Source organism: Manis pentadactyla, chromosome 13 (assembly GCF_030020395.1).
Source record: "Manis pentadactyla isolate mManPen7 chromosome 13, mManPen7.hap1, whole genome shotgun sequence".
In the NCBI taxonomy this organism is placed as follows: domain Eukaryota; kingdom Metazoa; phylum Chordata; class Mammalia; order Pholidota; family Manidae; genus Manis; species Manis pentadactyla.
In genome coordinates, this window is record NC_080031.1 from 64917844 (window position 1) to 65206201 (window position 288358).

The 288358-nt window shown below is 39.1% G+C and overlaps 2 protein-coding genes across 5 annotated transcripts in view; both read right to left on the reverse strand.

The window, feature by feature from the left end:
* Window positions 1–54001: 54001 nt before the first annotated feature.
* Window positions 54002–211363, reverse strand: CCDC192 (coiled-coil domain containing 192). The gene is given in 8 exon segments (XM_036903123.2): window positions 54002–54142; window positions 54144–54322; window positions 114915–115047; window positions 178547–178549; window positions 182715–182768; window positions 183593–183724; window positions 208274–208381; window positions 211313–211363. Coding segments are annotated over 8 exon segments (768 nt in total). The 3' UTR covers window positions 54002–54034.
* Window positions 211364–284822: 73459 nt separating this feature from the next.
* Window positions 284823–288358, reverse strand: part of CTXN3 (cortexin 3) — a 10904-nt gene continuing 7368 nt past the window's right edge. For 2 of the 4 annotated variants that reach the window (XM_057490704.1, XM_057490703.1), the window contains exon 2: window positions 284823–287420. In XM_057490704.1, the coding sequence (XP_057346687.1) occupies window positions 287076–287324 (249 nt within the window). In that variant the 5' untranslated portion in view covers window positions 287325–287420 and the 3' untranslated portion in view covers window positions 284823–287075. Of the gene's footprint in view, window positions 287421–287532; window positions 287630–288358 lie in introns of those variants that run through there. The other 2 variants (XM_036903218.2, XM_036903220.2) reach the window with 2 other exon arrangements.

Sequence of the window (288358 nt, forward strand, 5' to 3'; positions counted from 1 at the left end):
CCTCACATCCTACCTGTCCATCACACCACCCTCACTGGGGCTTTCATCTGGCTGGTTCTCATAAACTACACCGAGGAAACGGAAATTATGTATTTTCAGGAATGACCCAGACTAGAGGTTTTCCTGGAGAGCTCTGCAGGGAAAGGCTGCTGTGTTGGCCAAGGAGTAGAGGTGGTGCTGGCCCTTAACCTCTTGTGACTAAAGAAATGCTGCTTTTGTCCATTTTAGATAGTGAGATTTATAAAATTTCTTTTTGAAGATACAGAAGTGTTCTTGTCAAGAAAAAGAGAAGAAAGAGTTTGCAAAGCTGTGTGGCCTATACTGCATTTTGTAGATAAGGAAAACAAGACCCAGAACAGTTAAAGATCAGAGCCTTTCTCCTTCCACTCTGCAAAGCACTGGACCCCTCGTCTTGGAGCACGTCCTTTGGACTTCTTTAATGCCGTTTGACCAGACTCCACATTGAACTATACTCACATGAGCCGTGTTCAGCAGAGATTTATTAAATTTGAATTCTCCCCAAAGTTTCACAATTGTTTAGCACTTAAAGCCCCTTCTATGAGTGTTGGCATAATTCTTTCTAAGGCATTGATGATGGCCAAGACTGTTTCATTACCCAATGTGTTTAGATCTCAAAAAATGAACAAATCTTTTAAAATACTTTAAGATGACTAATCAAGTCATACATAAATAGATGCTATTAAACATTCAAACAATGGAGTAATATATGGAGCATAAAAAATGAAAGTGCTCTCTACCCATCAGCTTTCCCCTGGGCAAGAGCAACTAACTCTCTGCCCCACTGGTGAACCACTTTAACATACAGCTTGCCAGATATTATTCTATGTATCTACATGCATTCCCCTATGGTTTTCGTTTTCCCCACATAAATAAAACCAGATTCCTCATATTGTTCTATGATTTTATTTTTTCCTCCTAAACAATAGCATAGGGATGTTCCAAGTAAGGGCATATCAATGTCATTCTTTTAAGCAGCCTCATCTTTCCATTATATATCATGTGAGTGTCACGAAAATACACAAGTAGATGGTTTCTTTTTTTTTTTTCTATTGTAAATACCCTTGCAAGGAATATTCTTTTATATACCATATACACACTTGAAAATATATCTCTAAAATAAATACCTGGAAAATTCCACAGTCAATTAAAAAATTTGGTAGATGTAGACATACAGCCCTCTGAATTTCTATATTCATTTATATTCCCACTAGTAAACTATGAGAGTCTATACTGCTTTGTAATCTCAACTAATACAGAATATTTAAACTTGCATAGTTTTCTCTTTAATTGTATTTTCAATGTTTTAGCTTTCCAGTCAGCAGGTGTAAAGTGATATATTATTATTTTGTAAGTCTTGATGGGGTTAGACGTTGCATATGTTATTTCCCTTGTAATTTTCTATAAATGATCTGTTTATAATGTAGCACATTTTTCTTTTGGGCTTTTTGTTGATTTATAGCTTCTTTATATATTTTGGATATTGGTCATTTTTATATGTGCCAAATATATTTTATCTTAACCCTTTGTTGTATATGTTGCTCAGATCTTTATTTAATTTTTAACTTTGGTTATGGCCCTTTTGATAAACAAGATTTAGATTTCCATGTAGCCACATCCATTGATCTCATTTGGACAGGAAGTCCTGTCAGCTCTCCCCAAAGCCAAACACTTCTCTCTACCTTTCTTTCTACCATTCTTGCCTTGGACACTACCCTCTTGCCAGGACCACTGCAGTAGCCTCCTAACTGATCAACAGCTTCCACTCTTGCCTCTCCGTAACTCATTCTACACATTCCTTCATTTAAAAAAAGTCTATCAAATATTACTCCTCTCCTTAAAATCCCTCAACTGCTTCACATTACATTTAAGATGAAATCTAAACTTCCTACTCTGACTTACAAAGCTGCAGGTGTTCAGGACTACCTCTCAGACTTCATTTTATATGGGTGCAGTGTTTAGCTACATAAGCATTTAAGTTTCTCAGCAAGTTAAGTTTAGCCTTAGCTTACAGCCTTTGCACTCCCTGAGTAGTTGTTCTCCCTGAATAAGAAGTGTCCCCTCTAGCTCTTTGAATGACTTACTCCTAGCCCTTCAAATCACAATTTAAATTTAATCTCTTCAGATGAGTATTTCATCCCCAAACTGCCATGACAACTCTTAAGCATTGCACCCAATTTTAATTGTCACAAGACACTTGTCATAATTTGATCCTCTTTTTTTAAAACATTTTTTATTAGGGTATCATTGATATACACTCTTATGAAGGTTTCACATGAAAACATTGTGGTTACTACATTGACCCATATTATCAAGTCCCCCCCATACCCCAAGCAAGTCACTGTCCATCAGTGTAGTAAGATGCCACAGAGTCACTACTTGTCTTCTCTGTGCATACTGCCTTCCCTGTGACCTCCCACATACCATGTGTACTAATCATAATACCCATCAATCCCCTTCTCCCTCCCTCCCCACCCGCCCTCCCATAATCCTCCCCTTTGGTAACTGCTAGTCCCTTCTTGGAGTCTGTAAGTCTGCTGCTGTTTTGTTCCTTCAGTTTTGCTTCATTGTTATACTCCGCAATTGAGGGAAATCATTTGGTACTTGTCTTTCTCCACCTGGCTTATTTCACTGAGCATAATACCCTCTAGCTCCATCCATGTTTTTGCAAATGGTAGGATTTATTTTCTTCTTATGGCTGAATGGTATTATATTGTGTATATGTACCACATCTTCTTTATCCATTCATTTACTGATGGACACTTAGGTTGCTTCCCTATCTTGGCTATTGTAAATAGTGATGCGATGAACATAGGGAGGGGTGTATATGTCTTTTTGAATCTGAGAACCTGTTTTCTTTGGGTAAATTCCTAGGAGTGGAATTCCCGGGTCAAATGGTATTTCTATTTTTAGTTTTTTGAGGGACCTACATATTGCTTTCCACAATGATAGAACTGATTTACATTCCCACCAGCAGTGTAGGAGGGTTCCCCTTTCTCTGCATCCTTGCCAGCATTTGTTGTTCCTAGTCTTTTGGATGCTGGCCATCCTTTCTGGTGTTAGGTGATATCTCATTGTGGTTTTAATTTGCATTTCTCTGATGATTAGCCATGTGAAGCATCTTTTCATGTGCCTGTTGGCCATCTGAATTTCTTCTTTGGAGAAGTGTCTGTTCATATCCTCAGCCCATTTTTTAATAGGGTTATTTGCTTTTTGGGTGTTGAGACATGTGAGTTCTTTATATATTTTGGATGCTAACCCCTTGTCAGATATGTCATTTACAAATATATTCTCCCATACTGTAGAATGACTTTTTGTTCTACTGTTGGTGTCCTTTGCTGCACAGAATCTTTTTAGCTTGATGTAGTCCCATTTGTTCATTTTTGCTTCTATTTCCCTTGCTCAAGGAGATGCGTTCAAGAAAAAAGGTGCTCATGTTTATATTCAAGAGATTTTTGCCTATGTTGTCTTCTAATAGTTTTATGGTTTCATGACTTACATTCATGTCTTTGATCCATTTTGAGTTTACTTTTGTGTATGGGATTAGACAGTAATCCAGTTTCATTCTCTTGCATGTAGCTGTCCAGTTTTGCCAACACCAGTTGTTGAAGAGGCTGTCATTTCCCAATGTATATCCATGGCTCCTTTATCGTATATTAATTGACCACAGGCTGTCTAGTCTGTTCCATTGCTCTATTAGTCTGTTCTTGTGCCAGTACCAAATTGTCTTGAATACTGTGGCTTTGTAGTAGAGCTTGAAGTCTGAGATCGTAACCCCCCCCCCCCCCCCCCCCGCCGCCTGCTTTTTTCTTCCTTCTCAGGATTGCTTTGGCTATTTGGGGTCTTTCCATATAAATTTTAGAACAATTTTCTCTAGTTCATTGAAGAATGCTATTGGTATTTTGATAGGGGATTGCATTGAATCTGTAGATTGCTTTAGGCAGGATGGCCATTTTGACAACATTAATTATTCCTATCCATGAGCACAGGATGTGTTTCCATTTATTGGTATCTTCTTTAATTTCTCTCGAGTGTCTTGTAGTTTTCATGGTATAGGTATTTCACTTCCTTGGTTAGGTTTATTCCTAGGTATTTTATTCTTTTTGATGCAATTGTCAATGGAATTGTTTTCGTGATTTCTCTTTTTGCTAGTTCTTCATTTAGTGTACAGGAATGCAACAGATTTCTGTATATTAATTTTGTATCCTGTAACTTTGCTGAATTCAGTTATTAGTTCTAGTAGTTTTGGGGTGGATTCTTTAGGGTTTTCTATGTACAATATCATGTCATCTGCAAACAGTGACAGTTTAACTTCTTCCTTAGCAATCTGGATGCCTTTTATTTCTTTGCGTTTTCTGATTGTCGTGGTAGGACCTCCAGAACTATGTTGAATAGAAGTGGGGAGAGTGGGCATCCTTGTCTTGTTCCCAATCTTAAAGGAAAAGCTTTCAGCTTCTCGCTGTTAAGTATAATGTTGGCTGTGGGTTTGTCATATATGGCCTTTATTATGTTGAGGTACTTGCCCTCTACACCCATTTTGTTGAGAGTTTTTATCATGAATGGATGTTGCATTTTGTCAAATGCTTTTTCAGCATCTATGGAGATGATCATGAGGTTTTTGTCCTTCTTTTTGTTAATGTGGATTTTTGAATATTGTACCATCCTTGCATCCCTGGAATAAATCCTACGTGATCATGATGCATGATCTTTCTGATATATTTTTGAATTCGGTTTGCTAATATTTTGTTGAGTATTTTTGCATTTATGTTCATCAGGGATATTGGTCTGTAAATTTCTTTTTTAGTGGTGTCTTTGTGTGGTTTTGGTATTAGAGTGATGCTGGCCTTATAGAATGCGTTTGGAAGTATTCCTTCCTCTTCTACTTTTTGGAAAACTTTAAGGAGGATGGGTATTAGGTCTTCACTAAATGTTTGATAAAATCCAGTGGTGAAGCCATCTGGACCAGGGGTTTTTTTTCTTAGGTAGTTTTTTGATTACCGATTCAATTTCATTGCTGGTAATTGGTCTGTTCAGATTGTCTATTTCTTCCTGGGTCAGCCTTTGAAGGTTGTATTTTTCTAGTAAGTTGTCCATTTCTTCTAGGTTATCTAGTTGGTTCACATATAATTTTTCATAGTATTCTCTAATAATGCTCTGTATTTCTGTGGTGTCCATTGTGATTTTCCCTTTCTCTTTTCTGATTCTGTTTATGTATGTAGACTCTCTTTTTTTCTTGATAAGTCAGGCTAGGGGTTTATCTATTTTGTTTATTTTCCCAAAGAACAAGCTCCTGCTTTCATTAATTGTTTCTATTGTTTAATTCTTCTTGATTTTACTTATTTCTTCTCTAGTCTTGATTATGTCTCTTGTTCTAGTAACTTTGGGCCTCATTTGTTCTTCTTTTTCTAGTTTCATTAATTGTGAGTTTAGATTGTTCTTCTTTCCTGAGGTAAGCCTGTATTGCAGTATATTTCCCTCTTAGTATGGCCTTCACTGCATCCTACACATTTTGTGGTGTTGAATTTTTGTTGTCGTTTGTCTCCATATATTGCTCAATCTCTGTTTTTATCTGGTCATTGATCCATTGATTATTTAGGAGCATGTTGTTAAGCCTCCATGTGTTTGTGGGCTTTATTTGTTTTCTTTGCATAATTTATTTCTCATTTCATACCTTTGTGGTCTGAGAAGTTAGTTGGTACAATTTCATTATTTTTGCATTTACTGAAGATCTTTTTGTGGTCTAGTATATGATCTATTCTTGAAAATGTTCCATGTGCACTTGAGAAGAATGTGTATCTGCTGCTTTTAGGTGGAGTGTTCTATAGATGTCTGTTAGGTCTACCTGTACCAATGTGTTTTTCAGTACCTCTGTCTCCTTACTTATCTTCTGTCTGGTTGATCTGTCCTTCAGAGTGAGTGGAGTGTTGAAGTTTCCTAAAATGAATGCATTGCATTCTATTTCCCCTTTTAATTCTGTTAGTATTTGTTTCACATATGTAGGTGCTCCTATGTTGGGAGCATAGATATTTATGATGGTTATATCTTATTGTTGGATTGACCCCTTTATCATTACATAATGTCCTTCTTTGTCTCTTGTAACTTTCTTTGTTTTGAATTGTATTTTGTCTGATACAAGTACTGCAACTCTTGCTTTTTTCTCCCTATTAGTTGCATGAAATATCTTTTTCCATCCCTTCACTTTTAGTCTGCGTATGTCTTTGGGTTTAAAGTGAGTCTCTTGTAGGCAGCATATAGATGGGTCTTGTTTTTTTATCCATTCCGTGACTCTGTGTCTTTTGATTGGTGCATTCAGTCCATTTACATTTAGGGTGATTATTGATAGGTATGTACTTATTGCCATTGCAGGCTTTAGATTCATGGTTTCCAAAGGTTCAAGGGTAAATTCTTTACTATCTAACAGTCTAATTTAACTCACTATGCTATTACAAACACAATCTAAAGGGTCTTTTTTATCTCTCCTTTTTCTTCCTCCTCCATTCTTTATATATTAGGTATCATATTCTGTACTCTTTATCTGTCCCTTGACTGACTTTGTGGGTGGTTGATTTGATTTTACATCTGCTTAGTAATTAATTGGTCTACTTTCTTTACTATGGTTTTATTTATTCTAGTGATAGCTATTTAATCTTAGGAACACCTCCATCTATAACAGTCCCTCTAAAATACACTGTAGAGACAATTTGTGGGAGGTAAATTCTCTTAGCTTTTGCTTATCTGGAAATTGTTTAATTCCTCCTTCAAATTTAAATGATAATCTTGCTGGGTAGAGTATTCTTGATTTGAGGCCCTTCTACTTCATTGCATTAAATACATCATGTCACTCCCTTCTGGCCTGTCAGGTTTCTGTTGAGAAGTCTGATGATAACCTAATGGGTATTACTTTGTATGTGATCTTTTTTTATCCTTTTTTTATTGGTTAGTTGTGGGTTGAATGATCGATCCACTTATTTCCTATATATCCACTCAACTATCTATTCATCCATCCTTTTATCTATCTATGTACCTACCTTTGTTCCTGTCCACTCATCTACCCATCCATCTCTTCTCTTAGATCTTACCACTAATATTTAAAATATGTATTTACTGTCATGTAAGGGGCTTGGGAAGGAAGTAGAAATAAATGTTTATGATTTATTGGATGATGGCCATAAAACTTATCATTTAAACCAGGACACTTTTCAGAGGAATTATAATTCCTTTGGGAGCAGAGGTGTGCTTGGACTGTCTGAGGCATATGGCTATCCAAATAACTATCAGAAGTTCTTCTATTTAAATTATTGCAATTTCATAATATTTTACTATCTGGTGTGTTTTTTATTTCTTTATTCTTTATTGAACAATGCTAATGATTATTCTAATACTTTTATTCTTCCTAATGAACTTTATTTTAGTATTACCAAATTGGGCTTTTTCTTGGAATTAAGTTACATTCATAGCAGAAATATTGTTCAGAAATATGATGTATTACATTTGGCCAGAAATGATACTACTAAGGAACATAATTTATCTCTCCATTTATTTTAGTTTTTGACTGTATTTCAGCATATTTAATGTTTTCTTCATATGAGTCCTACATACATTTTTAACTTTTTTCTAAATCCATTTATATCTTGTTGTGCTGATATAAATGGGATGTAGTTTTCTTTCTCCCCTGCTTAATTCTTTACCTGTTTTTGTTGGTATGTAGGAATGCTCTTAATATTTGCTTGTTTATTTCATAATGATTTCAAGCTCTATGCCAGATATTCTTTCTTTCATCTCATGTTATTTGTATAGGAAATATATTTGTATTTACAGTGGAAGATTGTAGTTTCAAAGATGGCTACAATAGAATCTCCTATCCCAAGTACTCTTCTGAATGTGACCTTTCCACTCCTCCACCAATAATACCCTTCCATTGAATTTGGGCTCAACGACTCATTTATAACCAGTGGAATACACTGCATAGCATCTGAGCCATTCAGCTTCTACACAATCCTCCTGAAACACTCCACCCCTGGACATTCCCTTTTGGTATGCTCCTCAGTACATGGATGTTATGTTGAGAGGGGGCCAAGTCACATGGAGAGCTAGTGTATATAGGTGTTCTGGCTTACAGTTATAATTGAGCATTTTAGCTATCCTTCTCCAGGCACCAGCCGTGTGAGTAAAGAAGCTTCTAGATGTTTCCAACCCCTTTCATTTAAGTCACCCCCAACCATTCTTCCTAGCTGAGCTCTTAGCCGTTGAGCAGAGAGAGGTATCTGCACTGCGTCCCATCCAAATTCCAAATATAACTCTGAATCTGTGAGCGCCAAGTTTGGGGTTGTTTGTTACACAGCAATAGGTAAACAGAGCAGTCATAAAACAGCATATAGAATAAGAGTCATAATAGCTTTGCCAATTGTTAGCCTGAAGACCTGTATCATATCAATTAAGTTTTCTTGGACTCACGTTTCCTTATCTTTAGAGTGAGGACAGTGTTATCTGCCTTTCCAAAACCACAAATAATTGACGAGACTCAAGTGAGAAAATTATGTGAAAGCACTTTGTGAAAATGGGTGTGACAGTGTAAAGCATTCTCCATAAATAGGAAAAGATGCATAAACATAAATGTGGAGACTAATTCTCGTGTCAAGTAGGCTTCATTATTTCCCTGGGCAAAGCTGGCCCAACAGTGTTGCAAGAGATCCCGGCCCCATTGAACTGCATGCTACATTTCTGAAACATGAAAAGACCTCTTTGTACTTTAATGATAAATGACTGAACTCTCCTCTGAGAAAGACAAGATGATTTGTGTGGTTCCATTCAGGACTGAAGAAATCCAGATATCTCAGATGTGACCTGCGGTAAAACTAAAACTGCTAACGAATATTTCCCCTTTGTTGAGGTTTTCCTTTATAACTTAAGGTGACCACATTCAAAACAGTCAAAACCACTTGTTAGAAGAGCTGCTTACTTACTCCAAGGCAAACCAAGGCATCGCCAAAATGGCTTAAATCTCCAGCATGAAGCGCCAGTGTCAATAATCAAGCCAAGTTCACCAGTTTTCATGCAACCCCAGAAAATCAGAGTTAGATAAAGTATTTGACCTTTAGAAAGACGAGAAGGATCTCACTGTCAGTATTTCCTTTCTGTTTTCTTGTGAATCTAAGAAAGGAAACTGTTTATACAGAAAGAATGAACATTTGAGCTCCCTGACCTTTACGCCTAGGTTGTTCTCAAATGCAATTGCTGTTCACCCCCTTTTTTTGGATGCTATTAATTCCACTATATCTAAAACAATTGAGCATCACTTTTAGTTGTCTAAGAATTTTACAGCTATGAATAGGCAAATGAATAGGACTTAAGGCTTTAAGACACTGTGATCTACTGGAAAGGACATTTGCTTTTGAGTAAGAACTTGGTTAAAATCTTTTTACATACATATTGGTATCAGTAACTTTAGCTATGGAAACTTTTTGAGGCTCAGAAATGAGGTAGACAGGGATAATAATATTTGCCTCCTCATGCTACTGTGAGTATTAAATGGCTGCTTATGTTTGAGTGAAACAAAGTCATGTTGACATTTTTCTTACCCCAACTTCTCTGGATCAAGTCCTCTACAAACATTACTGCTGAACATCCCAATGATCTCCTTCCTCTTTTTCAATTTCTTCTAGGTATTTCTGGAACTTCCCAGGTATTTCTACACATTCTAATTTGTGGTCTCAGGCCTTGAAGTTTAGAATAAAACAATACTTCAGCCTCAGCCTTTAGCCCCTCACCCTGGAGGCTTCAGGCTAGACATTAGACATAATTTCCTCTCTCTAATCCTATTTTCCTTCTCCTTCCTGATTTACCTTCCTATTCACATTTATAACTTAACTACCTCTTACTTGTATGCAAACCAATTCATGAAATAGATTTGGGAATCACTAGACCTCACAGTTCCTAGGCACAGCCACACCATGACTTTGGATTTGGGCTTACTGGTAAATCTGACACATAGTTTCTCACATACGTTATCTAATTTTACCCTAAGAGAGGCTAAGTGACGTATCTAAGATCCTACAATAAGGACCCAAACTCAGGTGTTGTAATGCCAGAGCTTCATCTATATGCAACAGTTGGAATTATGCTCAGGAGCTACATTGCCTGGCCTCAAAGGTAGGACCAGGCCCTTTCTCTCATGATTTTGGGAAAGTTCACTCTGTGGCTTAGCCTGGCAGCTGCCCTCCGTGGTGTTGACCTCTAAAGGTCACCTTGGGGAACCCGTGATGACTAGTTACTCAGTAGGAAAAAAAATTACATCTTTACTTTTCACCCTTGGCAAATATGCAAGTGTACTTTTCCTGAGCAAATAATCGTTCTTTGTGTTTAATTTCTATTGTGTATTCACAGTTTCCGTTTATGGGCAGAGTCATGGCTTAAATTAAGCTGACCTCATAGAATTTCATGTTTAATACCTTCCCTTTCCTTTTACATGTTATTAAAGTGCTGAGGTATTTCTTGGGAATACTGGCAGAGAAGCTAGGTAATGCTGTCACTCACACGCACTTATGTACAGAACAATCCAGTGGTGTTGATACCCCACCAGAGGAGGAGACCAGCTGGCTCTCAGACTCAGGTACAAGTGACGTGCGGTAGTGCTCATTCCCATGAGTGAGACAGGCAGCTGACTCCCATCAATGCCATATGCCCCCCAGACTCCCTGGCCCTGGAACTCAGAAAACAGGTTGAAAATCAACTCAGCAGTGATGCCCAGTCAGGAAACTAATAACTGTACTGGCGTAGTCAAAAGAGATGCCTAGTCAGTTACAGTAATCCTTCAGAGTCCCTTTTATGAGGGAGGTCTGCAGGCTTTCCCAAATCTCAGCCAAATATTTTCTACCCCTTTGCAGGGTCTAGACTACAGAACTCAGAAAAATACCCAAAGCTCTTGGTTCTCTCCTACACTCCTGAGGAGACAGGAGAGTCATAGTTGCATTATTTTGTATAAGGAGAAAGAGGATTCCTGTGAATTGAAATATCCTATAATTATTAAGTTATAACCAGGACTTTTATTGTTAGGAATGTTTGGTAGGAATGTCTCCTAAAAAATTCCTTTATGCCCTTCTCCATTGTCTTCATTTAGATTTCACTTAATTTTGTATCTTTTTAAGACTTGTGGGCAGGAATTTAAACCGAATTGAAATGTGTTTCAAAAACCATAACCAGCAGACTAACTTGTTAACCCTGAACCAAAGATAGACAATTCATCAATATTTAGTTAAGACACAGGCTAAATGAAAGGATTTAATTTTTTTTCTTTTTGAACTTCCAATGAATAAGTTTGAAATGAAACATACTTTTTCTTTTTTGATCAAGACCACCAAAATATTCTCAGAAATAAACTACAAAATGCATGGATTTTTAATTCCATGGTCTTCAGTCAAAGGGAGAGATTGAAATCACTGCTTGCTCTGTTAGAGACACATCTTACTACTTGAGATGTTGAGAAGATTAATAAGCTTTTTAAGCCATAGCTCATTTCTTGCCAGTGCTCCCCACCAACCCCCTTTCTTCTCCCCAGTTCAGGAAGGTGATTATCTGAAACTTGGATTGACTCCTACACTCTCCTGGCATTGTATTGACTAGAAGGTGCTTGGAATAACTAGGAAGCGGTTAACCAGTCAAATCATTGTTCTGGGCACTTCTGCTGAGCTCCTAAAGCTTATAAAGCGTATCAGGTACAGCTCCAGCTTTCTGGAAAAAAGAGAAAAAAAAAAAAGGCTAATTTTCAAAAGGTATTTTGAAAAGCTCTCCCTCTCATGCTTGCATTATTTAAGATAATTACCATAACACCTGCACTTTGCTTTCTCTGAGGAGGCCTTAATTTTTTGTACTAGGCAAAAATAAATCCTAGGACTATTTTCTTTGCTGAAATTTTCAGAGGAAACAATACTCTCAATTCAGCCTGACATTTCCATTAGTGTTCAAATGAATGATAGCCAAACAGCATGCATTAGAGCCCTCCCATCTCAACTAAATGTGACAGAAAATTACTCTTGACACTTCACTGGACAATTGTTCTCCACCTCCCATCCCATCTCCATATACCAAAAGCCCCACTGTTGTCACCTATATTGATTTTTAGCTCAATTTGTGCCAGAAATAATAATTTCCATTTAAGATAACAATAGTAACTGACATTCCCAAGGGCTCACTATGTGCCTGCACTATATATGAACTGACCTGTAGCACAGCCCATGAGGGGCATGCCGCTTCCCTTTCACACAGGGAGAACGTGGAGGCATGATGTTTTAGTTCCGTGAGAATGTAGGTTCTGTGAGAGCCTGACCTGCTTTGGTCACTGCTCTATTCTCAGCATCTAGAAGAATGCCTGGCACATATAAAGTGCTCAATAAATACTCATGGAATGAATGTGTGAAGTAATGAATGCAAGAACAGCCCTAGGGTCACGTAGCCAACTGACACCCAAACCTGTCTGTGACGGGAGTCCTGTGTCCTTTACTGTCTCAGCACATGGCCTCAGGCAATGTGGCTGTCCTGTGACCTCGCTCAGCTCAGAAGAGGAAAACGTAGGCACTTTTCACTGTCACAGCCTTTGTGATCCTGGCCAAGGCAGGACCAGGTTCCTTAGGGCCGCCGTTGCTACTTGCTCCGGTTTAATATAAACAGTCTGGTGAACTGAAGAGGTAATGCAGTGTAGTGGAATCAGGTAGAACTCTCAACCTCTCAATGTTGCAGTTCCATCATCTGCAAAATGGAAATTAGTGTATTTGCCTCATACAGGTATTTTGAGAATTAATGGAAAAAATGCAGATAAAACACCTATCACTAATGCCTTGTGCACAGCAGGCGTTTGGTAATTATTTACTTTTTCTTTTCCTGTTGAATCTGAGGCCCCATGTTCCCATTTTTGGGTAGGCAACAAAATTCTCTGTTGTGTCTGTCTTATAAGCAAAACGTGGAGGGGAAAAGCCTGGACAAGGACATTCACCCGAGGGTGTGGAGGACGCAAATGGACTCAATTTGTACTGACTGCTCTCCTGCAGGTTAAAATGTTCCCTTGCAGATATTTCAGCACGTGTATAAAATACTCTGAGATAATTCCGGCATTCATGGATATGGAAAAAAAGCCAGACTGCCTGAGGGGTTGTGGATGCTGGAAGAGGGCCTAATTAAATAGGTTATGAAATGCTGTAGGGAGTGTGCTGAGGCCCTAGCTGTTTTGAGGTTAAGCAAGGCAGCCTTTTCAGAAGTTTTATTAAGAGAAGGAAGGATTATAATTAAAAATTACAAAATATTCAACTTTTAGGAAAGCCTAAAAAATTTTTAAAGTCCATTAAAAAAAATGTACGCATGAAGCTAAAAATACTGATCTAGAAATATCCCTTACAGAAAAAAAGAGCTTCCTAAATTTAATTGAAATGCCTTTGAACTTTTTCCTTGTATACAATATGGGACCCTGTGTGGGACTGAGGAGGAAGGGAGATCATTTGCAGTGGATCAGCCTGGGTGGCCTGGCCCTGGGTCTGACGCTCACCTCAGCTGAGCCCTGAGCAGGAGCCCATTTTGGAAATAAACTTTAATTTTGAAGGAGAAAAGAACAAAGGATGCATGACAGAGCGCACACGGTAGAGGCCTTCTGCAGGTGTGAGTGCTGAGAGCCGCAGCTCAGGAGCTGCTACGCCTGCTCACTGTGTGACTCTGAGCTGGCAGTGTGTTGTCGTCTGAATTCAGAAGAGAATGCTACATACCAAATAGGACATTGAGCCAGAACTGACACAAAGGTCCCTAGGTGGGAGAGGAGCTCTCTCCTGTTTTCCACTTCACTCAGCTATGGTTGCCAAAGGCTGAGCATGATGTCTGCAAATTAGCATGGACGTTTGAGCAACTGAAAGTAGGTCTTCCATGGAATGTTTTTCCCTTCAGGGGATGGGCAATGGAGCCAGTTTTGGGAATGTGATTTAGGAATGGGAAAGACGAAGTAAATATGAAGCCCTGTTTGTCTTCTCTCTGCTCCCTGTGGGGCTGCTTGAAGTAGTAGTGTGAGGTGGGATGTAGGCTGTTTGTATCTTGTTTCCAAGGCTAAGTTGCATGTCATCCTTTTGCCTACTGTTTTCTTTAATTCTTGTCTTTCTCTCTCCCCCACCCATTCCAGCTATTTAGGATTCCAGTCTTCTTTATTCTTTCTAATACATACATATAAGACTTTCTGAGCTTGATAGGTTTAGGGATATTTTTTGGTACCTCTCCCACAGGGTTAAATGCAAGATATCTTTATTTTAGAATAAATTTATGAGAACTTAATTTTAGAATTAATTTATGAAAACTTAAAGTTGGAATGCCTTTGAGATAATTTGATACAGATTGGGGTGTAGCAAAAGAACGGCTGTGCATCCCAGCGTGGCTGGTAGACCCATGGTAGATGGTAGATCCCAAGCAAAATAGAGTAAGTTTGTTTTCAGCTAGTGCCTTGATAGCTCTAGAGAGACTGAAGCATAATTTAGAGGTCACCTGAAATGTTTTCTGTGAGGATAATAGCTAAATTATCAACCTTGTGCCTTCAGAATATGATTATCAAGTTGAATAAGAATACCTAAGATAATATTCATGTCTCAGACCTGAGTGTCTAAAATCAGCTTAACATTATTCATGAATAGTGAAAGCATTTAGCATTCTCCTATTATCTAGCACTCCTCTTTTTCTATAACATATTTAGGAACGTGACAATGATGCAAAATCCATAATATAGTCTACGCAACATTTCCACATATCTAAAATTAATTATTTTATTGGCTGAGTAGCTGACTTGGGGATTTTTCTAACCATCCTGTCTTGTTCATTTGTTCTACAAGTACATAACGCTATGTTCTGGCATTAGAAACACAGTGGTGAACAGGCAAACATGGTTAGGTCCTTCTGGAGCTTAACTTCTACTTGCTTCCTCAAGTGCCTTATTTCTTACCAGCCTCTCAATAGCTGCAAAAAAAAGCTCCTTGACTTGGATATCAATACATGCAAACAGCAGTGCTAGTCTCCCAAATATGATGAATCATTCTTGAAGACTGAAACAGCGTGGCTTGTAAGAGTATATCTTGAAATCAATAATTTGTCAAGCTTTGTAAGTACCTGAGGGGCATGAATCATTGGATATGATAAGATATACCACAAGTAAAACCCAGATACAATCTTTGAGGAATATATGGCATATATACACATACATTTTCACCTTTTTTTGTTTTTGAGTTAGCTTTACTTTTAAAATTTTTTATAGAGATATTTACATATAAAAAGTGGATTGATCTTAAGTTTTCAGTTGAATGTATTTTGATAAATGCACAAGATTATACAATATACACAATATATATAGAAAGATGTCTCTATCACCCCAGAAGTTTCCTTTCCTCCATCTAATCAATTACCTTCTTTCCCTGACCCCAGAGACCATCGTTCTTCCAAACTCTCTCACCACAGATTAGATTTGTCTGCTCTTGCTTGTACTTCATACAAATGGAATCAGATAGTGTGTACTTTTTGGTTTCTGGGTTTTTCCCCCCGCTGTAAATATTATGCTTTTTTCGATTCATCCATACTACTGAGTATATCAATAATTGGCATCTTTTAAATTCTGGGTAGTATTCCATTGTATAGATATAAGCACGATTTGTATATCCATCCAGTTATTGATGGGCATTTAGGTTGCTTTTAGTTATTATAGTAATGCCTCTTAGACAAGTCTCTGTTTGGACTTTTTTTTTTTCATTTCTCTTGGTAAAGAAAGAAAGAAAAACCAGGGAGTATAAAGAAATCAAGAGTAAAATGTTTTCCTATCACACATGGTTGAAACTTAAAAAAAAAGAACAGAAAGACCTATACACAGTTTTAGGCAGGGAACAGGGAATGATGAGAAAGACTCTCAGGAAAAAGGCGCAAGAGAGGGAATGGTTAGTGGAGCCAGGCTGACGAAGAAAGAGGAGATAAATCAAGGAAACCAGAGACTGGGTTCACTTAGGAGAGATACCTGGCACTACTTTACCTGAAAGAGAGGTAGGGAAGGGAGACACAGAAACATGCTGAGAGAGAAAAGGGAATTTGTAGGATGTCCAGCAAGAGTTGGGCCAGGAGCTTGAAAATCACATATTGCAGTGAAACGTTTGAAAGAGATCGGGAAAAGGACTGCCAATCAGAATCTAACAAGGGCAATGATTCATAAGGATACCTGTTGGTTCACTGGCCAGACCATCTGCTCCTTTCAGATATGGAAGAGAAAAGGGGTTAATGTAGAGTTGGAAATTTAAAGGGTAGAAAGTAGTAGAACAAGTTGGTGAGGAATATCACATGTTGAAAACACCATCAGTGAAATGGCAGAAAAAGTCTATCTCTATGCTGAGGACGGAGAAGTTCAAGGTCAGAGGAAGCCTGATGGCTTGGAAGAATATGGAGCTCCTGTGAGCATATGTGTTAAATGATGTTAGAATTAGTCTTACTTTGGGCAATGATATGATGTGATATGAAGGCCTATTTCTTTTTTTTTTGTATAGAATTTTATTTAGGTATGGCTGACAACAGTCTTTTAGTATGACATTGTGGACATTCTGCTTTTCACGTGAGGAATCAAAACTTAATTTTGGAAACAGAAATTGTTTGGGAGTCCTGTGAACCCCAAGTGTCTCTATACTATTTTATTTGTAGGTCCAATAATTTTATAAAAATTCAATCAAATTAATCCAAAAAGTATAAAAAGAATTATACACCACGATCAAGTGGAACTTACTCAGTATGCAAGGCCAGTTCAACATTTGGAAGTCAATGTAATCCATCCCAGCAGAAGGCTAAAAGAGGAAAATCACATGATCATATCAATAGATGCAGAAAAAGTATTTGACAGAATCCAACACCCATTCATGATAAAATGCTCTCAGTAAACTCAGGATAGAGGGAAACTTACTCACCTTGATTAAGACTACAAAAAATCCTAGTTAACATCATACTTAACGGTGCGAAACTCAACAGCTTTGCCACTACGACCAGGTACAAGGCAAGGATGTCTCTCATCACTCCTCAACATTGTGGTGAAAGTTATAGCTAATACAGTAAGACAGGAAAAGGAAATGAAAGGCATTCAAGGAAATAAAAGGTTAAGAAGGAAGACATAAAGCTGTCTTTGTAGATGAAATGATTGTCTATGTAGAAAATCTTAAAGAATTAAAAAAAAATTCTTGTAACTAATAAGTGATTATAGCAAGGTTGCAGGATGTAAGGTTAATATGCAAAAGTCAATGGCCTTCCTATATACCAAGAATGAACATGTAGGATTTCAAATTAAAAACAATACCATTTGCATTAGCACCCCCCAAAATTACTTAGGTATGTCTAACAAAATATGTATGAGATCTATATGAGGAAAACAACAAACTGATGAAGGAAATCAAATAACTAAATAAATGGAGAGAGATTGTATGGTCACGGGTAGGAGGATTTCAAAATTGTCAAGATGGCAGTTCTTCCCAACCTGATCTGTAGACTCAATGCAAACCTACTAAAAACTCCAGCAAATTATCTTATGAATGTTAACAAACCGATTCTAAAGTTTATATGGAAAGGCAAAAGACCCAGAATAAGTAACACAATATTGAAGTTGGAAGACTAACACTACCCAACTTCATGACTTACTATAAAGCTACAGTAATAAAGACAGTGTGGTATTGGTGAAATAATAAACAAATACATCAGTGGAATAAATGGAGAGCCCACAAATAGACTCCTATAATCAAAGGAGCAAAGGTAATATAATGGAGGAAAACAGTCCCTTCAACAGATAATGCTATGATAAATTGACATCCACAGGCAAAGAAATGAATCTAGAAACAGATCTTACAGCCTTTACAAAAATTAACTCAAAACAGATCATAGATATAAATATAAAACACAGAACTTTAAGACTTCTAGAAATTAACATAGGAAAAATACTAGATGACCTTGGGTATGATGTCTTAGATACAATGCCAAAGACTCTATCCATTGAAGAAATAATGGATAAGCTGAACTTGATTAAAATAAAAAATTTCTGTTCTGCAGAAAGACAATATCAAGAGAATTAAAAGACAAGCCACAGACTTGGAGAGTATATCTATAAAAGGTAAATCTGGTAAATGATTGTTATCCAAAATATAAAAAGAATTTTTTTAACTCATTAAGAAAACAAATTGATTTAACCAATGAGCCAAAAACTTTAACAGATACCCCACCAAAGAAGATACACAGATGGCAAATAAGCAGATGAAAAAATGCTTCACATCATACGTCCTCAGGGAAATACAAATCAAAGCAACGAGCTACAACTACGTACCTATTAGAATAGCCCTGATCCAGAATACTTACAGCACCAAATGCTGTCAAGGATGTCAAGCAGCAGGAGCTCTTACACATTGCTGGTGGGAATGCAAAATGCTGTAGCTACTTTGGAAGACTGTTTGATGGTTTCTGAAAAAACTTAACATACTCTTAACCTATGACCCAGGAATCATGTTTCTTAGTATTTACCCAAAGGAATTGAAACTATGTCTACATATAACCTGCACATGGATGTTTACAGCAGTTTTATGTATGGCTGTCAGAACTTGGAAGCAATCCAAATGTCCTTCAGTTAAGTGAATCAATAAGTAAGCCATGGTATATATATATATATATATATATATATATATATATATATATATATATATATATATATATATATATATATCCAGACAAGGAATATTATTCAGCACTGAAAGGAAATGATCTATCAAACCATGAAAAGACATGGAGAAATCTTAAGCACATATTACTAAGTGAAGCAAATCTGAAAACTCGTATACTGTATGATTCCAAATATATGACATTCTGGAAAAGGGAACACTGTGGAGACAATAAAAAGATCAGTGGCTTCTAGTTGGGAGGAGAAGTGGGGAGAGATGAGGAGGCAGAGCACAGAGGATTTTTAGGACAGCAAAGATATTCTGTATGACATTTTAATGGTGGATACATGTCAGTATACATGCATATGTCCAAATCTACAGAATGTAGAACATCAAGAATGAACCCTAAAACATACTACAGACTGGGTGATTATGATGTGTCAATGTAGGTTCATCCTTGGTAAGAAAAAAATAAAGTATGCGACTCTGGTGAATGAAGCTGTTGATGGGAGAAACTATGCATGCATGGGGGCAGCGGTATATGGGACATCTCTGTACCTGCCGAACAATTTTGTTGTATACCTAAAACTGCTCTTAAAAAATCAAGTCTTTAAAAAAGAATGCAATGAAGTGTACCTTCCTGAAAGTGATTTCTTCTTGCTCGTCATCTAGTTTCTTTCCTTTTGAGAAATTCTTTCTCACTGGTAATTCTGTTTCATATTTGGTGCTGCTGAACTTGCATATTAAATCCACTTTTGCTTCACAGCACAGTTCTCTGTGTTTTGCAGGAACTGAAATACTAAAAATAGAGGGAGAAAGAGAGAAGCAAGACATATGGAATCTTTATGGGGCCCTGGGTAAGACAACGTATCTGAAAGTGAGCCCCTACCAGGAAGTTGTGAAAGCTCATTTATAAACTGTCAGTCTCTTTTACATCCCTCATGTGTTCATGTCTTCACTAAAATTTGCTAATAGTCATTGAGCAAATTTCATCATCCGCTTGCAGATTCTAATCTTCCCTCAATCTTGCAATAAATACACTCAATTATTCTGCCAAAACAGTGTCTTGTGAGGATAAATTTAATAAGAAAAATGAAAGGAGGAAATTGAGCTTGTTTTAGCTTTGGCTAGGTTTGTAGTAGAGCCCTCAATCTGATTTTCCTTTGCTATTAGTGACTATGACAATTCCCTACAAAAATTAGTGATACCTCTGAATCAGTGTTTGATATAACTACAGCCCAATAGATTCCTTGGCTAAATATTCCCATTCCTCAATCGACAGTTATTGTCGTACACACTGAACTTTCCATCCCACCTTCTGTTTGGCTGAGGACAAGTGGCTTGTCAGTGTTACCTAATTTTAGAATCCCGCTGGAGTCTAGTACTATTATCTATTATTACGTATCTGTTAGCTATTATTATCTTTCTGGAGTCTGTTATTATCCCTCCTACTTCAATTATTCTTTCTTTAGATTGTTTCAGATCAATGAACAAGTCTCCTAATCGCCAGGGAAGGACATGCTCCGGTGACCTGATGCAGGGCTCAGTACAGTGCACTGTTTCAATTTAACAATAGAGAAGGGAAATACAAGGTAGAAAAGTCACTGCCTTCAAAGACAGAGGCATCTAGTTGGGGGGACAAGACACATATGTGTTAAAAAAAAACAGCTAACACACTAGGTTATTACATGCCTAACACAGGCTTTTAAATATGTGCTGTAGGAATTTAGAGCAGGAGAAATCACTTTGGGCTGGAGAACTCAGGAAGGGTTTTGTGAAGGGATGGAGATGGAAGGATGAGCAGGATTTCAAAAGGAAGATAGAAGTGAGGAGGGCCGTCCAGGTGGACAGTGCTGTACAAGTGAGACACAGAGATGAAAAGACATGTGAGTACTTAGGGAATGATGGTTAGAACAGAGCAGGTAGCAAGGTTTGAGCTCAGAAGTGTGCAATGAGCTTGGAAATTTAGGATGGAATGAACAGTGGTGCATCTCAAGTATTACCAGTCTGAGGAATTTGGACTTTTGTTGTGTGTGGGATGTAGGAAGCTATATTTAAGCAGGAGAGAAACATGATAAATTTAAACCCACTTTTTATATGATTCTCAGTAGGCAAAAAATTGCTATTACCTTTTGTCTTCCATGTACTAAAATTTTAATTTCCCAGATGCTAATTAGTAAATTATGTCCATATCTTTCTGGAATTAGACACATCTATTAACCAGCTCCCATTCTTTTAAGAATACATTCACCATAATTCAGAGCCTTAAGAAGACACTGTGGTCTTGTTTTGCTGCTGGAGATGTTCGGGTAAGAACAACTGATTCAACTGTCAGTTATTTAAGTTGACTTAACAAGTCAGTGGCTGTAAGGCATGAACTTCAGGATCTTATTGCGTGGGATTTAGTTTCCCAGCTTTTCCAATAGAAAACTTTTGTTAGATTTGGTGAACTCGTTCCTGGAAAGGAGCAGGTCAGTTTTCTTTCGGTGCTGTAAAATGCCTCCCAAATGCTGGTACTACTAAACTTCGATGTACCACTGAAAATTGCTGGTGTTTTCAGAAGAAGGGCATTGTCTGATGATAGTTGTTCCTGGGAAGGGGCACAGGAAAGCAACTGCATGTGCTCTTTTGGACCTTGTTGTTTTTCCTAGTGACTCAATACTGGGAGCTGCAGAGATAATCAACCTCTTGGTCTCAGCTAGAGAAAGCGTCTCTTTTATTTTGACTAGTCCCCTATGAACCAGATCACTGCATCCTGGTTCATGGATTTACAAAGCCCTATTTTCATTCTAAATGGAGGCTGATCTCTGTTGAGTTTGGTTGATGACCACTAAATAGAAGAAGTCTGTTGTTGGCTGGGCCAGGAAGGGAGCACGGTGAAGTGGAAGCCTCTTAGTCTCAAAATGGGGCACTCTCTCAGCCCAAGTACTGCCCTTTGCTTCTGCACCTCCTAGTTTTTCCTGGCTGTAGGTCCCTGAAAAATGTTAATCCCTCTCTGTTTGATAGTGAGGTTGCGATCTGTCTCTGTAATCTTGTTGGATTGAATCTTGGGGATTTAAAATACTGTTCAAGGGCTGAGGCAGTGTATTTGAATAGAGTGGTCTTTTGGTGCAGGGAAAATTGTATCATGCAAGCAGACACCTTTTTGGTTCATATAATTTATCTGGCTTTAGAATTTTAGAGCTAAGATTTTGCAGGTTATTCATTCTAGTTACCCCATTTTACAAATAAGGAAATTAAAGGTCAGAGATAGTAATGAATACAGGGACCAATCATCCTGATTTCCCCAGGGCTGCAGCTTTTCTGGGCTACAGTGCTTTTAGTGATAGAACTGAGAAAGTCTGAGGCAAAGAGGGATAAGTTGGTAATCCCAGCAAACCAATGAACTAACTCAAAGTTTCACAGTAGTTAGTAATACATGACAGACTAAAACCCATGCTTTCTGACTTCCAGCATAAGGTTTCTCATGATAGCCTCATGCAATAAAAATATTTCCTTATTCATGAGCAACATGAATTAAACATTAAGCTTCTAGAGTACTGTAATGATCAGTTTCACCTTATGTTCTAGGATGTTTATGAAAATCTCTTCCCACTTCTGATTTGGGCCATCTTATGCCTAAGAGCTCAGTATTAGTACATAAATTTTTTAACTAATTTAAATTTAGTAAGGATAGTGGGCTATTTCTGTCTTTATTGGATGGAGAAAAAAAATCAATGAACTATATTGAGGGTAGCCACAGAAAGCATTTATTCTGGTAATTCACTTAGTGCCAAGTTACAGGATCTAAAATACATGAGGCTTGGATAAAAGGCATAGGCAATGGATAGGAGTTCTATTGTGACTAACAATTTTTCGAGCTCAAATTCTTGTGGGTGAAGCTAGAAAGCAGTGAAGTCAATTGGTGCATGTAGCTTTCAGATAACCTCATTAATTTAGAGCCACAACTCCTGCAACTCCTTGTGTTTCCTTGTGATAAGGGTGAAATGCTTAAAACACCAGACTGATAAAACTTGCTGAAACCATGTGCAGACAGATCTTCTCTTACGCACTCCTTAAATATTGGTGATCCGTTGGATGCTCTTAATCACTATTTTTTTCTCATGCTACTTGCTGTCTGGGGGTAAACTCATCTTCACCCATGGCTCAGCTACTATTTATAACAGGGTGAGTTGATGCACTGCACACCTGCCACCGTACCTCTTGCATATGCCCACTGCACACATCACTGCTCAATCTTCACCTCTCACAGTCCTTCCAAACCCATGTCTTCAATCTGACACTACACTGATCACAGTTGGCACTAAATTTATTCTTGGGCCCACAATTAATCAGTCTTTGACCCAGATTAAAGCCAAATTATATATCTAATCCAGACCTCCTCCAAAATGACTGACATCTCAACTTGAATGACTTAAGGGTACCTCAATTTCAACACACCCATTTTTACCCACAAACCTGCTTCTCCTCTGTCTTCCTTACACCTACTATCCAATTAGTCACCAGAGACTGTACTTAATTCATTCTTGAATCCTTCTTGGCTCCTTCTGCTACCTTCTATTCCTACTGCCACTCCTTGATTGGGGTTCTTGCAAAGCCTGCTTGCTGGTATCTCTGACTTCATTCTCTTATCTTCTCTTCACATTATTGTAGGAGGGATTTCCCTCAAAACCACAAATCTGACAATGTCATTCCTCTCCTCACAAATCCCTACAGTGCCCTTCAGAATACATTTCAAATCTCTTAGCTCAGCTTATAAGGTCCTTGTCATTTGTCTGTGTTTATCTTTCCAGAGATGCTGTTTTTCTTGTTTTTATATTTGCTGAAGGTTTCAGAAATTTCTCTTTCAAAAAGACAACATTGGTTTGCTTTATTCAGATATTTATTTACTAATTTTTTCGGTTTTGTATTTTATAAATTATCTTTTATTTCTAATTTCTTTGTATTTTTTCCTTTATTAAGTTTCTTAATTTAATACTTAGATAATTTAATTCAATTTTAATGTTCTCATGAATGTTTTTAAGGTTTGGGATTTTCTTCTGCATATTCCCTTGGCTATATCCTACAGGTTGTGTTTTCCTTGTTATTCAGCTTTAACTCATTTATATTTTTGGCTTTTACTTTTGATTTTGCTCAGTATTTATTGTAGAAAGATGCTTAATAATTTTCCAGTGAATGGGTTAATTTTTCTTTTTTGTGGTTAATTTCTTATGTATTAGAGTTAGAAAAATACAGCAGAAATAAATTCTCTATTTTTAAATTTATTGAGTTTTTATGTATGTATATGTGTATGTCAGTTATTACATGGTCAACTTTTGTAAATATTCCATGGAGCTTAAAAAAATGTATATTCTCTTACTGTTAAGTATACTGTTCTCTACACATGTATTAAATGAAACATATTCATTGTGACATTCAGATGTTCTTTAAAGCATTTTTTTCCAGTGGTACCTTCTTTCCTGAATAAGGATGCAAGTGCATGCTCTTCAAAATATACCTTGCTATATCTTTTAGTAAGAACTGGGCTGGGTATAGAAATCTAGGTTAAGAATGGCTTTTAGAATTGTAATGATGTTGTTCCTTTGTTTTCTAGCAGCCCTATTTGCAGATAAGAAGTTCAATGTTAATCTGCTTCTGTTTTCTTATTGGCATACTGTTTGTCTCTGAAGTGTTTTAGTATAGTCTTTTTATTGTTTGGGTTCTGAAATTTTACCAGGACAAACCTAGTGTTTTTTTTTTTTAATTTGGGACTTTTCTTTTTTTATTTTTATTAAGGTATCATTGATATACACTCTTATGAAGGTTTCACAAGAGAAACAATGAGGTTACTACATTTACCCATATTATCAAGTCCCCTCCATACCCCATTGCAGACACTGTCCATCAGTGTAGTATGATGCCACAGAGTCCCTATTTGTCTTCTCTGAGCTACACTGTTTTCCCTGAGACCCCCACACACCATGTGCACCAATCATGATACCCCACAATCCCCTTCCCTCTCCCTCCCCATCCACCCTCCCACACCCCTTCCCTTTGGTAACCACTAGTCCCTTCTTGGAGTCTATGAGTGTGCTGCTATTTTGTTCCTTCAGTTTTGCTTCATTGTTATACTTCATAAATGAGGGAAATCATTTGGTATTTGTCTTTTTCTGCCTGACTTATTTCACTGAGCAAAATACCCTCTAGCTCCATCCATGTTGTTGCAAATGGTAGGATTTGTTTCTTTCTTATGGCTGAATAGTATTCCATTGTGTATATGTACCACATCTTCTTTATCCATTCATCTACTAATGGACACTTAGGTTGCTTCCAGATCTTGGCTATTGTAAATAGTGCTGTGATAAACATAGGGATGCATATGTCTTTTTTAATCTGAGAAATTGTTTTCTTTGGGTAAATTCCTAGGAGTAATTTGGGACTTTTCATCTAAAAATCTGATGAGAGCAGTTTATTCAATTATTTTATTATATATTCCCCTCCATTCTTAATCTTCCAGTTTTTTTTAGAATTCCTGCTAAATGGATGATTATTCTTCCAGATCTCTTCTTCCTGTTCCTTAGATTTCCCCCCAGATTTTCTACCTCTTTTTCTTTCTTCACTGCAAGGTGGGAAAATGACTCATCCCTATATCCCAGATGATTTTTCAGCTATGTACATTTTTCTATTTGGCCATCATATTTTGATCATATTTTTAACTTCAGAGATCTCTCTCATTGCTTTTTCATTGCAGTCTTTTTCTTTTCAATACAATACCCCTTCTAACCAATTTAAGGACATTAATTATTAAAAATGTTTATTTTACAGTTTAATTTCCTTTGTTTATATTATTTTGTACTTTTTAAAAAATTTGCAGGCATCCATCATTTCCTCAGGGGGTAATTCTTCTACTTGGTTGAGTTTATAACTTTGCTATTATTATTACTTAAAAAAATTATATTTGGGGTCTTTTCTGTTGGTTTTCCTCAAATATTTGGACATTCTGGTTGTCTTTTCCAAGCTATAGACGTGAGTCCTAGCCAAAATGAAAATCACAGCTCATATATCATTGAAACAGGTTTTGATTATGGGTGGCAGGTTGAAGCAGTTTGTGTGAGGAGGTTTGGAAGTACATGTGGGATCATAGTACCAGGAATCCCAGTCCTTCCAGTAACCACAAGCTGTCTTTACTATTTTTCTGCTTTTCCAACCTCAACCTGCTAGAATTTCCCATACCTTAACTTCCACTTTAGAGCTGCCCTCATGGCTTGAATCTTCAGACCAATCAAGAGTCTGTAGCTCTAAGAAGCAACCACTCCCATCAGAGCAACAGGGAGGTGGGTGGATACTGATGCAAACGTTTTGTCATCCTTAAATAATCATCTCACCAACTGTCTTCATCCTGCCCTTTCCCCTAGTTCCCACTGTGGCTACTCTTAGGATTATTTTGGGGCACAGTTGGGAAAACACACTGTTTCTTCTGTATGAGATTATGACTTTCTTAGCTCTCAGGTTTTACTTTCCATCCAGTCTGAACTGCTGTATGTCCTCCAGCAATGCAGTTGATGGCATCTCTCTCAAATTTACCAGTCTGCTAAGATTCATTTTTTAATATGTATTTGTGCTTTTCTGTCATTTTAATGGGATTTTTTTTGAGAGAGGGAGAGTAAATCTTGTATTCAGTTAGTCAACTTGAACTGGAAAGCCAATTCTTTGTTTAGGCCTTCAATATGTAACCAGGACTTTTCCACTTGGTCTTCCCTCTGTTGAAGAATTTAGAACAAAATGTTTTAGGGCCAGGTCAGAAATATTCTGGTCTTCTCTCTAGTCATGTCAGAGTTCCTTGCTGAGGCACATCTTAGATGTCTTCTTCCTCAGGTTGAGAATTTGGAGGCCACTTTATGTCACCTTTTGGGGAATATAATCACAAAGTCTCAACCTTTGTACATGTGTCCCAAAATCCACTTCACATTTATCCCAAGAAGTTTCAAGACCTTTATACAACAAGGACTCCTGATTGTTTATCTTTTTATCCCAGAGTTTGAGGAAATCATATAGATTGGGTCCCCTTGATTCATGTTTGTGGAATGTTTTTCACTTTACCTAGAGTTTCACATTGACATGTCATTTCAGCCTCTTGACAAAATTTCCCAGTAGATATGGAAGATTGTTCTCATTTAGCACATGAGGAAATTGATTCAGACAGATTATTTGTCAAATTATACAAATAAAATGGGGGTGCCAGCCCTCAAACTCTGAAATTCTTTCTCTGAGTACACCTCATATGGATTTCCTTAATGACTGAGGTGAGACCAATATCCTTAGGCAAAACACGATTTTATGTCTAAATATGGATCCTTGAAGCTAGACAGGAATTAAACTACCCTGTAGAGGTTGGATTCAATATTTACTGAGAAGAGTGTGCCTGATTATGACAGATTAGGTTTTTATATTATTTTTAAAAGTCATAGAACCAAGTAGTCCTTTAAAAAACTTCCCTGAGAAAAACAATCTCAAGTGTGATTATATGAATTACTACTTTAGGATGCTTGATCTCCTACATTAACTTCATATTTCTGTCCAGGTTCCTTTTATTAGGTGTACCAGTTTTCCATTGTTTTGAGAGCACCCTCCCCTCATGAGTAGCACTTAAAACAATCACCATTTATTATTGCTCCCAAGCCTACAAGTTAACTGGGCAGTTCTGCTGATGTATCCTAGTTCAGCTTGAATGGTGATTGCAAACTGGCTTCTCTACCCATGTGTGGTGATTGGCTGGTTAGCTGTGGACTAGAGCAATGTCTTCCATTATCCAGCTGGCAACCCAGGCTTTTTCACGTGGCATTACAGTTTCCAGAGAGCAAGTGGAAGCTCACCAGGCCTCTTGAGCCTTAGGATTAGAAATTGCATGATGTCACTTCCACTATATTTTGTTGGTCAAAATAAGTCATAAAGCCAATGTAGATACAAAGGGTAGGAAACTGCAAAATCACATCAAAAGGGACATGAAAACAGGAGAATGATTTTTTTTGGAAACAAAAACCAATCATTTTTGCAAACAACCTACATACCTGGTCATCGTACCTATGCCTCAGCTGTATGTGTCTTGTGCCTCCGGTGATCACCTGTGTACACAGGAGCCCCATGAGTACCTATGCCTCAGGTGTCCACACGTGGCCACTGTACCCAATACTGTGTGTATTAGTTGCTGCATGCTCACAGATGCCTCCGCCTTTCTGGGGAATTGCCCTCAATTGAAGGGAGTGGCCTTGTCCTAGAGATTATACCCATTTTTCATGTGAGGGTTTGGAGGTGGGGCCCTCAGCAAATGACTGGTTTTGGAATACCAAAAACCCCCTTGCATCGAGGGGCAACAAATCTGCAATGTGATATAAACTCCAGAGCCTCCCTGTTCAAGGCTAGATTAGACTTAATGTGAGACCACGTCTTTGCTATGCTTTTACCCATCCCCTATCTTACTTTCCTCACCCCTTTACAGATTTTTCCTGAAGAGCAATCCCTCAATAACTCTAGGTCTCTCATTTCCCTGATTCAGGCCCTACATCTAGGATCCCTACCAAGACAGATGTTGTACGAGAAGATGATATTAAAAGGCAGCAGACACTTGTCATTAGTACATATTTATAAGCATAGATGCATAGTTGCATATTTTTAGCTTAGTTGCAGACTCTGTGAGATTTCAAAATGCTATTTTACACTTTGGTAAAATAACAGTGGCTAATGTTTACTGAGTGCTTACCACGTACTAGGCTTTGTGCTCAGTATAAAACATATATGATCTCATTTAATCTTCACCATGACCATATGTGATAGCTAGGACTGTTATCAGTTTTTATACTTCCAGTGTTTCCTGAATAATTTCATATCTAGGAATTTATTCTACTCTTTAGCAACAAAAGACTTCTGAGTATGCACAAAAATAGCCTTTAACACATGGCATAAGGAAACACCTGATTAGTGTCAGAGACCAGACGACCTTCCTTCAACTCAGAACATCAGGCATCTCTGGGGTCATCACTGAACAGTGTAAACAGGGAAAGCTAATGGGCAAGGGCACATTTCTGTTCAAAACACTAAATCTTTTCAGTGAAGTCAGCTGGTCATTTTGGTGTTACAAAGTGTTTTGCTAAATGATACATTTGTGGATCCAGGCATGTCCATCTTTGTGTTTAAAAAAGTATCCCTTATGTTTCTATTAAATAGGGTTCATTTATTCATACAACAAACATGAAGTTTCCATTACCACATGTTAAGTGCTTCTTTTCCTTTACATACATATGTATATATGTACAAATATTTATATAGAAATACATATAAACTTATATATATATAAACATATGTAAGTATTTATCTAGTAAGTGTTGTGCACATCACAGAAAGATGAGAAATGAGTCAATAACAACTGTTCAAGCCAGTGACTCCCTAATTTCAGCAGCTACAGCAGGAAATAGGAAATCTTATAAAGGGAGGGTCAAGGAACAGGCATCAATTCTTTGTTAGTTGCGTGGCAATGCTTTGTCTTTTCCAGTTTAGGTGGAAATGGCCTCTGACTCCAAGGGAAAATCCAGAGAGGAAGACCAGATAAGACTGTTTGCCATAGTACGAAGCCAGAAACCAAGACTTAGGTAAAAATAATTGTTGCCAATGTTACCCAGCCAGGAAGTGGCACAACGGAAGTTTGAACCTCAGCACTCTGCTGCCTGCCGCAATAGCAAATACAGAAAGAGTGGGCCACATGCTGATGCGGGGACTGTGCTTCCTGGACAGTGGCTCATGCAGTGCAATTTCTTCCACAATAAAAACAAAGGTGACTCCAACAGGTGACATTCCTCGAAGCTGTCATGATTTCACTGACCTGAGCTTAAACCCCTGCAAGTTTTATTTTTAAGGGATTTTAACTGGATTTATAAAAAAGTAAAAATATGAATTACTCAAAATCAGAACAGCTATTCCAAGAGAAGGCGGTCTTGAGTGACATACTGAATAATGAGTGTGTTTCTGAGTTTGGCTCATTTGAAACCTCTGCTAAAACCAACAAAAAACTGCCATGAGGCTTAGATGTTGGAACTTCTGTTAAGAAACTTTCTCTGTAAAGTGATTAAGATGTAATTCTTTCAGGGAAAGAAACCGTGCCTAATTTGCCAGGATACTGGCTATCTTGTTCTGTAAGGGAGCAGAGGTTGTAAGCTGCCCCTGGGGACTTCATGAATTCCTCTGGTTGTAGGAGAGGGACTTCCTGGCACGGAGCCCACAAGGGACCCACCTGTTTGCACACCACACAGGAAGGATCCGCAGGAATAGCTCAAGTTCCCAAAGATCATTTGTTTCCTCTACAAGAAACACAATTACCTCTGAGCCCCTTGAATGCCAATCTAGTCTCAACTTTTAGCAGTTTTGATTTGTCCCTTTATACTTGGTTTACATCTGCCCAGGCTGATTTATCCCTGCTCTAAGCAGACACCAGGGAGGTGTGTTGTGTCTATCACTTAACAAGCAGGAGGTCCTTTAAAGAGAAAAGTGAGAAAACCAATGAGAACATAAGGCAAAAGAATTGGATGAGATCAAAAAAGGGTAAGAGGGGTCTGGTGAATAATCCTTGGCAGAGTGCCCAGAGAAGCTTCAGAAGAGGGACAGAGCACAGAGAGCATTTCCTGCTTTGGTGTAAAAAAATAAATCCAGCTCTCCTCCAAGAGGTGGTCTGTTCATCCGGTGGCACATTAGATCATTAATCTGAAAATTGCAGGTAATAATAAAACGGCAGCCATTTTCTTAACACCTGGATGAATGGGCCTCTCCCTGCATCACCCCCAGCACACCTGGGTTTTATTAGTATTATCTTGTGTGGGGTAGTTTCCCAGAAAGTCTCAACCTTGGTGACAGCTTGAACAGCCCATTGCCTCTGTAAAACATCTCCTACATTTCACATCTACTTCCATTGTTCTCAGCCTACCCTTTGATAGAAAAGAGGATAATCAGTACACAAGCTAGGAAGCATCATTTTTTCATAACCACAATTATTGCTGGAATTAGCACACTGCTGATAAAGCTTCTGTCAAAGAACCCGAAAGGGGCTTTGTGTTTTCTCTGCCCTTCAGGGCTCAGTTCCTCTTAGCAACAGTCCTTTGGAAATTTCCGAAGCCCTCCCACTATCAGCTCTAGCTGGTAAGTCGGGTTTTCCAATTTCAACTTGACAGTCCAAGAAACCTTGGACTTGGGAGGATTTGCCTTAGATGTTCAGGTTTGCTACTATGGATTGTTTTCCATGTAAAATTTCCCTGATTCTTATACAACCTGTAATAAGACCACAGTCCTTTGAACTCTGAGCAGGTGTATGGTTTTATGGTACAGGATTTTAAGATAGAATTTGTTTTAATCTTCCAGTTAAGCCTCTTTATACAAACAGAGCTGCCAAGAGAACAAATACAATTCACTTACAAGTTGTTTGTCTAGTTAACAGTAAGTATGCACATCAGTTTCCTGTTCACACAAAGGATTTTCTTATGTTTGAAATCTTTGACCAAGGGGACATTGGCTTGGATTTTTATAGGGAATTCACAACATTAGTTATCTATAGTGCTCTGTGCACCAGGATGTGAGGTGACTTAACAAGCAGTTGGTTAGAACCAAACAAGTACATTGCGGGAACTTCTGAAAAGGACCTTTGTGTATGCAGTGCAAAGGCACCACAAAGGGTCCGCATGGACACAGAGGCTCAGTGCCCAGTGAAAGATACCAGGGTATTGGAAGACAGCACAGAAGAAAGGTAAAGGACAGCCTTGTTGTCAAGATAAAATTAAGACAAGGCTTTGCAAATGGTTCATTTCCCTCAGGTTTTGTGTTCCAAGATTTTCCTCTTTTTTTCCTTTCACATAGTTCTCTCTTTTCCTTCAAGAAATATGCATGCATTTGCATTAGTAAGTATTTCCAAAGAAACCTCTTGAGTCTTAAGGTTCATGGTAGGTTCGGGTTATTGTTCAAAGACAAGTTGTATGCTGCATTCATACCTGCAGCCCACCCACTGAAGCTCTGCATGCGGCCAAAAGGACGGTATCCTGGAAGCACTGCTGACTTGTACCCTGCATATAATACAGAGATGCTGTATTGTAGTGGTGTGACAACACCCCCACCCCCACCTCCGTGTATTAATTGATGTACTTTGTCCTTTCTGCCAGACCCTTTAAATCTCTTCTCTTCACTTGTTTACCCAAACATATTTTCCTCCTCATGGAAGTTAGACATAAATTGCACATTGCCTTGGGGGAAGAAAGATGTTACAGAACCTGAATAACAAAGGTAGCATATTTTTGGTTCTTACGTCCAAAACTGCTGGTTCAGATGGAAGACAGAAAATCTCACAAAGCATCCTTGCAGAACCAGTTTCTCTGGAGCAAGTCTGGGAAAATGTGGATGTAAGGGAACCCCTTGTGAGTGTGCAATTTGGAAAATAGAAACTTTTAATCAGGATTTGGACCAAAGGACAGCAATTCTGAGGTTAATGACTGCTCTTCCCATGCCATTTTGAGGTGACAGCTGGCAGGTACTGATGAAACGTGGTGGTGCTGTATAGTTAAGCGGGGGCCAGAGACAGTTCCCTCAGTTTTATGGGCACTTTGAGTTGTGGGCAAAGGCACGCAAAGGTCCTCTAAGCCTCCAGAGAAGGTCACTCATGTAAGCCAGGGCAGGGGCTGGGGGAGAGCCACTGGGCTCTATAGCTCTTGTGGCAGGAATGAGGGGTTATATCACTTGGCAGGTCAGTGGCCACATGTTAGCAGATGGATGCCAGGGTCCTTTGTGGGAGCTGGGGCAAGGTCTGCCAGCCCTCTGAAAACCATGGAAATTAGAATGGATGAATGGCACCTGGAGCAGGAAGGCAGCATGGATGGGCCTGACACAGGAACAGACTTCTGCCCACTGCTGCAGGAGTACCATCTACTTACAACCTCTCAGAGTTTATTAGCATCAGCTCCAGGGGGAGCATAAAGAAGAAGCCATACTGAATAGACTGAGGTTTTTTCTGTTAAACTTTTTATTTGAGATAACTAAAGATTCACATGCTGCTGTAAAAAATAATACAGAGAGATCCTGTATATCCTTTACCTGATTTCTCCATTGACAACAGCTTACAAAAGGACGGTGTAATATCAAAGCCAGACTGGTTGACATTGGTAGTCAAGGTACAGAACATTTCCATCACCACATGGATCTTCATTTTGCCCTGTTAATAATCACAGCCACTTTTCTCTGCAATACTTGATGTCTGGCAACTCCTACTCTGTTCTTCATTCCTATAATCTGCTACTCTGAGAAAGTCTTTCTCTTTCACCTTTGAAGAAGAATGTTGCTGATATAAAATTCTAGGCTGTGGCTTTTTTCTTTCAACACTTGAAATATTTCACACTATTCTTTTCTTGCTTGCACAGTGTCCAACAAGGAGTCCAGTGTAATTCTTATCCTTGTTCCTCTGTAGGTAAGGTGTATTTTCCCTCTGGCTTCATTCAAGATTTTCTCTTTGTCTGCTTTTTGCACTTTGAATATGATATGCATACGTGTGTGTTCGTGTTTGTTTTGCATTTATCCTGCCTGGCATACTCTGAGCTTCATGGATCTGTGATTTGGTGTCTGTCATTAACTTGGGAAAGTTCTTGGCCATTATTAATTGAAGTATTTTCAAACTGGTTAGCTATTCTAGTTCTTTTGCTTTTACATGTAAATTTTAGAATACTATTTTCTATATATCCAAAAAATCTTACTGAGATTTGATAGGAATTGCATTAAACCTATCTGTCAATTTGGGAAGAGTTGATGTTTTTAGTATGGTGAGTCTTATAATCCATGAACACAGTAAGTCTTCCCATTTGTTTAGATCTTTGATTTCTTTTATTGGCATTTTATAATTTTCAAGATATTAAGTCCTGTACATGCTTTGGTAGATTTACATGTAGAATTTCTTAAAAGGTAAAAAAAGTGATTAAAATTTTTTTTATCTTGTGTCCTGATAGCTTGCTGAATTCACTTATCAGTCTTAGAAGTTTTTTGTAGACCCTTAGGGTTTCCCACAAATCTGCAGATACAGTTTTATTTCTTCTTTTCCAATCAGTATGCCTTTTATTTCCTTTTCTTCCCTATGACTTCCAGCACTATGTTGAATAAGACTGGTGAGACTGGACATGCTTGCCTTGCTACTAATCTTAGGGGGGAAACTATTCAGTCTCTCAACATTAAGTATAATGTCTTCTGTAAATTTTTTGTAGAGGCTCTTCATCAATAAAATACATTCTTTAACAAGTTGAATAAGTTTCCCTCTACCACTATTTCTCTGAGAGTTTTTAATCATCAGTGGATATTGAATTTTATCAAATGCTTTTTCAGCATCCATTGATATGTGGTTTTCCTTCTTTAGTTTGTTAATATGCTGGAGTACGTTAACTAAGTTTTGGATATTGCAGCAATCTGTATTCCTGGAATTGTTTCTCACTAGAACATGACATATAATCATTTTTCATTATTGTTGAATACTGTATTGCTAATATTTTGTGAGGACTTTTGAGTCTATATTTATGAGAGATATTTGTCTTAGTTTTCTTTGTCTGGCTTTGAATTGGGATAATTCTAGCTTTATAAAAAATGAGTTGGAAAGAGGTCCTCCTTGTAATGATTAATTTCATGTGTCAACTTTGCTAGGCCACAGTACTAGATATTTAGTCCAGCATTATTCTAGATGTTTCTGTAAAAGTATTTAAAAAATGAGACTAACACTTAAAGCAGCAGACTTTAAATTAAGTAAAGCAGATTATCCTCCATAAGATGGGTAGCCCTCATCTAAACAGCTGAAGGCTTTCAAAGAAAGGAACCGACTTCTCTTGAAGAATGGAGAATTCTATCAATAGACTTGTCTTTGGACTTCAGCAGTGACATTAACTCTTCTCTGGGTCTCCAGCCTGCCAGCCCTGCAGATTTTAGACTTGCCAGCCTCTATAATCTCACTAAACAATTCATTAAAATAACCTTCCCCTTGCCCCTCACATCTTCTATATTGGTTCAGACTAATACATTCCTCTTCTATATTCTGGAAAAACACATAATTAGTGTTAATACTTTAAATATTTAGTAGAATTAGCTGGTAAGACCACTGGGACTGGAGATTATTTTTAGTTTTAAAATTATTGGTTTCCTCAATATTTATAGGACAATTCAAATGATCTATTTCCAATTGACTGAGTTGTACTGGTTTTTGTTTTTTGAGGAATTGGCCCATTTCATCTACATAGTCAAATGTAGGTGTGCAGAGTTGTTAGCAGTATTCTTTTATTACCTTTTCAGGCCGCTTGTTTGTTAGATATCCCACTGTTTTGGATATTCCCTATTTTGTTCCTGATATGACATGTTGTGTCTTTCTTTCTTCTTTCTTGGTCTTAGAGAGGTTGCAATTATATTGCTCTATTCAGAAAACCATCTCTTTCACTGATATCCTCTAGTGGTTTTCTGTTTCCAGTTTAATTGATTTTTGCTCTCATTTTACTATTTTATTAAATATTACTATTCTTTCAGCTTGCTGTGGTTTTTTTATTGTTCCTTTTTTTCCAGTTTTTTATATGGGAGCTTAATTTTTGATTTGGGACTTTTCCTCTTCTATAAATTGATGTTATAAATTTCTCTCTTAGCACCGCTTTGGCAATGTCCAACAAATTTTGATATATTTTCATTTTCATTCAGTTCCATGTGTTTTAAATTTTCTCTTTCAACTTCTTTATTTCATAGATTATTTAGAAGTGTGCTGTTTAGTTTCCAAGTTGGGATATTCGTATTATCATTTTGTTATTGATTTCTGGTTTGACTCTGTAGTGCTCAGAGAAGACACCCTGCATGATTTTAATTCTGCTAAATTTGTTGAGCTTTGTTTTATGGGCCAAGATATGGTTTATCTTGGTATATATTCCCTGGGCACTTGAGAAGAATGTTTATTCTACTCTTGTTTTATGAATTGTTCTTTAAGTGTTGATTAGACCCTATTAGTTAATGGTGTTCATGGATCTTCTATAGCCTTGCTGATTTTCTGTTTAGTGTTTCTATCAATTATTGAAAGAGAGGTATTGAAATCTTCAACTCCAATTGTGAATTTTCTTATTTCTCTTTTCAGTTTTATCAGGTTTTATTACTCATATTTTGCAGCAGTGTTGTTTGGCATATATACATTCATCATTGCTACATCTTCTTGGTGGGTTGACTCTTTTATCACAAATAATGTCCCTATGCAGCTCTGGTAGTTTTCTTTGCTGTGAACTCTACTTTACCTGATACAAATATGGCCTCTACTGCTTTCTTTTTTTTTTTTTTTTAGATAATTATTTTTTATTGAAGGGTAGTTGACGCACAGTATTATATTACATTAGTTTCAGGTGTACAACACAGTGATAAAACATTTATATACATAATTCTAGGTTCCAGCTATCACCCTACCAAGCTGTTACAATATCTTGACTATATTCCTTATGCTATACATTACATCGCGGTTACTTATTTATTTTACCATTGGAAGTCTGTCTTTTTTTTTTTTTTTTGAGGGCATCTCTCATATTTATTGATCAAATGGTTGTTAACAACAATAAAATTCTGTATAGGGGAGTCAATGCTCAATGCACAATCATTAATCCACCCCAAGCCTAATTTTCATCAGTCTCCAATCTTCTGAGGCATAACAAACAAGTTCTTACATGGAGAACAAATTCTTACATAGTGAATAAGTTACATGGTGAACAGTACAAGGGCAGTCATCACAGAAACCTTCAGTTTTGCTCATGCATTATGAACTATAAACAGTCAGTTCAAATATGAATACTCATTTGGTTTTTATACTTGATTTATATGTGGATACCACATTTCTCTCTTTATTATTATTATTTTTAATAAAATGCTGAAGTGGTAGGTAGATACAAGATAAAGGTAGAAAACATAGTTTAGTGTTGTAAGAGAGCAAATGTAGATGATCAGGTGTGTGCCTGTAGACTATGTGTTAATCCGAGCTAGACGGGGGCAATAAACATCCATGTATGCAGAAGATTTCCCTCAGAACGGGGGGGTGAGGTTCTAAGCCTCACCTCTGTTGATCCCCAATTTCTCACCTGATGACCCCCCTGCGACTGTGCCTGTCTTAGGTTGTTCCTCCCTTGAGGAATCTTACCCGTCTCTGGCTAACCAGTCATCTTCCGGGGCCATACAGGGAAATGTAAAGTTGGTAAGTGAGAGAGAAGCCTTATTGTTTGAAAAGGTTAGCTTTTTACTTCTTTGCAGATTTATGCCCTGTGGATTCTATGCCCAGCATTTGTCTTGAGGTGTCTTTACCACTTGAAAGAATTATGATACTCGGTAAATTTGATATGAGGCACGAACTCTATTTAAGGGTTGTAATTAGGAAGGAAGAAGAAAAGCTATAGAAGTAGCAGGCGGAAGAAAACATGGGAAGATTGATTATTTCTTTGACATATCTTCTTGTAGAGTAACTTCAGCATGTATAGGTTTTAAGCTACTACTTAAATTTTGCACACACATTAACATAATAGGAGTATAGTTACATAACCAAAGCATATCTGTAATTACCAGCCATCTCCAGTGAAACCAAGAAAACCAGTTAGGCACCTTAGGCATTTGTGAAAACTTATCTATGATATGGTGGATATTGTCCAACTGAACTTGAACAGTCTGAGAGAAATCAGACAAATTAAAACAACCCATTCCTGGGGAATGTTCACATCCCTTATGTTCTTTTAACAGTAAATAGTCTGTAGTTGTAAGATTTTGGAGCGCTACAATTTGCACTTGTCCTAATTCTTGGTTGAGTTCCAACAGTATAGATCCAGTTCAATTTGTTATTTTACTGTATGTACAGGCCAGCTTAGATATCTCCTTCATTCCCATGGCAAGTCCAGGAGCTGGTGGGATGAGTGCATCTACAGCTGTAGCAGTGCGTGGATCTTTGTTGGGGTTTTTTGATAATCATCTTCTGGCATGAGTCTTCCAGAGAGTGCTGATGTTGGAAGTTCTTTTTCATATCGTATCTTAGTTCATTTTCAGGGTAGCCCAATTAGGCTTTGATCTTCTGTATAAACACAAACAGACCCTTTGCCTACACTTTTATATGCCCTTTATACACTTGTGTAGAACTCACTGGAGGTTACCACACAGGAACTGCCCTTTTTGTTTTGTTTTGTTTTGTTTTGTTTTTGGTATCACTAATCTACACTTACATGACGAATATTATGTTTACTAGGCTCTCCCCTATACCAGGTCTCCCCTATAAACCCCTTTACAGCCACTGTCCATCAGCATAGCAAAATGTTGTAGAATCACTACTTGCCTTCTCTGTGTTGTACAGCCCTCCCTTTTCTCCTACCCCCCCATGCATGCTAATCTTAATACCCCCCTACTTCTCCCACCCCCTTATCCCTCCCTACCCACCCATCCTCCCCAGTCCCTTTCCCTTTGGTACCTGTTAGTCCATTCTTGAGTTCTGTGATTCTGCTGCTGTTTTGTTCCTTCAGTTTTTCCTTTGTTCTTATATTCCACAGATAAGCGAAATCATTTGGTATTTCTCTTTCTCCGCTTGGCTTGTTTCACTGAGCATAATACCCTCCAGCTCCATCCATGTTGCTGCAAATGGTTGGATTTGCCCTTTTCTTTGTGTATATTCCATTGTGTATATGTACCACATCTTCTTTATCCATTCATCTATCGATGGACATTTAGATTGCTTCCAATTCTTGGCTATTGTAAATAGTGCTGCGATAAACATAGGGGTGCACTGATCTTTCTCATACTTGATTGCTGCATTCTTAGGGTAAATTCCTAGGAGTGCAATTCCTGGGTCAAATGGTAAGTCTGTTTTGAGCATTTTGATGTACCTCCATACTGCTTTCCACAATGGTTGAACTAACTTACATTCCCACCAGCAGTGTAGGAGGGTTCCCCTTTCTCCACAGCCTCGCCAACATTTGTTGTTGTTTGTCTTTTGGATGGCAGCCATCCTTACTGGTGTGAGGTGATACCTCATTGTAGTTTTAATTTGCATTTCTCTGATAATTAGCGATGTGGAGCATCTTTTCATGTGTCTGTTGGCCATCTGTATTTCTTTTTTGGAGAACTGTCTGTTCAGTTCCTCTGCCCATTTTTTAATTGGGTTATTTGTTTTTTGTTTGTTGAGGCGTGAGAGCTCCTTGTATATTCTGGACGTCAAGCCTTTATCGGATGTGTCATTTTCAAATATATTCTCCAATACTGTAGGGGCCCTTTTTGTTCTATTGATGGTGTCTTTTGCTGTACAGAAGCTTTTCAGCTTAATATAGTCCCACTTACTCATTTTTGCTGTTGTTTTCCTTGCCCGGAGAGATATGTTCAAGAAGAGGTCACTCATGTTTATGTCTAAGAGGTTTTTGCCTATGTTTTTTTCCAAGAGTTTAATGGTTTCATGACTTACATTCAGGTCTTTGATCCATTTTGAGTTTACTTTTGTATATGGGGTTAGACAATGGTCCAGTTTCATTCTCCTACATGTAGCTGTCCTGTTTTGCCAGCACCATCTGTTGAAGAGACTGTCCTTTCGCCATTGTATGTCCATGGCTCCTTTATCAAATATTAATTGACCATATATGTCTGGGTTAATGTCTGGATTCTCTAGTCTGTTCCATTGGTCCGTGGCTCTGCTCTTGTGCCAGTACCAAATTGTCTTGATTACTATGGCTTTATAGTAGAGCTTGAAGTTGGGGAGTGAGATCCCCCCTACTTTATTCTTCTTTCTCAGGATTGCTTTGGCTATTCGGGGTCTTTGGTGTTTCCATGTGAATTTTTGAATTATTGGTTCCAGTTCATTGAAGAATGTTGCTGGTAGTTTCATAGGGATTGCATCAAATCTGTATATTGCTTTGGGCAGGATGGCCATTTTGACAATATTAATTCTTCCTAGCCATGAGCATGGGATGAGTTTCCATCTGTTAGTGTCCCCTTTAATTTCTCTTAAGAGTGACTTGTAGTTTTCAGAGTATAAGTCTTTCACTTCTTTGGTTAGGTTTATTCCTAGGTATTTTTTTTTTTTATGCAATTGTGAATGGAGTTGTTTTCCTGATTTCTCTTTCTGTTGGTTCATTGTTAGTATATAGGAAAGCCACAGATTTTTGTGTGTTGATTTTGTATCCTGCAACTTTGCTGTATTCCAATATCAGTTCTAGTAGTTTTGGGGTGGAGTCTTTAGGGTTTTTTATGTACAGTATCATGTAATCTGCAAATAGTGACAGTTTAACTTCTTCTTTACCAATCTGGATTCCTTGTATTTCTTTGTTTTGTCTGATTGCCGTGGCTAGGACCTCCAGTACTATGTTAAGTAACAGTGGAGAGAGTGGGCATCCCTGTCTAGTTCCCAATCTCAGAGGAAATGCTTTCAGCTTCTCGCTGTTCAATATAATGTTGGCTGTGGGTTTATCATAGATGGCCTTTATTATGTTGAGGTACTTGCCCTCTATTCCCATTTTGCTGAGAGTTTTTATCATGAATGGATGTTGAACTTTGTCAAATGCTTTTTCAGCATCTATGGAGATGATCATGTGGTTTTTGTCTTTCTTTTTGTTGATGTGGTGGATGATGTTGATGGACTTTTGAATGTTGTACCATCCTTGCATCCCTGGGATGAATCCCACTTGGTCATGGTGTATGATCCTTTTGATGTATTTTTGAATTCGGTTTGCTAATATTTTGTTGAGTATTTTTGCATCTACGTTCATCAGGGATATTGGTCTGTAGTTTTCTTTCTTGGTGGGGTCTTTGCCTGTTTTTGGTATTAGGGTGATGTTAGCTTCATAGAATGAGTTTGGGAGTATCCCCTCCTCCTCTATTTTTTGGAAAACTTTAAGGAGAATGGGTAGTATGTCTTCCCTGTATGTCTGATAAAATTCCGAGGTAAATCCATCTGGCCCGGGGGTTTTGTTCTTTGGTAGTTTTTTGATTACCGCTTCAATTTCTTTGCTGGTAATTGGTCTGTTTAGATTTTCTGTTTCTTTCTGGGACAGTCTTGGAAGGTTGTATTTTTCTAGGAAGACGCCCATTTCTCCTAGGTTTCCCAGCTTGTTAGCATATAGGTTTTCATAGTATTCTCTAATAATTCTTTGTATTTCTGTGGGGTCCGTCGTGATTTTTCCTTTCTCGTTTCTGATACTGTTGATTTGTGTTGACTCTCTTTTCCTCTTAATAAGTCTGGCTAGAGGCTTATCTATTTTGTTTATTTTCTCGAAGAACCAGCTCTTGGTTTCATTGATTTTTGCTATTGTTTTATTCTTCTCAATTTTATTTATTTCTTCTCTGATCTTTATTATGTCCCTCCTTCTGCTGACCTTAGGCCTCATTTGTTCTTCTTTTTCCAATTTCGATAATTGTAACATTAGACCATTCATTTGGGATTGCTCTTCCTTTTTTAAATGTGCTTGGATTGCTATATACTTTCCTCTTAAGACTGCTTTTGCTGTGTCCCACAGAAGTTGGGGCTTAGTGTTGTTGTTGTCATTTGTTTCCATATATTGCTGGATCTCCATTTCGATTTGGTCGTTGATCCATTGATTATTTAGGAGCGTGTTGTTAAGCCTCCATGTGTTTGTGAGCCTCTTTGCTTTCTTTGTACAGTTTATTTCTAGTTTTATGCCTTTGTGGTCTGAAAAGTTGGTTGGTAGGATTTCAATCTTTTGGAATTTTCTGAGGCTCTTTTTGTGGCCTAGTATGTGGTCTATTCTGGAGAATGTTCCATGTGCACTTGAGAAGAATGTATATACTGTTGCTTTTGGATGTAGAGTTCTATAGATGTCTATTAGGTCCATCTGCTCTACTGTGTTGTTCAGTGCTTCCGTGTCCTTACTTGTTTTCTGCCCGGTGGATCTATCCTTTGTGGTGAGTGGTGTGTTGAAGTCTCCTAGAATGAATGCATTGCAGTCTATTTCCCCCTTTAGTTCTGTTAGTATTTGTTTCACATATGCTGGTGCTCCTGTGTTGGGTGCATATATATTTAGAATGGTTATGTCCTCTTGTTGGACTGAGCCCTTTATCATTATGTAGTGTCCTTCTTTATCTCTTGTTACTTTCTTTGTTTTGAAGTCTATTTTGTCTGATATTAGTACTGCAACCCCTACTTTCTTCTCGCTGTTGTTTGCTTGAAATATGTTTTTCCATCCCTTGACTTTTAGTCTGTACATGTCTTTGGGTTTGAGGTGAGTTTCTTGTAAGCAGCATATAGATGGGTCTTGCTTTTTTATCCATTCTGTTACTCTGTGTCTTTTGATTGGTGCATTCAACCCATTAACATTTAGGGTGACTATAGAAAGATATGTACTTATTGCCATTGCAAGCTTTAAATTCTTGGTTACCAAAGGTTCAAGGTTAGCCTCTTTAGTATCTTACTGTCTAACTTAGCTCGCTTATTGAGCTGTTATATACACTGTCTGGAGATTCTTTTCTTCTCTCCCTTCTTGTTCCTCCTCCTTGATTCTTCATATGTTGGGTGTTTTGTGCTGTGCTCTTTCTAGGGGTGCTCCCATCTAGAGCAGTCCCTGTAAGATGTTCTGTAGAGGTGGTTTGTGGAAAGCAAATTCCCTCAGCTTTTGTTTGTCTGGGAATTGTTTAATCCCACCGTCATATTTGAATGATAGTTGTGCTGGATACAGTATCCTTGGTTCAAGGCCCTTCTGTTTCATTGTATTAAATATATCATGCCATTCTCTTATGGCCTGTAGGGTTTCTGTCGAGAAGTCTGATGTTAGCCTGATGGGTTTCCCTTTATAGGTGACCTTTTTCTCTCTAGCTGCCTTTAAAACTCTTTCCTTGTCCTTGATCTTTGCCATTTTAATTATTATGTGTCTTGGTGTTGTCCTCCTTGGATCCTTTCTGTTGGGGGTTCTGTGTATTTCCGTGGTCTGTTCGATTATTTCCTCCCCCAGTTTGGGGAAGTTTTCAGCAATTATTTCTTCTAAGATACTTTCCATCTCTTTTCCTCTCTTTTCTTCTTCTGGGACCCCTATAATATGGATATTGTTCCTTTTGGATTGGTCACACAGTTCTCTTAATATTGTTTCATTCCTGGAGATCCTTTTGTCTCTCTCTATGTCAGCTTCTATGCGTTCCTGTTCTCTGATTTCAGTTCCATCAATGGCCTCTTGCATCCTATCCATTCTGCTTATAAACCCTTCCAGAGTTTGTTTCATTTCTGCGATCTCCTTTCTGGCATCTGTGATCTCCCTCCAGACTTCATCCCATTTCCCTTGCGTATTTCTCTGCATCTCTGTCAGCATGTTTATGATTCTTATTTTGAATTCTTTTTCAGGAAGACTGGTTAGGTCTGTCTCCTTCTCTGGTGTTGTCTCTGTGATCTTTGTCTGCCTGTAGCTTTGCCTTTTCATGGTGATAGGAATAGTTTGCAGAGCTGGGACGAGTGATGGCTGGAAGAACTTCCCTTCTTGTTGGTTTGTGGCCCTCCTCTCTTGGGAGAACAGCGACCTCTAGTGGCTTGTGCTGCGCAGCTGCGCACAGAGAGGGTTTCTGCTTCCTGCCCGTTTGCTATGGAATTTATGTCCGCTGTTGCTGTGGGTGTGGCCTGGCTCGGGCAGCTGCTCCAAAATGGTGGAGTTGCGTTGGAGCGGGAGCGGCTGGGAGGCTATTTATCTCCGTAAGGGGCCTCCCTGCTCCCTGCAGCCCAGGGGTTAGGGTGCCCAGAGATCCCCGGATTCCCTACCTCTGGATTAAGTGTCCTGCCCTGCCCCTTTAAGACTTCCAAAAAGCACCCGCCAAAACAAAACAACGACCACCAAAAAAAAAAAAAAGGAAAAAATTTTTGAATTAAAAAAAAGGTGGTTGCTCGTTTTTCTTTATTCTCCAGTGCCAGCCTCAGGCCTCTGCTCACCGGTCTTGCTGCTCTGTTTCCCTAGTATTGGGGTCCCTATCCCTTTAAGACTACCAAAAAGCACTTGCCAAAACAAAACAGCAAAAAAAAAAAAAAAAAAAAAAATGGGCGCTTGCTTTTCTGGTGTCCTCCTGCGCCAGGCCACCAGTGCCCGCTCACTGTTCTTGCTGCCCTGTTTCCCTAGTATTGGGGTCCCTATCCCTTTAAGACTTCCAAAAAGCGCTCGCCAAAACAAAGCAGCAAAAAAAAAAAAAAAAAAAAATTGGTTGCGTGCTTTTGTTATGTCCTCCGGCGCCTGGCCTCCGGTGCCCGCTCACTGTTCTTGCTGCCCTGTTTTCCTAGTATCCAGGGCCCCCTGGGCACGTACTGTGTCTGGGCCCGGATGGCTGGGGCTGGGTGTTCGGCAGCCCTGGGCTCCGTCTCCCTCCCGCTCTGCCTGCTCTTCTCCCGCCAGGAGTTGGGGGGAGGGGCGCTCGGCTCCCGCGGGGCCGGGGCTTGTATCTTACCCCCTTTGTGAGGCGCTGGGTTCTCTCAGGTGCGGATGTGGTCTGGGTATTGTCCTGTGTCCTCTGGTCTTTATTCTAGGAAGGGTTGTCTTTGTTATATTTTCATAGATATATGTGGTTTTGGGAGGAGATTTCCGCTGCTCTACTCACGCCGCCATCTTCCGCCCCTCCTCTACTGCTTTCTTTTGATCAGTGTTTGTATAATATATTTTTTTACATTTTTAAGTTTCCAACCTGCCTGTATTGTTATACTTCAAATGAATTCATCAAAGGTAGCATATAGTTCAGTTGTGGTTTTAAATTCACTTTGATATTCTCTGTTTTAATTGGTGTATTTAGATACTAGTATTTATATTTAACTTGCTATTTAGGGTTCTAACTCCACAATTTTTTCTTTTTTTTCCTATTTGTTCTCTCTGGGTTTTTTGTTTTTGGTTGTTTCTCTGTTTTGTTTTTCTTGCTTTCCTTTGGGTTCTTTGAACATTTTTTATAATTTTATTTTGATTCATTTATACTGTTTTAGTATATTTCTTTGTATAGTTTTTTAGTGGTTACTTTAGATATTACATTTTTTATATATATATATAACTTATCAAAGTCTATTGTTGCAGATGGGAAAGTATTGCACATTTTAATGCATTTTAAATGAAAGTTCTCTTAATCCTGTAAGGATTATTTTCAAAGTATGAAGAGTCTTATAAAGTGCTCTTCAACTGGGAGGAAAAAATAAGCTGCTTATTTTATAGAGTTGCCATAATACTCCCTTCAATCCAACACAACTTACATCACCAGGAAGAATTAAGAAGCATCTATGAGTATCTGATACATATAAATAAAGTGCTTTCCCACGTTGTTTTACTTTAGGGCAAATTCTAATCACCTTTATTCCAGGGATAATTCAACAAACTCATGTTTTAACAAATCTCACTATCACTAGTGCTGGTTGGAAATAATACAAAGCATTAAACACTCTCTTTTCCTTTATCTGGGGAAGTGCTGAGAAGTTCAGATTTGAAGTTCCCTGTTCAGTCTTTAACCATCGTAGTTCATTGTACGTACTCCAGATACATCTGAAACAACCATATTTAATCAAGTATATAGAAGGCTGACTATATAGTAAGACTAAGGAAAAAACAACTGTGTTTCTGTTTTCCACTTAGTAATATATAATTTCTCATTTCATCTAAGGATTTATTACTCCTATAGAGAGTTTAAAGCAATAAAATGTGTGTTCTAACAGATTCACAACTTTTACAGATTCACCACACATTTTCCTGGGGGGAAAAATACCACAAATATTCCAACCCACTAAAGATTAATACTAGTACTAAAGAAAACAGATGTTTCTTGGGATGATCCTCTAGAAGAGTTTTCTATGTTTTTGGTTTGTAATTCAAGCATTTTATTTTTTGACATTAATTACTAAAGAAAAGAAATTTCAGTACAGACACAGCCTCTCTTTTTAAATACAATTCTGTCTTCTTAATATGTTTGAGTTCTCCATTTCTTACTGAGAAACTAGCAGATGGGAATCTGTTCCCTGAAGCTATACATCACTCCAGGGGCCTATCAGTTTCAATCTTTGATTAGGTCTCGGGGATCTATCAGTATGGTCTGATGCTTGAGGCAACTCCCACTGTTACAGACACCCCTTCCATAGTCTGAGCTGATTCACAAACACCGTGACGTCTTAGGAGACAACTGCTGTGTTTCAAAATTGTGGGGCAAACACCAAGATAGAAAAAAAAATTTCTCTGTCTTTAGGATCTCAATTTGTTAAAGTTCTTAGCAAGAAGTAATCTAGAGAACAACCTCATGCAATGGTTCTCTAAGTTTCTATGGTAAAATAGTAGGATTGAATAACTCTCAAAGGATAATCAGCTTAATTTAAATTCTTGGCATCTCTTCTAGACTGGAAATGAAGTGGAGAAGAAGGAGCCGTAGCCCTCTTTCATCCCTAGACCTTTCTGCAGGCTTCTGAATCTATAGCCTGCTGCCAATTGCACATGACCTGGCTCACTGAAGGTTGTTCACCACTACAAAGTAGCATTCATTCACTCAAGAAAGTCTATAGAGAGTTTGAAAAAAAATCCTTCTACCAATTTCAAATGTATTTCTAAAATGAATTGTGCTATAGAAAACCTTCCCCTCTTCTGATTTCTTTTTACCAGCAATTTTTCAGCTTATTATTTAACAAATTTTAAAGGTACAATAAATATCTCTGTGGCAACAATAAACTCTCTGTTATTCTATGTATAAATCTGGACTAAGTTTCGACATCTGACATGATTGATAGAGCATATAATAAGTACAAGTTCATAGTAAGTACTCAGTAAATATTCGTTGAGTGAATGAGGGAACATATACTCTGGTTATTAATCTTTTAATAATCAAGAACATTTACCAGAAATGTTGGTAAGATAATCCCCACTTTGTTTTATAGTTGCCCTGCTCCGCAAAGCCTTTGGAAGAGTGGAGGATGGTATGGCAGAAAAAGAGACTATTTGTTTTGGCACAAATACTCCCACATAAGTTAGCAGCAGCTGGGTTTCTAAAGTTATAATTTTAATTAATCTTTGGAGAAGCCTTCCTTTATATTAGAAAAATCACAAAAATGGTCATTTAATCTTAAGAATGTAAAGGAAATACCTAATTCTCCTTCTTGGGGATGAAATTGTAATATATGTATGAATGCAGATTGTGTAAGCTAATATACTTAACATTCTGTGGAATACTATATTTTGAGAACATTTCCTCCTCAGTATAGATATTTATATATATTTAGTACCCACAAAGAGTATTTAAGCTTGAGTAACCCAGGTTCTAGGACATATGGTTGGAGTCCATGAAGTTGGACCACATCCTGTGGGTGGGGTGGAGTTATCTCCAGAAGAAAATGTTGTCACCGTTAACCATCCTGGGATTTAAAATGAACAGCGTTGGGCTGGAAGAAGTGGTGATCTGCTCTTCTCTCTGGGGAAGGAATAGAGTATCCATAGTGAAATGCTAAGGACACTAGCTGGGCTGATGGAAATCTGCTGAGAACAAAGCAAGAACTTGAGATCTTAAGTTTAGGCCTGTGAGTAACTTGAACTAACTGTGTGATATTTGGCACCATATTCTAGTTATTCCCAAGCACTTAACAAAGTTTTGTTTAATACCACAGCCTGATTTGTTTGTGCTTCGGGGAGTTAAGAGTGACACTTCTGTCTGTGGCCTGAGCCCATCAAGGTACCTGAATGGAGGTGTGGAGGCCGGGGTGGGCAGATGCAGTGTGGCAGGTGGTGACAGCCATTCTCTGAATCTGTGGTGGTTCAGGGTGAGGATGGTGGGCTGAAGTGTTGGGTCACTAACACCAACAGTGGGGTTTCCGTGCATTTCTTGGGGAGCAGAACTCAGTGGAAGGTTGGACAAGTCTTTGTGATTTGCATTTTTAATGGGGACTTTTAATGGTATGCCTCTTGTGAATCTCAGTCTGCAAACTCAAGTCTGCATGAGTTCCTTTTCTTTATTTTCTATAAATTATCTGAATATTACCTCTGAGCCTTATTCCACCAGGAAGGCAGGAGGTTCAACCTGAGTCACTGTGAGTCTCACACTCGCCTGGCCTCATGCCAGGGCTCTTGGTTCTGAGACCCTTCTAGGTCATCTGGAGATGCCCCTGTCTTTCCAGTCAGCTTGGTCCTGTCAGCTCTGCTGCTTGGGCACATCCAAGCCACACATAGGCATGGGACTCCGGGCAGGCCCTGAAGTCCTGGGCCTCAGCATCCTGCCTGCCTACTGTTGCATGTGGCTGATCCCGCTGAGATCCTGCTATATACCTGAGGCAGGGATGGGATCCTGCTGTGATGGGACCCCCCCATGCCTCTCTTGTTCTCCCCTCAGGGTGGTGGGACTCCCTCCCTGTCTCCCATGTTTCCCTCAAGAGATACTTTTTCAACTTTTTTCCTCAATGGACTATGGAAACAAAAGCCTAGCAAGGAAGCAACTCGTGATTAATTCTTTTACACAAAGCTCCTGGAGTCTAGGCAGGGGTGCATAGAGCAAGCTACCTTTTTAATGTAGGAATAAAATAGATAAATATAGGGGGTAACATTTATTACCTAAAAAAACCCATTGTGCTATGGGATAATCAAAGACATTTCGCTTATTTTTTAGCCACAGTCTAGTGACATTTGGTGACTCCTAGGTAAATAACATATATTTTCTTTAGGATGCCAAGTTGAGAATCAATCTGTGTAAAAGTGTTTGTACCCTGATCACAAGGAGTGGACAATTGGATTATTCTAATTCCAACATCAGGCTCAAGACTGGTTCTGAAACCTACTAGCTAGATGACTTTGAGCAATTCATTTAATTTAACTTTACTTTTTCTATTAAGGCCCAGATATTTAGGCCTGTTGGCTGTAGGTCTATGTCACAGCTACTCAACTCTCCCATTGTAGCAAGAAAACAGCCCAGAAGCAATACCAAAATGAATGAGAATGGCTGCCTTCCGACAAAACTTACTTTATAGATAGTATGGTGGTAAGCTGGATCTGGCTTGCAGCTGGAGTTTGCTGACCCTTGTTCTATAAGCCTAGACTGCAGTTCTCCCACCTGCAGATGGGAAACCCCTAACTCACAAGGTTGTCAGGATAAATGGAGTCATCACTGTATACTTTGCTTTATACATTTAAGGCATTGTTCCCAAATATGCTAAGTGTGCTAAAGTGACCCAATGCCTACATTTTCATCTAGGTAGAAGACAAAAGCAGCTAGAGCTACAATCAGTGACCTTTGCAGATGCCACTCAACTGCTTCTCTCTGTTCCTCCATCTGTGTAAAACAGAACCTGGACCACTGATCAGAAAGGGGAGTTTTATATATTAAGTAGAATGTCCATGTCCTTTCTTTAGAAAATGCCAGTTCTGGTAGGCATCACTTACCTTCTTACTTGTGCTGGTGGTATGGATAAGATGGCTTTTACTATCAGAATTCCCTTCTACACAGCACACATTAGAACTGAAAGATTCAGAAACTGTCTTGAACTGATAAGGAAAATGCACTGGACATCTGGTTCATTACTTTCCTTAACTCTTTGTTGTGCTGTCTCTATTGTGCCTGTGGGGATATGCATTAACATGGAATGTACGATGTAACATACTCAATTTGAATATATGCATCAGACCATAAATCAAAAGCTCGAGGCATACCAATCGGACCTGGTGTACACATTGTATTTGAGGCAGGGATTCTAAACCCATTCACCTATGGGGCCAGGCAGCTAAGATAAATATCTTAATCAGCCTTAAGGTATAAGACAATAGGAAGTGGTGGGGACTGGGGCAAACTGTAGCATGCAGACCCACCCTTCTTAAAAGCATTTATTTTAAAGCAAAACAAAACAGAACACCATTCTGGCTAAACTGGGTAAGTTGATCAGTTGAATCTGGACAGGTTTTTGACTCCTATTGTGTAATAAACTTGAAAAAGAAGGTACCTGTGGACAATGGTTTTCCCTGTAATGGAAATGAGGCTGACCTAAGAGAGAGGCATAGACAATAAATGTCTGTTTCTGTGGCCTCATAGAGGTGGTCAGTGTTGTGAAAGTTATCCTGGCCTGGGAGCTGCAGACCCTGGTTCTGGCATTTCCTATAAGCATGGAATTAATTATCCAGCTAGAACCTAACTCATAAGGATTAAATACATCTATTTGAAAATATTTTAATTGACTATAAATTGCTCTGTAAATGTTAGTTATATTCCTATATACATAATCGATGGCTAGTAATGTAGGTCCCTAAGATCAGAGGGCTTCCATTATAGCTGTTGGTTGTTTCCTTCACAATCACCAAACCAACTTCTTCAGACTGGAGCCAGTCAGTTAAGACACACCTTTGTATCTCCAGGCCAAGGATGATATTCACAGCTTTTTTTTGACCTAGAGCTCACTGTTATCATTGTTTGGACCCAAAATGACAAGGAGCTGGTGATGGGATAGTCCTTTTTTTCTCATTCCACTGCCATCCTTTGCCTGTGCTTCATCATTCCGTCAAAAAGGCAGCATCAGATAATGCACTCTGGGTGGACTTTTTTGTGACATTTAGGAAAATGGATTTAAGAGTCATCAGACAATACATCATGTGATTTTTTCTCTCCCAGAACAAAGAATTGGGTATTATTGTATTTAAGCACTAAGGGTAATTCTTTGTTAGACAAACAGGAAACAAACAGAAACCTTATAGATGGAAATGGTCAGACCCATTAAATGCCATCTTGCCACAGGTTCACATTATTGGGAATATGCTGAGTAATCTGACTCCAGATGCGCAGTTTCTCTGGGAAGCTGGGAATAACTGTTCCTGGTTTTGTTTTGTTTTACCAAAAAAGTCCTAATTTTATTAGGTATGGGAAATCTCACGGTTATCCCTGTCTTTTGCTGTGAACTTTGTCCTAGTGTACTAGTACATTTATTCACAAAAGGTTATTTCCTACTTGAACTTATTCTCCTCTGTTAGCAAAAAAACCTCTTTTGTGTCTGGAAAATCTTAATAAAAGATTTTGTTGTAATAGCAGGGGAAAATTATGATAATGATTTATCCTTACAATTTCCTTTTTCATTTTTTTCCTTTAGTTTTGTCTAATTTTTTAATTATGAGAGTTAGACTTTTTACATGTCAGGTATTTGCTTTTCTAAGTCCTTTAACAATGATTTCTTTTATCTTCTGGAATAGTTTTGTCTCTGCAGTCCCTATACTTGAAAATTGCCAAATAAATATTATTTTGACTTAAGCCTGCAACATTCATCAACACTTCTCTATTTGTGTCATTAAAGCAAAAATTCTTTCCTTCAGTGTGATATAAAAGAAAATGATTGGATTTGGGGGGAAGCAGACAGGAGTGTAGAAGATAATTAAGATTTGATTGAATTCATCCTTTCCCAGAAATGCATTTAGGCAGAAAATATTATAGTTTCTTTGCTTTTGCTGAATTTCACTGACCACCCCCTTCGTGTTTCCAATGATTTGCTTTCCTGCTAGTCTTTAACAAGTCTATGACTAGTTATAGCTATGATTTCAGCTCAGCATAAAGTATTAGGAATTGACATAATGAAACTAAATGGTTAAATCCAACATTTACTTAAATTGGTTAGACATATCACATATTTAAATTTCTCTCTAAGAAAAGTTAATAACAGGTGAAAAGGAAGAGTTAAAACTATGCATATATTTCTGTAAATGTCTTTAGAAAATTAGAGAATGGCTTGGGTTACTTGTTAAATATTTTAATATTCTGGATTTCTTGTTATTTTTAAATCAGATATATTAACCGATGATTTGCTAGATTTTCATTAAGAAATAAGGTCGTCAGCCTGCTAATGCTAAGGGGTATAATCTGAGTATTTACTCAGTTTTAAGGATCAGTAGACAACTTCAGTAGCCGAACTTCCTCCTAAGAAAATAGGACTGTGCTTTTATGAACTATAATCTGATTCTTAATTTGAACCAGCTGTTTAGCACAGTGTGATGCTTACTACTCAATTCTCTGGAGGAGTGGCAGAAAATGGAAATGAACTTTGGGGGCATCCAAGGGCATAAATATTCAGCTGGGAATGAGAATTTTTCCACTTTGAAATGCCTCCAGCGCCAATACACCTCTTCCCCTCCCACCCAGCCCCTCATCCACTCCCTGCCCTTTGCTATCCCATAAAACCTGAATAGTTAAAGAATGACTGTTACTAAGGTGTCTGGCTGATTAGTCTGTTCACCTTTGGGCCAAATCTCCTCCCCACTTCTGATCTGGAGACAACCTAGATCTGAGTCAAGATCAGCTTCTTGTAGAGATGGTTTTGCAGGGTAATATGACCCCTCATTCTCTCTCCTTCCCTGGCTCCTGCTTGGATGTAGAGGTGACAGGCTCAATCAATTATTAACAGCAGTTCCTGTTGTGCCTGCTATTTTATCTCCACTGCAAGGTGCTTTCCTGTTGGGGACTAGCCAGGGATTAGCCAGGGGAAATCCATCTAGAAGTTAGCATCCCCCTGTTGGCGATGTGGCACGATTTTTTTTTTCTCTCCTTCCCTACTTTCAGTCTATCTCATCCTCAGTATCCCATGGGATTAGGACAATCTCTGGTAAAATACAGAGATGGAGACTTGATAATCGTGGTAACAGATCAAAATTGTAGAGATGATAGTTTATTTTGGAGATAGTCCACTCTTAACAAACTGAAAGGCTTAAAGCTTTCTCACAGAAATGCACAGTAAGGACATGCCAACCCTCAGCTTCACCGTGGTGTTGGAAGCAATGGTCAAAACTTCAAGATTGGAACAGGGAGACCTAGTCAGTTGGGGCCAGAGAAATAGAAAGGACCGAAGAGGTCATGGGGTTTGAGAAGGTAACAAGGAGGAGGAACCAGAGAGAAGATATCTCAGAAGTGGACTCTGTAGGTGCTGAAGTAGGCTCCATAGAACAGGTTCTCCTGGGACTGTGAAAAAGTGCTTTGAGTCACTTTCTGGGGTATTCAGGATCAAGGCATTGTAAGTTGTTCTCATTTCTGATGATGGACTACATCTTTACATACTTGCAGACATTACAGGTGAAATGCTGAGGTTATATTCAAATATGAGAAGATTTTAGCTTTGTATGAAAGTAACTTGAACTACGTTTTTTTGTAGTGAAAATCTAGAATCAATATTGCAAATCCAAAACTCAATGACTTCCTTTAAAAAAAAAATCAAGTTTGGAAACTTTGTGTGTAGATAGTCGGGATCCATAATCAGACTAATTATATACTGTATTACACTCCTCACCCTGGTTTGCAAGAAGAGATTCTCCTTCTGGGGATAATCTTTTAATTTGGGAATAAAAGTGTGACAGCTCTGCTTGAAGCCACCCCTAAACCAAAGTGTCTTAAAATGTAGTTCCTGGAATATGCTCAACAGGAATACCACATGTATCTGTTAAAATACACAGTCCTCGGCCCTACACCAGAGCCCAGGACTATGTATTATTACTGATCACTCATGATCAGTAAATCTGTTAACTTCCTCTAAAGCAGTACTTACTGGGTATAAACCCTGTCCACCTACATTTTCTCTTCCATTTCCCATCCCCCATTACAATCACGTTTACATTAAAGAGACTTGTGTGTCTCTAGGAACTCCTTGATGATAAAACTAGTGATTCTCATGTTTGCTACAATATTTCTCCATAGCTCCTTGGTAAGAAGAACCGAAGAGTGTAATTGCTTTGGTCTTAGTCACGCTTCTAAGGGAAAAATCAGCGTTGTGTGTTTTCCCAAGGAGATGTCCCAGGAAACATTTCCCAGAGGACCATAGTGCTGATTCATCCATTCTTTATTTCTTTGGATTTCTTTGATTCTTTTTCATTTCTTTCTTTGCTAAATGTTAATAAAATGTATGCTAAATGTTAATGAAATGTATGCTGTAAAGAAATCCATTATAGAAGACATGTAAGGACAGATGTCATGGCTAGTTACTCTGCTGGCAATGATCCTACTCTTTAGTACCCTGACACTCCCCAGTTTGAACTTGGAATCCTTGACAGCTTTCTTTCACAACTGAGCTGCATATTAAAACAAGATTGGTACCACCCACCCTTGCAGTGTGACAAACCACTGGTAAGAAGATGATGCTAAGTTCTTTGACTATCTGTCTAGTTTTGTGTTTTTTTCCCTCCCCCACTGTACCAGGAATGTCTGAAAACAGTATTCTACAGCTGTGTGGTTACGTGACTACTGATGTCTAAAGGGGAAACAGTCAGTAAGACCTCCCTTTGTTTTGTTTCCTTCCAATATGAACTTTATAGGATATTCATATCCATCATCTTGAACTTGAGCTTGCCAATGAGGAGACTAGTTGGGTTCTGAACTTTACCTTAATGAAATATAATAAACTTTTATTATTCTCTTACTGGGAATCTTTACATATCCTCATCAGAGACCACAAAAATGATGCTAATATTAAAGAAAACTGGGGCTTCTTGTAAACATTCTGGGTGGTCCTTGACCTCTTGCAAAGGAAGGGCCCCCCCGCTCGGCTTCCAGCTGCTGAATCTTCCTTTCGTTTTTCTCTAAAACTTCTTCCATCTGGGTGATCTTCTCACACTGAAGGGAAAGCTGGGTTGACAAGTCCAAAATCAGGTTAATTTTTCGATCAACTCCTTCCACAGGTGGGAGACGGCCGCAGGACACTTCTAGTGAGTTGTCTTCTAAAGCAAACAAGAAAAGGAGAAGTTGAGCACTTTTGATTGGATGTCCCAGAACGCAAAAGGAGAGAAGATGAAAAGGCTTCATTTCTCACGTTCTAAAAAGGGAACACAGACAGATGTCACGTCATCTCGTTAGATCAGACATACTGACAATGAAATCTGGATCCAGTAAGGGGAAAGATTCTGGGTGTTCACGAATCAAGAATTGCAAGCGTCTGGAGAGGAAGGAGAATCAGTCTCTGCCAACTTTTTTATACACATTTGATTTTCAATTAACCATGAGAATGAACAGTCCTTGAAACTCCAGCCTACAAACAACAGCCATCCCAAGTTCCATGATATCCTTTTCCTTAAGAATCTTTCACGAGCATTACCACCAGTTAGAAATATGCTTTAATTTGAATTTTAATTAGACTGGGACAAAAAAGATTGTCACTGGCCTTTGTGAGAGAAGTGATAATGAGAAAAAACTAGTTTCTTAACCCAGATCAGCTTTAAAGTTGGCAGGGGTATAATCTGAGATGATGCCAGAAAACTCCATTAGCATGATTATCTCCCATTGAGAGTCATCTTTTTTTTTTCAGGTCTGAAGGCTTTTCAGCATTTCTTAATAAAACCACACTTATCTCCTGAACATAAAAGCTTGCCCTTTTCCAGTTCTATCAGTTAGCTCCTCAGACAAGGATAAAGACTGGAATAAGGAGGGAGAAAGAGGCTCCAATAAAGAAATAAAAGATTAGTGACTGGCAGCAGCGAATCCTTGCAGACAAGTCTCACTAGACCATCAAATAGTTGAACTGCTGAAAAACCATCGCATCCTACTAGACCTTAGCAGTACCACCCTCTTTACCATGCTCATCCTTTACATTTCCATTAAAATGATTTCTTCTCTGTGTTATATAAAAGGCAGACTTCAGCTACACGAACTACAGGATATCAAGGGCTTGGGTATCACTGTAGGAATAATTGAGCCAGCCACGTGAATGAGCCTGACATGTGGTACCAGCATGGATTGCTATAATTAAAGGGCCCCCATTGACTCAGCCCCTAGTGAAAATAATTCCCCCCAGCTGCCCCTGAGAGAAACATAACTGTTGGTCCAGGCTACAAAATTCTGCTCCTGTCGTGTGTATCCACACCTACTAAAGATGCAGCAGCTTCGCCACAGAAGTCCATGTGGGGAGGATCACCCATTTCTCAGCAAATGAAACTAGTCTGCAGTCATCCCTTCCCTGAGAGAGGGCGGGGTGAAGAAGGGCTGAGCCCTGAACTGCACCGGGTCCAGGTGCTTCAGGCTTCACAGAGGTGATGCAGGGAGGCTTAGGAATTCTTACCAGCAGCATGTAACACTTCAAGAGTCCACTGAGAAATTTTTGTCCTGAACATTTGAAATTTCAACAATAATATTTAAGGAGATGGTGGGTTTGAGTACCTTTCTTTAAAAGCAATAGAAAAAAAAATCTCAAATCTCAAAGGAGCATTTAGTTTGTTGTCTCTGCAACAGGCACATGCTTTCAGGTCCAGGAGAGGGAGTCCAGGTGGTGGGAGGCTTTCCCTACCTGCTGCTCTGCCATGGCCTCACCTTCCCTCTCCTCTGGCCAGAGCTGGGCTGTCCAGGATGGTAGCCACTAGCCACATGTGGCTGTTAAGCATCTGAATGTGGCTAGTCTGAAATGAGATGTACTGTTAAGTGCAAAGTGCACATTTTATTGGGAAGACCTAGTATGAAAGAAATGTGAAGTATTTCATTTAAAAATTGATTGTATTATAATAAATATATTATAGATATAATTTGGGGGCTGTGTTCTATTAAAATATATATAAAATTTTTTTTCACTCATACACTACCACTTAAAAATGCAGCTATAAGAAAATTTACAATAGTCTATGTGGCTTGCATTTGTGGCTCTTGTATTTTTGTTTAGGGTAGTTCTAGGCTAGAGTTCCCTTTTGGGTGAGTGCTCTCTGAAACCTAGGTGAATGTGTTCCTTATAGATAGCTCTAGTTAACATGCACAATTGTTACTTGGGAGGGAGGATTGTTGGTCCTTGACCATTAGCACACAGACCATTTTTCTGTTACCCCAGAAGGTGGAGGCATGGAAATCTGGGCTTGGGAAAACGGGCTTTTATGGATTGAAGTGAATTTCAACAGGAAAGGACAGAAAAGATGGGAAGTGGCTGCAAGGGGCAGTGGGAAGACAGTGAGGAAAGGAATGGCGGGCAGGCTGGGGAAGGCTGTGTGTTGGAAAGGCTCAGGGACAGAAGGGAGCACCAGGACCCTCTCCCCCGTGTGTGTCTGTCATTTTCTCTTTTTGACCTCTCTTTCCATGTTTTCTTTCACCAGCTTTTCCTCTTTTTCTTAGAAGTTATTTTCTACTTATTTTCACAATAAAGAAAGAAGTTTAGTCGTGTGCTGGGAGGCAAACTGGTCAAAAAGTGTGTGTGTGTGTATTTAAATGATGTAATATAGGCAGAATATTTTGTTCATCTAATTCTAAGATGGTCAAAAATGCAGGAGGATGGCAAGTGAAGTCACGAGGTCTGTGCCCTCTGTTTCTGCCCTCTCAGAAGGAAGTAGCAGAGGGAGGAGGCAGAAGGCAGATGGGAGGAAGAGAGGCAGAGTATCTCAGCTCAGACTGCCACAGCAGAACACCGTGGCCTGGGGGGCTTAGAGAGCAGAGATTTACTTCCTCACAGTTCTGGAGGCTGGAGGTCTGAGATCAGGGTCCCAGGATGGTTGGGTTCTGGTGAGGACTCTCTTCTTGGTTTGCAGATGGCCCCTTCTCATTGTGTCCTCACATGGCAGAGAGGACCCAGGAGCTCTCTGATTTCCTGTTATCAAAGGGCACTAATCTCATGAAAGGAGCCCCATCCTTATGGGCTCACCTAAGCCTAATCAGCTCCCAAAGGCACATCCCCAAATACCGTTACACTGGGAGTAAGGCTTCACTGAGGGATTTTTGTCAGGGACACAATTCAGTCCATAGTCCGGGGTAAAGACAATTGGGAAGGGAGTCAAGATGCCCCAGAAAGCTTAAAAACAGGAGAGACGTCACAAGGCCTTTGATTCCTACTGTATTGTTTTCATGCATTAAATGAAAATGCTGAGAAGGAGATAAGCAAAGAGGCATATACACCAAAAAGGATATATCTCATACCAGTGAATTTTACTATTAAATGACCTCTTTCTACATGTAACAGAAACATTTTTCGGTTTCTAAATGCATTACAAATAATAGAAGTGTCTACAACCCTCCAATACAGTGAGGGACTCCAAGAATCTCAAATCCTATTTGTATTGGAAATAGCTCCAGGCTACTCTAGTGAGTTTTCTGGACTCCACCACCAGCCTTCATGTGACTCGGCCTGCACTGCTCTCCCCTAGTCCAGGCACCCTCGTCTTGAAGGGATATGTGTCTCCAAGACACGGACAGCTTGACATGTCCCCAGATCTCAGACACCCCCGTCTTTCCCAGGCTTTTCCCAGCAGCTCGGATAGTCTTACCAAGGCTGCAACTGCCTGAAGCACGGAGGAATGTGTCATCTGATCAGAAGATCTCAGGTTTAACCCCATACCCAGAGGCTCTAGGATCACACAGACAAGAGAGTTTCTTCTGTCTGTCAGTGAGGGTGGCAAGCCTGATTGGCCACAGCCAGGGTATGGGATCACAATTGCTACACTTGAGGAGGTTTTTACAAACACAGGCTGTTTTTCGTTCTGCCTCCACATACAATAGGGATGAAGTGGGAGTGAGAATGAGGGCTTAGGATCATAACAAAGAAGAAACAGGAGAAGGGGGGGTGGTAGTTGTGCAGGTTTAGAAAGGCTTAGAAAGGGGACAGACAACAGGAGCTTCTGCTCCTAGCTGGGCCAGGTGATGCTCACTTTTCTATGTCAACCTTGAAAGACAAAAGGCCCGGAAGAAATTGTGACATTTGATTTTGGCCATTTCCAGCTTCCCATTCTCAATACCCTCAAAACCTGCATCTTCTTAGCAAAGTGCTACAGGAGAGTTCTGTCAAAAATGACTAATGACGAAATAGATAACAGCAGAGGTATAACTGTAGTTTGAGTACCTTAGAAACTTAGAGTTGAAATGGGCATTTTGGGGGTGGTCTGATATCATTTAAACAGGAATTATTTCTGCAACATCCCTAACTGATGATTTTCTGAGTGGCTCTCAGACACTGGTGTCCCTCAAGCTCTTCATAGGTCAGCTGTCAATTGTAATCGACAAGTAAAATTTGCATCTTGCCATCAGTGTAGCTATGCATTGATACAGAGATATCTGACAGGTGGAAGGTTGGGATGCACAGACCAGAAGAGAGAAGGGTACAACTTGCTGCTAATCAGAGAAAGGAGATGTGGTGTAATACTAGGTCAAAGACCTATTGTGCATGAAAACATTGGCTTGTACCTGCAGGAAGTTAAAGCCTTGTGTAAATAGTGCTACAGTATTGAAGGGTGGCCCAGGGAAAATTTAGAAAACTTGTTTTAGATTTTCTAAATATTTCTTTCTAAAAAGGGGTATTCATCCCCCTTTGGATCGCTTTGCTGATGCCACCACCCAGAAGTGTTCACTGAACAGAGAAATGCTGAGAACTTCTGATCCAGTTTCCAATTCAAAGACCTCCAACAATGGGAAGCACATCTCTTCCCAGTTAGGTCTCAAGTGTCCCCCAAGATTACCTTTCTCCATTCATTCATTCATTCATTCATTCATTCATCATCCATCATCCATCCACCCATCCACCCATCCACCCAACCATCCACCCATCCATCCATCCACCCACCCATCCACCCATCCATCCACCCATCCATCCACCCATCCACCCATCCATCCACCCATTCGGTAATTAATCACTGAGATCCTGAACACAGAGAATGAACCAGATGTGATGTTGGCTCCTGCAGCCGCAGGTCCACAGCCCCGAAAAGGAGAGGCAGCATTAAGCCCTGAAGGACATTCAGGATTTAGCCTAAACAAACACTTCCACTGGGCACTCACTCCTGAATGTTTACTTTTCTCTCTGCCTTTCAAGCTAATGACCAGGGCTGCCAAGTATTTACTCAACAGGAAAGACTCTTACCGGTGAGGTGATTCAACACCTCATTCCACCAGAGCCGCCCAGGATTACTGTTCAGCCTAACAGACTATGTCAGCTTCCTCCTCCAGGCAAATGCCCATCACGCTGACTCACCTTGGCGCTGGCTCTGAAAGCTGTGTATATTTCTCAGTAACCACAAGGGAGTCCAGTTTCATCTATTGCCAACTTGGACTAGGAAACTGGCACATCCTTGTCAATATCTCCCTCTCACTACATGAATAAAAAACAAAAGGACAGCAAAAACCTTTCTATGTTTCTTCCCTTGTCTAGATTTTTACAATGAACATTTGAGAATTGTGATTGAAAAAAAAGGATTGGCTTATTTTTTACATTCTTGTAGTACAAATATTTTATCTCTTGAGAATCAGAATAGTCTTACTTCTTGAATATTTCTTTATCTTCTTTCAGTGTTTTTATCTGTACAGAGGCCAGCTCTTTAGTGCCAAATGACTTTGTACAGTTTTCAGTTCTTTCCACTAATATGTGAACACTTAGACTACATTTGAAGTTAGCATGTGTTTGTTGATTTGCAAAAAATATAGTAGCAATTTAAGGACAGATTTAATTGACAAATAAGTTTAATTAACAGTTGGTAAAGTTGGCCAATAAGAATTAACATGTGGTGTGATATTTGCTAGGAATTTTCAATATGTATTACAAAATTTCCCTTAGCATAATGATGACCAGTCTTCAAATAGGATCATGTGTCAGAGGAAAAATTTGAGGTGTGATGGCAGATTGGAACCAATAAATGTTTTCGCCTTATGACAGTCCAACAGTGTCATACCTATGAGCTTAAAAATATTTGTTTTAACAAGTGTTTTAGAGGGAACAGAATCCCGAGTTGAAGCCGTGGTGGAAAGGCTGCAGCCCTGATGGCCTGGACAAGCGCCTGGAGAGTGAGGGACTCAGCCCACAGAACACCCGAGAACACAAGCCCTTAGGGAAACCAGGGAGCTGCTTCTCGTTCATCGGACCTCAAGCTGATGCTGGGCCCATAGCTGGCCCCAGAACCAGTGTGAGGGGTCTGGCTGACCTGGACGCTTTGAGGAATTGTTTGAGGACCAGGAAGCATGAAAAGCAGTCACCTCTGCCCACAGGACCGCCCCGTGGTGGCAGGCTGTCTTCACCGAGGGAACTGCAGAACCCTAGCCCCCCGCCTGTGCTCACTTAGAGGCATAAATGCCCTCTGTTGCCCCTGCTTAGCATTTATGGAAATGGTTACTTTTCTCTCATGTTGTTTCTCTCCAGTATTTTCAGCACATGTAGCTGAAGTACTGCAACAGCTTCATATCTCATTCACACTTTGCTACTGCCCTTTCAGTCTGGCTTCAACTCTGCGCAGAGAGTCCGTTAAAATACAAGTTGGGTCTGACTTCCATTTTATCCAAATGCTTCCAGTGATTTTTCAACTCATGCAAACTAAAGACCCAGTGCTTATACTGTAAGATCTTCTGTGATCTGGTTCCCTTTACCTTCTTGACACATCTCCTATTCCTCTTTTTCTTGTCCACTCGGCTGCATCCCCTTTATCCTCACTCCTAACAGGCCAGGCATGTTCCCACCCCAGGACATTTGCACTACCTCTTTCCTGTGCCTGGGTAATTTCCCTTGCCTGATGCATACATGGCTGGCTCCCTCAGTTCCTTCAGGTCTGTCTTCTCCAAAGTCATTGTCATGCTGTGAAGTCTCCCCTGGCCACCCTGTCTGCAATTTCGACCCGACCCCCGTCACATTTGATCCTCAACAAGTTGAATCCCTGACCCTGCTTTGTTTTGATGACATGCTATATCTGACTGTAGTATACTTTATTTTTGTCTTGTTGTTAGTATCTCCACCCCCACCCCCACTGAACGAAAGCTCCGTGAGAACAGGGCTTTTTGATTATTTTGTTCACTACTATATCCTCTGTGTCTGAAGCAGTGCTTGGTACACTTGTTAAGTGAATAAATGAATGAAAGTTAAGTGCATGTATGATACAAAACCACTGCAGCAATGGCCAGTCCAAAGCTTTTAACCTGGCTTATTATTAGGATGGTTCTTCAATTTCCTCGCCAGGTACACAAAGCTTTTTACTACTGCACTTTTTGCCCCTGATACCAAACTCTTATGATTGTACAGCATTGCACTTAACATCTCTGAGCTTGAGGTTTTGCTTTGTTTTTAATAGAAAAATGGAAAAGTTAGATCTCTTCCAGGTCTGTAACTTAGATTCTATGAGGATCAAATGTGACAGGGGGTCGGGTCGAAATTGCAGACAGGATGGCCAGGGAAGATTTCACAGCTATAAAAAATGGTTCTCCATGCTGGCACCTGCGAAGCTTCATCAGTACAGAGAATCCAAGAGCTCACCACTGAAATTCTTCTTGGGTGAATCTAGGAAGGCGCCTGGGAATGCATATTTGTACAAAGCTCCCCAGGTAGTTCTGATAGCAGCCAGCTTTTTGCAACTGAATTTCTGCTGACCTACAATAGGCATGGTGAACTAAGCGTGTGGCTAAATCCTAAAAGGTAGGCTAGAAATCTTTCAGACAAGCCTCTTCTTGACAAGGCTGCGATACACACAATAGGAGAAGAGAGATCACATCTATTCTACTCTTTGCTCCTCTCCTTTGTGACCTGACGTGGCTCTGCCTGTAAACGTTGCTGGCTGACTGAACGCATCCATGGTCCTCACAGCCCTCGCTTCTCCTCCAATCAGCTTAGATCTCAGCAGCATCTTACCAGTTTTGATTTGACTAAATTATCTCCAGAGTGTCCAGAGAAAATGAAGAGTGTTTAGAAGTTTGTTTTTGTTCTTGCTTCTGTTTCCCAGTGGATAGATGGATCCTTTCCTCACAAGCTAGTCTGGAGTGGAGTCTCTCTTTTCCTGCCCTTGAGGAGCTGGTGGGAGGTGAAGTGAGCCAGAGGGTAAGGGAGATATCATACCTTGGGGTGGAAGCACAGTGATTCCCCAACTTCCATAAGAGCTCAACAGCTACGACCATACACAGGGAGCAAGGGAATCCCCTTCTGTGGATCTGAATGCAGGGTTTTCTTCTTGGATTCTTGGAGCATGCTGGAATCAGCTGGTATGTCCAAGAAGACTGATAAGAACATTATCACAGGAGGATGTGTGAATACCTTGGCACTAGGTCAGGAAGGAGGGGAAGGTTGTTTGTGTGGAAAAGCAAGTGTGGACCTCTCAAAGATGGTGTCACAAAATGAGTTTAGGCTGGTACATGGAGGAAGGTGGCGGAAAACACCCAATGGCCAGCCATTGCCTGGTGGGCAGAGGGCGGTGCTGGCTTCCACCTTCTGTGCACACGGGTAGGGCAAAGTGTTTCCCTAGGATGAAGGTAGGACCGCATAGGTTAATCTACACCACAGCTCCCTGCAGGACCAGGGTTCCTTCCCAGCTACCTCAGGATCTCAGAATGTACCAGTTTGTCCTACAGAAAGAGTCTGACAAGATTGAGAAAGAACACAAACCCTGTTAGCAAAATGCACTAAAGTTACACTAAGAGGAAATCAGTCTCAGCAGAAGAAAGGTTTTTTTCGAACCTTTCTTACCTCTTCCTCTGAGCAGGACCTGAGTCCCCTCCTAGAGGCCTGGCTCCTTTGAAGAGAATAGTAAACAAAACACAATGACTAAAGAAAGAGGCCATACGGTAAAAACCGGATTCTGGTAGGAGAAAAGGACATTTAAGGGCAGAAGAGACCTGGGGGAGTGTGAGAAAGGAAGAAAAAGAAGAGACAGGAGGTAACAGGAGATAACAGACTATTTCTGTCTAAAGTGGATGTAGTATAGTCTCAAAGTGAATTGGAAGAATAAAAACAAAGACGATTTTACATCATCGCTGGACTGCCTCTGGCAGGCAGGGGTCTGACAGTGAGAACCCCCCCTGCTTTTCTTCCTGACGTACAGGGGTTAGATGAGGCTACGTCTATGAAATGAACACTGTTTTAGTTTGCATTAATTTTCAAACAGTTTCTAGTATTGTATGGCACTGAGAAATAAATTGTTGCAGTAGTAATAATAGTAGTAGCAGGATTGTTCTCTGATAATGACAATGAAAATTTGTGTGTGTGTGTGTATGTGTGTGTGTAGAAAGATAGGATAAAGACTCATCATTTTTGTTGATCAGAATTTTGCTTGTACAAATTATACAGAAGAATGAGGTTTGTGGCAAGCGGGCACTAGACATTTTGATTGAGCTGACATGACACGGTTATTAAATGTAACAACACACTTGGACACAGTCATTTTTTGTGTGCATTTTGAGTGACATGGGCAACTATTCCTCACAACACATGGCTCCTTCTCTTCCTTCAATCTTACGCTGTCCCTCATTTTCTTCCTTTAGATTAGCCCTGGGATGACAATGATGGCGGCACTGAATTTTCCCCCTAGATACAGTGCTAGGTCTGAACTCTGTACTTTCTGGCTGAAGCTAAGGAACCTATGCATATGATGGAACAGACTGCAAAAACTAGTATAGTTGCAGAGACTCTCACTGTCTCCAAGCTTCAGTCAGATTCCTCTGAGCTCTTTTCTTGACTAGGCCTCCTCCTGGAGCTGTAATCTCAAGAGCCCAGCTGTGGCAAGAATGTACTAAGTTGCTTTAGCAACAGTCCCCGACCCTTGGTGCCTGAGCATCCTCAGTACCTGACCAAATTCCTCATTCTTTCTACTGTCCCCCCAGGGGAGTCTGCTCACTTGGCTTGCCTTCTCTTCTCTTCTCAGTCATTTTCTACCCACCAACCCTTACACCTACTCCTCCCCCACTGCCCCACCTTGGTTATAAATCCCCACTTTTCCTTGTTGTACTCAGAGTTAAGCCATTCTCACAGCCTTATTGTGAGAGCCTTGGCGCTTATTGCAATAGCCCCAAAAAATCCTTTGTTACTGTTATAACAAGTGCCTGATTATTTTTTTCTTTAAAAATAGCAGCTGAAGGATCACATAGAATTTATTTGGATTGTTCATTTATTTTTCCCTGCAACACTAAAAATGATGAAATCTGCTACTAGTACTGGCTAAGTGTGAACTTCATACCGCTTAGATTGTTTACCATATTCTTGATGTGGTAAACACTCCATTCCTTGAGAATGACATGGCTGAAATTCATTACTGAGGTTTTTACTTATGGAAAACAACAAGCAGAGGAAGCTCTTAAGGCTCTATTCATAATTCTCAGCCAGTTTATCAGAATACTTAGAAATAGGTTTGGGGCACAGAATAATGCCCTCCTCCAAAGAAGTCCACTAAGATATCCAGAATAATGATTCCTCCAAACAGGAGAATATGTTCCCCTATACGACAAAAGGGACTTTGCAGGTATGACTGAATAAAAGACTGAGATGGGATGACAGATGCTACATTGCTGGCTTTGAAGATGGAGGAAGGAGCCACATGCCCAGAAATGCAAGTGGTCTATAGAAAGCTAGAAAAGGCCAAGAAATGGATTTCCCTGTACAGCTGCTACAAGGCGCGCAGTCCCAGTGATGCTGTGATTTGGGCCAAGTAACACTTGTTCTGGACTGCTGACCTCTGGAACTATGGGATGATAAATGTGTGTTGTTTTAAACCACTGAACTCTTAATTTGTAACCACAGTCCTAGGAAACAAATGCAGAAAGGAAAACTAACGAACGTCTGAGTAATGAGAAAAATCTATCTATTCTCGGAGGCACAGCAAGCTCATTTAGGTGCAGTGCCATCAAAGGACTTGGATTCCAACTAAGAGCAAATGAGGGCTTCCAAACAGCCAGAGAGGTCAGCATTCCAGGCCTCCAGCATCCTAGGAATCCTATGCCACTGTTACTCTCTCTTCCTTGTAAATGTTACCCTTTCTACTAGCTCCATGCCATTAGCATTTAAGTGTCCTTAATTGCTAACCTTAAAAAGAAAATAAAACCCTTTCACTACTTAGCTATTGCTCTAGTACTGTTCTTTTTACACTCAGATCTCTAAGAGTTGTCTCTACACTGACTTCCTCAATTCCTTTCTCATGTTAACCAACCTCCCAGGAGCTTTTGTCCTCAATAACAGCACTTAGTTTGGCCTGGCTGAGGGTACTGATGTCACTAAATCCGATGGACTCGCCTCGCTGTTAGTCTTAAATGACCTCTGAATGTTTGCCACTATTGAGACCCCCTCTTAAGACACTCTTCCCTCAACTTCTGTCAAGTGCCGCTGTTTTCTTCCAAACTTTCCGAACTTCCTGACTCCTTCGGTACTGTTTTGCGGGCTTGTCCTCAGAGTAATTACTGGGGAGCAGTAATGGGAGATCCTTCCACTCCTGGTCGTACAAACTTTCTCCTTTCTCTCTGTAGGTAATTTTATTCCTCCTGTGGCCTTGGTTGCAATCCGTTTGTGCGAATAATCCTCAAATTTACAACTCTTGGTCAGAGCTGAGCTCTGGACCCAGGACCCTTCTGCTGAGAAGTCTCACGAACATCCCAGATACAATACGTCTAAAAATGAACCTCCAAAATCGAACTCCAGTATTCCCTACTGAGTAAAACGGCATTACGTGCATCTACTAGCTGAAGTCAGAAACACGAGAGTTATTTTGGATTTCTCTTTTACTCAGATGTTCTTCCATCTGTCCTATCACAAAGTCTTTCTGTTTCAAACTTCTTAGTAATTCTTAACTTCGTGTAATTGTCAGGTAATATATTCCTACAATATCCTTTACCTCTGTGCCCTTGTAATTCTCACTCGGAAATTATGGTTTTGTTTTGTTTTGTTTTTAATCAGAATGAACTTTTATGGGGGCAAGTGGAGTCCACCATTGAACATTTTAAAGGTGTTACAAGGTAATCCTATAATAAAACAATATGATGAGTTCTTATTTCAAAAAGAATTAGTAGATCCTAAACTACTGAAATTCTTAAGTACTTTTTTTGTTGTCAAATCTCTAAAGGCAGGTAGCCCTGACTGAGGCATGGTTTATCACTCATGCATATAACTTCCTTTATGGTGGCAACCATTCTGTTTGGAGTAAATTGATTTTTGTTGTTATTGGCTTGTGTAACTCAGGTTTTAGACTAGTAAATTACATTTTAGTACACAAATTTGTATTGTTAGAGGAAAAAAAATGCTAGATGTATCCATTAAAGGGTAGTTACTTAAAACTCTTTTCCAGCCCCTGAGATTAGATTTTAGATTATAGACAAATTCTACAATTGCTGTCTATGACAGTTTATATTTTAAATATTCAGAAAAGGTAATATTAAGAATTTAAAAAATTATGTTCTGCATCTCCATGGGATACTATTTTATCAAGGACTTTTCTAAACTCCATTATTTCCCAGTTTTAGTCACTTTGTGGAAATAGAATGTATGGCCATAAAAACCTAACAAGCTGGTAGGATCCACTTACCAGATGACACAAATGGGCTTTGTGGCGGCATACTGAGCACTTGGACACTGACAGAGTCTAAGTCAGGAGAGGCCAAGAGAGCAGTAGATTTTAAGGAAGTAGCCATAAAAGTGGCTTAAGTGCATGAGAAGCAATAGCAGAGTTGAAGTTGGGTAGGAAAATATCAGACTGGGAGGTCCTTGCTCACCTGAGGGGACTGCTTATCAAGGTCACCTCCTACAAGTCTGACTTATTTTAATGAACTCTTTCACTTTTATTTTGTGCAACTTGCTGTTAGTTTAAATTTCACAGTAGTAAGACAATAGTAAGAAACTGACTCAGGTGGGTGAGAGCCAGGGATGTCGCCGCTCGGTTCAATTGGCCGCATAAAAGTGCCCTGTGCATGAGGACAGCCTGTGGGACACAGTTCTTTCAATTCCTCCTCCCAGTGGAATGCCATTTCAATTTTATCAGTCTGATTTTATTTTTTTGAAATGTCAAGGTGTAATTTCATCTTGAAATTAGAAAGATAATTCAAATGTGAAAGAGAAATTCCCCAAGAAGGAACTCAAACAAGCTTTTCTTTATGTAGGAAATCTTCTGATACTTGGTGCAAATGTTAATTTTCATAGATGTTTTTCCCATTAGTTACCCACTTTATTACATAAATTATAGGCCTTGAGTATATGATCAAAGGTAATGGTAGAGGAGATATTTTCAGGTTGGGCTTAAATCCAAGGCACTTAAAAAAAGCACAAAACATTTTCTATGAGACTAACAAAATACTCAGCAAAATGCTTCCCTTCTGATACTGGGAAGCTTTGTTGTATATATTTTGGAAGTATTGCACTTAAGTATTAGAAAAAAAGTATTTACAATTTTTAGAAATGTCCAAGAACTTCCATAACTGTGATTTCCCTTTTTCCCTTTTTCTATATCACCCTCCTCCGCATTTATTTAAATGAAGGAAAAGATAGAGACAGAGACATCACTCTGTCATGTGAGCAAAAACTTGCCCAGCAGTCACAAAAACCAGAGTAAATGTTCACGTTTTGTTTCCACTGACGACTGATACCACCAGAATCCTTTACAGGAGCAGGTCTGAAATATGCAGGCCTCTTTCCAACCTCATCACCCCACCCACCCTGCCAGCAGGTATCCGTGGAGGCCCATGCAAACCTCGTCCCACTGGCATGTCTTCCTGATCTGGAGTCACAGCATATCCATGGGGGCTCCTGTTCTGAACACTTCTCGATTGTTTATGGAATATTCCTGCTTTTAAAACTACAACAGGCCAGGTGCCTCATTCTTTTGTTTCCATCTATTGTTAATTTCTGATCTTAGAAATTGCTAAAATAATAGGAATCTGAGGAATTAGCAGCAGGATTACCATAAGACTTGTAGGCATTTGTTCTGGCTAACTTCTAAGATGACCCACCCAGTGTCTTCTGGTTCTAACCACCTGGATAAACAAAGGCTTAGGGGCACATTACTTTTCTACAGGGAAAATTCTCATTTCATCTCTAGCTTAAGATATAGAATTATTTACATTTAATCATCACTGTGAATTAATTGTTCACCCCTATTCAAGCCACTTCAAAAAATCAAGTGTGCCTAAAACTGTGAAAGGATTTTTTGTTTTAAAGACTCAGGTTGGGTTTAATCAATCAAGAAAGATGATTTTTTGCTTGGAGTTAGCCTTAATTAATACAGTCCGTGAATACAGATGGTCCCTGACTTAAAATGGTTTGGCTCTGGATTTTTTGACTTTATACCATTGTAAAGTCATTCCAGAGCCAAACTTTGAAATTTAAATTTTAATATTTTTCCAGGCTAGTGATACGCAGTAAAATTCTTGTGATGCTGGGCAGTGGCAGTGAGTCCAACTCCCAGATCACCACGTGATCATGAGGGTCAATGACCAACACACAATTATTCTGTACCCTCCAGCCATTCTGCTGTTCACTTTCAGTACAGTATGCAATAAATTACATAAGATAGTCAACACTTTATTATAAAATAGGCTTTGTGTTAGATGATTTTGTCCAACTATAACCTAATGCAAGTGTCTGAGCATGTTGAAGGTATGTCAGACTAAGCTATGGTGTTCAGTATGTTAGGTGTATTTATTGCATTTTGGATTTAAGCTATTTTCAATTTATAACAGATTTATTAGGATGTAACCCCATCATAAATGAAGGAAGACCAGTATACCAGTCAGGGTGATTTCAGCTCGAAATAGCAGGTCATGTGACTCTCAGCAACTTAGGCAATGCGGAGTTTATTATTACACATAAGGTAAAGTCTAGGGAATTCAGGATTAGCTTATTCTGTGGCTCAAGGAAGCCAGGCTGGCTCCTCTTCTTCACCCTTCTATTTGCAAGGTGTGGCTACATTCACAGCATATCGTCTAACAGTTGGAAGAGAAAGGATAGTCTTATCTTATCTCCCCTTTTTAAGAGTTAGGAAACCTTCCATGATGTACACAGCAGAATTTACCTTATGTTTTTGGTCCATGATTATATCATAGGCCTAAAGCAACCCCTGATAAGGAAATGGAATCACCATGATTGGTTAAGACTTACAAACATTAATATTCTGGGGTAGGTGGAAAGGACCCCTAAAACATTTGCCTAAATTATGAATAAAATTTGAGTCCAGTTAAGAAGGATAAAGAATAGTGCCTTTTGTGTAGGTGGCTAACAGTGTCTGCCACAGTGAACATAACTTTTGATACAACATGCCAGTAATAGTGTATCATTCAATACTACTATTGTTGCAAAAAAGCTGGCAGCCCAACTCTAAGTGGCTTAGGTAATAAGGAGAATGTATTAACTACAGAGACAGGGCTAGTTGCAGGCAAGACTTGACCTAGTAGTCCAGTAATGTAACTGAAGATCATTTGGTCTTTACTCTTTCTTTACAGTGTCAGCCTCTTCCTAAGCCTGGGACTATTCTGGTGGCCAGATAGCTGCCACAGTCATCCAGGCATAACCCTCCTTCCTTCTGCCTAGTGTCAGAGAGTCTCTATATGTATCTACTACAGAATAATAGGAAGCTTTCCTCCCATAAGCTTCAACAGTTATCCTTCACATTCCATTGGCTCATATTTGGATAAAAGCCCATCTCTTAACCAATGCATGGATTATGCAATTGATATTTAAGCTTATAACACTGTGATACATTTGAAGCAATACAATTTATAACAGTTTTCTGACAGAAGTGGGAGAAAGTCAGGAAAGCAAGTGACTTAATGAATGGATAAATAGTGAATAAATGTGTGAATAATGAATGAAAGACCTCTCTCAATTATTATGAGTTTCATATTGTCACCATTTTCCTTGCAAGAGTTTCAGTAAATTGAATATGAATAATTGTTGTCTGGAAGATAGCTTAAAATAAATAATAAAAATTGAATTTATAGGAAACATCTAGTAAAAAAAGCCACAGCAGTATGAAAATTCTAGCAGAATAAGAAACTGCTTGTTTTGGATACAACTTATTGGTTTTGCAAATGATTAAAAAGTTGCTCATTGTGACATTTTGATATTGGGGAAATTCAATTAATTATTTTTTGGCTGAAGAACTCACATGGAACTGAATTACTTTTGGTTCGAACTTGCCTTTGATATTTATTTATCATTTGAAGAGACTTTTTAAATCTAAAGAATAAGAAGAAATATTTTTAGTAACATGTGCTTTTTAGTGCACAATGATGTTTAATGCCAGGAATGTCAACATTTCCAAAATGGCTACTATGTACACTATAAGGTAAACAAAAATATGTATGTATGTATGTATATATATATATATATGTGTGTGTGTGTGTATATATATATATATACATTCTACAATATGCCTTTGAGCAAATTCATAATATGTAAGAGCCAGCAAGTGAATGATATGATTCAGTATGGGAAAAAACAGCAGTTACCAAAAGATAAAAGGGGTCTACACTCACAAGGACAACCACTACAATAATTTCCTAAGATCTAAGACAAATCAGCCCCTCTGTGTGTCAGCCCTTCATTTATGAAACACACATGAAAATCTATACAATAAATAAAAACATTTTCCTGATTCCAGAATCCTATGATGATATAGGGACTGTGTACTTGGGGACATATATTCTAAGCTATTTTGAAACTTAATGCATTGTGTTGTTAGCCTACATGTTGGCACGTAAGTTCCTTCTGCCTGTGTTAACAGCTCATACTACACCTATATTACCCAGTAGTGGATACATGATAAATGCCAGATTCTCATGGAGTTAAATTGGAGGCAATGATGGTGATTATGACTGTCTTTAATGGATGGATGGGTAGGAGTGAAAGCTTATTTAGTTCCCCTCTAGTATCACTATGACCCCAAAACTTCTTGTCAGTCATTTCTTACAGAAAAACAGCCAAAAGGTGGGCAGGAGTAATTTCATTACCTCTTTAGCCTTTTCAGCTTCCTGGAAATTCTGAACCCTATCGATGATAAACCAAAAAGTTACACGTTTGCATATGAGCATGAGTCCCCAGATGAGGAAAATTAGAATGTTGCCAAGTAAGAATTTCATTAAAAAAAATTCTTAAAATTAGTTCATTATTAATAACTAGTTTAACAAAAGTTTGAAAAGACAATACGATGACTTAAATCCTCACATTATCATCTCTCTGCAAGGATGGCAGAGAAGTGCAGGTGTGTATATCTCTGTAAACCTAAGTCTGTGTGCTCTAAGAATATCCAGAGAAGAAGTAGATAATGTGACACAGGAAGTACCTACTGTCCAGTGGGGAATCCTTTATCTGGATTTAACCCACCGGAAAGCTACACTCTCTGTCAGAATAGCCCATATGTCCCCTGCAATACGGAATAGATGGAAGTACAGAGGGACAGAGAGAGAAAGAGCGAGTGTCAGAGAGGAGAGAAGTAGAATGAGATCCAGCAAGGCAGGACAGGAGAGGGCAGAGCTACAGGAATGAGCAGTCATTGGGCAAGTTAAGCAGGGGATGCTTTGGGGAACAGTGACTGTGTAAAGCCAGCACCGTCCTGTGCAGTAACAAAGTGCAATCTGCTCCAGAACCTCAGTGAGAGAGATTCTGTGCTTTAAGGGAGAATTCTGTACAACTGCAGGTGGAAAGACTGTGATTCCTATGCTTTGAGTACAGAAGCCCTGGTACACAGGACTGACTCTACTGTAGAAGGTCTGAAATTGGACCAGTACACGGCCGAGGAAAGAACAGTGAGTCCTGCAGAACCACGGCAATGAAGCAAAACAGGGGCAGAACCAGGAAGGAGCTGTTGTTTTACCTGCAGATTCCTTAATGAATTGAAACGAATACAAGAACTACGTGGTTTGTTCAAGACAACTGTAGGAAACTGTATGGAGTGTGTCCCATAGTAGGTTTCAGGCCTCCCCAAACCTTTCATCTTCATAAAGCTCTGAGTCAAAGAACCTTCAGATACTGTTAGAGATAGGCCTGGGAACCAGGTGGGGGCACTGACTCTGGCAATCCGGTGTATGGAGTGGCCAAACTGGATAAGTAGCATCATTGTCCAAATGCTGCTTGAAAAAGTCCTGATCCTATCTGGCTGCATCACACATTCCATGTGCTTAGGTACATTACATATACATGTACATCTAAGCCCGGCCCGGAAGCAGGGTAGCCAGTAAAATGACACATTCAACCAAATGCAAACCATTAAGGCCCTCCACTGATGCTCTACTTTTATGCAGAAGAACCCCAAATCAACATAAAGGTCTTATTTCATAAAAAAATTCCATGGGATTAACATCACTTAAGAGAAAAATGTAAACTAATGGAATATTATAAATTAGCATTTCCAAATGGGACTCGCTCGTTTTGGATGGTTTTGGAGATTTACACTCATTCATCCATCCCACAAACGGCCTGTTAAACACAAGACTCTTAAGTTAGCCTTTGGGTGTTAAGACAGTGACTAGGAACCAGTCGACTCTCCAGGAAAAATAGAAACACTCTGTTTTTCTTATTCATGCCTAATAAGCTTGTTTGTGTCAGTCATCTGTTAATCAGCTTGGTTTCAAGAAGAATGGCAGATGCTTCTTGGTGTGAGGCATCTCATGATGGAAGCAAGCAGCTTGGACAGCATTATAGTAACTTTACCTGTAAAGTATAGCTCTTAGTTTCCTACAGTTAAGAAGAATGTGAGAAGAATGATACATAAAACTGTTTTCTTTATGCAGAATATAAAACTATAGTGTTAATATCCATGGAAGGAATCAGTCTGTGTTCAAACAAGGGCCCCTCCAGCCACTTGCGGTACAAAGTTGGTGGAGTTACTTAAGCTTTCTGGGCTCCATTTTCTCCATCTGTAAATAAGCCTATCAGTCCATCAGTATAGTACCTCATGGAATTGTAAGAGACATCATGGGTTAATTCATATTAAGCTCTTAGAATAGTGCCAAGCACCTAATAGTTACTAAAGAAATATTAGCTATGTTGTTATTGTCTACCTACAATTTTATTTATTTATTTATTTTTTATTTATTATTTATTTTTGCTATCATTAATCTACAATTACATGAAGAACACTATGTTTACCAGGCTCCCCCCCTCACCAAGTCCCTCCGACACACCCCACTACAGTCACTGTCCATCAGCATGGCAAGATGCTATTAATCACCCCTGTCTTCTCTCTGTTGCACAGCCCTCCCCATAACCCCCACAACACTATACATGCTCATCGTAATACCCCCTTTCTTTTTCCCCGCCCTTATCCCTCCCTTCCCACCCATCCTCCCCAGTCCCGTTCCCTTTGGTAATTGTTAGTCCATTCTTGGGTTCTGTGATTCTGCTGCTGTTTTGTTCCTTCAGTTTTTCTTTGTTCTTATACTCCACAGATGAGTGAAATCATTTGAAATTTGTCTTTCTCTGCTTTGCTTATTTCACTAAGCATAATACCCTCTAGCTCCATCCATGTTGTTGCAAATGGTAGGATTTGTTTTCTTCTTATGGCTGAATAATATTCCATTGTGTATATGTACCACATCTTCTTTATCCATTCATCTACTGATGGACTCTACCTACAATTTCTAAACACATTTCCTAAAGCAAAGTTCCTGTCTTCCTATAAATCAGCTGATGGTTCCATTAAGTAGAATGGTCAAGTAGAAGTTTCCATTTGTGCAGGTTCACAGTCCCATAGCTCTGTTTTCAAAATCCTAACAGCCCTGGAAAGTGAAGTTTTTCATAGCTCATCTGGCGACAAAAATCTGACCTGACCTGATCTGCATTCATTTGGCAGCAAAACCTGATCTGAACTGATGGGAAGCTATTTATAGGATTTATACATCCTATTCAGTATAAATATTAATGTATTTGATCATGGCATATTTCCCAGACCCTCTTGGGGTTACCTTTTAAATTGAAAAATTCTGCGTTCTGAAATATATTTGGTCCCCACATTTCAGATAAGAGATTTACTAGTCAGGGTAAACAGTATAGGAGAAATTTCCATCTGTGGCTCTGCAAGGCAGGATTTACTGAGCAAGGATATGAATTTCTCCAGTTAAAAACATCTTGAACCAATCAGCTCTCCAGATCCAAAAATGAGAAACTTGTTTCCTCCATGACATTCATTATCGCCAGATCAATCTTTCCTCCTACTTGTTCTCTGCTATAATTTCCAAGAGGCAGTTATTTTGGTTTTGAAGCATTTATTAAGTTATAAATAATTATACTCCTCTTCCAACTATCTTATTCTTATACCCGCCTTCCCCAATTTCTGTCCACATTCATACAACCACACCATGAAGTACAGATCAAAACAAACTCAAATTGTCAGGGGTTGGCATGTATTCCCTCAATCCTGTTCTTGATGGTGTTTTTCATCTTCCTCCACCTGGGATAAGACAAAGAATCCAGAAGCATGGGTCTTGCCAAGTGTATTGACTCCATTTTGCCCTCCAGCACATGTCTTATTATGCATGAGCCTCTGGTTGGAAGAATTGTCTAATCTTCAGGCAGTTTGTACGGTTTTATCTCAGGAAGTTGACAGTAGATCCCAATCTAAGAGGCCTATTCTTATTAACAAGGCCTAAGATCTCCAGAGATGTCTAGGAGAAAATTCTTCTATGGCTCCTTCCTCTCTATCTCCAGAGAGTCCAAAGTCATGTGTTTTAAAATTCTCCAAAATAGACTAATCTCCACATCAGAATTAACCACTGTAGCTACAGCTGGACTTAAAAATCTGGTCTCACCCACACTGCTAATAGAAAGCAGCAGTAGAGGTAGAAATGAACCTGAAAACCTCTTTTCCTATGGTCCAAGGATGTCTTTATTCTCTTTTGTGGTTGAGGAGGCCTTAAGATGTAGAACTACTTAGTTACCAAGGTGGCCAGCAGAAAAGAAGTCAAGGTGGGTTAATAACAGATGTTAATCCAAACAAGGGGAGCATTTAAGCCCCAGTAAGGTGAAGACCCGATCATGAAGGAAATTCGATAAAGTAGTGTCAGCATTTGAATTCTCAATGGGCCATTTTCTGATTGCACTTCCTGAAGCAAGCTACTTAACTTCTTGGCAGTTGATTTTCTTGGTCTGTATAATAGGCATCGTAACAGCTTTTATAGACTTTACCCCAGGTCACGGCAGAAAATTACCCAGCTGGGATTCAAATTTATATGTTTGACTCTAAAACCACTAATGTCGTCCCTGTATGGTGCAGTCTCTAGAAAGTTCTCATGCACAACAGAACTTCCATCCCTTCTGCTGCTAAGCAAACACAGCTAGCTATTAACACAGTGTGGAAGAGCTCTTGGACAGTTTAGCTTTTGTTGATGGGACAAGGTGTTGATTAGGGCTGCACTGCAGTGTTAAATTTAAATGACTACTTTGTCCTAAATGACAGGGTGACAGGAGGGGCAATCTGGAGCTGGCTGTGGTTCTCCTACTGTTAGATGTCAACCTGGTTATGTGGTTGACATCTAACCTAGCAAACCTTGGGAAGTCTTGTTGGAAGCATTGTGGTACTTCTGCTGAGTTGAAGAGGAGAAATGATAGCAGACATTTTAGCTGTTTACAATGTCCACACATAGTGAAGAGTCCCTTCTCCTGAGCAATCCTGGGTATCTCGGATAAGATAGCTCCAAAGAACACCTTCTTATCACCAAAAGGAGTGCAATCGAGATAAGAGCCCGCATCCCCTGCCAGAAGCCTGCCATTATGAAGGAACCAGCTTTCTCTTGTGATTTCAGCAAATGCAAAAGCCCTTGGCTTTGTGGGTTACTTTACATTCCCACATCTCTTTGGTATGATGTTTAAAGACCACACTGAAGATAAAGTGTAAAGTACAACTTCCTTTTTCCCAAACCCAGGAACTCACTGGAGATAAGAGGAAAGGAGATAAACAGCCCACTGTTCCATGCAGTTAGTAAGAATGCGCGACTCGGGGTTGAAGGGCAGCTACTGCGGGAACAGCCGAGGACAGCCTCAGGTCAGTGCCATTTCCTTACTTGGTGTTCTTGCTTGTTTCGTGACAAAAACTTCTGTGGTGAGAGGTGGTGTGTGGCGAGTGGGAGGCAGGTAAGTGGGTATAGGGCTTAAAATAAATGGATAAAGGGCTTACAATTTATGCTTTTTTTAGCTTCCAGCGATCAATATATAGGACAAGGTGTGGGATGCATCATTTAGATTCAAGTAAGTGGTAACATCTGCATAATCCTAAGGACCTACCCAGTTTACACAACAGCAGCAGGTTTATCTTCCAGCTTTCTTCTGCCATCAGGGCACCATGAATTACTGTTAGTATTTGTCTGCCTACATCTCTGTCCTCTTCTCTGGTGTGTGAACTCGTTGGAGACTGAGACACTGTGTTACCAGGGCTCACAGTTACATGGCCCACCATGGTGTTCCACAAATGTTCACTGACATCTTAGCATTATCGTAGGACTGGTGTATGTACAGCTTGTGAAATGTAAGGAAGTGATCTTGGTTCTAGAATCTGATGATGAGACTGATGACAGGGTGTTGCTGGGAGCTATGTTGTGTTCTTATTGGATGACATGCTGTATATACCTTGAAGGTCACATTTTACATAAAAGAAAATATCTCACTTGGCTAATATAAGTTATTCAGAACAAGTTTGTTTATGTCTAATATGATTACACAGTGCATGAGGCTACCGGAAACTCACATTCTATCTCTCTTCATTTTCCAGCTAAATTAGGCTCCAAGAAAGGAAATAGGGTTTTCTCTCACAGTCTGCCACTTTTAAACAACCTCAAAGGCCTATTCCCCATGGGTTGCACTTTGGCAGGACACTGCTGTTAGCCTGCGTGTGGGGTCATGTGAAATGCCGTGATCTGAACAGTCAGTGGTCCACTGTTTGCTGTGGGATACCACCTTTCTTCTGGCTCCTGCATGGGAAAAGAAACCCTTGTGTTTATTGCAATGGGAATGGTTGGGGGATTTGTGCTGTACGACGACTGAAACTCCTGTATACTTACTCAGTTCTGAAGAATTACTATTTCAACACTGGGAGTTTACTGTTGTCTGGATTTCCCTGTTACACACCCAACCATTTAGAAGCACAGCTGGGGATTTCCTTTAATAGAGCATCATTCTGCACCAGTCCTTGTTTATAAAGACAGATCCACTAACCAAAAGATCTGAGAAAGGCAGAGCGTTGGTTTCATTTGAACTTGAATTCTCTATAATCACTTAGGAAGCCAGTATAAAATACTGCCACCTATTCTCATCTGTTGGGCTTCTGCATTATCTATTTAGTGATGGTGCCAGAGGCTTCTAGGAGCCTACTACACAGTGATCCAGTTCAAAGGTGAATGAATAAATAGAGGATTTTACAGTACATCACCTTGAAAGCCGAATATCATTTTGCACATGGACACAGAAGGCAAGAGTGTCTAATGTCTAGCTTCAGGCAGAAAATGCAGATCTGAGATCACTCAGGGGCTTTGGAGACAAAGACAGGCCAGCTTTTCTTTGTGACACATTCTGGTTACCTCCACCTGCTTACAGACATGCCCTCTGTTTTATCTAAGGCTGACCTGTCTCGTTCACACAGGTGCCACTCTTGGCAGACACAGTGAAAGTGTGGAAGCTGTGCCAAATTAAAACGAGCGTGTTTTGAAAACACTGAAATGTGACTCTTGTATTGATGCCTTTTTATAGGAGAGCTAGTAAAAAATATCTTAAAAGATAAATAAAGGAAGAGGAGCCAAGATGGCAGAGTGAGTAGGGCAGCAGAAATCTCCTCCCAAAACCATATATATTTTTGAAAATACAACAAATATAACTATTCTTAAAAGAGAGACCAGAGGATACAGTACAACAGCCAGGCTACATCTACATCTGCGAGAACTCTGCATCTCATGAAGGGGGTAAGACACAAGCAGCAGCCTGGGGGGACCCGAGAGCTCCCTCCACCCTAGCCCAAGGGCGGGAGGAAAGGATTTGGAGCAGGGAGGGAGTGGAAGCACAGGACTGCTGAATACCCAGCCCTAGTCATCTGCACTGGGAGCACAGACACACATTGCATGGTGTGCTGGATATTAGGGAAACGGAACAGTAAAACCTGCAAGTGGGTCCCTGCAGCCGGTGCCCCAGGGACAAAAGAAAAGTGAGTGCTTTTTGAAAGTCTTAAAGGGACAGGGACTCAACAGCTAGATGGAAGTGTCCCAGCATACTCAGCCCAGCAGGCCAGGAATCCTGAGGAACTTCAGGCGCTCCAGCCCCATGGGCAGCAGCACAGCCCTGAAGACCCTCATGGCAATAAGCAGCCCGCCATTCATTCCTCCGGCCGGCATGGCCCCGCCACAGTGGCCGAGCACCTGGAGATTGACTGTGCCCACAGCAGCCTCCCAGAATCTCCTCCCAGTGTGTAGCTGCCTGGGCCAGACCCAGAGGCCACCATTGGTGTGCAGCTTCCCGGCACAGGCAGAGGAAGCCGGGATGGGGCGCGAAGAGGCTGCCTCTCCCCGCAGGGCTCTTGGCTGCCTGGACCACAGTGGCTCAGGGGATTAACCTGATGCTGTTCCCGGTGTGCAGGTAAATGACACTGGCAGCGGAGAAGGGCAGGGCGACCAGCAAGCAGGAAGGAACTTTGTTCTCCCAGCTGATACACATGCCACCTGCCTGTGTGACTACCTCTTTTGCCATGAAAAGGCAGAAGAATTTAGTCCAGTCCAGAATTACCCAGACAACCCCTGAGCGAGGGCCTGGGGAGATAGGTATAACAAATCTTCCTGAAAAAGAATTCAAAATAAAGGTCATAACCATCCTGATGAACCTGCAGAGAAATATGCAAGAGCTAAGGGATCAACTCAGGAGGGAGAACACAGAAATAAAGCAATCTCTGGAAGGACTTAAGAGCAGACTGGATGAGGTGCAAGAGCCTGTTAATGGAATAGAAATCAGAGAACAGGAACACAGAGAAGCTGAGGCAGAGAGAGATGAAAGGATCTCCAGGAATGAAAGACTATTAAGAGAACTGTGCGACCAATCCAAAAGGAACAATATTCACATTATAGGGGTACAAGAAGAAGAGAGAGAAAAAGGGATAGAAAGTGTTTTTGAAGAAATAATTGCTGAAAACTTCCCCAAACTGGAGGAGGAAATATTCTCTCAGACCATGGAAGCCCACAGATCTCCCAACACAAGGGACCAAAAGAGGACAACACCAAGACATATAATAATTAAAATGGCAAAGATCAAAGACAAGGACAGAGTATTAAAGGCAGCCAGAGAGAGGAAAAAGGTCACCTACAAAAGAAAACCCATCAGGCTATCTCAACACAAAATCAGACTTCTCAACAGAAACCTTACAGGCCAGAAGAGAATGGCATGATATATTTAATGCAATGAAACAGAAGGGCCTTGAACCAAGAATATTGTATCCAGCATGATTATCATTTAAATATGAAGGAGGGATTAAACAATTCCCAGACAAGCAAAAGTTGAGGACATTTGCCTCCCACAAACTACCTCTACAGCATATTTTAAAGGGACTGCTCTAGATGGGAGCACTCCTAAGGTTAAATAGATGTCACCAGAGAAAATAAAATTACACCAAAGAAAGCAGACCAACCAAATACTAACTAAAGGCAAAAAAATAAAATAAATTATTCACAAAAGCGGTCAAAGGAAACAAAATAGAGCACAGAATAAAACACCTAACATATAAAGAATGGAGGAGGAGGAAAAGAAGGGAGAGAAATAAAGAATCATCAGACTGTGTTTATAACAGCTTAATAAGCAAGTTAAGTTACACGGTAAGATAGTAAAGAAGCTACCCTTGAACCTTTGGTAACTACGAATCTAAAGCATGCAATGGCAATAAGTACATGTCTTTTAATTAATCACCCTAAGTGTAAATAGACTGAATGTACCAAGCAAAAAGACGCAGAGTAATAGAATGGATTAAAAAAGCAAGACCCATCTATATGCTGCTTACAGGAGACTCACCTCAAAACCAAAGACATACACAGACTAAAAGTCAAGGGGTGGAAAAGATATCTCATGCAAACAATAGGGAGAAAAAAGCAGGTGCTGCAGTACTTGTATCAGACAAAATAGACTTCAAAACAAAGAAAGTAACAAGAAATAAAGAAGGACATTACATAATGACAAAGGGGTCAGTCCAACAAGAGGATATAACCATTTCAAATATATATGCACCCAATACATATGTGAAAGAAATACCAACAGAAATAATGGAGGAAATAGAATGTAATGCATCCGTTTTAGGAGATTTCAACACACCACTCACTCCAAAGGACAGATCCATCAGAAAGAAAATAAGTAAGGACACAGAGGCACTGAACAACACACTAGAACAGATGGACCTAACAGACATCTACAGAACTCTACACCCAAAAGCAGCAGGATACACATTCTTCTCAAGTGCACATGGAACATTTTCCAGAATAGACCACATACTTAGCCACAAAAAGAGCCGCAGTAAATTAAAAAAGATTGAAATTCTACCAACGAACTTCTCAGACCACAAAGGTATAAAACTAGAAATAAATTGTACAAAGAAAACAAAAAGGCTCACAAATGCATGGAGGCTTAACAACATGCTCCTAAATAATCAATGGATCAATGACCAAATTAAAATAGAGATCAAGCAATATATGGAGACAAATGACAACAACAGCACAAAGCCCCAACTTCTGTGGGATGCAAGGAAGACAGTTCTAAGAGGAAAGTATATAGCAATCCAGGCCTATTTAAAGAAGGAAGAACAATCCCAAATGAATAGACTAAAGTCACAATTATTGAAACTGGAAAAAGAAGAAAAAATGAGGCCTAAGGTCAGCAGAAGGAGGGATATAATAAAGATCAGAGAAGAAATAAATAAAATTGAGAAGAATAAAACAGTAGAAAAAAATTAATGCAACCAAGAGCTGGTTCTTTGTGAAAATAAACAAAATAGATAAACCCCTAGCCAGACTTAGTAAGAGAAAAAGAGAATCTACACACATCAACAGAATCAGAAATCGGACAGGAAAAATCATGACAGACCCCACAGAAATACAAAGAATTATTAGAGAATACTATGAAAATCTACATGCTAACAAGCTGGGAAACCTAGAAGAAATGGACAACTTCCTAGAGAAATACAACCTTCCAAGACTGACCAAGGAAGAAACAGAAAATCTAAACAGACCAATTACCAGCAAAGAAATTGAAGCAGTAATCAAAAAACTACCCAAGAACAAAACCCCAGGACCAGATGGATTTACTGCTGAATTTTATCAGACATATAGAAAAGACATAATACCCATTCTCCTTAAAGTTTTCCAAAAATAGAAGAGGAGGGAATACTTCCAAACTCATTCTATAAAGCCAGCATCACTCTAATATCAAAACCAGGCAAAGACCCCAACAAAAAAGAAAATTACAGACCAATATCCCTGATGAACATAGATGCAAAAATACTCAACAAAATATTAGCAAACTGAATTAAAAAATACATCAAAAGGATCATACACCATGAACAAGTGGGATTTATCTCAGGGATGCAAGGATGGTACAACATTCAAAAATCCATCAACATCATCATCCACCACATAAACAAAAAGGACAAAAACCACATGATCATCTCCATAGATGCTGAAAAAGCATTTGACAAAATTCAACATCTATTCATGATAAAAACTCTCAACAAAATGGGTATAGAGGGCAAGTACCTCAAAATAATAAAGGTCATATATGACAAACCCACAGCCAACATCATACTTAACAGAGAGAGGCTGAAAGCTTTTCCTCTGAGATCAGGAACAAGACAGAGATGCCCACTCTCCCCACTGTTATTCAACATAGTACTGGAGGTCCTAGCCACAGCAATCAGACAAAACAAAGAAATACAAGGAATCCAGATTGGTAAAGAAGACATCAAACTGTCACTATTTGCAGATGACATGATATTGTACATAAAAAATCCTAAAGACTCCACTCCAGAACTACTAGGACTAATATCTGAATTCAGCAAAGTTGCCAGATACAAAATTAATACACAGAAATCTATTCCATTCCTATACACTAATGATGAAATAGCAGAAAGAGAAATGAGGAAAACTATTCCATTCACAATTACATCAAAAAGAATAAAATACCTAGGAATAAACCTAACGAAGGAAGTGAAAGACCTATACCCTGAAAACTATAAGACACTCTTAAGAGAAATTAAAGAGGACACTAACAAATGGAAACTCATCCTATGCTCTTGGCTAGGAAGAATTAATATTGTCAAAACGGCCATCCTGCCCAAAGCAATCTACAGATTCAATGCAATCCCTATCAAAATACCAACAGCATTCTTCAACGTACTGGAACAAATAGTTTTAAAATTCATATGGAACAACAAAAGACCCCGAATAGCCAAAGCAATCCTGAGAAGGAAGAATAAAGCAGGGGGCATCTTGCTTCCCAACTTCAAGCTCTACTACAAAGCCACAGTAATTAAGACAATTTGGTACTGGCACAAGAACAGAGCCACAGACCAGTGGAACAGAACAGAGAGTCCAGATATTAACCCAAACATATATGGTCAATTACTATACAATAAAGGAGCCATGGACATACAATGGGGAAATGACAACCTCTTCAACAGCTGGTGTTGGCAAAACTGGACAGCTACTTGTAAGAGAATGAAACTGGATCACTGTCTAACCCCATACACAAAAGTAAATTCGAAATAGATCAAAGACCTGAATGTAAGTCATAAAACCATAAAACTCTTAGAAAAAGACATAGGCAAAAATCTCTTGGATATAAAGAACTTGAGCAACTTCTTCATGAACATATCTCCCCAGGAAAGGGAAACAAAAGCAAAAATAAGAAGTTGGGACTTTATCAACTTGAAAAGGTTCTGTACAGCAAAGGACACCACCAATAGAACAAAAAGGCATCCTACATTATGGGAGAATATATTCATAAATGACAGATCCGATAAAAGGTTGACATCCAAAATATATAAAGAGCTCATGCACCTCAACAAACAAAAAGCAAATAATCCAATTAAAAAATGGTCAGAGGAGCTGAACAGACAGTTCTCCAAAGAAGAAATTCAGATGGCCAACAGACACATGAAAAGATGCTCCACATCACTAGTCACCAGAGAAATGCAAATTAAAACCACAATGAGACATCACCTCACGCCAGTAAGGATCACCACCATCCAAAAGACAAACAACAACAGATGTTGGCGAGGTTGTAGTGCAAGGGGAACCCTCCTACACTGCTGGTGGGAATGTAAATTAATTCAACCATTGTGGAAAGCAGTATGGAGGTTCCTCAAAAAACTGAAAATAGAAATACCATTTGACCCAGGAATTCCACTTCTAGGAATTTACCCTAAGAATGCAGCAGCCCAGTTTGAAAAAGACAGATGCACCCCTGTTTATCGCACCAGTGTTTACAGTAGCCAAGAAATGGAAGCAACCTAAGTGTCCATCAGTAGATGAATGGATAAAGAAGATGTGGTACATATACACAATGGAATATTATTCAGCCATCAGAAGAAAACAAATCCAACCATTTGCAACAACATGGATGGAGCTAGAGGGTATTATGCTCAGTGAAGTAAGCCAGGCGGAGAAAGACAAGTACCAAATGATTTCACTCATCTGTGGAGTGTAAGAACAAAGAAAAAAACTGAAGGAGCAAAACAGCAGCAGACTCACAGAACCCAAGAATGGACTAACAGTTATCAAAGGGAAAGTGTCTGGGGAGGATGGGAGGGAAGGGAGGGAGGGACAAGGGGGTAGGGGAAAGAAAGGAGGCATTAAGATTAGCATGGATAATGTCAGTGGGGGGCATGGGGAGGGCTGTACAACACAGAGAATACAAGTAGTGATTCTATAGCATCTTACTATGCTGATGGACAGTGACTGTAATGGGGTATGTGGCAGGAACTAGGTGATGGGGGAGTATAGTAAACATAATGTTCCTCATGTAATTGTAGATTATTCATACCAAAAAAAAAGATGAATCAAGATCCTGGTCTTCTCTGAGAATTATATATATGTGTTATTTTATTCGATCAGGCCTTGAACTTTTCTATTTCTCTATCAGAAAAATAAAAAGAAAAGAGAAGCCATTTATCATTAGTTCAGCAAACTTCAGGGTATCATTGTCTTTGTGCTTTATAACTTAAACAAACAAACAAAAGCTCTTTGTTGAAAAATGCCCCTGGACCCCATGGTGTCAGAAAGTATGAGTCTTGCTTCTACTTTTTTCATTAACTAGCTGCATGACAGTGGACAAATTGCTTAACTTTATAGCTCTTCTGGCTGTTGAGATTGACACCATTGTATCCTAAGGGCACAAAAGACTGAAAATTTGACATCAAATTAAAAAGTTTCAAGTGTTAAAAATAGAAAAAAATAAAGTTTCCTAAATGCCACCTGTTTTGGAGAGTATATTTATTCAGTCTAGTGTGGTATCGCTCAAAATGTAGTTGATATCTTGTTTTTATTGATCTCCTATTCTCACACGGTATTCACTTCACTCCAGAAAAGTGAACTTAAACTTGCCCACTCTGGATAACTTGGTCTTTGCAGTTTAAAACAGTCATTTCTCAGTCCCTACAGGATTTAGGTCAGTCAGTCTGGGGCTTCTCACCCACCTTCTCTGCTTTGCCATGACAAAGCCTTCAAGAAGTTCATATGCTGTCCTGCTCTGGTTTGACGGACAGCTGCCTGCCCGCCATGTGGCCCTGCTGTGGTTTGTGTTGTCCCAGTGCTCTCCCGGGTCCTTTGCTGACTGGCGTGAACTGTGGCTGGTTTCACCTGCTTTTCGGATGTTGCACTGGGCTGGACACTGTCTGCCCTGTTGCTGACCTAGCCCATCTCCTCCAGGTCTCCTCGGGTCTCAGCTCCTTTGTCCTTTCATCCCACCCCAACTGGAACGTGTGAGAACTTTTGATTGCCTTGACAGCATGTGTGAGACATGAGCAACCAGCTGTGCTCCCACTCCCTGCAGGTCAGCCTGGCTATCTCAAAGGGCAGACTCCCCAGGCTGTGTGGCGAAGCAGAGAATGAATGCCAGTCTAAGGGGAGTTCTGCCCACTGCCCATTGCTTTCTCCCAGGGTTTGCCCTCATTCTTTCTCACAGACCTTTTCTCTCTGGCTCCCCCTCCTAGGGACAGTAAAGGAAGAATTTTCCTTATCATATCACACGGTCTCCCTTCCTTTTCTCTGGTATAACTAGGGCCAATTCTCTAGGCTTGGGTTCTTAATCTATATTACAGGCTGAATAATAATACATTTCCATGTGTATAGGTTAAAAATGATACTAGAAATTTCATGTGATTCCACCTATGAAAATATGACTTTGAAAATTTGAGAAAATTCTTTCCACTCAAAGGATGATTTTCAAAACTACTACCTTCCTATGGAGCTTAAAAGCCTCAGTTTGAATGCCAAAGTTAAACAATGATTCCTTTTTACTATCCAGTTGCTACTCTTCCCTCCTTTGGGGAGTAAGCCTCAGTCTCAATGTCTGATCTTAATGACAAAAGGAAATTTGAAGGAGAAATAAAAATAAAGTAAATTACTGAGACTAGAAATTGTATCAGGATATTTCACAATACTATTTTTCTACCACAAAATCTCAAATCAGAAACCAATGTAATAGTACTAAGTTTTCCTTGAGGAAGTGATAGGATAGTCCTAAGGTGCTTTTATGTGCTTTTATTTTATTAGGAAGAAGTGATGTTAAAATTTATTTCTGAACTAATTTGCTTGAAGTTTTTATTCTGTTTGGGGAAAGTGAAAGATGAGACAAAAGACTGCTAATGTTATTTTATAAATAATGTTTCTTTATACTTCTTTAAAAATTGAGATTTAAAAGCATCTTTTCACATAAACTTTATTTCATTTAGTTCTTAGTAAAAACCTGTAAGTTCCTAAGGGAGAAACTGATTTGGCTCAAGTCAAAGAGCTGTTAAATTATATGACAGGGGAAACGACCAGGCTTAGACTGTCAGTATGATGTGAGTAGTTCCCTCCTCAAAATAATCATCCATCTCAGAGAGGAACAAGCTGTGTGCACTTGGTGTGTGTGTAAGAGGGAGATTCAGATGGCATGACTCGTCTACAGGGGGCCAAAATGATGGCGTTGAGCTACTCTAATTTATGATTATATTCTTAAAAATCACCAACCCCGAGTAGAAAATAAGCATCTGCTTTCCTTTACAAACATACCTCCTATTTATTACAACCCGATTCCCCTAGCTGCAGACTTTATATACTGTTCCTATTGCATCTAGAAAGGTAAAATGCTGTGGGCTTCCAAATCAAATATCCAAATCATTACTTCATATTGATTCAGCTAGTTATAAAAGGGCTAAGGATTCTTGTAGGTTCCTTGGTTGTGCCATTTAGAGAAGAGTCACCATCATACCAATGGCTTTCTGGTGACTTTATTTTCCATGCTGCATCTACTAGTTTTAGCTGCTGGTAGTATACCTACTGGACACTGTAACCCTCTTAAAGTAACCCTGAGGCAAAATTTTGAATTACTTGAAATAGCTGATTAAGATTAAAAGCCAATTTAAAAGTAAAAATTTGAAATAGTTTTCAGACTTTAACATCTACCTACATCAGTTTCTCAAGAAACTGATTTTATCCTATTTCTAAGAATATTGTGATACGGACACTCAATAATAATAGCTAAAAAATTATAATGCAAAAAATTTCAATGTAAATTACTTGAGAAAATTTACAATCTAAATTTGAGGTTTTAAATTAAATGAAACCTTCAATTTGTTCTAAAAGAAAATTTGAAAAAACTTGCCTCTGCATAAATGAATTATCTTATTTCCTTTTGTTCCTTTTAAAGGATTAAAATGACAGCTAACTCTAGGATTATTTGTACTTTGTTCCTTGGTATGATTCCTTTGGGACATGACAAGTTAGACATTTCCAAATCCAAAAGGAATGGCACATAAAAAAACAAAACAAAAAAAAACAAAGGCAGTTGGTGGGACTTCTCAGTGGTAAAAAGATGTGATTTTTTTCAAAACCACAATGAGATCACACTTCATACCCATAAAGATGACTATTATGGAAACAAAAGAAAAGCATCCCCTAAATCTCAGGAAATACCAAATGTTGGCAAGGATATGGAGAAATTGGAACTATCAAATACTGCTAGTAGGAATGTAAGATGGGGAAGCTTCTGTATGGCAATTCTTCAAAAAATGAAACATAAAAATACCATATAATCCAGCAATTTACTCCTAGGTGTATATCCCAAAGAGTTGAAAGGTGGGACTTAAACAGATATTTGTACTCTGATGCTCATAGCAGCATTATTTACAATAGCTAAAACATGGAAACCACCCTAATGTCATTGACAGACTAATGGATAAACACAACATAGTATATACACATGATGGAATATTACTCAGCCTTGGAAAGGAAGGAAGTACTGACATATGCTACAATATGGATGAATCTAAAAGTCACTGTGCTCAGGGAAATAAGCCAGTCACATAAGAACAAATATTGTATGATTCTACTTATAGATGGTAACTAAATTAGTCAAATTTATGGAGACAGGAAATAAAGTAGTGGTTACCAAGGGCCAGAGGAGAGGACTTACTTTTTAATGGGTACAGAGTTTCAGTTTGGAATGAAGGAAAGGTTCTGGAGATGGCTGGTGGGTGGCGATGGTTGACTGATAATGTGAGTGTGTGTAATGCCACTGTATTGTACACATGAAATGGTTAAAATGGTGAATTGTTTGTTATGTATATTTTATCACAGTAATAAAAAATGGTTTTTGATGATGTAAATCTAGTTTGCCCTTAACAAAATAGCTGCTTTCTGCCTACACTTTGATTTGCCCTCAGGTACGGTCTCTCTCTCTCTATTGACTGCTGGGTGCAAATCACTTAATTTCTATAGTCCTCAATTTTCTCTTCCATCAAATGAGGAGGAGGAATTGGATAATCTCTTGCTTTTCTTGAGCTGTTATTATTGCCTTGGATGATTAAATGGAAAATATTAAGCCATTTCTCTATTTAAAATAGACTATACTCTTGGTTTACTTTTTTTGCATTCCAGTTCTCTTAGGAAAGCATTACAGACTGTGAGTTTACTTTTCCCTTGTCAGTTGTCCACTGATGGCCATAAGCATGCTCTTTTGCTAAAGTTCATTAGTATCTTGGCAAATGTCTTAAATTTAAAATATTGATAGCAAAAAATGCTATTTTTATCATTAAACATAAATTTTCATCATACAATCTTGACATGAGAGCACAGCCTCTACATTATCATTTCCAGTGAATGGCAAGAAAACAAAAATATTATTTCTTACTTAACAAAATACAAACCCACTTTTATTTGCTAAGTTAAAATTCATTATTGTATGATGTAAACAACACAAAAGAAGGAATAGTCATTTATATAATATTCAATCTTTTCCTAAGGGCTCTATCCCGAAATCACTGATCTCCCAATTATACATACAGGGAGATGGAAGTATAAATATGCAACTTAATAGGTTAATAACAGAGAGGGAATTAGAAAGCAGTTTCCATGTTAAACTTGGAAGGTTGGATCCTTTGTATTCTGGGATAGCCTTATTCTAAGTAAATATACCAGACAGGATAGAGTTGGTTAGTCTACAGAAACAAATCTGGAAACTTCAGCATAGTAATTTATTTTTCAGTCATGCAAAGTCCACTGCAAGTTGAATGGTTCTATATGCAGCTCCTTTCCAGCAGAGACTCAGAGATCTAGGATATTGGCATCTTGTGACACCACTATCTCCACATGAACCTTCCAATTTGCACAGGCAGAGAAGGAAAGAACTGGGCAGGCATGTGCATTATCTCAGCCTGGGGCATGATGTGTGTTACCTGAACTCGCTATGCATTGGCCTGAGAATATCATATGCACAGAGGCTGGGAAAGGTGGGTGAGGTGTATTCAGTGAGCATTCAATGCCTCTGCCAAAAAGAGGTTCTCCAGTTTGAGCAATCCAAGTGATCTAAACTGGCCATGTCCCAAGAATTTGGGTCATGTTAGTTTTGCGCTGCTGCCTATTAACAAACTTCCACAATCAGCAGCTTAAGCAACACCAATTTACTATCTTATAGCACCACAGGACAGAAGACCAACGTAGGTCTCATTGGGCTAAAACAGAGGTGATGGTAGGTCTGCCTTTCTAGTGGAAGCTTTAGGAGAGAAGTCGGTTTCTTGCCTTTTCCATTTTGCAGAGGCTGGCCACATTCCTCGGCTCCTGGTTCCCTTTCTTCATCTTCAAAGCTGGTCACGTTGCATCTCTCTGACCCTTCTTGCTGATCAATCATGTCTCCCTCTCACCATGCCAGGCAGGGTTCTCTGCTCATAAGGACTCATGTGTTCACAGTGGGCTCACCTGGATAATCCAGAGTGATCTCCCCACCTCAAGGTCCTTAACATTAATGACATCTGCAAAGTGCCTTTGGTCACATTCATATTCACAGGTTTAGGATGAGGGCATCTTGGGGTGGGGGGTCATTGTTCTACCTATCAGTGCCAATTATGATTATGATGAAATTCACTCGTTTAGGCTTAATAACTGATTGCCACTTAGAACAAAACAATTATCAATAGAAATTTCCATTTGGGGGGTTTTATTTCTTTTAAAAACTGTTGGATTATATTTAGTCAGACAGGACTCGAGACCACGTTTTCGGCATGTCTATTTGCAGTGAACAGTTATTTTTGCTTTTCTGTTCTGTCAATACTGTGCAGGTTATACTCTTCTTAGTAATACCACCTCAACTTTGTGTAACTTCCTCCTGTCTGCTCTCAGGCTGTATGACTTGGGTGCAGGTGACCTTACTTAAGGCTCCAGTGGTGCCCAGGGAACCAAGCACAGCCATCTGAAACTTTACATCATCCAGTCATAACGATCCATTAAAAAAAATTCCCCAGAGAGAGTGCATTGCAGGACTTAGGTGTGATTGCTCCAAAAGAGCTCTCATGCCCCGGGGTTACCAAGCTTGTACATTGCAAGTATGGAGTTGATGGTGTCCACTTCAGCAAGGGAGAGTGCATGCCTGAGAATGAACCACTGTAGAGGAAAGCAGGGTGGGAGATAGAGTCCTTGCTACCCTTGACATTATCCAAGCATCTGGATCTAGCCAGGCCTGAGATTTGTTAGAAAAGCCTATACATTCTTTTTGTTTAAGCAAAACTTAATTTGGGTTCCTGGCACCTGCAACCACATGAGTCTTGACTGATAGAGGCCATAAAGCTAAACAGAGGTAATAAAGTTAAACAACACGTTCTCCAGAACCACTCCAGGGAAGTAATAATTTTGACCCACGCACCTAAATGAATTGCTGAAGCCCTAGGGTGTTATTCCACAGGCTCTCCCTGCCCAGAACAATCATGTCACCATTTATAATTCCCTCCATGATACCACATAAACCCAGAAAACTGTCTCTAAGCGATGGTAGGCCACAGTCCTGGTTGGTATTTACTTCTCACTTGATAGGCAGGCAGAGTTTTTAATGCTCTGCTGAAGACCAGTTCACGGATGCACCACCTGACTTTCACTGCCAAGTATGGTCTATGTTCCACAAATACACAGAGATGGGGAGTATGTGAAAGCTTGGGGCAATGATCAAGTAAGGAACTTTTATGAAAGTAAATTGAAGAACATTCAAGGAACAATTTGTATGAGGACAGGAAATTTTTTTTATAACAAGCATGTTGTCAGTGTCAGGACCCACATCCAAGAATGGAAAAAACTGTTTTATAGCTTCTTGCTGTTAGGTTATTTTTAGATTTATTATTGTTAAATAAAGATTTATATTCCTCAACAATTATTCTCTTCTACATGCAATTTATTTATCATATTTAGGATACCCTTAGTACTGAAACTTAATAGGTCTGATTAAAATAGCAGAACATAAACTACAGTATTTTGATTATACAAGTATGTATGTGTATAAATATATTTATGTAGAAAGACAGCTAATGGGAAAAAACATTTTGTTGGGGCAAAAACATTAAGGGTAATTTTTATCTTGCTTAAAAATATGATTAGTGAAATATTTGTTAAGTACTGTATTTTTGGTAGAGATAAGAATAATCAGCTTATATGTAAAAATGTGTATCAAAATATCCTCTATTACGTGGATGTAGGTAGCATTTTCATCGTGGGCCATGGGCTTAAAGGACGCTATCATTAATTTTCAAGCCGTGTCTCTCACTCCTATGACATTTTCCCTTGGCCTCTGTTTCTCAAGGGTCAGAATTAGCAGGGTCTTGGGAAACTGCCCTAATTGTGCCTCTTCGATTCCCTAATGACTTCTCTGCAGCCATAGAAGAGGTGACATAAAGTTGTTTTGCATTGATTGTCTTGTCCCAGCCATCAAATAAGGACAAGGCTCTGGGAATCAGCTCTTGGGACAGCTTGCGGACAGCTCTCTGGCATACTTAAAGAGAAGGGCCATAAGCTCTCCCCAAGTCCCAAAAGACCAAGAGTCATCTACCGTATCAGAGTCCCTAGATTTCCAACTTGAATTTTTTTCTGAACTGAGGTAAATTAGGCACAAGAGGTTTCCAGAAACATCTGTTAGAAAGTCTGATTTTTCAAACGCTACCAGGACGCCTTCATCACAGGCTCTCTGTCCTCTCCCTCTCTGCCTAAAAGCAGAGAATTAATTTGCCATGAGAAAGGTCTCCTACCTGTACCATTCTTACCACTGCAGACGGAGCAGACGGCTGATACAACCTGAACAAACAAACCTCACTAAATGACCCTTATCTTCCATCAGTGTCCCCCATATATTTACAGTTTCTCAATTTACTGCCTCTGAAAGCTCAAGTCCTTTTTCCTTTGTCTCCAGTGTATCACCCTTTGTTAAAATGGTATATAAGCTCTCAGGCCTAACCACTCTCGGGGGGGTTGTCACTTCTTTCCTATGACATGTCATGTAAACATATTAGCAGCAAATAAGTTTGTGTGCTTTTCTCCTGTAAATCTGTCTCTTGTTAGTTTAATTTGCAGGCTTCAGGTACCAAACCCAAGAGAGTAAGGAAAGCTCTCCTACACTGGTATTCCCATAGTTGAGGAGTGAACTACTTGCCAGTTCCCTGAACATTTTGCCTAAACTATGTTAGCCATTATCTATATGTGGCGCAGCATGAGGCCCCCAGCATCCTAGGAAAGATGCCTGTGGGCAGGGAAGTGAAAAAAAAAAGCAACCTGAGTTTTGTTCTCATTTGCTCGACTAATGCCAGGGATGGTGCCTGGTTACCACTGCGCACTCCAGATGCTGGCCTTGGGGCAGGAATGTGCTCCAAGGACCTTTGTAAAAAGAATTCCTTGAAGGAAGTTCCCAGATTTCATCCCGCCCACCCTGACACTCTCATCTGTACCTCATTTCACTTGCTGTATTGAGGAGGAAAGGTTACTCATTTCTTCTCTGACTTTCTGTTCTTGACCAACTAGTCCCAGAGGTAGGTCGGCCACTTCAGGCACTGGGGAGTTGGTTTGACAAAGCTTACAAATATGACAATTAGGAAATGATATAAAATAGATCACAATCAAGAGCCACAATAGGAAGCACATGATCTGGGTGTTGGGAGGTCAGTAAAGGACCAAGTTAAAGTGGGATTGCAGTGTTGCAGCAGCTTCGGGGTGTAGGGTTTGAGATGAACCATCAAAATCTGTAGAGAGATGAAAGGTCAAGGAGGCCTAACTTGGACAGGGAAGAAGATTCTTGGAAGATTCGTGCCCTTCCTTTAAGCTTTCTTTGAAGCTGGAGCAAAAGCAAACATTTTCTCCTCTCTCGATCCTTCAGTAATCATTTTATTACTTTTTGTTTTAATTGTGTTTGCTTTTCACATATATACACCATGACTCTATTAATATTCTCTATTAACTTTCAGGCTTTTCTAATCAGCCAAAGTCAGCAGGGACTTGAATACAGTTTGAAAAGGTACCCATCACCTCACAGACACATTTTTTTCATCAGCAAATACATTTACTAATCATTAATACAAATAAAACTAATAGCTAGGTTTGGTAATAAGCTCCTAAACATTCCTTCTTTGACTTAGGTCTATCCAGAATAACTTCAAAGCACAAATAATTATTCGTGCCATTCCAATTTTTGGAATGATTGATAATTGCCATTTGGAATGGAATGATTTTTCATGCCATTACCCGCCAACATTATGATTTAACAAAACAGTGTAATTTCTTGAAGAATATTTCAGTGAAACAACATGGAATGTGTTTCTTTACATAAGCTGCATAAAAGCAAGGAATACATCTTCTTTGTTTACTGCAAGTAGATGCTCAGTTTTATTGCATGGAATAAAATTGACTATAAATTTAGTTATGTCTCATTGTTTAGGCTACTTTATATTTCTCTTTAAAAAATAACTTACAGAGACTTAGGCTTTTTTTTTTTAACCAAATTATGTGTTCTCTGGACAACAAAAAAATTTTATTCTGAACCCAGCAGTTAGTTTTTCCTCAAATCAGTCCTTTTACAGAAGAGAGACCATTTATTTATTGAGCTACACAACAAAATCAACTTTTTCACAATACTGCTTTAATAAAAAATAACTTGAAAGAAAACCTAATTAAATATGAGTTTATTCTACTCCTCTTATTTGTTCCTTCCGCTTATAGAAAGCCAAACAATTCTATCCATGAGTTGGTGGCTCAAGAAACTTGTCAATTTATTCTGAGTCATAGGTGTATTTCTGAGAATGTTTGATAATATTTAATGTGTTTTTTCTCTTTTATGTTTCTGAATCCACAATCCTTTGTACTAGTCAGCTCTTACGTGCCTGCCTGAGGAGAAATTGGAATTTGTCATGAAGAAAATACCAGTAGGCTATCCTCAGCTTTTGACCTTCAAAACTAGGTTATGCAACAAACCACGTGTGGCTGACCATATTTTCCAAAGACGGCCACAGCAATATGTCCCACCCCACATGTTCTTCTGAAATGTGAACCAGCCACATCCCATCAAGAGGTAGAGTCTAATTTCCCTCCCCTTGAAACTGAAGAGGCCCTGGGGACTCTTACAGCTGATAGGATAAATGTAATTCCATTTTATCTGTACAGCTGAGTTTAGGATGAGTTGAAATATGCAACACTGATTTATAGGTTGAGCATCTCTAAGAGGAAGAGACACTTCCAGGAAAAGGAAGGAATGCTTATGGTGTGGGAGTTTCTACATGTTTTATTTTTTTCCCAACAAATTGTTACCCTACTCCAGTTTCAGAGCAATGAAGAAACTGAGGCACCGTCAAAATACTAGGATTAGCATACTAGATATTCAAGGCAAATGTTAAAACTTCTCTGACAAATTATAGATAAACCTGCACTTTACTCTAAACAACTGTGAGGGCAGGTGATTTGGGGAACCGGTTGGGCAATTTACTTTGCAGATCTCAAGCCGCTACTTAAGTATCAATGGAAACATGAACTTGAGGGTAACCACTGAGAAGACCTGCCCTACCACATCGTTCAGAGCCTGTACCCTCTTGTTAAGCCCACTGCTGTTGTTTGGTACAGCCACACATCCAGGGTATTTGGGTAAATGTTTGGAGATAAGTGAGCAGGTTCTTTTGAGACCTTACTATAATTTTGAAAACACTACAAATGAAGTCTGGTTCTACAAAATCAAGATCAAGTCTGTCTTTAAGCTTCCTCAAGCCCACTAATGAGCTTTCAGTCAGCAGATTCTCTGCTGGGCTTTGCCTCATTGACCCTCTTTCTCATCCTCTTTCTGTGTGTGCATGTGTGTGTGTGTATGACAACATTTTACATTTATGGCTGGCAGTTGAGAGGCTGTGTTTATGCCCTGTAAGCTCAGAAGCAGGCCTCTGGTTTGTTGACATTGCAGCTTTATGACTAAGCTAGCCCCTGTGTTGTCCCAGAAATTCTCTCTTCAAACATTTCCTCTCCTGCAAACATTGTGTGCACTGATGAAGCCTTGATCAGCAGCCTAGGAGCAGGCCTGTGTTTCTGCTTCTAAAGGTGCCTTAATTTTTCTGCTGTTTGGGTTGATCTCTTTCTCTCCTCAGGCAAATCTGTTTAAAATGGTTGCTTTTGGTCCTCTTTTCCCTGATATTATTAAAGTATTTCTTTTGTTTTATTGGAAAGAAATACCCATGCACCCCCACCCCTGCCCCAAATGCAGAGCAGAGAAATAAAGACATAATTCTAACTTTTACTTTGGAGTTTAAAATAATCATCCTTCTATAACATTTGGAACTAAATTTCAAAACATGTCTGTGACTCATTCCTCATTCATAAAATTTTTATTTCTTCCTAGAAAGCTAGTCGACTCTAAGAAACCCACTCTCCAGCTGTTATCACTGCCCTGGAATCCAGAGCAGGCACCGCAGAGAAAGCAGCACAGAGGTCAGGGACCCCTGCTCATAGTGCAAGTCTGTGCCTGTTAGATATGACCCACATGCCCCAGAGCCACAGGGGTTATTTAGGAAACCGTAATTCTGTCCTAAATCCTGGATTGCTGCAGATTTACCCCGGAACCATTTCAGCCAGCGTTAACTCTATCTTTCTCCCTTCCCTCCTCTGACCCTGTCACCCAGGAGGACCATGCTGAGGATGGAGAGCTGGGAATGGACTCCGCAGTCAATGCTGGTCCTTCCATATCCTGGGAATTTTGTGGGGTCAGACAACTTTCATGCCTGCCATGCTGTTAATGCCCATCTCTTCCCTCGGTATCCTACTTGCCTCTTTTTCCTCCTCCACCTCATTCCTGCAAAACAGGACTACTTATTGCTCCCTAAAGTAGGGCATGATTTCAGTTTTTTCTTTGTTCAATGGCTACAACTATAAACAAGCTCTCTGTTATACAAGGAACTCTGAATCAAGTAACTAACCCAGAACACCTCCTCTATTAACTAATATTTGGACCCTATTATGGGAAGTCATTCAGGCCATTAAAATATTCTCTAGCATGTTTTTAAGGTATCTGCTTCCCAAGTTCTTATGTTTTAATGATAAAGCTGAAGATAACTCTTCTAAGCTGGAACTGTTATACTACCCAATACATTAAGCTTCTCATTTGCTATCAGGGAAGGTCTAAATTACTGGGTAGAATCATGTTCATTCATTACTTCTGCAGCACATTAACCTGTGGTCAAGTATTATAAAAGTTACTTTTGCAATACAAGACTTTAGAAGCTGAAAGATCCTTAAAGAATTTCACATTCTCAAGTGATTTTTTTAAACAAAGTTCTGTCATAAAGTAGAATATTCTAATGCAAAATTTCGGTAAGAAAAGGGATGTGAAAATTCCCTAACAACCGATACCTGAGAAAACTGGAAAAAGGAAACAGTATGTCTTCCTCTTTTCTAAAACTGTATTATTCCACAAACTGAAATATGTAAGAATATTCCATTATTCCTTTATACATAAGGTTGGTTTCTATTAAGTAATACTAAAAATCCTCCGGGGCCTTATCTCTTCTTATAAGAGTGGCCTGGTTAGGCCTGTCACATCAAGATTGCTCTGTCGTAAGCACGTTTAACGCGCAAGCCTTCCCTGTCCCATTCAGAACTGTAGCCTACTGGGAATTCAGCTCAAAGCTTTGATGAAGTTTGTCGTCTTCATCTTTGGCAGTGTGGTGTTACTTCTGCAGAATTTCAGTGTGGGTTAATTGGGGACAGATATATATCCCTTTTTGGCAACCTTTTCTCTCTAAGAAACTGATTTTTTTGTGTTCTTTACCTTTTTTTGGACTGAGTCTGTAGTTTTTCTCTTTAAAATTGCCTTAAATAACAAACTTCAATGTATTCTGATGTGATATAGCAGGTGAGAGATCTTGTTCCATTAGGCAGAAACAAATAATGGTCCCATATGGGGGAACTACTTTGTTAACAGTATTTATTTTAATTGTTTGGCTATATTAACTGTGTTAAAAAGGTTTACAAGATAAAGTATCAAACCTTTAAAGAAAACAAGTTTTAGGGAAAAATACAAAAGAGGTTGACCTCAAGTTTCAAATTAAAGGTATAAAAACTTTGGTAGACTCGTTTGTAAGAGAAATTTTTTTCAATTTGAATTTTTTTTTTTCAATTCAGAGGAAACATTCTTTAGAAAGAGAAGCAAAGTCAGTAGACTTGAGAAGGAGATACTGTATATTAGTAGCCCGGTCACCATGACAAAAATATTTGAACTGAGCAATTACACTTAGTTGATTACATTTAGATCTCTTATACATACCAGTCATGGTATTGTCTTTGGGTTTGTCTTTCATAAACCACAAAGCAGAGAGCACAGAAAAAGAAGGAAAGAATTAGGAACCACAGGAAACTTCTTTTCTCCTAATGAAGGGGAACAGAGTACCAGGATTTAAGGTCTGGAACTTAAGATCAGAACTCAAGAAATGAAAATGTCTTCTTAGTCTGTTAAGCAAGTGTAATAAATCACCTGCGTAGCTCATCAAAAACATGAATTCCTGCATCTCAACATAGACACACTTAACCAAGACCTCTTTAAAAGGGCCCTAGGAATTTAAATTCTACTAATTCTCTAAGTGACTCAGCTGCATCAAGACTTGACATCCCAATAAAGCCAATTTAGAGATATAAAAAAAAACATACAAGCCAAATTGCCTGATAAAAATTAGGCCTCCTTCTAAGAATATACTTGTATCCTAAGATCAAGCTAAGTAGCAACTGATAATCAGTAATATCTTGCCTGAAGCACCACAACTTTTCACCGAAGTATTTCATTTCTTCTAACTTGTATTTTTGTGCTTATTTCATCTCTTAGGAGTAGCCAACAAACTAATACTCAATGAAGGCTTCTAAAAGGAGAAAAGGTAGAGTTGACTAGGAGATCTGGGTTCTGGAGCTAGCTGCAGTCTCTCAGTCTCTCTGGTCTTGGGTTTCTTTCTTCCATCAGATGTAGTTTGGACTCCATCAGGCACAAGGAAGGGGAAATGGCCTGGGTAACCCCATCAGAAATGATGAGAGAAGGCTACTGCAGAGAACTCATTGCATATAAGGGAGCAGCCACTGTTCAGCTGTGATCAAAGGTTGCCAGGCAAGAATTCAGACCCAGGATTGCTGGAGTGTCCAATTTTTCCAGGGAAGCCTGGAAACCTGCTTGTACTGTGAAATCTCCCAGTTGTTAAATGGTTGAAAATAATGCAAAATACCTAACAGATAGCACAGACCACTACTTTAAGGAATAAATAAAATGCTTTGATTGGGTAGATTCAGCCCATAGGCTAATTCGTGGTCTTGTTAAGATCCCTTATAGTTCTAAAATCCTATATATCACCTACTCTTCTCAGCTATTCAGACCTACATTACCATATTGGCAACTCTAGGCACCTGGAGATAAGCTAAGTAATATCTAGGAGAGGCTAGTTACAGGGTATTTCCTTATAGACTTAATCCTGCCTCCCAGTAATCAATTCCTATTAGTGTTTAAAGGAACAATCCTAAAATGATATCAACAAAGTAGCTGCCTGACTGTAGAAACTTAAATTGTCCAACCTCATTTAACGTGCCCTAAATAAGGACTGTGTTATACACGTAAATTAGATAGGACTAAAAGATCTAAGCAAGCACACTGCCTGTGATTCATTAAACTATCCTGTACATGGTAGGGCCTGTACTTTCACGTTATGTACACTTGCAGTGGAGTTAGCTAATTAGGGTAAATAAACATTTCAGCTGTGTCTCACTCTTTTGCAAGTCATAAAGATTTTCAGGAATCTTCCTTTACCTCTTTGTATAATTCATTCAACCTTTGAAGATTTAGATTTTTTAAAAATCTTAAATGTTAAATATAATACAGTCTTGCCAAATTAAAAAATATATAGGCCATTGTAAATTTACAAAACCTACTTTGGCATCCATGTATGTAATATTGCTAACCCATCCCTGTTCATATTTAAGAATGAAAGATTCAGTTCCAGAACGATTCCTTCAATTGTATTTAGAATGTTTTCCTCAAATTGTTAGATTTCTGCCCCTCGTGTTGAACTATCCTTTGCTATGTTGAAGTCCTGGAGAAGTGCTGTTTGGCATTGTATATAATACTGACTCATTTGACATTTTCAGATTATTAAAGGCCTAAGTATTTGTTGAAGAATGTACCACTCTCACCCCTCACCTGTTCTGGGGGAAGAGATCTACTGACTGGGCTCTCTAAAGGTACACTGAGGACACACTTGGACTGAGATGGTCATCCTCATTCTGTCACTAACCCTAGGGTCGGGGGTGAGGAGACCTAACATCTGTTGATTCTCTGTGTGTGCCAGATGCTTTTTGTACATTATTCCTAATCGCACAACCACCCTGCACAGGAGTTATTCCCATATTACAGTTGAGGAAATCGAGGCTCAGAGACAGGAAGGGACTTGCTGAGTGACCAGCTGGGAGCTGAACCTAATTCTGTATGGTCCCCAAATCCGTATTCTGTCCATTACTTCCTGGTGCCTCCCAGTGCTGCAGAGAGGAGAGAGGGCTTTCTGGGCCCCAGTTTTCTCATCTGTAAAACACGGCAGTTGGATAGGCCGATCACTAAGTTCCGTTTGACATTTAACATCCTATACTGATATTTTAGGGCTTTCTGCTGCAGAGAATGTGACTCATTTTTAGGCGAAACCCCCTGTGGATGTTTTCAGATACCTCTGATCCTGGCTGAGATTTTCAAACAGGATGTTGACAGATATACTTAATATTAATCTTGTCTTCAGTGGTATTTGGACTCCTGCCAATTCTTTGTCACTTGAAACAATGGATGGCATTATTTTCTCTGTACTTTTATTTTCACATAAACCTACTCTATATTGTTTCTCTTCTAACCCTGAGTCATGGGTTTATATTTAACCAGACCCTTGACTTTCAAAAAAAATTTTAACTTGCACACTTGACCAAGTATAATACAGATTTCTAAGTCCTTTTTAAAATCCATAATTATCTAGGTTCTCTTTAGAAAATCATGTAAAACAATACCATATTTTCATGAAACCAGACAACCATGATAACATGGTATCAGAGGATCATACTGCTAGTTGCCAAGTGAATTTAGAGTTAGTGAAGATAAAATTTTAAATTCTCTCATATCACCTTTGTGTTTGAAAGCTACAAAGACACTTGAAAGGACCTTTAATCATAATGGGAAAACATTCACAGTTCACATAGATTAGGTTAAGGCATTGGAAATCTAACTACCTCTCAACTAATGTCAGCATCTTAGATACTGAACCAATTTTTATGTATGCTAGAGGTGACTACATCTGTACTTTTCTGTACTGCTAGTTCTGTCCAGGTATTAATCTTTCTGACAATTACATTTATGTAGTAATAAAACGGAACAATGACAACACAAAACAGCCCCTTAATTATCCCAGGACTGCCTACCTCTTTTTTTGAGATAATAAGGTTTGGTTTACTCTGTAACTGAGGGGCTTTCTCCACTGCTCTAAAAATGTAATGGCAATCAGGTAATTGTACAACCTAATTCTGACATAAAGAACTTAAGTTAAAAATCTTCAAGTAAGTATTATTGTCACCACCATTCTTTATAGCTACTTAGCTTGTTTTAGGCTTAGTAATTTGCACAGTATCTTTTACTCCCATTCCTGATAATGATACTCTACTAAAAACTAATGTATGTTGACCATCTTCTTCATAGCACTAGGTACTGTGGGAGTATACAAACATTGCTAAAGATGTAATACATGCCCTCAAAGAGCTTATGGTATAATAGAGAAGAAAAGGACAACAATTTTTATAAAAACTAAAAGATGGTAAATGTCCTTAAAAGATCATAAAGAAGTGCCTAAGGGGGTCTGAAGAGCTGGCATTTCATCTGGGACTTGAAGATCAGCAACATTTCAGATAGGGACGTAATGAATTAGGGGAGGATATTCTAGGTAAATAATAAATAAAACAACGACAACGACCATGACTTTTATCACTTGGTCCGTTCTTTCTGAATTTTATGCTGTATCCAACCCACTCCCTTGCATAACTCTCAACACAGTTAACTCCTATTTATCATTTAAAACTCAATGGGGCCTCATTTTGTAGGAATACTCCATCCAGTAGGTTATGACTTCTAATTCAGTTTGATAAGGATTAAGGAATATCCTTCTCAAATCTTCCTCCTTTCATTAAATTAAATTTTGCCACTTACTTTAACAAGCTAGAATCCTAGGAATCATCTTTGTTACTTTCATCCTATTCATGTCCACATCCAATTCATCACCATGTCTCACTAATTCTATTTCCAAAATACAGATGAAACCAATTTTAGATTTAAAAAACAGGGCATATACATACAATGGAATATTATTCCCATAAAAAGGAATGAAATTTTAATATATGCTACAACATGGATGGACCTTGAAAACATTATGCTTAGTGAAATAAGTCAGACACAGAGCGATAAATATTATATGATTCCACTTACAGGAAGTACCTATAATGGACAAATTCATAGAGACAGAAAGTAGAAGAGTGATTGCCAGAGGCTGAAAGGAAGGGAGAGTTACTGTTTAATGGTACAGAATATTTGTTGGAGATGATGAAACAGTTTTGACTATTCATAGTGGGGATGGTTACACAGACAGAATACTTAGATGTATTAAATGCCACTGAACTGAATATACAATGGTTAAAATGATAAATATGTTGCTGTGAGTATTATACCCCAATAAAAAAATTTTCAAATTAAATTAAATCCATTCTCTCTAATTCTACTTCTCTGGTCCTAGCCACCATCACCTCTCACCTGGACTATTGAACTATTCTTGTTTGATCTAGCCCTTGCCTACCTTTACACACTCATCTCCTCTATCTTCCCCCTCCATTTACTTCACTCCAGGGATATTAGATTCATTACTATTATGAAAACACACAAAACTGTGTCCCTGAGACAATTTTACACTTGCCATTTCCTTCTGGAGTGTGCTCTTCCTCTGCTTCTCTCTATGTCTGAATACTTCCACAGGTCACGTTTCAGTGAAAATGTCATCTTCTTAAAGAGGCTTTTGCTGAACTACCTCATCAGCATGTTCTCCACTTCTACTCCAAAGCTTTATTTTATATTATAGAACTCTATTTATTTTCTTTACTGTCCTGATCCCAATTTGTTACCTTTTACCAATTTATTTAGCTTGAGTATCTGGGTGGTGGTGTCCCTGCTTGAGATGGGAGAAGGTAGGAGAAGACCATGTTTGAAGCAGGGTTGCACTGGAAGATGAGATAAACAAGAGGAAATATAAGTACACCTGCAACGTATTCATCTGGAGCTAAAGGGAGAGAGTTGGACTGGAGATATAAATTTGGGATACAAATTATTAGACAATAGGTGATACTCAAGGCCATAAGAATGAATGAGGCAATCCAGGGGAAAACGGAAGATTCAGAAGAAAAGGCCTTGGACTAGGTCTTAAAGGTTTTTAGAGTGTCTATAAAGTAGAATTCAACAAATTAGAGAAGTAGGAGGAAGAAAAAACTCAGGTCTGTGTGTTTAGCAGAGGCCAAGCCTGGGAATGTGTCAGGAAGACAGGAGTGGTCCTCTGTGGGGCATGATGTCATGAGTTCAAGTGAGATGGACACAGGAAAGTTTACATTGGTTCTGACATCATGGAGATGGTTGGAGACCTTCATTGGAGCACTGTCGGGTGAATACCATTATCTAAGTGGGGTGGGGAGAGTAAGACGGAGGTGGATCAAACAACAAATGGGAGAGAGGTGAGGAAGCGAAGAAGACTCTGTGGAGTTGTTTACCTTAAAGAAGAGTGGGGAAAAGGTACTGTGTGATGAAGAATGAGAGGAAGTTTTTGCAGGGATGTGAGATACCAACACACTCCTATGCAGGTAGGAATGAGCTGGTGAGGAGGCGTATATGATGCAGATGCAAGATAGGGTAAATGGGTGACGCAGCTAGGATGGCAGGCACCACTGGCTCTGGAGCACAAGGAGGAGGATCAGCTTTGACTAGGCGTAGGGACATGTTCTCCGCTGGTAACAAAAGGCGAGCAGGAGAACACAGGTAGCAATATAAAGCAAGAATTTAGATTTCGTAGTAGAAACAGAGTCCGCGTTTGATGACCTGTGTTTTCTCAGTGACTTATAGGTGAGGTCGTCAGCCAGGTGCAAGTGTGCAGGAGCGGAGGGAAGTTTGAGAATAGATATGAAGGTACAGAGTAGTTGTCTTGGAGAGTGACAAAACAGCCTACTTGAAAAAATTAATGGTGGTTTTGCTGGGAAAAGTTAAATGCTCATCTGAGGTCTGTAAGCATGCAAACAGTGAAACTAATCAGGCGAGTTTTGTTGTTTTGTCAGCAAGAGTGGAGAAGGAGATAGAGGGCTTCCACCAGATGTTTCATGAGGCAAGTGATGGAAAGAGGGAATATGAGCGGGTAAAAGAAGTTTTTAAGAAATAATCCAGAAGGGTGTGTTGAGGCCAGTTCATGGTGGGCTTGGACTGTCAGGCTGAAAATAAAGGAACTTAATTTCAGAGCAATGGGAAGCTGTTGAAGTATTGTTGACTGGGAAAGTGGCCTTACCAAATCTGTACTGGGACATAATTCACCTACCTTTAAAGTAAAGTACTGATGTGGTTAAAACAAACAAAAAGAGAGAAACAACGAGACCATTTGTGAAGGAGGAGGGATTGGATAATCAAGATCTTAATTAAAATAAGCAACAGTTAACTTGAGCAAGACAATTGAAGGTTAAATTCCTAAGAGATCTTGGTATCTATGGGAACCAGACCAACCTGATAGAAGCATCAGGCCACAGGGGAGAGAATCCTAAAAGCGGGGCTAGGATTCGGCAGGATATTACCTAGAGCAGCTGGAAGCAGACACACATCAAGGGACACACCAATTAACCATATAATGAGTGAAAACACGAGAAGTCACCTTGAAATTTGGAACCAAATAAACAATCATAAAATTGTCAGCCAGTGATAGGGCCAGAGGAGGTCAGGAAGAGTTCAGCAAGTGGTATGCACGATGGGCAGAGTCGGAAAGGCTCAAGGCATAGAACACAGTCAACGTAAGGATGCTGCTGGTGGCTCAAAGTGCGAAGTAGCACAGGGACTCCGGCCAGTTTAAAGACTAGAAAAGTGGACCTTGCAACTACTGTTCAATTCAGTTTTACAGGATTGTCCAATTTAATGACAAGGTCTGATTTGAACCCTGAGTCCTAGATTTTAAACCATCTGAATATATGTATATGCCCTCAATATGAGTTGAAACAGTAAAGTGAGAAGTCATAAAATAACAGTTGGAGATAAGTCACAATTAGCTTATTACCATACAGTGTAGAAGAATCTCTAATCCTTCACATCAGTCCTAGGATCTGATCATGTCCTCCAAACCCGGAGCCAGTAGCTGGTGACAGGCATCACTGGCAATCTGAAAGTACAATCTGTTTCCTGGTAAGCATGCCACTCATGTTGGCTTTAAATTTTTAATTAAGTAAGCAAACTCTCTCCATCACCTAGCAATTTATAAACATATTAAGCAATAGAACACCAGGACAAAATCCCATTCGTTTTTTTTCAATATCCATTCCTCCAACATTTCATGACCATTAAACATCAGGCACTGGGCTAGGTTGTGGTCACGAAGAAAAATACAACACCATCTCTGTTTCTCATTAGGAAGCCTAGAATCTATTAGTAAAGAAAGGCAAGCAAAGCAATGCGTGTAATAGATGTTACGACCGCGGTGGGCCCCAGGTTTATGGATGCACAACTCATGGGAAAGCCAGGGAGTAGGTGGGGAGATGTTAGTGGTGATGGAAATATCCCAAAATGCTTTCTGAAGAAGGATCAGAAGACAAAAAGGGGGCAGGATAAAAGGGATGAAAGGTTAAGGCATTTTAGAAAGAGGAAACAGCAGGTGCAAAGCTTCCGGTACCCAGCAGAGTGCATTTGGGGAGGAAATTCCTAGTAGTTGCATATGGCTAATTAGGTTTGGATTTTACTAATTTCATGTGGATTTTATTTCTCTAGTGTAATCTTCATATGTGCCAAATAGTGTTTAATACAATGTAATGAATCCAGGAATGATTTAAATAAAATGTCACTAAAATAGAAATGTACATTTGAAATCAGTCATTAAAAAGAGGTCAGAGTATTTACTTACTACTCTTAAATTAACCAAAAGGAAAGCTGATGTAATTGAGGCAATAAAAGACTGGTAGCTCTATCAGTTTTCTTTGGGAATGTTTTCAAAGAAGGACCAAAGGCTTTTTAGATAATCTAAATAAAACTGTTCATCAGCCCGTGCTCATGGGAAAGGAAAAAAAGAAAACCTCAAACCATTTCCTTAAGAATTTATTCTGAAGTGAATTCTTAGTATCTTGGTACTACTTTATTGACAAATCAATTAAGGTACTTTATTTTGTTTGCCAATATTCCCACATATACATCTTTGTGTAGAACCCACAGCTTCTCCTAAATAAATTACTTCCCTTTGGCTTTAGATCAGAAGCAACCTCAAAAGAAGAACATCTTTTCTCAACTTCAATTACTGACTCTTGGGACTTACATGGAAAAGTTACAGTTATGAAAAACAAGAGATCAGCTACATGCATCTGAAAATGTTTCTAGCATTAAGATAAATGGATTATGCAAGGTCTGGTCCTGATACTTTCTCTTCTTAGGATACATCTGATGAAAGATTAGCCCTGATTCTCACTTTCAAGATAGTGAGCTGTTTCCTTCAGCATCCCCTGACTCCTCTTAGATTTGTGGTGTTAATTACATTCCATTAACCTTTGCTTCTATGATCCTTAGCTGCTAAGATCCGCAGTATAAGCAGTTCAATAAATGAGGCATTTCCACTCCCTCATCTTGTTTCAATTGTAACTCCAGTGGTAATATATCTAGGATTCTGTGGTATGATCCTGATTTCAAATATTTTTGAGTATAAATGTAAATTTATATGTTAGAACTTATGTCAGGCAGTGTGCTGAGTTTTAGTTCTAATCAATAACCACTATCAAAATGTAAGATATTGAATTGTTGGAATGAGAAGTATGTCTTAAGAGTTCTCATTATAAGACTCCAAGCAATCTTTTAAAGACAGTAAATAAAAATTATTTTTGAATTAACTAACATGTGTAGTTTTAAATGAAAATGAGTAGTGTCTGGTTGTTGCATACCTTACAAAAAATAAAAGCAGATTGAAAATTAACTACTTTTTGTCAGAAATCTACTTATCAACTTGGGATAAGACCAGTGGTTTTGGCACGCATGCAGAGTTAGAAAGACCTATCACCCAAAAGAGCCATCAGTACTGTTTCTCTGCTCAGCCGGGATAAAGGGGGCCTGGAAGAGACTGTCAAATAGTTTGATGTACTGGGGTCAGCTTGGAGGATGAGCCTTTTACTTGAAGTCAGAATCCTATTATACATAGCTCAATGTGATAAAAATCTCTACCATCCTATTACTTGATAAACTTAGAAACTTTTTAAGGAGTTAAAGTAATATTAGGATTCTATAGAATAAAGTAAGTTTTATCCTATTGACTTGGGTTTTGAAGTACTGGTTTGGCCTTTGAGGACTCATAAGAATTCTTGTTTTCATTCATTCTTGAAGCATACGTGTGTCTCTCCGTCATCTCTCTTGCATCAGAAATTCACCTTTTGGAATTTTAAATGATCAGTTTTAAGAACAAGTTTAGTTTGTGGCCGAGTACTCCTCCCTCCTTTGTTTGCCAAGCTCTATTCAAAATTCCCTGCACTAGGAACAAATCTCTTTCCTTATTTACAGGAACGGCTAAGGAAAAAGCTGGCCCTAGACCATCTTTGTAGAGCAGATGTCCTCACAGACATGCCATGTTGAGATGGCAGCTTTGCATGGCAGGACTTCCGGGTCCTACTGGAAGATCAGAGCAACATTCTGAACCATAACTTCTGCGATTAAGGAAAGCATCTGCAGAAGAGCATTTCAGATCTTGCAGGCAACCAATTACTATGTCAGCATGATTAACACTTCTGGATCCAACTGCATGTTAAGCAAATTAGGTAAATGCGATTCCTCATGCATTTACTCTTTATTTCTTCTTAGTTGTAATATTCTTTGTCCAATATCAAATTGTGGCTTTATTTGACCAAGGAATTTAGAGGCCTAGTAGCATAATCTTTCCAAGGCAGTGTGTCTTTAAAATACTCTCCCAGACTACCATAGTGTGCATAGGTGTATATAATATATACGTAAGAGTATATACCTAACATGGTCCCCACCGGCCAGAAATAAATCCTGTGCCTTCAAACAGAAGGCATCCACTTGTCCAGTGGAATCCTTCCTAATTTGATTTGATAAGCTCATGTTCCCCCAAAGTATCCACTCATTCCTCCAAATTTATTCATATGACAAACACGTCCTTTCACTTCAACTTCCAGTCAGGAAATGTTGAGTTATTAAATAAAATAATATTGAGATTTCTGAGGACTACAGGGCAAAGTATCATTCACCTTTTCTACTTTGTCACCAAGAGGTTTGTACTGGAACCAGTAATGACAGCTATACCAGTACTGACAGCTGGCTGACAACTGTTTGCAACCCCAGATTCTCCAGTCCACGTTCCGTTAACAAGTAAGTGTGCACCTACCAACATTTAATGAAGAAATGCTCACTACTTCTCTGCAAATTTCCTGGATGGAAACATTTCCCTTCTTGGCTCTAGTCCGGGTTACTTAACAGCACTCCCAGACAGACCATGCTCTGCTGGTGACTGTAGCAGTCTCCATGGTTAAGCAGAAACCTTTGAAATTGATGAAGCTCTAATTCCCGTGTGCCTTGTCTGACATTTAGCTGGTGCTTGCCCTTTCATCCAACCTCTCTGGACATAGAAGCCAGGAGAATTTTTTTTTTTTAAACCATTCCTAAGGGATGGACAGAAGGAAGGGAATACCATTTCCTGATAATAATATAATTCCAAAATTAGTCCTACAAACAAAGGAGGGAGGGGACCTTGACATCATTGAATTCCCACAGCTGGAGTAGCTAGCAAATACTGGACCCCAACCAAAAATTTCAGAATGGATCTTCTTACCCTTTGTTAATGATAAATTAAATAGATTTCCAGACCTTTTGCAAAGGAAGGGTCTAACTATGCAGTTGAAAATAATTGGGAGAGAAAGAAGAGAAATTTTGTACATTCCTGGTGAGAAAAAACTGATCTTCAGCTCATGGCTGTCTTTTCCAATAGATTTAATGGGACGGTGAGAGGTTTTTTCATTTTGTTTTGTTTTTGTCTTCTGTCCAGAAAGTTTTCCCATCGTCTTTCATCTGATGACATTCCCTAGCCCTTGACCTCTGGCACATAACTCAAGTGTGTGGTCCATGACAATATCCTATTGCTTTGGCCATGGCAATTGATCCATGGGTAAGGATGTGATACAGGATGTGATACAGGTAGAATCAATCAAATATCTTCTCTGAGATTTCTATATAAATTCTGTGATTCAGAGGTTTTGTTGCCTATAGTTGGGTATAAATTAAGGATCTTTGCTTGCAATTATTATAAGATAAAGCTGACTACTTAAAGTAAGAAAAGAAAGTTTATTGGAATGAGATTAGCTAGTTCTCAGTATTAAAGGAAAGCTTAACTACCAGAGCTGGTGAAGGTCACCTGAAAGATAAAGATATCAAAAGCTAATGGGCAATTTCTTCAGGGGCCAGGGCCCAACCTCCGTGATGAATCAGCTCCAGTATTTCTCTGCCCTATTTCACTTGGCTTAGTCCAAGATTCTTGTTCCTGAAAAAGAGCAAGTGCCTTGGCTCAGCTAGTCACAAACCTTCTCTGGGTCAAGGGGGAAAGGGACGCTGCGATGAACAGACCCACAGAAGTACAGAGTACCGGTGAGGAGTACTTCCCCAAAGGGAAGCCATGCTTCTGCTACAGAACGAAGGGGGGAAGTGGTTCTGAGCAGGCAGAAACAGATGTTCACTCTGGACTGTTAAGCCAGGGCTGTCAGGGGAATCTTCAGTGATCTGTGCCTGCAATAGCTCAGATGGGGCCAATAGCAATGAGAAGCAAATGAGAGTTCAGAAAACCTTGCAGTCAGCCTCAGAGGCTAGGAAATTTTCTTTTCTGCTTAAACTAGTTTCATTTTGATTTTTGTCCTTTGGAACCAGCAAAGTCCTGAGCAATGCCTAATTTTCACACGAGTGATTTTTAGGCCCAGAGATTCTAGAATGTCCTTTTGAAAATTAGAACTCCCTGAATTTATACATATTGAAAAAGTGACATTTCTTAGGATCTTCATACAATAAATCCCTAAGCTTTGCAAGGACTCCTGGAGCAGTTGCTTATCCTTGAGGGAACTTCTAAAGTCAGAGAGAAGACTAGCTTTGGGTTTCTGTTACAGAAAACGGCTCTATTTCCAGAAGATTTCAGTGGACAAAAGAAGAGATAAACTGACAGGCAATCTCTGAATGAGACCTAGAGATTATAAAGTTAAATATAAGCTATTTCTATGAGCTAAATATAAAAAAATCCTTAGGAACTTCAAAAGCACAACTTTGAAGTTATCACTCCTATTATGTTCTTTCATTTTTCCCCATTGTTAATTGCTGCTATTTATTAGTCTAAATGTAAAATATCCCACCTGGAAATAGTTTCTGTATCTGAGGATTCAGTAGGAGTGATGAAAAGAAAACACTTTGCTGCAAATGTTGGGATAATAATGTGTGTGTGTGGCAGGTGAGGGGTGGATGTCCACTTTTTGTTTTTCTTGTTTCTTAGAAACTTCTAGGTAGACTGGTAAAATAAATGTCTGTTCAGTGGTGAAAGAAGGTTGTGTGTAGAACTATTTGTCGAATAATTGGTTCCCAGTCTGAGGAACAACAACCTTTCACGGAGGTGGGCTGAGAGAATGTAGAAGAGGAGAGGATGGCATTGTTCAAAATCCCTAGACACAAACGGACAGCTGTTCAAGACTGAACTTATTCCAATAAATATTAATATGACCTCTCACTACATGCTTGGAATTCTACCAAGTCAAGATTTTATTTAGGCCCAAAGCACTTATTCAAATACACTTGACAGGGTATGTTAGTCATTACATCTTTGCAAGGATTGTTTAATCAGTTTCTTTTTTCTAAAATTCACATAACATGAAAGTCGCCCTGTTCAAATATATAACTCAGTTTTTTTTTATATTAATAATTGATGTGCAACCATTGTCACTATCCAATTCCAGAAAAGTTTCATCACCCTCAAATCCCTGTTTTAGCTAGTTCTCAGTATGAAAGGAAAATTAGTTGCAATAGGAACTTTGATTCTGAGGCACTTTGGAGAAGGAGAGGTAAACATAGGGAGAGGAAGTTTGGCCTCAGGGCCTAGAAGTGGACATCAGGGTAATAGATACTCCTTAAAATGTTGATTAGGGTTGGCTCCGGGGTGTTGGCAAAGAGGTAGATCTCCTGACTTAAGAATGTAGAACAATAGCCTGATTCTTAACATTAATGGGACAGCATTTAAAAACAGGCCTGTGTCACTGAAAATCACTGAATCCTATTACAAGCCTCCCTCAGAAGTGAGGCTGGCTGTATTTAGACACTGAATCCTGGATGAGCTTGCCTGGGGTGTACCTGCGCCAGCTGCCAGTGTCCTCTTCATGAGTGTCAGACCAAGAGATGACTTAAAGGTGACACGGCTTTCACGGGGACAGTGGGAACATGCATGTGGGGGCTAGATACCTTATTTGGTATAATAGCTGTGCATATTAAGAGGAAAGAATCAGGAGGAAAAGAAATCCAGAGATGTGCATTGTATGCTAGCTCGAAATTTATAAACCAGGTCCCTGAGGTTCTGGTAAAAAATAGGAGCTTTGCAACTTAATGCTCATGACATAGCAAGTGGCTTAATGCTCATGTGCCAACCACGGGGCTTAGTCAATAAGGTCTATTGCAGGATAACTGTGTCCTCATAGGCCAAAGGAAGCAGTTATTTTTGAAATTTAACCTTAGGTTCCTGCATACTAAGGTTTACCAAAAGGTGGGCTCAAGCTCTCACGGGGTACAACAGGCATTTCACTGAATTCTGCTAGTAAGTAAAGCTGCAAGCCCTTCAGGTACAGTCTGTGGAAATGATCGAAGAAATCCAGCCTGGTCTGTGATTATTTACACAAAGTAAAATCAACAAACAACACTCAGGCTGTAAGTAAGTTTCCTGCTGTGCCAGTTTTATAATAAAGGTGTTTTTCTTTTCTGTTGAACTTTTCATTGACTTAAATCATTAATTTCCCTGGAGGTAATTTAAGTACATAGCCAATGAAATAGTTTACTGTGTTTACATAAAATAAAAAAAAAAGTTTGGTAGCTTACTGTTTCATCAATTTGAATACGTTTAAACGTATTCCTACTCATCTAGAACATCCATGGGATCAGAAAAGCTGAGCAGCAACCTAATATATATAGACTTACTTAGAAAATGAAACAAACAAGGGAAAAAAGTGTATATTTGGGTAAAAAGTTCTAATTTATTTGGAAATATCTCATTAATCTAATTCATCTGCTTGTTAGAACTGTAGGCATCAAGTTTGTCACTGAAATAGAGAAATAGCTTTATGCCATGTCAAGTAACATATCACTTAGAACTGACACTTTTTCTCCCCTCTTGCAATTTCAGTGGTTACAATGGGGCAGGCCTTCAGAGTAGGTGACCGTGCTGTCACTTGATGGGGACTGGAAGGGAACTCCGTTCCCAAAGTGCCTCACTCTACATCTATTACAGTCTGAACTTATACCAGTGGACTTCTGGTTCTTGGATCATGGTCTTTTGTTCATCAAGAAGAATTTACTTGAAAAGTGCAGACTCATGGATGGGAGTCTCACGGAGCATTATGTGATTTTTTTCACTTGAGAGTCTATTGAATGGGGTGGTTTTGTACTCTTCCTGTCCTGTAATGGGATATCTCTTCTGCTGAGGAAGTGCTCTCTTCTCCCAGTCCAGCCCTGGGCTTCCGGTGGAAGCTACCAGTCAGAGCATTTTCCTTCTCCACCCTTACTTCCCTCCCGCCCCCCAGTGGCATGGGTAAGACTGAAGCTTATCCATCCATAGTTTCCCAGCCCTGGCCACAAGGATCAGTTCATGTTTCCTCATGGGTGCCAAACCAAAGCCAGAGTTCTTTCTTGTTCTTTTTCCATCTGGAGCTGGTGGAAAGTGCTTTCTTTTCTGGAAGAATAGTCTATAGCTGCTTATGGCTATGTTTCTAGTCTCTTCTGACATCCTGCTTGAAAGAATGATGTCTCAATGAAGAGAAGAGCAGATATGAGACACTCACAGTGTCCTAATGGTATCTGAGACCCTGAATCCATTGGACTCTAAAGCTAATGGCATACCCTTTCTTATTTTATTCACACTTGTGCCAATAAATCACCCTTTTTCCTTAAGCTGTTATGACTGGGGCATCTGTCCTTTGCAAACAGAGGTCTGAGAACTGAAAATAAACATTTCATAAAAGGACATAAGGTAACTAGGGGAGGGGTGCCATTCTGGTGGAGAAATGTGTGTGGGAGGTGGGTCAGCACTAATTGTTTTAATGGCTAAGTGGGGTTCCTTGTGTGTTAAAGTTACTGACATCTTTTCAGACCTGGCTTTCAAGTGAACTGAGAGGTAGGTAGGGCCTGGTGATCAAACTCTCTGAGAATGAGAGCTAATACTACTTGGGGCCACAATGACCTCGGTAGTCTCCGTGTTCTTGTTCAGGGTGAGGCTGCTTGTGACCCACAGGAGAGAGTAAGACCTTTTTGATTCGAGACCTTAGCACTGTATGTCAATCCGTGGACTGAATTTCTTCACCAAATAAGAGAAGCAACATGTAGGATCAAAAGGGAGCCACTGCTTTCATCCATAACTGACCCTGGAATACCTGGCTTTATTTAAAATTGTATCTGTTCGTAACACATTAGGGTTTGGTTTTGTTTCCTGTACTGGTAGGTTTCTTTCTTTCTTTTTTAACAGAAATATACAGAAAAAAATGGGCATAGAAGGAAATGTGGGCTTTAATGTTTTCTACCTTCTCCCAACCCATTGAAGTCTTGGTAATTCAATATTATTTTAATTTTGACTTACCAAAATATCAAAGGGACACCATTGTCATTAGCAAGTGATATTATTTTTGTAAAAAGTGAGAGTAATAAGAATTAGATACCTTGCAATATTTTTTTTCACTAGATTCAAAATACATTTGAGAAGTTGAAAGCTTCTCTCAAGTGAGTCGGAGAACTTTCTCCAGTGCACTATATAGTTACCAGCTTCTTTTTATGCAAAAACTAACTTGAAATCTGGCAATGATTCCTTAGAATAAAGACCTTTAAATATTCTCTAGAGGATTCTTTCAGGTTTCATGGTGGTAAAAGCAACTTCATACACTGCCCTTTATGTTGTTTGATGGACAGAGAAAAGCAAACTGACTTTCAGCATGTGTTTTAAGGTGGCTGTGCTACGTGCCATTTTGACCCAGGGAAGTGCTCTTCAAAACTGTATATTAAAACCAAGCTTAGATTAGAAGCTTTACTGTGTGGTCAGGATGCCGATGTGTCTCCCTTTCTGAAGCCACCACCTCACCTGCTTCCTCCTCCTCCATGTACTTCCACCATCCTCCTCTTTTTTCAGACTTACTTATGAGTAAAAGAGGAAGCCAGTGTAGGAACAAGGGCTTATTCCTGGCATTACAAGGGTGCCACACATCAAAGGAAAACCACAGTTTTGTAAGAGATCCACGAGGCAGAAGGAGGTCTGACATTGTTGCTTCATGGCAGAGATGAAACAGCCTTAGTCTATCTGAGCAGCACAGGGGCCCTGGGGCGGGGTGGGGGCTGGCTGTCCAGGTGTTGCTCACACACATCTAACCTGGGCAAAGTAATCAACAGCTCTAAGCCTTTGCATCTTCTTGTGGGACCCATAAACGTACTTATTTCAGAGGTTATTCAGAGAACTAAATACCTGTGAAATACTCAGCAAAATGCCTTGCACATAGTACTAAAGTATTGTGTTAATTCTGTTAATATTGTTGCTAATGTTGATTTTTTCCTCCTCATTGTGTATTTATTGTGAACTCTTAGAGAAGACTTAAAAAAAAAAATCCAAACCATAGCGTTCATTAAAATTATTGTGAACCACCCAGATATCATCCCAACCAGCCTTCCCTTCATGTTTCTGACTCACTTGGCCTGTGGTTAAATGGCTAATTTCTTCCCTTTCCTGTGCCTGTTTTAGCCTATGAGCCTGTCTATACTTTTAGACAAGTTCTCTTCCTCAGCCCACTTCAGAGCCCCATCCTTGGGGGCCTCAGGTTTTCCTTCATAGGCCCTGACCTTCTCTCACTGCCCCCCAGTGTAAGGACATATATCAGATCTGTTACAGTCAAGCTCTTCAGCACCCAAAACCTTCCTTTAAGGACGTGCTTATTCATTCTCTGCCTGCCTTAGGGTGAGCGTGAACCCAGCCTGGGGCTGGTAATTTGTGTACCATATCTCTTCCTGCAGAATGAGGTCACATGATGGCCCTCATGCTGCTGCGGGACCAGGATGCTGCCTGGCACCGTGGCCCTGCTTCTTGTTTCGATGCCAATAACTGTGTACGTCACTTAGGACGATGGGCCAGTGTGCCACTGTCACGTGGTAATACTGACCTCTAGGGGCGGGCTTCCCTTCACTTAGAGTCTTGGTCCTGTCCTTGAGTTCCAGGACTGTGATGGCAGCCTCTTGCTCAGCTATTGCTGAATCAGTTTGTAGCTTTTTCAGTTTCCTTTTGGGCTTCCATTTCTTAAAAGAAAAACAAGAATTTTCGTTACAAAAGACAGGTGCATTAAAGGGAGAAGAAGGAATGAAGTCTGTACAAACATGGGCTTTGGAGCTCAGCTTCGATAAAAAGCTCCCAGTTTTTCTGAGTCCTGCCTATGGTCTGTGAAACCTGAGTGCATGTGCTCCTACTGGAACATTCGAATCCCCACTAAAAAAGCCCACTCTACATCACAGTATCTTTTACCCTCTTGGAGGGTTTTTGTCTGGATCTGAACCTTATCTTTTAGTTGCTTATAGTAGAGGCAATTAGAGAACTCTCCCAGGGAGTTGGCATTTTACCACCTAGGTGCCCATGCCTAAGAGGATCTTTTGTTTTTCCAATGTACACGTAGATTTACATGAAATAGTCAGAGCCTTGATTCTGCTTCTCTTTTCACCCTGACACCATCATGGTTTACATTCAAATGAACTCCAAACGGCATGATGCTACCAAGAAATACTGATGTTTACAGATATTTACTACAGGGTCTGTAGAGGTAAAGTCAGGGGGAAGAATGGGTAAGCAACAGAGGACAGGGATTCCTTGTTATAAAATAATCTGATTTACAACATCTAAACCTTTGAAAGAACTATATAAGGAAGTTGTTACATAACCAAAGGATTCACCTTGAGACTCTATGACCAGAAAGCTCCTCTTATGGATTTCAAAATGAATTCGATTCGTCAATATTGGATTTCCTCTACAACTACTGAGAAGCTTCTGTGAAAAGTGCTGTATCATCTCTTTTGTGCTCCTACTTTTTGCGATGACGAGCTCACCTTGAGTGGGCTGGTGATTAGGAATTCCAGAAAATAAATGACTAACATTTCATGTCACATGTGAACCTCAAGACAGGGAAAGCAGTGATTCCCATTCATCAAGGAAGATGGTTTTCGCTGGTCTTTGACTGGAGTAAACTCAGGTAGCAGGGAATCCCTCCCTTCTTTTTGAGAGTAAAGCTGGTAAAATCAGTTCATCAAAGATGGGATTAGTTGCAGACTTCCCATTTTAAAGACAGGTGGTCTTTCCAAACTGAAGCAGGAAGGTTAGGGCTTCAGAAAAGCTTAAAGAATGGCATACACGTGGCTGAAAGAGCATGCATTTGTGAAGTGAGGATGGTAGCCGTGGAAGTTCTTTAAAGGAAGTTGGAGGGGGTAAAATCTGGCATGGTTCACCCAGCACAGTCCAGGTGAGTGGTGCCCGGATCCACCGCACAAGTGCCTGTCTATGCAGCATTTCTTCTAGTGTGGTAGGCAGTGTTCATGTACTCATTCATCACTACTGATTACAAAGCACCCCTACGGTGTCAGGCACTGTGCTGGCCAGCGGCTGAAACAACGCTGATGAGGCTCCATGCCGCTAAGACCTTTTAACTAATTCCTTTCCTCTGAGTATCTCTTCACCAAAAACCTGCACAGTTTGGCCTGTCATGTCGATTAGTTCAGAGAGACACTGAGCTAGCTGATCAAGAAATATTCATGGCTGGGTATTGGACGGCTGCATTTCTCACAGTAAATGATCAAGTTGACATGCTCATGTAAACCTCCCTCTCTTGTATTGGTTTGTGCCAACTTGCCCATGCACGCCCCGTCCATCCCTGGCCTGCAGGCCAACACTTGTGAGGCCCTGTGTGGTCGCCAGTGACCTTTCCAAATGCTACTTCAAGACTACTCCATGCTCAGGTCTTTTTACACTTTCCTTTTATCACTTAGAACTTTGGGAATAGAAAGTGGGAAGAATGAAGCAGAAATAAAAACTGAGGAAGTGGAGGGAATGAGGGAAAGAATGGCAAGAGGGACTCAGAAGAGAGTGCTACTTAAAAGTAACCTCAAAAGATAATGATATGCATGCGGAAGTGTTAGGGATTAGGTGTACCGATGAGTCCAGCTCACACTGATACGTGTCAAAAAGTAAGACCGGTTGATGCATGGATAGAGAAAATGATGGAGTGTGATAAATCAAAGATAGCAAAATGTTAATTGTAGCACCTGGTTACTAAGTGTATGGGTATTTACTGTAAAATTATTTCATATTTTCTTTATTTTGGAATTTTTCATTATAAAATTTAGGAGGAGAAAGAACTAAAGATTTGGTTTCCTTGCAGTGCTTCTCCCTTAATTCTTAATAGATGGTGTGTATTCAAATTCTGAAATCATGTCACAACTATTCATATGCAGGTAATTATTTTTCTAGAAACTTCTCTCAAAGTAAGCATTGATACTAAATAAACAAGAACTCAAGTGCAACTTGGTGAGAATTGCTGGTGACCACTGGGAGCTAACATGGCATCAGGAAGAAAAGGTCTTACCAAGCTACACTTCTGTTTTGACAGCATGACTTGGTGGATAAAACAAAGGAACTTGGTGGAAAGACATAGTGCTTCTCAATATAAACTAAACATTTCAGCTTCTCAGTTTAAAAATTATTTTTTTTGTTTCCTTCACTTTTTTTTTAATTGAAGTATCATTGATATGCAATCTTACACTGGTTTCAAACATACAGCACAGTGAGTGGTTCAACAATTACCCATATTATTAAATCCTCACCCCTCTAGTACAGTTACTATCTGTCAACCTAGAAAGATGTTTCAGAATCAATAGAATATTATTTAGCCATAAAAAGAAAAGAAATCCTGCCATTTGTAACAACACGGATGGATCTAGAGGGTATTATGCTCAGTGAAATAAGCCAGGTGGAGAAAGACAAATAGATTCTTTTTAGAAAAGAAATTCTGATTTATATTGGAAAATAAAAATTTCTTATTTTCCTATCTTTTTCTTGTGGTGAATATATGTTCTGCCTGTTATTATTATAATATCTGTAGATTTGCCTCATGATCGGAGAAAGAAACTGAGGATATTTAGCTTGGAGATGACAGTACACAGGGGAGTCATGACAATTGTCGTCTGCACTTATCTAAGGGGCGATTCAGGAGGAGAGGAAGTTGAGTCACCCAGTATTATCATAGAGACACCATGGGAAGCACTGGGTAGAAAACTTGGAGGAGCAGATTTTGGCACAGCGTGAGAAAGCACCCTCCAAACATCAGAGCGGAATCTGTAACAAGAGAGGATGGGTCCTGGCGAAGTCCAGCTGCTCTGGGAGCATCAAGCAGAGACTGGATGAGCATCTTCAGGAAGGCCCGGGGTGACCTTTGGATCCTGGGTCAAGAGGTAACTAGAGGTATGGCATATCCCCAACTCTTTCCAACTTGGCCTTCCTCCAGCACCTGAGGGGCACAGCACATACAAGAATGGACACCTTAGCCCTCACAGTTTTGTAAGGTGGGTGCAGTTTTCAGGAATACCTTAAAGATAATTCTGGTATTTGTGTGATGTTGGATAAGAAGGCCAAGGCCTGTGAGTCCCTCAGAATTCAAGGATAATGTGATGAACAAGGTACCAACTTTAATATTTAGCTATAAAGGAAAGGGAAGGGAAATTTAAATTTAAATTAGAAATTCAATAAAGGACCTGGATTGGTTGCATAAGGTTTCTGTTGGGATCTGTTGGTCATTGAGATAAGTTTTAAATTAGTTTAATATCTTTGTCTTTTCTTTGTTTCCCCTCTTTTTTTCCAGTTAGAACTGCTGCATGCTATTAATTCATAGCTCTAACCCAGTCCTTTGGGCATTTCTGAAAATTCAATTTGCCGACATGTTTTCTGTTAGTCATTGACAATCAAATGATTTCAGCAATGATAATATTTTCCTTTGCTTTTTTGGCATTATCTAGCCAGGCAACCTAAGTGTTGTACTTGAATTTAATGGAGTCTGTTATGGTCTCCTTAGTAACTAGGAGCTCCCACTGGTGGTTACTGGAAGGGTAGGAAGGCTTTATGGCTCGGAGGTAAATTCCTATTACTTTGTTCTTTTCCTACTTCTCCTACAGGGTGGACAGAGGGAGGAAATCATGCATTTGTGCAATGTTTTGAAAAGGAAATATCTATCTGTATCACATTGCTGAATAGCTTGCATTATACCAAGTCAGCGGCAATTAGAAATAATCAGAGAACTATTTATACGAGAGTTTGGACATGGAGTTGCCAGCACTATAAAACTTCTTGGTTTTTCCACACACTTTGAATCATGACATCAGATTCTAAGGCTGGGCTTTGTCAATTACTGGCCATGAAAAATTGACACAGGACACCTCTAGGCCCTAGATCCCATATCACAGAGCTGGTATTGATTAAATAATATAACACATACTTGACAGTACCCAGTACTATGTTTGTAAGGCACTAGGTATGTCTTTCTGGTTTTGTCATTATTCCTTACAACACACCAGGCAAACACTCAACCCTCCACTGAAAACACTGAGGTGTCTTTACTAAAGATGTCTTTGTCACACTTTACAGAAAATAAAGCTTGCATTTCATTGAAAGCAAGACTTTTTCTTTCTTCCCCCTTTCTCCTTTTTCTTGTTCTAAATTAAGTTTTCTGCATAATTGCATTGATCTCCTCATTGTATATGGGTAGACAAAACTTAATGTCCTGAAAACAGACACGCAAACAGCCTTGTGGCCCTATGCCTAGGCAAAGTGAGTGGCTGCCGACGTAGAACGATGTAAGGAGCGTTCTAAGGCCTTACCTCTTGCTTCCCGTGGCATGTCTGTCTTACTCCTGCCAGAGCATAACTTTCTCCCACTTTGAAATCTACCCTATTCAGCCCACCTTCATTCACTTATCACATATAACAAAGGTTTTGTTTCTAGAGAGCCACTGATAAAATGTTTGCTTCTGAGGACATACAAGAGAATTTGTTTTATGTTCAGAAGGTGTAGGAAAATTACTTTCATTTCTCTTCTAATAGTCCATCATTAATAATGAAACTAATAAAAGTGATAGTAACATTAGACACAACTTGGCTTAAAAAATCAATTTCACATCTCTTAATTTGTTCCATATTTCTACTATCCTCAGGTAAATATTTTAAAACTCCAGGGCTGGCAAATATGTGCCATGTATGTTCCTGTCTACTCCATGGTAGGCCTTTGACTTGAGGATTCTTTCTCCTTGGCTTGCACACCTGGCTTCACAACCTTTAACCCCCACACTTTCAGTAGCCGTTGCTCATTGAGGAACTCTATCTGTTTCCCACATTAGTGTCTCTTATTTTGTAGGCGAGAGAGCCGAGGCCCCAGAGAACTTGAGTAATCATGGTTTTTCATTAGTAAATAACTAAACTGACTTCTGATTCTAGAGGCGGATTTTTCCTTTCAATGTTCGCATAAATCTTCACTAATCAAAAGCACCATTCATTTAGTTACTTAAAGGCAAGCTTTGACACTCAAGAGTGTGAGATGCTCTAATGAGTAGAAGTAGAAAGGCATTACAGCAGACTTGGTTGTAAAAAAGTCACATTGAAGTGTGATGGTAAGGCATTTTTATAGCATGGGTTGTCATGATGCCTCTGGAGAACCTAGGAAAAATAGGGAAGATTTGATGAACTCAGCTAGGGGCTGTATGTGCTGGACCCTGTCTTGCCTTTCATCAGAGTTGAATTGATCTTGGTGGTTGTGACCATTCTAAGTGACATCTGAAGTGACAAAGAGCGGGTGAGATAAACTTTTCTTACAAAATGCCTAGAATGAAAGATCACAAATGCAAACGGTAGTCTTATTTCATTTAATAAGGTCATGGGGGGATAGCCCATACACAGACCCTTAGGCCTTGTCTCAGCCTGGAGCACATAACCACTGTTGATAACTTGCTGGCCAGTAGGGTCAGACTTGAGAAATCATGGCTGGCACTTCTCAGTTCTTTGCAGTATCCCTCCCATTTGAATAGCTTGCATTATACCAAGTTATTTTATGTTACAGCATATTATAGAAATTCTGTTCCCCACACCCAGAGGGTTTGAAATTTATAAATAGAAGACAAAACCCCAGTTATTAGAGAAACATCTTAACATACTACAAGGGAAGAGTTTACCTACAGCTGGAGCTGAGTCTCAGTTCTTTCCCTCTATGCAATAAATAATTACTGGAGACAGAGGTGGAGTTTGCCAGCAAATGTCTTAGTTTCCAGAAATGCTTATGTGAGTGTTTACATAAGACAAGTTACAAATTAGTATAAGATAAAGAGATAACCTTACATTTAAAATGACTTTCAGTGAAAAGGTAGGAAGTCCTACCAACAGAAGTGTCCAAAAGTTGGAATTTGTTGCCCTAAAAAGATGATACTATCCAGACTATTACTGAGAATGTTCCAGAGAGAAGCTAATTCACTAACCACCTCTAATATTCCAGGCAGTGTTCTGAGAACTTTGCATGTCCTAGCTCATTTCATTTGTGTTGTAACCCGAGGAAGCAGGGCTATCACTAATCCCATTTTTAGATACCGATACTGAAGCCCAGAGATCTTCAGGTAACCCTTCCAAAGTCAAGTGGGATGCCCAGTTCAGATCTGAGTGACCTGGCTCCAGACCATCCCTTCCATCACCATGCTAGGCATGCCTCAGTGTCCTTACACAGAGATTTATGTTTTGTGGAGTTCGCACATGATGACATTTCATATTCTATAAGTCCATTTCTTAAAGCAAGAAGTGTTTAACTTCTGGTCATGAAATTTTGAGCCATGGGCTGACCCCTCAGTACAACTTAGGAAATCAGAATCACCAAATCTTAGATGGCACAAAGTTAGATGCGATCTTTGAAACCAAATTGTCCAGCTCTAGCATTTCAGAGATGAAGATGTGGAAGCAGAAAAAAAAAATGGCATAATTTGCCCAAAGTCACAGTTAATAAACTACAAGGGGCAGGACTCAAAGTCAGGTTTTCTGACTCCCCATCTCAGTGATTTCTTTGCACTATGTCATCTTGCTTCTTGGTCATAAGAGCTGCAGGGCAATGGAATGGGCATATAATTGGGACCTGGAGCAGTAACTAAGATCCCTGAGGTCTAAGGTCCCCGTGTCAAAAACTGCAGTTATTACATATAATACATATTGGGGTTACCTCTGACAGAAAGGAGAGTCTTTAGGTAACTGAGATCCTGCTAACTTCAAAGAAAGCAGCTGAACCAATGTCTATTAGTCAGCTTACCTTCATACAGCATTTCAATATATGTGCTTAGTCTAACAAACTCATTTTGTAGAGTGAGAGGGGCTCCTTACATGCTTTTTTCTGTGTAAGTAAAACCCTGCCTCATCATGCTTTCCCCATAAACATTAATCATGCTGACAACCAACATTTTTCAGAAAGAAAGAACCCACAGAGCCATAACTAAGTTTTCATATCACTGGCTGAGCACGGCACAGAGCAAACCTGAGTGCGCAGTACGTCTCGTGGAAAGAAAATGTAGCCAGTGCCTGCGGAAACCACATCTGCTCTTTGGTCTTACACTCAAATCACACCCTGAGAAGAGAGAGAGGTGTCTTATCACACCTAACAGAGCCTGCTAGGAAGCTGTTTTCCAGTCCTACCCCCCCTCCCCAGGGGGCAGAGAGAGCCCGCGGGGCCAAAGCTGAATATGAAGCAATTTTAGTTTCTCAGCCCCACCTCAGCAGTGTTGGTATGATTGGCAAACAGCCGTAACAGGTGATGTGGGTGGAAGAGAACAGAAACCAGAGGGGATGGAATATACAGGTGGTGAAAAGGAATTCCCATATCTGCCTTGTGAAAGTGCTGCTAAGCTCCTCTGACGTGATGATAAAAATAATGAAAAACTTTTTCTCGGCAATGACTGTACAGCTGGGCAGACACTCGGCTTTTCTCTCTCTCTCTCTCTCTTTTTTTTTTGTGCCCCATGCTTCTTTCGAATTTGACCAAAGTTGCCTTTTGAGAAGAAATCAGCAGCTACTGGCCTTCTGTGACTTATCCTGACTCATTAAGCAAAGGCATGTGTTTGCAGATTGGAAAATTGAGATCCTGAGCACCAAGGTGCTTAAATGCTTAAATCACCTTAAAGGGTTTTCAGGTGGGGTAAAGAGAACCTAATTAAGTTGCCCTTTCCAATAAATACCCCGCTCCTTCCCAAACCCTCCTCTGACCTGAAAGCGGTTAAGGGGGATATGGCCTCAGTGAATTCAAGAGCTGGCCTTAAAACCAACTTAACAAATGATAAGGAAATCTAAATAGAGGCGAAGTTCCCAGAAGAGAAGAAATGATTCTCATATACGTGAAATAACTTCATAAAGTGTATAAGAGAAATTAGAAAAAAGAGCAAAATGGGAAGTTTTCTGTGATATGGATTATTCTCCCATGAAATACAATGTTTAAAAAAAACTGCTTTCTTAATGCAGAGTTGAAACAATTTTACAGCAGAAATGTCCAAATTTAAAGTGAAATGAATCTGATCTCATATGAAAAAGTGTTTTCAATGTTAAAACTAAAGGAGTGAGTGTATGAGTGTTTTGTAAATTGCTGAGTGGCATGATATTAGTTAATATTTCTACTGCTATTATTATTTGGGGATCTTCTTTATAAGTAGAAATACTGAAACTGGTTCTTGGCAGTGAATACTGTAAAGCACAGGACTTTATAGTAATATCTGTTAGTTGAAATATTATATGGCTGCAATTAAATAAGTCACATATGAATTCTTTAATTTTTCAATTGTTTTGAATTGGCATATGCCTGGAAACAAAAGTAGTTTCCTAAGGGGCAAGAATCTCAAGTTAGGTTTCCCCCCAATAAAATGTAAAGTTTGCAATCTGGTTCATTGCAAGCAGTGTTTGACAGTTCATTTGACTAAGGATATTTAAATGCATATGGAGAGGTCACCAGAAATTTAAGCGTTGGACTTGGCTCTTAGCTCAAGATATGATTGGCCTTTTTGACTCTTTCACTTGAAAGGGGGAATTCACTTGAATAATAAGTCAAGATAAATTCAAATGGGTAAAATAAGTTGATGAAGCAGATGGTGGGAAGTCACAACAATCTAGTACCACTAAGCCACAGAACCAATGATACATAGTCTGCACATGCTGAGAGCAACTACTTTTATCTAGAACCTCAGATGGTGTTTAATGGTTCAGCTATTATTGCTACCCTAAAAATTCTCTTTTCTTGATTTTCTTCTTCTTAGTTCCTTCTAAGCTATCCACTATAGTAAAGAGGAAGTCGCATTGTAAAAAAAGACTCAAAGGGGACAGCAAGTGCCCCTGAAACTGTGTCTTGGCCTTTAGTTAGTAAAACCTAGTTGCTCGAGATGCTATAGGTACAAAACAGAACAGCTGATATTCAAATAAATTACCAGCATACAGGCTTGACAGCTATTGTTATAATCTAAGGATCAAAACTAAACTAACTTACAGTTCATTTGCCCAGTTGCTACAAGGCAAGGTCACTCTAGGGGTCTCAATGCAAACATATTTTGTAATCCCCTCCCCAGTTCTGTTGGCAGTCATGCTATCTAATGAAAATGCACTGCTGATGCATATGTGATAGATGACATTTGATCTAGTATTGGTGACATTGGTCTGTCTGCATTTGATGACACAGAAACTGTGTTTCCAATACTGCAGCAAAATCACTCTTTGATTTTCTTAGCTGTTATCTTCCAGTCTGACAATCCTTAGCTCAGTCTCTCCCTCAGGACTTTCCTGCATTTCCTGTTCTTACCACTGGGGCAATTTATGCTATAAACCTTTAAAAATGATGCAAGGAAGAGCAGTGGTTTGCCACACCTGAAAACTTCCTTACTAAATGGTGTCAGTCCTGCTCACAGAGGTAGCTTAACCCTTGGGGAAACTGTGTGCACATTAAGCAGTACTTACAACCTAAATCCGGTCCATTCCTCATACTCATTGTTCCAGCTGTGACTTTAAAATTTTTTATGTCTTGTCCTTCTCCACTATTTAGAGAAGTAGTCTTCTTCATGCCATGAAGCCACATTTCATAGGTGGAGTAATAAGAATATTTGGATTTGTATATAATTATATTTAATCATCCTTACAAGAAAAGTTTAATTTCAGTATCTGATGTTATATGTAAATTGCGTTAAATATATGCATGTGAGATGGGGTTGCAGAGGCATAATGCAAGAAAAGAAACATCTGACATTTGTGCATAGCATGCAAAGAGTTGCAGAAAGAGAGAAAGGTGTGGTGATGATGTGAACTTTTGCTATGTAGATATTAGCAAGTTTCAGATTGCATATTTTAACAAGTCTAGACACAGATCCTTGCTATACAGCAAGTCATCAAATATAGATTGTTCCTTAGTTTTGCGGAACTTGAGTCTCTTTTTTTTCACTCTCCAGCAAGGTGGTTTTTCTAATTCCATCTAGAAATCTGAGCAGTGAAAAGATAGCACATGAATCTGAACTCCCAAACAGGAATCTTTCATTGGATCTCAAGGCCCCATCTGGTGGACCTCTAAGCCTGTTCCCATCAACACACCCTTGACTCTCAGATATGTAAGGGAGGGAGGGGAACATGTACACTGGATTTAAAGCCACTTGCCTCATCGCGTGCTGGTAACTTGTGGTGTCACAACTCCCAGGGTCTGAGGTTGTAAGCTTTAGGGATAATCAGATGAGCTGTTCATCAGGAACAGATCAAAGAAGTTCCAAGTTGGAAAAATTGGACAAATTGGGCAAATGGTGAGTTGCCTTTTCTCTGGTCCTGACCCAGAAAACCCTCAAAGCTATATTTGATTAATTCTGTTGTAGACCTGAACTTCCACATAATTGTTAGTAATAGTGGGAACCACACTGGCCTGCTAGAAGGCCACCCAGACCTGGAAATGTCAGATCCCCAGATAGACATACTTGGAATGCCCTGGACTGAATCTGACCCCCCCAAAGATAGGAATGAGGCTGATGAAGATGGGTCAACCTTCCATGAAACTAAGGCTCAGGAGATGCACTACAAATAAATATTTTTCACAGTCTAAAAGAATGCATAGGTAAATATATGTTCCCTAATTTTACTCAGATATCATGAAACATACTTGCTCTGATTTCAGTTCTATAGCGCCTTATCTAAACTGGCAATATCAGTTACTGAGTCACAAATGCACTTGGCTTTTTAACTAATGGCATTTCTTTTATTTATGTTTTTTCTTTCTAATTGTGGTAAAAATGCATGGCATAAAATTACCATCATAACCATTTCTAAGTGTGCATTTCAATAATGTTATGAGAACACATATTGTTGTACAGTCAATCTCCAGAACTTAATCTCGCAAAACTGAGACCCTACATCGATTAAATAACAACTCTCCATGTCCCCCTCCTTTCATCCCCTGAAAACCATGATTCTGCTTTTTGTTTCTATGAATTTGCCTACTCATGAACCTCATATAAGTGGAGTCATATGTTATTTTCTTTTTGATTGGCTTATTTCACTTAGCCTAATGTCCTCTAGTTTAATCTACATTGTGGCATGTGTTAGAATTTCCTTCCTCTGTAAGGCTGAATAATACTCCACCGTACGTATGTATCAGACTTCGTTTGTGAACTCACCCACTGGACACATGGGTTGCTTCCACCTCTTGGTTCTGGTGTGGAAGAAATCTTAAAATAGTGATCATGGTAGTACAATAACTACAATACTTTCCTTTTCTAGATGAACTGAAACTTTTCATCTTTTAATTTCAAGTTACACTTTTATTTCCTAAAAATGTTCACTTTTTGTTGTCAATTAAGCACATTGGTCGCAAAGTGGGACGACATTTAGAAGCCATCTCAGACCTTATTAAGTGATTTTGGCAAGACAATGTCCATCACAGGTTTCTAAATTTGGGCATTCCTTTTATGTCTGACATAGGGCCTTTCTCCTTGTTTATAAAGGAGAGGTCTATACTACTGTCAATACGACTTACGGATCTCTTATTAAGAAATGCAAAACCCTACTGGCAGACTAACAGGCCTGGGCTCATCAGGTAGACATAATTCAAGAAGGCAATAGCCTAAGAAATGGTAAATTTTGATAGATATCTAGTGGTTGTTACAAAAGAAACACTTAGGAGAAGATTATTATCAGACAAGTTAATTGAGAGGCAATCCTCTCTTTCATCTGCCCTTTCAGAGGGGGCTGTTGAAGCTTTCCCAGTACAGCAGTTCAAGCTTCCCTCCAGTTCCATTCAATTAGAATTTGAGAGAGCTTGGGTGTGAGACTGAACCTTGTTGAGCTTTCTGGTTGGTTCTGATGTGAAGATCAGCTGGAGACATATCTACAGACAGAAGCCGGGCGCTGGACCCAAAGGAGTATGAGTGTCCTGTGCACTTGAATAAATGAGGGCCTTGGTCAGGCATGAGTGTAAGCTGGGGACATGGGGGCAGCAGCCACAGTGGGTGGATAGGGGAGGTTTCTTTGGGGGCTTGGTCCATGTAACTTGTCTTCTGTTTTCCCATAGATGGCCAGTTTCAGCTGTAGAAAGGAAGGAATTTACTGGAGTCAAGGAATCTCAGGGTTTGTAAATCCTGCTATGGCATGGCAGTGTAGTTAAGGAATCTGTGGAGTAAACCAGCTCCCTTTTCTCGGGGTCAACATGAAGAGAGGAATCAAGCACCAAAGGTCACCACGCAACCCCACGCTCAGCACTGCCTCCCTCTCTCACTCAGAGAAAAACACCTAGTTCCTTCTGATTTTTATTTCCCACCCATAAGTCCCTTGGAAGTTTTGCAGGTCGCAAAAGCTAAGGAAAATCCCCATACCTGCTTACACACTAATTGCATTGTTTAAAATGATCTCAACGACTTTCATAAGCTTCAAATAAATCTAGCAGGAAAATTCAAAGTCCTGTTCCCAACTCTGTCAACCACACAACAATCTGAAGCAAGTGCCTTAATGTTCAGTTTCTCTAACAACAAATGGAATTTTTTAAACCACCTCAGGATTTACATGTGGCTAAATGAACTCATCTGATTAAATGCTTTGAGCTTAATGTTCAAAGTGAAGTGGGAAATGGAGACAATAAAAAGTATACCTCAAGAAAATCTTCTTTGACCTTTAAAATGATTTCCTTTTTCTTGTTAAAAAATATCTCAAGATGTTTTTTAAAAAAGTAGCCCATGTTTCTTAAATGTTTTAAATCCCCATACCCCCTCTGTGCACTTAACACACACACACACACACAGCAGAAAAGAAAAAGAAACATCATTTTTATAGCATAAACTGCCAAAGATCTTTGCTGGCTAGCCAAATTTTGTCCATTATGAGAAAAAAATCTTATGCGACCTCATAGTACTCCATGGTGTTCCACTATATGAAAGAAGGAAGCCTAAGTTATCTGAAAAGGTTTAATGTGGAATATAGTTACCAGCCAGTCTCTGATCACTTATATTGTTTCTGTTTGCTTATTTTTTCCCATTCCAAACTGGAGTCACTCTGTGCATATTTTTAAGGAAAGAAAATATTGTATCTAATTGCTTCTCTAGTACTTTTCCCAATCTCTTTATTTTTCAGTGGGGCTGTTATTATTATTTTCTATGACAGAGTAAATGGGAAAAGTCTGTAAAATTAGATAAGGAATTATACTAGAAGTGGTATTTCTATTAACCTGGCTGAGCCAAGTGAATGTATCAGCAAAGGTTGAACATTTCTCCTGGACTGGTCCCAATTTTCCAAACACATAATCTACTGAGAAACTTTTTATTCTAAGACTTTTGAGGACATGTTTTTATGACCAGGTTAAACTTTCCAAAGCACATATAATTTTAAGAAAAAAATCCATCTCATTAGAAAGAACTGGTTTTCTGAGATTCTCAATAATTTAATTCAGTTCAACAAGCTGTGATATACAAGAGCAACCTCTGGGCCAGATTCTGGGAATACAAAGATAAAGTACAATAGCTTCTCTTTGGAATCTCTTGTCTTGTGAGATATATATATATATATAATAATTTTCAATACAATGTTTTATAACAGGGTATGTATAGGGTCTTCTGGGTTTGCAGAAGAGGAGCCCTTGGCCCTGCCTGGAGGGTTAAAGAAGTTTCAGAGAGGAAAGATGAATGAATCTGAATCTTGAAACCTGAATAGGATGGGTTAGAAAGAAAGGGAAGCAGGGCCAATGTCATTCCAGCATATGCCCAAACTGAGGTTCGTAAGTGTTTTCTGTATAGGAAGACTCATAAGGGCAAGTTCAAGACATCAAGATAAAAAGCAGGAGGGATGAAGGCTGGGTCAGATATGATCTTTTCTAGAATTCTAGTAAGTTTGGACTTTATCTTTTAGGAATGGAAGAATTTTAGGCTTGGACAAATGCATGCTATAGATGGATCACCCTAATAGTATGTGGTAGGCAGAATTTTAAGGGAGAAAGTCCACATGCAGGATTTCAGTTATGACAGCACATCATGGTCCAAGTGAGCTGGGCAGTGGTGGGAAGACAAGAATGCTTAGGAAGTCCAGTTGAATTTGAGTGACTGCTATGTGTTTGTGGAGTGGTGAGGGTGGGGGACTGGTAAAAAAGAAAGTATTAAATTCCATAATGCAATGATTTTTAGACTTCATGTATGATTTACCAACTTCAGTGTCTAAAAGAATTACCTAGTGAATGTGTTAAAAATGTTAGCCCAGACAGATTGGATTGATTTTGGGAGATATTCTTTCCATGCAAGTTATGTGGTGATGCAGAAAAAATACATTACAGATCTAAAAATATACACAAAAAGCTCCAAAGCAGGAAAGTGAAATATGCAGTGGGAAGACAAAGCAAGTTATCTTGCACAGGAATGGAAATAGAGCAGCCTGCAGGGGTATTGTGCACAGATGTAACCTTAGGGGTGGGGGTTGTAATGGTCAGTTAGGAATGGGAGTCAAACTTTACAGGCCTTGCGGAAAGTAAGGGCTAAGATGTGACTGTCCTTCCCTTGTGTGTAAACTTGAGCTAGGAAATGGCTTTCCATTTTGGAAAAATGGCTAAAAACGCATCACTCACCAACTTGTGATATCACAAGAATGCGGGAAATGGTTGGCAAAGAAGACATCCTGGAGAAATCAGAATCCATGTCATGTGTGGTATGTGGTTCTGATTCACATTTATTGTGCAATACAAAAACATGAGCCAAAAAACCCATAAAAAGTGGTATAGAAATAATGAAACATGAATGGTTCTGGCAGAGGCAAGCTCGGAATTGAGTATTACAAGCTCCCATGGAAACAATTTCCCACTGAAGATAAGCTCACAGACTAAAATTGCAAAGCATAAAAAATGGACTCACTGCAATGGAGAGATGATGTCAGCATTCACAGCAAATAGAAGAACTCAGACTATTAATAAAGGAGGAATCTGAAAGCATTTTTAGATGCTCAAGAATCACTTTGAAAATTGTACGTTAACAATAAGGCATCATGGGAAAAAAAAGCAAGTATGAGAAAAAAGCCAAGTAAGAATGTGAACATAAAAACTATGATCATTTAAGGAACATAGAAGGGAATCTCCAGTGTAAGCCTAACATGTTTTTCAGGAAGAAAGAACTGAGAATGAGGGGGAGGCAATACTTGAGATAAAATTGGTAGAGATTTTCCAGAAATGAAGGAAGACCATAATTCCTCAGACTTAAACATGACATGGAGTTCCCGCAGGATAGGTTTACAGGTGGGCATCCTGGGTCCTATTCCTAGGAATTCTAATTTATGAAATATTTATCACTGTAAATATTTACAACATTCAGTAGCTCATGGCACTCCTAGAACACATCCTTGGGACACACAGGACTCTGGCACTCCAGCTGGTGAACAGTGAGATGGGGCATGTGGGTTCCAGCCGAACCATTTACTTAACTGGAAGCTATGTGGTCACATTCAGAGGTTGACAGAATGGATCTAGTTGAGAGGAAGAGTTTAAATATATAAGAAAGAAATGAGTAGTTGATATTCTAAGATTCCTGAGATGGTGGGAGAGGATTGGATCCAAAACCAAGTGATTTTTGACCCAGAAGTAGGTACACCTGTGTATGTGGTGGTGGGAGGGGAAAAGTCTTAACATTTCCAAGATAATATTTAGCTTTAACTGATAGAGGAACCAGCATCAAAGCATTCCCTCTATGAATCCCTTCTTATTTGCAAACCACTGGACCATTTTAAATAAAAGAAGAATTTGCTGCTGAGAAATTTGCAGAATCAGACTGGGCAACAAGCTGGACACAAGAGAGACTTTGCAGCAGCCTGGATGCTTCCTACAGCTCCTGCTGCCCTTGCCTCTGGTGCCTGGGAAACTGGAATTTGCTGCTGCCCCTGACCTTTCCTGTGCATCTCCACCTCCCACTTCACAGTCCAGAGAATGTGCCTCTGATTGGTCATATTCCTATACCCTGGCTGCAAGGCAGGCTTTGCCTGGTGTGCTCTGCTTCTCTTGAAGACCTACGTAAGGGAGAATTCCCCCATCATAGGTGAGGGGATCAGAATTCTGCACAGTTCAAAATGTCCCCACCAAGATTGCTGCTGCAGTCCATGGATATCTTTGTGGTATAGCAAAAGATGCCCCATGGAGGTAGACGCATCTTTGTTCATTAGCCATCGAATTACCTTTGAGAGAACTTTTTATAACTACCGTTTCTGCTAGGGGGATGTTTTCCTGAGTCAAGGTGCTCAGCTACGCAAGCAGAACACAGCCGTATATTTGTCCCCACATGCCCCTCAACCCAGCATCCTTGTTCACAGCATAAACCACCCAATATGCAATGCCCCTACTGGCTCTGCAAAGGTGAGGGGATTATATGTAATCACAAAATCACATTTACAGAAGTGGCAGGTTTAGGCAGCACCACTGATCCTAGACTTTATAACTGATAAGGCCTTTATTTTACAGATAGCATTAAAGCCATAAACTATTGCTTCACAGCCAGTTGGGAGATGTTATCAGAAAAGGCAGATAAACTCCCCTTTTTTTCTTTTGTTGCTATTTTTCAAGTCCTGTTCTGAGGAAGTATAGAAGTCTGGCCAAGTATGATACACTCAAGTGATCTTATTTTGACTCAGGATTTGAAGAGTTTTGTTTGGGTTTTCTGAGTCCTGTCCTTCACAAGGAATTTTTCTTAGCCTAGAAAATCCTGAGCTATCAGTCTTGATTCAATCTAGGAAGCAGGACTGGCTTTAGGAAAATGTATTCCTGAGAAGTTGAAGATTTACTTCTTCTCCCTCCACCTTGTATTTCTCCGCATTTCTCACGTGTTTTATGTGTCTCTAACCCGGGTCAGGTGTAAATCAATCATTTGGTGACCCTTTGATTTTTATAAGCTGTAGAAGCTTAAGACTGAGAGGATGAGTCTCTCATGATGGGATTTAGATGCTAGTAGGCAGTAGAGAAAGGTCCTCCCAGGGCCAATGAAATCATCACCACAACCCAGGGAAAGCCAGCTCTTCATACATGCTAAGATTCCTGAGGCCATCTTCCCCCAAATCCTCTAGAACAGAGGTGAGCCAGGGTTGGCTGGCCCTCGTATGTGTGCCCTAGATCAGAGTGGGCACCTAGCTATGACTACATGAGGTCAGCTTCAGCCCCTGTGGGGCACAGGCTGTGGCTGGGCTCAAAGTGCCATGGAGGTGGGACTGTAGGTGGGAATTCTGACATTAGTACTAGGGCATAGTAAGGCCATCAATACTTAGTAATGTCAACTAAGTTCAGCATAAGAGGCAGGTAAGTATTTCTAATGTTTACATAGAAGCATTTACCTCAGGGTAGGTGGTGAATTGTTCCTATTGTATATATTCTGTCTTCCCTGTGAAAGTTACATCCCTAGAGTTATTCCAGTTTAGACAATGGATACAGCCTTTCTTCTCAGAATGAACTCAGTGTCTCTACATAATAATGAGAATTGACACTTATTCCATGTTTTCTCTATGTTAGGTAGTGTTCTAAGCACTTCATCTATATTAACCCCAGGAACCTTGTAAGAATTCTACATAGCAGAGACTCTTAGCACTGTTATTTTACAGTTGAGGAAACTGAGGCACAGAAGATTGGCCAAGGTGAGTGACAGAGTTTAGGTAAAAGGTCACACCTACTAAGTGGCATAGATGGGTTTTGAACCCCAAAAGGCTGGCTTCAGGAAGGAAAGCAACTCAGGCTTTCCAGAAAGAAAGGATGAAGGCTAGAGGAAGTAAGGTGAGGTATTGGATAGTCAGAGGATTTTAGGTCAGTGTGGGCTGAGAAAAGGAAATTATAGAAATAAAAACCAGTTCAGGGATCTAGAGAATTCAGAATTCACTCTCGAGTTGGTTCATGGCCCATGGATGGCTGATGGCTGACTGCAGGTGGCTCTGTAGTCTGCCTGTGGTGAAATTTTTATGGTCCTTAGAATAATAAAAGGACGGAGAGTGTGCAACCATATTGAGGATTTACTACAGGACAGTTCTATGGGGGACCCAGAAATGCTTCCTAGATTGTAACCACAAAAAAGAACCAGGTCCATGCTTGGGAGCAGCAAAGACAAGAAAACAGCAGTCCCTCCACAATTGGGCCATTAAATATATAGAAACATAAAATCAACTTAAAATGGAAAAAATGAGAGAAATTTGTTCTTTAACATGGAGTTATTAAGGGAAGACCAGTTATAGCAGATGCAGATTCTCCTAAAGCAAAAATCCTTGTGTTCTGTTCAAGTCAGGTTAAAAATAAAACACAGCCATAAAGGTCAGGCCTCTTTCAGTCACTTCTTGTTACCTCCTACGATTTGCTCTTCAAGTGATGTCAGAGATGTCAACCTCAGGTCCTAAGGAGCCTCCGTAGTGGCTCCAGAATTTCTAGACAAGATGCTTCCGGACCAGTAGCCCGGATGGAACGGTGTGGCCAAGGCACTGGCCTAGGTCTCTGTCTGCATAGAAAGCTCAGTGTTTTAAGTTGGCTTATGTTTTTATCGTGGGTGACATCGAGGATGAGGGAATTTGCTCTCCAGGCTACCTTTTACTGCTACTTCTGATAAGCATACTGCAGAAGGAACTTGTGTAGTCGCCCAACCACTTCCTCCAAATATTCTCAGCTATGGTCCGCACAGACATGTTAATGCATGCTGCCTGAAGACAGATCCCGCTTCCCATTTCCTGACCAGCCATTCCACATCCTCTGGCTGATAACTTATTCACTTGAACCCTGAATGGACCTTTTGGCATTTTGTTTGGAAACACAAATCACATTGTTCAGAAGAAGCAAATTCATGGCACCACACTAAAGCGAACAAGATTGATTTACTGACGAGTCTACCCAGTCCCATTAGGATCCCACTGCTGTCTGAATCTGTTTCTGATGAAAAAAATGGGGGCCACTGAGGTGTTAGAATGGGCTCCACAAAAGAAACCATCTTATAAACATCAATTGGTACCTGCATTTAAAAATTTGAAGGATTTTTCACTTTCCTCTCACAGAGGATATACCACCTTCTATTTTTCACAGGATATCTGAGGGTGCCTATCTTCTAGCCTATCCTGTTTTTTAAATCAAATTGTTACAGTTTGCCAACCAGAAAGGTACAAAATGCTATCTTACAGTTATTTACAGTTATTCTGACTTCATTTAATTTTGAGGAAAGTCAAATACCTGCTTATATTTTATGTCCCTTATTATTTTGGGTTTAATTTGTATTTGCCATTTTTTCCTTAATATTGTAACACTAGTGTTCCAGATCTCTCAAAAATAGGGTGTTTTTGAGAAATACCATCAAGAGTGAAAATGTGAGTAGTCACCATATGAATTTCAAGAGCAGAAGCTCATTAGGAGATGAGTTAATAATGAAGCAAATGGGGAGAATAACTCTCATTTTATCAGATGTGCAGAGGAAGCAGCATGAGAAAAGGCAAAGCATTATGAAAATATGGGTCAATCCTGAACGGCAAAAGTGCAAAGTGGAAAGAAACAAAACCCCAAGCAGAGCAAGGGATTAGATTGTGCAAACTCTTAAAGGCCACACTCTGGAAATTTATTCCGTAGAAAATAATGGGTCATATTTTTAGCCAGTAGATGAGCCTTTGGAAATAACAGTAAACCGATGGTGGAAAAATTTGGGTCAGGGAGCCTAAATATAGAACCAATGCAATAATCAACTTGAGAAATGGTGAAGGCCGGCGCAGAGCCTTCCCGCAGCCAGGGGAAGGGATGGATCAAACTTTTTCCAAGATTGAATTGATAGGATATGGGAACAAATTAGCCCTAAAAATGGGGATGAGAGAGGAATCACTGATACTTTCATTTTTGTGGGGGAAGGGGCCGGGTGGTGCAAAGATCCTTGTGGACTAGATGGATGGAAATACCTTGAACTGGAATAGGTAACATAAAGAAAGATCAGGTTTTTTTGTGAGGGTTGTGAGTACATGGGTGAGAACAAGTGCAAAAAAGAAAATCGATTTTGACTTTAAGGTACCTGTAGGAAGTCAAGAGAAGCAGTCAGCCTTGTTTAATGTATTCATTGATTCAACCAGTATCATTAAATGCCTACTCATCCAGCTCCTGTTGTAGGTGAAGGGAATACTGTTGTAGGAAAGACAAAGTCTTAGCCTTCACAGAGGTTATGTCCTAGTGAAAGTAGCTAGAATATTAATTTCAGATGCATAAGAAGAGTATTTTACTCTCTAGGTACATCGGGGTACTGTAACTTTTGTACAGTTTATATATATATATATGTCCCCCTTGACTTAGCATAGTTAGTCATATTAAATATTAAAATATTATGAAGATTTATAGTTTTATTTTTTAATATTAGCTGTGATTTCTGTTTATCCACTTGAAGCCAAGGTTTTGCCCAGCAATGAAAGCCTAATGTATTACACAGTTCATATAGGAAATTCGGAACTACATTATAATGATTTGTGTGATGGCAGAGCCTGCAGAAAAATCAGTGGTTATATAAACTTCCCTAAGCCTCAGTTTCCTGGTTTGTTAACTAAGGGGTTTGCACAGATGGTCTCAAATGCCTGCTTCCTGTCTATCAGGTCTACCCAGGGTGGCTTCCTCTTCCTGTCACTTCAACTCTCTTTTCAATACCATCCGTAGTTTTTTCCTGCATCTGCCTTCTGCCTGCACCCACCCCCTGCCACGCTTCCCTTGCGCCTTGTCCCTCAGGCACCAACATTGGTGCGGCTGAGTTCTGCAGGAGAAAAATCTCACCATCTTGCATTTTAGTGACACTGTATAGTCTTGGTTTCTAATCTCAGCTGAGTTCTCAAATGGCCCAGCAGTTCTTCGGAGCTCCTCTTGCCCCCTTGCTCTCCCCGCTTTGGGGCCGTCCTCTCCTCCTCACCACTCAGCCACGTACCGGGGGTGCCTCTATCCGCAGGCGGCTCCTCCCTCCCCGCCACCGTCTATGCTCTGGGTGCCTCTCCTCCTACCTTCGCAGGGACTCTTCCCTTCTGCTCATCCCTTCTGCCCTATCTTCAAACTGTCCTTCTCTAGGATGGTTCTTAGCAGCTATAAATACGCATGTTTTCCTTTCTTAAAAACAAGTGAACAAATGAACCATCTTACTGATCCCTCATCTCCCTCCAGCTATCACCCTGTATTTTCTTTCACAAGAAAACGTCCTGAAAGAGTTGTCCACTATTTCCATTTGTCATCTCCTCCTCATTCCTTAACCCTCTCCACAATGGCTCCAGTCTCCATGACGGATCGAAAGGTGCTGAGTAGATGAAAATATGTTTGACTGATTGAATGAAATTGAGTACCCCAGGTCGCTTTCAGATTTTAAGTAATTTGTGTAATTAGTTGATACGATTTTTCCATATGAAGTATATAGAACATCATCTTTCCTTGAGGACAATTTACACTGGGTAAATCATCCTAAATACTCTATTATAATCCTTTGATCTAAAGCATTTCTTCTCTCAGAACTGATCATTTAATGAAATCTAGAAGGAAAAAGAAATACTGTCCTTTGATAGAGAAGAAAAAAGAAATATTGTGCTTTAATAGACCAGGTTTTGACTGAAAAATGACTCCATTTCATAGGACCCAATATTTTGAAGTAAATGGAGTTAAGTCTTGCACACAATGACTTGGCTCTGCTTATCGTGGCCACATCCTGAAGGCAGTTTGTCCTAAGGGTCTGCATGTGAACGTCATGCATCCTTGAGGGATAATGTGCTAGCTACGCCAAGAATTCCTACACGTGTTACATAGTTTCTTTGAATGGTAACAGCTATTTCTTAAAATGAAAACTTAATTTTTCCTGCTTTGCCTGGAGGATGGTATTCACTTGTTTTATTACCAAAAACACCGCAGCCTTTTCAAGTCAGTCCAGCTCCTTCTCATTGGCCTGTGGCTATTTATCTTTCACACATGACCCTTCTTAAGAACAGAGAAAAGCAGTGGAATCTTGCTGTCTTCAAAGAACCACAAAGAGAAGGGTGGCACTCTTTGGTTTAAAAATAATAAACAAATAACAAAAGCCAGTGCCCTGTGTGACCACAAACATTATTTCCTCCTGTCTTCCTAGGGCTACTTGGTATTTTGGGGGCACCTGCTGATGGTATCAGCTGGCAGAGCATTGCTGGCACCACATGGTACAAAGAAACAACAGAGGAGCAAGCACAGGGCGCTGCTGGCCCGGCTGGCTGCCACCATAAATGCACAAAGAACAACCACGCCCCCCACATCCTGCTGCGTCCCCAAAACATCTCACTTGCCTGCCACCCAGCCTTCGCTCCCCAACTGCTGTCTCTGTGACAGGGAAATCCAGCCTAGCGCTGGGCATGAAAGACCCGTGGATCGCTGAGTGACCTGGGGAGGAGCCCTGGGCAGGGTGAGCTTTCCAAAGAAAAACCGCTCAGATTAGGACAAACCCTTCCTCTGGCTGGGGCTACGGCTCCATTAGAGTCAAGGAACAGGTTGTTTGTTTTTGACATTTTACTTTGTGGTCTGGCAAATCCGTTCCTCAAAACACCTGTCTTATCCATCATAATATCTTTCAACTGATATGTCTCTAAATCTTATCACTCCATTTAAAATTTAATCTACTTTGAAAACAAGACTTGGAAACACACAGGGATGAAATGATTATACTAGTGGCTTCAGGTATAAAATTTCACTATTAGAAATATAATAATTTTCTGCTCTAACATCTGTCAAAGCACATATTCAATTACTAATAGCCCACCAGAGTTCTCTTAGGCAATAGAATGCCATAGAACAGAGGAGAGAGGAAGATACAGAAATGGGGGCATAAAGGCGAAGACATATAAACTGGAGAGCTCTCAAAAAGAGATTATGTTGTTTATTTCATAATCTTAAAAAACAGGGCTGGGTCCAACACAAAATTAAAATTCATAAGAATAGCCAGCCCATATAATGTCTGGTGACCCAGGCAGGCATGCTTTTCTAATGTACTAATGATAAAGGAGATTAAAACAATCGTGCTAGAATATGATTATAAATGTGTGCACACTCTTTTCTCCCCCTCTTACATCACATAGAGAGTTGTCAAAGCTGACGGCATGAAGACAAGAGAGAAGAGACAAGGTACCCACATAAACTGTCTGCTGTCGCTGTCATGAAATTCTTAATCATTTTTGAACAAGGGTGTCTGCATTTTCATTTTGCACATGACCATGACCTGCAGCCCTTGGGTAGGATCTGACAGCATCCTTCCTGCAGCAGACCAGGCCCTCAAAATGTGCAGATAGGTTGAGAGATAGTACTTGGATAATTACTGTGTAGATTGTAATAAAATTAACATGGCTCCCAATGACTGGGACAAAGTATAAGTCACCAAAAGATGAAAGAAACATTCTCAGCAGACCCACCCTGGAAGAAATTTGAGTGATGAAGCAGAAGGTGCACATGTCACTGTAAAGCTCACATTCCTTGGGTACAAGAAGTGTGTCCGGGAAAAGCTATTCCCAACAGGCCCAGGATAAGCAGGTGTTATATATGACAGCCCATATTTCTATTTTCATTCCCTGTGGCTGTTCCCTCATCTGGAGGATAAGGGGATTCGCCAGGTTGCACTGAAGATCTCATAGCTGCAAGTTTTAAGACTCTGGAATAATCACTGAGTCGATCTGCAGAGTTAACTAAAATCTCTTGCCTCCTCGTAGACTAGTTAAGCTTGCAAACATGTAGCATTCACCATGTGTTAAAATTTGTATTAACTGCCAGTATTTTACAATTGGAATGTATTACTGAAAACTCTGGATGCACAGCTTCTCTTGAAAACAGGACTGGCTGCATCATTTTGGAAGTCCTGTGCAAAATGAAAATGCAGGCCCTCTTGTTCAAAAATGATTAAGAATTTCATAATAGTGACAGCAGAGCACTAAAGTAAGTGTGGTGGAAGCCTGGTGTGGCAGCTTGGGCTGCATGCCCACGAAGCCAGCACCCATTGAAAGTTGAGAGGCGCTGGCACCTGGGCGCACATCCTTCAGACAGCAGTTAGTAGAGCCAAATGGTGGCTGTCCCTTTAAAATGGAGCCTGCCTTCTTAGAGACACCAGGGCCTCCTTCACTCCCTTTATCTCCTCTACTGAGACCAAGTGTTAGTCAGCATTCCTCAGTATGCTTGTTCAGTTTATTTTTTTCCACCCCGACTTCACCGAGCTCTTACATCCTGCTTGGCCCTGGTAGAAATATGAGTTTGTGCCCTCTGGCCCAAAGGTTAAAACTGCCCATACAAAGACATGCTCACTGATCACCTCCTGGGGCAGTGACCTGCTACATGGCTTTTGTGGTTAATTCAAAGCAGGAGTCACCCACACACGGGTTGCACAACTCTTTTTGTTCTAAGAAAGTGCAATCAAGGGAGGTGGGTGAGTCTATGTTAAGAAGTCGCTCAGCGCGATCCACAGAGGCCTCCCTCCTCCATGACCTCAACATGCCTGTCCTCCTTCAGGCGGATTGCATGGAATAATGCAAGTCTAGATGATGGACGGAGCCCCTTTCACTCTAGGATTTGAAAAAGCCTATCATTTTATGAAAACTGGAAAGGTTTTGATCTAAAAATGGGAACAAAAAACAAAACAAAAAACAGAAAAAAATCAGCAAGCACAAATGCTAGTTTAAAAAAAACCCACCATTTTAGAAATCAACATGCATGCAAAGCCTTAAATATCAGTCATTCCCTCTGACCCCATCTGATGTACTTCGGAATCTTTATCCTGAAATGAAGAAATCATGCTCTTTGCAAGCTGGGGGGATAAATCAGAGGGCTTGGCTCTTTCTGGATGGTAGTATATTCCAAAATGATGCGCTTTGTTCTGCTGGGCCTCAGAATTCACCACAATCTTGACGTTTATTATAAGCCCCACTGTGGCCCCTGGTCTGCAGTCTAAAGCAGATTTGCCTGCAAAGAGTGCATAAAAACTGGCAGAATAGCTTTATGTCAACAGTTCCTTTTTCCCTTTGTTTGACCTCAGTGCGATTCCTGGCACCAGAGAATATTCATTTTTCTGGACCATTTCCAGGCCAAGTCTTGTTTCTATACAAAACCTGAAAAGGTTCAATGGTCAGGGTTCTGCCAGATTTCTCCCACTCAGTCAACATTCTTTACCTCATTTCCCAGCTGTGCTTTTTACCAGCACTTTTGCACTCATCTACCTTAAGCACCCACATGGTAAATATTTGGTAAGTACTTTATACTTTCACAAAAGAAAACAAATAGATTTATCCTTGAAGTGACTAACATATTGAAGCATATTGTTTTTTACTGCTTTTTGTAACTCTTTCTCTCTCATTATGGTTGCTCTTAAGCTGAGATAATTATGAATACTTTCTGTTCAGACACAATAGGTCTTTTTATAAAAGTGCTTGAAGAAAAGCATTAATTTCCTAGAGCCTTGTTGCAGCTCAGGAAATGTGAAATAATTTAACAAAAAAGTATTTTTAGCATGTCTCCATTTTGGCATTTATCTTTATTCATCTACTGCAATTTATGCATGCTGTTATAGGCATTTAAGTTCCCTTTATTCCTACATGTATGTTTTATTTTGTATGTATTCCTACATGTATATTTTATTTTACTTACTCAGAAAGCCCTTTAAGAAAGGCGACTGAATGTGCTTTTTCCTCACTGCTTCCCCACTATGCCCACGCAGCTGCAGGGCTCTCTGTATCCTGGGGTTTCTCAGTAGATATTAGGGATGAATGAGATAATCGGATGGTGACAATATTTAAGCCACTAGACCTCAAACTTTCTTCCTCTTCCTCTTTTTCTCTCTACAGACCTCAACATTGAACTTCTTACCCAGTTTTTTTAGAATTCCAAATCTGCAGACCCTAGGTCATCAATGATCAATGGCTTTATATTCTATGTGTGGCTCTCACAGCTAGTCAAGCAGGGGGAGGGCATGCTGGCTTCAGGTCCTCATGGCGAGAGTCCCTCTTCCCTAGTGCTCAGCCACCTTCACACTTTCTCCATGTTAGTCGACATGCCACCCATAGACCTTTCAAACTGAGATCTCCGCCTTCACCCTCACTTAGCGTTTGTCTCAGCCATAGTCCGAGTCTGCCATCATGGTTCACATCTGCGAGGCATTTATTAAGTGGCGTAGACTTCTGTAAGAACTTGATGTAGGTTGTTCTATTCAATCCTCACAAACCATATCACTGGTATCTTACCAATGCTATAAATGACAGCCCGTCTGCCAATCCCCAGGAAAACATTTTGTGCATAGTCTCACCTTCAGAAAATAACCAGTGTCAATTGTAGCTTTATTTCCTGGGTACATTCATACTTATTATTGTGATTAAAATTTGTCTTGAAAATTAATGTCTCTTGAAGACAAAGGAACAGTTTTTCAGGATTCCCAGTTGAAAGTCTTCAGTAACCTCCTTTAATTTTCAATAGAACATTCTGGAACTCCCTAAGTAACCATAACTTTCTCTAAAGGAAACTAAAGCATCCCATTATCTCAAACTGTTCTGTCCCCAACAGTACTTGTTACATATCCAGTATATGTGTGACGCGATGCTGGATACTCTCAGGACAACCAGGTGCAAATATTACTCCCTCAGAGGCTGTCAACTAAGGCAAAGTTTGAGAGGTATCAGAGAGATGAAACAGCAGAATGAATGGGGTTGCTTACCTGGGTGGGGGGAGAGTCAGACAGGCAACATGGATTTGTGTAACTAATGCTTTCTACAGTTCACATTTCAGAAACTTCAGTGTGAATTCTGGCCAAATTCTTATCATTCAGTATCAAATAATGACTATTCAATCTGTGACCAGTGGGTGCCATTTGGGGGGTTAGCTTTTATGTGTAGCTACAGCATAATCTCTGTGCACAAAGCATTCACATTCTAATAAGGGGAGAGAGACTTCTCCAGAATCACCAGACCCCAGGGCATCAAACAAGGAGGGCCATAAGAGGCTCCCAGCTTCAGAGGAACACCTGTTCCAGGAAGGGCTCAGTGGGGGCTTCCCCGAGAGTGTTGATTAGGAGGAATTCAGCCCTAGAAATTGGGCCAGAGAAACATGGTAAGAAAAAACTTCAAAATTATCTGAGTGAACGTAGGAAGCTGCAGATTCTGGGTTGACTGATGAACAATATGGAATATCGCCTGATGTATAAGCAAGACCAATTTTGCCTTTTACTATTTTCATTTCAGTAAAAGTACTAGCTTTTTGAAAATACCTAGAATTTCTTGTGGAATGACATGGTGTGTATACATCCCTAGTACATGCCATAGGACCAAATAGAAAAAAACTTAAACATTAAAAAAATATATATCAGGCTTGTTAGCTTAAAGAGGATTTAAAGGCATGATCTTTTTTTAAAAATCTCTTCTCTCAAGTTGCAAATGCTTTCAAGATAGTCGGTAGACTTCGGCTGAAGATGAAGAAAATTTTTTGAAACTATGTATTTTTAAATCTTTTACATCAAGCTTACCAATCATTTAAAATCTGCTTTTCTCTGTGAAAGGAAAATACACATTGGCCCCATTAGACTACTGGAGCACCAAACAATATGTTTACCTCCATTTTAATATTGTGGCACCGAACAATACATTTACCTCTGTTTTAATATTGTGCAATCATATTTTCTTCACTCATAGGTAATGTTTTTACAGGTTCAAGACACTCACAACTGCTTCACCTTCACTGGAGACATAAGCAATTAGCAGCTGACCCTCAGGGATGGCATTGTTTGACTCTACCCAGGAGAATTAGTCTTGTTTGCACAAAACAGTTGCTCCCTTTAAAAAATTCTCCTGGTGATGATTTTGGATTGTTTTCTATTTGAAATCCTTGCCCACAAAGATGCTATGCTTACAACATGTTATGGTATAAAACAAGTTTGTATAATTTGAAAAGTTTGTTAAAGCACTATACTAATTGAGCCTGAGGTTTCACTTTTTATTATTGTGATTCCCATTTTCTTGAATTGATCTGTAATCAATTTTCTGTTCATTTTGGATGCCTAGTAAAAATGTGTAAGTTCTGTGGTGTATGATGGAAGAGAAATTTTCAAGTCTCTGTCTTGTTGGAAATTAAGAAGTTTTCCAAGACAAAGCATTCAATGTAGTTGTTTTTCTACATTTATTCTCACACTATTCTGGCTAACTGCAGTGTTTGATCTCACATAGCTAGAAAATAGCTTTTTTATTAGTAAGATTATTAATTCTAGGAGCACAAACAACAGGTCACCTGCAAAAATGTATTGGTTTCAAGCACTCGAACTCGCAAAAGATATAAACCTTTGCTTTGGTAAGGAAAATACAATATTCTTCTACCTAAACAATCATTCAAACAATATGAAACAATTGCTACATGTAAATAAGTAGTAGTAAAATGGGTAAGCAGAGTACACAGATTATCTCTCTGCCTTCACGAAGATTACAATTTTGTATTTATAATATTGTTTAACCAGAGATCAGGAGAAATAAATCCAATGCATTTAGATCATTGTATATTTGTTGAGCACTTATTGTGACAACACCGGATACCAGTGAAGTAGAAGCTTAAAAAATTTTCAAAGTGATTTGTACTTAAGATAGTTCTAATGATATACAATTTTAGTAAAATAATTCAAATAATAAAGTACTAGAAAAAAGTAATAAATTACATGCTGTGGGAGAATTAATTAGCTGATTATCTGCTCTCAACCCATCAGTGAAAGAGAACAAAGTAGGATTGTGAAATGAGGAAAAAACAGGGACCAATGAGAATAACACTTCACTTCCGCTCTAGTGTATTTTCTTAGTAAGAACTACATAGAGGGAAACCAAATAAAATTTTCTCTCAAAAGGAGGGCTAAAGCCTTTTTAATATGGCCGTAACTAAATTTTTCCTTCAAATTCTATTAGCTTCTGGAATGACCCCTTTCACTGGCTAAGTTGATCATAACTGATTAAATAGGCTAGAGCTATTTGGCCACCATTTCCAAAATCAGGAGGTTCAGGCTCAAAGAGGGCCTGTGGTAGCTTGGGGCTTGGCCAGGACCTGCTGGCTCATTTAAGGGGACACATGTGCTGTCCAAGATAATTCAAGGATGCACCGGTTCTGAGGTAGTCTGGTTTGGTTTGGTTTTTAGCCCGATAGGAAGAGGATATAAATAGATTTGGTTTTTGGTGATTTGATTCAGAGACTATATGAATTACCGTCTTGATGGTGGTATCATTTATATGTATTACTAATAAATTTGAAATCCACTTTGTTCCAATCCCCAGTGCCCTTCTCCAAATTTCTTTTCTCCCCAGAGGTATCTACTATTTTACACTCTTTAGTGATTCTTTCAGATTGCAAATTTTATTATTCTATTTTGTTCTGTTGATTCTTTTATCAAAACATGTGTTTTTGCTTTTATTGTTTCCTGTTGAGTTTTTTCTTAATTTCACATTATTGCTATTATACTATCTCTAATAGCATGTACAGTTATAGCTATAATATCTTCAGTGACTCTTCTGGTACAAAGTTTCTTCACGGAATATATCCAAAAGTGGAGATGTAGAGATACAGGACATGCGTGTTTTCATCTGCAGTAGGTATTGCTCCTGATGGATATACCAGTGTAAACTCTTGCCAGCATTTTGTAAGACTACCTGTTCTCCCATCTTCTCCAATATTTGAAGTTTTTTCTATTTTATTCAGGCAGATGAGTATGAAATTGTATCTTATGCATTAGCTTCTTTTTTCCTGATTATTAGTACGATTAAAGATATTTTCATATATTTATTGGCCATTCAGTTTCACTTCAAAGTTTTACATTTCCATACCTTTGATTATTTTTTATACCTTTGCTGATTTTGTTCTCTTTCTCTTTTTTAAAAACTGACTTGTAGGAATTCATATTTTTTCTTTTATTTGAATTTACTGTTGTATTCTTTAGTATTTTTAAATTAGCAGTTAAGTGAATTTATTTCCAGGCTTGAGAAATAAGTACAGTTAAGGTTATGATTTTCCTTCTAAGTATCACTTTAAGTTGAAGTCACAAGAGGTTTTAATATAGTGTTCTAACTGTAATCTTTTTCTAAATATTCATAATGTCTATTGTGATTTTTTAACTCATAGGTTATTCAGAAGCGTGTGTGTATGAATGTGCATATGTGTATATGTTCACATTTCAAATGTATTTTTAACTGTGTTTTTATCAATGATCTTGAATTTAATTCCATTTCAATGAGAGATCATGCCCTCCATCATAACTGAATTGTATGTGCAATGGCCACTTTTGAAAAATATTTTATATGCTTGAAAATAATATATTTTTGTTAATTTATGGATGTAGGATACTACATATTAGAAAAAGTTTGTCAATCGTGTTTTTTAAATATTCTGTATGCTTTCTAACATTTTTCTTTCTGGTTGACCCATTGTTTCTGAGAGAAGTTTATTGAAACATCCAGCTATAATAGTGCATTTATCTCTTTTTCCTTGTAATTCTATCAGTACACAGACACAGACACACACACACACACACACACACACACACACACACACACACACACACACACAGTCTCCTTAGTCACATTGAGAGACTGTCCATGTTCACTGAGTGTTAACATTCTTGGTAGATTGTTTTTTTATCATATGCAGTGTCTCTTGACGTCACTATTGAAGCTTCTGCATTAAGTGCTGTTTTGTTTCATATTGTTGTTATGCCAGTTGTGGTTTGTGATTTTATCCTTGCCTAGTGTGTCAGAGGAGTCACCCAGAGCCAGATTTTATATTTTTAAACTATTCTGTTCATCTCTGACTTTTAATGCTGAGGTTAATATGTTTATATTTCCTGTGGTTCATATTTGGACTTATTTCTCTCATCTTATTTTCTGTTTCCTATGACTTCACTTTGCTTCTCTTTTTCTTATTGTCTTTTCAGCTCTTATGCTGGATTGATCATTTACTTATTCCTTTTTTTCTCTCTGATTTTTTATTTTTCCTCTCAGAATTCTCTCCTTATTAGATTGGCAGTATCATTGTCATGATAACCACTATTTTTTTTAATACATTGACCTGAACTAACAAAGGCTGAAATTAATCAGTGTCTTTATGTCATATTCCCAATGTTACAAGGACATTAGCTTTCTCTAACTCAAGCCTTACTCCAGTGTCTACAGTGTTTCAAGTTCAGATTATGTTAAACGGTAATTGCATCTTGGCTTATTCCATCGCCAATTTTTTATTTTAACCAAAGTCAGACCTACAGAAAGTTGAAAGAATAGTTCAATAAACACCATGTACCCTTCACTTAGATTCAGAAATTGTTAACATTTTGCAACTTTTTCTATCTTCCTCTCAAGTCTGTTGCCAGCATCGTGGCATACTACTACATACTTCAGCGAGTGTCTCCTAAAAAAAACAACCTCCTTCCGTACGACCACAGTGTCACTATGGCATCCGAGTAATTCATATGGATACAAGAATATTATCCAATATCCAGTTCATCTTCTAACTTCTCTAATGACTCTGTAAATAGCCTTACAACTGTTTCTTTTTGAAGCCCCAAATCATTTCAAGGATCATGCACTAGATTTTGTTGTCATATTTCTTTAGTTTACTTTAATTTAGAGCAGTCCCTGCCTTTTATTTCCTTTCATGATCTTGGCATTTTTGAAGAGTTCAAGACACCTGTAAAATGTCTGACAGTCTGAATGCATTTGACTGTCTTTCCTCATGATTCGGTGAACATTCTGAGCCAAAAGACTGTATGGATGTTGTTTTGTATTTCTTATCAAGAGGCATAAAACATGGCTAGCATGCTCTTCCAAGTAGCACCACCTTAAATGTCTTTTTTCCCTGTTTGCAGTTAATAAGTAACCTGTAGGGGCTCCTATCCTTGTTTTAAATTGCAGCCTGCTGTGTAGCAGAGAAGTATGCATATCATGAGTGTGTTGCTTAGTGAAGTTTCACAAACTGAATGCATCATGAAATGAATCAGCTTCCACCTGTGTTGCAGGTTATCTACAAGCATTCTAGAAGCTCCCCTCACACCATCTTTCAAGCACTTCTTCCTTCAAGGGTAGCTACTATTTGAACCTCATAAATTGATTTTGCCTGATTTTATATTTTGAATAAATGTAATCAAATAAGATATATAAATTTTGTGCCTGGCTTCTTTCACTCACTATTACATTTGTGAGGATCTTGTATACTATTGCATGGTGGCTATATTTTGTTCATTCTTATTGTTGTTTACTATTCCATATCATAAATATATAAATTACTTATCCATTCTCCTAGTATGGGCTTTGGATAGTTTCCAGTGGGGATATTATAAACTGAGCTTCTGTGAACATTCTAGTACCTACCTTCTGATTAAATATAGAACAGTTCCGTTTGATATATTTCAGCAGAATGTAATTGCTGGGTTACGACGTATGCCTAAATTAAGTTTTCAAAGTGTTGTATTAATTTACCCGCCTACAGGAGTGCATTAATTTATTGCCTACTAGAGTTCTAGTTTTTCCTTACTTCTCATCAACACTTGATACTATTAATCTCTTTTATTTTAGCTCTTCTGGGGGCATGGATGGTGGAGAACTATCTTGGTTTTAAAGCTTTCTAAATTAATCTATTTAAAAACATTTTTAAACAGTCAATACTAAATTGCATTTGCCAAAATCTGTTGCCTGTTTCTTTACTCACCATTTATTTGTGTATTCAGCTACTGCTTTTTTGGTTCAATTTCCTTGATAGAGAACAGTACAAGTTCTTTCAATGGGAAAATGGTGTACTCTTTCTGACCTCTTTTATTTTATACCATTTTCACTTGAGTAATAATTTAGTTGTATATGGAATTGGGGGATGGTAATTATTTTCTATCCGCCCATAAGAGATTTTTTTTCCCATTGTGTTCTGATGGTCAACATGGTGGATGAGAAGTCTGCTATCAGTTTAATTGTTTCTTTGTAAGCAGTATGTCTTTTCTCTTTGGTGGCTTTTAAGATTTTTCTTTTTTTGATATTTATTTGTCAAAACGTCATATTATTATCTTCTGACCTTTTACTATGATGTATATATTTGTGGACATAGTTTTACTTTTTTCTGCTGAAAACTTGTTACAATCCTTCAACTTGGAGATGTGTATGTTTCTTATATTCTAGAACATTCACATGCATTATTATTTTAAATATTGTTTCTCCTCTATTCTCTCTAAAAACTCTAAGCCTTTTTCATTCTTTTTGTCATATATCTTAAATACTCTTTCATATTTTTTCATGTATTTATCCCTCTGTGCAGGTTTCTACATGATTCTTTTGGATCTTTCTCCTAATTCACTTAATCTAGCTGTGTTACTTTGTTAATTCTACCCTTTTTGTTTTTAAAAATTGTAATTATTATATATTTTACATTTCTACAATTTCTGTTATGTTTCAAGTCTTCCTGTTCTTTTTCATACCACTCTGCTTTTGCTTCATTGTTTTTCTATTTCTTTTTGAACATTGTAAATAATTTGTAAGTACCTTTAAAATTGTTCCATTATCTTCATTCTCTGGGTGTTACAGAAATCCTCTATTCGTTTGCCAACTCACTCTTATGGTGGTTAATTTATTCAGCAAGGTTGTCATTTTTTAATGATAAATTCTTTCATGAGGTTCATTTTTTAATGAACCTGTGGCAGTCCTATTTGCTGTGGTCTTTGGTAACGTTTTTCTGTTAATTTCTCATCTTGGGGCTAGAGCACCTTGTGTATCACATGAATTCAGACCTCTGTCCTTGAACAGAGCAGGCTTAGGTTTTCAATTTCTTGTGGCTGATTATATTTCAACACACAGCTGTGGATAAATAACAAAATATCCTTCTAGTTATTACAGGAATTTGTTTCTATTTCATTTTTGGAGCAGTCTTTCTTGACCCCTAGCTTTCTGCATGAAGTTCAGCTCTAGATCCTTCCTCCCAGAGTCCCCTGGTCTACTTTCTCTTCTCCATGTAATCCAAGTCCCCAGCTATCAATCAATAACTTGTTCCTGATTTCCCATGAGCCTCTCGGCATCAATTCCAACTCAGCATTCTCACTTTGGGGTACTCTTCATGTCTGGCATCTGAGAATTTCCTTTTTTTGGTTTCAATCTGGTCTATGTATTTGAGGCTTTTTATGGGGTGGGGGTGTTGTTATATGTTGCCCAGCATTTTAACATCTATATGCCATCTTGGGAGATTTCTCTTGTCTGTGTCTTAATAAAGGCAGAAAGTCTTGGGTCATTGTTCTTGGGAGGTTATTTCTTTGCTTTGGAGTCTGTGAAGGGTGTTAACTTCCAAGATTGTGGAATAAATTTCTACTTATGTGATAATGCCCATTTTTACTAATACAATATCCACTTGCAATGAAAATGTATCTTCTGAGAAATAGTAACCCTGAAGTTTGACATGTGCCTCTGACAGAGGAAGGACACCAAAGACACAGTTTTCACCAATACACCATAATATTTGGAATTCTACCATAAGAAATTACTTTTATGTGGTTACTTTTTTCATTCCCAAGACTCTTAAAAATCAGTATGTCATAATCAGTGATTAATACCTCAATAAATTATTTCCTCCTTGGCATTACCTGATTGTTTTTTACTAACAACTATCTGAAAAAAATACACACATAATATAGGAGCGTTGGTTTTGATGTGAAGAAAGTTATGTGAGAAAGCTCAGACTATAAAAATGCCTCATATGCATGATGGTTTGTTAATTCACTGACTGGATACACACACATGTACATATGCAATATTTTTAAGCTTTGAAAGCATAATTTATTCTTATATAATTATAGATTTGATTTTAAATATACTTCATTTTTTACTGCAGTTATTGCTAAATGCTTATGAACTTTAAAAAAAATAGAACATTTCTTAATTTTTGATATAGCATAAGAAATACAAAAACTTTGGAACAGAAAAAACAATTGAAGTTTTAGGGGAAAGCATTTATTTTGTGTTCAGGACTTATCTTCCAAATTGTCATAGATTACTAGCCCTTTTACAAAATAAACATGAGCTGCAGCTTGTACAAATTTAGAAGTGGCATCGCTCTGAATTCACTGTGAACAACTGGCCAGTCCTGGAGGTTTTGCCTTTTTCGCTAGGTTTGCTAGGTGAGTTTGTGGGAAACAGTGCACTAACTGATACTCAATTATGATTTCCATGCCAATCGATCCTTAAGCTATCATTTAATGTTCTGCAGCCAGATAAATTTAAGTTTTTACATTTTCCATAAAGAAAAACATTTTTAGTTAATTTTTGGATCATAAAATCACAGAGCAGGAGGAAACAGTGCCCATTTCCTTTTGCCTAAAAAAAAAAAACCCCAGATTTTTTAGAGTTGTTCTTACCCCATTTGTGAATTTGAGGCAAGCAGGGTGTTTTGAGCTCACTTGCATCTCCCCCAGATTCTTATGTTGAGGTCCTAACTCTCAGTATCTCAGAATGTAACTGTATTTGGAGATAAGATCTTTAAAGAGGTGATGAAGTTAAAATGAGATCTTTGGGGTGGGTCCTAACCCAATCTCACTGGTGTCCCAGTAATAAGAGCATGCTTGCGCAAAAAGAAAGGCCATGTGAGGACACTGAGAAGGAGGCCATCTACAAGCCAAGAAGAGAGACCTCAGAAGAAACCATCCCTGTGGACATGTGGATCCTGGACCTTTAGCCTCCAGAACTATGAGAAGATGAATTTCTGCTGTGTAAGCCACCTAACTGGCATTTTATTATGGCAGCCTTAGCAAGGTGATACACAGAACAATCGCTCCTTTCCTCAGTCTCAACAGCAATAAGCGGCACACCCCACAGGAGTTCACTTTTTCTAGTAGCTTTAGAGGCCTGGTCAAGACGAGAACATGTCCACTGAACTCTTGACCAAAAATCAGTAAGTCAATACACACAAGGAGTGCTTAATTTTCTTGACAATGCAAAAGACATCTGTGTATCTTCCACATGTGAGTGTCTTGCTGTTTTTTTATTTCTTTGCTGTATAGAACGTATTATGATATGACAGAGCAGACTGCCTTAAAAACCATTTGGAATGAACAAAAGATAGGTAGAAATATGACTTCACATTTTAGTTTCCATTCCACTTTGCAATGCAAATTTTCAATGGAAAATGGATAATGTACTGAAAAAAGTACACTTTTTTCTTCATGACAGTCAAGCCACCATTATGTTATTCTGACTCATGAAAGATCCTTGTCTGCATCTATACTGACATTAGTCAACAGTTGTGGGGGCTACAGTTGGGGAAAGGATATTGCCCCCATATTTAAGTGTATGTATTTAATTGCCTCCATAGAAATCAACAAAGACACAAAGTACTGACTCTGGAAATTACTAATCTGAGAAGTAAAATGACCTCTGCTTTAAAAAAAAAAAGAAAAATAAAAACCCAGTACAATATTGTACTTCCACTTGCATCTCATTTTACTGCAAATATTTTATAAAACTGGAAATATTTAATTTTTGCATTTAAAAGAATACATTTCATGGGGCAGCTGTTCTTCACCTGGCTCCTTCTATAACCATTTCTTTTGTTCCCTATTATCTTTTCTTTGATTACCAGCAAATAAATAAATATAAACATAAATATAAAAATATAAAAATAAACAACCTCATGAGAAATTATAGTGCTCTCGCAGATATTTGAAAGACAAAGGTGGGAGACTGTGTTTTTTCTTTGCAGATTCCAGAAGATGTTTATAAAAGTAACTATTATAAAACAGTTTTGAGAAAAATATATAAAAGAGGATTAAATTTCCCATTCTGTTTACTTGCTTTGTGTTCAAATCTGCTTTCCACCCTATTTTTACGTTCACTTCAGATCTGCACTTTCAACTTACTCCTGATCACTTGCACTTTATAGGTCTCACAGGCAAATCAAAGGCAAGGTGTTTAGAATCGAACTATCTTGCCCCCAACCCGGTCCCCAGCAGCCTCTTGCTCGGTGAGTGACACAATCTTCCACCTCCCTTGCCCAAGCTCTTGCATGGTACAGGGTTCTCCTGCATTCCCTCTGCACACCTGCCGGCTCTCACGGTCCCCTCTATGCTGCTTTCTTTTCAGTCCCCGTGGCCTCTAAGGGAGGACACCCATTCCCACCCAGATTACTACAGTAGGTATCCTTGGTCCTTCCTCTCTAAGTCACTCTCCCCATTGCCCTCATTTGACATTTCTAAAATAGCAATCTGATTATACCTAGAACCATTTTGGGGCTACTAACTGCTCTTGGCAATGCCTACCTCCTTGGTTTTATTTCTGCACCCTTCTGTTCCAGAAAATGCCCACGTTCTCTTTAGAAGAAATGACCGTTATACAAGTCTGCTTGATATTTTCTCTCACCTGCACTCCTGTGCATGTTCATGTCTCAATTTATATGTCATTTCTTCTGGGAAACCTCCCCACCTGCTCTTAAGGGCTATTCCTAGGTGTTGACACAAAGATGTGTATTTATGCTGTTTAGCACTTTTCACACTGTGTCACAAATGTCTTTTAACTTGATGTGTCATCAACCAGTCTGAAAGTGCCAGAAGACAGAAGCAATCTTTATTGTCCAGTGATGTATGTGCCCAAAGCTAAGCACATAAGAGATGATTCATAAGTATTAATTAAAGGAACAGACAAAAAGTAATTAGTCTGAAGTTACTCTACAAGAAGATATGTCAAAGAAATAATCAATCTTCCCAGGTTTTCTTCTGCCTGCTACTTCTATAGCTTTTCTTCTTCCTACCTAATCACAACCTTTAAATAGAACTCGTGCCACATGTCGAATTTACCGAGTATCATAATTCTTCCAAGTGGTAAAGACACCTCAAGACAAATGCTGGGCATAGAAGCCACAGGGCATAAATATGCAAAGATGTAAAAAGCTAACCTTTTCAAACAATAAGGCTTCCCTCTCACTTACCAGCTTCACATTTCCCTGTATGGCCCCGGAAGATGACTGGTTAGCCAGAGACGGGTAAGATTCCTCAAGGGAGGAACAACCTAAGACAGGCACAGTCGCAGGGGGGCCATCAGGTGAGAAATTGGGGATCAACAGAGGTGAGGCTTAGAACCTCACCCCCCCTGTTCTGAGAGAAATCTTCTGCATACGTGGAAGTTTTATTGCCCTTGTCTAGCTTGGATTAACACATAGTCTACAGGCACACACCTGATCATCTACATTTGCTCTCTTACAACACTAAACTCTGTTTTCTACCTTTATCTCGTATCTACCTACCACTTCAGCATTTTATTAAAAATAATAATAATAGAGAAATGTGGTATCCACATATAAATCAAGTTTAAAAATCAAATGAATATTCATATTTGAACTGTGTATAGTTCATAATGCATGAACAAAACCGAAAGCTTCTGTGATGACTGCCCTTGTACTGTTCACTATGTAACTTATTCACTATGTAAGAATTTGTACTCCATGTAAGAATTTGTTCGTTATGCATCAGAAGATTGGAGACTGATGAAAATTAGGCTTGGGGTGGATTAATGATTGTGCATTGAGTATTGACCCCCCTATACAGAAATTTATTGTGGTTAACAACTATTTGATCAATAAATATGAGAGATGCCCTCACAAAATATATATATATATATATATATATGTATATATATATATATATATATAAACACACTTCCAATTGTAAAATAAATAAGTAACCGGGATGTAATGTATAGTATAAGGAATATAGTCAAAATATTGTAACAACTTGGTATGGTGATAGCTGGTACCTAGAATTATCATGTATATAAATGTTGAATCACTGTGTTGTACACCTGAAAGTAATGTAATGTAATACTGTTGTCAATTACCCTTCAATAAAAAATAAAAAAAAAGTAATTAGTGAGCAAAGATTACACTATTTCTGGTGGACCCCGTATTTTGTCTTTTTGCTTGAGTGTTTTAGTAGTATTAACAGATCACTCGAATGTCCTTGAAAAATCCAGAAGTTACCTTAAGTGAGCCTTTACCTTATTCCTCACACAACTCTCAAGGACAGTGTGATGACAGGGAAGGAAAGTTAAATGGTATTGATTCCAAACGGATCAAGATGTTGACTCATTAGGTCATTCCTCTTACTTAATAATAGAGCAAACAGATACATGCCATGACTCACTGCCCTTTCTCAAGTGTAATGTTTTTCTCCCAATAGTTCCTAATTACTCAAGAGAAGTCAAGCCTTTTTTTCCAGAGTACATGTATAGAAAGTAAAGGATACTTTAAATTCTTGAAAAAATTGGATAGAGATTTTAAAATGAATTGATGTGTCAAGCCTACAAATAAATGGATGGGAAATTGCCAACCGTGGTCAAGGATTTTACACAGGAAGAGTGCAGGTGTATGGGGGTTGTGTGTACACACACACACACCCCTCTTGTTTTTCTGTTCAGGAACTGTTGGGGCTACTCCAAAAGAGCAGGAAGTTACTATCTAATGGAAGGATCAAATTGGAAGCAAGAGCTCCTTTATTATTATGACATATATATGTTGGTGTGGTTTTTCAGGACAGGCCTATATGTTGCACAGCTGTGTCCCATACAAGGGAGACTTGCCAGCAGTAATGACAATCAACAGTGTAAGGAGTTCTTACGCAGATCACACCTAAGTCTCTTACACTGAATAAATATTGAAGAACAGATAGGTTCCGTATTCAACTGCACAATAAAACACGCCAGTCTAAATCATAAAGTTTTAAAACATCAGACATCTCCAAGACTTTTAAGCTAATCGTTCACCATTACAATGATAAAAATAAACCAATTTTCTAAACTGAAACCAAGTTCTGACATGCTGTTATCAAGAGAATTTGAAGCAGAAAGAACTCCAGGGCAACATTTCTCCTTTTCAAGGCTTTGTTCCCAAAGGACACAGTGGATGTTATGGGGCATGAAAAAAGCAGATGTTAGAAAAAAGCACTAAAAACTGCTCCTTCAAGTTTACTACCTTTTCCAATGTCTTGAAGTTTACTACCAGTTCCAACATCGTGATGCTTACAGAGAGACCTGTATTCCTTTTATTCTTCCTAGTAAAAAAAATGAAGGAGCCCTACGCTTTGGGAATTTCCGTCGCTTACTTTGTGGGGCCCACCCAGCCTTGTACATATCCTGTCTGCTGCTGCCAGTGTCTTGAGCATAGGCCTTCGGGAGATGATATAGGTGACTTAATTCATCTGTGTCACTAATAATGATTTATTCAGCATTTCCATTTAATCTTGATCTATCAGATCTTAAAAAAGAGTACAAATGTTTTAGTATTTGATTTCAAATTATCTGTAGAAAAGTACACTGATCAAAACATGGTTCTTTCAAAAAAATTACTTTTTCAAGTTACCACCAAGCAGTCATCAGGACACTGGAGATAGAAAAACTTGAGAGGCAGGCTTTATTCTTGTTCTCCAATAAAAGGGGATTATTCCTAAGGTCATTACAGAATTCCATTTAAGATCACTATGGGCCAAAACTCAGCAAGGAGAAGAATGGTTTAAAACTCAGCAGAATTGAAGACAGTTGTCTCTAGAAGACATACATTCCAGAATTACTAGAAGCCAAATCCTTACTAAAGTCTTGAACTACTCTTTAAAGATAAATGGATGGCCCATTTCACCTGCGGTTCAGAAAATGCATAGGTTGGGCATAGGACAGCAAAAGAAGACAAAAATTTTATCACTCATTTAGTTTCATTCCACCTGTGCTAAAATGGTTTCTTTCACAATCCAATTTGTCCTTAAAAATATAATAGCTCAGGTTTATTCCTCTCTGACTTTAGTACATTTCTGAGTATGTTATAGTTTAAAGTAGGGGTCTGTACACTTTCTTCTTTTAAATTATGGCCCACTTCAGTAATGGGAGATAGAAGAAGGCCAAAGTTTTAGTCCATCTACCGCCTTTCAACTGAAAAGAATTCAGTGATAACAAAGAAGAAAACAATAAACAATTTGCAGTTTGAGTTCATACACGTGTACCATAGAAAAATGCCCTGTAAGCCAAAATGTAATACATTTATTTTATCATACTTATCTTGATAGTGTGTTGCAACTCACTTAATATACACAAATCCAGTTAGTATACCTAACAGGAAGGTGCATGTTATTAGCTATTTGGTGGAGATGGACTGGGGTAGTGTTGTGTGGATTATAAATATCTTCTTTAGCATTAGTGACATGGATAATTCCTGCTTAAAACTTAATGTGTGTATATTTTACTTGAAAGATATAAGCCAAAAACATCATCAATGCAAATATTCATTAACAATAACCAAATAATCTTTGACCAAATGATCCTCAACCACAAAATTCCTCCATAAGTTAAACTGAAAATGGTAAAGCTAAACTAATTAGGTAATTCATTTTTTATTACAAAGAAAGAAAAGCAACAACTGAACAGCAAAAATCAACCACAAGATTGATGAAGTGCTGAGAATAAAGCACACTGGGTGTTTACATGCATACCAGCAACATTCCAGCACTGCAAGCATTACATCAGACTGACTACTTATAAAATACCTTTTCCTTAAATTCTAACAACATACTAAGTTTTGCTTATGAACCTCAAATATTAGAAATCCATAGTAACTCACCTTGTATTTAACTCATAGAAAATCTTAATTCTCTGTAAAAGTGAATACATATGGAATTGCACACTTTTAGCAGTAAATGGAAAGGATTTATATTTTGGGATCAGTTGGAGGCCCACCAGAAGACCCTCCCAGAAGAACCTGGGGGTGCGGGCCATTCTTTGGGAAACCCAGGTGTAGTGAACAGGTGATAGCTGTCACCTCTTGTGCTGCAAATTGAAAGGCTGGTGAACAGCTGAAAGCCAGACACACACACCTAATGTAGCATATGTGGTCATCCTTCAAGGGCTGGGATGCTGCTGAAAGACTCCAGCCTTGAATGGACTTTAAGCCAGAAGGCCTCCAAGGCTCCTGTTGACCCTGGGAGTCATCACTTACACCTGAGGAGGAGAGGATTGCATATGTTTCTGCTCAGAGCTTAATCTAACATTTTATTTCAAAATCAGTACCATTTATATTCCAGAAAGAGATCCTAATATGATTTGGCTGGCTTCTGGGCTGTGTCTCTGAACGATTGTTCTGATGCCATTGTGGAAAATTTGTTTTACAGTCATTGTAAAATGGGAATGATTTTTTATAGTTAAACAGAAGTGCTATTAGCAATCCCTTTCCAAGTGACTGTCTGTTCTTAGTCTTCCACAGGGCTCTTTAAGCAAAGACTCAGTGAAGGTACCTTCATTTTTAGCTCTGAGGGTATCAAAATCCGGTCAGAGAGCTGGCCAGCTCTGCTGTAGTATCCTGTCAGGATATCCAGGTTATCTTCAAGATCAGCTTGTGTGCTTGAACTCGTCCAAACTTGTCCTCTCTCTTATTAAAACCTTTTAATGAAAACTTTCATTGTTTCTCTTGAGACAAGCATGTTTGGGTTCAAAGATTAGGCACCAACAGAACCTCATTTATCTTAACTTAGGTGGTGAAAGAACAGACTACTTCATCAGGAGCTCTGTGACCTTCTGAGGCTTTTCTTTTCCAGGAGGGAGTGACCCTGACTGGAGGACATCTCTCGTGGGACCAGAGGAGAGAAGGTGAGTGAGTTACACAGCGAGCCCATATTCTACAAAACACACAAGGCTCCATCCCCGTGAATCACAACTGATTTTTTTAGCAAACACTCTGATTTCGTCTTGCTCTACCTAAGACAATGTTGAAAATAAGTACTATTCAAAATCTAGGTATCTGTATCTTTGCCCTTGGGTCTGTGAAATTCCAGGAAAAAAAGTGCTCAGAAAGAGCTCCATGAAGTGAACAATTGGGGAGGTTTGGAAGCACTCAGACAAAACCTGCTTAGTTCAGAGAAACTCCCAATGAGGAAAGCATTAAGAATAGGAGTTTTGAAATAGAATTTTTCCACATTATTTCCCAGGTTCTGCTTCCTTACCAAATGTCGTGTATTTGCTTTCATAAACATTTCCTCCAGCTGGCACACTTCAACAGGATCCATTCACATGAATTTCATGGGGCATTGAGCAATTCCGGTGGCTTTCTCAACCAAAACTAAAGGTTACATTATTCTCTCTATCCTTTCCTTTCAAGTGGCTAGGGAAGAAGTTGTTGATATTATTGTTAATGTTTCAAAGAAAACTCCAGCTGCTAATTTTTTTCTCCGGTGAAGCACAGCTTCCAGCCTTGGTCATGTCCTTGAAGGCGGGCTCCTCTAGGTGTTACGGCCTTTTCTCGGAAGACAAAGGGTAGCCAAAGAAGCCTTTAGTCTTGCTCTTGTTTGTTTCCTGAGTATGTTTGTGGTTAGGAACTCGCTTCTGGGTGGAGGTGCCCACAGCTGATGTGACAACCTCATTGGCCTGGTGTGCTGGGCAGCATGAGGGCTGAGCATTTTGGAAATGCCCATAATTTCCATCAGCAAAGAAAAAATTGTCTAGTTGGCAACTAAAGGTCAAATCAATAATGATGCTTTTGTGTGGGCACAGTTGGAACAGAAAGCCTTTCACCAATTTTAATAAAACCTCTGGAACATGATTGTAAAGAGCTGTTGGGAAAATCCTATGACCTCTTTGGAAAATAGAAGAAGGACTCTCAAGGTGGCCCTGGGAGTCAGAGTCAAGAGAGGAGATGGAGCTTTGGGGGTGGCTCTTCCCAATAGGAGGAACCCTACACGTTTACACTGACTGAGATGTAAGGCAGAGATCCCAGCAAGGCTTGAGAACAGAATGTGTGAGGCAGAGTGGGGGAGAGGGTGGTCCCAGCACAGCTTTCCAACCTTTAACACAGACGAGGGGAGAGGCTGGTTCACTAGGATAATAATCTTCAGTGTGGGGAACTGAACTGAAAAACTCCATAGAGAGAAGAGAAGTATATGCTAAAGACTTACTAAAATGTGAGTTCCAATACTAATGTGGCATAATGGAGACTTCAAGACTATTCCAAGTGCATGTGGATCAACCTGGTGCTCAGTAGTAAGAAAAAAAGGAATTCGTTCTGACCAAAGACCTGAGCAGGGGGTACAGGAAAGAAGTGTGGCTGCCAACAGCCCCAGGCTTTTTCAACATGAGCTGAACCCACAGACTTGAAGAGATGGACTTTACCCATACAAAGTATGGGAGAGACCCCTGTGTGAGCAGATCACCATCTGCCTTATTGCTGTCAGTCACTACTCAGAGGACGAGCATGAACCAGCCACACACCCTACAGACACCATCAGTGGAGGGCAGGTCTGCCGGGATCTCCCTCTTGCAATGCAGAGCTGATAGGTGAGGTATTTTGTTGGATTGGGGGCACTTGCTGAGGAGTGTTGTGAGACACTAGTTCCTTCTTTCTTTGGCAATGTTGCCTTCAGCCCAGCACCAGGGAAGGTGTCCCACCTGCAACCCAGATAGTCGAATCCTGAAGCTGTGTGCCATTCACCATGCCTCAGGGCCTGAGGGAGTCTGGCACAGGGTCTGACCCCGCAGCAGTAGGACCACATGTGCGAGGGCCGTTCTACCTGTCATGCTTTGGAACTCTTCACCTGCACAGGTCTCTGCACTGAAGCTTTTCCCTCCCTGGTGCCTCTGGTGCCCTGTCCTTCCCCAGGCATGCCCAGAGCTTACTCTCTCACTCCCTGATGATATCTGGTATCTGCTCAGTGAGGCCCCCCGCATCACTCTATAAATTACCCCTCATCTCCTAGGATCCCTACATCCTTTCCATATTCTGTTTTTCTTTCTAGCCTTTTTCACCACCTGATACTTTATATATTTACTACTTTATCTGCTTATAGATTTCTTGTCCCAGTAGAAAATAAATTCCATGAAGGCAGGGAGTCTGTCCATTTTGCGTACTGTTATGTCCCACCATAGGCATCTGTAAATATTTGGGAAATGAATGAATGGGGGCATAAACAAAGCTTTTAACTCTTTCTGATCCCCCTCAATTTCCTTAGACCAATGGGCAGTTTGGGCCTCAAGGGGAGTGACAGAGGGAAAAGGCTTTCTTGCCAAAGATTCAACCTGAACTGAGCGAGGGTCCCAAAGCTAATAAACGTACCGCAGGGGCAAAGGGAGAAGGGCAGTGTGTTCTGATCAGGTCTAAGGCAGGGTCCTTCCAGGCCCAGAGTGTGGTCTCTTGAGTGGCAAGGATAAGGCTCTGGTCCTTAGAGAAAAGGAAGCAGGACAATTGATTCAAATGTGACCCTGGAAGACACCAGAGACCAATAGTTATTGACTTGCCTCTAGGTTTTAATTTCTTTAAATATTCCCTTTACTGTCCCTTGGCTTAAGTTTTTGAAACCAAGGTAGCCAGTAGAGCTTGGGAAATATTTAGTTATCCTAAAATTAAGTTTTATAGAAAAATCCATAATTGACTGGATTTTATGTTGGCCCTTCTGTTACACGGTTTCTGAGTACCACCTCGGGTCTGAGGGCTCCTACAGCAGGTACAGGCACTCTGCCATTGAGGAAATAACTACCCATTGAGAAAGGCTCTCCCCACATCCGTGGGCTCAAGGACCACCTGGGGAGAACCTCCTCTCTCAAGTTCCCTTCTTCTAACTCTGACTTCCAGATGCCCGGGACAATAGGCTCTGAGCGGTGCTTTGTGGCTTCCTGCAGGATGCCTGGGCAAACGCTTAGCTTCAGCATTGGTGAAATGGAGATAGACCCATCAAGTCCGTGGAAACCTGGTCATCCAGCACCACGTTAAAGATCCCTAGGGAATGTAGAAGAGATCCATAGGTTCCTTAGGAAGATGACTTTTCCAATCACTTGTCAACTTCGGATTGAGGCACGGGGCTGGGATGACTGTTTGGGTACCTTACAACAGAGGCTGGTCTCCAGATGAGTCTCTCTGAGGTCCAGGATGCCCCTCCACATGTCACAGCACCTGCTGCTGTTCGCACCATAGCCTCGGTCAGGGGCATCGTGGAGCCAGCTCATATAAGCTACTGAGAGCACGCTGTTAACATTTCAGGGAAGTGGGGAGCTGGTTGATCTAGATGGAGCCTTTTAAAGGGCCATGGTGGGAGGGAGTATTTGGACCATGGAAATGGGCTGACACTGTAAGTCAGGGCTCCTCCCCACTTCTTGGAACTGGTTGTTAAACTTCACCAGCACACCCCTAGCCCTCAGTCATCACTCAGCATTACTGTGAGCACTTCGCCTGCCCAGGCTTTGAGTCTGTGTGTGTGCTTTTTGTGAAAAATATTGAAAAAAATATTTTGTGAAAGCAAGAAAGGATAAGGAATCCCATGAAATGGAGACTAAGGCTTCCTGACCAAATACAAGCACCTTACAGACAATTGGGCTCTTCATCTGTGCTGAGGACCTGGCGCCCACATGGCCTTCATATTCCAAGTGTGGCATGGATGACTCTCCAACCTTAGGCTAGCTTCTGAACCTCCCTACAAGCCGTGGGGAGCCAAGCAGAACAGAAACTTCTTTGTGAAAGGATATCAGAAGCCATGATGCCATATACACAACATGTGCATTAGTAAAAGACCTAAAAAGAAGCAACTTCAGGACTGGCTTTTATGCTAACTTTCACTGTAGCATTAAATGCTTGCCCAGAGAGAAGCTTCTTTAATGTCAGATCTTTAAAGTCACAGTACAGAAGTAACCACTCAGACTCAATAAAAGAGAATATATATTGGCATATCCCTGACTCCACCACATCCGATAAAGGCAGTCATCTCTCTACAGCCTCAGATATTCCTCTGGAAATAACACACAAATTGTTTACCTTGCCTGAGAACCACCTGTATGTGTATGGCAATCCAACCTGAAAGACGGTAAGTGTGCAGGACTGGGAAGCTGGAGCGGGGTCTGTAGACATATGGGGTGGTGACCATCCAACTCTCAAAAATTCTTTTAGGGATAAGAAAGAAATTGGCAGGTCTTGCTCTACAAGGAAATTCCTTTTCAGTTTGTTTCCTAGTGCTCGCCTGGCTTGTACCCTCCTTGCTGTTCAGTGGTTACTTAATTTAGGGACAACAAAGGACCTTTTCCTGGGACCATATTCTCAAACACTTCTGGAAAGTGGTTCTGCAACTGGTACGAGGAGACATGTATTAAACACTTAATAGAATAGAAAGTCCAGGATGCATTTCAACAGCTAATAACTTTGCTTGAGAAGCCCAGCGCTCATAGATTTTCTTCTTCCCCTGTGAGTCTGTAATACAGAGGACCAGGCTATCGCTTCCTTTCCTCCAATGCAAGAAAGTAAGAGGATGCGATGACCTGAAAGTCCTGGTGCAGCTACACAGGCTGGTTTCTGAGGAAACTTCCAATGGCTGTAGCCAGCCACAAAATACATGACATGTCCATTGGGCTTTTCCTAAGTCCTTTCCTCAAGGTAACATTCAGGTCTTTCACCTCTCCTTGCCTTTGTGCAGGCTGCTTCCTCTGCCTAGTCCTCCCTCGTGTTCATCCCTATCCTCCCTTGGCCAAGTCCTCCCCATAATTTGATACTCAGCTCAGGTATCACCCCATACCTGAAGGCCTCCCTGAGGAATCCTCAGCTCCAGCCTGAGGTGGAGATGGTTCTCTGGAGTTCTCAGAGTAATTTTTGATTACGGCCATCATACCATTTGGTGTAATAACCAATATAACCTACGTATGTTAATCTATTCCTTATAGCAGGGTTCGAAATTTTAGTTGCATGTTAGAATGATCTAAGGAGATTTTTTTTTAAGTACTGATGCATTGTGTGCACCCCAGACTTATGAAAGCAGCATCTCGGGGGAGGGAGGTGCGACCAAGGAGTCAGTATTTTTTAAAGCTCCTCAGTTGATTTCAACGTGTAGCCAAGGTTGAGAACAACTGCATTAGACCGCAAAGTCCTAGAGGGTGGTGGCCAGTTTTTTGTATATCAACTCAGTGCCCAAGACTGTATGATGCTAAAATTTTGTTAATTCAGTGAATTAATACAATCCAAATTAGAATATTTTAGACTCTCATCAAGTGATCTTAAGAGTTAGCAATTTCTTTTTTCTAGAATGCAAGCAGGTTAGGAAAAAATACAAATATCATATTTATTAAAATCATTAAGTCTATTGATTTTACAACAGTGATTTAGGAAAAGCAATTATGCTTTTATTCATATATAATATTCTGAAGGTTCTTCTGATAGTATTCTGTACTATTTTTTATGTATGAATGATAATGAATTTGAAGAATTGTGAATTTTTATGAGTGTTTCTACAATGTTATAGCTTAGAAGATTTGTACATGTAAGGTCCAGGCACAGTGTTTCTCAATTCAGTGGTTTTTAGTATATTCACAAAGTTGTACAACCATCACCACTATCTAATTATAGAATATTTTCACCAACACAAAAAGAAACCTGTACCCATTAACAGTCATTCCCCATCCATTTCCTACCATTCCCTCAGGCTAATATCAACCAGTAATTGCTATCTTACTATCTCTGTGGATTAGCTGTTTCTGGACCTTTCATATCAGTGGACTCATACAGTATATGGATCTTTGTTTCTGGCTTTTTTCACTTAACATAGTGTTTTCCAAGTTCATCCATCTTGTAGAATGAATCATTATTTCATCCCTTTTATGGCTGGATAGTATTCCATCATTTGGATATACCTCATTTTTTATCCATTCATTGGCTGATGGACATTAAATTGTTTTCACTTTATGGCTATTATAAACAATGCTCTATAAACTTTAGTGTGTAAGTTTTTTTGTGGACGTGTTTTCAATTCTCTTGCTTGTAAACCCAGAAGAGGAATTTCTGGGACTTGTGGTAACACTTCTACCTGCATTTTAATGAACAGTTTCAGGTGATTCTAAGACTCACTAATGTTGAGAACCACTTCCCCAGGTCATCACTACTTCCTCCAAAGAACTGTATCTGCAATCTTAACTTCCCATAAGTATTGACATTGTACCTGGTAACAGGTAAAAAAGGACCCTCATAACATTCAATCAATTATGATTTATAAATATTTATAAATAACTACTAAGTATATTGACAAATTTAAATCCAGACATAGTGAAGGGCAAGATTTAAATAAACAAATAGCCAAATAAATAACCAGTCAATCTATCTTCTGAGCCTGCAGCTGAATTTGCCTCGATTTACTTTTCTCTGAGAACCAAGAGCTTACCTGCCTAGGCTCTCCTGAGGAACTAGATTCTGGGTTTGATAGGTGTAGTGGAAATATGCTAGTCGTTTTACCTGCCAAGCATTTTGAACACTTTTTCCTAAGTGTAGAGTTTTCCTCACTTGATAAGTCCTCATCTTCTCAAGATGGAAGCCTAAAACTCACTTGCTTAAATGGGTTAGAATATATTCCTATTGAACAAGAATTTGATTGCTCTCCCAGGACTCTGCCGTGGAGATTCCTCTGATGCTGAACTGTACGTAGAAGCTTGCTCCCAGTTTGCTACTTAGCTTTAGGGCCTTGGCATGTCTCTTTTGCAGAAACGTCCTCCTTTACATGGCTCAGTTTGACAATTCTCTCTACCACTGAGAGTACAGAAAATGTCACAGATGAAATCTGAATCCTTTGTGATGACTAATTCTAAAATATTCATCCGCACACCAGCATGCTGATTTCTAAAGTACTCTCTGCAGAAAACTCCCTGAACCGTGATCTCTTTGGCAAGTCCATCAGGCGTATGGTTTAGGTTTATTTCCTGACCATCCTCTCTAATCCACCACCATTCTCAAATATATGAATGTACCACAAGGCTTTAAAATACATTATCTAATAGCTTTATCTAAACATCAGTGAGGGATGGAAAGCTTTAAGAGAAAAAAATACAAAACTGTGATTTTTTTGACTTTGTAGGTACATGTTGTATATTTAAGAACTTCCAATAAAAATATGTCCAACCATTGTTTTGACAAATTCCTTCTTACACTTTTCTATGTAAAGAAACTCCTTAGGCTCCAGTGGGCAATCTGGAAGACCTCCGGGGAGATTGTTTCTGTGATGCTGAAGGTAAATTCCATGCAAGAACTTGTGAATGTACAGAAATTACGCGAAGCCTAATCTTCTCACCATCCCCCCTCCATCCTCAAGTGGGCCACTGCACAGAACTAGCCTCAGGACACCAGGTCTTGAGTCTCTTCGATCACTCAGAAATGAAATCTGGGAGGAGAGTTGTAACATTTCACCTGATGGTCTGACATTTCACCTTCATCTACCTCAGGTCACATTTGCTTTGGTATGTGGGAGTCCACAGAAAATGCTGCAGATATCAGTCACGCCTCCCTAAAATTTACCGAGGCTGATGCCCACAACAGCTTGAGGCCCGCAGTGAGTGTGTGTACCATATAAACCTACGAACACACTTTCAGATTGACAAAACACCAGCCTAGAGTCTTACTACTGTGCATTTTTGAGGGGACATATGGTCACTGCAAAAGAGAGAGACCCTGCTGTCATATTTACTCATGAGGGTTGTTGAGAATTATATTTTTAGGGTAGAAAATTTCCCAGAACATTTGGTCTTGAAAATAAAAATAAAACAAATAAAAACCCACCCATGAAAGCGAATCAAAATTAAAGTATCCTAAGAAAAAGAATTTACCCTATGTTAAGATCTTTGAATTCAACTGTTTATCCTCAACAACGTTTAAGACAATGTGGCTACCTAAGACATGAATGGGTGAGCAGGCGGAGCTGAGCAGCGTATCATTTATTTCATTGGCATGAATTCCCCAAGGGCTCAGGTTTGATACTAACCAGTAAAAGATCAATTTTCTAAGAAGTCGTCCTGAAGTTTAAGTTCTTTTCCTGTTTCATGGCCAACATCATGGAACTATCCTCAAAATGTTACTGAATCTCTCTCCAGTGAAATTTTAAACTGTTTCGACGTACTAAATCTACACATTTAGGAGCATGTAATAGGCCAGTTGTTCAGGCTGAATCCACTTCAGTCCTAGGCGTCCATCCAGGGTAAGTTTGTCTACCACAAGGACTGGCTGCACACTGCAGCCTTTTAAGGGTTACTGTGATAGAGCACTTTAATTACTTTGGTTACCTCCTGAGCGCTCTCTCTGGGGATGGGTGTGTTTCAGACCTGGAAGGGTGTTGAGGGGGAAACATTCCCATGAGCTCAGACTGGACACAACTTGTTTTCGATGCTTAATGTAAACATCTAGCTGTATTCTCTTTAGCAATTCCGCAAGGCAGAATAATGCCTCTTATTCTCATTTCCGCCTATTCCTTGCTCTGAGCCTCCAGTCTGACTGTTAGCATTGTTCCGGCTCCCACTCCCGCCCTGCTGTGCTCTGCATTCTCCCCCTCCAGTCACAGGCTCCCGGTTTGATCGCCAAGCCTCCTCCTCTCCCAGATCCTCCTCTTAATCCTTTCTTTTAACCGGTTCTTCCTCCGTAAGGACTGACAATAACAATCCACAGTAAAGGCTTCCTGCACCCATTAAGCCTTTAGGATAACAGACTGGCTTGTTAGGATCAGCAAAAATAGTTGAAGAATGAACAATTAATAACTATATCCTTTGGTTTTGCACTCCTTAACCTCTTCCTGGAATCTTGTGATTTACTTGCATCCTTTCTATGAGAAGCTCAAGTCTCCCTTAGTTCCTGCCACACACTATTGCCATAAATGTTTAATGAAAAGTGTTTAAAAGGTGTAGAGTTACTATTTTAGGCTTTATTTTTAAGATGACTCATACCTAGACTATTTGTCAAACTCGCTGATCTGGTTATCTTCCTTCGAGAAATCACACCCTTTTAAACAAGTCTGTCTAAATCATTTATTTATGTGGTTGCTGATTACTGTTACAGGTTCTGATGCTGTGACAATACCTTTTCATTTACAATGGCTCGGGGGACACTCCCAGCCCCCTTCTGCCTCCCTGCAGCCTCCCAGTGGGGCTTCTGTCCCTCTCAAAAAATGGCACTAAGAACAAAGGGAAGAGATTGGGCAAAAGATAGAATTATTTATATTTGAAACACTATAAATGATACACATCAGCACATAAGCAGTTACCTGAATTGGTACTTAAAATTAGAAACAACTTCCCTTTTTAATTTTTCAAAAGAGGAAATTGGTATCATCCATGATTTCTAGGGAGCTATACTAAAATTTACTTTTTAAAAAAGTAAACCCCTCAATTCTGAGGTTGCTCTTTTAGTTCAATTGAGGGTGCTTCCATTCCAGAGGAACTCCTGACACAGTATTTGAGAATGAGAAGGCTGAAACAGAAAAAAGGATAGAAGAACAATATTGGGACACTTTAAGTCTTATCTTGGGTACTGAAATCAGGAGAACGAAGAGTAACATAGAAAAGCCCTCATGGAAAGGTGTGTGCCAGCTGACTCCTCTGCCCTCCACCGCTCCCCCATTAAAGACGCACTAGTGTTTCTAGAAATATGCATCTAAAAATGAACATTAAAGACACTTTGGCTAAGTGAGCTGCATTTCATTTAGCACCACACAGCCAGACTCCCAGTTGAGATGTTTGTTTATGGGGTCAAGCAAGAATGGGACACAATCAGATAGGATGACGTTCTCCAGGGAGCTGAGAAACTGCAGGTTAGGAAGGCGCAGGCCGAGGGGCGAGAGTGTGCTCAGAATCGCCTCTGAGCATCGAGGGTGAGCTTTTCCAGTTGCAAAACTCTTCAGCAGTAGTTTTCCATTCCCGGTGGCACGCACAGCTGCCTAACGCTGCCACCGTGCTCTTACTCGGGTGAGAGTGAGCAAAAACACCCATATGAGTTCCTCTGGGCCTCCTTTGGCAGGTGGAGATGGCATCTTACATGTTCTTCTTGTGCACAGGAAGAAGTACTTATAAGAATTAGCGCTTCTTTTGGTCCCAACAGGGACATGCATGTATTGTGAACATGAAGAAGTACTCTGGAGCCTGGTCTTGAAAATATATATGCTTTTAAACTGTTAGGTAAATGTGAAAGCATGTATTACAAACGATGACGAGGATAAAGTGACAAAGGCAGCAGGGCTACTAATGTTGACATTACTGAGGGTCGGCTGTGTCAGGCACTATTTTAAGCACTTTACCTTTATCATCTCATTTAATCCTCACAATAACCCTAGTGAGGCAGGTTCTACAATTATCCCATTTTACAGATAATCATGATACTGGATTTTACGAGATTCTCTCACCAAGGTTGCTGTTAAAGCTCAGCACAGAGCAAGGCACAGGAATGTCTGCTGGGGTTTATGGTCATTTTATTTCTTGCTCTGTTTTATTAGTTAGCAGGTCCTTATATAAAGATGACTGTGTGGCAAGAATTTTATAAGTATTAACTCACTTAATCTTCATGACAACCCTGTGGGCTAGATTCATTTATTCTTATCAGTTTGAAGTCATGCAAGTTGAGCCAAGTCAAGCAGCCTACCTATCCAAGGTCACCCATCTAGCAAGCTGGTAGAGCAGGTTTCTAACCCAGACTGTCTTGGCTGTTCAGAGGGTAAAATGTCTTATACAAACAGCTGTTGCTCAAGCATTTCCTAAATACATAGCCAACTTACCTAATTTTCTTGGGTGGAGAGGGGTGCGCATGGAGTGTGTGGGTAGTGGAGGGAGGGAAAGCATTTATCCTCTCTCTCTCTCTCTCCTTTTCAGACCTCCTAATTATTGGTATGGGAGCTCGCTTCTCCTCTTACAGATGTTACCACCTAGTAAACCAGTGGAACTGATGATAGACCAGTCGTTGGGGGATTAAACTATCCAAATGTGCATGCCTAAGGGAAGTCAATTTCATGCTAATAGCTAAATTTAACAGCTCTGATTTTATCTTACTTAATAATTTTGATGCTTCACATTCAGCAACACAATAAACTACAATATATGCTGTATTTCTATTCAACTACCCAAGCACACATTTCTACATAACTCTTTAATTTAGACAATCCCATAAGTTTCAAATAAACGAACCTGGGAACAACCACATCCTGAGGAGGAATTGCCTCCACTCCCACACCAGCAGTGCCCTTGACTCCCATACACTGAGAGGAAACTGACATTGGCTCATGAAGTTTTGAACATTTGGAAAGCCTTTGGTTGAGAGGCCTGGTCTCATTAATAAAAGAACATGAAAATATCTCAGGTAGAAAGAAGATGGAGTCTGGTGCCTTGAGAAGATAAAGAAAGTAAGCCTAAGGGGAAGAAATTGGTTTATCCAGAACAGAGAGGGTGAGGTTTTGGAGGTACTTCAGATGGCAGGGACCATACCCCACTTCTACCCAGGTCCTTTGGGTAATAAGAACTCCAATAGGCAGGTGTGCAGATGGAGGTTGAACCCTGAGGGCTATACATGGACCAGGAGCTCCTACAAATCTTCTGTTAAGGCTTAGCACTGAACAAAAGAGCCACAGGTCTTGGAATGGGTCCACAGGCACAGGCATGGAGGCTAGGGAGTGGCAGCCACAATTAACTAGAAAATGGTGTCTCGCAACTTTTGGATAGTAAAATCCCTGGGGTATCTGTGCAAACTCAAGGGCAAAGATAGGAGCATTCTTCCTACTCAATGACTGAGACAGAATTTTTTGCCAAGAGTAACAAAAGGCATCTGAGTCAGATTTGATGTGATTTTTTAAAAAAGGAATGTGACATTTTTGTCTGTTGGATATCATGGAACAAGGTAGGGAGGAATATTGTACATTCTCCTATCTTTTGACTGTCTGGTATTTATTGTATAAATTTTAATCTCAAGCTTTGACATGGTTTGATGATGATTATAATGATAATAATAATAATAAACCAATTTCTAATACCCTCTACTATGAACTCAAATTGTGAGTACTTACAGATCCAAGACAAGATGGCTGGCAAACAGTGATATGGTAGAATGTAATAGCTGCTCATCAAAATCCATGCATTCCTCTTCTTCCAGGAGACACAGCTAGGCTACCTTTCCCTGCATTCCTTGAAGTTAGTGTGGCCTTGTGATTGATTTCTAGCCAATGGAATCTGAGCAGAAGTAAGGGGCACCTCTTCCAGATGTAGTCCCCCCATCCCCCTGCACCCACAGTTTCACTTTCCATGGCTTGAATTACCCAAGGTTAACTGTGGTCAGGAAGCAGATGATCTTCCTTCTGACATATCATCAGAAGGTCAGTAATAGCCTAACTATGTCACAATACCTACATGATTCACCTCACCTCATCTCATGTAAGCATTTTATCATCTTGTACAATCACAAGTGTGAGTACAGTACAATATTTTGAAAGAGATAGACTGCATTCCTATAACTTTTATTACAGCATATTGTTATAACTGTTCTGTTTTATTATTATTCACTGCTGTTAATCTCTTACTGTGCCTAATTTATTAAACTTTATCAGATATGTACATATAAGAAAAAACACATCATATATAGGGTTGGCACTATCTGTGCTTTCACGCAGCCACTGGGGTCTTGGGACATATCCCCTGTGGATAAGAGGGGACTACTGTCCTGACCATTGCAAACCTCCCAGCCACACACCTCCATGGTCTTGTCTGTCTGGCTAACTGGAATAGAGAGGATCCCCAAGTAACCTAGGAACCTACGTGTTGAAAATGTCAGCGGCTCCATCAGTCTGAGTGACACTGAGTAACAGTGAATGAGCAGAGCCTGCCCAGCAGTAAGAACACTCATAACAGAGTGTTATTTGAATGAGCAAAAATTAAACTTTGTCTTAAGACACTGAAGTTCTGGGGTCTGTTTGTTACAACAGCTTGCATTATCCTAACAAAATTAGTGTGGCTGAAACAACTACAAAAACTACCTCCTTCTCACCTACAATCACCACACAGTCTTGCCCTTTGCAAAGAATATCTTTCAAATTTTAGAAAAGACATGAGAAAATAGTCTAAGTTTAAAATCCAGTGTAAAGTTCATACTTAGGCTATCTATAAATGTGTTTTTGTTTGCCACAGAGCATTCTATTTCATTTGAATTAGTTGCCAATGTTTATAAATGAGGACATTACACACAAAAATCTGGATTTTCATCTTCTGAAAAACTGGATAATCTGGCCAACTTGGGCTTTATTCTCTCTTTTATGTAAGTCATACACCCTTTAGACCATGTGGTTTGTGCTGTCTTCCCATTTCTACATTACTTACGTGGCCTTTGAATGCAGTTGAATTTGCCTGCTGGGTTATCATAAATACCTGGGTATTAAAAAACTATGCAATACCAACTAGACTGTAATTACAACGAGAAATTAACTTTAACTATTTCTATGTTATGCCCTTGGCTGCTTCTGATGGAGATTTCAGAAACAACCATATGAATTCCATTACTGCGTTTGCTGATCTCATATTGTTGATGGGTTTTTCCCCCCACTGTATCTCTTGATATTCCCTATATGAAATCCAACATAATATCATCTCAGAATTAACTCATTAGAAAATAATTAGTAACATCCCCTCCCCCCAGTACAATAATAGCTATTTCTCTGATCGTTTTCCCTGTTGTCTTTGTCTGTTAGGAAGATCAAAGCTACATTTCTGCTTCAACTATACAGTAAGGGAAGTTATGACTTCAACATACATATTCTATTAGTTTTCTTTCTATTGCTATTTTATTTCAATATATGTGTTCTCCATTACGGCTATTTGTGTACTTGGAAAATTCAGCTATTTCATACATACATTTCTTATAGGCCACCTCAAATTTTTTGTAAAGTTATAGGGTATAAATAAATAAGTATGGTTAAATTAAATATTACAGTTAATGTTTAATAACAGCATAAAATTATAACAAAAGAATATAAAAGTTTAATGTTCATAAAACACCAGGCTATATCCAATTGATACATGAGTTTTTTATTTTGTGTCTTCCCTCTTGAAAATAGTATAAATTCATAAAAATTATAAACAAACAACTGCTTGGTATCTTTTCTGGATGATTTGTTCTAAAGTAGACGGACATACTTCATTCACTATTGTTTTGTTTTTCTGAATTTACATTAAATAGCAGCTCTCACATAAAGATATATTCCCTCTTTTCCCTGTCCATTCATTCAACAAGGTATTTACTAAACACCTACTTCGTGTCAGGAGCTCTGTGTTCATAAAGCCAAATCCCAGAACTTGGAGATTCACCTCACAGAGTAGGAGAAAGGCTAAAAGAAAGATCCACAGAATATGCACTAGTGGGAGGGATGGTTTCTGCCTGAGGAGTCAGGAGAGGCCCGTCCCATGGCAGAGCTGTGCCCAGGTGTTGATAGGTAAGCGGGAGGTGAAGCAGGGGTAAGGGCCCACCTCACAAAGGGATGCCTGAACCTAGAAGGATCCTTAGTGGATCCAAAATCCTCAAGTCAGCACCATTGTTGGGTGTCAACTGGCAGGAGGAGCTGTGGGACAATATCAGGAGATGAAACTGTCAGAAGAGAAGTAGTAGGGATCTGGTCAAGATCCTCTTGTAGACAGTGAGCAGCCACTGAGAGATTTCAGTAAGAGACTTGCATAGTTGATTCTGTAGTCCGTGGAACAAACTCTAGAACCAGTCTGATTGCTTCCTCATGATTTATTGATTTAATGTGGTATTTAGGCTTCTCAGAAAGAGTTCAGCATAACTTGATAAGGTACATATACTCAGATAGAAGTCACTAAAATAAGAACTTGAAAGATGTGGTTAAGGGAGTTTACGTGCGGGGAAGTAAGATGGGGCACATGAGAAGGCTGGTTCACATACGCCATGCCCAGACATTCTACATAAACACCTGCTAGAGGTGAGGCACAGAGAGCTTAACTCTAGACTTCCTGCCAGTCAAATGGACTGTTTAGAGAAACACAGAATCCATGGAGTTAAAGCAAGCACAGTGCTCTGTGGCAGTGCTGATACTTCTGGTACAGAAATGTATACTCTCTGATACAGTAATAAATGTTTTCAGTAATAATCTGACAGTAGACACAGTAATAATCTTCATAGGACAGTTTTCTCATAAAATCTTTCCAAACTAAGTCATTAACATCCTGTCAAACCATCCCCATCCAATAAAAGCATTTATTAAACGTAATAAAATGTATTAAGTTCTAGGGCAACTTGATACAGTCTAGGAATGTGGCTCTCTGCTGACCTCACTTAATTCAGGAAGGATTTTAGGGTATCTGTCTGAAAGGAAAGAATGGACTATGTTTCAGGTATTCCTCTGTGATCTGCTGCTTTTGATCCAAGCTTTTATACTGAGCCCCAGGCGACACTCCCGGTTAGCCCTGGAGTGCCGTTAAGCACAGCTCTCTGGCCAAAATGGCCAGCTGAGCTGAGGCTAGAACTAGTGTCCTCTTCTGGAAAATGTGGGTCCTAAAATGATACTGAATTGAACATTGATCCTCTTCCTTATTGACTGATTCACTTGTTCGACACACACTTGAGGCCCTCCTATGTGGCAGACACCATGAGTTGGATTCAAGCTCTCCTCTCAAGAAGCTTACAATCTAATGGTAGGTGAAGACAAAGAAATAGATAAATTACAAGGAGATAGTTCTACAAAAGGCTCAAAAAGACGTCCTCCAGGGGAAGAAACAAGCTGAGGAAGTACTGACAGGACACAAGATGCTTCTCAGAAGGTAATTTTGAGTCTTTGATTAATTAACTTCCTAGAAGCTCCTAGAAAATGCACCACTAGCTAAAATGAAGTACTTTATGCTGTAAGATTAACTTCAACGTCACAAAACGTGTGGAACTGTTTTGCTGAAACAACTCCTTTTAGAATGACTTAAATTTTTCGAACTTAGTGTGTGCTGGGAGCTCTGCTGCCTGCTTCCTAGGCATTACTTCACTTGACAAGCTATGTGGCCCCCAAACACCCTATGAGGCTAAGTAATGTTTTTCATTCCACGATGAAAGGAACAGACCTTTAGAAACCTTTGTCAGTTCATGCAGCTGAGGTAGCAGGGCTGAGTTTCAAGCCAGAATCCTGGCTCTGCATGACTATCCTTCTCCTTGGCAAGAATTAGGTGGCAGGGCCAGTGGCCTTTTAAAACCCCCTCTTGATGCATATCAACAGCTTATCTTTCTATTCCTTATATGGAAGGGTATGATTCCCACTGATCTTAAAGTGATTTGAATTATTAAGAAAAAAAGGAGTAAAGATTTTATTTCTATTAGATTCTTTCAGTCACAATGTAGGATAAATTCTTTGTGAGCATTATCAGCTAGAGGTTTATGTAGATTAATGCATCTCAGAAGCAAAGGGGAAAAAATGCTATGAATTATCCCACATTATTCCCATCTGATTTTCCGACACATCAGTAGATTATAACAATGATCTATACTGGGATGGTTGGGTCTCTAATATCTGTATATTGCTTTGATTAAATGTATGAGAAGTCCAAGCTTATCAAGCATGAAATGGAAATAAGTGTTTGAAGAAATGCATATTGAGCTAATAGATGTTTATAAAACAGGGAAAAGGTCACCCCATGTGTCCATTTAGGTGGCTAAACAAAGATCAGACAAATACAATGGTTCTGTAGTAGCTGGGGTGGCAGGAATTGTCCTTGGGTGATTGTTTAGCTTAAACTTAGTCATCATCTATAGAAAATGCAGAAACAGAACTCAGATCTGGTCAGAGAGGGAAAAATGAGACTCCTAGGTGTCAGGCAGAAACCAGGCTTGTGTGATGTGACCCACCAAGCTTATGCCTTAGGCCCCTGCCCGTCAATCTGCCCTCCTTGGTAGATCCCATTGCTAAGATAAGTGGTTCCCAGAGCAATTACTGTGCCTTGGCTTTTGGAGCAAAAAAATAAAAATAAAAAATGTTTAATGAGATCCTAGTAGAGCTCCAAAGTTTTATTTTGACAATTGCTTCATCAGTGTGCTGAAATTATTTAGCTGCACCTCACTGGGCCGGATCTGTGTAAGGTCTCACAGTCAGAGATCTCTGACCGTAGGTGCTCAGCAACCCGCCGGTGTGAAGCAGAGCTCAGACAGACCCTCTCCCCTGCGAAGCTCCCAGAGAAATTTGGCAGCAGCACCCACCAAGGTGATTCGACAGCCTCTTGTTACTCTCTGATTTTTACCTTCCCCAGATCAAGCACACAGGAGATGATCATGGAACAATCACACGAAAGGTTAAAACGAAGGGCCAAAAAAATCATCCAGTACAGGTAATCCAACCAAAGAAGGCGTTATGCAGAGAGGCGTTGGCTCTAATATAATCAACAAATGCAATAAAAATATCTGAGATTTTTCCCATATGTAACCATTCAGTGCCAATTGATTCTGTTCATAAACAATCATTGAGGAATTTTCCATTTAGATCAACAAGTCTGGCTTTGAAAGAATAGTACACAGGGAAGGAATTTCCCCATTCCTCACTGGCTCCAGGAACTCTATGAGATCCTACTAGCAAATTCTATCAGGCTGATAAACTGCCATGAGGTCTATGGAGTACAATTAGGCTAAAAGATCATACAAATTAATGTATCAACACAACTGGCATGTGTGTGGCATGTATATTCAGCAAAACTTCTGATTTAACAGTGAACTCAGACTTACAAAAAAGTGTCCTAGAGTCAGAATATCTACATTTGAGTCTTTGCCCCACTCCAACTGTTTGCTGTAAGCAGGCATCTTACTGTCTTTGACTCTTACTTTCTTCACCTGGTAGAGGAGGAATAATATCTGCCTCACGGGACTGTTGTGAAAAATAAATGACATAATGTGGGTGGGAACATTAGGAAACTGTAAATTGTTACATGACTCTAAGGTGTTATGAGTTATGGTCACTTTACCATAGAATTAGTCATGGCAAGCTTCAGGAATGAAGTGATACTTCTAGAGCATATTCATGTATGGGATCTAGAGGGCAAGACAGAAGATTATTCCCATTTTGTGCAGCGCTTGAACAATCATGTCCTGTGTGCCACAGCCCCAGCCTGCTGTGCTCTGAGTCAGACCGGAGATATGTTTCTGAGGCCGGAGCGTGAGGACAGACGGGCTGGCCCCCAGCAGCACGATGCTGGTCAGGAACCATAATTCTGATGTGAACAGAGGGTCTAGGCTGAAAGCGGTTTGGATTTTATCAGAGAGTGTAGGGCTTCTCAGGCATTAGCCATCATCACAATCACCCAGGGGACTTTAAAACTATTTTGCTGGATCCCACTCCTAGGGTTTCTGACCCAGGAGGTATGGGAGGAAGCCACAAAATCTGCATTTCAGACATGATCCAGGTGACTCAACTGTTTCTGGTCTAGAGGCCACACTTTAAGAACATCTTGTATAATATAAGAGTTAGCTTCTCAGCTGTGAACCACCAAATCTGATTCTAACTAACTTAAAGAAAAAGGGTCTTTTCTTCAAGCTAATTAGGATTATTGGATGGTTCTTAAAATGGACAGGAGTCAGGCTCAGAAATAGACAGGAGCGAGAGTAGTTTGGTCTGGCAGCGCAAACGCCTTTGCCTTGATGCCTGAGCATTGCAGGTAGGGTACACCAGTTCCAAGTGGTTTTCTTCTCCAGCTGCACCTAAGTTAATATTCAGAGTCCAGTTGGCTTAGCACACATGCCCACTTCCTAGCTAGTAGCTGATAGGGTAAGACTGTGCACGGTGGGAGAGACACAATTGAAAAGGAAATCAGGGTACTGCCGCCGAAGGTGAGTTAGCTGATGGATGTGTGGGTGGGCGAGAAGAGCAGCAGCAGCAGGGCCCATGCCCTCTACCGCAGCAGGGAAAGACCAGTGAGCTGAGGGCTGGGAATCCTAGGGGAGAGGAGTCTGTACTTGATCTAAACTGGGGCTCCTGCAGATTTCTAACTTAGAAAGTAAAGTACCAGTTGACAGCTTCCTTGGAGAAGGAAAGAAAGAAGTTAAATCACCTCTCTGGGAAACCCCTGTCAAGGGTACCCATGGAGGGCCCTCCCATGCCCTTTGTTTCTGATCTGAGCTTCAGGACCATTGGTTACAGGTCTAAGTGTGTCCTCAGGACTATAAGGTGTGAGCTTCTGATTCCAAAGACACACTCATCTATCCCACAGCTGGAGACATGCTGTACAGTTCACTGGAAGGCTTGCTTCTTCTGAACATTTTTAACTTCTCAGTTTATCATGCACAGTGTTTCGAGCATAAAGGACAGTGCAGAGAATAACATAACACTCAAGTGTCTACACCCAGTCACCCATATTAGAAACAATCCGAACAAATGCTGCAGAACTTTTGGTCAGGCCTTGCGGGTAGCTGGACCGAGAGATGGGCTCACTGTTGGAAGGGAGGTGTGGGTGTGGAGAGGCAGGAGGCAAACTGCCCTGCCGGGATCATCAGACCATCAATGACCAGTGGATGGCCAGGGTGAGAACTTACAGCCCCCAAAGGCTAAAAGCAGGCAAGCAATAGATTCAACAATTTGGAAAGCATCAGTTTTAAAAGGATTTTTTTCCTTAGGATACCTAGTCCTGACTCAAATTGCCTGAACATGAACAATTATCTCTGAGTGATTATAAACATTAATTTATTTGTTTAATGCCAAGTAGGTCTCTAAATGGATAAGTAATCATGTGGCAGGGGATGATAGAAGATGCCCAGGGCAGGGATCCCTGTGGGTGGTGCCCATGTGCACATTGGGAGGGGCAGCCTTTTGTAATCTTTTAAAAGTATAAACTGGGACTAGGCCAACTAAAGTTAATGGGATGAAACTTTAATATTCAAAATATCAGCAGTGACAACTCACTCCGAGATGCTTAGGCCCCTGTCGCCTCTCCATTTCATAGCTGTCAGTTTAATTATAAAATAATGTGATTCAACTATTGGGTTCTAGGCAAGTGTACTCTGAATCAAAGGAAGCAAGACCCTAGGTTGTTACTTTTTATGTTAACACCATAGTTTCCTTTAGATGTTCTTCTGACTTCTTCTGAAGTAAGGGTTTCCACACATGTATTTTCTTTCTCTGCTATTTCTTCCTTCTATTTCCATTCTAAGAGATCATCACCTTTTCCCTTCCGTGTTGCACCCTAAAGGTATCAATTTCAGATTAAAGTCGTGCCTTATGTAACTGGCATTTTTAAAGAATAAAATCACATAAAGTAACTTTCCCAGAGATTTAAAGTAGACTTCTATAAATATCAAAGTAACTTCTTTTTTTTAATTCAGCCATTTTGACAATTCATTTCAGTGAAATTGGTGCCAGGCATTGAGACAGACACTGAGGGGTGTAAAGAGAAGCAGGCTCACTCTCTGTTCTCCAGGAGCTCAGGGTCTTAGGGAGGAGCTAAGCCACATCAGATCATTCTAATGAGGGTCATAGGGTGACAAGTGCCATAGAGAGATGGCTTTTGGCTTGATGACAGCTTCCCAGAAGGAAAACACTTGCTGGAAAATGGAAAGAACCTGGCAAACATGGCAGTGGGGATGGATATTCCAAGTGGGGAGAAACTGTGAGCAAAGCCCCAGTGGCAAGAATGAATGGGTGTATTTGGGCGTCACAGATGTGTGATAGGAGGCAAGAAAGGGGATCAGTCCCTCATTCTCAGTGTGATGAATGCCAGGGTCCAGAGGTTGGCCTTTATTCTGGGATAATGGGCAACTATGGTCTTAGATAAGGCTTTCGAACAGGGTGGATGACATGATTGGAGTAAAATTCAATTCTTTTCAGCAAAATGTACTGAGTAGTTGCAGTATGCCCAGCCCTGTACTTGGTGAAGTGGATACAGAAACACACTCGTGATGCGGCTCTCAGTAACCTTCGAGTCTAGTGGGAGACCGACATACAAACAGATCGTGTCAATGAAAAAGCAGATGTATGTACAGGAGGCTTTGGGAGCCCAGAGAAGGTACTCTTGGGGCTAAGGGAGAAGTTGATCACTGATAAGAGTCTTGCCAGAAAAGTAAGAATTATTTGGATAAGCAAGGGGAGGATGGTCCAGACCACGAGAACAGAGAGCCAAGTCACAGATGCGTAAAGGCCCTGGGTGTGTAGAGGAAGACAGCAGCTCCATTTTCCTGTCCCGTTCAGCTCAGTGTGAGGCAGAGAGAGGGGAGTGAGAAAGAGGAGGGAGATGAGGGGCAGGGACAATGCTTTGGAAGCCTCCCTCGGGGTGGGGCAGGGAAACCAGGAGGCTACCCTGGTGGTCAGATCCTACAGCAGTGCTGCATTCAGGAGGCACCCCCAGACAGGAATCCCAAGCAGTACGGATGATGCACACACACAAGGGGATTCGAGTACAGATGTTGCAACACTTCCTAATCCTCTGCCACTTCCTAACTTAAGCAGCCCTGAACACCCTCAACTCTTCCAGTCGCCTATCCCAGAGGACCCTCACCCCTTCTCCAGGGTTCCATCCCACCCTCTAGATCCCTTAATCCCCATTCTGTTTTTTGGCCACTCTAGTAGATTTTATTCTCCTTGTGAGTATTAATTGTTGGCTCCATTTGGTTTTCTGCCCTCAGCCCAAATCTTTACACATGGATTTTGTCCTTTCTCTCCTCTGCAAACAGGGCTTGATGGTATGAGAGCAAGTGGGCTACATTGTGATTTTGAATGGGGGTGCTAAGGGGAAACTGTGAACTCAAATATGTTAATAACTTGGGGCCGTAGACATAATTAAGATAGGAGATGATCAAAAAAAGCTAGGGATGTGGCAGTATAATAGCAGAGGAGGCACGGAAGTGAGATAACTTGGAGAAATAAACTCAGAGCTTGGCAGCTAACTCAATGTGGGCTGGAGACAGAGAAAGCTAGGATTTTAATACTGCTTTGAAGCTTGGATCTAGAACAAATATCAGCAGTGTGATATTATCCACCATGGCTGAGGACTACAAACAGAGGAGCATATTTAAGAGATGGAAATAGAAGATAACAAGTTTGACTTGGTATATGCTGAGCCTGGAGTGTCAGCAAGATGTTCAGATCATCTTTAACAAGCACAGTGCTTTTAATTTCCTTGCAGTATGCTAGCCATCTCCAAACCTGGGACACATGGTCAAATACCATCGGAAAACGACATGCTATGACCTGTCCTTGGAGACTGATTATACACTGATAAGTCCTGCAGTTAATAAACCCACTTAATTTAATTCATTTCTAATGTACCTCCCATTTTCTTTCTTTTCCTTTTTTTTTTTCCTCTTTCTCTCTCTGTGTGTGTGTGTGTGTGTGTGTGTGTGTGTGTGTGTGTGTGTGTGTTGAGGGGGAGGGGTTCAGAATACCTATTAACATCATTTGGAATGTTTTTCCAAGGAACAGTGTCTTAAGAAATGCTCATTACAGCACTTAAGAGTTGTAATCAGGGGATGATTAAGATACAAAGAATTTGGTGGGGGTGGAGGGGGTTGTTTATTTGCATAAAAGTAAGAGTTGAAGCATTATGAGCTGATGAATCACTCAGAGTGAATAGGGAGAGAAAGGAGACTGGAGGCAGAGCCTTTATGAGCACCGTTTCCTATCTCGAGAGGCATGGACAGAATGTAATATGGAAAGGCAGCAAGTGATAGCAAACGTGTGATAGCAAAAGCATGGGTTTCAAGAATTGACATGTGTGACAAGTGATCTGATCTCTAAGACTCAGTTTTCTTATATGAACAACAATGCCCACCTTGTTGGGTTGTACTGAGATTTAACATAGTTAATCAATGAAACACCTACCATATAGTAGATGCATAATCCACTCTCAATAAGCACTACTTTTGCTATTATTTTCCTTTAGATATTCTTGACAAATTGAGGCAAATCTTTGATGATTTCACTGCTATATTAAAACCTGAATGTTGAACAATTACACAGGAGAAGTTCCAGTCATTGTTATCAATACCCTAATATAGGGAAGCAATCCCAGTTCAGACAAGCCTGGGGCAAGACTAGCGTGGTACAGGAATAGAGGCCACAGACACTACACAATGCAGGTAGACACCACAGGAATTTCCCTAAGGCACTGTGACTGTGTTTTCATTAGTTTTCACGCAGAAATGCTGGCAGCTAATAGCAGAACCTTAGTGAATAATCTGCTCTCCTTAAAAAATTCCCAGCAAAATATCTCCTAGGCAAATGGCTGAAATGTGATATGAGGAGATATCCTCTGACAATAGTTGTTATTTGGCACCCCCAGGGGAAGGCTGAAGAAGAGACATCTGCAACACAATACTGAGCTAACGAGGCCTCAGTCTGTCTGACTGTGTCGCTGTGCCACAGACACAGGCCTTAGTCATTGTCACTATTGGTCAGTTGACCACAATTGGTCAAAGAAGATCCTAAATTTAGAGTCTAAAGCTCTATGAACTGCTGAAGTGGATTAGCTTTTCTCTGCCCCAACACAAAAATGAGGCAATTACCAAGATATTACCCAGATCAGCTCATTGCAAACCCAGAAGGGATGGGGACCAGGATTTATTCTTTTCCAGAGTCTTTTCTGTAGGACTTCTAAACTGCAGCCTTTTGGATTTCAGATAAGTCTAAGGACTCTGTTGTTCAAATTGGCCATTTAACGTGGCTGGTCGGTGTTCTTAATCAAGAAGTCATCCTTCGGTTCCCAGACATAGATGGTGGAGATCACTAAAAGGGTGGTGAGAAACCTTCAAGGAAATGCTTAAGGCATCAGGGCTATGCAGACCCTTGGGACAAGACAGGGACAGGCCACCCACTGATTTATGAGCATGAACACATAGGATATTATGCCAGGAGATGTTCTTTAGCTGCTCCCTGGGTGAAGAAAGGTTGAAGTATAAATGAAATTTACCCTAGATATTCATATGGTCTCTCCCAGAGCAGTATTGCAGGAGAAAGTGGACATTTTTGTATCTGTTTGTTGATATGGCCAGTTGCCTAAAAATCACAGGACTGGGGCAGGATGAATATAGATAAAACAACAAGCTCTAAACACAGTTCAAAGATAGGCAGTGTCAGCAGCTGCTGAATCTAGCCTCACCTGGAAGTCCACTCAGGTCCTGCCCTAGGCATACAGGAAACAGAACCCCTGGGCAGTTTTGAGTTATCCAGGCAATTCTGTAGGGTCTTCTCTTCTTCCCCAGAGGTAGGTGGCCCATTCTGCTGTCTTCAGGCTGATTTCAGGCCTAGTTGTATTTGCTGTATTTTCACATTCTGCGTGATTTGGGGAGGAGGTTTTTGCCTTGCCTTCCTACACCACAGTCTTTTTCCCCAGCTCCTGGTAATTCTTGATATACTAAAGTTTAAACGGCACTGATCTAGGTCTTTATTTGATGTGTCTGTAATCTCCACTTCCATGTGCTCACTAAACTAGCCTGGCTTCCTTGTCTTTCTACCCTCAGCTTCCAGGTCTCTGATCCTGATGGTCCCTGATTAGACCATCTGGTTATACAGAGGACCTCACTTTTGTAATTTTTATCATCAACTTAAATCACAGTTCTGTTTACGGAAAGCAACTCTGCAGAGGTAGTGAAAACACTGAGTCTTAGCCTTGTGATTTGGTTTGCAGCAGAAAGACCATAGTTAGAACCACTGAAACATTTCTGTTCATTTCTGGGATAACGGAAATAAATTAAGGGATGAGAAAAGGGGGGAAACACTTACATGCTGCTCCTGGGAAGCTTTCACTTCAGCTTGTAATTTCTCAATGCACTGAAAAGGCACCGTTCCTTTTACATATTGAAAGTAAAATCTAAAATTTCCAGATGTAACTATGTACCAGTTCTCAAATCTTATGAATAGCAGCATTATCTCAGTTAGATGTTTTGAAAATTATCATTAAAGAAATCACTGTTCCCATCCCTATCTCTCTTACATTCCATGGAAAAGCCCAAAACAACAAAATACACAAAAATGTTAGGAATTAGAAAATGATTGGGAAAAACGTTTGCTTAACATACTGCAAATAATGCAAATGCACCTTGTATCATATGTACATATATGTGGGGCTAAATGCTGTGTATCTACCTTTGCAATATACACATACACACACACACACCAAAGGCAGATACAAATACATTTGGGTTGAATAAGAGATAAATTTATATAATAACACATATAGAAGTGACCAGAGATTCAGAGATTAATAACTTATTATAAAGTAATTGATTAAAAGCAATAGCAAATTTTCTGGTCCACTTGTTTTACTACACAGAAACTATTCCTTATTAAGTTCAATCTTGGAAACGAAAACATTTGTATAGTCAATACCACTTACAAAATAACTAGAAAATTCAGCTAATATGATTCAAAAGGATACATATCAAGCAAGCTTTTAAAATATTCCTGACAGAGTTAATTTTTATATGTGAATATTCACCAGGGAATACAATTACATTTGGCAAATACAAATATTGGCTTTACCCTCTGACCATAAATATGAACCTCCAACCCAGCCAGAAATTACTACAGAATTGTCACTTCATAAACATTTAGCTAACTTTTAGAATTAAGATTAATTATCTTCTTTACCATACCTGGTCTTTTCCAAGAACCACTTCTTTATCTAGTTCTCTATTGTCTTCTTTCTGGTTCAGAGCCTCTAGTTTTTCCTCCAGCCAGAAAACTCGCTCAAGCAGTTTTGATTTTGCTCCTTCAGAGGCTGCAAGCTAAAGACATTTTCTTGTAAGGATATTTAAGTATAGTGGTTTCTTTTTATTTTTTAAAGCTCCTTCTAAAAGTCCAATGCCTTCCACCAATATCTATTAAATATGAAAATGGCTTCTAGGACATTTCTCAGAGATAACAAATGATCAGTATAGAGAGATAAGGAAATCACTTTGATTTCACTTATTTTTAATAATAAAGATCTTTCTGGGCAAGTTACACATAGTTACAATAAGCAGAGGGCTATCTAGTGCAATAATCTCAACTCTCATCTTCATTATATTTCAAGATTGACTTTATTTTACAGCAGAAACTGACATCGGTGTTGTGGTTTACGTATGTGGTTTACTTAACTCTTGGGGGACTACAGCTCTTTAAGAAGCGTATACATTCTGACTCTCTTGAATGTTCAGTATACAAGCTGCTAAAGAAAAATGCATGAATTTCAAGTTAAAGTTTGATTAAAGGCAGATATGTCTCTTCAACAGATGGTGCTGGCAAAACTGGACAGCTACATGTAGGAGAATGAAACTGGACCATTGTCTAACCCCATATACAAAAGTAAACTCAAAATGGATCAAAGACCTGAATGTAAGTCATGAAACCATTAAACTCTTGGAAGAAAACATAGGCAAAAACCTCTTAGACATAAACATGAGTGACCTCTTCTTGAACATATCTCCCCGGGCAAGGAAAACAACAGCAAAAATGAACAAGTGGGACTATATTAAGCTGAAAAGCTTCTGTACAGCAAAAGACACCATCAATAGAACAAAAAGTAACCTTACAGTATGGGAGAATATATTTGAAAATGACACATCCGATAAAGGCTTGACGTCCAGAATACATAAAGAGCTCACACACCACAACAAACAAAAAACAAATAACCCAATTAAAAAATGGGCAGAGGAACTGAACAGACGGTTCTCCAAAAAAGAAATACAGATGGCCAACAGACACATGAAAAGATGCTCCACATCACTAATTATCAGAGAAATGCAAATTAAAACTACAATGAGGTATCACCTCACACCAGTAAGGATGGCTGCCATCCAAAAGACAAACAACAACAAATGTTGGCGAGGCTGTGGAGAAAGGGGAACCCTCCTACACTGCTGGTGGGAATGTAAACTTGTTCAACCATTGTGGAAAGCAGTATGGAGGTACATCAAAATGCTCAAAACAGACCTACCATTTGACCCAGGAATTGCACTCCTAGGAATTTACCCTAAGAATGCAGCAATCAAATATGAGAAAGATCAGTGCACCCCTATGTTTATCACAGCACTATTTACAATAGCCAAGAATTGGAAGCAACCTAAATGTCCATCAATAGATGAATGGATAAAGAAGAAGTGGTACATATACACAATGGAATACTACTCAGCCATAAGAAAAGGGCAAATCCAACCATTTGCAGCAACATGGATGGAGCTGGAGGGTATTATGCTCAGTGAAACAAGCCAAGCAGAGAAAGAGAAATACCAAATGATTTCACTCATCTGTGGAATATAAGAACAAAGGAAAAACTGAAGGAACAAAACAGCAGCAGAATCACAGAACTCAAGAATGGACTAACAGGTACCAAAGGGAAAGGGACTGGGGAGGATGGGTGGGTAGGGAGGGATAAGGGGGGGTGAGAAGTAGGGAGGTATTAAGATTAGCATGCATGGGGGGGTAGGAGAAAAGGGAGGGCTGTACAACACAGAGAAGGCAGGTAGTGATTCTACAACATTTTGCTATGTTGATGGACAGTGAGTGTAAAGGGGTTTATAGGGGGACCTGGTATAGGGGAGAGCCTAGTAAACATAATATTCATCATGTAAGTGTAGATTAGTGAAACCAAAAAAAAAAAAGGGGGGGGGCAGTTCCTGTGTGGTAACCTCCAATGAGTTCTACACAAGAGTATAAAGGGCATATAAAAGTGTAGGCAAAGGGTCTGTTTGTGTTTATACAGAGGATCAAAGCCTAATTGGGCTACCCCGAAAATGAACTAAGATACGATATGAAAAAGAACTTCCAACATCAGCACTCTCGGGAAGACTCATGCCAGAAGATGATCATCAAAAAACCCCAACAAAGATCCACGCACTGCTACAGCTGTAGATGCACTCATCCCACCAGTTCCTGGACTTGCCATGGGAATGAAGAAGGAGATATCTAAGCTGGCCTGTGCATACAGTAAAACAACAAATTTGACTGGATCTATACTGTTGGAACTCAACCAAGAATTAGGAGAAGTGCAAATTGTAGCGCTCCAAAATCTTACAACCACAGACTATTTACTGTTAAAAGAACATAAGGGATGTGAACATTCCCCAGGAATGGGTTGTTTTAATTTGTCTGATTTCTCTCAGACTGTTCAAGTTCAGTTGGACAATATCCACCATATCATAGATAAGTTTTCACAAATGCCTAAGGTGCCTAACTGGTTTTCTTGGTTTCACTGGAGATGGCTGGTAATTATAGGTATGCTTTGGTTATGTAACTATACTCCTATTATGTTAATGTGTGTGCACAATTTAAGTAGTAGCTTAAAACCTATACATGCTGAAGTTACTCTACAAGAAGATATGTCAAAGAAATAATCAATCTTCCCATGTTTTCTGCCACCTGCTACTTCTATAGCTTTTCTTCTTCCTTCCTAATTACAACCCTTAAACAGAATTCGTGCCTCATATCAAATTTACCGAGTATCATAATTCTTCCAAGTGGTAAAGATACCTCAAGACAAATGCTGGTCATAGAAGCCACAGGGCATAAATATGCAAAGATGTAAAAAGCTAACCTTTTCAAACAATAAGGCTTCTCTCTCACTTACCAACTTCACATTTCCCTGTATGGCCCCGGAAGATGACTGGTTAGCCAGAGACGGGTAAGATTCCTCAAGGGAGGAACAACCTAAGACAGGCACAGTCGCAGGGGGGGCCATCAGGTGAGAAATTGGGGATCAACAGAGGTGAGGCTTAGAACCTCACCCCCCCTGTTCTGAGAGAAATCTTCTGCATACATGGATGTTTATTGCCCTTGTCTAGCTTGGATTAACACATAGTCTACAGGCACACACCTGATCATCTACATTTGCTCTCTTACAACACTAAACTGTTTTCTACCTTTATCTTGTATCTACCTACCACTTCAGCATTTTATTAAAAATAATAATAATAAAGAGAGAAATGTGGTATCCACATATAAATCAAGTATAAAAATCAAATGAGTATTCATATTTGAACTGACTGTTTATAGTTCATAATGCATGAGCAAAACTGAAGGTTTCTGTGATGGCTGCCCTTGTACTGTTCACCATGTAAGAACTTATTCACTATGTAAGAATTTGTTCTCCATGTAAGAACTTGTTTGTTATGCCTCAGAAGATTGGAGACTGACGAAAATTAGGCTTGGGGTGGATTAATGATTGTGCATTGAGCATTGATTCCCCTATTCAGAATTTTATTGTTGTTAACAACCATTTGATCAATAAATATGAGAGACGCCCTCACAAAAAAAACAAAAACAAAAACAAAAACAAACAAACAAAAAAGTACGCACTTCCAATGGTAAAATAATAAGTAACCGGGATGTAATAAATATAGTCAAGATATTGTAACAGCTTGGTATGGTGATAGCTGGTACCTAGAATTGTCATGTATATAAATGTTGAATCACTGTGTTGTACACGTGAAACTAATGTAATGTAATACTGTGTGTCAACTACCCTTCAATAAAAAATAATTATCTACAAAAAAAAAAAAAAGGCAGATATGTGCTAAACTGTAACCAAGAATTGACTATCTTTGCTTTACTCTTTGTAGATCTTTCTTGAGGAAAGAGGTAGTTTGATAGTCCCTAGTCCCTTAATGCCTTTGGAGAGCCCAAAGGAAGCTTTTCCTTTCACCCAGACAGTTTATTATGCTTTTTCTGTACAACTCAGCAATAATCCTGAAAGAGTCCCTGGAAAGGGACACCCAACCTTGTATTCATTCTGATCCCCAGTGTATCCTCTGAGGCATGGATTATTTCTAAGTATCTCTTTTGTATCATTCCAAGTGTTATTGGGAAGCCTACTGTCTCATCCTGAAAAGTATAGCAAGTTTTTAAAGACAGTTTGTCAACTGGAAAAGCATGAAAAGGTTGGTCTGTCATGGAAACAAGGTGGGCACATCAAATGCATCAAATACATTGGCATCCATCCTTCCATCCACACCATCACCCACTTAAATATTTGTGTGGTCGCTGCTCTCCACAGATGGTGTGTTATATGCTGAGGATTACAAAGGTGCAATGGGAGGGCAGGGGGAACACATACGTCAGTGTCATCAACTCTTGGCTATACGTTTGTGCTCTCAGTGATCTGGGAGGTCTGCTGTGCTCCTCGTGGGCACTGATGCATTTAGCTCTTGGCACATGATGGTTTGGAAATGTAGTCTGTTTTCTGTGAGAACAGTTCTATTTTATTATATAGCATAGTGGAATGGTAAGTCAGACCCTTTAGGTAAAAATCTGTTTTCTACTTACTATCTATGTGATTAGGGTAAGTTGCTTAGTCTCTCTGGGCTTGATTTTCCTATCTGTAAATGGGAATGGGGATGAAAAGTACAATACTTACCCCCTGGATTTGTTTCAGGATTCTGACATTAAATTAACAGCCTACATCAGAGAAATACTTAAACAACACCTAGAACACATCAAGTACTTAGTAGCTATTTTTATTATTTCTTCTACCTCCTCTAGATTACAGCAAGCATTCATATGGGCTCTATCCAAATATTTTTTATTGATGAAATTGTAAAACAAAATATCTGAAGACATCAGCCTGTCAGAGCTGGCTACCCTAAACTCAAATATTTTTTAGTTTACTTAATTCCTGTTTCTACTCTAGCCTTCAGAAAAACGGCCTTTCTATGTCAGATTTTTTTTTCTGTCAAATATTTTTTCTCAATCTGCCCCATTTTGTTCCCATATGCTGTCTGACCTGTAATTCATTCATTCACCATTATGTTGTCTTTCATTTAAATCTGCCTTCTATTAATTTTGGGCCTTTAATCATTCATTCAACAGATATTCATTAAAGAAATATATTGCACATTTATATATGTAAGACTCTGGAATTTAAAAATGAAAGTAATTTTATTCATGTTCTCCAAACACTCAAACTTTGCCCAGAAAGGCAGATAATTTTTAAACTATTATATAATAGAGTATATAGATGAATAATCATAACAATATTAATAATAGCTAACATTCCTGGGTACTTACTACATACCAGACATTGTGTAAAAACTTTTGTTTTCATATTTATCTCAGTTTAACTTCTTACTCATTTTGCAGATGAGGAAATTCAGCAAGTTCAATATAGTTGTATAACGTGCCCAAGGATACAGAAAATAAGAGTTGGAACCCAAGCTTTTTTTTCATAGTGAACCTCAGGTCTGACTCTCTAAACCCAAATTTGATCTTACATCCAGAAGTGGCACCTGATAATCATGACAGTTCCCTCATCTTTGCTGTTGATGGGTTCAGGAATAAGGTCTAAACCAATCAGAGCCCGGCTTTTCTCTGACCACAGTTATTTCATGAGGAGACGGACCACTCCCATTGCACAAGAGGAATTTTGATGATTTGGAGAAGGATTCCCTCTCCTCTAACAGATATGAATGCTGCTGTATAGCCGTCCTGTAAACATCCAGGAAAGCAGTTATATGATGAAACCGGGTGCCAAATGGAATAGTGGACAACAGAAAAAACCTGAGTCTTTTTAATATTGTTGACATGTTTTATCAACCAGTCTTGAAGCATTTTCTACCTTGTGATTTATACTTAATGAGCTAATAAGTTTCCTTATTGTTCAGGAGTCTAATTTTCTATTACGTGCCACCATAAGCATTCTAGTGACATACTGTCTGATTCCAAAATCCCAAGCTCTTGACCACAAATGAGTGAAGTCTATGGAAAATCAGCAGGTACTGACATTCATTTGGTAGCTATACCACACCATGCATTCTGCTGGGTGCTATGTATGTTACCTTAGTCCATTGTTCAAAACCCTATATGGAATTTTGTTTATATTTTTGTTATTATCACCATTTTAAAGATCAAGAAACTGATGCTTTTAGGGATGAATAAGAAGTTGCATTCAGAACTCCATTGGTCTGCCTCCAGTGCTGGGTTCTATATTATATCCAAACCCTAACTCTGTGGCTGCCTGCAAAGATGAGGCATGTGATCTTTTCCCCCTTAGTATGTGACCTTCAGCATTTTTTCTCAGTGTGTTTATGTATTTCCCTGAAGGAAATTCATTTTCTTTTTTCTAAGACCTGAGAATTCCGTCCTGCCATCTTGCCTCCTTGTTATATAGATCCCAACCCCATCTTTTTCCTCTCTTCTTGTAAGAGGTTTCTGTCCAAATATCTTTTTGACTCAGATATGTTTAGCTCAGGTTCAGCTTAACTCTAAGAATGTTTGACTTAGAGTCAGGAGATCTGCTTTAGTCTTATCCCCACAAACTCACTGATGCTATGACCTTGGTACTCAAACTGGGATTTTACCATGCTACCTTGCTATATTTTTACAGGGTGTTTCTCAGTCATATGTATTCAAACTAGATTGCAAATTTCACAGAAGGGTGAGTGGAGAATTCTGTCAAAACTTACAAGACACAATGAATTGGCCAGGAGTAACCTTTGCTAAAATTGCTCCATGTAAATCTATGAGTCTTAATTCTCATTTGTATCATCACTTCACAAAAGCAGGATAAAGGGATCTTAGTATTTCTTCCTCATGTGGGCACACTGGGGCCAGAACTGACAATTTGCTGTTGGATCCCATTATGTAATTAGGAAACTGTTTATTAGCATAGGACAATTAATATTCCTCCAACCCCTTTGAAAATGGCCAATCAAATAAGCCTGATAATCTAAAAGGAAAGGAGAGAAGAGAGATGAGAAGGAACTAAAATAAAAAAGTATGCATCTGAAGGGTTTTTTTTGTTTATTTGTTTGATTTAAGCCCTGTCTGTAAGGTTGTGCTTTGCTGCTAAGTCACAAGATGTTTGATGCCATTTTGAATTCACTCCATTGTTTTGATGGAGGTGTTAGGACTTTTCAAAGTCTAATTTTCAATTCAGGAAGCCTTTGGAATGCTGCCTAAATTCAAATTCAAATTATGGGACAGAAAACCAGGCATCAAAGTAAGAGGAAATCCAAGTTAGCAGCTGCAAATTGAATTTAAGAATTCCGGGGACCTTGGGTATTGCTTCCTTTTGGTTGCTTATTTTTCCTTTTCTTTTTTCTTTTTTTTATAAGTACTACTTGGTTTTACAGAGCAATTGTTTTCAAAAAGCCAAGAAACAAAAACTCAGTCCAACTTAGTATCAGGTATCTGCTTACAAAAAGAAAGTAGAAATGCACCTATTCTTTAAATGATCAATGTTTATGTATCCTAATTAGCCACCTTTGCTGGAGCATACTGTTCACATAATGCTAGGAGGCTAATATTCTACCTCTGACTCCCTTTTAAGAACAGTCCTTCTTTTCCTCTGCCCATGGTCCTAATGAGTTTGGAGGAAAGAGATAATTAAAAAAGCATGAACAAAGGGGGCCCAGTGGCACAGTGGATAATGTGTCTGAGTATGGATCAGAAGATTCTAAACAGCATGAACATTTGTCCTCAGAATTACATTAAACAAAGAGACAACTTCCTTATTATACATTTGAGGCTGTGCATTTCCACCCAAAAAAATCATCTTTCAACTTTACCCTAATGTTCAATAAACCTTGATCATAAAGGTATTGCAATACAGTTAAAAATCAAAGAAAGATAAACTGTAGCCATTTTATAGCTTACTGATGCAGTCAAGAAAGATACTGATATATTTTAGAGTTATATTCAAGATAATAGTCAAAACAAAATGACCTGTGCCTCAGTCACTGAGTGGCGGCTAAGAGCTCAGCAGCCTTTCCCTTGATGCCTTGAGACCCCTTGCTTCTCTGTGCTCCATACCACACCCCCCAGCCTTCTCCCACCACCGCCTTCTATAGGCTGATTCCAATGAAGAGAAGGAATCATATAGTATATCCGCTATCCAGAACCTCCTCTTTTGACTAATACACGTAAAGGTGATGATCTGCTTCCTGCTGGTACTGAGGATTATATCCATTTAAGAATTCAACAGAAAAACTGCAGAAAGACCCTTGCTACTGTCCAAGGGATTGCTGATGATTATGATAAAAAGAAACCAGTGAAGGCATTTAAGAGGAAATTTGTCTGCAATGGTACTATAATGGAACATCCAGAATATGGAAAAATAATTCAGCTGCAGGGGTGACCAGGGAAAAAACATATGCCAGTTCTTGGTAGATGTGGGACTGGCTAAGGACGACCAGTTGAAGGTTCCTGGGTTTTAAGTGCTTTTGGCTCACTGAAGCTTAAGTGAGGATTTCCTTGCAATGAGTGGAATTTCCCTCCTGTTCCTTGTCACAAGGTTAAAAACCTCACAGTTTGTATAATGTAACCATTTGGGGTCTGCTTTTAACTTGGACTAGTGTAATTCCTTCCTGCAGTAAACTGAGCCATGGAAAAACAATGACTTGAACTTCAGAGAAAATGGCCAGGTCAGAAGCTCCAGGAATCAGTCCTCTGACCGTAATGGAATGAAGCTAGAAATCAATAACAAAAGGAATACTAGAAAATATGGCAGTAAACAAATAACACGTTCAGAAGGAATCAATAGGTCAAAGAAGAAATCACAAGGGAAATTAGAAAATACTTAGAGACAAATCAAAAGAAAAACACAACATACCAAAACTTGGGGAATGCAACAAAGGCAGTCCCGGAGGGAGATGTATAGCTGTAATAACTTACATTAAAAAAAGAAGAAATGTGTCAAATCAATAACCTAACTTCACACCTTGAAGAAAAAGAAGAGCAAACTAACCCCAAAGTCAGTAGAGGGAGGAAATAGTACTGAAGAGGAGGTAAACAAAACAGAAAAGAGAGAAAAAAAAGCATTAATGAAACCAGAAGTTGGTTCTGGGAACTGATTAACCAAGTTGACAAATCTTTAGCTATATTGGTTTTTTTTAAAAAGAGTAAAGACAAAAATTAAAACAGAAGTGAAATGAGGCCATTTCTGCCAAACTTCCAGAAATTAAAAGGATTATGAGAGAAGATTATGAATAATTGGATGCCAACAAATTGGATTATTTAGGTGACGTGGACAAACTCCTAGAAACACTTAAACTACCAAAACTGATTCAAGAAAAATAGAAAATCTCAATAGACCTATAACAAATAATGAAATTGGATAAGTCTAACAAATATAAGGAGGAATTATTGAGAAAATGCAGAAACGCATATAATCCGCTGTATAACCATGGTTTAATTGTAGGTTTTTAACCTAAGAGTATATATCTTTGGAACTTTTTGAGATATTTTTAGAGCATTTCATTTCCTTCCCATTTTATTATTGATACGTAGCTCTATAAATCTACTTTTGCAATTGTGATTAATAATTTTATGAATGAAATTGCAAAAGTTCCCTAATTTCAAAAAAAAAAAGTTCAACATTAAGAAAATGCAAATCCAAATCACAATGAGATTCCCCTTCACAGCCAATATCATGGCTATAATTTTTTAAATGGAAAATAAAAAGCATTGGTGAAGATGTGGATAAATTGGGAACACTTGTACATTACTGGGAGGAATGTAAAATTGTGCAGCTGTTGGGGCAAACTGGTGGTTCATCAAAAAGTTCAAACTATAACTCTCTATGGCCAAACATTCCACTCCTAGGTATGTATCTAAGAGAGATAAAATCATATATGTACACAGAAACTTGTATATGTGCTTAATAGCACCAATAGCTAAAAGGTAGAAACCAAATGTCCATCAAATAAACAAATTGTGTTGTACACATACAATTGAATATTATGTAGCCATAAAAAGGAGCGAAGCACAGATGCTTGCTCTAATTGTATGGTGCTGGAAAACATTATGCTGTGAAAAGAGCCAGATGCAGTAGGTCACATATTATATGATTCCTTTTATACAAAATATGCAGAAGAGATAAACCCATAGAGAAAGAAAACAAATTAATGGTTGATGGGGTGGGAGGAGGGGTTTGGGGAAGTGGTTCCTTTATGGATACAAAGAGTTCTTCTCAGGTGAAGAAAAAATGTTGAAATTTGAGAGAGGTGTCAGCTGCATAACACTGAAGGTGCCAAATGCCACTGAATTGCATCTTTTAAAGCAGTTAATTGTATGTTATATGAATTACACCTCCATAAAAATAAAATGACACTAGTTAGTTCTTACTGGTCAGGAAAATTGTTAGCATTGCACCCATTCATTGGATGTTATTAGGAAAAAAACTGGATAATTGGTTTCATTTTAATTAATGAACACAACTCTAATGCGCTTCAAAATTCTCTCCAAAATTCCATCCCCTCCCTTTATCCCAAATGACCACCTCATCAATAATTCACCCAAAAAATAGAAGCTGCCAGCTGGCTGCTCCTCACCTTCCCACCAGTCAACATGTAAACCTTACCTCAGCCGACACTGCTGATCTGTTTCCCAACAGTTGTTTACTCATTTATCCCTTGCTACCAGACACCCAATTTGGATTAGCTAACAGCCCTGTTTTTAGGGAAGGTTGGCCTTGTCCAGCCACAGGGAATGAATCACAGTTGAACTAAGCCAGCCATGTTGGTCTCATTGCCAGATATAAAAGGTTAGTTTAGGCAGGGACCTGCAACCCCGTAGGAGCCCCTGGAGTCTGAGAAGGCTTTAACCAGATTTTTTTTTAAAGACACACAAAAAGAAACTGATCTCTTTTTCTCAGGATGTTTTGGCTTTATATAATGCTTGCAGTCACTGCAGATGTCTCCCAAGTATGATGCAATGCACGCTGAGGACAGTAGACGGAAGGATGCTAACAACTGTGCTCTTGGTGACATTCTTGAGACACTGAATTAACCAACCCTGCAACTGCTCCACCTCTGGACTTACGTGAGCTGATAGCTGGCCTTATTACATTACTTTAATTGGATTTCTGTTACTGAAAGAGGAAAGCATCCTTATGGAACAAATGGAGAAAATATTATTCTGTTCTCAAAGGCCAGCCCTTTCATTTGGCTTTGAATCGCATCTCCTCTATCTGTCACAAAGCCAAGCCTTTGCTCCTGTAATTGCCCCACCTACCCCCACACCCCATCCATTTCTGCATTATCTATCTCACACTTTCTGGATGATTCTATTCAGCACATAAACATGTGATAAGAATTCCCGTGAATGAAAGCTGTCTGTCCAACTCTCCCCACCTCTTCCCCAAATCATGATCCATTTCTATGCTTCTTTTCCTGCTGAAACTTCTAAAATGATTGCCTACCCACCCTGTTATCACTTCCGTACAATAGTCTCACTGTTTTTCTTTAAAGGAAGAAAAAAAATTATTGCTTCTATAATTAGGGAGTTGGAAGTGGATTTTTATTTCACACACAACTGGATTCCACAAACTCAAAAGAAGTCACAGTATTCCATCTGTTTTTGCCTCTCTATCTAGGTGTTGCCTCTCTGTGTTGCCCTCATTACTTCCCAGTACAGACAAGCTTTCTTCACAAGTGGGGAAAATGTTACCTATAGCTTTCCACAGTCATGACCTCAATAGTAAGACAATTTGTCCTCCAGTAACTATTGAAAAGGGACTCTATTTGACCCATCTTTGCTCCTATGACCTCTCCTGGATCAATCTTTATGGTCAGGAAAATGGGATACCATCATTGACTGGACCTAGGTCATGTACTTCAAGATTATTCCCTCAAGCTGAAATATTGTGGTAGACAGGCACAGAATTATTACAAGATTGGAGCCAACAGGAGTCATTCTACAGGAAAGGTAGACATAAAAACAGAAGCCAATTAAAGTTCACCCTCTGGGTGTCCAGCACAATTATACCCTTAGTCTCATAAGAAGATGCATTTCCCAAAATGCTCCTGCATGATATGATGCATCTATTCTAAATTAATCTAAACATGCACTCACACCCTCCCAGAAGACAACCCAAAGTCCCGTCAAGTCACTGCATCTAACCGCATGTGCAGATCTCCACATTACCTGCATTCCTCCCTGCATCAGACCCAGATGAGGCTCATCATGATATGGCACCAAAGGAATAAATAAAAAAGGTCCCCCCTCTCTCGTATGTACAAAATACAGGGAAAACAGGACAATCACAATGTAATTTCCCTTTAAAAAAAAGGGGAAGAGGGGAAACTACTTATGAGTTGTCTCTGGCCATTGCCAACACCACATTCTACTAGTCAGACCTAATGAGGCCTGTGCTGGGAGTGCAGTTGAGTGGATGTTTCTGATCTGCTTGCCTCTGTTTCTGACCCCTGGGAGTCTTGTCATTGTCTTCCATGGCCACTGTCAAGAAAAAGGCAGCGGTTTTCTTTGGTGAGGCTGTACTCAGTTTGAGTTTTGGGCCACTAGTTCCTCTATTTGTTGGGACCATTTCAGTTATGTTACAGAAACCCAGTGCAAATGGGCTTAGATTACAGAAACAATGAATTAATGGTTCATTTAACTAGGAAGCATCCTAGATTCTGAGTCTTAGATTCTCAGAATCCTCTCATTCTACCATCATTGGCTCGTCTCTCAATCTCTGTCTCTTTCCTTCTCTTTCTCTCCTTTCCTCCCTCCCTCTAATACTACACAAAAGAAAAAAATTCCCAGTGGCTGGGAAGAGAGCTGCCCTGAATTATATTACTCTGTTACTCTCTCTTCAGTTGCCTTCTGTCCTCTGCTACTCTACTGATATTTTACCAAACACAGTGGATGAATTTCTGATCATCTTATTCAAACTTCCAGTAAAATCGTGCACATTTGAGCAATCCAGGCATCTTGATAAACTCTCTTCTTTCTGCTTCCTGGACTCAATTCTCTGGATTCCTGATCCTCAGTTTCCGTGGCTATATTTTCCTCCTCTTCTAAATTTCTAAAAGTAGGAAGACTAGAGTATGGTCCTGGGCACAACTCTCTCCCTAATCTACACTCATTCTCTGGCTGAGCTCATTAGGTGCCATGATTCAAACACTAATCACATGTGATGACTCCCAATTTTTAAATGTACAACCACTTAGCTTCAGACTAATATATAACCCAACAAATATAAAAATTAATGTATTCACTCAGTGCATCTAAATGCATTTAAATTAATTAATGCATCTAAAAATTAATGTACTCAAAATGAACTATTCATATTCTATACCTTCCTAGACCTCCCTCTCTCAATCAATAGAACCATCATCCATATGTTTAAGATATAAATATATTACAAAACTTCTCTTTCCCTTACCACCCACTCAATCCATCACAGAGTACAATCATTAAAACCACCTCATTAAATAATGTGAATTTGCATGTTTATCTCCTCTCATTGTCTGTTCTGTTAGATCTCTTCCACCATCCACACACACACACATATAGCCATTAATATTGCAGAATAGGTTTCCAGTGTTACTCAAAAACAAACTGAGTCTTGGCAAAACTTAACAGGAGTGACTATAAGAGAGAAGAAAGTCTTCCCTTGTGCTCAATGCTTTGCAAGCTGAGTTGGACTAGTACTACAAACTATGAAATTTCTTGGCAATAAATAACAAAGGCAAACACTTTTTAAATTGCCTGTCTTACCTGTGGAATGGGCTGGAACTCCTGTGTCTAAAGACACATTTATTTCACAGACCTGGTTTGTCTCATTTCAATTTTATAGCCAAAAACAAACAACAAATTCCTCATCCTAGACAAAACAGACTTTTACATTTATTAATATTTCTGCCTTTAACAAGTTATTTCCAGCCATTTCTAGGTTCATGCATTTTAAAATAGACCTCCAAAGGCCTATAATTTAGGAGCATAGTTACCCCCCTGTATTAGTTACTAGGGCTGAAGTAAACAAGTACCACAAACCATGTGATTTAAGCAACATAAATTTATTGTCTCACAGTTCTGGGGGCTAGATGTCCAAGATCAGTACATCAGTGGGGTCGGTTCCTTCTCAGGGCTGTGACGAAGAATCCCTTTTATGCCTGTCCCCTAGCTTTGGTGATTTGCTGGCAATCTTTGGTATTCATTGGCTTGTAGAGACGTCACCCCAGTCTCTGTCTTCATCTTCACATGACTTTATCTCTGTATAACTGTGTCCAAATTTCCCCTTTTTATAAGGACACCAGCATATTTGATTAGGAGCCTATCTTACTCCATTATGTCCTCTCTTAACAAACGGCATGAACAACAATGCTGTTTCCAAAGAAAATCATGTTCTGAGGCACTGGGAATTAGATGTTCAAACTTTGAATTTGGACAACCCATAACACCCCCAAATTTTGCGAGGCAACTCTGAGTAATAAAGGAATATGTAAGCTCTGAGTAAAATCAGCAGTATTTACCAAAAGGTCAAATGAAAATTGAAATACAAAGTTAGGGGTCCAAACAGAGAGAGTCCTAAGACTCCTTTTGTCTCCAAGAAAGTTCTCTTAGGAGAGACTTATGGAAGTCTCCTATGGAAAGGGACTTATGAATATGGAAGAATACCAGAAAGAAATGGGACATGGGAAAAGGCGAGGCAATTAATCATTGGCTTCAATGTAAAGGTCAAATGCTTGGATATAAAAGTCAAAAAGCAATAATATCAGGTTCTGAGAAATTAAAGCCAACAATTACAGGGGCCTAGGGCCTGTCCTTTGGTATAGCCAGTCCCTCTAAGTTCCAGCTCATTCTCAAAGCACTTTAATGGAATAAGCATAGATGTCCCATACTGGTCGGACTTACAGAGTTAATTCTCCACTCTCTGGCTTGAGGGAAATGCATTCTGCTATCCCTGAGTTTCTCTCAGGGGCCTCCCTTTTTCCTCAGATCTTCTCAATGTCTGGCTTAATAGAGAAAAGCCGGATTCTCATTGCTACTCTGTGTTCAGTCTTTCATGTAACATCTGGAAACCTTGTCTGTCTACTTGTGGAAGAATGGTAGTGAAAAAGGCCAATAACCTGTTGGTATCATGATGCAAGGGGCTTTGACTTTGACTATCCCACAGAGAGTATCAGGGACAGCCTGTCACTATACATCCATTCAGTAACGGCAAGAGACTCGCATTTATACAACTCCAGATTTAAACATTAAACAGTTCCTGAGGCTAATAAATGATCTCACACTCAAAATACGTGATCATCCTGAGTTCTTTTCTTAAAGCCCAGGGGACATAAAAATGGGAAGAAAAACCTATTTCTGAGAAACGGGTTAAGAGTCTGATATAATACCAAAGGACTACAACTTTCAAAAGACCAAATGAGGAAATCCAAATTACACAGCTCTGAAAAGAGTTGAGAGCACATACGGGGTAAACTGGGCCTGCGTGGATCCTTCCATAGGAAACAAATCACCTTTAACATCTAATGATTCAAACATAAGGTAGTTAGAGTAAGCACAGATCAACCAGTCACCTAAAATTGGGATCAGTTTTGAATACTACTTTTCTATGTAATTAATTAATCACCAAATCCAACTCACAAATATTTGTCTCTGTCTTCTCTCCCCCACTGGCAGGCACTTATCATTTCTAAACTGGATATTTGTCCAAGCTGACACATTGATATGCCCGGCTCTGGTCTCCACACAAATCTGTCCATCTCAGTATCCTCAGAGTTTTCCTCTAAATACAAATCTGAATATGCCCCCTTCAAACCCTGTAACGGTTCCCCATGGCCTATAGGTCAGCTCCAATTGTTACAATGGGAAGAATATGAACTTTGACATCAGAGATAAGCAGATGAATCCTAATTTAATTTGAGACCTCAGGGAAGCCACTGTATGAACTTCTTTCATGGATCATATGGTATAGAGGGAGATACAAATAGACAATTTCAATTGGTGGCAGTGGGGAATGGGAGACAAATTGAATTACAAGAGGACCTAAACTTGAAGGAGAAAGAAAAAGCATTTGGAGAAAGTGGCATCTAATTAAAGATCTGAAAGGAGGATTTTTGAAAGGGGAAAGAGGATGAGAGGAGGTAGAAGGAGCAGAACAGAACAATTCCAAGCAGAAGCAGAGGGAAAGGGATGTATATTCATTAAAACTTGACTTTACGAAACAAGGCCTTTTGTTTTTTCTTAGATGAGGAAGTTAAGAAAGAATACGATGCATTCAAGGAATTGAAAGTAGTGTAATAGTGATATGCAGGGAGTGGAGAAGACAAAACCGGAAAACAGTAGAAGGTCAGACCACAGTGATTATAAGATCAGTTAAGGAGAATAGATTTGACCCCAAAAGGAAAAGCAGGATAATTTAGGATTTAGTCCAAGGAGAAATATGACGTCTGTACTATAGAATCTTCTCTCTGGCTATAATGTTCAAGAGCCATTTAACAAGGACCACAATGAAAGTAAAGTGGGGAGAGGTTTCTGCAGTTGGGGCCTGGACAAAGGCAATGGTGTAGACAGAGAGAAGATAGATTCAGGAACTATTTGAGCAGAATCACTCACAGTCAAACGGTACTTCGCAACTGATTAGCTGTATGGGAAGAGGAAGAATGTGTGGATGTGGGGAAGAGGAAAGAATCAAAGTGACACAGGTTTCTGATAAGAGCCACGGGGTGGGGGTGGGGGGATGGCACCTGTCCCGGTCTAGGGGGTGTGGGAGAAGGAACAGAGGTGGAGCAGGGGACTTGTGGGCAGGCAGAGCTTGCGTGGACTGTGAGCACCTTGGTGGAGCTGTTCAGGAGGCAGTTGGATATTCAGGTCTGGGGTCAGGAAGGTCAGGAGTAATGATTAAGCCTTGGTTATTCTTGGTAGATTGTGTGCCCTAAGGGCATAACCAGATGGGAATGCATAGAGCAAGCAGGCAAGAGGTCCATGATCCCACAAGAGAGCTTTCATCATTTGCAAAGTGTGGATACAATTTTCCAGGGCCTTTGGGAGAAATACATAGGCTGACATATATGGGAGTCCTTGCAGAATGCCTAGCTCATGGTATAGGCTCAGTAAATACTTACCAGATGAGTCAATGAATCATTAAACAGCAGCATATACCTAATTTACTAATTTCTATGTAGAGACAAAGCAAAGTGAAAGTTAGTTTGCTATCTTTGAGGAAATCTTATAAAGAAAATACAGGTTATGCTCATACCTGACACCTTTTCTCATCAGCAGAGCCATGAGTCATAAGGGACAAGGCATTTTGCTTACTCTTAGATGAGAAAGTTAACATTTATTAACGCCCAGTCAGCTATTTAAAACTGACCTCTGTTTGATCTTGACATTTACAAGCAAAAGGAAGTCTTTAGTTATGTAACAGGACAGCAGTCCGCACATCCTGCCTGTAACAACAAAGCCACAGAAGCCCATTTTGTCATTGTGCCTGATGCCATTCAGAACAACACAGCTCTTCAGCAGCTTGTATTTTTTCCCTTAAATTCTCTGAGACTTCCAACTGATGCCTAACAATCTAGTAAGGGGGTGAAGATTGACATCTGCTTAGATAGGATGGTGTGTGTATGCGTGTGTGTGTTTTAAGAGAGAATTCCTCTGTTGTAAAACCAAATGGAACCAAAGTATTTAAGAAAATTCCCAGTAACTAGATTTCACTGTGATAAGGAATCTCATTTCAGGTCAAACAGACTGCTTGTGATTTTATGGAATTAAAGTAGACTTTCAAATAGCCTGGAAAACAAAAACTCATTCACAAAAACACATGATTTCAGATTGGCATATCAAGCATAATTTCTGAGCATTTGCAGAAATGAATACTCCTACCAAGGGCACATTACTTATTTCAAATAAACTTGACATCAAGGGATCTACTGTTGCGCTTAAACAATGAAAAAAGAACCAGAACATTTTTGGGGGTCAATCTCAGTCTGTATCAAATCACTTTTAGCTGCTCATATACATATTCAACATCCAAAAATTTGCGGGAGATCTATATTCTTTATATCCCTAAAATTAAGGAAACTATAGATTGATCACTCAGGGGCAAATAATGGGAGTTTATTTTAGAGACTTAAGTATAAAACAATGAATAATTTTTGGTTATTGGAGTCAAACATACTAGTCTTTTGTTTTTGAGTTTGGTTGTTTACTATCCTAGTGTTAAAGGTAAAAATCAGTTGGTAGATTCATTCAAACCCCAGCTATTGCATAAGTAAGAGAGGTCCACGGTGGTTCTCACACTAAGAAAGGGTATCAGTAAAGGAGCCAGAAGACTAAATTATCTAAGTTTCAACTCAAAAATTTACTTGGGATTTCTAATCAGCAGTACCTGCTGAAAGTTGCACAGTTGTAAAGCAGTGGAATTAAGAGTCTGTAGAGAAACACACCTATGAACAATTGATTTTTGATGAGGTCAAGACCATTCAATGGGGAAAGAATCTTCTTTTCAACAAATGGTGTTGGGAAAACTGGATATCCACGTGCCAAAGAACGCTTAATTCAGCAGGACAAAAGATGGTGTGCAGCAATCAGTTCTGCAGCCTGAGGAGTAAGGCAGAGGTTGCTATTTTCCAACTTAATATCCATTCTCCCCTTCTTAGTAAAAGAATCACCATCCTTTGGGGTGGCAATGTGCCCAGCTACATACTCATATTTCTTAGCCTGTCTGCAAATGACAGTGGTCAGGGATATATAAGAATTCCTCAGGTGAGTTTTGAGTAAAGCTCTTACAAGGGGCTTTTCAGCTGGCAGTAGTCCAATAGTGCTTTGCACCTGCCTTTTCCTCCTTCACCTGCCTGACGCGTGAGCAGAGTGGGGGCAGCTCCGTGTGCCCGTTTTGGTCCTTGCGGGTGGAAGCCATGTGGATGCGTGAAGAGACAAAGCTAGGCCTCTGAGGACGGTGGAGCTACCACACCTGCCCTGGGCTGCTGGCGTCCACACTTACTTGATATGAGTGAAAAAGAAATGTCCACTGGTGTAGTCCACTTTTTTTGGGTTGTTTTATGTACCCAAGCCTAACCCTAACTGATTCAACAAGTCCCTGTGCAGCTGGGGCCCAAGGGCAGGAAACGTGGTCTGCAGCTTTGGGTTAGGGCTAGAAGTTAACCTCAGCTTAGAGTGGGAACTCGTTAGAAATGCAAATTCTTGACCACCCCTCACCCACAGACACACACTCCAGATCTACTGAATCCGAAACTCGGGTAGGGCCCAGCCATCTACCTAACAAGCCCTTGGGTTCTAGTCTGGGGACATAGGTAAGTTCCTGTTCAGTTCTGCTTGACTAGGAAACTTCTTTTAAATGGCTTTGGCTCAGACCACATGTGTTTAAGAAAAGCGACTTTGAATTTTTAAAATACTTAGGTTCTAATACCAGCTTCACCATTTTATTAACTGTATGACCCTGGGCAAATGATGTACTGTTTTTGAGTCTCATTTTTCCTTATGGGATTATAATAACAGTGGCCCTCCTAGGATTCTTGTGTGGATCAAAGGATATGTCCATAACTCTAATAAGCACCGTACCTAGAACGCTGGAGGTGCTCACTGAATGTTAGTCCCCCCCACACCGCCTACCACTTCCAGGGCACTGCAGGGGGCTGGTACGAGGCATGCATTCTTGTAGGATGCCGGCTTAGACACCCCAGCCCTTCAGCCCCCTTTCATGCTTTGTCTCCATTATTGCTTCTGAATTCTTTAAGATGGGGGCAAACCCTAGGCAGAGAGATCCCAGGGGCAAAATAGAAAGCGAAAGGAATCTTCTTTGACTGTAACAGAACTGGTTGAGTTTGCAACAGAGTGAGGGTGCAGGAAGGTGCTGTTACTAAATTTATTTGGGGCCTTTGAAAGTGTCCCTCTCATCAGGGAAGGGAAAAATTATACCTAACCGACACCTGAGCTGTTACTAAGGAGTGAGAAAAAGCCTTACAGGCTCTTTTTCCAAAAATTGGAAAATAAAACGACCGTGTTCTTCTCCATTGAAACTTCTCTGCATTTTGAGTATCACCGATAAGTCTCTCTTTGTGAAAACAAAAAGGGGCAAAATTATTTTTAATCCTCCAAAAACCCATAAAGGGGCCCCTTGCTGTGCCTTGTCTGTGTCTCATTTCTAGAATGAGTGGTTAGAAAAAAGGTCAAGTTCCTCACCAAGCTTCCCGCCTCCTGGCTCTTGCATCACTCATGACCTCTCTTTCCCAGCTAGTGTTTATGACACATTTAATATGTAACTAATATTTTGCTGGGTGTAGCATCCAGAAGGCATCTGAAGCTAACTTTGACTACAGAGTGGTTTCTGGATTCATCTCCTTGGTGAGGGCTTGATCACCTATCTCCTCACTCCCCAGTTTCCCCAAGAAAACCCTGAAATAACCAAGTATCAGCACTGCCTATTCAGCTCCCAGTCTGGGCAAAATCAGAAAATGGGCAGAAACAGACAGAAGACCCAGAGATGAAGCAGAAAGGGAGAACAAGATGGAGTACTAACGTCCCTGTGCCGAGTGGAGAGCTGAGAAAGAGTAGAAGAGAAAGCTGGGTGGAGAAAAAGCCAAGCTAGGATGGGGGAATTGGGGTGGGGAGGAGGCTCTTCCTGGTCGAAAGACTAACAAAGATTGTGAGCGCTGGAGAAGAATCTCTGTTCCAATTCGGTGTCTTTCAAACACTTTGAGAGACACCAGTAAAAAAAAGAAACATTTTACATACACACACACATTTGCCCATGACACAAGATGCACAGAATCACAGCTCTGCCATGACAGCTAGCCGGAGTAGAAGTAAACATTTATCTAGAACCTACTAAGAGCCAGATACACTTATCTCATTTAATCTCACCAGGGCCTTATGAAAGCAGGGTTTACCTCCTTCAAGATAAGATAGCTGTGACTCAAGGAGATAAAAGTAATTGCCCAAAGTAAAAAAGCTAGCAAGTAGTGGGGCAGGCACAAAAGCCTGAGCTCTCCTGGGTGTGCGGCTGGGAGCTGGGAACCACATGCCCCTGGGAGACACTGGGCCAACGTTGTTGCCAGGGAAGCATTTGAGGAACTGGTCTGCTGTGTGCCTCTGCCAGGGTGTCTCTGATTTGTGCTCCATTGTGAAACTGTGGTTCTCCTGACACTGTTAGCACAGAACCTGCGGGTCTGCTTGTGTGTGGTCATAAACTGCAGCCCATCCAATCCCCTTTCTTTGCCCTTCCCCTGGGCACCTGTGATAGCATACATGCAAAAACTCCTTCTTTTGCGTTCCTCCAGAAACCCTTGTACTCTTCTCCTCTCTCTCTCCTCCTTTACCTTTTCCCTTCTTTCTCAGTCCCCCTTCTAGTCCTTTGTCTACTACCTAGTTTCCAGGCATTTCCTTTCACTGATCTTAACCTTCTGGAAATATAACCAAGTATTTTCTTTAGCAAAACTTGATGATGTTCTGAGTTATTTACCATTATTCCCCAGGACAAGGGTTGGGGTCTCTTATGACCCTTTCTCACTCTGGCCAACTACATTGCTGCAAACTTACTTCTTATAGCTGCAAATAGCTCAGATTACAAGTCTCTAAATTGCAAATTGTCCTGATCTCATCTTTCTTTTATTTTGATAATACTGCCATGACTGAAGAGAAAGAAAGACAAATTGTTCTGGAGGGAAGCCAACAAAGAATTCAGTTTACTGTGTGACCTTAGAGGAAACGGTCACAGTCCCCTTATTTCCTTACTATTTCTAAGTTTCTTCTTTTTCATAAAGAGCCAACAGAAACCTTGCTGGAAGAGACCTTGGAAAGGTTCCCTGCAAGTAAACTGAGGCCCAGGGCCAGCAGATACCTACTGCAGTTGAAAGCCCCTGGCATCTATACTTTCCAATCTGAGTTAATCCTGTGTGTTCCCCTGAGGCAAAGCCAGGTTGTAAGCATTTGGCTAACAAATTTACCCTCTTCTCAAAGGCAGGGTTCTCTCCTTGACAATACCATGAGCTTCCCCTCCTTAGTTTCAGCACAATTCTTTACCCTCACCATTTGCTCTGCTCTCCCCACCCATGTCTAGCCCACCCACCTGGCCAGTGCTCAGCCACAGGGCTGACAAAACAATTTGGATGACCAGCGAAAGCCAGCTATGGTTCTCACCATCCTGGTGACAAATCATGAGTTGATGATATTTAAAAGAAGCTTTAACATGTATACATGTATACAGGCAAAGATATTCCTGCACACGCGCACATGCATGTCCACACACATTACTGTCATGAATACTAAAGACAATTTCTTTCTGCAACTACCGAGTGGCAGAGCCTGGTAGGGAAGACAGTGGCACCCAGTGGACAAATGTTTGATTGTTTGAGACAGGTGTTCAGTCTGACATAGTCAGTCGTGTATTTCAGCCTTCAGAAAGGTCAGTTGCTTCCCTCACCTTTTCCTACCCTTCTGTCATCCCATTTTTTTAAAACATCTACGTAATTTAAAAATAGTGGGGAGGCAAATGTTCTTACGCTTCTATCTTTTCAAGAATAAGACTAAACTAAAACACTGGAGAGAGCAAAAATTTCAAGATTAAAAGCTCTGAGAACAGTGTCTATATTTGATTAACATATTTCAACAGTAACAGTAGATATAGCCACATCTAAGAAAGCACTCAGCTTAAATAAGATGTAATATTGAAAATGCCTAGAATGTGTGGTTTTTTTTTTTAACACATAATACTTTCCTTTTTTAAACCACGGCCAGCATCCAGTTGAGTTCACTTGGTTATACATACTTGGCAACTCCAAGCACAATACTTCAGGAAAATAGTGCACACAGACCCTGCAATTTAATGTCGTTAAGCAGTTTGCAAGCTGCACAGACACCGGTGTCCCTCTCCAGCTCTTTTAATGACTCGTTTGGTCATGAGCACATTGGGTAGGGAAGCCCTGCTTATGTATCTTTCTTCCCAGAACACCTAACTGGCATTTTACTCATGGTAGGTACAAAGAAATTGAGTGAAATCCAGTTTCCATTTATGTATGTCATCTGCTAAACACAGGGGGGGAAAAAAAGGATCTAATTGCTTGATGTTACATAAAGGATTATCACGTTAAGAATCTTAAATACTAGGTGCTCTTTGTATTGGATAAAAATATATTTTTAAGAATAAAAGGGATGAGATTTTTAAGAATAAAAGGGATGAGTACTTTTATGGGTGAATTTTACTGATATAAATGAGAACTCACTGAAACATTCAATTACAAAATAAACATACATCTTTTAGTGCAACGAATACATACCAGCAGGGTGCTCTTTAGTTTGCCATTCAAAATTTTTTCCAGGTTTGGAGGCTTTGAAATTGTTAGGTTTTTTTGCTTTGAAATGTTACCTCATGTTCATCATTATGTTCTTTGTAATTTTGCCTTAGTTTGAGCCTGGTTTTTATTTGTTTTAGAGAAAAGACCAGTTGGCAAACCAGGGTTTTAGCATGGGACTGAGATGGAAACTCTCCCAGATGAGTCGGGGCCTAGAACAACACCCTTTCTTTAATTGACCTAAGTCTTTGCATCAATTTAGTCAGTAAACAATAAACACATCCCAAAGAAATGCACCTTTTTGGTAAATTGAAAGAGAAAAAAGAACTGGAGGTCATCTGTGTGTGCCCCTACATCACCTGTCCACTCTATTCTTTTTCTCATAACACAAGTACCTTTCCCCCCAGTTACTGCAAAAATCCTTGTAAAATTCTGATGCAATCAAATTTTGCTGTACAGACCTTTATTATGAGAAAAAAAACCTCTTAAAATTGTTTTTCAAAAGTTTATGAAAATGCATTGTCAAAACGTATCAACCCATGGTCAATCAATAAACCTTTATAACATTTTAGGATCTCGTCTGTCCTTTTTCCTCCACTGACTGTCACCAAGAGTGAGCACTGGTGCCCCCCAGGCTCTAGTGGGCCAAGACCGCCTTGCTCTCTAGGGCCAATACCTCCTGCCCAGTGGGAAAAGATACAAGTAACAGTGGGATTTGCACTATACATTATATTATTTGCAAAGTGTGATCAGACTGGAAAATGGCCCAGCCCCTGGTATAAGCTTTACCGATACTCACACTCCATTTCTCTGAAATCAGAGACCTGCTATACACAGACCATCTGTCAAGTGTCCAGGCTGCCCAGTAGAGGCTGGGCTTCCCCTAGGACCTGCTTTGTTTCTGTGAATTTCAAAAAACCCGATAGGGAAGCCAATATTTGAAAAACTCTCTTTCCTCAAATAATTTGAGAAAATTACTCCTGTGTGGTTCCTATAGGTTTTATCTTACCTCTGGGCTTATCTGTTTATAATGCAAACACTTTCATTTATTCAGAAAAACCACTCACTTAAAGATGGCTTGCCTAACTCATGGGCTGTGGCGAATAGAAATCAAAATATAAATGTAGAAGTTGTAAAGGCTGAAAGGATCCATACAGATAAAAGTAACTATTCTTATATCTGAATGAATGAAATGCTGTATCTGTATGTGTATGCATGTGGCTGTATATTGTGAGTGCAGAGGTTAAAACACGTATTTAGATTTACACTTGCTTTATTACACACTGAGGAACATATATTTCCAGTCCCAGTGACAAGTATTACCTGTTCGGATAAGGATTTAATCTTTTCTTCTGCTTCCTTCAGGCAACTCTCCAAGGCCTCAAGTTGTGCCAAAGAAAATGCCATCTGTCCATTGTCCAGAGACTCTTTCTTTAAGACAATAATCAAGTATTACTTTTTGACATAGGTGGCTTCTTGAGTGCATCTCAAACAACTTTATGGATTAAGGATAGGCTTAATAATCTCTTATAAATCATCTCCTTTCCTTCTTCAACATAGTAATAAACAGTGAAATGTTATAAAAACAATAGTCTTGTTTAAAACAGTGCAGAGTATAAAGTGAGGGCAAAAACACATACCAAATTATGACAACAAAGAACTTTAGAAAGTTAGAACAATTATTCACATTGCAGTTTGGTTAATCTGCAACTTTTACTCTTGATACAAAGAGAACTTTCCTTCAGGAGGTTAGGACCAAAAATTCGAACTCCTAATAAGAGGTGTCATCGAGAATGCCTATGTTTTTAACATTTGCCTGTCTTGAGGAACAGAGCCACTTCCCCTCAAAGAAGCTCCTATTTCCTCTGATCATCACCTTCTTAACACAAGTTCAATTAAAGCAAAGATATCACGTGGTTTAGAATTCGGTCATTCTTGCACAGAACATGGCTAACATGACTCAGTAGATCTGTAGACTGTGCCTCTCAAAACTGTTCAAAAGTTGGTCTTTCTCACTGGCAAGCAGAAGAGCACCCAAAGTTGGTATGGAAATATCCGTTACAGGCCTTAGTGGGACTAAAGCACTTCCTGACTACTCTTTGGCTATTAGGACGATGAATTAATTAATGGCTGCACAGCTATGGGAAAACCTAAAAAGGAAAACTGCCTATGTGCTGGAATTATGACCTTCCTATAGCCTCCTTGGGTGTGTGTGTTGTTTTCTTGTGAGGGTTCAGGCTGTTGCAGCTGCTTCCAATTAACCCACAAAAAGAAAGAACTATGTTGCTACATATTTTTTTTTAACTGCTGCTTTGTTTCTTCTCTTTGGTTTTAGGAGCCCACTGATGTTACACATGTGTGCATTTCCTAATGATACAATAGAGCCATCTGGTGGTAAATGGAACCAGCCACAAAAATAAAGCATTCCTTCAGTTCCTATAATAGCTCATACCTTACTCTGAACCTTAGGGCCCTGCCACAGGCCTCTGATATAAATGAAACTCCATGGGATGTGGGGCAAAAAGATGTTGCTACATCTCAAAAACAACCTGGTTCCTAGGTCACACATGGCTGCATCATCCCCCCTAAAAGTCGGGTTTTAGGGGATGAACACCTTGGGCTAGTAGGATGATATTTGGGGTGAATCAGTGATCCTCAGCATCCCATGATGATTCCACTAATTTCGAGAATCAACCCCCCAAAATCTCAAAAACCAATCCTCAAAACAAAATTCTTGTCTATTTATACTTACAGATCATTCATGCTACAGAACATTTTAGGCAGAAAGGGCAAATTGTCAAGAGGCCAAATGCCGAAAAGATCGGGAATCCCTGGTCTACGCTACTACTTCTAGGGAGAATCTTCTTGTCTAACGTTTGATCTCAAGAGGATGGTTTAAAAATTCTTATGGGTAGACCAGGCAAGATCAGCTCATCTATTTCTCTCTGTCTTTTTCTCCAAGCATCTCCCATTTCCCCATCCAACAAGGACAACCATTTCCAGTAAGACAAAAGCAATATAAGTAAAAGCCAAATGAAACAGGCTTGGCTGAAGACTGTTATTAAATAACATAGGACTTTTTGCACAGGTAGATTTAAGAAACTGTCAAGTAAGGTAGAACAGGGATAGTCCTGAGCCAACTGTGAGGAATTTAGTCTGTCTCACACTCATTTACCCAAGCTGCAAGCTGTCACTCTCCACTCTCTGACTTGCCTTCCTGTTCCTGTTCCTGCAGCAGGAGGCAACCCCCATTAACCAAACAAGGGAATAAAAAATCAAGAATAATTTCAGAAATAAGTAAATATATGGAGTTAGAGGTTTTGGATGTAGTGTGTGGTTTCCTAAAACAGTTAGGTGTTATTAGTCTTTGTCCCAGTGCAATGGCAGAAGAGCAAAAAGGTGGGACTTACACCGTTAAGTTCATTCTGCTTCAGGCGCCTGTGGACATTTCTTACATCAAGTTACGTTTTTATGAACACGAAACTATCTTGGTGGTCAAAGTAATTGATGAGTGAATTACACTAGTCAAAAGTTGGTTGTATGACATCCCATGTTAAAAAAAAAAATATATATATATATATATACAAGCGCTTGGAGATTGAACCTGCGTCTGTGGATTTTCAAGTGGTAAATTCCAGCAATTCAGTGGAAATTCCACTTTTTAACTTCTACTCTTGGCCTTAAAATTTTCTACCTAAATATCAAGCTAGTGATCTAAGCACATGTAGCTAAGACAACCAAGACAATTAACTAAGAGAGTGCCTCATATTGAAAATTCAGTAAACTCTTTAATAACAGTAAAGACACTAGATTATTATGCATGTGTGTTAAAGTTGATAGTCCATCAGTCGACAAATCTACACAAAATTTTAAGAGTAGATTTTCTTTCGGCGGCATAGGTTCCCAATTTAAGAGTTGGTAGGCAAATCTCTTTTTTTCTAATTTAATTTTTCTTGATCTCTCTAACCCATATGCGTATCCTTTAATTGTCCCCTTCTTTACTTTTAAGTTGGTATTTCTGTTTTTCAATGACCTTGCTCTAATTCCTCAGCCACACAAACCCCACCCACCCTTCCAGACTGGTTCAAGGTCTCTGAGCCAAATCCTTCCCTGAGTCCATGTGCACCACGTAGCAAGGCCCTTGCCTGAATAGACCAGCCAGCCCAGCCCTGAGCATTTAACAGGAGCTCAATAAATAGCTGTTGATTGATTAAAGGCTCTGCAGTAGGAGAAGGTGGTTGCACCAGAAGAAGCAGCCCTTTATGCTGAGAAGCTGATAACAGTGACTTCTTTAAGCAATATTTCCATGCATCCAGATTGGGACACTGACAGGGATCAGAACCTTAGAGAAATTCTGCTTACCAAGTCTAGGTGCAAGGTAATGAGTGTAGCAGAGGGCAGGGAGATGGCCATGAGGTTGGGTGATGATGACAGGGGTGTTGTGAGGATTAAACTAGGTGAAACAGGTAACTACTTATTAATAATTCCATTAATGCCTTTAATAAGAACCACTTGATATTAAAACTTCCTAGCTTATTTTTAAACTCTAGTAAAAGAAAGTCTCCATAGAGATACTTTTGTAACAGCAAATGATCATATGATAGCAGTGGAAAATTCAGTCAAGGATGCAATTAAAACAAAGTTAATATGTTAAATATGTGCATGTGCATTTATTTAAAAGCAAGATTCCTAAATGAAGGTGTGGTCATAGCAAGCTCCACCTTTACAGAAGAGAATTTTGATGTGGGTCAGTTTAAGACAAATGTTTCTAGCAGTCGGAGGCTTCTAATGTCCAGGGTTCCAGCAGCAGCCCCTGCTCAAGGGTTCGGTAACTTCCTGCCAGATAAAACATGCTTTCAACATATTTTGCAATGGTGAAGTTCCGACTTGACGTCTCGTCTCTTTACTGCTGCTGTCCATTTCTCTTTCCCCCTGCTTGACAGGCACTGAAGGCTTCACATCTCCTTCCCCTTCTACAACCTGCACATATTCTCAGGCAGATGAACGTCTATCCCAGCCTTCTACTTAAGCACATTTCCCTAGGCAGATTTACAGCATCCCTCCCCTATCTTTGAGGATCAGAATTCATTTTATAGTAGAAATTTCGTCACCTTCTTTCCTTTCTGTGATTAGCTTTTGCAATAGTTTCTCAGGCTAACTTGCCAATTTCTATTTAGGCAGCCATTTAAAAACTCAGTTTTCCTGATTTCAGTCCATTCTGTTGAATACAGTATTCCTCTCTGTGTTTGGACTTGCCTTAGTAATAACCTTACAAGATTCTTTTGATTCAAAACTTGAACAAACCATAACGATTGTCAAAACCCAGTGGGAAGATTGTAGAAAGCTTCCCACCAGCACGACTGCGGAGGAGATGGCCCCGCGAGGAGGACAGAGGAGCTCTGTAACCTGGGAGGCCACATTCTGGACCCAACTGACGTGTGGTCGGGCTGGGTGGCTTTTGGACTTCACTTCTTGGGGCCTTGGGTTTCTCATCTTGAAATGAAGACTATACTGGTCAGATCTCAGCAGGAAAGAGAGGGCCACTCCAATGGAGCGACTGGGGGGAGCTTAATGAGGAGGTGATAGTAAACCAAGGCGTGGGACAGTTTAGGGCATCAATCAAAGGATGGTGAGGCACTGCCTAAAAGTGAGGGTACCTTAGCCTTACCTTAACCTGAGGACGTAGGGGAAGAGGTGATGGGGGAGCAGTGTTCCAGGACCTAGAGAGTAAGTGGGAAGAGAGGGCCACCCCCAGGAGCTAGACATAGGTAGAGGAGTACAGCTACTGCCAACCTACCAGGCAGTAGTGGTGGAGAGACCAGTGGAATAAATAGCCTGACCTCCTCTCCTCTCACCCTCTCTTCTGTCTCTCTCTCCCTTGGGCTGAACCCAACAAGAAGCCAGAAGGCAGGAGAGCCTGAATGTCAAGTCCAGAGAGACCAGCTTCCCTGGAAAAGAGCAGAAAGGGGAAGCCTGGAGAGTAGATCTGCAGGAGGAGACAAAGAAACCTCAGGCCAAAGGGGTTTGATTATATTTGGGGTTCCCTAATGCCAGCCCATAATAGATCAGTGCTGGTTTCTGATAACATTTTCACCAGTCAGCTAGAAAAAGATAAGAGTAAAATTTTTTGAGAAAGGAACATGGTGAATTTTTCATGAAGCCAAATTATTCCATTTAGTGGATTGTCCTTTATTTGGAGATTATGATCATTCTATATATATTGGGGTTAAGAGGATACTTCTTTAACAAATGATAGTAACAGTGTATGAAAATTATTGTGTTCTAGTGTTTTTTTCTGGAAAAAAAAAAGAAAAGTTTGCAGTCCTATTATAACTAACCCCAATTATTTGGAGGGTAGAAATTCTTATAGGTTTATGAAATCTAAAAGTATAGAGACCCTCTGCTTAAACCATCTCTGTTAAATTCTGAAGTGAATGCTTTATCAGGTGGCTTTTCCAGAACTATGGTACCTGAATTCCCCTGGACCAAATCAAAGATGGACCTGTATTCAATATCAAGTTGCTTTAGCAGGGTTCCAGGATACTATTTTTCTTGAAAAAACACATTTTTAAAGATTAGCCTGTCATCCTGTGGTGGGAAGATTTAACTACTTTTCCATTTCTATAGCATCATTGATAGGTTGCAAGAAAAAGTATTGGAAAGGAATTGTTGATTCAGATTTTAACTTACAAAAAGATTGTTGGCATGGAAGTTTAAAGAAGAATGACTGTGGGACATCTGATAAGTTCATAAACAACTTTAATGTCTTGCCCCAAACTCTCCACATGCCAACTTTCACTTCAGTTCAAAGAATTTCAATTTATTAAGTTCAAAAAATATTTATTGAGGCCTCCCTATTTGCCAGATACTGTGCTAAGCGATGCGGTAGTAAGTAGTAACAAGACAGGGTTAATAACACCACCAGAATTCTCAGCTTAGAATTTGGTTCTACTCCCCAAATCCTGGGATTTAAGTTTTATGTAAAAATCAAAAGAATATCTACAGTGTGGTGGTTGATTTAATATTTTTATGCTCACTCCTAATATAATGTTCTGGGCTTTTCTCCTTGATGGATTCTGGAAGATGTTGGGAGGAGGTAAGAGGCAGTCCTAACCTGTCTTCAAATATTCCAGATCTATCTCAAATAAGATTGCTTCATACCTTCTCAGAGACCCTGTACAAATACATCAAAGGAGAAAAGGGGCCTAGTAATCAGTGTGTATCTTACGTCATTTACAGTTAACAGTAAAATGGACAGGGTTTGAGGAGCCCTGAATGTAGGCTCATATTATATTACAGAATTTGTTCTATGACCTGAAGTAGCCCTCCACTGTTTTGATTTTATGTGAACATTTCTTAAACCTTTGAGCATCACAAACCTCTTTGTGTACCTTTTGGTATCTGTGAATTCCCTCAGTAGGAAAAAAATGCATTAAGTACATGCTTGCATACATATACACACACACAGGGCACACGTGCCCAGAATTTTGCCCAAATATACTTTTAGGGTGTTAAAGCATCTTTCTCAATGCCATTCATGTAGCCCACATTATGAATTCTGTGTTTAAAATGCATAGTATATTCCAACCATCTTTAATTTTTATTCAAAATACCAAATCTTAATGAATGAGAGTATCAATATGTTCTTACTGTCTCTATTTGTACATCATGCAAATGAATGAAAACAAATAACCCTTTCTTCCTAAGGAAATGTCCCGAGCTCAAAAGAAACAGAATAGTCCCTTTTTGGACCGTGGAGCACATCTTCCCAGGGAAGCCTGGTTCTTGTAACTGAAACCTCACAGCAACTGGTGCTAACCCATCATATTGACCAGGAAGTAAAGGTTTAAATAATGAAAGTATATTTTCTTCAGAACAAAGGAAAAAGGACATAGCAAGGTAATTTGCTGTTTAAAAAGATTTTGATTTCTTTAAAAAAGTGAAAGAGAAGGGAAACGGGGAATTGTTTAATGGATATCGAGTTTCAGTTTTGCAAAGAGAAAAAGTTATGGAGATTGGTTTACAAAAATGTAAACATGCCCTACCTTAGTGAACCACACACTTAAAAATGGTTAAAATGATCATTTAATGTTAAATGTATTTTGCCACAATTAAGACTAAAAACTTATTGTGAAGCAAATGTACAGAGCAGATAAATTATGGAGTGAAAGAATTAGTTGATGTAAAATTAATTCAATTACTCTTTACCTACTTCAAAGGACTGTTGTGAGAAAAAAAGATTGCACATAATAAAAACTGATTTTTTTTATAAAGTGAAAAACAAAATGGAATCTTACCAAAGGAAAGGATTTTGATTCCTTCAGTAAAGAAAACACCCAAAAAAAAGACTTCTTAAGTAAAATTTTGCTTTAATGGGGCACATAATAATAATAATACAATTATTTCCCCATATATGAAGATAGTGCTTGGAATAGCTGAGTCTTTTTGTGACAGGATTACTTATTTTCCCACAGTTCATACATTAATTTAGAGTTTGAGTATGTTGGCATACTGACCACCAATGTTTTCATTCTCTTACTGTATCCCGTTGTTTTAGGAAATGCACGTGCTTGTAGGAAGAAGCATTTTCAGGTTAGCTTATGATGGAGGTGAGGAAAAGTCATTGCCCAAGTTGATTGTTTTTTCAGACTCAGTTTTGTGAATAAATTACTGCTACACTGTGTATAATCAACAACAAATGCTTTATGACTGACAGTGTTCAGTATGAAGGTATTTTTTTCCACCAGTGCATTTTAGGCTAGAGCCTAAGTAAACTTTAAAAAACCCAAGAAATTAACTACAATAACTACAGTGATAACTTAAATACTCTAATGATGTTGTTCCCAAAACCTAGCAAGGAAATCCTTAGTTGAACTTGACTTTCCATGAGAAACCTTTTCCACAAGAACCTTTCCTTCTCTTCCAACCCAGCCTGGCATTTGTACAGACTCCCCTCTACCAGCATTTGAAGGCAAAGTGTGTTATGAATCCTTTAAGATCAGATAAAAGTTCAGCAACAATTTCCATGGTCCATTCCAATGTGATAAGGTAAGCAGAGGACAGATGGGAGAGCTGCTCTCTTTTGCTGTGAATTTCCACTTCTTGTAAGGCCTCTCTGTCACCGTATTGGTGAGAGGCATGGCAGGAACAATCAAAGAGGGGGCAGCATGCTCAACATCAGCATTTCAGTGGTCCTGTTTTCTCATCTGTGAGATGAGAAGACCATGAGACCTAATTCATCTTCTGCTCTATGGTGGCCATTTGTCATGCTGTTCTGATGGCCTAGTGTCTGCAGAGTCCTAAAGCTGAAATGGGTGTTCTGTCATGTTAATGAGACTTTTGGACCCACCCAAGGGCAGGGCTGGAGGTTGAGTTAGTCAATGAAGCCCTCACAAAAACCCCTGAGCGTATTGCTCTCTTGGATTCTGCTTCCCAGTCAAGGAGAGCGTCTATGCTTGGGAAACCACAGCGCCCCCACCTGCCACTGGGCCAGGTCCCCAGTTCCACGAGGACAGAAGTGCCTTTATTGGGGACCGTGTCCTCTGTCGTTCTTCATCTGGCTGCTAACTTGTGTCCTTTACAGTATCTTTTATTAAGCTGGTAAATGTGTTCTCCTGAGTTCTGTGAGCTTCTCTAGCAAATTAATCGAACCTAAAGGGGGGCGTCTTTTGAACTTCCAATCTGTAACCAGTAGGTCCGAAGCACAGACAGCCTGGGGCTTGAGAACCTGTGTCTGGAGTGGGAGGTGGAGGGCAGGCTTGTAGATTCCCCTTAACCTAGGCAATCTGGTGCTGTCTCTGGGAAGATAGCATCAGAACTGAGTTCTCAGACACCCTGCTGGTCACACACACACACACACACACACACACACACACACACACACACACAGGAATCACACACACACACACACACACACACACACAGGAATCAGGTCAGGTCCAGGAACCCAAAAGGAGATACACTACTATTACTGCTGTGTTTAATCCTATTATCGCTGTATATGAAAAAACACATCGCTTCCACAAGTGAAGATTTTTTTTTTAATCATTTTTTTAACCTGTAGGTTTTATGTTTCTGTGGCAAAGCTTCTGGGAACTCACAGTTTAGGAAAGAGCCTGACGGTTGATTAGAAGGACAAGAAACTCTTAGAAATTCTGGCGGTTTTAGCATTATGTGACTACACCTAGGGGGTTATACCAGTTGGCCAAAGTAAATAATGATGCATAATAAAAGAGCAAACTTCAAAATGTCAGAGAAAAGGCACACCTGGTACCCTCCTCTCCCACCTAAAGAGGGTTTTTATGTGCTCTGCTCTGTTTCTTCCTTGACCTTGCTAGATTTGTTATTTGGGGCTTTTGAGATGGAAAATGGGGACATTGAGGAAGGGCAAGAAGAGTATGGCCTAAGGCTAAAGGAAAAAGTTTTCCAAGGAGTTTCTGAGGTGGGAAATGGGAAAAGCTATCATGTGAGATAAAAGCTTATGGAAAAGGAAAGAATAATTTTTTTAAAATGTGTCTCTGAAATTTCCCCAATATACTGTTTAATTAATGCAATTTAACCCTCAATATACCATCAGAGCTCATACAGGATTCCAGGGCAGTTTTGGGTTTCTTTTTTTGAGCCATCCTATTTGTAAAATTCTCTGTCTCATGGCTTTTACTCTTTCTTAGAGGTCTTACAAAGAACAAACAAAATATGTTTTTTAAGAACACTCATATGACTTTTTAATAAAACTCATTCTGTCTTGCAATTACCATACAGACACATAGGAGCCTTTTGTAAATCTAAGATATGTTGTGGGATCTCAGTGACTTTATTTTTCCTCTATTTGAAACATATTGCTACTTAATCATTCTAGGAATTATTTTTTTGTCATTATTCATAAACTATTTCCAACTATGACTTTTAAGAAAACTACAAAACTGTGGAACTGATTAGAAGGCCAATATAATAGTAAAATTAATAATCGTCCTTCAGTTACTTATTGAATTGCCAAAAGCATTGCGTTATCTTTCAAAGTATGGAAGAGACGACACCATTTTATAGTGCATTTTTAGCTTTCATTTAACACAGTTGAGAATACTGAATTTTCCTTTTTCCATCAATGATGTCCAAAGGGAAGAAAACTGACAAAGGAAAACATATCACAATTCTTAGGCAAATAAAAAGATGAACATGAACAGCAGCACTGCTGGCCAGCACCATCCAAGGCAGTAGCCGCTACCGTGTGTGGTTTTTGAGCACTTGAAGTGTGGTTAGTTTGAATCGAGATGTGTTTTAAATATAAAATACACACAAGATTTTGAAGTCTTAGTACAGCAATATATGAGATTGTTAAGATACTTCAATATATTTTTATATTGAGTACATGTTAAAATGGCTATATTTTGGATATATGAGGTTAAATGAAATATATTATTAAAATGTACTTTCACCTGTTTATTTTGAAAATTTCAATGTGGCTAATAGAAACTTTAAAATTGTATATATGGCGTGCAGTAACTTTCTATGGAAATTTCCGCTCTAGGCATTAATGGTGGTGTTGGAATTAATCATTTAAATGTAATAGACTATGAATCTTCAGGTCATGACTTCCTAGAGACTTAGATGAATGTCCTCAGAATCATGAATTAATGAGTGAAAAATGCATCTCTGAGGACATAAAAGGGAATAGGTATTCTCATACAAGACAGACGGTATCACACAATGGTTTTGTGATGAGAACTTGGATTTCCCTATTTCGTTAAGTGAATATGTGACTATTCCATCATAATGTTTGTGTGCCAAAATTTTTACTTGTTAACAAAGAGATATGCTTTGTTTAAAATCATCAAAATTTCTAACCATTTTTTTAAAACCATGCCTTTATTCTTCTGTAAATTATTTGAAAATGACTTTAAAAGTAAAAAATTTAGTTGGGTTCATTTGATCCAGATGGTAAGTTATGATGACTATTTTCCTAGTAACCTAAGGTTTAAGAACTTGACTCATTTGAAAGTTATCTTGTGGGTACTAGACTGTTTTTTTAAAACCACAAATTCATTTCTGAGATTGGACCATTTGGATATTATCATTACATGTTAAGCAGACACAAAGAATGTTATTAAGGGAGACTTATTTTTCCCTAGATTTTCAGTAACATGATTATCAGAAAAGAATGGAAGAACACATTTGAAGGCAAAAAGGCCAAATGCTGATTTATTCAGAAAGAGAAAAATTAGTAAGATTCAAAGTATAGTCACATTGGATATAGGTAGTTCTATTTTAAGGAAGATTCCAAGTAGAAATATCCCCTAGGGAAAGCAGGCTATTCTAGAATTTATAGCATTTTCCTTAGGCATTTGAGGCAAGCAGAACAGGGTTTACTCCTTTCCAGAGAATGTTTCTCAACCACGTTTAATTTAAAAATACCTTACAATTTAATTTTCCTTTGCATTAACTGTATGATTCAAAAGTGTTTTCATCCCTAACTGAAAAACACAAGTTGTCCAGATATTCAATAACAAACAAATGAGAATTGTTCACATTTATTGCGCACCTTTTATATATACATAAGGCCCACTGCTAAACCCTGAAGGATACGGATGAATTACTCAAAATCCCCACCTTTCAGCAGCTCATAATGTGATAAAGGTTGAGAAAGGGAAGAGAGATAATCTGAAAAGTGAATTTTAATACTATAAGGATTAGAGAGGAGAAGTAAAAAGACATATAGTGAGCATTACCTCTTGCTATGGATTCTCTATATAGTATGTTCCCCAAATTAAGATAATATAAAAGGTATAAAAATGAAGTGAAAATCTTCCAAAATCCTATTAAGAGTTCGCCACATGTTAGCGACTGAATGTCTGTGTCCCCTACCTGCCTCAAATCCATATGTTGAAGACTTAACTCCTATTGTGATATTAGTAAGAGGTGGGACCTCTGGGGGGTCATTAGGTTTAGACGACGGCATGAGGGTGGGGTCTTTGCAATGGAATTAATACCCTTAAAAGAAGAAGCCAGGGAGCTCTCTCCCTGTCACCTTCTCTCTTGCCCTCTCTCCCCCTGTCTCCCTTTCTCTCCCCTGGCTCGTCCTGCACCCCCCACAACGTACATACAATGGACGATGTAGCAATAAGGTAGCCATCTGCAAGCCAGGACCTGACCATGCTGGCAACTTGGTCTCTGACTTGCCAGCCTCCAGAACTGTGAGAAATAAATGTCTGTTGTTTCAGCCCCCAGTCTGTGGTGAGTTATGGCAGCCCAAGCCAACCAAGACACCATATTTAGTGCAATACCTTCTAGACTTGTGTCTGTAACCTGTAAGGTGCATAACATATAAAACATTGATTCACACTATACATGGTTACATATGATTAAATTATGATCATTTTCAATGAATGTCATAGGTATAATCTGTATTTGAATAATGAGAGATGCCATTTTCCATAATTTTTAACTTTAAAAATTACCATATATTTAATAGCCACAACAAATTTTACTATGTGTATATGCAGTTTTCTCTGCTATTGAGCTACCCTGTAGTAAGCATATTTATACATCTCTGTAAACTTGTTTTTTATTTTCTTAATATAAACGGGAAAAGTGCCTACTGGATTTTAAAGGGTGTGTACTTGATATGTATTTAAGATTACATCCCAGAAATTAAGAGTTTCACAGACAATCTATGAGCATCTTAGTTTTCTTACACCTTTGCCAACAATGACATTTCCATACTTTAAAAAATTGAAGTATAATTGACATATAATGTCATATTAGTTTTAGATATACAACACAGCAATTCATCAATTATATATGTTGCAAAATGGTCACCCCAGCAGGTCTAGTTAATGTCTGTCACCTTTCAGAGTTAATATAATGTTGTTGATTATGTTCCCCTTGCCCTACATTACATCTCCATGCCTTATTAATTTTGTAATTGGAAGTTTGTACTTCTTTATCTCTTATACCTATTTTTGTTTTTAAGATTTCACATATAAGTAAAATCATATGGATGGTATGTGTCTTAGTCTGACTTTTCACGTAGCATAATCCCCTTTAGGACCATCTATGTTGTCACAAATGACAAGATTTCATACTTTTTTGTGCCTGGGTAATATTCCTAAGAAGTTAAAAAAATAATACCCATCAATTCAGCCTGCACTGTATACTTAGGTTGCTTCTATGCCTTGGCTGTTATAAATAATGTGGCAGTGAACATGGGGCTGCAAAGATCTTTTTAATTTGGTGATTTTTTTCTCCCTTGGATAGATTTGCTGGATTTGCTGGATTATATGGTAGTTCAGTTTTTAATTTTGGGGGGAATGTCCATGCTATCTTCCGTAGTGGCTGCACCAATGTACATTTACACCAACAGTGCACAAGGGTTCCCTTTTCTCCACAGCATCACTAACACTTGTTATTTCTTATCTTTTTGATAATAGTAATTCTGACAAGTGTAAGGTGATACTTAATTATGGTTTTGATTTGCATTTCCCTGATGGTTAGTGATGTTGAGCATCTTTTCATGCACCTGGCCATCTGTGTATCTTCTTTGGAAAAATGTCTATTCTGATCCTCTGCCCATTTTTTAAATCAGATTTTTTGTGTGTGATTGCATTGTATTAGATTTTTATAGGTTTTGGTATTCACCCCTTACCAGATATATCATTTGAAATATCTTCTCCCATTTAGTAGGTTGCCTTTTTATTTTGTTGATGGTTTCCTTCACTGTGCAAAAGCTTTTTAGTTTGATGGAGTCCCATTTGTTTATTTTTGCTTTTGGAATCAGATCTTAAAAAACATTGCTGAGACCAATGTCAAGGAACTTACTACTTGTATTTTCTTCTATGAATTTGATGGTTTCAGGTCATACATTCAAGACTTTAATCCATTTTGAGTTGACTTTTGTATATGGTGTAAGAGAGTGGTCCAGTTTCACTCTTTTGCAGTCAGCTGACCAGTTTTCCCAACAGTGTCCTTTCCCCAATGTGTAATCTTGACTCCTTTAGCATAAATAAATTGACCACAGGTACATAGGTTTATTCCTGAGCTTGATATTCTGTTGTATTGATTTATCTATCTATTCTTATGCCAATGCCATAATGTTTTGATTACTATAGTTTTGTAGTATAGCTTGAAATCAGAAAGCATGACACTGGCTTTGTTCTTTCTCAAGATTGTTTTGCTCTTCGGGGTCTTTGTGGTTCCATACAAATTTTAAAATTATTTGTTTTAGTTCTGTGAAAAATGTCACTGGAATTTTGATTGCATTGAAAGCTTTGGGTAATATGGATATTTTAAGAGTATTAATTTTCCCAATCCATGAGCACAGAATATCTTTCCACTTTTTTTTCTGTCTTCCTCAATTTCTTTCATTAATGTCCTACAGTTTTCAGAGTTACAGGTCTTTCACCTCCTCAATTAAATTTACTCCAAGGTAACTTTTACTCCAAGTTACTCCATTGTAACCGGGATTGTTTTCTTAATTTCTTTTTCTGATAGTTCATTATTAGAGTATAGACAAATTTTTGTACATTAATTGTATATCCTGCAACTTTACTAAATTCATTTATTAATTCTAACAGCTTTTTGGTGGAGTCTTCAGGGTTTTCTATACACAGTATGTTACAAATAGTGACAGTTTTACTTCTTCCTTTCCAATTTGTGTGCCTTCATTTCTTTTTCCTGCCTAATTGCTCTGGCTAGGACTTCCAGTAATATGTTGAAAAAAAAGAGGAGCTTCCTTGTCTTTTCTTATATTAGAGGAAAAGCTTTCAGGTTTTCTCACCATTGAGTATGATGTTAGCTGTGAATTTGTCATATATGGCCTTTATTATGTTGAAGTACATTCCTTCTATGTCCATTTGGTTGAAAGTTTTATCATAAATGTTGAATTTTGTCAAATGCTTTTTCTCTATCTATTGAGGTAATCATATGATTTTATCTTGTATTTTGTTAATGTGGGATATCATATTATTTGATTTGTGGATGTTGCATCACTGGAATAAATCCAACTTGATCATGATGTATGGTCATTTTAACATATTGTTGAATTTGGTTTGCTAATATTTTGTTGAGGATTTTTGCATCTGTGTTCATCAGGAATATTATTGGCCTGTAATTTCCTTTTTTGTGGTGTCCTACTCTGGTGTTAGTATCAGAGTAAGGCTTGCCTTATAAAATGAGTTTGGAAGCTTTTCCTTCTCTTCAATTTTTTAGAACAGTTTTAGGATAGATATTTAATCTTCTTTGAATGTTTGGTATAAATTGTCAGTGAAGTTGGCCCTGGAATTTTGTTTTACAGAAAGTTTTTGAATACAGTTTTAATCTCCTTACTAGTAATTCAGATTTTCTGTTTTTTCATGATTCTATCTTGGAAGATTGCACATTTCTAGGAATTTATCCATTTCCTCTCCTTTGTCCAGTTTGTTGGCATATTCTTGTTCATATATTATCTTATCCTTCATATTTCTGTGGTATCAGTTGTAATTTCTCTTTTATTTCTGATTTTACTTGAGCCCTCTCTTTTTCTTGATGAATCTAGCTAAGGTTTGTCAATTTTCAAAGACCCAGCTCTCAGTTTCAGGAACTTTTCTATTATCTTTTTAGTCTCTATTTCATTTATTTCTACTCTGATCTTTATTTTCATCCATTGGTCTTCATTTATTTTTCTTCTTCTAGTTACTTCAGGTATAAAGTTAAATTGTTTATTTGAGATGTTTTTGTATGTTTTTTAAGGTAGGCCTTTATTGCTATGACTGTCCCTCTTAGAACAGCTTTTGCTACATTTCATCGATTTTCATAGATTTTGGTATGCTGTATTCCTGTTTTCATTCATTGTTAGTTATTTTTATCCCTTGATTTGTTTTATCACTCAGTAGTTGTTCAATAACATGGTGTTTAATCTCCATGTATTTATAGCTTTTCCAGTTTTCTTTTTGTAATTGATTTTTAGTTTTTAGTTTTATACCATTGTGGTTGAAATATATACCTGATATGATTTTAATCTTTTGGAATTTATTGAGACCTGTTTTGCAGCCTAACATATGATCTCTCCTGGGGAATGTTCCATGTGGACTTGAGGAGAATGTGTATTCAGATGCTTTTAGATGGAATGCTGTCTATATATTAGGTCTGTCTGGTCTAATATTTCATTTAAGGGAGATGTTTCCTTATTAATTTTTTGTCTACATGATCTATCCATTGATCTAAGTGGAGTGCTAAAATCCCCTACTATTGCTATATTGCTTTCAATTTCTCTCTTTAGATATGTTAGTATTTGTTTTGTAATATTTTGGTGCTCCAATATTTGGTACATGGATGTTTATAAATGTTATATCTTCTTGCTGGATTGACCCTTTTATCATGTAGGGCCCCTCTTTGTCATTTATTACAGTCTTTTTTATAAAGTTTGCTTTGTCTGATATGAGTATAGTTACCCCAGCTTTCTTTTTGTTTCTATTTGCATAGAATATCTTTTTCCATCCCTTCACATTCAGTCTGTGTATCCTTACTTCTGAAGTGAGTCTTTTGTAGGCAGTCTATAAATGTCTTTTTTTTTTTAACCATTCAGACGCTCTATGCCTTTTGATTGGAGAATTTAGTACATATACACTTGAAATAATTATTAATAGGTATGTACTTATTTATAGATAGGTAATGGTATAGTAATTATTAATAGGTACATATTGACATTTTGTTCATTGTTTCTAGTTGGTTTTGTAGTTCTTCTCTATTCTTTCCTTCTCTTTCTCTGTGGTTTGATGATTTTCTTTAGTATTATGTTTAGATTTCTTTTTCATTTTCTTTTGTGTATTGTAGGTTTTGCTTTGTGGTTGTCATGAGGCTCACACATATCATTCTATGTTAATAGCAACTTAAATTTTAATGCACTCCAAAACTCTACATTTTATACACACACACACACACACACACACACACACACACACACTTTGTGGTTTTGATGTTACTTTTCACATCTTTTATTTTATATATCTATTAAAAAAGTATTGTAGTTTTAGTGAATTTTACTACTTTTGTCTTATAACAGTAGTTTTATAAGTGACTAATCCACTACCTTCTCTATATATTTACTTTTCCAGTGAGATTTTTACTTTCATATATTTTGCTATTAATTAATTCCATTTCTTTTCAGCCTAAACAGGTCCCTTTAACCTTTCTTGTAAGGCTCATTTAGTAGTAATGAACTCCTTTTGCTTTCACTTTTCTAGAAAACTTTTTATCTCTCTTTCAAATCTGAATGATAACCTTGCCAGGTAGAGTATTTTTGGTTGGAAGTTTTTGTCTTTTAAGCACTTCGAATATGTCATGTCACTTCTTCTGGCTTGCAAAGTTTCTGTTGAGAAATCTGCTGATAACCTTATGGAGTTTCCTTTATATATAAGAATTTATTTTTCTCTTGCTGCTTTTAAGATCTCTCTTTAACTTTTGACACTTTAATTATAATGTGTCTTAAGGTGGATCTCTTTAGGTTCATCTTATTTGAAACTATTGGGGCTTCCTGGACCTTAATGTCTGTTTTCTTCCCAAGGCTGGGAAAGTTTCCAGCCATTATTTCTTCAAATAAGCTTCTCATTCCCTTTCTCTCTTCTCTTTCTGGGACCCTTATAACATGAACATTATTCTGCTTGATGTTGTACTAGAGGCCCCTTAAGTTGTTATCTTTCATTTTTAAAAATGCTTTTTTCCTTTTGCTCCTCTTTCTGGATGAGTTCCATCACTTTATCTTCCAGTTTGCTGATCCATTCTTCTACTTTATCCAGGCTGCTGTTTGAACCCCTCTAGTGCATTTCTCAGTTCAGTTATTATATTCTTCAGCTCTGTGTCATCTTAGGTACTGTCTTCTATTTTCTATCTCTTTGCTTAAGTTCTCACTCTGTTCATTCTTCTGAGTTAAGTGAGCATTTTTATGACCATTGCTTGGAATTCTTTATCAGGTAATTGTTTATCTCTGCATCATTAAGGTTTTTTCCTGAGGTTTTGTCTTGTTCTTTCATTCAGAATGTTTTTCTCTGTTTCCTCATTTTGCTTGACTCTGTGTCTGTTTCTATGTATTTGGTGAAACGGCTACTTTTCTCAGTCTTGAAGGAGTGGCCTTGTGCAGGTAATGCTCCTTCTTGCTCAAACTTGCTCTAGCTCTTGGTTGTCTCTTGAACCTTGTGATTGTCTGAACCACCTGGTTTGTTCTTGAAATGCTTCTGTTGTTAAGGGTGTGCCACTATCTGTCAGTGATCCAAGGGGAGGAATCTCATTTAGCACCTAGTTTCAGGTTGATTGGTAGCCAGACCTTCAGGCAGCAGCTTTTAAAGTATGAAAATGTAGGCAGTCCTGTGGGGCTATGATCATAACCCCTGCTAGTATCCAGAATAGATCTGGTGGTGTCCCCTGGGTGAGGATGCAAAAAATCAGAGCTCTAGGTGAGTGTATAAGCTCCTTTCCGATAGTCTTATTGAGCTATAAGGAGGCTATGGGAGTATGGATGGTGTCTCCCTGCTTATGTTCCCTGGGAGCACCGCCATAGCCTCTAACTATATGGGAAAGCCCCAGGCTAAGTAAATGACCCTTTTCATGCAAAAACTGGAGCTGTGTTTTAGTCTGCTGTCTGTGCAGTGCCCTGGGCCTGCCAAGAACTGTCTTTCCAATTACTGTAGTCTTGTGGAGCTCTGGAATGCCAGCCCTCTTGGCCAGTAGGGCCAGGTGATCAAGGTCTGTCCCCTATGTGGATTGCATGTGCCCACTGGCTCTAGCCAGGCTGCTGGAGACTGTAGTGGGCAGAGCTGCTCAAGGGCTGCAGAAAATCCACAGTAAAGTATCTTGACTACACACACCTGCAGGACAAAGCAGTGCTCAGGAGAGCGCCTTGTGTGTGCATGCGTGCTATGTTTAGGCTGTATACCACCACCACACTCACCAGTCTCAGCCAGGGGGTGGGGTAGTGTGGCAACTGCCTGTGATTGCACACTTCAGCTAGGGAATGGGAAACTCTGAGATGGTTCACACTCAGCCACCCAGGCCAGTGGCAGGGGCACACGACCTGTGCTCTCCAGCCTCAGCAAGTTCCATGACTGCCACCCACACCAGTCTCAGCAAAGTGGCTGGAGGATGCCATGTCTCATCTCTCCAGCCTGTGCAAGCTATGGAGTGAGTGTAATAATGGCCTCACTCCCTAGCTGTTCCCTATCCAGGGAACATCTCAACTGTTCCCCGCCCCTTCAGCTGATGCCCTCAGGTCAGCAAATGAATCTCCCTTACATATAGCTTAGGCGCTTCTCAAACTGTTACTTTTTGCACAGGACCTTGGGGTGAGCAAGACTGTAAGCAAGCCCTCCAAAGAGAGAATCTCAGTTTCCTGTAGCACTCTGGGACACCCAGATGTCAGCCCCATTGGTTTTCAAAGCCAGACTTTTCTGTTGCAGAACCCAGGGTCCGGGGTGCAGAATGTGGGCCACCACCCTAACCCCTCTGGGAGAGGTGCCTGTCTGCTGAGATCCTTTCTTATTCTGTCACCTGTTCCAGGGGTGGGGTTTTTTGTGAGACTGTGTCTCTCCCTTTCCTGTCCATCTGGATGTAGTCCTTTTATCCTATGTTTCAGAGATCTGTTCATCTAGTTTTCAGATCTTCCTCAGAGGGAAATGATCCTTATGTAGCTATAGATTTGGTATGTCCATAGAAAGAGGTGAGTTCAGGATCCTCCTATATGGCCATCTTGAACCCCCTCCTCCTCAATACTTTTTATATCTGTCAATCCTACAGGTAAATATGATACCTAATTTTGAGAAACTTTTTATTTCTTTGCGTTCTGTTGAGTTTGGAAATTTTATTTGATTATGCAAGTTTGGACACGTTTTCCCATCTTACTGGATATTTGTATGTCTTATTCTGTAAATTGTGTTTTGTGTCCTTTGTCCATCTTCTATTTAAAGGCTAATCTTTTTCTCATTGATTTACATAAGGCCTTTATATATTAAGGTTATTATGTTACAAATATAGTATGATGTTACAAATGTTTTCTATTACTTATTTTGAATGTTTGTTTATAAATGCCTCTGAAATGGGTTGAAATAATGGTAAGTGGTAAGTTATCTTACAGGATACGGAATTTTCAATGACTAAATAATCTTTTCATCTTCATGCATTAATGCATAACTTTGTCAAAGAGAGAGGCAACTTTTTGAAGAAGCAAAGTCTAAATAAAACTTGGAGGAACACTTGATTTCTCTGATGCTCATTAAGTACAGATAACAAATCACAGTGATCCAAATTAGCAGACACATTTCAGAATAACTGATTGAGTCTGATACCTGATCTAACAAAAACAGCTCAGATATTGACATGATAATCTGGGGCTGTTATTCCCAGAAGCAAATCCCAGTTTAACTAAACTGTCAAAAGAAACTAAAGGAATGTTATCCAGTCTGTCTGATGAAACTGAGGGCAGCCAACGGCCCTGCTTTGTCCCTGAGAGCCCACATCCTCCTGCTTTTCATTCCCAGCTCACTTCCTCCCTCTCCCAACTTCTCTCCAGCCATCCAAAGAGAGCCTCCCAAAGGGAGACATACTCTTTTGGGAAAGATGAGATTGAAAAATTGACCTTTAGGAAGATATTTTCTATCAAGGAAATATTGAAGCTTTAGAAGGTATTTTTCTTCAAACAACAGCAATTTTAGGATGCTCTTAAAGTCAGACTGATTCATGTGATGGTCTCCGAAACATACTTCGCACTTGGCCTGTTGTCCTCTGATCTAGACACTCGAGTTTCAGAAGAGTAAATGGTACATGAAACTTGAATTTATCCAGAATATTAATTCAGAGTAATCCTTCATGTTGACTGAATATATGTATTTAACTTTTATATATTCAAGTATAAATATATATATGACTTCCATCCCCTTTTGACATCTGACAATTTATTTCCTTCTATGCACACAAACTTCCCAACATTTCCACCCTCACAGAAAATGAAATGTGTGAGCACTACTATAACTCCGGGGGAAAATCCTGGGGCAAAATTCCTCTAAAACCGAAATCAGTCAAAGGGAGAAATAAAGTTAAGAAACCCTTTTATTTCTTAAAAGCAGTCATCCCAACCTCTCTTGACCAGGCTGCAGCATAAGAGAGCTCTACCTAACCTCTCTGGTCCAGATAAACATTCGCTCACAGGCCCTTGTAATTACCTATTGATATGTAGATGGCCACGTGTCTCCACCCCTTGAAACACCTATTGATATGCAGATACACTAAAGAAGGGAGAGAGATTCTGGAAATATTACAATTTTACCCACAAATACACAGCACAGATTAGCATGCTTCCCCCAAATAATGCCCATTGTTTGGAATTTTTGCCATTTGAAAGAGCCAAATGGAAAAAAAATGTCATAGGCATCTGATGAAACAAATATGCAGACACTCAACTGCTTCAGCTTATAGAGGGTCTTTGCGCTGCCGATGCTTCCTGGGGAAATTCTGAAAAACAGCCTATCTGTAAACAATCTGTTTCAAGGCCACACATTTTCTAAATTTCATTGCCTGTTGACATTTAAAAAAATAAAGGAACACATCTGTGTATTTTTTCTTATACATTTACTCTAGCATAGGAATTAAAATAGTTCATCTTGCCCAGTTGCTCGCAAAGGATTATTTTCTCTCGGACACCTCTTAGTTCTTTGGTCAATCTCATTTTAAACTACTAAGATGTTTTTCATGGCCTCTTGTTTTTCAGCTTAAGTGCAGCTGACTATTAACATGAGAAATTCTGGAGCTACTGTTTTCCTTTATTTTGTGTCTATAACATTTCCTTTCTTAGGTTTAATTATTTTCTTTTTTATAGGTAGTTTCATATTGCTATAATTCTTGTCCACCAAATGTTCCTGATAATTTCCCAGGGCATGCGGTATGATTTCACTTTCTCGGCCCTTGACGTTGTTTTTGGCCATGCGACTTGCTTGGCTAATGAAAGAGGAGCAGGAGGGATGTGCGTGCCCTCCCAGTGGAGCAGGCCCTCCAGGTGCGCCCTCCTGCTGCTGCCTGCCTGGGTGGCCTCCCCGGGGAAGCTTCCGTTCAGAGGGTCCCTCAGTCAGCTATGATGAATAGAGCCTCTCTGCTTCCTGCTTTGGGTGGGTGTTGTGAAGAAGAAATAAAGTATTCAGATAAAATATTAATGTAAGCCATTAGGCAATTGGAATTGATAACCTTGAAAAAGCTGAATAATAATCAAATTAAATTGAAATGATTTAAAGTTTTCATTTCTCTTGATCACAGCCACAGACAAGACTATTTCTCACCAGTAACAGTGATACCATCACTCCCACCTTTCTATGTGCTGCTCAACCTAGAATCACTGTTAAGTTGTTTCTGTGTTGCATGTTGGCTATATGGTTTAAATTAGGTGAACTTTGAGATAATTGAATAGGGATGGAGTGAGGATGGGGACAGGAGAGCTTGGTTATGGATCAATCCCTCATTTATTGCAAGATCTCAATATGAAAATAGCTATACGAGAGGCCGAACAGTGGGTAGAAACTCCAGCTAACATCTCACCATCCTAACATCTGGGGTGATAACATGACTCTCCCACATACATTAATGTTCAGTATTATCTAGATAACTAGCAACTCCCTAGAAATAAAGTTTCGATTTCTATACTATGTGTGTTCTTTTGAGGGAAAAAGCCAATTTAAAAAATCTAATCAATGAACATTTCCATGCTTTATTAAATGAACTGTTTTACTTCCTTAAAGTTTGCAAGCAGATATTCATTAAATCTCTTACATTAAGGAACATTTCTCTGAAGGGCTATCAGAGTTACAATGGCATGTTCTATTGATATCCATGACGCACAGTGGTTTTGCATTTCCTATGAAACTCCATTCACAAAATCTCTTCCTTAGGTTAGACCTTTTCTGATTTTGTGACTCCGTGAGGTTAGGGTCCCTGGGAAGCAGGCTGAGAGACCCAGCTGCAGAGAGCTTGCTTGAGATGGCTTTGGGGAGCAACACCCATAAAGGACGGAGAGAAGTGGGAATACAACAGTGGCCTCAGCCTGGGGAGCTCTGGAGCTGGTCTGGCCCTTTGGAATTATCCTTGATCAAAGGAAGGAGGCCAGGTCTGTGGCAAAGCATCAACCAGGATGCATGTTGAGCCTGGGAAGGGGATGACTCTGAGGCAAAGGAGTTCCTTCAGCTGAAGGAAATTCCTGGATAGAGACTCAGCTGTGAGTCATCATTGGCCAAAATTAACTCAAAAGAAATAATAGATCTGAACGTAAAATCTAAAACTATAAAACTTCTGAGAAAAAACTGTGGAAAATATGTATGACCTCCAGCCAAGATTTCCTAGATTGGATACCAGAAGCATGATACATGAAAGTTCAAATGGATAAATTAGACTCCACCAAAATTAATTACTTCTGTTCTTCTAAAGACAATTAAGAGAATGAAAAGACTAACTGCAGACTGGAAAAATCACTTGAAAAACACATACGTGAAAAATTACTTGTACCTAGAATATATAAAGGACTCTCAAAACCCAATAATAAGAAACAAACGGCACACCTTAAAAATGGACAAGAGATTTCAATAGATAATTCACCAAATAAGAGTTGTAAGGATGTCAAATAAGAACATGAAAAGGTGCTCAACACCATGAGTTATTAGGGAAATGCAAATGAAAACCACAGTGAAATACTACACACCTATTAGAATGGCTAACATTTAAAAGTCTGACTTTACCAGGGTTGGACAGAATGTGAATGAACTAAAACTTTCATACACTTCTGGCGGGATTGTAAAATGATACCACCATCACTTTGGAAAATAGTGTGATAATTTTTGAGAAAGTTAAAAGTACAACTACCATATGATTTAACAATTTCACTCTCAGGTATTTTACCCAAGACAAAAGAAAGCATATGTCCACACAAAGACCCACACATGAATGTTTATGAAAGTCAACAGGCTAAGGGATTAACAAACTGGCACATTCAATACAATGGGATTGTATTGTTCAGCAATAAAATATTCAATACTATTCAGCAATAAAAATGAATTATTGATACACACTAAAATATGGATGAATCTGACAATAATTCTTCTGAGTGAAAGATGCCAGAAAAGGATTATATAATGTATGACTCTGTTTATATAAAGCTCAAGGAAATGTAAAATAATATATAGTGACATGAAGCAGATAAGTGTTTCCTTGGAAACAGGGTATAGGCAGTTGGGATGAAATGGGTGAGAGATTATATAGGAGCATGAGAAACTTGAGGGGTGATAGATAATTTCATTATCTTAACTGTGGTGATGGCTTTGTGTGTTCACACATATGTCAAAACTCATCAACTTCTACACTTTAAATTAGTCAAGTATGCTTCAGTAAAGGAAGGCAGGAAAAAAAGAAAGAAAAAAGGAAGAAAATAATCCAAAACAAAAAGTTCTGAGATATCATTTGTCACCTAGCAGAGTGGCAAAAAATAAATAATATAAACAACTCATTTCCTAGAACAGCAACAAATCTTTATATTTAAATATGCATAGAAATATAGTTCAATATTGATGTCATTCTAAGAATAAATAGGAATGTCCGCTTTAAATCACTTGAAATGTACATTTAAAGTACAAGCGATAAATGTGATTCATTAATGATCTGAAAGATTCCTCATCAGAATCTTCTGAAAGCCCTTTAGAGTATTAATATTTAGAAATATCATAAACGTGACCAAATATATGCTTCCTGTGAAAATAATACTATATCAAGCACTAAAAGAAGAACATAATTTATACAACTGGACACAATTTTTAAGGCATGGCTTGCCTTCCCCACGTTAGCACATGTAAAATCTTTTAGCCACTTTAAGGTTGTTTCGTAAAGCTGATGTTCTATACACTGTGTGCTATGAATCTGACCTTACAAATTAAACATAAAAAAGTGTCTTCATATCTTTGGCATTTAAAAGAAAGATTCTTTAATGAAATCATTACTAAATTCCAACTTGAAGGCTAAATGGCTTGTGAGGTTTTGTAATAAGCTGTTTTGTATAATGAGTGACAGAGTTGATACATATTCTAGCATTAATGAATTCATACATTCTCACTCAACCAATGACCATGTTTTCTTTGTGTCACAGTGCTCAGCAATAGTTCAGGAGGGGACATCCTGAGCCTACTATCCCATTCAGGGCAAGCTTCCTTGCAATAGAATTTTTATTTCCTAAACAGTTTCAAATGAGATGATTTCTATGCACTAGTTGTTCTCTGTCAGAGGATGTTAAAATGGAGCAAAGGTCACAGTTCAAATAACAATCTAATCCTCCAGCAGGCCCACAGAAATAAAGTCCAGATAAAAAGGGACAACCCGGCACCTGAGTAGATCTAAATAACATTCACTGGACTTTCCTGCAAGCTTCTACTATACTGTGAACACACACTCCTTGACCACTCAGCAGCTGGACTCACCTTCAGCCTCCCTGAATCTCACTTTCTTAATTTCTAAAGTGGTACTAATAACAATAAGAAGAAATGCAGCAAAATCACAGTGATGATCCTGAAAAACCACCTCTCTCTGCTGCTGTAAGGATTCAGTGGAAGAGCATCTGTCAGTCACTTAGTGCTGAGTCTGGAGTGCCGTCCATTTCGAACAATACTGACTATGGGCCATTTTGATGAGAAAAAAACTGTCTAGGGACACAGAGATGAACAAGGCTACTCCTCATTCTAAGAAGGTACAGCTTACCAGGAAGGTCCCAAAGTTAAAGGAGTATTTAGAAACCAGTTTGGTAAAGGCAAATAGGAAAAACAAAAACCACCTCCAGAGAGTGATGCAGCAAGGGAAGAGCGCGTTTCGTCCTGCTTGGGTGGCCAAGAAACTTTCACAGCACTGAACAGGTTTCTTCCTTTGTCTCCATCTTCCCTGCTGATGCGAACTAGAACTGTGGGAAAGAGGCATCTGAAACCCACCTGCACTTTGGTTCTTTATGAGTGTAGCAGAAGCGGCTCTGCAGCAGGATCAGCCTGTGAGTTCCAAGACTGAGAAGGGATGGGACAGGGAGAAGGCCGCACCGGCTGCGGACAGCCCTCGGCCTTGAGGGCTCCTCATTCTAACCCCCTCCAGCTCAATGTGTCGTCTTAGAAATGTAAAAATGCAGTAACTAAAGCAGAACCAGCTACTTCAAGCCACAGGGCTCCCAATTATATTACATGTAAATTGAAAAGAGTCGATTCTGAACTCTAGGAAGCTAATTGGGAGCCATAGGCAGAAATCCGGAATGTGGTAATTGGCCCCTTGTCCTTTTCGGTGTGGTATGCAGCCAATGAGAGGGGTACCTCTAGGTGCTAATTGATGAGCATTGTTAGAGGAAACGTGAACGGAGATTGGTCTGAAGTTTCCAATCTCCAAAACTCCAATTTAACTGCTCACCCAAGGGTTCCAAGCAAACAGGAAAAAACGTTTCCATAAAGTACTGGTGAAGGGTACTCTTTCTTAGAGCAACAGAATCATAAATAGCTCAACTATATAAAATAAAAACTCCTTAGGTTTTGTTTTCTTAGCTGGAAAAAACATAAGCAATATAAGATCAAACCATCAGAGTTAGAAAACAAATTTTTAATTGAAGTCATAGCTACGAATCTAAATTGGTTTCTCTTTGACTTGTGTTTTACAAAAATTCTCCTCCTGAAAATTATTATGGGTGAGAAGTATGTCCAGTCTGTCTGGGGCCAGATTAAATGAACTATACTTAGAAAAGAGATGTTAACATTTTATGGACAAAAATAATCGTACAGAAGTGAGTTTCTGGATAAGCACCTCACTAGATCGATTGTTCTTCGCTGCTGATGCTAGGGTGGGACAGGAGTGGCACAAAAGAACCATTAAATCCAAAAAGAAAGGGCGAAATCACAGAGCCAGGCCCCCTTGCCCACAGAGGGCCCCATATGATTGCTACCAATTCCAAATAATTATACTCCCGGACACTTACTTCTAAGTACTTCACCAACCATTTTCACATCCCAAACATCTTACTTGAACTAGACTTTGTTATTTTATGATGTTTATGTTTTCTCATGATAAAAAATAAGGCTCGGAGAGTTCAAACCACTTGGCTATCATCACACATCTTGGAGGTGGCACAGGTGGGTCTGATTCCTCCTCCTATGATCCCCTATATCCCACTACCTCTGCATTATAGCTGAAGGGATTGTTCCAGAAATGTCTATGGATGGAGCCTAGGGAATCCTTACTAAAACTGCATCAAGGGTGTACAGATAACTTTTTTGTTTTGGTCTTTTTTAAGGGAAACTCTCAAATTTACGTAAAAGTTGAGAACTAGTATAGTGAGCCCCATGTACCCATCACCCAACTTCAACACTTCTCAACAACCTAACAGTTGTCACCTAAGGCCTAGGCTGGGCTGGGTGAGGCTCTGGAAGAAAGACCCCTGTTGTCACAGGGCATAACAGAGCTTGGGGGGGAGAGGGGAGAGAAGGCCTTGAGGGCCAGAGCTCTGTGTGTCATCAGCAGATGTGGAAGAACACCAGCTGGAAATATCTGCAATAGACTGTGATTTAAACCTAAGCCTGCATAAAGCGAGTGATGCCATTTACCCAGTCTGTATCATGTCTGAATTCCAGGATTTCCTCCCATACAAGAAAATACTTTGAAGTAACCCAGGATGTCTATGATATTATAGGGCCACAGAGAGCCACGTAGGGTTTATTCCAAGTGCAAATGGGAAAGGCCACACCACACCTAACTTCCCTACTGCCTCGTAACATCCCTCCATTGGCACTCTGCTCACTTTACCTCACTCTACTTGAAAAGGGACATTTCATCTTTTATTTTTAAAGTCTGTATGAATAAAATGTGAAAACAAAACTACATTAGTAAAGTCTCAACACTAAAGAAGTTAGTTTAATTAACTGCAGTGCTTTTTTTTAAAAAAGGTAATTCATATAGCACTTCTTACCGATATTTTGTTTCCTCGTATATCCAACTCCGAATTTCCAGACTTTATGCTGAAATAAAGAATTTAGAATTCCAAAATTTTATTTCTGATGGGTACAGTCTTGTATGTACAAATACACACCCTGCATCAAATAGATCTTTACACTGTAACATGGAAGATAAATTTTCTAAACTATTTCCTCCAAATGTCAATGCCTGAACATTTCTAGAGGAAATCAAAAACTACAGAATGTAAACTTTACTTGAAAAAGACAAAATAGCCTTTAAAGGTTCTCTTGAGAATAAGCAGTCCAAACAGTACAATCTGTTCTGAAAACCTGCAAAATCTCTTATTTTGGCTAACAACAACAGAACAAAAAAGTAGAGGGAAGAAATCATATCATCCTATGAAATAGCAGATTTGGGAAATTCTTTGTTTCCTACACTGTTTCTCAGTCAATCTCTCTCTCCCCTTCCTGGGTCATTCCCAATAGTTTACAAACATTGCTGTTATTTATTGCATCGTGAGACCTCTTCACCCTTTTAGTTTCTGGTTGATTGATCTGGCCACCCTTTATGGCAAAACTGTTCCCACTGTCGCCATTTCCTTTCCTCCTATATTTTGTTAAAGTCTCCATTCAGACTCTCACGAGTACCACTCCACAGAATTCTCCACTTACAGATTCACCACTGACCCCTACATTACTGGACCGAGGTGTCATCCGTCACAACTCACCGTACTTGACAGCTGTTGACGTGACCCATCACTCCCTCCCTGAAATACTTTCTTCACTTGGGTCCCGAGTGTCCTTCTTGTCCCATGGGCTCCTCCTTCTCAGCCGCCTCTGACAGTTCTTCCTCATCTCCCCAAGCTCCCGGCTTCAGCATGCCCCAGAGCATCCTCTCTCCTCTGTTCAGATCTACTCCCTAGATGCTGATCCCAGCCAGCCTCGTGGCTTTAAGTATCACCAATGTGATGATCCCTTCCAAATACACATCTCCAGTCCAGACTTCTCCCCTGAATTCCACATTCATTCATTCAGTTCAATTCCTTCTTGATACATCCACTGGCAGAGTTAACAGGTTTATGTCAGTTTCAACATCCCCAAAACCTAACTCCTGATTCCTACCCCCAAATCTGCTCAATTCAAAGTCTTTCCCATCTTAGTTGAAGAGGACATTGTTCTTCCAGTTGCTCGGGCTAAAATCTTGACTCCTATTTTTTGTCTCAGAACCCACATCAATCCAACAGGAAATTCTTGGTTCTACCATCAAAGTGTATCCAGTATCTGACCAATTCTCACTGCCTTCATGGTGTGCTAACAGTTCAGGTCTCCAGCTGCCATTGGCTGTTGCCTAGATTATTGCATTAACCTCCTAAATGGCTCTTTTTGCCTCCGACTTTTCCCCCTACATTTTATTTTCAAATATAAGCCAAAAGAAAAATTTCACTCCTCCTCTCAAAAACCCTCCAATAAGGATCCCATTTCACTCAGAATAAAAGCCAAGGTCCACCCATGTAATGGCCCCAGAGGCCCTACAGATGTCTGCCATTCGCCTTCCCATCCACCACAGGACCCCGTTCTACTCCCTCACTCTCTCCCACATAGCTCCTCCTTTATCTCTCCGAATTCATCTGTTATTCTTAATTCCTCCCCTCCGAGCCACCCCGGCCTTGCCACTCTCCGCCACTGCCTCATGTAGGCCCCCACCTCCAGTTTCTCTGCTAGAAAGCCTTGCTCCACACTTGGCGCTTTTCTACCTCCTACTTGTCTTTGCTCAAATGTCCCTTTCTCAGTGAGGCCTACCAGATGCACCTCATTTAAATTGAACTCCCCACCCTTGTTTCCATCCTCATTGCCTTAATTTTTCTCTGCAGTACATACCATCTTCCAAAATGCTATATATACTTTGCTCATTTATTATACTTAATTAATAAATTAAATATAATAATAATTTATTATTATTGTATTTATTGTGTCTCCTCCCAACTGAAACTGTAAACTCCTTAAAGACGGGGGATTTTTTTCTGTTGTTATTTTGTTGCTCCATTCTTAGCATTTTGAGGAGGACTAGGATAGTCCATAAATATTTGTTGAATGAATAAATGGATGATGTAATAAACCTTAATCTTAAGAAGTCTCATTGTACTATTGCCATCCAATAAGCCTTATTTTAATATCCCAGGGTACGTTTTTTCTTTTCTATCCTACTATCTCCCTGATAAGTCTATTATTTTATTTTCCATATTTCTCCGCATGTCTCCCACTTTTCAGATGATTTAAAACCATTTAAATTGTTCACAAAGTAATCAGTGGCCACTAAACAAAATTAAATTCCCACTTAGTGGAAGGACTCACTGGGGTTCTGAGAGATGTAATTGCTTTTCTCCCATCAAACCTAAATCAGCAAAAACCAGCATTTTGGTGTTTTCTACTTTATCATGAAATGGAAAATAAACTTTTGGTCATCACAGTTACAGAGCAAAACAAGTGATTTTAAAGGACCCTAATAAGCTGTCCTCTTTATCTTCAAACTAATTTTTGTCTTCTATCAGTGCATCTCACTAAACTGATATTTTCACCATACTTTACTACTCAGTAGTTCCAAAGTATTTTTTTATAAATTTCTTAGGTTGCTTCCTTTGATGAGAGAACACCATGCTCTCTTCTCCATTTCTTAAAATCTCACCCATTCTTCATACTGTGACTCAAATGTCTCCCAATCCTGAAGCCTCGTTGATTCTGCTGATGAGAAGCATTTCTTGCCTCTCTGTCCACATGCAGTTTTTGACCATCTGTCCCATATAGATAGCCCTTACTACATTTCATGAGGTGTATAACTTTTGCATCTTGCAGTGACACCTCCTAGGGGACAAGAACTGTGCCTTGATGATTTTTTACTCACCCAGTGACATGCCAAGCAAGAAATTAATATTCGGTCATTGAATAAAGCCCAACAAAGCAAAACATTGTGAGTACAACACTCCTGTGTGCATATTCAGGTGTGTGCCACAAATATGCCAGAGAAAGTGCTCTTTGAAACCACCTGCTTTTAATGATGCCTGACACAGAACTACTGATTTAAAAGTCGAGGAGCTTTGGCTGCCTGACAGTAATATTTAAAGGTCATGAGTCACGGCCCCAGAGTAACCACAGTTACTCAGCATACACAATACAAGTCTTGCTATATCATAATTAAGGGGAAAAAGCTTTAGAAAGCCAATTAGACCTGAGAAAAAACGAATTAGAATTAACAAATGGATTTATGAAGCTTGCTTTTATTGCAATGTGTTCTTCAGGGCTCATGGAAAAACAAAAACTTCTTTAAATTTCTATTAGCAGGGAGTAATAATATGACATAAGACTCAGTCGTTTCTCAGTACTTGACAAGAAGTACTGAGTACATAAATATTTCCTTCCTTTAAGTGAAATATCTGTTTCCCAAACTTTTATCTATATTTTTTTATGTCGGAACAGTAATCAGTCACCAGTTAGTCCACATGAATAGATGATTTTAATAAAATTGGTTTGAAAATACGGCTATTAAGCATCCAGTTCTTATAGGAGAGGATTTCCTGAGAAGCTGCTTTTTTTAATTCCCCAGGTTAAGTGTATCCAAGGCCTAGCTCGCCGTAGCTTAGGCAACCCAGGAGCAAGTTCTGCTTTGGTTTATATAAACTGTGGAGAAGATCTATCTCAAGGGAGTGAGAAGAGTGGGGGTGGTGGGGTCGGGGCAGGCAGACAGACCCTCGGGGCCAGTTTGTCCCTGTCTGTAAGCAAAGGAGCTGAACTGAACGCCCGTAAAGGTCACCCAAGGTAGCATGGTCCTCTACTGTCCCCTCCCTCAGAGCCCTGTGCTCCATCTACCAGAACAAAAACACGACCGATGATCTGCAGGAAGAGCGAAGTCCATCTTTCTCCTTGGCTCCCCTGCTGGCTGTACCCTGGGCTCCTCATTTCAGTGGTCCTCTATTTGGTACCATTACGTTCGCCTCTCCAATTGTCAGCATGCTGACATACTATTTCTTTAGGTGCTATGTTCAGAGAAATTAAAAGAAAACTAACATTTGCTAAATTTCATTTTCTTTAATAGTTAAACTTCCTCCCCCTCAAAGATTGTTATCTTTTGAGGGTCACAGACTCCTTTGCATAGAGACAACATTTCACATAAAATTTTGGGGGGTTTATGAATTTCCCACATCACCCATGGACCATAGGCTCAAGTTTAAAAGCAAACAGAAACAAGTCCAATACATTCCAGTAATGAAAATACCCTTTAAAGCTTCACAAAGCAGAACTACGGTTATGCGTGTGCACATCAATCACACCGGTGCGCACACCATGCCCCTTCACGCTCTTTCTTCACGGAAGGCGTGGTCATTTCTCACTCAAGACTGAAACGAAAACTCTCCGTGCAAGTTATTTTCACATTTGAAGGATAAATGAATATTATGCCAACATGCAAATTTTCCAGTAGATCAATTATAGAAGTGAACTGTGCTTCCATATTTGTAGCCAGAGAGGATTTGAGTTTTTACCCGGGGAAAGTTGGGATGACCTAGCTTCATTTATATATATATATATATATATATTCCTGGCAAGAGGATTGTAAAGGTGACATTTCATGACAGTGGTTCTGAAAAAGGACTGGCTCAGCCTCCTTCCTATATCAGTAAAATGGTTGGGATGATAGGATTTTGAGAAGATCAAGTGATGGACGTGTTACTCATTCAACAAATATTTATTGAATACCTACCATGTATCCTGCCCTATGACCTGGGAAGACAGCAGAGTTCAAATAAAAGGGTCATTTTCCAGAAAAGCATGAAAAGTCTATCTGATGTTTTTCCCCAGACTTTGAAGAGGGTTTCCTTTGAAACACCGCGTGAAGGCTACTTTATCTACAAATTCCTGTGAATCCTTTTGGGACTGGAGGAGCTGGGAACTCACCTGCATCCCTCTGGGCTTTCAGACCCTGGGACACCAGATTTCTTGCTATAACATCCTCCCATCTCACGTCAGGCCCGCTGGGGTACCCTGTCCGTGGCACAGAGATCAACTATCCCTATTCCTTCGAGGTTTAGAATCCCCGTTACTGCTCTGTTGTTCTCTGTTGCTAAGCAACCAAAACGGCTATGGAAAGGACAGTTAACTTCCCAAAGGGAAAAAAATCTCAATTACAAAGCCACAGTAACCTCTCAGAACATCTCACAAATAAGATCCAGGCAGGATGTATAGATGAAGAGTCACTGCAGTCATCATTTCTGGGAAACACATACTAAGTGGGCCAGAAGCAATGGTTTTGTGCTCAAAGCATGGGATGTTTACACCCAGAACCAGTGATAAGAAAACAGTCACACTGCTTGTCTGAGAGGGGTTGCATACACAGAAATGGATTGGTTTACAGGCTCAAAGTTGTTTTTGCCAGACACCCCCTATGATGACCTCCTTTCCTGCAGAACCCAGATGAAAGACCCCAACTGGCCCCATCCTAATTAAGGCTTCTTTCCTGGCAGAGGATGGCAGGGGTGACATATTGTGCCCAATTAGCTAGTGTTCTGCTCACCATCACAGCTCATCTACAGCCTCTGCTCCTCTCCTTGTTGCTTGTCCCGAAACACCAGCCACTTTCTCCCAGCCAGTTGCCATATCTCTCCCTGCATGTGCGGACCCAGGTCAGCCTGCATTCACTCTACTTCCTGCTGTGGGAGGAAGTACATGCAGGACCTCTTCAGTCTATAGGTTAGAATCAGTCCTGGATTTTGATCCCTCATGTCCTGGGCTCACCCAAACCTAATCACACAGCCCAGAATAAATTAAGTTAGTATGAGAGTAATTTTTCTATCACAGAATTCTTTTCCAGGGGTAGAGCATATAGACCAAATAACTGCAATAGTAGTGGGAATGGTTGGAACTTGTCAATTAAACACTGTAATTGGCATTTACTTCTCCAATAGAATTTTAAGTCACCCAGATCCTTGGTAAAACAACCCTGTGAGTAACATTATGAAGTATTGAGCAGTTGGTGTTCAGGGTTGGAAAATCACTGCTAACTAGGTAGGCTATAGAAAGACAAAGGTTGGGGCACGGGCGTTGCATTTAGTTAGCAACCTGTGTGGAGTTCAGAAAATCACGTTGCCTCTGCGATTTAGTTTTTTTTAAATTTACAAATGGCTCACTTGAGTTGTTTCTGTCACCCTTTCCAGTTCTAACATTCTGTTCTGTTTCTTTAGCCTCTCTTAATAAAAAACCCACAGAGGTGATTATTCTTCAGTGCATTTTAGAGGAATGTGCAGACATTCACCATGGGTTCCTGACAATTTATGAAAGGAAGGTCATCTCAGCAATGGCTGGTGAAAGGCAGTGTAAGCACAAATCATTTATACTGGTTATTAATCTTATCTTACATCTCACTGATCATAAAGGGAGAAGGAGAGATGTGGCTGGTATAAAAACAGACTTTCAAAAAGTCCTTGAAAAACAGTGACTTTCTCACTGTTAATCTCCCTTAACTAAATACTCTAGGGGGAGATTTCAGGAGGAGGTGGTAAAGAAATGAGCAGGTTTATTAAATACATATTGGTCTACAGAATTCTTTACCCAACAGGCTAAATAAAGAAATAAATGATACTGTTCTTTTATGAGTATTAAGGAAAAGTCCTTATGAATGAAAAGTCATAGAAATGGTCTTATTTTTTAAAGTTGGACTGTATTTTAAGAAAAACTACCATTTTTCCCTATAGCCTAAAGGAAAAAAAGGGATCTCATAGCAACACTTCCAGAAACATATATAAATCACTGGTACTTCCACCATGAACCATATTTTAGACCAGAAGTGACTGTGAGGTCGCCAGAGCTGTAGTAGTCTACGGTGTATGATCTGAAAGCTTTCCTTCTGGTCTGTTAAAAATGCATCTTGTCTTAGAATCAGAAATCAGGTATGTGCATATAACAGAGAATTTATGTGCTCTCATTCTGATGTTTATCAGGATACATGATCAAACTTAGATGAGTAAGTATGAATACGACCAGAAAGTTAGAAGAAAAAGCATAGCAATGAGAAAAGAGAAGACAGGGCAGATAGTAGATTTACAATGAAGTGCTGTGGCTGAGGGGAGGAGAGGAGGCCACAGTGGAGGTCTTCAGGTCTCTGCTTGGGAAATAGCCCTTTGAACTTCATCTGTCCACTTACTTTCAATTGTTTATTCACTTATTCACCAAATATTTATTGAAAACCCATTGTACACTAGGCATGGTGCTAGGCATGAATGAAATCAATACTGTCCTACCTGCTGTAGAGCTGAGCATTCTATCAGGGCTATTTTACCCACCATGAATGTTCTAGTGGAAAAACAGTAAATGAAGCAGGTCTTGGATTTGCCCAGTGCTCTTCTAACTTAGATCCCCAACATCAAAAAGAAGAAATCAGCAAAAGCAAACAGAAGTACTTCTCAGGTATTCTTCCCCTGAAGGAACAGTCCTAGAGAGACCAACGACCACTCTCCGGAGCTGACCTAGGTCGGAACTGACCTAGGGAAGTTCGCAGCGTGTTGCAAGTCGTGTGTTTGTGCTAGGGGCCAACAGAGGAGGGGGTGAAGTGGGAGAGAACCAAAGTAACATCACACAGACAAGAACAGATCAGCCTGTGAACCGCAATAACCTAAACATCTTTCAACTGATTGCAAAGGCTTCCCTTCTGCTTCTCAGGAATTATCCAGCTCTCTAGTCACTGTTTTTGTGACTTTGTCCCTGTGTTGCTGATTGCTTGACACAGTGGGTCTAATTACCTGCAGGCTTCCAGCCTGTTTTAATGGAGAGGGGTGTTTATCTGTGTGAGCAGGGAGACTTGCTTTCTCCTTGGTCCTAAAGTCTTCCCTCAGGAAACATAGGAATGAAATTGAAAGCTGTTAATTAATGAGTAGAAATATATACTTTTCCTTTATGGCTTTTTTATGGCAGGAAATAAGCATTCCTTTTCCCTCCTTACAGTCCTATACTGCAGTAAGCATTTGTCACTTGGGGATCCTGAGGAGTTCCTGATTTCCCTCTGGGAATCTTCTCTTTCCTCTCAGATACTTTTTTTCTGCTGCTCTTTTTAAAATTGAAGTATAGTTGATATACAATATTATACTGGTTTCAAGTATACAACACAGTGATTCTATAGTTATCTATATTATTAAATGCTCACTCCAACTAATGTGGTTACTATCTGTCAACATAGAAAGATGTTATAGAACCATCGATTATATTATCCATGCTGTACTTTCATTCCTGTGACTAATTTATATTATAATTGAGATTTTGTGCCCCTCTATCTCCTTCACAGTGTTATTTTAGTTAGCACATATAAGTGAAATTATATGGTATTTGTCTTTGCCTGGCTTATTTCACTTCGCATCATATCCTCTAGATCCATCCATGTTATTGTAAATGGCAAGATTTCTCTCTTTTTATGGCTGAATAATATTCCATTATATATATGTACCACATCTTCTTTATCCATTCATCTATTGATAGACACTTCTATTGGTTCCCTACCTTAGCATTGTAAATAATGTGGCAATAAACATAAGAGTGCATGTATCTTTTCAAATCAGTGATTTTATTTTCTTTGGGTAAATTCCCAGAAGTGGAATTGCTTGGTTGCATTTAGTTTTGAAGGCACAGGAAATTCATGTACTCAGCTCCCACTGTATAACCCAAGGAGCAATGGACCCTCTCCAGACAAAGGACTGCATAGCATCTGAACTTGGCTGTTCAGCGTCTGGATTCTGGGACTTCAAATCTCAAGCAGGTGTTATAAGAATAACACAGCTGAAATTCTAATTATCCAGTTGATTATTTATTTATCCCATGAATATTTATTGAGGTTCAGCTATATGACAGATGTTTTTCTAGATGCTAGTGGTACATGGTAAGCAAGACAAAGTTGCTGCTTTTATTAATTTCATACTTTAGTTGGTAGAGGTAATAAAACAGGTGCAGAAGCTAATTTCAGACAGGAATGAGTGCTGCAAAAAACATGAAACAAGGATATACAACCAGGAGGTGATGTAGAACTGAAATATGAAGGATGAGAAGGAACCAAGCTAGGGGCACTTAGAGGCAAGAGCATTCCAGCCAGGGGTTCCAGCCAGGGGTTCTGTACCATTATCTCAGAAGCATGCTAAGTAGCAGCATTACAAGATAAGCAAACCTCTCTTGACCTCATATCTTTCTGTGCTCCACTTTATGGGAAAATTCATCAAGGTTGCTTATTTTTCCATCTCTCTCCAATCTTCTCCAACCAAACATCCATAGAGTCTCTACTGAAATGGCTCTCCTTCAGGTTACCACCAACCTCCACCTTGTCACCTCCCTTAAACACCTGCATCCTGACCTGCATTTTCCCTGTTAGGAGACCTGCTTGTCAGTCTCTGGAATGACCTTGGTTTCTGTCCATCCTTAACCCTAACTCAGCCTTTGCTGATTCCATGAGCCCTGCCAATTAATTCCCTTTTTCTTTTCGTAGCCAGAATTGGTTTCTATTGCTTCCAACCAATAAAAGCCAATTCATGCACTTAGATTTTTCATATGATTGTGAATTTTTACCCTGGAAACCCAATTGTTCAACTTACAGCACAATCCTTCTTCAGTGCTTTCCTTAAAATGCTATTATTGCCCTATTGAGTATTTATGTGTGCTTCTCCTATGATTGATTTACTGTTCTTTCATTACTCAGTTCTTAGAGTAAATCATTTATTCATTTAAAAACATTTATTGTCATGTATGTGCCTATCACAATACAAGATATTGGAAATAGGCATAGTTCAAAACAGTCCTGGTTCCACTGTGAGACTGGTACACTAACCAAGAAATTTCTCTTTTAGGTTGTTTCTGCTGTTAACATATTTTTTAATATTCTCTATGATTTTCTAAATCTTTGCTACACTAAGTTCTGTAGAACCTATGTCCTTTATGTCTTTAATTGTGTCTCTATTAAAATTGCTGAGATTCATTAGCTATAAAATTAAATATAATTTATCCAGATATTGTTTTTTCATTTCCTTAATAACTTTCTTATACTTCCAAAAAAGAATTTTGTCTCAGATAAGTAAAACCAAGCAAGGTGACAGCTGGGAATACTCAGAAGCCCTCCTAGAAAAGCCATCTTCTCCACCAGGCTTTCCTCATGGCTCACAGCCCCGTGGATGAACATGTTCTGATGGATATCATACTATGGAGGATCCTCTCAGTTACAAGTAATAGAAAAGACAGCTCACAGTAATTAACTCATAAGGGAATTTGCTGGTTCCTGTGATCAGAAGGTCCAGAGGTCAAAGGTTCTTCAAAGTTTTAATCAGGGATGTTATCAGCACCCAGGATCTTTCCATCTTGCCATTCTTCTGTCGACTGCTTTTTAGCATCTTCTGAAGGCTTGGCCTTCCTCACAGACGTAGGATAGTTGCCAGTAGCAACTGGGACCACAGGTGACTTTGATCATGGCCAGAGATAGAGGAAGAGTGTTGACTTCCACAACCTTAGCACACAAATCCTGGTTTTATTCCAACTGGGTGATCACTATGGCTGAGGAAATGTTGATTGACTTAAATCTGAAATATATGCCCACTCCCAAACCAGCCACTGTGGTAATGGAAAACAATCCCTCAGAACTCACCCTTAGAACTAGGGGGGTAGGATCAATTCCATTCAAATTGCATATGGCATAGCTCTGGGAGTAAGGGGGTTCCCCTACTGGGACAAATTCCCTATGAATCTGGTGAAATGGAAGGAGGACAAGGAGAAGGGCAGACTGGAAGAGTTTTTATTGCTTACAGCTTGCTCGAGTTTGCTAGCCAGGCCCCATTCCATCTGTCCCCTTAGCCCTAGTTCACGCTCTCCCCCCCTGCCCACCCCTTCTAGCAGGAACTCAATGGGCAAGTCCTTGTGACTGGTGAGCGCCAGACTGATTAGTAATCAGGAACGGAGAAGAGGAGAGAATGGCTGTTTTCTCTGCATGCCTTGCCCTAGATTGACCTGAGGCTCTGCTGTGGTAAACATCTATTGGTATATAAATGGCTAAGACCAGTTGGGAAATCCTGGACCTACTGGGTGAAAACTTCCATTTTATCCCACATGAGGCTACTATATAGTAAGGAGGGATGAAATATATTTGGAAGTTTCTCACGCTATCCACTGCAGACATGCATTTGCATATAGTCTATATATAATCCACATATGTATTTCTTATTTGATTCTTTTATGATAAATATAATAATATCTTCCTAATGCAGAGTGTTGCCATGTAAGTGCTTTACACATTTTTTTCATATTTTCTAGAGTAGAAAAATATTCAGTAAAATTAATTTACTATCACAACCCTAAAGGTCATTATTTTTCTATATTTTTGTATTTTTATTCTTTCTTAATAAGGTATATACCAGCAAGGGAAACAAACATTTAAAGAAAAGGTGAGGTAAACACTTAAAATTTTGTTCTAAAATATAATTTGAGAAAAACTGTCTTAGACAAAACTATGAAGTTGATAAACAGTAACTATCTAATGGTTTATATTTAACTTACTTTCAAAATGTAATATTTCTATTTAAATTATTTTGTACTCACTAATCTTATTACATTCATGCAACCACCTTGTAGCTATAGCTTAGGAATGATTTTGACATTTTAGGTGTGACAGTGTGTTTAACTTAGAAAAGACATCCATTTTTGTGTCTCTAACCCAAAGAATGATGAATCTTCATCTTTACCTTCATAAACCAGCAACAAAACAAAACATCTTGATTAGCTCAAATAGTCACTTTCTTTATATTTCAATATAGTTTATTTCATTAGTTATTCCTTTATTTTTTCACCTACCTATTGAATTCATTCAACTTGGTTAAATACTTATTCTGTGTCAGGCACTGTAATAAGCACTGAATATGTGTGCTTGTGTGTGTGTGTGTGTGTGTGTGTGGCTTGCACAAATGGACAAGGATTTTGAGAGGTTTCTGTAGCCTTCCTGAAGTGTACAGATTATTGAAGGAGAAGATACAGAGCTGGAATTAAGACAGAACAGAACAAAGATGTGATGAAAGGAGACATATTTCCCTTACAGAAGTGCTGATACCAGGCCACTGCATGGCAGGAATGAGTTCTGAACTTCAAATACCAGCCTGATCACAACTGACAAATCACATCTTTAACCTGTAGGTCAAATCTGCATCATTATCCGTCACCAAGAAGACACTGCCTTGGAACTTGATGTGAACATGGGTTGAAAGTAAATGCCACATCAGTCAGCACCATCTGTACTTTTCAATGCAGGGAACGTTTCACCATTCTAGAGGTATTACTCATCATGAGCTGCCAGGAGGGTGGAGAAATGATTCCTCTGAGAATCTGTGCCCATTTCAGCATAGGACAGTATTTGCTTCATAGGCAACGTATGGAAATTATTGAAAAATCAGTTGAACAACTAAAAAATATTGAGAAATGTTATGCTAGTAGCTTTAAATTTACAAAAGAAAAGAACTAATGACTGCAAGCTAACCAAAAGAGAAATTTGATCTTGAAGAGGTTTTAAATGTGTGGCAGGTCAAAAATAAAACAAAACAATTTTTTTTAAAGACCAACTCAAAAAGGCAAATGGTTTTGCCAGTGCTCTTAGTGTCAGTTAGGAACACCCAATCTATATCACATGGGGAAAGATGCTCACAATCAGACATATCTCAACCAGTCAATTACTGCCTGTCCCTGTAAGACATTGATTATTATTTTATTATTCTATAAGAAGGTTTCTGAGATGATTGCTGAGTTCAAAAGCAATTCTGCAAGTGTGAAGTCCCAGAGACTGGTAAGATAGAGCTACCTGCCCACTTTCAATATATTGCACTTGTTCCTTATCACTTACAGAGAATTATTCTGGCCATACTGACTCACACTAGCAGAAGAAACTACATGAACAGTAACTCCCAAGATGGGGTAGAAATTGTAGGTAAAGGAAAGAACATAATTTAAGAGATTGAAAGATGAAAAGTATGATTAAGTGCCTTAACAAACATCATTCTTAATTTTTAGCTACAATTAATATATCATTGTTTGCTTTCATCTAAATGCTCTGGCAAAAACACAATAGCTACTGAACTGCTTTCTAAATTTCAGTTGATAAAATTTGGAGAACTATACCACAAGTGTAAAGATAGGAAATGAAAAAAATGTGAATAGCAGTTACATTGCCATGCCTTCATCTTCAGAAACATATTGTTTATAAGATAAAAGTGCTGTGTTAATTACTCTAAGGATTTATTATTTGTAATTTATCAGATGACCACACCCAGCTTTCAATCTGTACTGCTGGAAACACAAAATAAGCAAACATTTAACAATAAAATATCTCTTTGCACTGGGGAAAACACTGACAACTTTGTCAAGAGAAAGCCCTTCTTATGTACTAGACATCAGCTGTCCCTTTAATCAAGACACAGTTCTGCACAAGGGAGGCTTTCTGAGGCCGCTCCGAGAACAAATGTATCCTCATGATAAAATGTTTCCCAAAATAAGCTGTCATGTTTGGCTTCTCTTGTGGGTGTGTTGAATTTCCTGAATGATCCTGCTGTCATTTCACACATGGCAGATGCAATAGAACAGCCACCAAACAAAACTCTTGCCAGGGGATTGCTTCTCACTACCAGTACAGTGCCTTCATTTGCCTCTTGATTTACCTAATGCCATTAATTTAAAACAAAAACAAACAAACAAAAAAACATAAATCTCACATTGAGGTTTCGTGGATTATCAAAATCTTATAGCTTATGGGAGAAAAAAATGAAGCAAACATCAGACTCTATTAGTTGAAGTTTGGAAACGTGAAGGGGATCAAAAACCCAAAGAGATAACGTAGGTTATCTCAGGCTGACAAGCTCTCTGTAAAATAAATTTCTCCCTAGTTTCAGAGATAAAGTTTTAAAGGTTGCCTAATAGGTAGCCTATAGTTCCTCAAGATTTTTATATCTTTCCTAACTTATCTTTAAACATATATGCAGAAGGTGTCATTGTGAGTTGTTTTTATTAACAGAAATATATTTTTCTGGCAAGGAAGTGAGCCCATTAACCATTTGTTATCTTCAAATACTGAGTATATTACAATAACATTAATATAGTATTGAATGCAGGAGTGAGGCCAACTATTTAGTGGCAAACTGGTCATCTTATTGATTTTAAGATTCAAATGTTCAATGATTCCCATTAGATACCATATATTAGAAAAATAAGTACTTTATAGAAATTTCTGAAAAGTATTTATTAAAAATACAAAGTTTTAAAAAGCTATTGTGGTTTGAAAAGATCATTGAGTTTGCTGGTTCTTTAGTACAAAAAAAGCATAAAAGTATTAATCAGCTTGTATAATTCAATATTACCTCCAACACTATTATTGACGGCATACCAATTACTATTTATTGGATACAGAACCATGAGGTACAGCATAGTTAATAAGCCTTCATTAAAAATAATTTTATCTAGCAAACATTGTGGCATGTGGCTATGCTTCAGACCACATTAAACTGCAATTGTCTATATTCGGTAGTCACTATATGAAGATCTGAGTTTATGCAGCAGATAAATTAAGGATTGGTTATTTGCAATATTGAATGTTTATTCACTTCATTAAAAACCTCAGCTTTATTAGGGAAGGTCTATATGCCCCCTGAATTATACAAAATTTTGTGCGTATAAGGATTTGTGTGTTTGGCCAGACAGAGGAAATACATAGCTGTCATCAGATTTGCAAAAGACTGTATGTTTCAACAAAATTTTTAAATTATGTTTCTTTAATGTAATGTCTACCCCTCGTTATCAAAGATAATTTGATTTACAGAATATTGATTTAGTTTGTTTTGCAAAAGACAGTACACCCACATAAGAGAGAAATGTTGTTATAAAAAGAGAAACACATATATGTTGATTATGAAGATGAATTACTGAGAACCTTAGGAATATCATTAAAATACATTACAATATCTGCACTTTCATGCATAATTTAAGAGTGCATCAAAGATAGCAACATAAGCAGAGCTACTATTTACTGAGATTTCATAATGTACCAAACTTTGTTCTACATTTTAACTCTTAAAACTCTGTGGTCACAATTGTCATGATTATTGTTTCTTCCATTATGAATAAATGAAACTTGCAAAAGTTAAATATTTGCCCAAGGTCTCAGTGGATAAATCAAAGACTGAGTTATTTGCAATAATCCAACAAACCAATTAGCTAGTAACTAGAGGGCCTGAAATTCAAATACATGTCTTTTGGGAACTAAAATCCATAATCTTCACAACTATATGATAATGTATTTCCTACAATCCCACCACTCAAAATATCATTGTGCATACTGTAGATCATGAAATAAAGTACTCAAATTCATCCACTGAATACTTAACCAGAGGCCTAGCAACCTGGAAATTGAAGTGGGTATGATTTCCCGTCCCTTCCATCCCACTGCCTCACATCTTTTCAAGAACAAATATTAATATAACCTCAAATTTCACTTGTTCTTACATTTACTTTCCGTTGAATGCAAAAGCATGACAACTTAATTCAAGGGTTGGTTTGTCTTAAAACTCATGTCATCATAAAGGGTTGTCACTCATATAAACAACTGGCCAGCCTTACTGTGTGTGTGTGTGTGTGTGTGTGTGTGTGTGTGTGTGTGTGTGTGGTACAATTAAAGAAAATAAACTTTTAGAAAAAATTATTTTAGTTGAATTATTTTAATTTTAAATATTTAGATAATGAACCTCACAGATTTCTTTTCCATGTCAACTAAGAAACCTTTCCAGGGATCCTCTGTGCCAGGCATATATTTGAATGTATCCTAAATGTATGGAATGAAGTTTTGAATTTTTCATGCTGCCTGTGAGTGGCAGTTACATTTCTGCCACTGTATCTGTGTTTGGACAACTAAGACATGCTGCATCTCTTGGAATGTTCTGGAATTTATACATGCATGTAGCAGTACAAATCACAAGCATAATATGTAGAACATCTTTCATACTTTTTATCTTAATGAATTTCAAAGCAACCTGGTGAAACTGTTACTAAGGAGGACACAGGTTTAAAGGGATGTAATGGCTTGCTCATGTAGACAGAAGGACTGGGTGGGATCCAGGTGTTCTGATTGCAGTCTATGTCCCCTCTCTCCTTCCCGTCATGACATATCTCGTCTTTCCGAAAGTCAACAGATGCGGAAGGTTGCCCTGAGTTGTTCCTTCTTAGATATAATCACTTCTCAGGGAAAATCCTGGAAGACGTTTCTTTTAAGTTGAATTATTGCCTTACTATTGAAGCCCTCCATAGATGAGGACTAGAGCCGCTCCTAGCAGATCAATCCCCATCTTCCTACTGAGGTGTATATTCTGTTGAACTTCCCGTTAACTGCACTACCTCCCCTTGTACCTGTGGCTCATATGTGAAAATACAATAATCTCTCAACTCTTCCATGAAAGGCGTCATAAGCTTCATTTCTTTTGAATGTCCAAGGCTGGGAACTCCCTTAGCCTTAAGATTTTTGGACTTCTCTGAACTAATCAAAATAAGATATTAAAAGTTGTTACAGGGAGAAGGAATCTGACTTTGGGCAGAAGGGGAAGCAATTACCTTGTTTTGTTTAAAACAGAATATGCAGTGGTCACTCAAACTTGACTTGACCAGGGTAAAATTGCAAATCAGGTGTTGCACTTCCCCTTCTCCAATATCTCTGCATTTTGGGCCCTTCCCTAAGCCCACACCTGTCTACCTCTAACTCTGGCCTGTCACATGCTTGTGCTGTATATGAGAAAAAAATGCTTGGTGAAAACATGAACTTCTTTTGTTCATTGCTGAATTCATCTTTTTGTGAAAATGTGGTGCCTTTCACTTAGTGAATCTATGCATAAAATCCCAATAAGATGTTCCTCTAACTCTCATAATAATAGACATTTAAGTAAGTAGAGACAATAATGTTACCCTCCCCTCTCCCAAAGGAATCTCTTGCGGTGGCATTTAACATGGTAAAGAAGGAGAGAAGGAAGGGCAGGCAATGAGAAAGGCAAGAGAGGCTTTTCTTTTCCCCCTAAATTATAATTTCTAGATCCTTAACCATGCCTCATAGCAGAGAGCTAAATGAGACATTCATAGATAAATTCCTTACATTAATAAAACATTTCAAATGTTTAAATACTTTCACCCACAGTAACATAGAAATGCTGAGCAACAAATATTGTTATTCTAAAGGAGGAGGTCTCCATTAGACGTACCCTCAAAACCTCTGGAGGCAGAATGCATATGCCTTTATATAATACATAGCCTCCCCCAAGAAACCTTTCCCAGGGAGATTATGCATCCCAGGATCAAGAAGGAATATATTTGTCTCTTTTTTTTTATCTCTCACAGAACCTAGACAAGTCTGGACATATGTACGTAGATGCTCAAATCTATATAAATACAAGTACTGCAAATAAATCAGTATAGAATTTCCAGTCTTTCTTGTGAAATTAAAGCAGAGGAGAATCATTAAGAGTCACAGGGCTAATTGAAAAATTAAAGTGTTGAGTAGTCAATAAATTCTTTAACAAAAATAGGCATAAATGTTGGAACTGTCATCAACTTTCTTTGTCAACTGTAAACAAACCTGATACCAAATCTCCTTTCAGCGATTCTAAAATCTCCCTATTGCCATGCAGTGTATAACCCATTTATATAGGGAATTTCAAAATAAATACTTGATCTCTCTACTATCAAATATAATATGTTAAAGTCACACTTCTGTACATTGGAAAGTGTATAGTGTAAACTCAGCCAGAATATGCTACGGAGGGGTTTTCATTGTGAGATCATACAGTACAGTGGAGTGGGTACACCTGCTGGCCAGGCCTAACCTAGGGTCTCATCAGGAAGACACTGCCGGGAACAGATCCGCTCCCAAGCCCGCACAGTCGGTCAGATTCTCTTCCTCTGAGGCTGTTGGACTGAGAGCATCAGTTCCTTCTGGCTCTTGGCCAGACCCCACCCTCGGCACCTTGTTGGGTGGGCCTCTCAACACGGCAGCTTGCTTCCTGAAAGCCTGCAGCCAAGAAGGCACTGTGAGAATCTATCTGCTCACAAGATGCAAGTCACCATGTTTTGTAATGCGACCATGAAAGTGATATCCCATCGCCTTTACCATTTTCTATCGGCAGTACAGAGACGGGCGTCACAAGGCCAGCTTACACTCAAGGGGAGATTTCAGAAGGCTGTGGCTAGGATCACTGGGGCCATCCGAGAGGCTACCCGCCATACTAATGCAGTTCAAAATTATTTAGAAAACCACTTAAATGTTTACAAGAGGTAAAAAATATACTTTTTGGCAAAAGGATAAGAGAAAAGGATGCCTAAGAGCCATTTTAATAACCTCATCTTGCCATATTTTTTTAAACTCACATGAGAAATAAAGATGTAAAATACTATATTAAAAATTCAAATTAAAGCAGTATGTTCTTTTTACATGTCATATGGGAAAATATTAAATATTTCATTGATAATACCCATTGTTGATAAGGATAAACAGTTACTTTATAACCTGCTTGTGGGGTTAAACATTTCTGAGGGCAGTCTGGCAATATCAGTAACTGTATACCTTTTGACTTACCAATAGTATTTCTAGGTACTTATTTTATAGAAATAATTAAGACAAAATATAAAGATTTATGTACCAAGTGATATATGTATATTAGAAAAACTGGAGATGATTCAAAAGTTCATCAGGAAGGACTGGCTAAATGAAATATCTTATTACAAACCACATAATAAACTATGTTGTAGCTTTAAAAAATGATGGTTCATATGTATATAATCATGGAACTCTGCCTATGGCATATTTTTACACACAACAAAGGCAGATTATAAAAGCTTAATATAAAATTGTCTGTGTAGAACTGTTCATGTATGTGATGGCATGTTGTTGTCCATGATTGCAGAGGAAAAGTCTGAAAGGTTATCTATCAAAGCATTCATAGGGATTACCTTTGAGTTGTGGGATTATGGATGGTCTTTCTTTTTCATACCCTTCTATATTTTTTAATTATTTTTACCTTGAGAATATTCATATTTTATAATGATAAAAAGCAATAAAATGATTTCCAAAATAAACTTTTAAAAATGTACTCCTATACTCCTATATAGGATTGTTTTAAGCTTTCATCATAAAATATATTAATTGGAACAACCTAGCATCATAAGATCCTTTCATTCTGATGTATTAGCAGCTGATAAATGAATATGTTCCAAGTCTTCTTGGAAAATTATATTTACCAAAAAAAACCCCTCTCGAGTTCTATATACACACAAATATCATCAATCAAAAAGAAACAGGGAATTAACTGTCAGGTTTCTCCATAACCTGGCTATTTTGGAAAAACAACTCACTGAGCGATCAGCATTGATGTTGATTAGTTAAATAAGAAAATAAATCTTTGGTTGCCATAGCTAATCACTCACTCATCACTTGTTCTTCATACCTGCAATATTTTTTAGTATCTCCTGTGTACCAAGCATTAAGCAATGTGTGGGGAATGTAACAGTAAATTATAAACATACTGTGACTGCTCTTACAGCCTAATAAAGACAAATAAAGAATTTCACTGCTGAAGATGTCTCAGAGATCATAGTCTAGAATTTCCTAAACCCCAATTCATGAATCTGGAAAGCGGAGTTTTACCTTTCCATTGTTACCTATATTGTTTGACAGCAGACTCAAACACATTTCTTTCTTTCATCCTGTGGCAGGCAGAGTTCTAGGATGGTCCCTATAATCGTTGCCCTCTGGCATTACTCCTATGATTGTGTTATGCTGAAGGGCAAAAGGGATTTTGCAGATACAGTTAAAGTTACTAAGAGCATTTACTCTAGATGGTAGCAGAAGAGAAAGTGAGAGAGATTCAAAAGGTGAGAGGGATTCCATGTGCGTAAGGCTCTCTATTGCTGAGATGGAGGGGTCCCCGAGGCAAAGACCTGAGAGCAACCTCTAGTTGCTGAAATCATCTCCAACAAAAAAAGGGGAACTTCAGTCCTACAGCCTCAAAGAACTGAATTCTGCCAATAACAGGAATGAGCTTGGAGGAAGACATCCCAAGCTCCAGATAAGAAAGCGGTGAACTGTCACCTTGATTTCAGCCTTCAGAAGGGAACACAGTCATGCCATCCCAAGCTTCTGCACTCTAGAACTGTGAGATAATATTATATAATATTAATAATAATATAGTAATAATATAAATATTATTTCAAGCTACCACATATGAAGCAATTTGTTACACAGCAATAAAAAACTAATACATATTCTTTTTTCATTTGTATGTCATTCCTGGGGACTAGTTAACGGACTACAGTGTAACTGGAGCTGAGATCTATGGATTTCAACTACCCTCCAGATGGTGAAATTGAAGGCCAAGGTTTCTAACCATATTGGCCTTTTTTTCTCTTTTTGAATGAATTGATTTACTTTTAAATTTGAAACCATCTCAAACATGTAGAAAGGTTGGAAAGTACACAGAACTTTTTTCTTCCTTAACCATTTGGGTGCATATTTTGTTGACATGATGCCCCATCACCCCCAAATACTTCGGTACATTTTTTATAAACAAGGGCATTCCCCTGCATAGTTATAATACAACCATTAACATCAGGAACTCCACATCAGTTCATCTCTCAGATCCCATTCAGTTTTTACTAAGTATCCAAGTATTTTCCTTAGCAGCCAAAGATTCAGTCTGGAATCACCTATCATATTTAGCTGTCACCTCTCTTTAGATCCCCTTGACTTGGAACAGTTTCTCATGCCTCACTCAGCTTTCATCATCTTGAAACTCGAACATTACAGGACAATTATTTTAGAGAATATTCCTCAATTTATACTGATTGGCCTGTTATTTTTTCATGATAGTTGTACATTTTGGTAAGACTGTTAGAGAAATGGTACCTTGTTCTTCTCATTGATTACTATAAAATAGCACACAATTTCAATGTTATGATTACTCCTAATGTTCACTGGATCACTTAAGGTGGTGTCTGCCAAGGTTCTCCATTGTGAAGCAGTCTGCTTCCCTATGTAATTAAGAAATATTTTGCAAGAGGGTAACTTGAAACTTTGTAGATATCTCATGACTCACCAACTTTTTAACTTATTCATGTATAATAATTGTATCAGTGGGGACTCACGGTCTTCTATTTTATTCAACTTTATAATGTGCTATTATTATATATTTTTATAATCAAACTGCCAAAAATTTGGTTAAAGGGAACTCCTTAAAGCTGGCTTTGCTTCAGTGTTATTTTCACAAGTTTCCTCTATTCTTGAAGCACTTCCTTACTTTCTCATCTAGCAAGATTTCTGGGGTTCATCTTATACTTTCCCTTCCCCAACCCTGGAATTAGTCATTCTTCCAGGGAGTCCTGCTTTGCTTTTGTTAGTGAAAAATGATATTTAGAAACCAAGATCCAGATACTTTTAGGGTTGTTACAGTCACACTGGGCTTTCTTTAACTCTTCCAAACACCAAGCTTTCTCCTGCCCAAGGCTTTCATGTATGTTGGTCTCTCAATCTGCTATGCACTTCCCTGCTTTTAACATAGGGGACTCTTCCTACTCATCCTTCAGATCTCAGCCTAAGTCTTGCTTTTTGTAGTTAACTTCCATTAGTGCCAGACTGGTTGAGGTCTCCTGTCAGAGTGTCATGTGCCTTTGGACAGACTTACAATATAGTCATCATAGTACAGTAACATGTATTTCCTCCTCACTAGATTAGTAAGCTTTGGAGGACAAAATCTGTCTGTTCCTGGTCAACATAGTAACACTAGTGCCTAGAATAGTACCCAGCACATGGTAGTTCCCAACAAATGATTGGGAAAGAATGAGTGACTGAGTGAATGAATGAATGAATGAATGAATAAGCAAATTCATGAATAGAGCCAGAACTAGATCACAGTGCTTTCCCAGTTATTCCACAGTGGGCACTTACAACTTTTAACGGTAAGAAACTCACTAAATCCTCAGACATGAAGACACAATTTGATTCTTTCTGACAAAACCATGAGATTTATACATCGGATGAAATAATTTTCTACATTATTTCTGATGTTAGTTCCTCTTGGAATAGATTCAGAGCAAAAATGGAAAACCAGGTACCCTCAGAAAAGGTCACAGAGTTTGCCACTATTGATTTAATCGCTTAGTTTACATTCTCCACTGGATTTATTATATTCTGAGTAACTTTGCTAAGTTGTTAAGGAAACAAAAAGCTGCAGAAGAATATTTAATTTGATTGCATAATGCTAAATCTTCACCACCTCCTGGGTCCCTAATTAAATCTTATTTTTACATGGCTCCTTGTCCTTGAATGTGGCCTGCTCTGAGAGTCACAGGAAAGGGATTTATGACAGTGGCAAGCCAGAAACTTGTTTTGAGACAATGTGGAATTCTAATAGTCCTACCATTGTCTCTGCAGGAAGGGCAAACGTACAGTTGTCTTCTTGGCTTGATACTTTTATGGTTTTGCTCTGGTTCAGAGTCAGACCCAGACTCAACAAAAGATGCCCCCATGGCTCCTGCCTCTCGCCAGCAGCAGCTCCAATAGCTAGCCTGGGAGTTACGTCAGACCATTTGACATTCTTTGACCCAGCTGATTATTGAATTTTGTTGACTTTCCAGAAGGAAAATGGGGTCAGATGGGCAGGCCTAGAATAGTTATAGTTCTTTCAGTCCTGAGGGATACATTAGGAGAGGTTTCAAAAGGCTTTTTCTCATTTTTACATTTTCTAAGATGAGCTTCTGAACATCTGGTAATTTCTCTTCTATTCATTTTATGTTATGTGGTATTAGAAAAACAAAGACTCTCATAGCAACTTACAATGGGAAATGACTATTTAAGTATTTTTTCTTTTACCTGATGGGCACTGTGGTTTTCTTCCATTCTATCTGGCAAAAGGGAGGATCCAGTTGAAACAAACTACCTGTAGTTCCATTCAAATAATATGAGAAACTCAGAACAGTAACCCATGTGAATTAGGTGACCACCCCCCTCATTCTTCTGAGGCTTGCAGGGCAGGAAATGTTCTTGGCCCTACTGAGGCTCCTATAAGTTGCTGTTATAATACTTCCCACCAACAGGCCTAACCAGGATTTATAATTTCAAGAAAAATTCCTCCACTCTTTAGTCCTCTTCTAGTATATTTTCCTCCTTCACTTAGTCATGTTTCAGATGCTTTAACATTTACTCATGACCCATTTAATGTGGTTTTACAAAGGAACAGTAATTAGTTTATCACCTCTCAAAAGTAATTGAAACGGAAGCAATTCATGGATGTGATTTAATTAACTAGAATGCTTTGCCTATGCTGAGATAATCGTAATGTGGGCTTTACTAAACAAACTAAAATATCCTGACCAGGACCCAACTGAGTATTCAAAGAAAAAGGCAAAGAATCAAAGCGAGTTTACAAAAATTCCCTCTACCGAGAGCACTGTTTAAAAATACATTGTTCAGCTTTGAAGTAGGAAAAAAAAGCAGAACAACTAGGCTCTAACACTTTCTAAACAGAAACATTTTAATTGCTGGCTCACTTTTGAATTTTAGAAGTGACATTGGCAATTTATGTGACATTTCTAGCAAAGGGAAAAGAGAGGTATTTGGGATTCTGTGCACCATGCCTTCAGTAATGGTCTAGACGATGCAAATGCAAAAGGCCCATTCTTCCCTCTCAGACTATATTTCATTTGTCAAAATAAATATAAGATATCAAGTCATTCCAAATACTTAGTAATACTCTCCCAGGTCAGCAGAGCACCACTGTATGCCAGACATTAGCAGAATAGAGCATGCTGATGAGACTAGAGATGTTGATAATATTCTAGCCTTGTAAAATGACAGTTTCTCTCCCCAAAGAATGTTGGGTAATGCTCTACATTGGCCCGAAGAATTATTAGATATCTGGTTAATTTGTCTGTATAGAAACCCTCTTTCACATCCTATTGAAGTAGTATCCTACAAGTGCCATATTCCTGGGAGGAATCTAAAATGTCTGTTTATCTACCAGGGCAGATGAGTAGGGGTGATGAGTTGGGAAAGAATGAGTGACTGGGAAGAATGAATAAATGAATAAGCAAATTCATGAATAGAGCCAGAACTAGACCCCAGTGCCATGTTAAGTGTGTACATTTCTGGCATAAATGTTTACTTGCCTCTGCTTGTCAGCAGCTCAGTATAGTTTTTCTGGCCTCCCACTTGGAGTCATATAATATTCAGTGAATATCACCTCTCTTGGAAGCTGCTAGTGTTTATCTTCCAAGTGCTAATATTAAAATGAAGCTCTTGATTTAGGCAACAGGGAGCCAGGGGATTTCTGAGCATCATATCTCCTCTTCTAGAATCTTCCATAAGGGCAATTACCTTTCAGAAGTATAAATCATTTTGCTACTTCTTTCAACACAAGCCACAATTGTCTTTTTTGGCCAGAAGTGAAAAGCAAATAGATATTTAAAATCAAAATTTTAAATATTCACATATTTAGAAAATTCAATTGTTTTTTAATTCTTAACATGTTCATAATATATTTTTTAATTATTTTTTTGAAATAATTTTTAAAAAGTGTTTACAAGAAAAAACTAGGGGGTCTAGAACATACCTGAAAAAATTCTTATTTTGATTATAGTCCTTTCTTACACAGAAATTTAAATCACTCTGTGGAATTAGCAAATAAATTTGATAAGCTCTGTGAGGCAAAATCATTTTTCAGCTTCAATACCTAAGAAGTAGTAAGTGGTTAATAATCATTTGCTGAATGAATGGACAGATGTTATATTTGCAAAATCAAGATCTTGTTACTAAGATTAAAATAATAATACAATTATATACTTCCTTTTGTAATGGAACATGACCTTGATTTATCCAGTGGAACTTTTAGTGGATTTATCTTTAGTGGATTGTCTTTCCTAGAAAGACATTCTAGGAATTTATTATTATGGTTGGTGTTAATATATCTAACTTCTTCTCTAATCTCTGTATTCATTCTACTTGCCTTTCTTTGCCTTATTAAATTCATTTCCACACTCATCCCTTGTAAAGAGAACTTCCAAGTGGCAAAGACATCTGACTGAAAATAGCATAACATGCTAAAAACAGTAATGGCAAATACACAGAATCAAACCAGACTGGTTACTTGGCAATTATTAAAGTTTATTATAAATATGATCATTACTTTGTTGCAAATTATATGGCAACATTTTGGAAAACTAGTTTACTCATTTTTGTTTTTCAGAAACCTTTTGTGTCTCCAGGAAAAAGAAATCAAACTGTTGTCGAATCTAGAAAATAATTTACAACCGTGCTTAGACTCATATTCCTTTTTTAAACCAATGTAGAGCAATGGATCAATGTTTAGCATCTTCTCTGTTCTAGCACCAGGCTCAATGCTTCACAGTACATAAACAGAGTATATAAACAGAGTATATAAATCCACTAAAAGTTCCACTGGATAAATCAAGGTCATGTTCCATTACAAAAGGAAGTATATACTTGTATTATTATTTCATTATTATTTTAATCTTAGTAACAAGATCTTGATTTTGCAAATATAACATCTGTCTATTCATTCATTCAGCAAAGTACAGTCAAGTAACATATTTCTTGTATAGGAAAAAAATTTGACTACTGTTTAAAAACAAAATTCAACTGAGTAACTCTAAAGATCTAATTGGCTTTATTCAATGACTCATGAATTGGGCAGCATCCCATATAACAAACTAAAATAGGAGCTCCAGGGAGCTGTACAAAATGGTAGACTATTATTGGAAGAAAGAGGTGGGACAAGGAAGTTGCTAGTAAAGGGTGAATTGTTTCAGGCAAAGTCACTTCCTTTGGGGAATGGCAATGTTGTCTGGCTAATCATTTCACTAGTGCTGACCAGGAAATTCCAGACTGACAGGTTTAAGATTATATTTCTAGGAGAGGCTGAAAGTGCAATTCAATTAGTTATTAATATTAAGTCTCAGGTTGGGGATGAAGAACTGGGACATGGCAAGGAAGACCCAAAGAAGCCAGAAATAGGGCCAAGAAAAATGCAACATGCCAAACAACTGGAGACCATGGCAACATCATGAACTCTAGACAAACTCTGAGCAGAGGCTGATGGCCAAAATCCAGCTATAAAATTCTGCATTTGGGCAGGTGGTAAAACACGAGGTGTGCCTGAGAGTCAAAGCAAATTAGTTACAGCTCAGAAGGCATCTGCATGGGATCAAAATACACCAAAACTAAGAAGCAAATGGCTTCCATCCCAATAATACTGCCTAGCATTTGAGCAAGTCTCTTCATCAACCTACTGCATTCCTCCAACCTAGATTCAAACCCAGGAAGAAAAGTCAAAGAGGAAGTTTTACCCAGAATGTGTCTGGATTATAAACTAGGATTGCCTGAAAAGTCACCATATTTTCATGGTGTTTACCCAGAATAAAGTGATTATGTTTACGTGCATGAACAAACAAGCCTCAAAGTCAGAAAATGAATTTTGATGATAGAAAATAGTGTTATATTTCTGAACTTCACCCCATGCCCTTGAGATGCAAGCCTGTTAAACTGATCTTCAGGGCCCCTCCATCACCAGTGCCATCATTCTAATCTTTGGCTTTTATCACCCACCCACCGTTCAGGGGACTGGGGTTCAGAACTATCTGACCCAAAATATCAATAGTACTGTTGTTGAGAAACCCTGCTGTAACTAAACTCTCTTCATTTCCTGAGTAATGAAATGAACACATTAGCTCCATTTCTGTCTGTGGGTGAGACCAGAAATAGTCTCTCTGGACTCAGCCAAGGATCTGTACTGTCTGAGTGTAATTTTGAAACTTCCAAGGCACATCAAGCTATAATTTTGCCCTTAATGGAATATTGACAAATTGTCATGAAAATTCTTTTAACTTCTCCCTTTCATCTGCTTTATTATCTAGTGCCTTTATGGGACACCTCTGCCTAAAACACCAGTCTGTTTAGGTATGATCCAACATCATCACCACCATCATGATACAAACAAGGGCAGCTATTTATTGTATGTTTGCTCTGTCATGCTTGTGACACACATTTCCTTATTTAATCTGCACAACTCTATGAGTTCGGTTTTACTATTCTGAAATCAAAGATCTGAATGAATAATTATCATTCCAAAGCTTATATAACTGGTCAGAAGCAGAGCCAGAATCTGATAAAAACTGTTCTAACATCTATTCTATACTCCACTACCCCTGCCTGCACTTTTTCCATTAATTATCATTCTCCAGGAATTAACATATTTGTGTACCACACTCCCCCAGTGGGCTAAACTGGATGGTCCATATTGCTCTAACCCTTATGATATGACTCCAATTTGGAATCAGGACTGTCTAGAAATGCCTCTGTTTCTGCAGACTCACCAGATTAGAGGTAAATGTATCCTTAAATATCAGCGCAAACCGAGACTACACCCCATTTCACACAATCCTTTGGCAGTTTGATTAGGAGAGCTCTCTTTTCTTCCTCTGTCCCCCATTCACTCTCTGCACATGTTTCCGTCTCCCCTTTCTCTGGAATGACCAATCCCAAACCTGGGTTTGTGGCCCTGGTGCCAGGTGCCTATCCTTTGTTTTACTTTGTCTCATTTTGTGTAAGGTTCTGGTGTTGACATTCCACTGACATAGTAGCAGTCGATCACCCAAATGTACAGAAATGAGACTTCTGCTGTACTCTCACTGTTGCCTGTGTATGGACTGTTACATACTTATCAGTATGCTATGTAACATCTCTGCAGATAAATGGGCTATACATGATTAAGGATCTCAGTACTCCTTGGCAAATTATTTAAAGCTTTCTAAAAACCTTGTTATTTTGAATACTATCAAACAAAAAAGTTGCAAAAATAGTATTTTACTATGTCTATATATCATTCACCCAGCTTCCTCAAATTACTATACCATTGAGCAATCTATGTATTTTGTTCAGATTCTGCCAAGTTTCCCCTAATGTCCATTTTCTGGACTGGAATCCAACCCAGGACCTCATTGTCATGATTCTTCTGTCCCCTTAACCTGGGTTGATTGCTCAGACTTTCTTTGTCTTTCATGACCTTGACCCTTGAAGAGTGTTGGCTAGTTGTTTTGTAGAACATCTCTCAATTTGGATTCATCTGATGTTTACTCATGACCAAGTTCAGTTGTGCATTTTTGGCAAAAATACCAAAGGCATGATATGCCCATGGTTTAGAGATAAAGCCAAGGGTGTAACTGGCTGGTGTTAAGACCTCAGAAAGATCAAAGTGCCTCAGAGAGCTACTCAGTCCTGCAAAAGGTCCTTTGAGATTAAAGGCATGCCACTGCCACCTTGGATTGAAAAGGACCAGAAACAGCATAAAAGTACAAAGAGGTAATTGGATCTCCCAAAATGGCAGCAAGTAGGCTGGAAAAACTAGTCACCGACACACATGTTATATCTTTTCCTGAAAAAAGGAAGGGTGACTGCAGGCACAACCTGCATAAACTGAATTGCATCCCCCGAAAGTCATATGTTGAAGTCCTAACCCTCAATGTGACTGTTCTTAGCCTTTAAGGAGGTCGTTAAAGTTAAATGAGGTCAAACAGCAGAGTCCTAATTGGACAGGACCTTTCAAAAAAGAGAAGAGACACTGATCTCTCCATCTCTCTCACTGCACGCACAGAGCGAAGGCCATGCGAGGACACGGCGTGAAGGCAGCCATCTACAAACCAGGAAGCAGGGTCTCACCAGACACCAACACTATTGGCCCCTCGATGGCCATCTGACCTCCAGAACTGCGAGGAAGTGAATTTCTGTTGTTTAAGCCACCCAGCCTGTGGTACTGTTGTGGCAGCTTGAGCTGACTAATACCAGCCCAGGGAGCAGAGCCAAAGCCACAGAGAAGGACTGCTGGGCCTAATCAAGAAATTTCCAACATTTTTCCACTTAGATTTCAAAATTGCTATTTTTGGAGCCAAAGTCTCCTTTGCGGCTCCCATTTTCCTCCTCTTCTGACCAGGAATGTTTATAATAATAATACCACCCACTCCCCTAGTGTATGCTGAGTGTCTGAGGAGCACGTAACCTGGATCTTTAGGTTCACAGATCAGTATGTTAAGAGGAACAGCATGCAAGGAGCTGTATTTAAGGAACTGGGAAGCTTCATCCATAGCAGGATCTGATTTTGATGATGAGACTCTGAATTTGAGCTGATCCATACTGGAATGAGGTTTGGGGGACCTTGGGAGCAGGTGAATGTATTTTGAAACTGGAAAGAATGTATATTTATGGGGCCTAAAGTGAACACTGCAGTAGGCAGCCTCTCTTATGGCCCTTAACCATCCCTACACCCTGGTATTCTTACCAGGAATAAGAATATGGAATCCTTTCCTTTATGGGCCAGACTTCCTGAGATATGTTTCTAACAGAATATAGCAGAGGCAATGGCAGGGCTTCTGAAGTTAGGTTATGGCAAGACTGTGACTTCTATCTCAAGTTTGCTCTCTCAATCACTCTCTAAAGAAAACCACTGCCATGCTGTGGAGTGACCCAACACAAAGAACTAGGTGGGCAAGAAACTGATATCTCTGGGCAGTAGTCAGTGAGGATCTGAGACTAGCCAAGAGCTAAATGGGTTTGGATGTAGATACTTAACCTAGTCAAGCCCTGAGATAATTTAAGCCTCACTCAACAACTTTATTACAGCCTCATTAGGAGACCTTGATCCAGAGACACCCACCTAAGCCTTGTACAAATTCCTGACCCACAGAACTTTGGGATAATAAATATGTGTTTTTTTAGCCACTAAGTTTTGTTATAATTTGTTGTGCACTAAAAGGTCACTAATACCTTTGTTACCAATCCATTTCTCCTTAGAATAGCTCTGTGCCTTTAAATGTGACTTTCAACCAACACTTGCCTTTACCCTCCAAGTAATTTTTAGCCTATTAATCTCTTAGATTGGCTATGCTAATTACATAATATATACTGTATATAAATATGTGTGTTATTATAATGTATAATTAATGGATATTATTTATAATTAATATACATATATATTAATGTGCAATATTACTTATAATAACAATATATACATGGTATATATTAATTAATTATATATTATTTATTATATTTATATATTTATTATTTATAATAAATATATAAATTATAAGTCATAATTATATTTATATATATTATTTATTATATATATAATTATTACATATTAAGTAGAAAAATTAGCTTATGTTATTATAGAGTATTAAACATATGCAAAAGTAGAGGGAAAAATATAATGGACCTCCCTGTACCTATCACCCAAGTTCAATGGTCGTGATCACTATCGACATAAGAATGCTGACATAATAACCTATAGTCACCATTTTTTTAATCTCTACCTCTACCAAGTCCTCTCCTTATTTTGAAACCAGCCCTAGATATATAATTTTTTCTGTATGTTTTCAGCATGTGTCACTCTTTAAAAAACCATCTCAGGCTTGCACGCTGACCACATAATCATATTGAGGAGTGTTTTCGTGATGAAGATAAGGTCTTTGGAACAGTGCCCAGTGTAGCTATTCTTGGTAATGTTCTGCTACTTGATTCTATGGAAGAAATGAATAATAATTTTTTTCTTTGTATTAGGTTTTTTTTTAAATTTTGGTATCATTAATATAAAATCACATGAGCAACATTGTGGTTACTAGATTCCTCTCATTATCAAGTCCCCACCACATACCCCATTACAGTCACTGTCAATCAGCGTAGTAAGATGCTATAGAATCACTACTTGTCTTCTCTGTGCTATACTGCCTTCCCCGTGCCCCCACCCACATTGTGTGTGCTAATCGTAATGCCCCTTATTTCCCTTCTCCCTTCCTTCCCACCCACCCTCCCCAACCCTTTCCCTTTGGTAACTGTTAGTCCATTCTTGAGTTCTGTGAGTCTGCTGCTGTTTTGTTCCTTCAGTTTTTTTCTTTGTTCTTAAGTTTCACAGATGAGTGAAATCATTTGGTACTTGTCTTTCTCTGCCTAGCTTATTTCACTGAGCATAATACCCTCTAGCTCCATCCATGCTGTTGCAAATGGTAGGATTTGTTTTCTTCTTATGGCTGAACAATATTCTATTGTGTATATGTACCACCTCTTCTTTATCCATTCATCTACTGATGGACACTTAGGTTGCTTCCATTTCTTGGCTATTATAAATAGTGCTGCAATAAACATAGGGGTGCATATGTCTATTTTAAACTGGGATCCTACATTCTTAGGGTAAATTTCTAGGAGTGGAATTCCTGGGTCCAATGGTATTTCTATTCTGAACATTTTGAGAAACCTCCATACTGCTTTCCACAATGGTTGAACTGATTTACATTCCCACCAGGAGTGTAGGAGGGTTCCCCTTTCTCTGTATCCTCGCCAGCATTTGTTGTTCCTTGTCTTTTCTATGTTGCCCATCCTAACTAGTATGAGGTGATATCTCATTGTGGTTTTAATTTGCATTTCCCTGATAATTAGCAATGTGGAGCATCTTTTCATGTGTCTGTTGGCCATTTGAATTTCTTCTTTGGAGAAGTGTCTGTTCATATCCTATGGCCATTTTTTAACAAGGTTATTTGCTTTTTGGGTGTTGAGGTGTGTGGGTTCTTTATATATTTTGGATGTTAACCCCTTGTTAGATATGTCATTTACAAATATATTCTCCCATACTGTAGGATGCCTTTTTGTTCTACCGATGGTGTCCTTTGCTGTACAGAAGCTTTTTAGCATGATGTAGTCCCATTTGTTCATTTTTTATTTTGTTTCCCTTGCCTGAGGAGATGCATTCAGAAAAAAGTTGCTCATGTTTATATTCAAGAGATTTTTGCCTACATTTTCTTCTAAGAGTTTTATGGTTATGAATAGTAATTTGGAGATTAAGAATTAGTAAGCTCAAGATAGGGGAAATAGTTGAAGGAAGAGAGAATAACCTAGCAACTTGATAGTAGGCTGCAGTCAAAGTCCAATATATAACCAGTGATAATCAGCTGCAGTGGGAATGATCAAGTTAAACCACAAGCCTGTCTAATTTTGAAAGTTATATCCCAGCAAATAAGCTGAGTATTTCATAGAATTCTCCTTTGGGCCCCATGGCCTTTGGGGAAAACTGTTTTACACGTAGCCTAGACTCAGAGATACTTTGGTAGTAGAGAGATTTAGGAAGTAGAAACCACAGTGAAATAGTGCAGAAAAGGCCTGACAGAAAGCAAATGAAAGGCTGAGAGGAGAGGAGATTGAGAATTCAGTAGAGCAAGAATTTGAAGTCAGAAGTCATCAGGAAAGATGTGAATGAAGTCCCTCACTGGCCAAGTCCAACAGAAATCAATGAAACTACTGGAAAATATGCTAGGTTTCCAATAACACCTGGGAAGAAGAGTCAATGAACTTTTAACTTAGATATATATTTTAAAAGTGATTTTGTAAATCTAGAGTACATATGATTACTTCAAGAGACTAACTGTCTTGATAACATACCCAGACACAAAGATTCACTTATAGATATGTCTCCTGTTGGTGGAATGAATAAAATTACCACTATTGATGCCTTTTATAACATCTTTAAGTTCATGATGATTTTGTAAAAGAAAAGAGAGAATCAATCTTGCTGCCTGCTTTTACCATGTTAGTGAATTCTCAGAAATGATACTGCCCAAATAGAATTGGCCCAGTTGAGTACATCTGCAGAATGCAGATACGGTCATTCCTCCCCAAATCGCTCATGGAGGCTTGTTACAGATACAATAATAGAACAAGAATATCATACTCAAGTGATATGAGCAAAGATAGCTTTTAAATCCTACTCTGTGAATTGCAGTAGTTTTCAGTTATATGAAGTAATGTATTTTAACCAGTTGTAAAACTCCTATGGCAAATCAAATCCAATATATTATGTCTCAAAATTTTTGCAAAACACAGAAATTTTGGCCCCTTTGTTTTATACAATTTAGGCAGCAAATTACATTGTGAATTTTATGTAAGAATTCCTTATCCTGGTCTTAGAAACCTAGGGGTTTTTTGGGGAATAACATCCATCATTCATGACTCTACTTCAATCCATGAAACTGGGAATTTTCATCTCAGTTACTCAACTCACTGTACTGAAGGAATATTTTATTTTTCTTGGATTTTATTGTCAAACATAGGGATAATATTACAGAGAAATTTTCTCTCTATTGCCCATAGCAATGATAAACCAAAAATGTATATGAGTAAAAGTATGGTGTCAATCAAAAAAACAATCAATTTTACCATACAAAGAGTTCTTTTTTAATAAAAATATCTTCCTGATATAAGTATTGACTTGTCCTTGATTTCTGAAAGGAGAAGGTTTTGCTGGATATAGTCAAGAATAGCCATACCTCATTTCTCTTTCAAACCCTCTCCTTTTAGGGTTGGCCATTGTAGATTTAAAAATTATGAATTGTCATCTCCCAGCAACCCCTCATGGTTCTGAGTTTATCAGAAACATTCTGATTTTGAACTGGTGAACAAATGCTATTGGGAGGTATATACATACATATACATACTTACATACAGTCACAGATATGCATGTATGTATGTATACAGAGTGAGAGAGAGGGAGAAGGAGATGAATGAAAATACAAACTGTAATACGAGGCTCATTCCTTCTCTGAACTTCCTTTCACCTTCATCTTGCTCTTCTTGACAATTGTATCCCTGTACCCTCCTCCTCATCCAGCTTCTCCCTATCATTTAAGGCTTCCTCAATCATTCCCAGCCCACACTGGTCCTCTGCAATTTCTCCTTCTTCATGACCTTCTAGTATACACTTTAATACAACACACGACTTAACATTTAACTACACACTTTTACTGCTCTCTAAATGTTCTCTATGTCAGTTTTGTCTCCCAACTAAATTACAGATGACTCAAGGGCAAGGACTCTGTATTATTGTGAGGTATTAGCACATCCTCACTTGTTATGCTGTGTCATGGATGCTAAATAATGAGCATTGGTATAATGAAATACATTTCCACTAGCTTGTAATTTGGATTAAGAATTGTAATTGGTTCTTCAATTGGGGCCTAAAGTTTTTTAAATTTTCCAGAGATCCTTGTCCTCTATTTTAAATATAATATAACTTAGTGGTTAAAGCCACAGTCTTTGAATCCCTTCCCCAATATGCTAATTGTATTATCTTGAGCAAGTAACCTAAATGCCCTCTGCCTAGACTTACTCTATAAAATAGGGATAATGGTAGCACATAACTCACAGACTCCTGAGATAATCGAACAAATTAACTTACAATTAGTATATAGAATACCTGGTACATAGAAAGCACTCTACAAATGCTTACTCTTCTGCTATAGTTGAATGAAATGCAGAACTAACCTTTCTGTATTGGCAATTTGCACAAAGCATTGGCCATTATTGGTATGAACAAGGCCAGTGTCATTTTAGCCCTCATTTCTGGAAGATAAATAATCTATTTAAGAAGATATGGGGAGGCAAGTTCTGAATTAAAGTTTATGCTGAAAACAAGTCAAGAAAGGTCAAGGTCAGCCTGTGCCAAAAGCCCCAAATGTAATGTCTTTCCCCAGTTCTAGACATTTTTTATATCCCTCACTTAAGAGAGTTTTTAAAAATCTTAACTGAGAAGCGTACAATAAAATTCACAATCTTAGTGCACAGCTCAATGCATCTGACAGTGTATACATTCATGTAACCTCATTCAGATCAATATATCAAACATTCTCACTAATTTTCTTTTTCCCCTTCACCTTTTTCACCCATCCCCCAACCCCCTCCCCTATGGCAACCACCAGTCTGTTCTCTGTGTCTATGAGTCTATTTCTGTTTTGTTTATTGTTTTTTAGATTCTTCATATATGTGAAATTACATGGTATTTGCCTTTCTCTGTCTGACTTACTTCACTTAGCATGATACCTCCATGTCCATCCACATTGTCACAAATGGCAATATTTTGTTCTTTTTATGGCTGAGTAATATTCCATAGTGTGTGTGTGTGTGTGTGTGTGTGTGTGTGTGTGTATATATATATATATATATATATATATATATATACCTTCTCTTTTTTTATACATTCATCTGTCAGTGGACAATTAGGTTGCTTCTATATCTTGGTTATTACAAACAATGTTGTGATAAACATATGAGTGTATTTATCTTTTCGAATTAATGATTTTGTTCTCTGAGTAATTCTCAGAAGTGGAATTGCTGGGGCATGTGATATTTCTGTTTTAGTTTCTTGAGAAACCTCTGTACTGTTTTCCATAGTGGCTATACCAGTTTACAAGGATTCCCTTCTCTCCACCTTATCAACATATTTGTTGTCACTGATATTAGTCATGCTGACTAATGTAAGGTGATATCTTACTGTGGTTTTGATTTGCATTTCCCTTGTGATTAGTGATGTTGAACATCTTCTCATGTGTCTGTTGTCCATCTGTATATCTTTTTTGAGAAAATATCTATTCAGGTCTTCTGCCCATTTTTTTATGTTTTAAATGACTTATTTGGTTTTTTGGTGTTGAGTTGTATGAATTCTTTATATATTTTGGATATTAGCCCCTTGTCAGATATATCATTTGCAAATATATTCTCCCATATAGTGGGTTGCTTTTGCTGATGGTTTTCTTTGATTTTTAGGAACTTTTTAATTGGATAGTCTCACTTGTTTATTTTGCTTGTATTTCCCTTGCCTGGAGAGATATATCTAGAAAAAATTGCTAAGGCCAAAGTCCCAGAAATTACTGCCTATGTTTTCTTCTAGAAGTTTTATGGTTTCAGGTCTTATATTTAAGTCTTTAATCCATTTTGAGTTAATTCATCTGTATGGTGATCAATTTCATTATTTTGCATATAGCAGTCCAGTTTTCCCAGGACCATTTATTAGAGAGACTTGCATCTTTTGTCATGTATTAATTGACCTTATAGACATGAGTTTATTTCTGGGCTCTTTATTCTGTTACACTGGTCTATGTGTCTGTTCTTGTGCCAGTACCACACTATTTGGTTACTGTAGCTTTGTAGTATAGTTTGAAACCTAGGAGCCTGACACCCCCAGTTTTGTTCTTTCTTGATTGCTTGGACTATTTGGGATATTTTGTGGTTCCATACAAATTTTAGGATTATTTGCTTTAGTTCAGTGAAAAATGCCTTTGATATTTTGATAAGGATTGCACTGAATCTATAGATTGATTTGGTCAGTATGACCGTTTTAACAATATGAATTCTTCCTATCCATGAGCACAGAATAGCTTTCCATTTATTTGTGTCTTCAATTTCTTTCATTAACATCTCAAAATTTTCAAATATAGGTCTTTCACTTCTTTGGTTAGATTTATTCTCAGGTATTTTATTCTTTTTGATGCTACTGTAAATGGAAATTGATTTCTTAATTCCTCTTTCTGTTAGTTCATGATTTGTATAAAAATGCAATAGATGTCTGTATAGTGATTTTGTATCCTGTGACTTTACTGATTAATTTATTAATTCTAATAGTTTTTTGGTGGAGACTTTTTTATAGTGTTTTCTATATATAGTAATGTGTCATCTGCAAATAGTGAAAATCTTATTTCTTCCTTACCAATTTGGATGTTTTTTTTACATGAGCAACATTATGGTTGCTAGATTCCCCCCATTATCAAGTCCCCACCACATACGCCATTACAGTCACTGTCCATCAGCGTAGTAAGATGCTATAGAATCACTATTTGTCTTCTCTGTGTTTCACTGCCCTCCCCATGACCCCCCCACTATACCATGTGTGCTAATCATAATGCCCCTTTTTCCCCCTTATCCCTTCCTTCCCACCCATCCTCCCCAATCCCTCTCCCTTTGGTAACTGTTAGTCCATTCTTGAGTTCTGTGAGTCTGCTGCTGTTTTGTTCCTTCAGTTTATTCTTTGTTCTTATACTCCACAGATGAGTGAAATCATTTGATACTTGTCTTTCTCTGCCTGGCTTATTTCACTGAGCATAATACGCTCTAGCTCCATCCATGTTGTTGCAAATGGTAGGATTTGTTTTCTTCTTATGGCTGAGTAATATTCCATTGTGTATATGTACCACATCTTCTTTATCCATTCATCTACTGATGGACACTTAGGTTGCTTCCATATCTTGGCTTTGTAAATAGTGCTGCAATAAACATAGGGGTGCATATGTCTTTTTTAAACTGGGCTCCTGCATTCTTAGGGTAAATTCCTAGGAGTGGAATTCCTGGGTCAAATGGTATATCTATTTTTAGTTTTTTGAGGAACCTCCATACTGCTTTCCACAATGGTTGAACTAATTTACATTCCCACCAGCAGTGTAGGAGGGTTCCCCTTTCTCCACATCCTCGCCAACATTTGTTGTTGCTTGTCTTTTGGATGGTGGCCATCCTAACTGGTATGAGGTAATAACTCATTTGTGGTTTTAATTTGCATTTCTCTGATGATTAGTGATGTGGAGCATCTTTTCATGTGCCTGTTGGCCATCTGAACTGGATATTTTTTATTTCTTTTTCTTGTCTGATTGCATAGCTAGGAGTTCTAGTACTATGTTGAATAAAAGAGGTGAGAGTGGGCATCCTTGTCTTGTTCCTGATCTTAGAGGAAAAGCTTTTAGCTTTTTGCCATTGAGTACGATGATAGGTGTGGGTTTGTCGCATATGGCCTTTATTATGTTAAAGTATGTTTCCTTTATACCCATTTTGTTGAGTTTTTATCTTGAATGGATTTTGAATTTTTTTTAATGCTTTTTCAATATTGAGATGATCATATGTTTCTATACTTCCTTTTACTAATGTGGTATATCACATTGACTGATTTGTGAATATTGAACCACCCTTGCACCCCTGGAATAAATCCCACTTGGTCATGGTGAATTATCCTTTTAATATATTTTTGACATAAGAGAGCATAAAACAAATTAGTGTGGCAAAGTTGATTTCGGCAGCAACCCTCATATAATAACTTGGTGTTTTGGGGCTAATATGCCCAATAGCCTAAGAAAGTATGTTCTTAAGCTTACAGAAGTGGTGTTTATTTGGGGTGGAAGGAATAAAAAAAACATATGTATAAGCATATATGCATATAAAATAAATTCATAAGTTTATGAATCTGCTGTATGCCGTGTCCCATAAGCATCTGTTCACCTCTTAAGAGCCTAAGAAGAAAGATATTTAGGATAATTTGTAAATGGCATAACCCCTAAAATTTATCTCATAAGGGTTTTGTGAAAACTAAATAAGATAATGTTTTTAAAGCTCTTAGCATAGCATTTGGCATATCAGAGAGGAAACAAGTAATATGTCTTATCTTCTATTATTTTATTATCACAATTAGAAAATGGAAACAAAAAATAGCAGTTTCTCTAAAGTCATTTAGTGACAGAATGAAACTTAAGCTTAAAATATGCATTTGTCCCCATAACTCTTACTGTGCTCCCATTTCCCTCCTGTGTTCTGTGCCTTCTGAATCCTGGGTAGACACTAGCTCAACACTCCTCACTCTGGCACTGATGGATCTGCCTTTCTGCCCAGGCCTCTAGCTGTGACCCTTTCTCATTTACCATATTGTTTTCTATCTTGTGCCCTTCAGTTGCAGCATTTTCAAAGCTCTCTCCTGTCCCTGCACTTGGTAACCACACTGAATACCACCACCCCAGGCATTACCCCCTCAGAACCAGTTCCCAAGTCTTTATCTCCATTCTGAGTCTGTCCTCCATGCTTTTAATCCTGTCTTTACAACTGCCTGCTCTGTATTTCCCAACTGCTGTTAGTCAAAATAATGGAATCATTACTTGCTTATCCTCTATCTCCACTCTTTTTCCTGACCACATGCATCTTCTAATATTTCCAGTTTTAATAAAAGAACCACTCTTCTTCTTCCTTCAGACTCAAACCCTCAGATTCTCTCCCCTCTCTTCTTCCAGGCTCCAATCCATATATAATTTGTTGTCATTCTAGGGCTGCACAGAACAATAGGGTAGCCTCAGCCCACTTGTGGCTATTAAGACTTGTGTTAGTTAAAACATATTCTTAAAATTAATTTCTCCTGTTTCTTTTTGTTTTGTTTTAATGTGGCCACCAGGAAATTTATATTACATATATGGGTTGCTTTATATTTCTATTGGACAGCATAGTTCCAGATCATTCTAGTCTTCCTTCTCAACATTTATTGAATCTCTTCTATCCCATTCCTACCTTTTCATCAGGTTCAAGCTCCTTTCAATGCACCCTTGCAGGGTTCTCTGCCCATGGCTCACCTTCCTCCAGCGTCCCTCATCCATGCTGCATCTGTCTCCATGTCAATCAAACCATTCCCCAATCAAAAAAAAAATCACTTTTTCCTTCCCATCACAACTAGAGTACAAACTGCTCCAGCCCCCAGCTCCTTGCTCCTTCACAGGTTAGCTATGATGTCTTGGGACAACAACATAAGGCACAGCAAGATGAAGCTCTGTTTAGCTGGAAGAATCACTTATTTTTTTTAAAGGAGGGAGTCACATGTCATCTATATAGAAGTTGGTCAATGACTTTAACTTGACTAAGCCTCGCTCAGAGAAAAATTATCCTTCACAAATGTTTTACAGGATGAAATAATATATTGTCTTTCGTGAATTCTCAAAGCTACCAATCTGTTGACAGAAACCAGCAACCTGTATAAAAATAGGGTTAGAAGGAGGGGTCCCCAAGGCCACTAAAGGGTCTTGACTCCTCCTTTGAGATGCCAAGATTATAATATTGTGTCTTAAACGTCCCAGATACCTAAATTTTACCCGCCAGTGGGACTGGTCCCTCTCTGAGGAACTTTTCTGAAGCAATCAATTGGAGCAACTGAATTACAAAGGCAAGAGTGGCAAATGTCTGGCCATTTATACTGTTTTCTGGATTCCAAATAATGGGTGGAGCAGACTTAAAAAAAATTTGTTCTTCCAAACTAAAATCTAATAATGTTTTAATATTATGTCTTCTTATTATTAATATTTTTCCAGGGCATCTCCACAGCATGATAGTCAAGACCAAAGTCTACTGTTCTTTCTTTCAACAATTGAACAAAGGAAAATGACACAGCAACTTAGAGCTTTGGCTATTCTATACGATAAAAAATGGAAACATGAAGATGTAAAAAAAAAATGTATAAGCCATAATGCAATGCATTTTGATCTCCTTGAACAAAAAAGTTCCACATACATTTCAAAGTTTGTTATTTATTTTCTTTAACTAATTTCATCTCTCCTCATTATGCCTTTCCTTTCATTAGAACAAGCAGAAGGGAATTAGTGAATTATAGCAGAGACCAGGCTATTAGGGATTTAAAGATTAAGCTTGGAAATCCATGTATCTCTTTAAAATATGAAGAGTGCCAGTTCAGCTGAGTGCAGAAAGGCTGCCAGCCAGAAAAGATCCAGTCAAGTTAAATTGAAAAAGAGTTGGTTGGTTTTTGCCAGTGGATGTTAAGATAATCCATCAACCCAATTCTTCTGTCCTGGTATGTTTATTAAGTAAATGTTTATTATACTAGATTCCATTTCAAACTGGGGCTGGGGGATGACCTAAAAAGCAGAAATGTCATATAAGATGGGATTAGCTTAAAAGGGACAAAATCATCAATATATTTCTATTTTTAAATATGTTGTTTACATTAGGGTCAAAGGATGGTTATGAAGTAAAAGTTACCCCCAGATGAAAATTAGCCCCCTTCAAAAAACCCAAAACTCCCTGACAGAGGGCCTAGTAGTGATTTTTTAAATGGGAGGGGTGGATGGAAAGAAAGAAAAAGGCAGTAATGGCCCTTCCATATTTTTGACCTTTTGAGTCAGAGTATAGAAGTTTATCACGATGAGTATTTAGTGGCCACAGGAATAAGTTTATATCTGAACACTTAATTAAATTCATTTCTATGCTGTGCAACAAATAATTCTTGAATATTTGCTATATCTAAGGCAATGTGCTAGATAGGAAATAGGAGATGAAGATAATTACAAAGAATTCCTTCCCTTAAGTTAACCAGAGGTTTCAGGCAAGGTGAATACTGTTTATAGATCAGCTGACATGAATATCACCTCCCTACCCATTTGTAGGTTTTAGCCCTAGTTCTTTAGGGGAGAAGGGGTCTGAATTACCTGGGTAACTCTTCCCATTCGCCTTTTAATTGATGTAATTTGGCTTCTTAGATTTTATGGTTCTCCATTTGGCCTAAATCCAAGCATTTTCTTTAAATCCATCTTAAAGATATTTCCAGAAATGAAACACTGAGTAGTTCTGGGATCTGAAATACTCATTCAAAACATTTACATATTTCAATAACATTTGCTTATGTATCATATTTTACTGAAATCTATGAAATGCTTTAAAATTACATCCATTAAAAAACTAATGGAGTAGTAATTTTGTTTCTAGAAGGTAAATTGAAACACATATCAACTATAAGGGGCATCTTGGGCAAATTTTATCAAAATGTCAGTTTCTTAAAAATTCTGAAGTAGTAAATAGTCAGAAGATGTACCTTTTTCTGCTTCCCAACTAGAATGCTTACTCCTCAAGAGCAGGTACTCTGTATTCATCTTGGTAAACCTAATGAGGGTTACCAAGGCTTGATACCCACTAGTTACTATGCTGATGAATGAATGAACTGATTAATGAAAAATGTGACCTTGCATCATTTGGAACCTTTCACTTCTTAAATTTACCCAACAGGTAAGCAAAAGTTGAGAATGACTCAGTAATGTAGAACAATCCAAGAAAATAGACAGATGTTTCCCAGCACAAATGGAGAGATCACACTGTGAGGGGTCACTAACTGCAGAGGCTACTCCTTCCCACCTCCCTGTAATACCCTATAGGAGGCACCAATTGTACATTTCTCCCCGGAGGTGTTTAGCCCATAGGAACCTCACCATCCAAAGCTGTGGCCAATAACCTGATATCCTGGAAAACTGCCCAGCGCACTGAACAGAGCTCTCCGAGTCCAAAGTCAGCGGAAGTTGTTGCCAAGAATTCCTTTGCAAAAGTTAGAGGACATATCATTCTCATACTTTGCCCTCCTTGGTGAAAGATTTAAATAAACACATAGTTTCATTCCTGGACTCACTCGATGGGTATTCTTTGAAACTTCAGTTACAGATCACTCCAAGGAACAGCGTGACCTCCATGAAGGCTCAGTCTTGGAACTCTGTGAGGAGGGTAATCGCAAGATTAATGTATTCTCTATTTAAAGCTAATCTAAAACTAAAAATAGAAGCAATAGCCTTTACTTATCTTAGATGGGAACTCAGGCTTATAAGGGGCAGGCATTATACTGGCTAGAGAACATCCACAATAGATTCTCCCATGTTTCAGCATTGACTATGTTGCTCGGAGAATATGAAAAAGCATTTGTCACATGTGCAAACTCTTACTTGATTGATAAACTGTATGCTTAATTTACTTCCTTTTAGAACACAAAAGAAATTCATTAAGTTCAAATATTCGTATTTTTCTATTTACTATTTCAGCAGGATTTTAAGCATTCAAAAGATCATTGACTTATTTGCTAAACAGTTCCATTATTTCCACTTTATAGGGAACATGAAGAAATTCATTTGACTTTATCAAGGTCACCAGCAAAGCAATGATAAGAAATCTAAGTGTGAAGCATTTCTGCTTCCAAATGTTTTGAAAGTTGGCTCATGTAAAGAAAAAGATTTTTATGACCAAAGAGCACTTCTGGGAATGAAAAAGAGGAAGCCTGTCTCTCTGTGCCTAGAGGTCTGTGCTAGTTCCAGAGATGAAGCTTTAATTTTAGGCACAGAGCTCAAATTAATCTTCACTTCATATGGACATTTTCCTCATTATATCCTGAACTTGGAAAAATTTATGAAATAATCACAAAAGCACAATTTTATAAAATTTGCCCTTAATAGTTTAATTTTTAGAGCAATTTTGTGTTTGGGTACATATTTAAATGACTTAGTATGTCTGTGAGGTATGCATGTAAAAGATCACCCCTGCACTGTCATTGTTAAGCCAACATTTGTTGAAAGCTTATTAGTCAGGTTGTATTCTCATCTCCTCATTTAGTCCTTGTAAAAAGCCATGTGAGGAAGATGCTATTAATATCATGCCCCTTTTACCAATGAGAAAATTAGGTGCAAAAAAGCAAACTCATTTTTCCAAGGTCACAAAATCAGTCAGGGTTGGAAGCCAAATGTAAACAAAGAGTATTCAAAACAAAACAAAACTTCAGTGTATTAAGGGAGCCTCACAGCCCTGTCAAAGGCTACTTTTCAGCCCATAAACCCTCTTTTCTAGGTAGTTTCTAAAAAATAACAATAACAATGAGAAAAACTTCAGCAGAATGTTGATTCAATTTACTATTTCTAGAAGACCTTATTTCTATTAGTAATTTCCCTCATTTCCAGAGTTTTTACTGTTGATTTGATTCTAGTGCTGTTTTCCAGATAGGGAGGCATTCGTGGTGAACTGAATTCAAATTCTCACTTTGCTCATGAGAGCCATGTGACCTGGGGCAGGTTATCTAAGTTATCCAAGTCCCTTTCATAGGGTGTTCAGTAAATGGTTCCTGCATTTCTAGCTGTAAATGTTTTTTAGGAAGTAAAAAGGTATTTGAAGATTAACTAGTCCAAACACCTCAACTGACAAGTGAAGAAAGGGAGGCCCAGAGGAATTAAGTGATTTAAAAGACTCCCAGCCAGCTCCTTGTAATGAACCAAAGCAGTCAGAGTCCCAGGCGCGTGCTTTCATTATTCTGTGCTATCTCAAGTGGATTAATGTATGATTGATGATCTCTGTCACCAGGAGAAGTTTTCCTCAGGCAGATACTGCACGATTATTTTCATGTAAAACCAGAATCACAGTGCTGAGCAGAGATGCGAGCATAGCCCAAAGTCCTTTCCCTGCCTGTGAGTTTCAAACTCCAGCAAACGTGGGTAGAGCTCCTCGCTGCCGTTCATGTGGCTTCCACTTGCCAACGTGCATCCGTAACATTTCAGCGGAGCCCTGAAAGTTACACAAACGTCAAGCTGGTGGTGTCCCTGCCTTCTGAAGCTTTGCTGCAGACTCCCAAGAGTCCTCGTGCTCCCCTGGGAGCATCTCCGGGAGGGCCTCCACGGAGCTTCCCACGGGGAGCAGTTGCTTACAATTGCTGCAGCTGCCGGAGTGCTTAAAGGCAGGAAGGGTTCTGTGGCATGACCCGCGGCCCTCTCCTTCTCTCCAATATGTTCAAAGTTTTACCATGAGGGTGATAAATATATAAATGGCTTGCTGAGCCAAATCACAGACAACACAAAGATGGGAAACATAATGAATATGATAATGAGGGAATCGGTTTATAAAAAGCCTAGAATGATGGTCCAAATGGAATACAGTGAAATCAAAGAAGGGAAATTTTTAATTCCTGGATTGAGAGCAGAATTTAAAAACCATACAAGAGGATGATGGGAATTTATATTTGGTATAACATTGGCACAGGTAAATTTCCAGCATGACATAGATACAAATGCCTAAGGGTTCAGGCTGACTGTGAATTTGATAAGAGTCGACAGTTATGTGGCTGCAAGAAAGATTGTTGCATCAGGCTACCTTACGACACGTGGTTTTCAGAACAAAATCAATAACAGTTTGGTTCCACTCATTTCAGTCAGACCGCATATCGACCCTTCTTCTTTTCTGTGCAGCAGGGACCTACTTAGAATGAAGAGGATCCAGAATGTTCAATAGGAACAAGCAATGATTCAAAACATATGACAATATGAAGGATAGTTGGAGGAACTGGAATTTTTTATCCCTATAGTGTTAACTGTCAAGTACTAGGAAGGACTTGAGATTTTACTATACTTGCAAGCTGACATGTTAGCCTGACACCATTTCATGGGGTGGGAAAAGATACAAGACTCCGAGGCAGAGAGGTTTACTACAGCAGCCGGAGTACCCAGAGTATCATAATTTCCTTGTGCCCAGTTCCCTCAGAGCAATGCAAAAGACCAGGTAGTGCTTGCACCCACAGTGGGTTGCATTACAGGAGAGGAACCCCAAGTTTGGGAAATCCCAGTCTTTTAGAACAGGCTGCCAGCAAGCCAGCCCAACCATTTTCCTAGGGGATGGGAGATACTGCATCTAAACAAACATCTTTGGAAAGAACCAAATGCTGTCAGTGCCTCTGTGGGAAAGACACACAGAAAGAGGAGAGCTCCATGGAGAACTGTCTTTCAACAATAAGTACATCTTGAAGGTTGTCATATTAAAGAGTATTAGAAGTCTTTCCCTTTAGAATTAACAAGAATGTCAAGTTGGTGAAAATTCCCGAAAGACGACTTTACAGTAAATGAGGAAATATTTTTTAAAAACAGAACAAACTCAAAATGGAATGGACTCCTTAAGAACTTGGACTTGCTCAGGCAGCCCTCTGTTGTGAGGATTGAGCAAATATTCATGTACTAGACAAGTACTGGATTTAATGTTACATTAAACTTCTTCCAGCACTCCACTTATCAGAAAATAGAGGGAAAGAAGTGAAGTAACTAGGAAAAAATGCATGACAGTAAAGGATAAAGGATACTTTCAAACTTGAAATACTTCATTGTATATCTTCTGAAGCTCTGTCTACGTCCCGAGAGGATCCAGACATCTCTTTGATAAACCAGAGATTGGGCTGTATTCAAAGCCTTTATGCATTTTATGTTGTAATCTCCCTGGCCTGTCTCTTCAGCTGAGAAAAACAGCTCAAAGATCTATTTGGAAATAAAGAAATGTTGAAGCCTTATCCTAGATTGATTATCCTGTGTTTTGAGAAACTGTCTTTGCTCTCAGGAAGCCTTTGTGTTCTACCTGGAAATGTTTCTGGTCATCTAGACACTTAAAACTGAAGCTTGCAGATATCCCAAAAGAAAATACATTGTCTATAGGGATTTTTCTTTAAAAACAAAACATATTTGTGCACTTTCTCAAGAAAAGAGATTATTTAAGAATAACTGTCATGTCATTTAGCAAATGGACATTTTTCACTTCATGAATTTATTAACTGCTCTTTCTGTCTGAGTTCATCTGCACACCACATATGTAAGACAATAGAGCCAATAACCCTTGGGTGGGGACGTGACTGTGGGCATACCCTTTGACCTCCCTGCTTATATGTAAAGTGAGGGGTTGAGATAGATGACTGTAATGTTTCTTTCTGGCTTTTCAAACTCCCAAGAATCCAGGAAGAGCCACGTTCTCAAAGGTGGCATAAATTCGGAAACTCTTGGAGTGGTAATAGGGCTTAGAAGAAAATAGGGTGGACATCTCCCTTGAAGACAGTTAAAGGACATCGCTCTCAACCTAAAGCATAGAAACATCAATCAGTATACTGGGAAAGGCTATAGGATGGAGAGATGTTAAGAGAATCTTGTGGTGCTATGTGACAAGACGTGAGTGTAGTTCATGGCAGGAAACTAGAAACAAAATTTCCACTGTATCCTAATCTAGCAGGGAATCCTATTAAAAAAATGACCTTGGAAAGGGCCACAGACTCACCAAACTGTTGGGCCACAGCTCATCAGGCCAAAGCAAGATGTAGGATGGGGAGGCCATGCTTCTGAAGAGGTAGACATCTCGCTGAAATAATCTATTTATTCCTTAAGAAACAGGTGGTACAAAGTTGAGAGGTCCATGTTTTGCCTCTCAAAATAAGCAACTAACCTCTGGCATGTGTCAGTTGGATTCCAGATTGCATATGCACATATTGTGATCTGGGCACTTTTTATGGAGATCAGGGTTCTACACTACAACTTTGTGATTAAGCAATAATTGAGACACCCCTCTTGCATGATTTGCCTCAGAAAACACACACCTCAGATAACACAAATCACATCTCAGAATTCATTCAATTATGCTTTGGGTTTAAAATATTTTTTGAACGTAACTGTTTTTCAATACACTTTAAAATACATTGACAATACCCGTCAATTCAGAAAGTTGATATCTTGAAACTATAATTTTTTGTTAATGATTTATGGTGGATGAGTAAAATTTCTAATCACACCAAGTTTATCTATATACTTACAATATAAAAGCTTTAGTTTTTCAGTAAAACACTATGTAATGACACCAATAAAAAAGGAACTTTGCACACATATATTTTCCTACATACATAAGCATCTGCTCTAACTTCTGCTTCCTAAAAATGTTGCTTATTTTATTTCAGCTTTAACCCTTAATAAAAGATCATTCCTTTACTGAATGATCTGGCTTGGAATGTCCATTAGTTTCACAGCAGAAGTGAAGTTAATCTCCTTCATACCCCATGTTGGACTTAGTTTACTCAGTGTTTAAGATATTTTAAAAGGTCTCTTGGAGGGAACAAGGTTGACCTAGAACTTGGGATCTCTTGGGGACATAAACCAGTCAGAGCTCAGACTGAGAATGAGTTTGCCACATTTTTCTGAATCAAAAGGCCACTCTATTCTAGACTGACCTTGGGAAAGTAATTTTTTTTCATCCTGGGATGCAGATAGACACGATAGAGGGCAGCTGCACTCGATATAAATATCTCGTAAGGCAGGCAAAGTGCTGCACTGTAACTCCTGTAGTCTGAGAGCCAGGAAAACAGAGGGTTTGTTTGACCTTTTAAGAATATGCTGTTCACCCCAAGGAGCCACAAGTAATTAAAACAGAGTTAGCACCTCTCACAGGAGGGATCAATTTATTCCGAATAGCCCAAAGCTTTTGTTGCTTGTTATGGTACCCTTGTTCGACACAAGGGCGGGGTGGGGCAGGGAGCCCCAGAGAGGGGAGGCTGAACCAGGAGCAGTAATCTGAGAAGGAAAAACAAAAATAGAATGGGGACTGAAGAGGGGAAAGAAAGAGCAGGCTTTGGGCGGCCCTGTGGCCCAGGCTGGCAATCCTGTGCCCAGAGGCCTTCTGGAGGGCAGGTGGCTATTTCAGTCTGTTCCCATTATAGAAGATAGTTGCCTGAGGAAGGGTGTGGATACAGGAATTGACAACTACTCCTCCTGTCATTTTTCCCTCAGGAATCTTCAGTGACGCCCGCACTCCATTTTGCCTTTTAGGCCCCTCTGATGTTCAGCCCCACCTTTACCCTTCCTGCTGAGCGCCAGCTACCCCTCCAACTATCTCCTCCAGCCAGGCTGCTCTCCTAGCCATAGGCCCCACACCCACACCTCCTCTGCATTATCCCAGGATTTTCCCTCCTCTCTCCTTTGCACATATCTAAAACATCTCCATCCTCTTAAATCAAGGTAGAATTTATTTCCTAATAAATTCTTACATTGCGTGAAGCTTTATACCAAACACTTAAGGATGCGCTACCATTAAGGAGCTGTTGTCTCCTGGGACATTTCCTTGACTGTGTTTGTCCACATCCATCTCTTCCGTATTCTGTCTCCTGAAGAATTTATTCCGTGACCCAACACTACAGAATCAACCTCGAGGGGTGGAAGGCTAGAGTAATCCACATTTTCATCAAGCTCACTAGAGGAACTGAGGAGAAGTGTGAGCTAAGGAGGCAGGATTTTGACTACTGCCGTTTACTTCATATTTTTCCACATTTTATGTGTTTTTTACCATAATCATATACGACTTTTATAATAACAATGTGTGGGAGTGTAATGTATTTTTTAAGCTCCCATGATTCTAATGGTGTTTGTTCAGTCATTTGAACAAAGATCCAGACACATGCTTTCCTGCATTTCTTACTCTCCAACAAGACAGAAGGGTGCTCAAGTGCAAGAGCTAGCCCTGTACTTGTCCTATCTTTCCAGTGCTAGAAATGCTAGTCTCAGTGTAGGTGCTCGATACATACTTGAATGGGTTTGAAGAGACTCCAAATAAAATAAGGAGAAACTTAATAAGGACACATGACATAGTACATTTGGAGAAAAAACTTTATAATTAGTGGGTTAAAGAAATATACATTTGCAAGACAGAAAATACACTCAGGTGACTTAATAGACCACAGGGTGGCCACAGATCGACATCTGTGTTTTGCTTTAGATACAGAAGCAAAGGATTTTTGAAGGCATCAAAAAACTTAAAGCATGTAGAAACCAGAGGTGGTTCTTTTTAATCTGACTCATCCTTGAAGTGGTGTGATCCGTTATAAATTCTACAACTAAAGAAAAAATCTGAGTAGCTGGAAAGAGGCAAGAAAACCATCACACCTCTTTGCTGATGGGAATGGACAATGATGCAGCCACTTAGGGAAACAGGCTCAGAGTCCTTGACAAAGTTGAACATGCAGTAGCATATGACCCAGGAAATCCATTCCTAGGAATATACTCAAGAGAACTGAACACATACCCATACCCAAACTTGTGCACGAATGTTCACAGCAGCTGCACATACTAGCCAGTGGATACCGTGGTAACCAACATGGATAAACAGAATGTGGTGTAGCCCAACAATGGATATTAGTTGGCCATTCAAAGGAAGGAAGTTCCTTGTAGCCTGCTACGTACCTTTCAGTGTGATCATGGCTGAATCTACTTTGAAAACATGCTGAGTGAAAGAAGCCAGACATAAAGGGCCTCATATTCTATGATTCCATTTATATGAAATACCCAGAATTGGCAAATCCATAGAGAAAGAGAGTGGATTCAAGATTGCTGGAGGCTGGGAGGATGGGGATGGGAAGTGACCACAGTGGGCAGAGGATGCAGGGATCCGCCAGTGGCGATGGTCATACAATCCCATGAAGATGCTAAGAACCACTGAATTGTACACTCTAAGAGGGTAAATTTTATAGTATGTGCATTATATTTCAATACAGCAGGGCTATTTTTTAATAATGAGAAGAAATCAAGGGGAACATGGTGGGGGAGGAAATGTGGACAGCAGGACACCCCCCACCAACCCTAAAGAATGTTTTTAAAAAATGGGAGACAAGAAAACAGGGTTTTTTTTTCATCCTTCTTCTAAGGATGTCTTTTCAGGCAAGGTTGGCTTTTTAAACTTTTTAAAATAATAATAATGAAGATAGCTAGCTGAGGAGAAAGGAGAAGTCATGGACTATAAATAAAGCCCAAGGGGTTTAGGTAAGATACAAGGTTTTCTTACCATCAGAAGTTGGAATAAGAGGTTTTCACATCTCCCTTTTCCATAGTCTTAAATAGTGCTTAGAACAGGTTTTCTGTGTGCAGGACAGAGGAGCCCTGAAGTGACAGAGGGGCGAATTCAATGATGTTTCATGGTCTCTGCTCTCTCTCACTCTCTCAGAACACTGTGGGTTCCCAGCATTCGATACCACACTCTGTCTCCAGCATTCGTCTCGGTGAAATGAGAGAGAAGACACTTCTGTCTCTTGAGAAGTTTTATTTGGTTTCTATATTCAGTCATGAACACACATTCCTCTTAAGACTGTAAAAGTCTTCTCTAAACAATTAACTTTTCATTAAAAAGAAGAAAACTTGAAGCTGCTCTTGCAACCTATTTTGCCAATCATTTGTGTGCAGAAAGCAAATGCAGGTTATGTATAGCTACCTCTACACACTATTAATATGAATACACAAAATGGACTTGGCCCGGCAAACAGCTTTAAAAACTCCACAAGCCTTTGCATTGAGTTTCCTTGAGAAACAGAATGAAATCATCCCTGCTCATATTTTCCGGGGATGGAACCATCTCTTCCAAGCCCTCCCATTGCCTGCCAGGGTTCCTTGCTTTAGGAGGAAACAAGTACCTGATCTGGGTCCACTCAGCACAGTCTTCCTCAGTCTCTGGTCAGGACCCAGATCCCAGGGAAAATCAAAGCAAGCTGAGAGACGCGATTAGCACGAGGAAGTCTCTTCATTGCCCCGTCACCAGGTTCAGACCAGACCCTTTCTCAGAGTCTTTATTCTCTAGCCAGGTCAGAGAGGGCTTCCCTGTCAGGCAGAGTTTATGTCGGTATTGAAGTTTTTTGTTTTGGCATCACACGCATTCAACAATATTCATTCATTGCCTAAATAAGAAATCTAAACCTTCCTCTTTGGGATTAGTAATACAAACCTCCATTTCCAATGTCCTCAAATGTTTTTAACCCAATAGCATGTTTAGTTTACTGAATAATGGATTATGGTTCCAGGATGAGATAGTGTTAAAACTTGATTTGTTGAGAACATGAACTAAAGCGAATTCCTCACCCACTCCCTGGCTGCTAAGCAAGGGCATGGTCAAACTGCCCTTTCTCCAGGCCTTCCAGGCCATCAGCCCAGGTCGAGGTCGGCATGCTCCGGTACGGGTCCAGGAGAATCCGGAAGCACCTGACAATGAGGATGCCCAAAAAAATAAACAACAAAATCACAAAAACAAATGTGGTTTTCTGTTCCAGAGACATGCTAAAATCTGATGATGTGTTCCCCAGGGGCACGAGGGGTGAAGGGACGGGCTGGCCTCCATCCATCATCCAGGGAAGCCAGGGCACAGGAACCCCCAGTTTCCTTCTCTTCCATTATCAGTCGGCTGAGATCATGGTGGCTGTACCTTGGAGAGGCTGAGTTATCTGCAGGAGGAAAAAAAAAGAAGGAAAGGGAATCACTTCCAAAGAGCAGCTTTATTTCTAGGCTCACAGTCATGTTTTTCAGAAAGAAGTTGGATGCTCCAGACTTTCTCACCAGAGGTACTTAATTCTGTCTAATTACAGGGAAGAATATTTTCCTCTTGCATGCAATTACTAGATTCCTCAGAGCAGCCACCTGGGGCCAGGGGGGATGGGCAGGGAAGGCAACCAGAATAGAGAAGATGAGACATGTGCGAGGCAATGTTGACCTCAGGATGTGCAGCTAACCGGCCGGCCAAACCCAGCCTCCCCTGCCAAGTGTCTTCTAGATTCCCTCCAATAATATGACTCTCACATCCTCCTTACACCGATACCACCGACTGAACACCAACTATGCACCAGGACTGTAGCTAAACATGACAAAGGTCAGCCAACCTACTATAAGCTCCATGGAAGTAGGGACCTCTGTAAATCCGGTGCAAGGACACTGAGACTGGAAAAACTGCTTGATATAGAAACTCCCTCAGGAGCATTGGGTTCTGGGCTCAAGCCTCTGGCTTCCATTTTACTGCAAAATGAGCATGGGACCTTGGAGAGGTCACTACACTGTAAAAATGGTAGTAGAAATGCCTGCGTATCTCATAGTGCTACAAGGAAGATGAATGTCTGTGAAAGCTCTTTGTAAAGTACCCAAAGGAGGAAAACAAACAATACAAAATGTTGCTTCACTTAAGACATAAGTAAGGAAGCTAGGATGCTTCTCCTCTGCTTGCTTTTGCCTGGACCAAGGGAGAAAGAGGTGTCTAAGACACCCAAACCATCAATTTCCTGCTGCTTTTCTTCTCTTTTCTTCAGAAAAGAAAGATCATGTTCAATACTTGACCCCGGGAAACACCTAGAGAACAAACCTAGGGAAAAGGAATTGACAGCATTTTCTTTAA